This window comes from Leucoraja erinacea, chromosome 10 (genome assembly GCF_028641065.1).
Source record: "Leucoraja erinacea ecotype New England chromosome 10, Leri_hhj_1, whole genome shotgun sequence".
Taxonomy (NCBI): Eukaryota; Metazoa; Chordata; class Chondrichthyes; order Rajiformes; family Rajidae; genus Leucoraja; species Leucoraja erinaceus.
In genome coordinates this window covers 5,305,787-5,594,144 of record NC_073386.1, presented here as the reverse complement: position 1 = coordinate 5,594,144, position 288,358 = coordinate 5,305,787, and the positions used below count along the sequence as shown (strand labels likewise).

Here is a 288,358-nt window from a genome sequence, read left to right as displayed (position 1 = left end):
CGGAGTAGACTCGATGGGCCGAATGGCCTATTTCTGCTCCTATGAGCTTATGAACTTTGATGAAACCAAGGTTTAGGAAACACAAGGTTTTTGAAACATGGGCTTTAAGAGAGCAATTTTTCAAGTCAGAGTAGGGACAAATCCTCAGCATTTTTTACTCCAGAATTCCGTGGAATGTCACTGGTTATTTTCACCTGAAACAGGGATGGATAGATTTCTGGACGTTGCGGACATCGACGGTTTTGCAAAAAAGTGCTTGAAAGTGACACTGATAGACAATAGACAATAGGTACAGGAGTAGGCCATTCGGCCCTTCGAGCCAGCAACGCCATTCAATGTGATCTTGGCTGATCATCCACAATCAGTACCCCATTCCTGCCTTCTTCCCCATAATCCCTTGACTCCACTATCTTTAAGAGTTCTGTCTGACTCTCTCTTGAAAGTATCCAGAGAACCGGCCTCCACCCTCTAAGGCAGAGAATTCCACAGACTCACAACTCTCTGTGAGAAAATGTTTCCTTATCTCCGTTCTAAATGGTTTACCCCTTATTCTTAAACTGTGGCCCCTGGTTCTGGACTCCCCCAACATCGGGAACATGTTTCCTGCCTCTAGCGTGTCCAAACCCTTTATAATCTTATATGTTTCAATAAGATATCCTCTCATCCTTCTAAACACCAGAGTATACAAGCCCAGCCGCTCCATTCTATCAACATTAAGGGGTTGGACAGGCTAGATGCAGGAAGATTGTTTCCGATGTTGGGGAAGTCCAGGACAAGGGGTCACAGCTTAAGGATAAGGGGGAAATCCTTTAAAACCGAGATGAGGAGAACTTTTTTCACACAGAGAGTGGTGAATCTCTGGAACTCTCTGCCACAGAGGGTAGTTGAGGCCAGTTCATTGGCTATATTTAAGAGGGAGTTAGATGTGGCCCTTGTGGCCAAGGGGATCAGAGGGTATGGAGAAAAGGCAGGTACGGGATACTGAGTTGGATGATCAGCCATGATCATATTAAATGGCGGTGTAGGCTCGAAGGGCCGAATGGCCTACTCCTGCACCTAATTTCTATGTTTCTATGTTTCTATGTAACATACGACAGTCCCCGCATACCGGGAATTAACCTGGTGAACCTACGCTGCACTCCCTCAATAGCAAGAATGTCCTTTCTCAAATTGGGAGACCAAAACTGCACACAACACTCCAGGTGTGGCTTCACTGGGGCCCTGTAAAACTGATGTGGGTCAGCCCTGCAGGACCAAACTCGAAGGGCTGAATGGTCAAGATCCCTGCACTTACAACAATGGGGTCTTGAAAATGGTGCCAAACTGGCGACTCTGTATACTGTCTCAGTGCACTACCGCGATACATTTGTACTGCATCTGAGATGCTAATCTAACATGTATCTACATGCTTATGTATGGTGATACCAGTACTGAACTGTATACAAAAATGAATTGAATTACACTGTACACATGACAAACAGTGTTGTACCATAAAGCACCATATCTATTCTGATTTCTTACATTTGCAGTTCTTGGCTCCGGCTCAGACCACTAACAAAAACCTCGGTTTAAACAACGATCAAATCACTGCAAGTCATTTTTTATTTACTACCTGTTTTAAATCCATACCACAGGACTCAGGACAATGGGAACCACAAGTATCTTAGACCTTAAGATGAAAATAAATCATTCAAAACTCCATTTACTGGATATTGTGCTGTGTACATCTGTACCTAAACTGTGTGACCACAACCACACAGAAGATGAATTTATATGGCACCTTTAATACAGAAGATGGCAATTGATAGGTGTATCATCAATAAAATATACACGCCAACGGTGGCGCAGGAGTAGAATTGCTGTCTTGCCGCGCTTGCAGCGCCAATGAACCGGGTTCGATCCTGACTACGGGCGGGAGTCTGTACCTTCACCCCGTGACCTGCGTGGGTTTTCTCCGAGAACTCCGGTTTCCTCCCACACTCCAAAGACGTGCAGGTTTGTAGGTTAATTGGCTTGTTGTATGTGTTCATTGTTGCTTGTGTGTGTGTGTGTGTGTGTGGGGGGGGGGATAGTGTTAGTGTGTGGGGTGATCGCTGGTCGACGGGGACACGGTGGGCCGATGAACCCGTCTCCCCGCTGTATCTCTAAACTAAACTGAACTAAACTAAACCCCCGGGAGGTAGACGATGAAAGTTTGGCAAGGGGGAGATGTGTTCAGCAGGATTTAAATGGAGGAGAGGGTGAGAAATAAAGGGAGCTACCTTTTCTCATGTTATCAAGCTGCCATGATGAAATGGTAGAGGCAGGTATAACAACGACATTTCAACGGCACTTGGATAGGTACATGCACAATAGGCAATAGACAATAGGTGAAGCAGTAGGCCATTCGGCCCTTCAAACCAGCACAGCCATTCAATGTGATCTTCTTCTTCTTGCGTATGGCATGCACAGCCTAAAGTTGGAGGACAACTTGTTCTATTTGATCTTATTTGATTGTGCACGCCAGGTTGATTGCATTTGTCGAAACAGGGCGGACCACGTGAAGGTTGCAATCTTAAACCCCATTCAATGTAATCATGGTTGATCATCCACAATCGGTACTCCGTTCCTGCCTTCTCCGCATATCCCCTGGCATTAAGGGCTCTATCTAGCTCTATCCAGAGAATAGGAAAAACTTTGGATGGGTATGGGCCAGCAGGCAGGCATGTGGGACTGGAGTCATAGAGTGATGCAGTGTGGAAACAGGCCCTTCGGCCCAACTAGCCAACATGGGCCTAAATGTCCCATCTATACTAGTCGCACCTGCCCACGTTTGGCCCATATCTCTCCAAGCCTGTCCTATCCATGTACCTGTCTAACTGTTTCTTAAATGTCGGGATAGGCCCTGCCTCAACTACCTCCCTCTGGCAGCTCGTTCCATACACCCACAGGTAGGGCAACCTGGTCACCACACCTGTTTCCATGCTGTATAACTGCACCATGTTACATACACATCCAATATTATTTACTTACCTGCATCCTTTTTGTTTAGAGATACAGTGCGCAAACAGGCCCCTTCGGCTCACCGAGTCCGCACCGACCAGTGATCCGTGCACATTGCCTCAGAGGGCGGTGGAGGCCGGTTCTCTGGATACTTTCAAGAGAGAGCTAGATAGGCCTCTTAAAGATAGCAGAGTCAGGGGATATGGGGAGAAGGCAGGAACGAGGTACTGATTGTGGATGATCAGCCATGGTAATAATAATAATAATAATAATAATAATAATAATAATAATAATAATAATAATAATAATAATAATAATAATAATAATAATAATAATAATAATAATAATAATAATAATCTTATTTATATAGCACATTTTTAGTCAACTTGCATTGACCCCAAAGTGCTTCACATAATTACATTACATTTACACACAGGCAAAGGTGGGTGAAGTGTCTTGCCCCAAGGACACAACGATAGTATGCACTCCAAGCGGGATTCGAACCGGCTACCTTCCGGTCACCAGCCGAACACTTAGCCCATTGCGCCATCTGTCGTCCCAATGTCGATCCTGATCACATTGAAGGGCAGTGCTGGCTCGAAGGGCCGAATGGCCTACTCCTGCACCTATTGTCTATTGTCTATTAACACTATCCTACACACACTAGGGAGAATTTTACATTTATACCCAGCCAATTAACCTGCAAACCTGTACGTCTTTGGGGTGTGGGAGAAAACCGAAGGTCTAGGAGAAAACCCACGCAGGTCACGGGGAAAAGGTACAAACTCCGTACAGACAAGCGCCCGTGATCAGGATCAAACCCTGTAGGTGGATTGGAGAGGCTTAGAGTGTTACCAGCCAAGTGCCGGCAGGTGGGACAATTGTAGATGGGGCATAGTGGTCAATGTGGCCCAGATGGACCAAGGGGCCTGTTTCCACGCTGTGTGACATTATGACTATGACTCCAGGGCTAACCCTTTCGGGAATGAAACCCAAACCTGTTAACTCTGAATCATTGAAACGTAGAAAACATAGAAAATAGGAGCAGGAGTAGGCCATTCGGCCCTTCGAGCCTGCACCGCCATTCAATATGATCATGGCTGATCATCCAACTCAGTATCCTGTACCTGCCTTCTCTCCATACACCCTGATCCCTTTAGCCACAAGGGCCACATCTAACTCCCTCTTAAATATAGCCAATGAACTGGCCTCAACTACCTTCTGTGGCAGAGAGTTCCAAAGATTCACCACTCTCTGTGTGAAAAATGTTTTTCTCATCTCGGTCCTAAAAGACTTCTCCCTTATCCTTAAACTGTGACACCTCGCTCTGGACTTCCCCAACATCGGGAACAATCTTCCTTCCTGCAACTAGCCTGTCCAACCCCTTAAGAATTTTGTACGTTTTTATAAGAATCATCACATCACAGGCGCTGCCCAACCTGCCGCGCACGACCAACGCCTTTTGTCACTGTCTCAGATTTCCACTGTAAAGGCAACAACTTTATTGAAGTCATAGAGTGATGCAGTGTGGAAACAGGCCCTTTGGCCCAACTAGCCAACATGGGCCTAGATGTCCCATCTACACTAGTCGCACCTGCCCACGTTTGAAGTATGAAGTATGAAGAAAGACTGGATAGACTTGGCTTGTACTCGCTAGAATTTAGGAGATTGAGGGGGGGATCTTATAGAAACTTACAAAATTCTTAAGGGGTTGGACAGGCTAGATGCAGGAAGATTGTTCCCGATGTTGGGGAAGTCCAGGACAAGGGGTCACAGCTTAAGGATAAAGGGGGAATCCTTTAAAACCGAGATGAGAAGAACTTTTTTCACACAGAGAGTGGCGAATCTCTGGAACTCTCTGCCACAGAGGGTAGTTGAGGCCAGTTCATTGGCTATATTTAAGAGGGAGTTAGATGTGGCCCTTGTGGCTAAGGGGATCAGGGGGTATGGAGAGAAGGCAGGTACGAGATACTGAGTTGGATGATCAGCCATGATCATATTGAATGGCGGTGCAGGCTCGAAGGGCCGAATGGCCTACTCCTGCACCTAATTTCTATGTTTCTATGTTTCTATTGCCTAAGAGACGACACCATTTCCAAAGCCTCTGAGGTTGTCGAGAGAGAGCCAAGCTCAATTGTGAGCAGCGGTCAAGGCAATAAAGAGTGCCGGACAATTTATGTGCAATCAGTCCCCCCCCCCCCCCCCCCCCCCCCCCCCCCCCCCCCCTCCCCCCCTTGTTTCTCTCCCCACCTACACTTCAAACAGCAAAAATAAAAAGGCTGACAACGTGTGCCGGCGAGCGGGCCTCTGTTTTATTGCACATTGCACGCGCTTTTATCCCACGCACATGCCTTTGTGTTTGACCGTTTCCGAGCGCTCTCTGCCTTCAATGTAAGGCTAATCCAAGGAGATGCGATTTCTACACATGTGGTCCGAGTCCTGCCCAACTCTCATTAGAAACAGCTGCTGGAACTGGCTTCGGGGGGGGTGGGGGGGGGGGTTGGAAAGGGCAGCTCAGAGAAAAGTGGTTGTTCGCCTCTTTGTACAGAAGCTTGGTACGTGGTCTTGAGAGTGGAAAAAAAACCTTCCCTTAACCTCGAGATTGGAACACTAGCCCGGGAAGTGACAGACACAGGCCCTCGAAGACAGTGCCGTGACTCGATTCAAGAGTTCATTATGTCTTTAGCAGAGAGAGACACACAGAGAGAGACACAGAGAGAGAGAGACAGAGAGAAAATGGATTTGCAGCGGCTAATTATTGGTTACAGATGTTTCAATAATAAACCACTTGAAATACAACCTTGCTGAATTAATAAAATTTGTAGGGGTGCAAGACTTATGATCTCGGATAATTTCTATTTGCAGGTTGCTGCTTGGAGAGGATATTGCACACTGCATGGAACGACAGCTGAGGAATGTAAATCAAGCGGAGCCCTTGGTATATTAAAACTAAATTTAAAAAGCTGCCAGAGTCTGATTAGTCTTAATGTATAGACTGATCTCAGCAACAAATCATAATCCATTAGCAATATTATTTACGGGGAGATTTTTTTTTTTGCTTTACCGAGTTCCAAAGCATTAAATTGCCTCAATGCAGCCCTTCTTAAAAAAATATACATTTGGTGATTAATAAATCCCTGTCCTTGAAGAACAAATATCACTGTCAAAATATATAGTGATTCAAGACGTCAGTCGCTCTAATGCTTTGTAAATGAAATATCATTACACAAAGCCACGATTAATTTCCTTGATGTGACTTTACTTGGAGATGAACATTTCAGGGCTGCGTATCACATCGCAGAGAGAGAAATGTAATCAGTTTTCTTCATTAATTGCTCTTTGTCAGGTTAGGGCTTTATGTAGTATTAATAATTAAACGGATAGCATGCCTTAGAGGTGAGTAATATATTGGGGGATTAGCACAAGCGCTCTACAAGCAAGGCTAAGTTGCCTTCCTCACCGAAGATGTGGTTCCCAGAGTGTGGAAATCACCGCAGTCACTTGGCTTTGAAAACAAGTGCACTCTCTCATAATGGGTCAATGGTGCTTTTAGTTTTAGTTTCAGTTTAGATTTGTGATACAGCGCGGAAACAGGGCCCTTCGGCCCACCGATCCCTAATCTGAAGAAAGACATTCTTGCCATAGAGGGGATTACAGAGAAGGCTCACCAGACTGATTCCTGATATGTCAGGACTTTCATATGAAGAAAGACTGGATAGACTCGGCTTGTACTCGCTAGAATTTAGAAGATTGAGGGGGGATCTTATAGAAACTTACAAAATTCTTAAGGGGTTGGACAGGCTAGATGCAGGAAGATTGTTCCCGATGTTGGGGAAGTCCAGAGCAAGGTGTCACAGTTTAAGGATAAGGGGGAAATCTTTTAGCAGCCTCACAGCCTGTGGAATGGAGCATGTGAAGGAATTTCTGACCAATTACTTACAGTGCTGGCCTGTGTTCACCCTTTAAACTAAACATCCTAGACACACTAGGGACAATTTACAGTTTTACTGAACCCAATTGGCCAACAAACCTGCGCGTCTTTGGAGTGCGGGAGGAAACCGGAGCTCCCGGAGAAAACCCACGCAGGTCACGGAGAGAACGTGCTGACGCTCAGTACTGACAGCACCCGTGATCGGGGTCACCACCGACACCCTGGTCAGGCGGAATTGCTGCAGAATAGCTGGGGCGGCACGGTGGTGCAGCGGTAGAGTTGCTGCCTTTCAACGCTTGCAGCTCCAGAGACCCGGGTTCGATCCTGACCACGGGCGCTTGTCTGCACGGAGTTTGCAAGCTCTCCCCGTGACCGCGTGGGTTGTCTCCGAGATCTTCGGTTTCCTCCCACACTCCAAAGGCGTACAGGTTTGTAGGTTAATTGGCTTGGTATAAATGTAAATTGTCCCTAGTGTGTGTGTGTGTAGGATAGTGTTGGTGTGCGGGGATCACTGGTCGGCGCGGACTTGGTGGGCCGAAGGGCCTGTTTCCCCGCTGTATCTCTGAAACTAAACTAAACGACCTTTCATTTAAACTGCTGCACTGCCCGCTGGCCCTTAACCCGAATGCACAACCTCTGAACCAACTTCTTCCTGCACCACCTATGATTTACAGGCATGAACAGGCCTTCTTAGATCAAAGCTATGAAGGGGTAAAGGGGGGAGGGGGGGGGGGAAGGTGAAAATCATAAGGCTATTTTTTAATGTTATTTTCTTTGAAATGTGTTATTCATTAGTTTAGTTTAATTTAGTATTGTCACATGTGCCAAGATACAGTGAGCAGCCATTTTTGTTGCGTGCGGTCCCGTCAGCAACAAGGCCACTCATGATCACAATCAAGCTGCCCACAGCGTTACCAATGCAGGATAAAGGGAATAATGTTTAGTGCAAATTGATTAGGCTCGAGGGGCCAAATGGCCACCTCCTGCACCTATTTTCTATATTTTCTATAAAGTCCAGTAAAGTCTTATTAAAGATAGCCTGGAGGTCTCCAATAATACATTGGAGAAAACCTCTCTGTCCTGGGCCTCCTCCATGGCCAGGGTGAGCACCACCGGAAATTGGAGGAGCAACACCTCATATTCCACTTGGGCAGTCTGCACCCTAGTGGCATAAACATTGAATTCACTAATTTCTGGTAGCCTTTGCTGTCTCCTCCCCTTCTCAGCTCTCCCTCAGCCCTCGGGCGCCTCCTCTTCCTTCTTCCTTTCTTCTCCCCATCCACCCCCCCCCCCCCCCCCCCCCCCCCCCCCCCCCCCCCACACCTACATCAGTCTGAAGAAGGGTTTCGGCCCGAAACGTTGCCTATTTCCTTCGCTCCATAGATGCTGCTGCACCTGCTGAGTTTCCCCTGCACTTTTGTCTACCTTCGGTCTGCAATGATGTTAGGTCAGGACCGCTGGCTCGTTGTGGATAGGATGGTATAGTTGCCTGATGACTGCTGGGAAGGAACACTTAGAAGGATGAGAGGCAATCTCATTGAAACATACATGATTGTTAAGGGTTTTGGCACGCTGGAGGCAGGAAACATGTTCCCGATGTTGGGGGAGTCCAGAACCAGGGGCCACAGTTTAAGGATAAGGGGTAAGCCATTTAGAACGGAGACGAGGAAACACTTTATCACACAGAGAGTTGTGAGTCTGTGGAATTCTCTGCCTCTGAAGGCGGTGGAGGCCGGTTCTCTGGATGCTTTCAAGAGAGAGCTGGATAGGGCTCTAAAAGATAGCAGAGTCAGGGATATGGGGAGAAGGCAGGAACGGGGCACTGATTGGGGATGATCAGCCATGATCACATTTAAGGGCGGAAGCTGGCTAGAAGGGCCGAATGGCCTATTCCTGCACCTATTATGTATTGTCCCTGAATCTGGAGATGTGCGTTTTCACACTTCTCTACCTCCTGCCTGATGGGAGAGGTGAGAAGAGGGAGTGTTCGGGGTGCGACTCAGCCTTGATTATGTTGCTGGCCTTGCCGAGGCAGCGTGAGGTGTAGATTATGTCACAAAAATGAAGGAAAGGCTGTTTGACTGAGAGGGGCAGTTGAGAACAAGTCACGCAATCCACCAGCAGAAGAGGAGATGTGTGGAAAGGAACTGCAGAGGCTGGTTTACACACAAAGATAGACACAAAATGCTGGAGTAACTCAGCGGGTCAGGCAGCATCTCTGGAGAAAAGGTATAGGTGACATTTCAGGTGAAGACTGCGTGAAAAAGGGTCTGGACCTTAAACGTCACCTATTCCTTTTCTTCAGAGATACTGCCTGGCAAGTTGTGCTACTCCAGCATTTTCAATCCAGTTCAGTTTAGTTTATTGTCACGTGTGCCGAGGTACAGTGAAAAGCTTTTGTTGCGTTCTAACCAGTCTGTGGAAAGACAATACATGATTACAATCAAGCCATTTACATTGTACAGATACATGATAAGGGGATAATGTTTAGTGCAAGGTAAAGCCAATAAGGTTGGATCGAAGATAGTCCGAGGATCACCAATGAGGTGGATACTAGTTCAGAACTGCTCTCAGGTTGTGGTAAGATGTTTCAATTGCTTGATAACAGCTGGGAAGAAACTGTCTCTGCATCTGGAGGCGTGCGTTTTCATACTTCTGTACCTCTTGGCTGATGGGAGAGGGATGAGGGGAGAAGATAGTTGAGGCCACAGAAGGTAGGTGAGGCAGTTCATTGGCTATATTTAAGAGGGAGTTAGATGTGGCCCTTGTGGCTAAAGGGATCTGGAGAGAAGGCAGGTACAGGATACTGAGTTGGGTGATCAGCCATGATCATATTGAATGGCGGTGCAGGCTCGAAGGGCCGAATGGTCTACTCCTGCACCTAGGTTCAAGATTCAACATTCAAGATTCAAGATTCAATTTAATTGTCATTTGGACCCCTTGAGGTCCAAACGAAATGCCGTTTCTGCAGCCATACATTACAAACAAATAGACCCAAGACACAACATAATTTACATAAACATCCATCACATTGCTGTGATGGAAGGCCTTAAAAACTTATCTCTCCACTGCACTCTCCTCCCCCGATGTCCGAATCAAAGTCAAAGCCCCCGGCTGGCGATGGCAATTGTCCCGCGGCCATTAAAGCCACGCCGGGTGATGCAAGGTCGCACACCGGGTCTTGGTGTTAGAGCCCCCGGCGGGCGCTCGCAGAGTCCCGCGGCCATTCCAAGCCGCGCGGGGCGGTGATGTCAGGCCCCGCTCCAGGAGCTCTTCAACCCCGCAACTCGGGCGGGAGAAGTCGCCGTTGCGAGAGCCCTGAAAAGCGGTCTCCCTCCAGGGACCCGCGGGCTCCCGGTGCCGCCGTCCGCCAGACCCGCAGTTGCAGCCTCTGAATCTCCGGAGGTCGGGCCGCAGCAGCAGCAGCAGCGCTCCACCACCGCTCCACCCGCTCTGGACTCGGCCAGCTCCGCGACGGTGAGGTGAGTCGTCGGCACCAGAGTCCCCAGTCTTTCTACTTTCTATGTTTCTATGTTAAGATGGAGTGCCAGGTTGCGACTTGGTCCTTGATGCTGCTGCTGGCCTTGCCGAGGCAGCGTGAGGTGTAAATGGAGTCAATGGAAGGGAGGTTGGTTGGCGTGATGGCCTCATGTGATGGTTTTGAGCCCATCTTCAGCTGAAGAGGAAAGGGGACAACAGCAAGATGTCATCCGTGCTCTGCGAGGCTGACACCTGGACCACCCGCGGACCTCCGTCGAAGCTGGCCGAGATCCGGTGGGGACCGCGGTGGGTAGTGGACTATGCGGCCTTGTTTCCACACCGGAGAGAAGGGGGGGGGTGGGGGGGAGAGCTGTGAGAGAGCGGTGATCACGGGGCGATCCCTGCACCTGGTATGATGCGCCGTGCGAGAGGGGGGGACTCTGATATCAAACGGCCCGGCAGCACAAAATGCAACAGGGCTTGAAACAAAAGAACCATTCAATAAAGTTGGAGGTGGCTGCTTTGATGATCGAGTTCCTCTCCAGTGACTGCGATCCTGTAAAAGGAAACAGGTGCTCTTAATTACAACGTGCTGGAGCTGCTTTTTCTTTGCAAGGGAGAAATGCCTGAGTTGGGGGGGGGGGGGGGGGGGGGGGGTGGGGGAGGGACATGGTGGGCACATTTCACACAGCTCCGACACACAGGCCAGTTTGTCTTCACACCCAGACTCTGCAGGGAAGGGGCCGAGGCCCAATCTAACTACTCCATGGATCGTGTCTCGACCTGAAACGTCACCCATCCCTTCTCTCCAGAGATGCTGCCTGTCCCAAGTTAACTCCAGCGTTGTGTATCTATCTTCTGTCTACAACGCAAACCAGCCCTTTATAATATGTGTCACTTTGGAGGAAGAAAGTTCATGGCAGGTGCAAAGTGAGCCATCACAGATAGATCTCGGTAGACGCAAGTAACTGCAGATACTGGTTTACTAAAAAGGTCATTCATTTACAATAGTTCTACATGCTTTAATTGCCACAGACGGCTGTGGAGGCCAAGTCACGAATATTTTTAAGGCAGAGATAGATAGATTCTTGATTAGTACGGGTGTCATGGGGTTATGGAGAGAAGGCAGGGATTGGGGTTAAGAGGGAAAAATAGTTCAGCCATGATTGACTGGGGGAGTAGAGGTGATGGGCCGAATGGCCTAATTCTGCTCCTAGAACTTATGAACTTACAGTGTAATAAAAGTTGAACTGAAGATGCAGGTTTATACCAAAGATAGACACAAAATGCTGGAATAACTCAGTGGGTCAGGCAGCATAGAAACATGGAAAGATAGAAAATAGGTGCAGGAGGAGACCATTCGGCCCTTCGAGCCAGCACCGCCATTCATTGTGATCATGGCTGATCGTCCCCAATCAATAACCCTGCCTTCTCCCCTCTCTGGATGGGTGACATTTCAGGTCGGGAACGTTCTTCAGATAGATTGTGGATGGGGTGGGTGGGGGAATGGGGTGGGGGACTGGAAATAGGAAAAGACCAGCAACTGACACTTTAACAAATGTTACATTTAATTACTTTAAAAATAGTTGTAATTTTATAATGAATTAAGCATACCTCAAGTGCTTATAAATTTCTCTGAATTTCATAAATATTAAAGATCGGCAAAAGACACAGAGAAATAGAGTAACTCAGCTGGTCTTTACAATATAAATATACAGCATGGAAACAGGCCCTTTGGCTCACCGAGTCCATACCAACCAGTGATCACCCCATGCGCGAGTTTTGATCTCCAGATTTGTTCTCCTCTGTTTTGGTCTCCAGATTTGAGGAAGGGCATTCTTGCTATTGAGGGAGTGCAGCGTAGGTTCACAATGTTAATTTCCAGGATGGCGGGACTGTCATCTGCTGAAAGAATGGAGCGGCTGGGCTTGTATACTCTGGAATTTGGAAGGATTAGAGGGTATCTTATTGAAACATATAAGATTATTAAGGGTTTGGACATGCTAGAGGCAGGAAACACGTTCCCGATGTTGGGGGAGTCCAGAACCAGGGGCCACAGTTTAAGAGTAAGGGGTAAGCCATTTAGAATGGAGATGAGGGAAAACTCTTTCACACAGAGAGTTGTGTGTCTGTGGAATTCTCTGCCTCAGAAGACGGTGGAGGCCGGTTCTCTGGATGCTTTCAAGGGAGAGTTAGATAGAGCTCTTAATGATAGCGGAGTCAGGGGATATGGGGAGAAGGCAGGAACGGGGTACTGATAGTGGATGATCAGCCATGATCACATTGAATGGTGGTGATGGCTCGAAGGGCTGAATGGCCTACTCCTGCACCTACTGTCTATTGTCTATTGTCTATTGTCTATCCTACACAGTATGGACAATTTACAATTTTACCGAAGCCAATTAACCTACAAATTAACCTGTATGTCCTTGGAATGTGGGAGGAAACTGGAACACCAGGAGAAAACGCATGAGGTCACATGGAGAACGTACAAACTCCGCACCGACAGCACCCGTGGTCAGGTTCGAGCTTGGGTCTCTGGCGCTGTGAGTCATCTACTCTACCGCTGCGCCGCCGTGCCGCCCGGATCTGGCAGCGTCGCTGGAGAACACGGATAGGCGACGTTTCAAGACCGGACTCTTCTTCAGACTTAAGATGTATCAGTATTGGTTTATTCTTCTTGAGTGCACTGAGATGCGAAGAAAAACGTTATTTCCAGTCTCATCGTGCTATACACGAGTGCAATCGAGCCATACAAACGTGCGATGGGGTAGTGCATAGAGAAAATAAGACCAGGCTGCAGAAAATAGTGGAGACTTCAGGCCTGGTAAGATTGTTCCATATTCTGTTCCGTTTACTTGGAGAATGGTGGGCTTGTAGTGCACAGGCAGAAACCCGGCCCTTTACAACAGTGCAAAAGCCATAACTCATAAATACCTAGATGGACACAAAAAGCTGGAGTAACTCAGCGGGGGGACAGGCAGCATCTCTGGAGAGAAGGAATGAGTAACGTTTCGGGTCGAGGCCCTTCTTCAGACTCTTACCTGGGTCAGTAGCCAGCCAGTGTGTTGATTTCCTGAGCATCTATCACAGTCAGAGAATGATACAGCACGGAAACAGGCCCTTCGGCCCAACATGCCCATGCCGACCAATATGCCCCAATCCCCACACTAGCCCCACCTGCCTGCGTTAGGGCCATATATCCATCTAAACCTGTCCTATCCATATTTAAATGTTGTGTTAACGTTATTGAAACATTGTTATAGTACCTGCCTCCAACTACCTCCAGCAGCTCATTCCATATAGCTACAAACCTTTGTGTAAAGAGGTTATTAAATCTTTCTCCCCCTCACCTTAAACTTATGTCCTCAGGTACTTGATTCCCCAACTCTGAGTAAAATACTCTGAAGAAGGGTCTCGACCCGAAACGTCGCCTATTCACTTTGCTCCATAGATGCTGCATCACCCGCTGAGTTTCTCCAGCATTTTTGTCTACCTCCTGTTCATTCAACCCGGTCTATTCCCCTCGTGATCTTATACACTGAGGGGCTGAACAGTAGGCAAGCGATTTAAATTTGAATCATTAAATGTACCGCAAATAAAAATGACCAGTAATGACAGCATAAATCTCATGGATTATTGTGATTCTATCTGGTCTATATGTAACTCCATATGTACAGCAATCTAATTGTGTCTCTGAACTGACCTAACAAGCTGTTTGCTGCAGTAATTAGTGACGAGAAACAGATGCTGGCAGAGTTGATGACTCCTGTAAACAAATTAAGATAAAACTCCCTGGAATACAAACGCCAGGTCACCATGCTCACTTATTGTTGCATTATGAGTGCACCAGCTTTATTGAAACTGGCAATGAAGTCATTTTGAGGCCCTGTTCGACTTTCAACTTTAGACTTCAGAGACAGTGCGCGGAAACAGGCCCTTTGTCCCACCGAGTTGAACGATCGCCTCGTACACCAGCAGTACCCTGCACACAGGGGACAATTTACAATTATAGGAGCCAATTAACCTACAAACCCTGTACGTCTTTGGAGTGTGAGATAGTGCTGGTGTATGAGGTGATCGCTGGTTGTACAGAGCCCTGGTGAGACCACACCTGCAGCATTGTGTGCAGTTTTGGTCCCCTAATTTGAGGAAGGACATTCTTGGTATTGAGGGAGTGCAGCGTAGGTTTACAAGGTTAATTCCCGGGATGGCGGGACTGTTGTATGCTGAGAGAATGGAGCAGCTGGGCTTGTACACTCTGGAGTTTAGAAGGATGAGAGGGACTCTCATTGAAACATATAAGATTGTAAAGGGCTTAGGCAGGGAACATGTTCCCGATGTTGGGGGAGTCCAGAACCAGGGGCCACAGTTTAAGAATAAGGAGTAAGCCATTTAGAACGGAGACGAGGAAACACTTTTTCTCACAGAGAGTGGTGAGTCTGTGGAATTCTCTGCCTGTGGAGGGCGGTGGAGGCCGGTTCTCTGGATACTTTCAAGAGAGATCTAGATAGGGCTCTTAAACATAGCGGAGTCAGGGGATATGGGGAGACGGCAGGAACGGGGTACTGATTGGGGATGATCAACCATGATCACATTGAATGGCGGTGCTGACTCATAGGACCAAATGGCCTACTCCTGGACCTATTGTCTATTGTCTATTGTTGGCATGGACTCGGTGGGCTGAAGGACCTGTTTCCCCACTGTATCTCCAATGTCTAAAGATCCAATTCCCTGCTATTTCTATGTCTCTTTCCACAGATGCCTCCTGATTTGCTGAGTGTTTCCACTATTTTCTGCTTTTATCTTAGATTTCTGGCATCTGTAGATTAGTTCAGAGTTAGTTTCGAGATACAGCGTAGAAACAGGCCCTTCGGCCCATGCTGACTGGCCATCCCTGCACACTAAGACACAATCCTACACACATTAGTGACAATTTTTACCGTTTTTACCAAGGCAATTAATCTACAAACCCGCACGCCTTTGGAGTGTGGGAGGAAACCGGAGATCCCGGAAGAAACCCGGGCAGGTCACGGGGAGAAGGTACAAACTCCGTACAGACAGCACCCGTAGTCGGGATCGAACCCAGATCTGTAAGGCAGCAACTCTGTGCCGCCGGCAATTATTTTATTTTATTGACACCATGGCTTTCTGGATAGTTTCCGACCTCACCAAAATGATCACATTCAAAAGTACTCAATGGCTGCGAAATGCATCAAGATGACTTGAGGTCCTGGAAGGTTTGATAAAAATTCCAAATCTTTTGATTACTTTGGAGTCAGTTCAAGCATTTATATGACAGGTTTATAAGTGGCTGCCTTATTCTCATCATAAAATATGTGCACATAAACTCTGCACCGACAGAAATCTCCAAGAATTCTTTTTTAATCAGCTCAAACAGCAGGGAAAGTATAGCTACGCGGAATAATGGAAGCCATTCGGTCCTTTGTGTCTGTACTGGGTCTTCAAGTGCAGCAATCTAGCTTAGTTTAGTTTAGAGATACAGCGCCGAAACAGGCCTTCCGGCCCACCAAGTCCGCACCAACCAGCGATCCCCGCACATTAACGCTGTCCTACACACACTTGGGACAATTTACAATTATATCAAGCCAATGAACCTACAAACCTTTGGTTAGTCACAGTTTTCCACTGTCTCCCAGTCTCTGCAATGCTTTGCCCTTAAATTTTAACGGGTTCTTGTTCACCACCCTGTGATGCACGGTGAAACATGTGTTTTTCCCCACATCTCTTTATGTTCCTTTCGCAGACTGAAAAAAGGGTCACAGCCCGAAACGTCACCGACCCACCGATTCTGCAGAGATGCTGCCTGACCCGCTGAGTTACTCTGAGGCACTTTGTGCAGTCCTCTTGTGCATTTAAAATCTGCATCCTTTGCTTTACAACTATTTTGTGATGATTTGCAACACTTTCCCCCCAGAAATCCATTCCCAATGGTGGAGCTAACTGCATGGCACATTGTAAAATATTCAAAGAATACTCAAGCAGGGCGGCATGGTGGCGCAGCGGTAGAGTTGCTGCCTTACAGCGCCAGAGACCCGGGTTCAATCCTGACTATGGGTGCTTGTCTGTGCGGAGTTTGTACATTTTTCCTGTGACCTGCGTGGGTTTTCTCCGAGATCTTCAGTTTCCTCCCACACTCCAAAGACGTGCAGGTTTGTAGGTGAATTGGTTTGGTAAATGTAAAAAATGTCCCTAGTTGGGGTAGAATAGTGTTAATGTGTGGGGATCGCTGGCTGGTGCGGACTCGGTGGGCTGAAGGGCCTGTTTCCACACTATATACATGGGATCTAGCAGTACAGGTGCATGGTTCCTTGAAGGTCGAGTCGCAGGTAGATAAGGTGGTCAATAAGGCTTTTGGCATTTTTGGACTTCATCAGTCAGAGTATTGAGTATAGAAGTTAGGAGGTCATGTTGCAGTTGTATAAGATGTTGGTGAGACCACATTTAGAATATTGTGTTCAGTTCTGGGCACCACGTTATAGGAAATGTTGTCAAGCTTTAAAGGGTTCAGAAAAGGCTTACGAGGATGTTGCCAGGACTAGAGGGAGTGAGCTATAGGGAGTGGGTGAGTAGGCTGGATCTCTATTCCATGGAGTGCAGGAGGATGAGGGGGGAACTTATGGAGGTGTATAAAATCATGAGAGGAATAGATCAGGTAGTCTTTTGCCCAGAGTAGGGGAATCGAGGAGGACATAGGTTCAAGGTGAAGGGGAGAAGATTTAATAGGAATCTGAGGGGTATCTTTTTCACACAAAGGGTGGTGGGTGTATGGAACGAGCCGTCAGAGGAGGTAGTTGAGGCAGGGACTATCCCATCGTTTAAGAGACAGTTAGACAGGTACATGGATAGGACAGGTTTGAAGGATATGGGCCAAGCGCAGGCAAGTGGGACTTGTGTAACTGGGTCATTGTTGGCTGATGTGGACAAGTTGGGCCGAAGGGCCTGTTTCAACACTGTATCATTCTATGACACTATCGGAAAAAAAATGCTCAAAGCCACCAAATAAATGCAACGTCCCGGCTATCTACACAGATCCTCTGGCCCGTGACTATTCATACCGAAGAAGGAACATTCAGGGTGGTTTTTGTACATCACCTCTGCTCTGGGATTTCAGAAGCGGCCTTGTCATAGAGTCCTGGAGTTGGACGGCAGGGAAACCGGCCCTGAAGTCCAACATGCCCATGCCAACCAACATGCCTCATCTACACTAGTCCCACCTGTCCACATTAGGCCCATATCCCTCTAAACCTTTCTTATCTAAGTACCGGTCCAAATTTTTTTTTAATTCAATTTCAATTTTATTTTTAATATGTTTTATTATTTATTTATTATTTACTTTTTTTTTTTATGATTTTTTTTTTTTTTTTTTAATTTATTTTTATTTTTTTTATTTTTTATTTTTATGATACTGCCTGTAAGGGAAATTAATTTTGTTGTCTCAAATTGAGACAATGACAATACATTTGAATACAATACAATACAATACAAAATTCCCTTTTAAATGCTGTTATAGTCCCCGCCTCCTCTGGCAGCTCATTCCATACACCCACCTGTGTGGAAAACTATTTTCCTATTAAATGTTTTCCCTCTCAACTTAAACCTATGTTTCCTGGATCTTGATTCACTTACTCTGGGTAAAATATCCCGTGCATTTAACCTACCTATTCCCTGCATGACCTTTCACACCTCTATACGATCACCCCTCATCCTCCTGCGTTCCAAGGAATAAAGTCCTAGACTGCCCAACCTCTCCCTACAAAAAAAAAGATCACCCAGCCTGCGCTTGGTCTCGCCAATGTCCAGGAGCCCACACCGAGAACAGCGGATACAGTAGATGAGGTTGGAGGAGGTCCAAGTGAACCTCTGCCTCACCTGAAAGGACTGTCGGGGTCCCTGGACAGAGTCGAGGGATGGGGTATAGGGACTGGTGTTGTATCTCCTGCAGTTGCAGGGGAAAGTTCTCTGGGCCACTCCCTCTTGTCCCTTCTCACATCAGGAAAACGCTCACCTTCAGATTCAAGGCCAATTTCTTCCCAGCTGTTATCAGGCAACTGAATCATCCTAGCACAACCAGAGAGCAGTGCTGAACTACTATCCACAGCACCTGGCCCACTTTGCAATTTTTTTCGGCGACTGCCGGCATCAATGACTAACGTATCAGGGTCGCCGAAAGATTTTGAACATTTCAAAATCCAGCGGCGACAAACAAAATGTTGCGACACTTGAGGAGACACCGCGCGTCAATACGTCGTCACGTCGCATCACGCCGCATCTATCTCGGTGACCTGATACATCAGTCAATGTTGCCGGCAGTCGCCGAAAAAAATTCTCCGAGTGGGACAGGCCCTGGATGGTGAGTAAGTTAAGGGCCCATGAGCATGCGACCCCATGCGGCAAGCGCGACCTAACGTGGTCGCTTGAGCCGTACGGCCTCGCGGGGCCGGTCCCACTTCGATCGCCGGAGCAGCGTGGAGTTGTGCGGAGCTGGTCCCGACATCGCGCGGGGCTCCGAAAAACTGACCGTGTTCAGAAATTCCGCGCGGCAATGGCCTGCCTGCCCGCAGCGTCTCGACGCCGTACGTCACGCGCGAACTTCCCGCGGACTTCGCTCGAACTTCACGTCACTCACTAAACCTCCGCGCGGCCCCCGCTTCCGGTTTGGTCGCGCTCGCCGCATGCAGGTCGCATGCTCGTGGGACAGGCCCTTAAGTCCCCGCTAGAAGTACCGCTGACCGCGGCTTCAAGCCGTTGTAGGCCGCAGGCCGGCGTTCGGAGCTCTTCTCCTCCGGGGATCCCAAGGAAGGGCCAATAAACTAAACCTAAAACAATCGCCCCCTAGCATGAGTGCAACTGGACTGTACAGTCAATGAAGCATCGAGATGAGGTGCCATTGAAACACAACAGCAAAAATGCACTGTAATGAGAGATTGTGCGGAAAAGGTCAGGAGCTTTTTGGTGTCAATTAGTTGCCACCTGGAGATTATTTTCAACGTTTGCCTCAATGAGTTGCAAGTGCACAAAGGCACTCGATTTATAAATACAGGATCAAGTGGGAGATTACCGGATTTCCTCCGAAATATTAAATGTTCTGTAATTAAAACTGGAAATGAATTCACCCTGTGCGTTGCTGAGGACAGTCGGTTCCGAAAAAAACAACCTTCCCGTGACCCAGTTAGTCCGAAGCAAACCAAATTATTTTCAAGGCTTCCTCAGGTGGCTAAGAGTTGAGCCAAAAAAACAAAAATGGAAATTAAAAACTGGATGACTAATATTAAAAAAAGGTCATCGCTCAGACAGCCAGAGGTCACCAGGCTTTGTAAGGTGTTCACGGAAGATAGACACAAAATGCTGGAGTAACTCAGTGGGACAGGCAGCATCTCTGGATAGAAGTTGAGACCCTTCTTCAGACTGGTGAAGGGGAATTTATAAGGTGGTGTTGGTTGGGTATGAGACCGAATATCCATGCCTTCATGCTTTACTTTAAACTTTAGAGAAACAGCGTGAAAACCCACCCCTCAGCCCACGGAGATCGCGCCTACCAGCGATTACCTGGACGCAGGAGATGCAACATCTGAGGAAAGACATTCTTGCCATAGAGGGAGTACAGAGAAGGTTCACCAGACTGATTCCTGGGATTCAGGACTTTCATATGAAGAAAGACTGGATAGACTCGGCTTGTACTCGCTAGAATTTAGAAGATTGAGGGGGGATCTTATAGAAACGTACAAAATTCATAAGGGGTTGGGCAGGCTAGCTGCAGGAAGATTGTTCCCGATGTTGGGGAAGTCCAGGACAAGGGGTCACAGTTTAAGGATAAGAGGGAAATCATTTAGGACTGAGATGAGAAAAACATTTTTTCACACAGAGAGTGGCGAATCTGTGGAATTCTCTGCCACAGAAGGTAGTTGAGGCCAGTTCATTGGCTATATTTAAGAGGGAGTTAGATGTGGCCCTTGTGGCTAAAGGGATCAGGGGGTATGGAGAGAAGGCAGGTACGGGATACTGAGTTGGGTGATCAGCCATGATCATATTGAATGGCGGTGCAGGCTCGAAGGGCCGAATGGCCTCCTCCTGCACCTAATTTTCTATGATTCTATGTTTCTACCCTGTGCACTAGCACTATCTTACACACACGAGGGACAATTCACAATTTTTATCAAAGGCAATAAGCCGACAAACCTGTTCATCTTTGGAGTATGGGAGGAAACCGGAGCACCTGGAGAAAACCCATGTGGTCACAGGGAGAATGTTCAAACTCCGTACAGACAACTGCTACACACACGCCTCGTCTCTCCTTATCCTTATCTCCTCTTCATCTCTGGCCTTTAGTCAAAGGGTGGTGCATCTGTGGAATTCTTTGCCACGGAAGGCTGTAGATTTTTGTTTAGTACGGGTGTCAGAGGTTATGGGGAGAAGGCAGAAGAATGGGGTTAGGAGGGAGAGGATAGATTGAATGGCGGATCAGCCATGATTGAATGGCGGAGTAGACGTGATGGGCCGAATGGCCTAATTCTACTCCTATCACTGATGACCTTATGAACTTTGTCCACCCACCTGCCAGCAGTAAACCCTCACCTACACCTGCCGGGCTTTGTCCCACCACCACCTTTCTTCCCGCTTTCTCTCGCCCACGACAATCCGTCTGAAGAAGGGACCTGACCCATAACGTCGCTTGTCCACCTCCTCCACAGAAGCTCTAATGTACGATGAGCATTTGACGGCTCTGGGCCTGTACTCGCTGGAGTTTAGAAGGGCGAGGGGGCACCTCATTGAAACGTACCGAACAATCGCTGGAGTGGATTGGAGAGGATAGAAACATAGAAACAGGGGGAAATTCATTGAAACGTATTCGGCCCTTCGAGCCTGTAACCGCCATTCAATATGACATGGCTGATCATCCAACTCAGTATCCCGTACCTGCCTTCTCTCCATACCCCCTGATCCCCTTAGATGTGGAGAGGATGTTTCCACCAGTGGGAGAGTCTAGGACCAGAGGGCGCAGCCCCAGAATAAAAGGACACACCTTTAGAAAGGGAGATGAGGAGGAATTTCTTTGGCCGGTGGGTGGTGAATCCATAGATGGCTGCGGAGGCCATCATTTGGGTATTTCAAATGTGGAGATTGGCAAGTTCTTCATTAGTAATGGTGTCAAAGGTTATGGGGGGAAAAGGCAGGAGAATGGGGTTGAGGGGGATAGACAGATCATCCATGATTGAGTGGTGGAGTAGACGTGATGGGCCGAATGGCCTATGTAAAGAAGTTAAGTCTGACACACTTGTAACTTTACTTATTGTTTAATGATCACTCAGGTTAGACACATTCCAGCACTGACTACTAGCAGTCTATAACCGTGCTGGAACCAAGAGAGGGAGGGAGAGATAGAGAGAGTTATTATACTTGATAACTAAGGCATGGTTAGTGGTACTGAGGTAGCTATATTATTGGTTGCATGCATGGACCATCTACATCCTTCCCCTTAGAAATCAAAACAGAATTAGTGCCGTGGCAGTGTAACAGCACAGGGCGTGCGAGTTTAAACAAAGTCGCCGTAGCGAACAGGCGGCTTGACATTGCGACCCGAACGCGTGCGTACAACACCTCCCCATCGGAAAGAAGAGAAGGCGTAGCGGAGGCAGGTGAGAAAGTTAAAGCAGGATCAGGCGCAGTCGAAGCTGGAAAGGCAGGAGGGGGAGGTGAACTCAGAGGAGGTGAAGAAACCCGGCCAAAACCAGGCTTCGGCTCGTTCACGGCCAGTAGGTGTTGACGGCTCCGACGATAGACGGTCCCATCGTAGTCCACCAGGGGGAGTCAGCCATACCGACCACGGTCGCGAGGCGGGAGTAGCCGGTGGTCGTCTGCATCCGAACTACTTGGCCTGGCAGTAGAGGAGACAGGGGGCGGCAGGACCTATCATGCCACCGTCATTGACTTTCATGCTTCTGGTCAATCCGCTGTTGGACAGTGGCAGGCTCGAGCACTTTGGGTATCAGGGCCTGTTGGGCGATTGGCATGGGTGGTCTTGTCATCCTCGACATCAGACGCTGGGCAGGGGAACCCATGGCTGGGTCCCGGGAGATGTTTCGTAGGTTGAGCAAGCCCAGGTAGAAATCGCAGTTGGACAGGCGCGACTGCTCCAGCAGAGCCTTAGCACTCCGCACAGCCCGTTCGGCCAGGCCATTACTCTGTGGATACTCAGGGCTGCTGGTGGAGTGATGAAAGTTCCACCTGGCAGCGAAAGCCTTGAATTCGGCGCTAGTGAATTGCCGGCCGTTGTCGGTCTGCAAGCGTACAGGGGCACCGAAGGTGGCGAAGTGCCTGCGCAGTTTGCTGATGACCATCTCGGAGGTGATGGAGGGAAGTATGTCCACCTCGAACCAGTTGGAGTACGAGTCGACCAGGACGAGGAACTGCTTGCTCCGCCATTCGAATATGTCGGCAGCCAGCGATGTCCAGGGCATGGTAGGCGCCGGCTGCTGCAAAAGAGGCTGACGCTGCTGGTGTGGGGCGAGGTTGTTACAGGAGGGACAGGAGGACACTCTGTCCCTGATGTATTTGGCCATACCGGGCCAGTAAAATTGTCCTTGGGCATGAGAGATGGTAGCATCGACCCCGGGATGACCGCTGTGGGCAGCATTGAAGTATAGATCGTAGAGGGAGGCTGGGACCACGACCTTGTGGCCCTTGATGATGACACCGTCTTGGATCACCAGTTCATCACGGACGAGGAAGAAAGGCTGGGCACCCGGCGGCAGAGTGGTGCACCTGTCGGGCCACCTGCGGTTGATAACGGCTGCGAGCTGCTGCAACGCAGGGTCAGCGGCGATGTGCTCTATCAGGCACTGTAGCTGCTTGGTTGGGACAAAGTTGACGTTCAGTACCAGCAGGTCCTCCTGCTCGTAGGGGTGGCGGTCGCAGGAGGCTAGCGGGGCACGAGACAAGGCATCTGCCACATGCATCTCAGTGCCCTTCTTGTAAACGATGTTGAAATCAAAACGCTGGAGCTGCGGCATCATGTGCTGCAGCCTGGCGGGGGCAATATGTATCGGTTTGTTGAGGATAGTCACTAATGGCTGGTGGGCCGTTTCGACTGTGAATTTGCTGCCAAAGAGGAAGTCTTTGAACTTGGAGCAGGCGAACACCACCGCCAGGAGCTCCTTCTCGATCTGAGCATACCGTTGCTCCGTGTCGGTCATGGTCCGTGAAGCATACGAGATCGGTAACAGCGATCCGTTGTCATAGAGCTGCAGGCAGGCAGCACCTAGTCCAAAACGAGAGACATCACATATACAACAATGGGACGGCGCAGGTCGAAGATTTTTAGGGTCGGGGTACAGGTCAACTTAGACTTCAACCATTCGAAAGCCTGCTGGTGTTGTGGGAACCAGGACCAGGCACTGTCCTTTTTTGTTAGCTGTCTCAGGGACGAGCTCAGTTCACTGAGATTGGGGATGAACTTCCCCAGGTAGTTGACCATGCCCAGGAATCGCTGCAAACCGAGGACGTTGGTGGGGGCTGACATCTGGGAGATTGCATTTGTCTTTTGCGGGTCGGGCTTCAGTCCGTTAGAAGTGAAGATATGACCAACGTAAGGCACTTCGGATACGCAGAATCTGCATTTTTTGTCATTCAGTTTCAAATTGATCTGTCGGGCTCGGTCCAGGACCCGGCGGAGGTTCTTGTCATGTTCTGCGGCATTCTGCCCGTAGACTAGGATATCATCCACGATGATGGCACACGGCATGCCGGCGAACAGCTGTTCCATGGACCGCTGAAACACCTCGCTGGCAGAGCTAATACCAAATGGCATCCGTAAGAACTTGAATCTGCCATATGGAGTGGCAAACGTTGTCAGGCCGGAGGAACGTTTGTCGAGTGGTATTTGCCAGAAAGAGCTCTTGGCATCAAGGACAGAGAAGACCGTGGCCTGGCCGACTTGAGCTGCAACGTCTTCCACGGTTCTCAAGGGGTAGTGTGGTCGCCTGATCGCGAGGTTCAGGTCCTTCGGATTGATGCACACCCGTATCTCGTTCGTGTCCTTTGTCAGGGTGGCGACCATGGTGGAGACCCAGTCGGTGGGTTCGCTGACCACTTCCATCACTCCCATCGCGACCGTGCTTTTCAGCATAGACTCAACTTTATCCTTCATGGCGAGGGATACTCTGTGTGGTGCACGGACCACGGGCACCACTTTCAGGTCTGTGGCGATTTTGTAAACGAGTGGTAGCTTGCCCAGCTCATTGTCGAACAGGTCCGGGTACTCAGACATCGGATCCAGCAACACCTGCACTTCGTTGACGGTGCGGTCGAAGGACACCAGTCCTAGGTCCTGGCATGCCTGCTTGCCCAACAGAGTCACACAGTCATAGTCGAGAACATAGAACAGGAGAGGCCGCGATAACTTCTGCAGCACACAATTGAAAGTGGCCTTCCCCACAGGTTTCAGCACCTCGCCCCCATCAGCATGTAAAGTCGAACAGTCTGCAGTCAGCAGCTCATTAAGTCTAATCTTCTTGAACAGGCTTGTTGACATAACATTGACCTTTGCCCCAGTATCGAGCTTAGCCGAGAAAGAATGATTGTTGACAGTAACGAGGACCGATGGATCAGGGAGTAGAACAGGTGCGTGTAGGAGTGTGAATACACTGGCATCTCCTTGAGAACTAATTGGCTCAGAGTCGTGGGCAGTGTCGAGAGAGGACTGGGAACCAAACTCGTTATCGACTTGTACCAGGTTGTTTAATACTTGTCTAGAAGCTGGGGGAAGTTTTCCATGGGACCGGCAGGCAGCCGAGAAATGGTTAAATTTCTTGCAGAAATAGCAGGATTTTCCGTAAGCCGGGCACTGCGACTGCATCGAATGCACATAATTGCAATTGGGGCACTTATTAACAACGTGCTCGCCGGGGGGGTAGCTTGTCCGCGGCACAGGTCTATTGTAGTCTATTTTGGGACACGGTCTGTTGAGAACCGTTAGATTGATAGCTCGGCTATCGGACTCCCGCTGTCCGAACTGCGGGTCAACAACTTCGGCCAACCTGCATGCGTGCATGGCCTCGGTCAGAGTAAGATCTGGCTTTCTCAGTAGCTCCGATCGCAACTTCTGATCCAGCATACCCGTCACTAGAATGTCCCTAGTAAGCTGGTCAGTCATATTTTCAAATCGGCACCTCTGGGCGAGATAGCGCAGATCAGCAATAAAGCACTCAACTGGCTCATCAGGCTGTTGTTTCCGCGTAAAGAACTTAGCTCGCTCTAAAATGCGGTTAGAAGGCAAGTCACAAATTTCAGCAAACTTCCGTAGCAAACATACCGGATCATTGGCAGACTCCGCAGGTACTAAGACCAGATCGTTTTCATCCTGGACCGCGGGATTGTAGGCAAAAGCAAGTGCTCTCCTCATGGCATCAGGACCGGCAAGGTTCAGCAGGAGAGATGCTTTGACGGCGTTGGGATCGTTACAGTGACCGATATTCATGTCGTGTGTGAAATCCAACTCAAATGTCGCCCAGCGCTCCGCTATGTCGGCATCAAAGACCAGGGGCGAGGGCTTGCGGCACGAGAAGGCCATAGTGGTAGAGGGGTGCAAAAAAACTCCGATAAAGCAACACTTATAAAGAAATAAAACCCGATGAACAGGAGGCGCGCGTTTTAACCATCTGACACCATGTAAAGAAGTTAAGTCTGACACACTTATAACTTTACTTATTGTTTAATGATCACTCAGGTTAGACACATTCCATCACTGACTACTGGCAGTCTATAACCGTGCTGGAACCAAGAGAGGGAGGGAGAGATAGAGAGAGTTATTATACTTGATAACTAAGGCGTGGTTAGTGGTACTGAGGTAGCTATATTATTGGTTGCATGCATGGACCATCTACAGCCTATTTCTGCTGCTGTGACTTAATGAGTTACTCCAGCCCTTTATGTTTTTTTTTAACTTAGAGTGGGCGGCACGGGTTCACAGCGGTAGAGCTGCTGCCTCACAGCGCCAGAGTCCCAGGTTGGATCCTGACCACGGGTGCTGTCTGTACGGAGTTTGTACGTTTTCCACGTGACCTGCGTGGGTTTTCTCCGAGATTTTTGGCTTCCTCCCACACTCCAAAGACGTACAGGTTTGCAGCTTAATTGGCTTGGTATACATGTAAATTGACCCTAGTGTGTGTAGGATAGTATTAATGTGTGGGGCTCGCTGGTAGGTGCACAAAGGGTGGGCCGAAGGGCCTGTTTTTATGCTGTATCTCTAAACTAAAACTAAAAATACAATGAAGTCAGCTGTGTCTTGCCGAAAGGTCTGAAACCTCAGTGAGCCAGTACGTTTTTGTGTCTATCTTCACCTGACTAGGTAGGCTAAGAATATTGATTTCTATAACTTCAAGTAACCCTTGCTCTCCCTCCCTTCCCCACCCTAGTCCCCAGTTCTCCAACCAGTTTCATTGTCCTCATTAATTTTACTGTCTGTGTGCCTCGTTGTCACCTTCCCCTCAGCCAAGCACCATTCTATATCCCGTTCAACGTGGTCTGCTGTGATCTGTGCAGGAAGGAACTGTAGATGCTGGTTTAAACATGAAAGACTTGAAAAGCTGAAGTAACTCAGAGGGTGAGCCAGCATCTCCGGAGAAAAGGAATAGGCCGAGACCCTTCTCCAGAAGAGACCTGAAGGGTCTCGACGCGAAACGTCACCTATTCCTTTTATCTAGAGATACTGTCTGACCCGCTGAGTTACTCCACCTTTTAGAGTCTAACTTCTACTTTGATCTGTCGTTTTCACAACCTACTCTTCCATACCTCAGGTAGAAGAAAATGCTGGAGAAACTAAGCGGGTGAGGCAGCATCTGTGGAGCGAAGGAATAGGCGACGTTTCGGGTCGAGACCCTTCTTCAGACTGATGTGGTGTGGGGGGGGGGGGGAGGAAGAAAGGAAGAGGCGGAGACAGTGGGCTGTGGGAGAGCTGGGAAGGGAAAGAGAGAGAAAGCAAGGACTACCTGAAATTGGAGAAGTCACTGTTCACACCACTGGGGTGTAAACTACCCAAGCGAAATATGAGGTGCCAATTTGCGGTGGGACTCACTGACCATGGAGGAGGCCCAGGACAGAAAGGTCAGATTCAGAATGGGAGGGGGAGTTGAAGTGCTGAGCCACCGGGAGATCAGGTTGGTTATTGCAAACCAAGTGGAAGTGTTGGGCGAAGCGAATGCCAAACCTACGCTTGGTCTCACCGATGTAGATCAGCTGATACCTTAGAGCAGGGGATGCAATAGATGAGGTTGGAGGAGGTGCAGGTGAACCTCTGTCACACCTGGAAAGACCTTTCAGGTCCTTGGATGGAATCAAGGGAGGAGGTAAAGAGACAAGTGATTCCCCCTTCCATAGCTCAAGTCTCCCTCAATCCTGACTCTCATGGCCCTTGAATTCATTCAAGTGCTCTCCCGAGTTAAAAAAAAATCAAACTCGTGGTAAGCATGGCGAATGAACGTAGCGGGTACATCGGAGATTGGGGACGTCTCTTAGCGGCTCGTAACGCTAATGGCAGGTACTCGGGAAACACGGTAATTTTTCAACGTGTTGAGAAATGTCCACAAGACCCCCGAGTACCGATGAGCGGCCATTACCGTAAATCTCTGAGTTCGAATCAGGGCAAACACGGGAGAACTCTTTGAATGAACTCGTACAGTGGGACAGGGCTTTTAGTCTGAAGAAGGGTTTCAACACGAAACGTCACCCAGTCCTTCTCTCCAGAGATGCTGCCTGTCCCGCTGAGTTACTCCAGCATTTTGTGTCTATATACACTTTTCTGACTATTCTGGTTAAGATTAGTTAATCCAAACCTGGGATTTCGTGGACAACCTGACACAAGTCAGTCGCACAATGCCGTTACCAGATTGTCCAGAATCACGGCTTCCCATCTATAACACGATGCAAAATTCATCAACACACACAGTCAACTTTTTTAACTGAAGCATTTTTTTAAAAATAATCAGATGCATTAAGGTTAGGCAAACAACAAATTTATCGGATAGGATTTTATCCTTTTAATTAACAGGTGAATGTAAATCTTTTAATTATAATGCTACAGAGGCTTTTAAGATCGATTCTTATCTGGCAACGGAGCGAAACAATTTTATCTTGAGTAGATTGTTATCTTAGTTAGTGCAGGGCAGAGGACATTTTTCACCGTTGTATTTCTGACAGGGTTCATCTCCTGGACCACAAACAGGTCACAGACCCACACGTGGCAGGTGAAAGAGAACACAACCAGCCCCACCCCGATATAATTCCACTGCGATTCTGTACACGCAGCTCAATCCAGTGGTTCAAAGGTATTTTGTTTAAGGCGGCACGGTGGCGCAGCGGTAGAGTTGCTGCCTTACAGCGCCAGGGACCCAGGTTCGATCCTGACCACGGGTGCTGTTCTGTACGTCAACCGGCGACAGTTACCGGTGACATTGAGTTGTCTTCAGTTGTCGCCGACAAGGTCGTTGCTTGTCGCGGGTAGACGTAGGTTGACGTAGGTTGTCGCCTATGTGGTCGTAAGTTGTAGTAGGTGTAGTCATAGGTGGACGTCCTAATGGGTCGCTGGTTGTCGGTAGCTTGCCGTAGCTTGACATCGACTACGTGGTAGGTTGTCATAGACATTGTCATAAGGTAGGGTCCAGTCGCCGCTTATTCTAGGATCTGCTACGACTGTGACAGTCGGGGGCGGTCGCTGAAAAAAATCGCCTTAGTGGGACAGGCCCTTCAGCCTTCTGAAATTGTTCCCTTTGTCATGTATGTGTACACTGTAAATGGTTCGATTGTAATCATGTATTGTCTTTCCGCCGACTGGTTAGCATGCTATAAAAGCTTTTCACTGTACCTCGGTACACGTGACAATAAACTAAACTAAACTCTACAGTTTGTGACTGCTGACATACTGATTTATGCAAAAAAAATACATTTCTTGGCGTAAACAACAACCGTTCAAAAAGTGAGGGTTAAATACTCTGTGTACGAATTCAACTTGCAACTCAATTTTCGGCAACCTATGACGGGTGCCGGCAGTCGCCAAAAAGGTTGCGTAAGTGGGACAGGCCCTTAAACATTTCTTAAGTGCTTTTATTCACATAAAACCTGCTTCACAGGTGCCTCCAATGTCAAACATGCCGCAGTTTATTTGAAAACTAATCACGCTCAAAAATTAATCATCAGCCACAAAAAATTACAATGGGATCACAGTAAATAAAGGATAGACTGTGACTATTATTATTCAAATGAAAACAAGTTCATTGTTGGACTGTTTTTTTTTTATTTAGCAGATCGTGGAATAAAAAGACGTTAGATTGCCTATAGATTTGAACTGCGCAATGCAAGTTGGCAAGTTGATCCCATTTCTTCATGAAAACAAAAGACAAACTAAAGTCGTTAATGCAGTGGCTTCTACCTCAACGCTGACTTGTGACTTCCTTAAAAAAGTCCAATTATAAAACCCTCTGGGGCAGCACGGTGGCGCAGCGGTAGAGCTACTGCCTCACAGCGCCAGAGACGCGGGTTTGATCCTGAGCGCGGGCGCTGTCTGTACGGAGTTTGTACGTTCTCCCCGTGACCTGCGTGGGTTTTCTCCGAAATCTTCGGTTTCCTCCCGCACTCCAAAGGCGTACAGGTTTGTCGGTTAATTGGCTCGGTTATGTAAGCAGTGTTGTCCCTAGTGCATGCAGGGGTGGTGTTAGTGAGCTGGTATCGCTGGTCGGTGCGGGCTCGGAGGGCCGAAGGGCCGGATTCCGCGCTGTATCTCTAATCTAAACGAAAGGAAGAAGGACAGAAATTTCCAGCTGATATTATTCAAACCTCATGATAGGGACAAGAAACTGCAGATGCTGGTTTTTCACTTGCAGGATCTCCCACCCAAAGTTCCATCACGGGTACTCACCTCCCCCACCTTCCAAGGGGTCTATAGGGGGCCCTACCTCCAAAAGGCAGTCAGTATCAATCAAAGACCCACGCACCATTCTGGACATGTTCCCACTTCACTCCAGTTATCAGGAAGAAGGTACAGGAGCCTGAAAACTGTGACCACCAGGTTCATGACTAACTTCTTCACAACAAGCAACCATGCCCTTGAACACTGCACAAGACTAACCTCAAATATCAACCATGGGCTGTCTTTGGTTGCACAAAGGTCGTTGGTGTTTCTCTGTTCACAGTAGAGTCAGAGAGTCACGCAGCGTGGAAACAGGCCCTTCGGCCCAACTTGCCCACGCCGACCAACATGTCCCACCTGCCTGCATTTGGCCTATATTCCTCTAAACCTGTCCTGTCTAAAGGGCCTGTCCCACTTACGTAACCTTTTTGGCGACTGCCGACACCTGTCATAGATCGGCAAAAATTTTCAGCGGCAACCAGACAACTCAGCGGCGACCAGAAAGATGCTACGACTCTTTGGAGACCCCTCACAACCATAGGAGACCTCTCACAACCATACAGCCTGTATGTTCATGAGAGGTCTCCTATGGTCGTGACAGGTCTCCAAAGAGTCGCAGCGTCTTTCTGGTCGCCGCTGAATTTTCAACTTGTTGAAAATTTTCGGCAACCTATGACGGGTGCCGGCAGTGGCCGAAAAGGTTGCGTAAGTGGGACAGGCCCTTAAACATTTCTTCAACGTTGCAATAGTACCTGCCTCGACCAACTAGCATTGGTGCTATTCATTTAACCTTTACTTTAGACTTTAGAGATGCAGCGCGGAAACAGGCTCTTCGACCCACCGGGTCCGCGCCGACCAGCGATCCCCGCACACTCGCACTATCCTCCACACTAGCGGCAATTTACAATTATATCCAAGCCAATCAACGTACAAGCATGAATGTCTTTGGATTATGGGAAGAAACCGGACAACCCGGGGACAACCCAGAGAGTTGTGAGTTTGTGGAATTCTCTGCCACAGAAGGCAGTAGAGGCCAATTCACTAGATGAATGTAAAAGAGAATTAGATAGAGCTCTAGGGGCTAGTGGAATAAAGGGACATGGGGAGAAGGCAGGCACGGGTTACTGATTGTGGATGACCAGCCATGATCACAATGAATGGCTGTGCAAGCTCGAAGGGCCAAATGGCCTCCTCCTGCACCTATTTTCTATATTTCTATGTTTCTATAACCCACGTGGTCACAGGGAGTACTGCCAACTCCGTAGAGATGGCACCTGTAATTTCGTTCAGACCGAAAGGGCTGAATGACAATAAAGGATCTATCTATCTATCTATCTGTAGCGAGGATCGACATGGGTCTCTGGCGCGGTAAGGCAGCACCTCTATCGCTGCGCCATCATACCGACCATGAAATTTATTTATATATATTTTAAAATTATATATTATCTCCATGTATTTTGTTCTCAGGTCTGTTAAGCCACACTATGCGAGTAACTCGTTGTTCCGTTTTGTCGGTACCTGCGACCATTAAACGTTGTTGACAATCTTGACTCTCAAAATGTGTTTTCAGTCCATAGATCACCATCGCTTTCCCAATATACCTCCACTAGAAAATTGCTTCAGGGATATATTAAATTTTATTTTTAATATTACAGTGTTCTATTGTTACGAAAGAAACATATTCTCTTCCATTTCCTGTCTCTCCCGTTGGATTCGGTGGAAAGCAGTCCTCCCCACCCCATTCGTCCCATTCCTTCAAGAACAAGTTACCACGAGCAAGTCGGCAGTTTGAAAGTTAATTAGCCTCCACTTAAAAGAAAAGTCAGATAAAGGGGCCTGGCTAATGCAGTCCTGACCCCTGGGTTTTATGTAGTTATGCGATAGAGCTACACATTGTGAGAAAGGTTTTGCCAAGGGAGAGATTTGGGGCTCTACGGAATGAGGTAATGGTGGTGATATAAAATTACTTCATTTTGAACAGGAAATTATAATACAACATATGTAGAAGATAACAAAAAGGCAGCTCAATCTTCTCGGGAATGATTTCACCCAACCCCCATTCTTGGACAATGGGCGTAGAGCTGGAATTTCTGGGGGGGGGGGGGCATGGCACAAACATGACGCAGATGGGAATGGCCAAGGTTAAGGTGCGGAATATCATTTTTGCACACATAGTGTGACGTTTACCAACTACTGATCATTAACTCGCCCGACTCAATCCTCCTGGACAGACACAAAAATGCTGGAGTAACTCAGCGGGACAGGCACCCATCTCTGAGAGTCAGGGGGGAGAGGGAGACATAGAGATGGGGAAGGGTTGAAGGCAAAACCTGGCATTCAGTAAATAGGAATCTCCCTCGTTTGACAAATGACCACCTAAAGCTCAATCTAACACCCAATCATTTGCTTCAGACAGATAAACATCTTGGGTGTAAAATAAATTGTGTACAAAGCTAACAATGATCTATTCTGATTTTTCTTTGAACATCATCCCCTTTGTCTCATTTTCACACCTTACACTTCCTTATCTCTGTATCTCCCTCTCCCCTGAATCAGTCTGAAGAAGGGTCTCGACCGGAAACGTCACCCGTTCCTTCTCCTCAGAGATGCTGCCTGTCCCGCTGAGTTACTTCAGCATTTTGAGTTACTTCAGCATGTCTACCTTCAACACAATCAGACTTGTCCCACCCCGGTCATCCCTTCTCCTCCCTGCCACCATCCGACAAAAGGTACAGCAGTTTGAATGTGCACATCGCCATTCAGCTTCTTCCCCTCTGTTCTCAAGCTTCTCTACAGCCTTTTCATAAGCTAGGATGTTATCTGATTCACCTCTACGCATTGAGGACATTGGACTTTGTCTAAGGACTGATGCACGACTATGCTGGGAACTGTGTTCTGCTTTATGTATCTTCCACTTTGCTCTCTCTATTGGACTTAAGTTTGAAATGATTGTATTTCATAGAGACATACAACATGGAAACAGCTTGGCCTTGCTCAACAAGGTGTCTCTCCCGTACTAGTCCCACTTGGCCACATTTGGCCCATATCCCTCTAAACTATTCCTATCCAAAGGTACCTAGCCGAATGTCACTTAAACTGCTTCAACTACCTCTTCTGGCAAAGATAGACACAAAGTGCTGGAGTAACTCTGCGGGTCAGGCAGCATCGCTGGAGAAAATGGATAGATGACATTTCAGGTCGGGACCCTTTTTCTGCCTGTGTGTGGTCAGGGAATCATGGTATGCACGGATATTGTGGGCCGAAGGGCCTGCTCCTGTGGTGCACCTTCAGTTTAGTTTAGTTGGGAGATACAGCGATCCCCGTATACTAGCACTCTCCAACTCGCTAGGGGCAATTTAGAATTTTTACCACTGCCAATTAATCTACAAACCTGATGTCTTTGGAGTGCGGGAGAAACCGGAATACCCGGAGAAAACCCACGCAGTCAAGGGGACAACGTACAAACTCCGTACAGACAGCACCCGTAGACAGGATCAAACCTGGGTCTCTGGCGCTGTAAGGCAGCAACTCTACCGCTGCGCCACCGTGCCGCCCTGGTCTATGATCATGCTGTTCACAGACTCTGTGTGAAATACTTCGCTCCAATCATTTGCGATAATTATTTGATCAACTTGCACAATGAAATGTTTTAAAATATGCCTTTGTTATACACCTAAATACGCCAAGGCCTTTTCCATGAAAATGAATTTCTTCTGTGCTTTATCCGACGTTTTACTTTTTAAATGCCTATTCAGTTAAAATGGATGTAAAGACATCAGCCGAGGCACTAAAGAGATTCACCAGGATGATACAAGAGGCTCTCACCCGCTGTATAAACAGATCAGTCTGGTGCTTTTTTCCCTGGCAAGAACAAGGGTTATACCACACAGGTCTTTATCATAATAAAAAGCGTTTGATAAAAGCATTTGATAATAGTCGACTTGTGGGGAGAGCCCACAATAAAGCTGTATTACATTTCAGAGAGTCTAATAGCAATTTACGATAAGGTTTCCTTCTTTTACTCCGAGCGCTGAGAATCGCCAACACAGGGAGATTTTCTGGTGGCTGCATCTAAAAGGGGCTGGTTGGACACATCAGTGTGGAAGAATGACATGGTGTTGCTGGTAGAATTGAAGCAATGGGTTGGACTGATTGGGGAAATAAGAACAGTGGAGGCACGGGGGCACAGCTGGAGCGCTATCGTGGAGCGGAGCGGGCGATGCCTTGCCTGGGTCGCCGCGCTGGATCGACGCGCTGGAGCTCCGGTGAGCTGTGACCGCCGAGATCAACACCTCCGGGCTGCGGGTCTGCGGAGCGGAGCGGGTGGCGCCGACTTTAACATCGGGAGCCTGGGAGCTCCAAACCGGCGCGGCCTTGTCGGCTTCGGAAGCCGCGGTCTCCGGCTAGGAAGCGGCCGTTCCAGGTGGCCCAGCCACTGAGAGGACTCTCCCGACGCCGGGGCAACAGCACCCGGCCAGAACGGCCAGGAACATCGGGCCTCCGTAGAGGCAATAGCGGAGGCCTCAATAGGCCTGACTTTGGGAGAACTGGGGATGGGGACTGGACATTGTACCTTCCCCCACAGTGGTAACCACTGTGGGGGGATGATTTTTGTGTGTAATGTGAAAATGTTAGTTTGTGTCCAAGATGGCTGTCGGAAGGGAGAGTGGACGCTGGCGCGGTTTAGCTGCCGCTGCTCTCTATTCACATTGTGTTTTTGATTTTTTGTCTTTGGAGCGAATTCTGTCTTTAATTTGTGTATTGGTGATGTCCTTATTATTTATTTTACTCCGACTATATGTTTTTTCTCTCTTGTTAATTTCTGTAAGGTGTCCTTGAGACTTTGAAAGGCGCCCGCAAATAAAATTTATTATTATTATTATTACTACATTCTTTGGATTATGCACAAGATACTGGAGTAACTCAGCGGGACAGGCAGCGTCTCTGGAGAGAAGGAATGGGTGATGTTTCGGGTCGAGACCTTTCTTTAGACTGATCCGTAACTGACTCGCATCTCTTCCAATTTGAACAATGGACGTTCTGAAGCCCTCTCTGTAAACTTTCCCCTCTCTCTCTCTTTCTCCATTGACTTTATCCCTTTCCTGGTTGCACCATCAGTTGACGTTTTGGGTCGGGAGGTCTGAAGAAGGGCCCAGACCCCCAAAACGTCACCAATCCATGTTCTCCGAAGTTGCTGCCCGACCCGTTGAGTTACTCCAGCACATTGTGTCATTTTATTTTCTCCTTAACCAAGTATTTAGTCAGCTGGATATGATGTCGTTATGTGGCTTGGTGTCAAATTATGCTTCATAACAATTTGTACTTTTACAAAAGATCATTTAATACATAAAATGTCCCAAGTGGCTTCACCGGAGTGCACTCAGACTAATGTTAATGCCAAGTTAAATAAGAAGATACTTGAGGATATTACCAATAGCTCAATCAAAGGCTTAGGTCTGAAATAAGGAAATAAAATAAAATTAGAGGCAAAGATTTAGATCTTGGGATGAAATTCTAGATCTTGGTGTCTTGGCAGTGAAAGGCACATTTTCATCATCGTTGAAAACATCAACGGGCTAAATGCCTTACGATGCTATCGCGACAGTGATCGCAACTTCTACTGAAGTGTGGATGGCCGTTGGCTCGCTAGGAGCTCATCCGCCCTTTGACAGGTCTTGTTTTTGGTCCTGCTGGGGGTCCACAGCCCCCCTCCTCACCACGTGGGGGAGACGGTTTAGTCACTGACTATCTGACCATGGAGCGGGTAGCACGGGATTACATGGTACCCGTGGCAGGGGGAGCTCTTTTGTAATTTTGCAATGATATTGGTATTGGTTTATTATTGTCATGTGTACCAAAATAATAGTTAAAAACTTTGTTTTACCTGCCATCCAAGTAAATCAAACCATATATATCATAACAGGCAAACTAGACACGAGATAAACACGAAGTGCTGGAGTAACTCAGCAGAGGAGGCAACATCCCTGGAGAAAAGGACTTTGATGCTGCCTGACCCGCTGAGTTACTCCAGCATTTTACGTCTATCTTTGGTGTAAGCCGGCATCTGCAGTTCCTTCCTGCACAAACTATACACGAGTATTGATTTTAAAAAGGACAAGGGGCTGCAATGAGGTATATTAGGAGATCGGGAATAGATCCTTAGCATATGAATGAATGATTGAATAAGTTTATTGGCCACGTTTGTACACATACAAGGAATTTGCCTTGGTGCTCCGCTCGCAAGTAACAACACGACATACAGTAGACAATTAAGAATGAAACATAAAACATTAATAATAAAACATTAGAGTTTAAACGTGTGAATGAAATAAAATACCAGAGCAAAAGGAGGCTACAGACTTTTGGTTATTGAGTAGAGCTACTGCTCGTGGGGAAAAAAGCTGTTTTTATGTCTGGCTGCAGCGGCTTTGACAGTCCGGAGTCGCCTTCCAGAGGGAAGTGATTCAAAGACAGTGGGGAAGATGCTGTTTTTAAAACTGGTGGTATTGTGCTTTCAAGCTTTAGTGCGAGTTGTACTTGATAACGTTGGCTGCTTTCTAAACGCAAGCTGTAAGTGAATTTGATGAGGGGTTGGTGGGGGGGTTGGCAAGGCCAGTTTGCGTGACTGGCTGCAAATTATTGCAGTCATGCTGAGTAGTCGCTAAACCAGGCTACGATGAACCCGGGTTCGATCCCGACTACTGGTGCTGTTAGTGTACGGAGTTAGTATGTTCTCCCCGTGACCTGCATGGGTTTTCTCCAGGAGTTCCGGTTTCCTCCCACACTACAATGACGTACAGGTTTGTAGGCTAATTGGCTTGGCAAAATTGTAAATTGTCCCTAGCTAGTCTCGAAGATAGACACAAAATGCTGGAATACGTCAGCAGAACTGGAGAGAAGGAATGGGTGACATTTTGGGTCAAGTCCCTTCTTCAGTCCGAGCATCAGGGGAGAGGGAGTTAGAGATATGGAAGTGTAAAGAGATCAAAAGAGATGAGGATGAAGGAACATGTGGAATAGACCACAGTTAGCCAGGAGAAGGTGATGACAAAGCATACAGCGATAACAATGTATTCAGCGAACAGTCAGACTGCTCGGAGAACTGGGAAGGGCAGGTATGGAGAGAGAGGGAAAGCAAGGGTTACTGGAAGTTAGAGAAGTCAATATTCACGCCGCTGGGGTGTGAGCAGCCCAAGCGAAATATGAGATGCTGTTCCTCCTATTAGCACTGGGCCTCATTCTGACAGTGGAGGAGGCTCAGGACAGAAAGGTCAGTGTGGGAATGGGAGGGAGGGAGGGAGTTAAAGTGTCTGGCAACCTGGAGATCAGGTTGGTTCTGCGGTAGGTCAGGTACAGGGTGATCGCCGGTCGGCAAAGACTCGGTGGGCCGAAGGGCCTGTTTCCGAGCTGTAATCTCTCAACCAAACGGAGCTAAAGTAAACTAAAAGACTCCAGCAAAAGTGAAATGAGACAGGGTGACCATGGTGGAGGGTTAACATGCCCTGGGATGTGTTTGATCGTGTTAGAGATAATATAACATGATCGGCTATAGGTGAAGGTTAAGCTGAGATTTTACAGTGCCAGCCTTCGACTTCAAAGTTGGCGGACCATTGATAATGACACGCGTCCGAGTGGAATAATTGGAACGGCCACCTCAGAGAAAGGTTCCGTGACATCTGAAAAGCTTCAGCACGTGCAGGACTCCTCAAAGGAATTGCCAGCTGTTGCTATTGTATGCAAAATACAATCCTTTCATAGAAATAAAGGCCCTCTTCCCTCTTAGAACATGCATTAGCATGACATTTGCACGCCTCCACATCATGCCAAAGGGCTTTGCAGCCAATATTAATCATTGTCCTTATGTGCCAATTCATGGCCATGCAATCAGACTAATGACCAGATAGTTTTTTGTTAAATTATGCCTACTGTTGGCAGAGGGACAAGTCCCTTGCCAAGATACCGAGAGAGTTCCCCATCTCTTCCTTAAATATTTTCTTTCACTAAAATACTTCACCTGGAAGGTGTACACGTATATAAAACCAAGAGGGGAAGAGACACGGTGAATGCACACTGTTTAAGAAAGAACTGCAGATGCTGGAAAAATCGAAGGTCGACAAAAATGGTGGAGAAACTCAGCAGGTGAGGCAGCGTCTATGGAGCAAAGGAATAGGTGACTTTTCGGGTCGAGACCCTTCTTCAGAATGCACACAGTCATTTACCCAGAAGAGGGGAATCAAGAACCAAGCTGACACAGGTTTAAGATGAGAGAGGAAGGATTTAACGGTCCCGAGAAGGGTCTCGATCCGAAACGTCACCTATTCCTTCTCTCCAGAGAAGCTGCCTATCCCGCTGAGTTACTCCAGTTTTTTGTGTCTATCTTCGGTTTAAATCAGCATCTGCAGTCCCTTCTTGCACCAAGTTAAATAGGAACTTGAAGGATCCACACAGAGGGAAGTGGATATATGGAATGATCTGTCAGAGAAGGTGGACGAGGCGGGTACTATAATGACATTTAACAAGCACCTGCAGTTCCTTCCTACACTTTAACAGAACATTTGGCAAAGACTGGAGAGGTTTAGAAGGAAACTAGACCAAGTGGGACTCGTTGGGTCCCATTCCCCCAACGCAATATTCCACCACTCACCCATTCCCCCAACATAACCAGTTTGCCCAACGCAATATTCCACCCCTCACCCGTTCCCCCCACATAACCCGTTTGCCCAACGCAATATTCCACCACTCGCCCATAGCCCTCAACTGCGCAAGCAAGTAGGATTAGCATAGATGGGGCATCTTGGTCGGCATGGGCAAGAAGGACCGAAGGACTTGTTTCTGTGCTGTGTGACTCTGTGACGCTAGGATAGCATCTCCGACTATCCATTATTCCCTCTTAGAGTGTCAGATCAGTATCCGGAGTTAGTTATGAGCCTCAGCCTCGGATACAGGAGTGAGTACAGTATCATCACCTGTAGCCAACTCTGAAACGGTGAGGCAATCAGCCTCAGCTGGGGGTGAATCTTTTATTTGCGAACATTGGCTTTGTGATGAGAAAGGAGAAAGATTAGGACGGCACAGTGGTGCAGCGGTAGAGTTGCTGCCTGACAGCGCCAGAGACCCGGGTTCGATCCTGACTACGGGTACCGTCTGTGCGGAGTTTGTACGTTCTCCCCGTGACCGCGCGGGTTTCCCCCGGGTGCTCCGGTTTCCTCCCACACTCCAAAGACGTGCAGGTTTGTAGGTCGAATAGATTCTGTAAATTTCTGTAAATCATTGGTCAGCATATACTCGGTGGGCCGAAGGGCCTGTGTCCACACACTGTATCACCAAACTCAACCTCTCTCTGCAATTCCTCGCTTGATAACGATGACATTAGAACTTCTAGTTGTTGATCTGTGGAACATAACCCAGAATTAAATGAAAACCTAGCAATCAAACTAATGAGCAGAGCTAGATTGCTTTCACATAACAGCTGATGTGAGGTCAAACACTACTTTAAGATCTGGGCATCATTACTATTCCTATGATGCCATCTAGTGATCAGTTCAAAATAAAGCTAGTCATATTTTCACTGCTGTTTGCATCAAACATATTGAACCGTGATTACTCTGTACCATTGAGTTTATTTAATCTGAACACTCGAGCATTTGCACAAAGACCAAGTGTTTAAAATGAAAATAATCTCCTATGCTCCTTTGTTCAGCCATCCATCACGTTCCAGTTATATCATTGTGCCATAAAATTATTTTAAGGGACAAGCGGCCATGTTATCTGTTTTTATTTATCGTACCACAAATTGCTCTCTGTAACAGTTTCCCATCCCCTTGCCCAGCTCTTCATGTTCATAAGGAATAGGAGCAGAATTAGGCCATTCACCCCTTCAAGTCTACTCCTCCATTCAATCATGGCTGATCTATCTCCCCCTCCTAACCCCATTCTCCTGCCTTCCCCCCATAATCCCTGACACCTGTACTAATCAAGAATCTATCTATCTCTGCCTTAAAAATATCCATTGACCTGGCCTCCACAGCCTTCTGTGGCAGATTCACCACCCTCTGACTAAAGAAATTCCTCCGCATCTCTTTCCTAAAGGAACGTCCTTTAATTCTGAGGCTGAGGCCTCGTATCCTAGACTCTCCTACTAGTGGAAACATCCTCTCCACATATGTTCACATTCATAGGTTCTAGGAGCAGAATTAGGATCTATCTTTCCCTCCTAACCCCATGTTCCTGCCTTCTCCCCATAGCTCCTGCCACCCGAAATAATCAAGAATCTATCAATCTCTGCCTTAAAAATATCATAGAAACATAGAAAATAGGCGCAGGAGCAGGCCATTCGACCCTTCGTGCCAATACTGCAATTCAATGTGATTATGGCCGATCATCCACAATCAGTTCCTCTATATCCATTGCCCTAGGAGCTCTATGTAACTCTCCTTTGAATGCATCCATTGACTTGTCCTCCACTTCCTTCTGTGGTAATGAATTCCACAGTTTCACCATCCTCTGATGAAATGAATTCCTCCTTATCTCCTTTCTAAATGTAGGTCCTTTTATTCCGAGGTTATGACCTCTGGTCCTAGACTCTCCCACTAGTGGAAGCATCTTCTCCACATCCACTCTATCCAGGCTTTTCACTATTCGATACGTTTCAATGAGGTCCCCAGCTTTGAAATCCTTCCAAAGTCCATCAAGTACAGGCCCAGTGCTGTCAAACGCTCTTAAGCTGTTGGCAAATGGCATCAAGATTCTCAAACTGATTTGTTCCACCCAGCCAACACTGATTATAAATCTCTTGAGGAAGCACAAGACTAGTTCACACAAATTAATCGAAAGCATGATTGAATTACAGAAGTCCACTGCACAAAGAGAGGCCATTTCATCCATCAGTCCCTGCATGCCAAAAATGAACAATGCTAACCTCGTTTCCCTGTTCTTGCTCCATTGTCTTCAAGTTTATGACCCTATTCCCTTACGATGTTGGCCATTCGACCCAAGTGCTTCTGACCTAGTCCCCTTACTCTTCTCTTTCACATATCCACTCTTCTCTTTCACATATCCATCTCCTCCTCCCGATTTTCCTGTCACATATCAACACCCAGCAATCTACAGTGGCCAATGAATCTAAACAACAAAGGTCGATGTTCATTAATGATTCAACGATACTTTGTTCTCCCCTCTACCTAGGTACAGTGAGGTTCTTCGGTTTTGCGTACCACACACAAAGTACACAAAGAGGTCCCACGTTTCTGGCGCCGTCAAATTTACACACGTGTTGGACGCAAAATGTTGGAGTAACTCAACAGGACCGGCGGCATCACTGGATAGAAGGAATGGGCGACGTTTTGGGGCGAGACCTTTCGTCAGACTGAATCCCTCCGAGTCACCATCCCGCTGAGCTACTCCAGCATTTTGTGTCTATCTTCGGTGTAATCCGTCGTCTGAAGGTCCTTCCTACACAAATAGACAATTGACAATAGTTGCAGGAGTAGGCCACACGGCCCTTTGTGCCAGCACCGCCATTCAATGTGATCATGGCTGATCATCCCCAATCAGTACCCCGTTCCTGCCTTCTCCCCATATCCCCTGGCTCCGCTATCTTTAAGAGCCCTATCCAGCTCTCTCTTGAAAGTATCCAGAGAACTGGCCTCCACCGGCCCTCTGAGGCAGAGAATTCCACAGACTCACAACTCTCTGTGTGAAAGTTATAAGAGGACTCATAAGAGTCATGTTGGCCCCTCTTTGGTCTCACCACGCCACTTTCCCGCCCAGCAACATAACTTCATCAGCTATAGACTGTACTTGAACACTGTTGCTTCACTTGCCCCATAAATTTATAGTCTGAGGTTACCTGGATAACAGATTACCAATTAAATTTTGAAATATCGCAACCGAGCTTCCCTTTGACTATATCTTTAAATACTTACCTCAACTGCCAGTTAGCCCGATTAATAATTTACATAAGATATTCATAATAGGTCCTGCATTATTTACAGAAACACTCTGTACTCTGCGCCATTGTTTCAACACAAAAGCTTATTGTGTTTATTCCTAAGTATATTTGTAATGCTGCTGGCAAAAGCTCAGCCCTCTTTGTTGAGTGCCCCATCAATGTTTACATTGGAAACGTGGCGCAGGTGGCAAGAACATGTGAAAGAACTATTGGAGTAACCAGTGGCGGACTGGGTCTGAAAATATTAGTTGCCAGGAGACAAAGGGGGCCCACTTCATCAGGGGCCCACTTGCCATCGGGCAAGCTGACACCCTGGCCACTCCGCCACTGGGAGTAACTCTGCAGGTCAGGCAGCATCTCTGGATAGGTGGTTTTTCAGGTCAGGACCCTTCTTCAGTCCAATTTAGCTTATTATTGCCACGTGCAAGAAACTTTTGTTTGCATGCTATAAAGTTTTAAAAAAAAACTATACATGAATACGGTATGAATATTGACTTCTCTAACCTTGCTTTTCCCTCCCCCATCCCTGTTCTCCGATCAGTCTGACTGTCCACTTGGTTAATTACTGATTGTATGCTTCCTGTTGCCACCTTCCCCTCAACTAACAGTGCACCATTCTAAACTTCCTCGATCATCGTCCCCTTTGACCTGTGTTTTCACACCTTACCCTCCCATGTCTCCCTCTCCCCCGACTCTCAGTCCGAAGAAGGGTCTCGATCCGAAACGTCACCCGTTCCTTCTCTCCAGAGATGCTGCCTGTCCCGTTGCGTTACTCCAGCATTTTGTGTCCATCATCAATACAATCAAGCCGTCCACAGCACAGAGGTAAAAGATAAAGGGTACAATATTTAGTACAAAGATAATACATGAAAGCCTGAAAAAGTCTGATTAACAATAGTTCAAAGGGTTCCAATAAGGTAGATGGATGTTCAGGCCCACACTCTATCCAGCTGGGAAGAAACGGTCCTTGAATCAGTCTCTTCAGCCCGATTGAGATTTAATATTACACAATAAAATATATTGGCTGATATAAATTGCGTGTGCGTGTGTGTGTGTGTGCGAGCGCGCATATAAATCAGTCATTGAACCTGGGAGGAGAATGTGTGGAGAATAAAAATAATGGATCGATATAAATGGGTAGTTGATGGCTGGTGCAGACTTGATGGGCCAAAGGGCCCGTTTCCATGCTCTTTCTCTTTATGACCTCTCTGCCTGTTTGGGGGATATGCAGAGAACCCGGCAGGAATAGGGAAATGTATAGAAGTTTATAAAATTATAGAAACATGGAAAATAGGTGCAGGAGGAGGCCATTCGGCCCTTCGAGCCAGCACCGCCATTCATTGTGATCAAGGCTGATCGTCCCCAATTAATAACCCGTGCCTGCCTTCTCCCCATATCCATTGACTCCACTAGCCCCTACAGCTCTATCTAACTCTCTCTTAAATCCATCCAGAGCTTTGGCCTCCACTGCCCTCTGCGGCAGGGAATTCCACAAATTCACAACTCTCTGGGTGAAAATGTTTTTTCTCACCTCAGTCTTAAATGGCCTCCCCTTTATTCTAAGACTGTGGCCCCTGGTTCTGGACTCGCCCAACATTGGGAAAATATTTCCTGCATCTAGCTTGTCCAGTCCTTTTATAATTTTATATAATATTATGAAAGGCTTAGATAGAGTAGATAGTCAGAACCTTTTCCCCAGGGTGGAAATGTCAATTGTCTCAACTACCTCTTCCAACAGCTTGTTCCATAAACCCATCACCCTTTGTGTAAAAGAGTTACCCCCCAGGTTCCTACTAAATCATTACTTTCTCAGCTTAAACCTTTGTCCTCTTGTTCTCGATCCCCCTTCACTGGGCATTTACCCAAGCAATTCCTCTCACGATCCTGTACACTTCTATAAGATCACCCTTCATGCTCGTGCACTCCAAGGAATAAAGTCCTGGTCTGCTCATCCTCTCCAGATAGACCAGGCCTTCGAGTCCTGGAGAAACACAATGGGTCAGGATAGCATCTCTGGAGAACATGGATATGTGACGTTTCGAAGTGTTCTTCAGACTGAAGGGATCCAACAAGAAAATTCACCTATTCATGTTCTCCAGCGATGCTCCCCGACCCGCTGAGATACTCCAGCCTTTAGTCTCTTTTTCAGCCACAGTGAGCTGGCCAAGATTTTTCCCAAACAATAGATCACATGGATTTAAATCAGAACCTACTCTGCACAAAGTTGGAACTTGATGTTCACAATTAGGTGTTCATTTTATTTCACCAGTAATTACAGAGATGTGCTTCATTGACCACAATGACTTTCAGGTTCAGGATGTCCTGTGATGAGCTGTTAAGTAGATAAATACAGGAGACATTCAGCACAGAACACAAAATAGCACGACAAATAAACAAACATTTGGAGTGCCAATTGATGGGAACGCAAGAACTGTGATGAGAGTTTCAGTTTAGTTTCATTGTCACGAGGTACAGCGAAAAGCTTTTGTTGTGTGCCTGCCTGCCAGCCAGCTTACAATCGAGCCGTCCACAGGGTTCAGATTTAATTTAGTTTAGTGTAGGGATACAGCACCGAAACAGGCACTTCAGCCCACCGTGTCCGCGCCGACCAGCGATCCCCGCACATTAACACTATCCTACACCCACTAGGGACAATTTTTACATTTACCAAGCCAATTAACCTCCATACCTGTACGTCTATGGAGTGTGGGAGGAAACCGAAGATCTCGGAGAAAACCCACGCGGGTCACGGGGCGAAGGTACAAACTCCGCACAGACAGCACCCGTAGTCGGGATCGAACCCGGGTCTCCACGGGCTGCATTCGCTGGAAGGCAGCAACTCTACCGCTGCGCCACCGAGAATAATGTTTAGCGCAAGATAAGAGAGATAAGGCAATAAGGAATATTTCAATTTAAATAGAGGATAGAAAATTAAGAGCTTAGTTTAGAGATACAGCGTGGAAACTGGCCCTTCGACCCACCGAGTCTGCGCCAACCACAAATGATCCAGCATACTAGTTCCATCCTACACTCAAGACATTTTATAGAAGCCAATTTATCTGCAAACTGCATGTCTTTGGAATGTGGGAGGAGATCGGAGCTCCCGGGGAAAACCCATGTCATCACAGGGAGAACGTACAAACTCTGCACAGACAGCACCGTACACACAGGGACAGTCTATCTTCGGCTTAAACCAGCATCTGCAGTTCCTTCCTGCGCATTTCTTCCCACGTGTTATCAGACAACTGAGCCATTCGACCAACAACGAGGGAGTAGGCCTGAGCTACTTTCCACCTCTGGAGACCCTCAGATTATCTTTGATCAGACTTGACTGGACTTTATCTTGCTCTGAACATTATTCATGTTATTCCCCTCATCGTGTATCTGTACACTGTGAATGGCTCGATTGCAATAATGTACTGTCTTTCTGCTGACTGGTTAGCACGCAACAACAGCTTTTCATTGTACTTCAGTAAACATGACGTTAACTAAACTGGTAGTCAGGATAGAAACTGGGCCTCTGGTGCTGTAAGGCAGCAACTCTACCGCTGTGCCATTGTGCTGCCCTCGAGCACACAATTAACGAGGCTTTGCCGCTGAGTGCCAATACAAGGCCAAAGGCACAGGTGTCTCGTAAAACAGATGAGTACAGGTAGCAGAATTCTAGATGCCTTCACAAAGCATTAAGGATAGAGAACTGGTTCAGTGGCCATTAAGGTGGTGGGGACTGGCCGTGCAGGTTTACATCAGATGAACTGAGGCAAGGATGGAAATAAATGATAACACAGAGCTGGTAGCAATTGGCCTGTATTAGGAGGGAGAGGAGTTTATTTTAGTTTAGATATACGGTGTGGAAACAGGCCCTTCAACCCACCGAGTCCACACCGACTTACGACCCCTGCGCATTAATACGATCCGTCTACACACACTACGGATGATTTACCCTTATACCAAGCCAATTAACCTACAAACCTGTAATTCTTTGGAGTGCGGGAGGAAACCGAAGATTTCAGAGAAAACCCATGTAGGTCACGGGGAGAACGTACAAACTCAGTGCAGACATGCACCCGTACTCAGGATCGAACCCGGGTCTCTGGTGCTGTCAGGCGGCAACTCTACCCCAGAGGAGGATAATGATGCGTCAGAATCACAACCCGAGATCATGCAGGCATTGAGCAAGCGATATTAGTCCAACATGGACGATTACCAAATCCGTATTGAGAGCCAAAGGCTATCAGTTCATGTCATAGAGTGGATCTATCAGAGTCGTTGCCTCTAAAAGGCAGCCAGCATCACCCAGAGACCCACACCACCCTGGCCACACACTCATCTAACTCCTGCCATCAGGAAGAAGGTGCAGGGGCTTGAAAACTGTAACGTCCCAGTTCAGGAACAGCTTCTTCCCTACAGCCATCAGGCTATCAAACACTACAACTTCAAATAAGCTCCGAACTGCAATAGACTATTATTATTATTATTATTATTGCACTATTGTTTGTTTAGTACAGAGAAGTACAGTACAGAGGGAGTCCAGAGAAGGTTCACCAGATTGATTCCTGGGATGTCAGGACTTTCATATGAAGAAAGGCTGGATAGACTCGGCTTGTACTGGCTAGAATTTAGAAGATTGAGGTCTTATAGAATCGTACAAGATTCTTAAGGGGTTGGACAGGCTAGATGCAGGAAGATTGTTTCCGATGTCGGGGAAGTCCAGAACAAGGGGTCACAGTTTAAGGATAAGGGGGAAATCCTTTAGGACCGAGATGAGAAAAACTTTTTTCACACAGAGAGTGGTGAATCTCTGGAACTCTCTGCCACAGAAGATAGTTGAGGCCAGTTCATTGGCTATATTTAAGAGGGAGTTAGGTGTGGCCCTTGTGGCTAAAGGGATCAGGGGGTATGGGGAGAAGGCAGGTACAGGATACTGAGTTGGATGATCAGCCATGATCATATTGAATGGCGGTGCAGGTTCGAAGGGCCGAATGGCCTACTCCTGCACCTATTTTCTATGTTTCTATGTTTACCCACCCCCCCACAAATGGAAATATTTCAACATTTATCCAGTCGTACGCCCTTGGCTTCCTAAGTGTTTCAATAAACGCATCCCTCACATTTCTAAACCCTGAAGAACGGAGATCCAACTGCTTTATCTGGTAGGGCAATTAGCTTTGTAAATGTCTTTTGGACTGTCTCCAAAGACAGCCACAAAGAACGGGAACAACATTGCACAATACTCCAAGTGTGGCCTCACTGCTACCTGTACAATTGGAAGAATACTTGTGTGGGAGGGAACTGTAGATGCTGGTTTAAACTTGCCTATTTCTAAACATTAACTCCCTTGCAATAAATGTCAATATGCCATTTACTTTCCCAGTCACTTACGGCAGCCGTTTGCCAACTTATAGTGATTCATGCAGAAAACACCCCACCTTGATCCCTCTCATTTTAAATCTCTATTCTAGACAAAACCTTTTGATTCCCCTGACGGAAGTGCATTAAACTCCATTGGCCAAGTTTTCACCCACTCACTCAACTTATCTATATGCTGCTGTACAGCCCAGATATCAACATAGCAAAGGTAGACACTAAGTGCAGGAGTAACTCAGCGGGTCAGGCAGCATCTCTGCGCGGGGGGGGGGGGGAAAGAATGGTTTCTTTTTGGGTCGGGACCCTTCTTCAGATTGAAAGTAGGGGGTGGGTGAAGAACTGGAGGCGAGAGAACCAAGTCTAACCAGAGCCGCAAACTTAAATAAAGGCGACACGGCTGCGGATAGGTAGAGTTGTTGCCTTTCACTGACGGAGATGCGACTTTTTCCCGAACTGGATCTCCATCAGCTCTGCGGCCTAACATCGCGGAGCTGGCAATCGATCCTTGGGATCGGGATCGACTTTGGGAGCTCCAATCACAGGAGCTTCGATCGCCCTGACAACAGATGGTGCGATTACCCCGACTGTGGGAGAAAAGGAGGGAAGAAGATAATACGTTATTGCCTTCCATCACAGTGCGCTGTGGTGGATGTTTATGTTAATTTTTATGTAGTTGTGTGTCTTGTTGCTTTTTTGGTATGACTGTTTAGCAAATCAAATTCTTTGTATGTTTTTACATACTTGGCTAATAAATTACAATGACAAAAATGACAATTACAGCGCCCGTGATTCGGGTTCGATCCCGACTACGGATGCTGTTTGTGTGCAGTTTGTATGTTCTCCCCGTGACCAGGTGGGATTTCCCCTGGAGCTCCGGTTTCCTCCCACACTCCAAAGACGTACAGGTTTGTAGGTCAATTGGCTTTGGTAAAATTGTAAATTGTCCCTAATGTGTGTGGGATAGTGCTAGTATGTGGGGAGATCGCTGGTGATCCCGAAGGGCCGGTTTCCACACTGTATCTCTAAACCATATAACAATTACAGCACGGAAACAGGCCATCTCGGCCCTACAAGTCCGTGCCGAACAACTTTATTTCCCTTAGTCCCACCTGCCTGCACTCATACCATAACCCTCCATTCCCTTCTCATCCATATGCCTATCCAATTTATTTTTAAATGATACCAACGAACCTGCCTCCACCACTTCCACTGGACAAAACTAAACAAAAACTAAACAAAACTAAACAAAATTATCTCAGGCAGGGCAGTGCCCTGGTGGGCCCCATCATAGAAATTAGAAACATAGAAATTAGGTGCAGGAGTAGGCCATTCGGCCCTTCGAGCCTGCACCGCCATTCAATATGATCATGGCCATTGTTTCCCTTGAGTTCACACTTTCCCTAGCCAACCATGTGGAGAACTGTGGACAGATAAAACAACCAGGGTGGAGGAAGGGGAGGAGAATGCCAGTAGAAGCAACTTAAAATCAGAGAATTCAATGTTCATACCGCTGGGTTGTAAGCTACCCAAACAAAATATGAGGTGCTCTTCTCCCAATTTGCATATAGCCTCACTCAGGCAGTGGAGGAAGCCAAGGACAGAAAGGTCAGTGTGGGAATGGGAAGGGGAGTTGAAATGGTTGGGAACAGGGAGATCCAATAGGCCTAGGCGGACCGAGTGCAAGTCTTCCCACCTACTTTCCCCATCAGTGCCAAACTGGGATACCTTGACCCCTGCCCTTCCTCAAGATCTTTAACAAATAGGAAGTTAAAGGCAAGGACTGATCATGGGGCACTTGACCAGTTAGTCTTCCAGCCTGAAAAAAACCTCAAACAATTTAAACCGTCGTAATTAGAAAGGCAGAGGCAGTGAATAAATTTGAAGCAAATGTTGCCAATTTATAGTTTGGGCTTTGAGGCACAGAGCCAGGTCTGGGAAATAAAATAGGAGTGATGCAGGACATTAAAAAAGACATTCAACCAAATCAGAAAAATAACTTGGGGAAAGTTGATATTTCCTTATATGTTAGAAGTATGCCAGGAAAACATATGGTCTACATTTAGATCATCTTTTTCCAAGATGTAATCCCCCCCCCCCCCCCGGCCGGTTAGAAGAGCAGGTACTTTTTGGAAGTATGTGTTACCAACACTCTTTGCAACAGCATAATTGGAAAGATTCAAACATGAAGCCCAAGGAGGAATCTGTATGGATTTGAGAGTTACAACATGCTTAAGGTGGCTTAGATCAGTCAGAAAAGATGAGAATTTATGATGAGAAATACAGCAGGATATAGACCAGTAGCAATAGACAATAGGTGCAGGAGTAGGCCAATCAGCCCTTCGAGCCAGCACCGACCACCATTCACTGTGATCATGGTTAATCATCCCCAATCTGTACCCCGTTCCTGCCCTCTCCCCATATCCCCTGACTCTGCTATCTTTAATAGCTCTATCTAACTCTCTCTTGAAAGCATCCAGAGAATTGGCCTCCACTGCCGTCTGAGGCAGAGAATTTCAGATTCACAACCCTCTGTGTGAAATAGCTTCTCCTCATCTCCGTTCTAAATGGCCTACCCCTTATTCTTAAACAGATATAAGCAGAGAAATGGCAGATGGAGTTTAATCTGTGCAAGTGTGTGGTTTTGCACTAGTTTAGTTTATTGTCCATTTCCCTCCATAGATTTTGCCTGACTAGATGAGTTCCTCAAATATTGTTTTTTTTGCTCAAGATTTCTGCATCTGCAGTACCTCGAGTCACCAGGATACTGTCTGGATTAGAGGGTACTAGCTAAAGACATTGTAGACAAAAATGCAACCCCCACCACTCCCCCACAAAAGTCATCTTAAAGGATTTTTAAGAATGACTCAAATTGCCAGAATGGGTGTTTAGTGAGGGTGTTAGGGGTTGTGGGGAGAAGGTAGGAAAATTTTGAGAGAGAAAGATTTGCATGTTCACATGCAATAATTCACATGTTTAATCAAAAAATGTTTAATGATTGATGTTTTATGTGTCATTCCTAACTGTCACTGTATGTCATGTTGTCACTTGCGGGTGGAGCAGCAAGGCAAATTCCTTGTATGTGAATACTTGGCCGATAAACTTATTCATTTCCTTCATTCAACTTATTCTTTCATTCATTCATTAGATCGGCCATGATTGAATGGTGAAGACGACTTGATGGGCCGAATGGCCTAATTCTGCTCCTAGAATTGATGAACATATGAATGGGTAGACAAGAGTCAAGTCAAGGATGAAGAGTGTTTAATTGTCTTATGAACAAACATAGGATAATTAAATTCTTAATTGGAATAGCATGACAGGCCTAGTTCGGAGATGGTATTTCTTCATTACTAAACTAAATTTAGATCCTGTGGTTGCAACCGTATATTTATCGAGTGCCAGCCACAAACAGCTTACAACCAAAGAACTATTTCTGAAACATATTCACTGTGATATGTAGAAATAAGCTGCGAACCGTTATCCTATTTCAAAGCCAGAGGGGAATGCACATTCAAGACGCTCGTGAAAGTCAAATAGTGTTGACGTTTGCCACACTGTCAAAGGCACCATAATTTGGGTAACAAAAGAAACACAAATCTTACAAGTTCTCTCAGATATGTGAAAGATCCCAAACTAAAAGTGCAAGCAAGATTCTGAGAGGCCAATAATTCATCACAGAATCTTTTTTAGCAAGTCGCTAGATCCTGGTTTACCCGATTGTAACCTCCCACTTATCCCTGGTAGGTTTACACCCTCTTGTACATTAAAAACATCTACTTGTCTCTACATTAAAAAATATTCAAATTTCTATTTCCACAACCCTTTGAGGAAAAGGATTTCCAACATAAATTATACTATATATTTAAACGGTAAATATACCCTTGACCGAATTCTACCACAAAGGGAAATATCCAGTCCACATTCACCCTATAATAATGGTCACTATTTAGTACTTTGGCACTTATAACCATATAACCATATAATAATGACAGCACGGAAACAGGCCATCTCGGCCCTACAAGTCCGTGCCGAACAAATTTTTTTTCCCCTTAGTCCCACCTGCCTGCACTCATACCATAACCCTCCATTCCCTTCTCATCCATATCCCTATCCAATTTATTTTAAAATGATACCAATGAACCTGCCTCCACCACTTCCACTGGAAGCTCATTCCACACTGCTACCACTCTCTGAGTAAAGAAGTTCCCCCTCATATTACCCCTAAACTTCTGTCCCTTAATTCTGAAGTCATGTCCTCTTGTTTGAAACTTCCCTATTCCCAAAGGGAAAAGCTTGTCCACGTCAACTCTGTCTATCCCTCTCATCATTTTAAAGACCTCTATCAAGTCCCCCCTTAACCTTCTGCGCTCCAGAGTTAAAGCACTTCAAAGTCACAATATCAATGCAAGTCACAGGAAAACGTAACTAGCCCCGACTCACCCCTCCTTTTCGCCTCTATAGTGGCTATGATCCTTCGACGATAGTGCAGCCTGCTTCTGGGCCATTTTTCATTGAGTTTAGTTGATGGGTGCAGCACGGAAACAGGCCCTTTGGCTCACACCGACTAGCGATCCACGAACACTAGCACTATCCTACACACCAGGGACGATTTATAAAAGCCAATTAATCTACAAACCTGTACATCTTTGAAGTGCGGGAGGAAAACGGAGCGCCCAGAAAAAACCCACATAGTCACAGGGAGAACGTACAAACTCCATACAGACAGCACCCGTAGTCAGGATCGAACCCGGGTCTCTGGCACTGAGGCAGCAACTCAACCGCTGCACCACCCCTTCATTGTAACACTTTAAATAAAAATCTGTAAATATTATCCAAAAACATACCGGAAAGCTCCACTGAAGATGTTTACTATGGTGTATATAAAATACAATGCAAATATTTCAAATAGGTTTATTTATTGGAGAGCATTGGCATCAGAAAAAATGAAAAGCTACAACCAAAAAAAAGCCTTACCATGGTGAAAACAGAACAATTTTCTGATTCTACACAAAATGTCAAGACATTGGTATTGTTCATGATGCGTAAATGAGCTTAAAATGTACACTTTTTACAACATGGATTGTGATGAGGAAGGCACTATTCTGCTGCTTGTGTTTTAAACAGTTATATAGAACACAATCCATATTTTCCCAGTATTTACATTCTGTACCTTATCTATTCATGCCTTCAGTTCCAACACTATGCACCTTGCGAGATGGGCACAATGCTGGGAATAACACCAATCATACAGTGGAACAAAAGTTTAATTTCACCTCTAAATATACAGCAAACATCTAAAAGCTTAAAATTCTATAACACCAAATATCGAGAACCCCCAACCAGATACGTATGAAATTTATGAAGCTTATTTAGTAGTGGTTAACGCTGAACGCCCCACTCTTCCATAGTTTGTTTTACGAGTGAAGGGATTACAGCTGCGTCAGTAGTTCCACAACAGGGGTAATACAACAAGGTTTTTGAAGTTCAACACGTGACCCTCAGCTGAATGCACAGGAGAATCTTCCCACCATTGAGAAACATTTCAAGTACAATCTTGGCAATACAGGGGAGACAATGTAGCCCCGTTCTAACTTTGAAAATACATTGAATGCTAGCCCATGATATTCCAATCATTAATTCCCTTAATTCACATCTATTTACTCTGATTTGGTCGGTACCTGAGAGACTCGCTCGACATTAAAGGACGGGATATTCTTGCAGCAGGAGAGCTGGTGCAGGTGTGGGTGGAAGCTGTCACTAAATCTGACACCCGAAATGCTGTAGTAATGGCATTTTTGTAACACCCTCAAATTGGGCCTCCGTTATGTGTAGGAAGGAACTGCAGATGCTGGTTTACTCCAAAGACACACAAAATACTGGAGTAACACAGCAGGTCAGGCAGCGTCTCTGGAGAAAAAAAAGTGACGTATCGGGTCGAGGCCCTTCTTCAGGCAGCTTGTGAAAATGGGTCTCAACCCAAAACACCATCTACTCCTTTTCTCTAGAGATACTGCCTGACCCGCTGAGTTTATACCCATACCCACGTATCAGTCTGAAGAAGGGTTTCGGCCCGAAACGTTGCCTATTTCCTTCGCTCCATAGATGCTGCTGAACCCTCTGAGTTTCTCCAGCTTTTTTGTGTACCTCCCATACCCACTATTGCCTGTTAGATGGCATGAAGTAAAGATAGGAAAATAAACCTAGTGTTGTGACTTTGTCCCGCTAACCTCTCGGGCACATGGATGACATGTCCTGAAGTTGCAGGAAGACCAAGATCACTGAAGGTCCTTTTTTTTGGATGGGAGGACAAAGTTGTTGCTGCTGTTAATTCTCTGCCCTCCAATTGTTGGCGCTTAAAGTGGGATCATTCATGACCATGTACTTCAATTTGTAAAAAGAAAAGGCAAAAAATGCTGGAGTAACTCCACGGGTCAGGCAGCATCTCTGGAGAACATGGATAGGTGACATAGGTGACAGGCGACCCGCTGCATTACTCCAGCACTGTCTTTTGTTGTGAACCAGCATCTGCAGTTCCTAGTTTCTACACTTCAATTTGTAAGATTTTATGATATCTCTGGAAGCTCTGGGCCATTGTTCATTGTTTAGTTTAGACAAACAGCATGGAAGCAAGCTCTTCTGCCCACCTGACCCATGCCGCCTGTCCATTGCCTGTTCACACTATATCCACGTTATCTCACTTTCTCATCCACTCTCTGCACCCTAGGATCCATATAGAGGCCAATTAACCTGCAAACCAACATGTCTTTGGGACGTGGAAGGGAAGTGGAGCTCCCAGAGGAAACTCACGCGGTCATTGGGAGAACGTGCAAACTCAGTGCACCCCAGATCACGACCGTACCCGGAACGCTGGCGCTGTGAGGTAACAGGTCTACCACCATTCTACCCAAAATCAGTATTCATTAGGCTTTAGGATTGCTAAACACATGGAAAATCAGGATCCCATAACAAAAAGCATGAACATTTCCTTTCACTGCATTTGTTGCCTGTTCTCCTCCAACACCCCTCCTAAAGCTACACTGAGTAGCCACTGCTGTAGGATTTTCTGGTTTATTAAGGTAAACTTCTGCCACATAGCAGCACCATCAGGAACCCACTCTGCAAATATAATCTACCTCAACCATGAAAAGCAACCTTGATCACAGCAGGACCCTCGAAACCACTGGTTGCTCAACCAACAGAAAATGAAGCCCAGAGCGCCCAATGAATAATTTCAGCTTTAACCGTTTAAATAAACAGATCTATTTATCTTGGAAACTGTAATGTTTTTCAATAGGAATGAGAGGCAAAGGAACTAGTGAAGATATCTGCAAAAACATTTTTTTTCATATCACAGATCCCACTGTGTACAGGGATTGGGGTGGACATACTCAAACGGCACCATGCAGTTAAGAGGCTAAATACAAGGAATCTCTCTTTTGTGAAATTCAGCAGCACAATGCCCCCCTCTGAAAACATAGCAAGCCTACAGGATAAATTATTTCATTTTCAGATTTTTTTTTTAAAAAGTGCAATTAAAATGTACTTAGAAATCCAATATAGGACTCTGCGTAACCTTTTAAATTGGGGTTGGAAACACCAATAAAAATCTACCAATACTGTCGAAACCAATTGGTGATCTCAGCACAACCAGATTCCTAAACCGTTTTAAATGATTCTCCACTGGGGAATCTCCTTGATTTTCTAACGTAAGGTATGGGCAACCAAGTGCTACGTGAGATAGACACAAAATGCAGGAGCAACGCAGCGGGACAGGTAGCAACTCTGGAGAGGCTGCCTGTCCCGCTGAGTTACTCCAGCATTTTGAGTCCATCTTCGGTTTAAACCAGCATCTGCAGCTCCTTCTGATACATCTGCAGTTTCTTCCCACACAAGTGCTACACGATGCACCTTCAAAGACTGCTGCCGGGTCATCGCCAAGTCTCTGCAGGGCACATTTGTTCTTGATCTCCTCAATATTACTTTGCATGATACAAATAAGTGAGGAGGATTTGAGTCTACAAATTGAAAAGTATCGAACAAAAGGATGCACAGCATGTTGGATGGGACGTTTTCAATAACACCACCTTTAACAAAACTGGCGCAAAATAAATACTTCAAACCTTTTGTAACCTTTTGGTCCAAACACTGAAAATGTGCAATATTTACAGCACTTTATCCTTTATCTTACTCCGAAATTACAATACTTTTGAAACACTTTATAAAGCATCCTAGTAAAAATAGTTCTACTGGTAAAAGTTTACAAGACACAGGAATCCCTAAAACATACCACAATTTGATCAGTAATCATGACAGAATGCCATCTACACATTTGGGATATTGTGTAAATGATTTTGCTTGCTCGTGTGTCCATTGATTCATTAAATCTTTGCAGATTTAAATGTCTCCCAGCAGATTTGATACAAACTGCAGAGTTTCCATTTCTGGACATGGGGGGGGGGTGGGTTGGGAGGAGAAAAAAAAATCATTGGGCGTGTTTTTTCCCCCCCAAGATTACAACCGATTCAGCAGAAAGACATTTCTTGATGCAGTTTCTCAGGTCATTCTAGTAAAAACTGTTCAATTTGCTTTCGGATAGATTTTTTCAAACAAGTAGTTCTGGGTAAGGAGGTAAAGTTCGCCGTCTTTTTCTCTCACTGCATGAGCTCTAACAAACTGAAATTGTTCCAGGGCAAACTCGTAGAACTCATTTTCCATTTTCCAGATCTCGGACAGCTGCAGTTTGGCTATGGTTTCTTTTGTAGGCATTTTCTTCTCTGCTGTTTTTCGAAGATGAGATTTCTTTCCTGATTGAAGAGGAAATCAAGAAAAAGGAAACAACATAAGAGCTCTTACTTATCAATATGCAGAACACTGACCAATTCCGAAGATTACATCTGTTCTAAATCATAAACACTTACTAAATACGTGGAAAGAAATGGTCTTTATCTGCAGTGTCAGTCTCTTTGAATAAAATAACTACAGCTGATGACTGCTTTTCCTTTAGTGCCTCTCCACTGCAGAACTCTGGTTAAGCACTCATTAGAACTAACTGTATTGCCAGAGACAGGCGCATCAAGTCGGTGAAACCGCCACTCAACAGCATGTTGGTATTTACAAACTTTGCCTAGTTACGATTAGTTGTAACTGCGCCTAATAGAAGATCCCAGTTCAATTCCATCAATAGAAACCTGCCCCAGGAATAAAATGGGGAATAGTGCAAATTATTAGCTCGAACATCCATTTCTTTTTAAAGATAAATGTATTCTTCATGTCAGGACTCAAAGGGGAAATTAAAAGAAAACACTGATTTTTGAAACCTAAAGCAAAAAAAAACAAACACTAAATGAAGGAAAAACTCAGGTCAGGCAGCGTCTATGAAGAGAAACAGTTAATGACCCTTTGTCAGAACTGGAAAAAGAAAGTTAATCGAGCCTTTTCAGCATTTTCTATTTTTGCATACGATTCAGGGAAACTGAATCCAACTCATGATCTCAACGACATCCAATGCAGAGTTCTAAAATTCTAGAATTAACAGATGAATATTTTGTATTAGCGAGGTATCCGCGTACATCCACGCAGGAAACATTTTCTGACTAACCTGTACGGTATAGTTCTGTAGCTCCTCTAAAGAAGCGTGGCAAGACTGCCTCCAGGAGCATTATGAAGTCTTCCAATTCCTCAGTTACTCCGACGAGGAGATACTCGTTAACAAGGTTGTATTTGGCTTGTTCCAAAGCCCATTTGCTTCCAACATTCCTGCAATGACAAAGAGTAATGATCGCTGGTAGGCTACAGACAGGAGAAGGATTTCCGCAGATCCTCACCCACTTTAATTGCATCTGGAATAGGACAGGTAATTAATCTCATGCTGTGCTGTCACTGCGTTACAATCTTATTAAAAACAGTGGTGTTTAGGAAATAGGTCACAGGTGCCACTCTTTTCACCAAGGCAAATAACGAGCTTTACTTGTAGCCTTGGACCTTGAAGTCACGTAGGTTTACTGACACACTACCAAATGCTGTTGATGATCACCAGGGAGTCTACTCTGTAGTGCTCTCAGTCAGATGGTTATTAGCAGGGTCAGTGAAAAGACATGGGTACCTTCTGCGGATTTACAATCAGTACATATCCCATGGAGAACTGCGATTCCTCAGTTTTGAAATAAAATGCACATTATATCCGAATGTACTTTGGAGTTGTACAATACCTAACCAAACTAAAAATATTGAAATTCATGGCTAGAAGCAAAATTATATCAAAAATAAAACTCTCTCAATGTAGACATCTCTGCAAAAATAGCCACTGGCACAAAGGCCCATTTGCTGCTACTGATGGTATGAACAGTCAGTGATATCCCATGAGTGACTACTGTCTAAACCTCTGGCTGTGCTCAAGATGTGAAATCACACTGTTGCAGCACATGTTTAAAAACACTTTAAAAAGACAATGACCAGTGAAGTTGAATTCCTTCTGGATATAACCAGTAAGTTTTGTTTTAAAGCTGATGCTTAATCATGGCCACAGGCAATTTACTGACATGCTAGAACTTTACTGGTATCAATTAATTTTTTTACACAGAAGAAGGGTTTCGGCCTGAAACTTTGCCTATTTCCTTCACTCCATAGATGCTGCTGCACCCGCTGAGTTTCTCCAGCATTTTTGTGTACCTGCTAGAAGTTTAGCTGGTCTAAAATTGTCCGCAGTTAAAAGCATAAACAACTTTTATAAAACTAAAGTTTTTATTAAAATGAACCATACATCTACAGTTACAAATACAAAAGTGATCAGACCAATGTGTAAATTAAGTCAGTTAAAAATTTATAGGTAATACCCATTTCCTTTAAGTAAAAAGAAAAAAAGGATTTGATACCAGTAAATTGTTACCCAAGCTCTACAAGTAAACAATGCAGCTTGTCAAAGGTGCAGCCACCACACCCTGTCACTTCAAAGACAAGATGTAGAAACAAAGAACTGCAAATGGTGGTTAAAGAGCCTGTCCCACCAGCATGATATAGCATGCATGTAGCCCAACCAAACGTGGTCGCTTGAGGCGTATGGCCTCGCGGGGCCGGCCCCACTTCGATCGGTGGAGGCGTATGGAGTTGTGCGGAGCTGGTCCCGACATCGCGCGGGGCTCCAAAAATCTAGCACTGTCCAAAAATCCCGTGCAACAACGGGCTGTCGGCCCGCAGCCGCATTGAGGCCGTACGCAGCGCCTCGATTGGCGTACGCAGCACCTTGACGGTGTACGCCTAGCACATGGCATTGCGCGATGATGTCACCGCCCTGCATGCCGTTGCGCGATGACGTCACCGCCCGACGCCGTGCGACGTCCAAATTCAGTCGGCCCGCCTCTTGCCCAACTGATGAGTGAGTATGATGCCGGGACCAGCCCCGCACAACTCCATACGCCTCTGCGGTTCGAATTGGGACCGGCCCCGCGAGGCCGTACACCTCAAGCGACCACGTTTGGTCGCGCTAGGCGCATGCAATCGCATGCTGGTGGGACAGGCCCTTTACACACAAAATGACACGGTGCTGGATTAACTCAGCAAGTCAGGATGCATCTCTGAAGAAAGTGGATAAGTGACTTTTCGGGTCGAGACTCGTTTAAAGATAATGTAGGAGATGAAGCCAAAAGTCGGCCAAAAATACACAGATCAACATATATTGTGCCAACGTATCACAGATCCAGATTCTTTTTCAGCAGGTGCTGCCTGACTACTGAGTTTTTCTTGCATTTTTCATTTAGTTTCATACATCCAATGTGGAAGCAGGCCCTTCGGCCCATCTTGCTCAGACCGACCAACCTGTCCCATCTACACTCATCCCATCTGCCTGTGTATGACCCATATCCCTCTAAACCTGTCTTATCCATGTACCTGTCCAAATGTTTCTTAAACATTGCAATAGTACCTGCCTCAACCACCTCTCCGACAGCTCATTCCATACACCCACCACCCTTTGTGTGAAAAAAAGTTATCTCTCAGGTTCCTATTAAATCTTCCCTCAAAGTGGTGATTTCTTGATAGTTTATTTACACCCTAACATTGTCAAAATTAAAACTGCTGCTGCATATATAGGATTTTAGGGCATTAAACATTAACCCAAAACATTACAACAGGCTTTATACTTGATTAGTACGGGTGTCAGGGGTTATGGGGAAAAGGCAGGAAAATGGGGTTAGGAGGGAGAGATAGATCAGCTATGATTGAATGGCCGAGTAGACTTGAAGGGCCGAATGGCCCAATTCTGCTCCTATCACTTATGACCTTAAACCTCGGGTATAAATTTACCTAAAGGGTAGTTCACCACAGTCTTCACAGGATTGAAATACCAATCTAGATTGCGTGCAGATCTAGGATTCTGGCCTCACCTACACATTCTTGCCTCAGAGGGTAGGGTACCAACTGACCTCAATGATCCCAAGCGATGCAAAGTAAAGCCTTGATGTATAAAAATTGCCAAAGGACAATCAGCAGCAAATGGAGGCGAGCATGACATTGTGAAATGGAATCTATCCCCTCTTCCAACATAATGCAGGGAATAGATGTGGCATTTATTTGTCCCCACAATAAACGCTGCTGCTGGTTTGAATTTACTCCACTATTTTGAAATGTTTCCGGGGAAAAAGGACAATGTCTGGCTTTTCACGAGCGACCACCGAAGCAGCAGAGTGGCAGATAATTGCTCTGTTAACAGCAGGCAAACAAGAGGCAAGAGACTAGCTAGAGACTGATCTTGAAGTCTTTTCAGCTACATGCCCTTTCTAACCAGCCCCTTTGTTATCCTTTAATAAGTCCCCATGACAAGTGTACAATCCATCCACAGCTGTTTTAACTCATCATTTTCAGACACTTCCAGCTGTGAAAGATTGGCAGGGATTTCTTCAACCACACTTGGACACTGGCTGTGAAACTGAAAAGAGAACAAGGTGACGCAGTGACGATTCACCAGACTGATTCCTGGGATGGCAAATCTGCCCTGTGAGGCAGGGATTGAGGAAGCTCGGCCTAAATGCTTTGGCGTTCAGAAGCTTGAGTTTAATTTATTGTCACGTGTACAGAGGTACTGTGAAAAGCTTTTGTTGCCTGCTAACCAGTCAGCATGAAGGCAATAGTTCAGGACTGTTGTTGGTAGGATGGTGCTTGTCCTGGGAGTCAGAGAATGGACAGATCTGAGAGAAGATTAAGAAGAGCAAAGTAAGAAAAGCTGCTGTTGGAGGAGAGATTTAAAAGAGTGGAGTAATATTAATGCGTGATTGCAGATCCACTTCTGTGACTGGGACAGTCGCCTGGCATGGGCGCCATCTTGCATCTAATGAAGTGAAGTGGCGGCGCTGTTGACAGCTGCGGCTCGCCTGTAGTCCGTCTGTTTTAACTTTTTTCTTTGGTTTTTTTTTTCTAGTTTTAGTTAAATTTTAGTTTATAAGGTTGTGTATATGTATGTGGGAGGGGGGGTGAAACATGTTTTTTAGTCTTCCTTCGGGGGAATGCAACTTTTTCTTGTCGTATCCCCCTTCTCTGCCTCGGTCTGTGCTGAGGCCTAATGGTGGAGCTGGCGGCCTCCAACTGCGACCGATCTCGAGGCTCCAGAGGCAGGGCCAGCCAGGACTTACGAACGCGAGGCTGGCCGAATTCAGAGCTGTGGCAGCGTTCCCCCATCTGGTGGCAATGGCCCGGCTTCGGGGCTGAGGCGGCGGCGACCTGAATTCGGGGCTCGGCCGCGGACCCAATGGACGACATCGTCGGGAGCTCGCAGGTCACAGGTTGGTGACCTGTTTTCTGGAGCTCCCGCAACAACAGCTGCATCCGCTGGACTGGAGGGCGGCACCTTCAGCAGCTTCTACCACCCCGGGCCACGGAGCTTGAACTGGCCCGTTCGCGGAGCTTGGTTGAGCCACGGGACTTACTCACCAACATCCGGCGGGGTCACAACATCGGAGGCCTGGATCGCCTCAACTCAGAGGGAGAACAAGGTGGGAAGAGACAGAGACTTTAAGACTTTTGCCTCCATCACAGTGAGGAGGTGCCTGGTGAACTCACTGTGGTGGATGTTAATTTGTGTTTATTGTATGTTTTGTTATTTATTATTATATGTATGACTGCAGGCAACGAAATTTCGTTCAGACCGAAAGGTCCGAATGGCTATAAAGGAATCCAATCCAAAACCAAACCAATAATTCAAGGTCACGTCATTGCATTATACACGGGCTCAACAGTGTAGGTTCGTGGAGGATTTCTCCTTTGTCTGGAAGTAAAGGTCACAGCTTTAAATACGTGGGCCGTTTGGCATTGATCAAGGAGAAACCTCTTTGCCCAGGTGGCAGCAAATCTTTGGCATTCCTTCTCCAGAAGAGCTGTGGAGCCTCAGTGAGAGATTGCATTTAAAACAATGATCAATCATTTTCTGTTTGTTCAATGAATCAAGGGATATATGAGGATTGGGCAGGAACAAGCAAAAGTCATACAGTGGAACACAAAAACTAACCCTGCTTTGTTTCCTGAGCCACATAGCCTCCTCTCATGTGGTAACATCAGATGCCACAACCCGACTCCAGAACCTGGACATCAGTAATACCAATAAATATCACCACTTACAATAAGATATCTCAACAATATGCTTCATGTCACACAAACCATGACTAAAGGGGCTTCCCCCCCCCCCCCACCTTCTTTACGCACTGTGATTTTTAGTTTAATACAATTGGTATCAAACCAGCTCTAAGGTACGGATGGGCATGTACTGAAAAAAAGACCTATTTTTTTTACAAGGCAGACCCAAAATTTTGCAGTAACTCAGCAGGATAGGCAGCATCTCTGGAGAGAAGGAATGGGTGACGTTTCGGGTCTCGACCCTTCTTCAGACTGGTCTCGACCCGAAGAGTCACCCATTCCTTCTCTCCAGAGATGCTGCCTGTCCCGCTGAGTTATTCCAGCACTTTCTATCTACCTTCGATTTAAACCAGCATCTGCAGTTCTTTCCTATTTTCTACATGCCATCGTAAAGGCTTGGGACTTGGGGAATTGTTTTCAACCTAAAGATTTGGCTGGATTTAATAGCTAGCTTCTAATTCACATAGTGGTATCTTGGACAGGGTAAAATCATTGTTCGATTTAAACTTGCCGTTACAGAAGAATCCATACTACAATTCTGGAAACATCCCAACAAGAATTTATACAAAGTAATAAAAGGGAACTGCAAATGCTGCTTTATGCCAAAGATAGTCACAAAGTGTTGAATTAACTCAACAGGTTAGGCAGCATCTCTGGAGAAAATGGATAAGTGACGTATTAGGTTGGGACCCTTTTTCAGCCCGAGGACAGGTAATTTCCAAATCCAAAACGTAATTTACCGATTTTCACCAGAGATGCTGCCTGACCCGCTGCACTACTCCAGTATAATCTATTTCCAGAATTTATACAATGCGATTTTAAAATCATTTGGATACGGACGGCATAGTGGCGCAGTGGTAGAGTTGCTGCCTTACAAGCCCCAGAGACCCGGGTTTTATCCTGACTACGGGTGCTGTCTGTACGGAGTTTGTATTTTCTCCCCATGGTCGTGTGGTTTTTCTCCGGGTGCTCCGGTTTCCTCCCACACTCTATAAAGAAGTACGTTAACTGGCTTTGGTAAAATTGTAAATTGTCCCTAGTGTGTAGGATAGTGCTAGTGTACGGGGATTGTTGTTCGACGTGGACTCGTTGGGCCGAAGGGCCTGTTTCCGCTCTGTATCTCCAAAATACACCGTGACATTGTTGCTAAAATTATTTCGCAATATTTTTCCTCGCATTTCTTTGTATTATTTCTACATTAAACTATGCCCTACAGTCCACAAATCTTGAACGTACCCGACGCAGAAAATCAGAACCCGACAACAGAATCTGACATCAAGCTTCTCTCTCATCCTCAGATGGTAGGCAATCCAGCCAAATTCGAGACATTGCATTGCAACCAATCTCTAGATATCTAATCATTCTGCAATGCAGAACAATGGGTACTCCAGATGCTTAATTAAAGCCAACAAAATAAAATCTTTAGATTTGGTATCGGTCCATTATTGTCACATGTAGAGAAAAGATAGTGAAAAGCTTCTGTCCGCAAAAGCATTGGCGAGTCATCAGTCTTAGTTTATATCGTCATGGGTACCAAATTGCAGTGAAATGCTTTTGTTTGCGTGCTATCCGATCAAGGCAGATAATATGTTAATAAAATATTAATATAACATTAATATAATCAGGCCAAATAAATACAGAAGTTGAGCGAAGTGAAAGATACCAGAGTGCAGAATATAGTGTCTCAGCATTGTGGTGTAAAAGATCTGGAGAAAAAGTCCAATGTCCGCAATAAGGTATGTTGAAGAATTGGGACTGCATCCGAGCTTCTGCAAGGGCCTTTCCAAAGCCTGTTAACACAGAGGAAGCAGCTGTTAGGCAGCATCTCTGGAAAAAAAAAGGATGTGTGACGTTTTGGGTCGGAACCCAACCTCAGACCGAAAGTAGAGGGGTGGGAACTAAAACATTTGCGGCCCTGATTAGTATTGGTTCTCGTGCCTCCAGCTCTTCACCCACCCCCTACTTTTACTCTGAAGAAGGGTTACGGCCTGAAACATCACCCATCCTTTTTCTCCAGAGATGCTGCCTGACCCGCTGCGTTACTCCAGTACTTCAGTATGTCTTCGGTACACAGCAGCATCTGCAGTTCATTTTTACACAGCAAATTACACACTTTCAAGCTTCTATATCTTCTGCCAGACAAGAGTGGGGAGAACAAATGACTGGGGTGAGGAAAGATCCTGGATTATGTTGGTTGCTTTCCTGAGGCAGCATGAAGTGTAGATAGGAAGTCTGATCTGTTGGATAGGGGTCTGAAGAAGGGTATCGGCCCGAAACGTTGCCCATTTCCTTCGCTCCATAGATGCTGCCGCACCCGCTGAGTTTCTCCAGCACTTTTGTCTACCTTCTGTTGGATAGACTGGTCTACATTCAGAACTCCCTCCTACCTTTATCCAACTATGGTAATATATCGAGCAAAACCCCCCAAAACCCCTTCTGGTGTATTACCAACACACATTAATATTGTAACCCACATTAACAATGCAAGATCCTCACCTGATCTGATAAAATCTGCATTTATCCACCACCACTAGTGTCCCAAATCTGTCGCTTCGCCCATAATTCCTCTCGTTATCTTGCTAGTTAAACCCACATCGATAGTTTTTTGTCCCAAGCCCAATCTTATAGAGACTTATGCTGTGGCATGCATACTGTTTATACAGCAGTGGCGCAGCAATAGAGTTGCTGCCTTACAGAGCCAGAGACCCGGGGTGGATCCTGACGTCGGGTGCTTGTCTGCGCTGAGTTTGTACGTTCTCCAAGTGACCGCGTGGGTTTTCGCCGGAAGCTCCGGTTTCCTCCTACACTACAAAGGCGTACAGGTTTGTAGGCTAATTGGCTCAGTATAAAATATAAATCATCCCCAGTGTGTGTAGCATGGTGTCAGTGTGTGGGGGGATCACAAGTTGGCACGGACTCAGTGGGCCCAAGGGCCTGTTGCTGTGCTGTAACTCTAAACTAATCAACAGTGGGCATCCCAACCTCCACAGTGAAAAGAAATTCTCAGCATCATCAGCCCAGGCTGCATTTTAAACTTCACTCTTCGTAAAATGAATTTATAACGCATGTTTTAAAAATATTTTCCATAAATTATTATGTCTATAATGATGTGGTACATGCTTTGCCAAATAAAACATAATAAATATCAAATGTGCATTTTATTTACATTAGGTTTACAAATTGCAATTTTTCCATTGTACCTACCAACATTCGGAGCTGTGGCCACAAAAGAAAGGAATCTGAAGCCAAAGTTTCTCTGGAGCACAGTCTGACCCAACAGCTGCAACACATTCATCAAACGTCTGGAGTGGGGGTTGGGGAAGGGGGAGAAAAAGAAAAGAAATTGCTGCAAGCCACCAGTAAATCAGAACAAGCAGAAATAAGTACTGGCAGTCAATTTAGGACAAGCAGAAATAAGTACTGCCAGTCAATACAAACTTTCAAACCAATGCTTCAGAAACCACACGATGTCAAAGTCAGTAGTGCAATCTGTAGAGATTCGAACACACAATCGTTAACACAATTAAATTTCAACATGCTACAAGTAACCACACATCGAGTAAATCACTGCAATAAATGATTATGGTGCAGGCACTCACAACACGATCCTAATTTTCCCCATGGAGCTTTTAAAAAAAAAAAAAATTCAAACTGCTGTTTGAAAATATTTCATTAACCTGCTACTCTTTCATACAACAGTATCAGTTTTGCTAAATAACTTTGTTAAATTCCCAGACAATTTCATTTGTGAAGCAGTGCATATTTATCAAACGATGAGTTTACTATCATTGTATCGGGGGACCTAGATCGTTAGACCACGAGACACAGGAGCAGAATGAGGCCATTCGGCCCATCGACTCTATTCCACCATTCAATCGTGGCCGAACTATTTTTCCCTCTCAATCCCACTCTCCTGCCCTCTTCCTTTAACCCTTGCAGCCCCGACTAATCACGAACCTATCAACCTCCACTTTAAAAATACTCAATGTCTTGGCCTTCATTGCCATCTGCAGCAATGAATTCCACAGATTCACCACCCTCTGACTAAAGAATTTCCTCCTCTTTGTCTTTGCCTTTGAATTACCTATGGGTCTTGTGAAAGTTCAATGATTCTAGAATGAAGACCATAATTGTTATTGGAAATTACTATCCTTGTTAAATCATTCCACCTCCATAAGAAACTGTACCGTAATACCTTGCCCGTTGCAATTTCCCCCAGCTCGAACATGATCCCACCATCTTCCCCTTTCTGCATTTTGCAGGGACCACTCCCTAGCCCACTCACCATGGCACTTTCCCATGGAACTAGCAGATAGGGTAGATATTCCTTTCATCATGGTCAGGGGTATCAACAATAAGAAGCCATGTGTTTAAGGTGCGAGGAAGGAGTCTAGTTTTAAAGGGTATTTGAAGGGAATCTTTTATTAATATAGTGGTAGACGTCTTCCACTTGCGCCATAGGAGATGGTGGTTAGATAAAAATTGCAAGAGACATTTAGATATGAAATAGGCAAAGAGGGATAGACCTAATACGGGAAAATGGGTTTAGTGCAGATGGACAAAAATATTGGCATGGACGTGATGGGCTGAAGGGCCTACTTCTGTACTCTATGACCTGTCCAGTCACCCCTTTCGTTCTCACCATTCAGGGGCCCAAATTGAAGATGAAGCAGCTATTTATTTCCATTCTTGTCTACTGCACTCGATGTTCAGAATATGGCCTCCTTTACATTAGAAAAACCAAGCACAGATTGGGCGTGAACTATCTGGATCACCTATGCACGGACTGCAGGGACGATGCTGAGCCTGCATGCATACCATTCTGATTCTCAACCCTACCACTGTTCTGATCTGCCTGGGAACTTTGCGACCTTCTAGGACCCTGAAGACTGCAATGTCCAGGTCCAGGATTAGCTCCTTCCCCACAGTCATCGGGCTATTAAACTCAACTCAAAACTCTGAACATTAATAGCCCATTATGTGTTTATTTGCACTTTATCTGTTTATTTATTCATGTGTGTATATATTTATATAATGGTATATGGACACACTAATCTGTTCTGTATTCATGCCTACTATGTTCTGTTGTGCTGAAGCAAAGCAAGAATTTCATTGTCCTATCTGGGGCACATGACAATAAACTCTCTTGAATGAACAATACATTTTCCATCTGCAGATAAACAGCTCTGGCTTTAATGAACCTTGTCCAGCTATTTGAACAAATTCATAAAATGCTGGCAAAACTCTGAGCAGGCAGCTTTTGTGGAGAGAGAAACAGTTAACATTTCGTGTCTGCAGTGGTTAAGAACCAAGTCGCAGACTGTTTCTCTTACCTCTGATGCTGCCTGACCTGAGAGGTTTTCTACTATATTCTATAGTTTCAGATTATCAGCATCTTCAAAAAAAAATCACTTTCCAGCTATTTACAATATTGATAAGGAGACCGATTAATTTCAAGGCACAAAATCCAAATTTTAACTTTGATTTTGGAAAATTTTGTCCCCAATTCATGTGTCAAGCATAGAACTGGAAATTGAGGTCCAACAAGAATAGTACAAATGAACTGAAACAAAGGTTTTAGGTGTAATTTTGCTCAGTCTTCTCCCCTTTCATCATCTCCTGGTGATTATGGACTCTAACCCGCTCAGAAGCAGTAAATATAATGGTTGGGGAGGGGGGAGGGGAAATATACTGGTGCATGTTGTACTATGAGAGTGCCACACTGTTGGGTTTGCCATCATTTTGATTAGATGTTAAACCAAAATCATGTTAGTAACCATTACATGATTTGAAGTCTTCCTGGATAAAAAAATAGGCAAGGTTTCATTACAATCCTAGACAACATTTGTTCAGCCATGACCTAAAACAGATTAATCAGTAGCGCAGTAGCAGGGTTGCTGCCTTATAGCGCCAGAGAATCAGATTTGACCCCGACTGTGTGCGTTGTCGGCACGGAGTTTGTATGTTGTCCCTGTGACTGCGTGGGTTTTCTCCAGGTACTTTGGTTTCCCCCCCACACTCAAAAGCTGTGCAGGCTTGAAGGTCAATTGGCTTATGTGTATTGTCCCCAGGGTGTTGTGTAGGATAGAACTAGCGTATGAGTGATCGCTGGTTGGCCTGGGCTCGGTGGGCCTGTTTGCACGCTGTATCTCTAAACTAAACTAACCCAAGCCAAGTTATATCAATACTGTGTATTATATCCAACAACATACAAAACGGGTTCCATATTATTATTGCACCTACTCTTAAAATATTTTGTATTAGTCAAGTGCTGTGCCACTTTCCTGTGTAATGAAAGGTACTTCTGTTGTTTCTTTCCCATTTAGTTTCTCGGCAACTGAGCCCACAGGCTCTCTCAGGCACCAATAATCACCTGGAACGACTAGCTTAGACTGACTGTTTGACTTTGGTGGGGATCATAGCTGAAACCAATCTTGTCATCAGGCGACTTTCATCCAGACTCTCTGGAGGGGTGGATTACCCATTTTCCAGACTCTAACTGGGCGACTCAAGGCAAAGAGCAGTATTTCCACTCTAACCTGACAGAAATGAGTTAACTTCAAGTGCGCAGAGATTAAATTTGGAGCTTTCTGACCTAGACGACTCAGCTGTTGAAATGCAAAAGTCACAATGCTTTCAAGCAAATCCTAATTTAATTTCCTAAATTTGCAGTAATGCCCAATGGACCCATAAAATGGTCATGTATTGCAGTAGAAATTAAAGAAAAACATGTAAGAGTATCAGATTAAGCAAAAGGTAAATATAAATATCTGCACCGTGAATGGATTTCCTCACTTCACATTCCCCCACTATGAAAACAGTGCAGTAGAGCAAGCTGTGGTAGTTGTTGAGACAGATGATGGGGGGGGGGGGGGGGGGGGGGGGGGGGGGGGGGGGGGGGGGAAATCACTCTAGAATCATCTTAACTAGTAATATGATCAATGCCATCTGTTAACGCCCTGAAATTATTTCCCTCCTCTGCAGCTCGCTTATTGCAGAAGCACTTTCCAGGATTAATACTTATCAGTAGGCATTTTCATTTTCCCACTTCACACCCCGCCAACCATCCCCAAAATCCACAGGTTAAAGACAAAGACGTCTCATCCACAGGACTAGAATGTGTAAAATATTCATTTTCAACCAAATAACTAAGTTATAAAGTTATTTAATTTCTGGAATCAAACTTGAAAAAGTTCGATGTTGCAGCATTCTGTCGTTGTCCATTACATTTTGCTTTTTAAACATCTCTACCTTGCTCGGTACTGTCAGGATTATATTCACAGATTCATCGAAACAAAGAAATATAGGTGCAGGAGTAGGCCATTCGGCCCTTCAAGCCAGCACCGCCATTCAATAGGATCATGTCTGATCTAAAACCAGTTTCTGCTTTTCCCCTCATATCCCTCGATTCCTTTGGCCCCAAGAGCTAAATCTAATTCTCTCTCGAAACAATTTTACCTTTTTATCTCCTTGCTTTCTTCTCTTTAGTCCTGGCCTGTAGTCATCACCAAAGCGTAGAAAATAGTAGTAGGACACCAGTCTTTCAATAGGATCTCGGATTACATTGACGTATATGGGTTTCTTTTTCACACCATACCTGCAGTAATAGGCAGAAGACATATTACAAGGTTATTTCAATTTTCAATGTGGAGTAAACCTTATCTTCAATGCTGATATATTCAATGTTTCAATAGTTCAATGCTTTCAATATTGAAGCATTCAATATTTCTGGCAAGAACATTATATATTTTCTAAATGTATTCCATTGTGTTACACCACTACACGACTGCGATAAATCCCCTCGATGGAAGGAAGGTCAGAGCCGATGATGGACTGGGCAGTGTTTACAAATAGTCGTTAAAACAGAAAAAAAAAAGCACCATTTAACACAATATTGCTTTGGGTTTACAACTGCTGCTGACTACAATCACAACAAAACTGATAAAATTTACATATGCACTAAAACAACCTACTATATCTACATTTTAGATTAAGAATTTGGAAAAGAGGGCAGTGGTATTAATTTTTACAGAAATATCTATTTACGAGTATTGTGCATTGTTCTAATAACAATGACTGATGACAACATTAATAATGTGCATTGCAAATATGTTACCTAAACCAAATTTGCTCTATAAAACTACAGAACCAGGCCTATCTGCTTTTATATAAACCAAGAGAATTTCAGTTAAAAATCTTTATGCCTCACGAAATCACTAAAGGAAATGGTTTCAACTGGAAACAATGCAAATCTTTATTAATGAAAATGAAAATAATTCATTCCATCGACATCAATGAAAGGAAACCCGCCAAGCACATCTGTTCTGCTCCTGTCTCTTTGGTCCGTTTCCAGCAGACAAGAAACCACCTTGTCTTTATTACCAGTTCTTTCCAAGTTACAGCAAAACCATCCTAATAGGGGAAACCGTGCAGTCATAACGATTCTTATGCCTCAATAATTTAGTGCAACACGCAGCTACATCACATGATCTCAAAATGCCACAGGTACAAGCTCCATTTGCTGTCAAATTATCTGATAAGTTCTGCAGAACACTGCAGCACTAATAATATCCACCTCATCCTAAGTGATCATAGTCCAGGGTCGGATGTCCACAAGCATGGGATTAGCTTTAACCATGATACATCCACTATCACAAAACAACAGCACTCGAATATCACAAATGAACAATGATCACTTAGTCAAAGTAGAAGCAGCACCAAAACTACACAGTTAGAAACAAGGAACTGCTGATGCTGGTTTACACAAAAGGACACAAAGTGTTGGAGCAACTCAGCAGGTCAGTCAGCATTTCTGGAGAACATGGACGTGATGCGTCTCGACACTAAACGTCACTTATCCACATCCTCCAGGGATGCTGACTGACTAGCCGAGTTATGCCAGCACTGTCTTTTTTTAATCAAATGTATATACTTTTGCTAGAATTTTGCACCTACAGGAAAAAAACTATTGATAGAAATAGAATTAAAAGGCATTTATTCACACATCAGGCAGAATATTCTGCACTCACTTGCAAAATAACGCATGATAAAGCGAGGTTATTGAAGGCAACTTCCTGAATGGCTTTAATTTTATGATGCATATCCAAGATTTGTTCCAAAGTATTCCAAATTCAGCGCTGCTTGCTTTATTACACTGTATACCAGTGACTGCATTTCACCGCTGTGCTAGAACTTCTAATTGAAAATAAATAAACGTACAATTCACTTCAAAGCTTAAGGAGAGATCATTTGTAATAGTGTAGGAAGGAACTGCAGTTGCTGGTTTACACCGAAGATAGACACAAAATGCTGGGGTAACTCAGCAGGAGACGCAGCATCTCCCGAGAGAACGAATGGGTGATGTTTTGGGCCGAAACCCTTCTTCAGTCTGAAGAAGGATCTCGACCCAAAACGTCACCCATAATTTGACACCGGCATTTTGTGTTTGTCTTCATTTGTAATAGGTAGGGCAATAGTTTCAACAACTGTGGTGTCAGATTATTCCACTATATTAATGTGTCACTAAACTGGTGTCACCAAAATGTCAACTGTGATGTAATATGTTTAACAACCAGGAAACTTTCTAAAAATAGATAGGGTGGTAAAGAAAGCTTTTGGTATGCTAGCCTTTATAAATCAGAGCATTGAGTATAGAAGCTGGGATGTAATGTTAAAATTGTACAAGGCATTGGTGAGACCAAATCTGGAGTATGGTGTACAATTTTGGTCGCCAAATTATAGGAAGGATGTCAACAAAATAGAGAGAGTACAGAGGAGATTTACTAGAATGTTGCCTGGGTTTCAACAACTAAGTTACAGAGATAGGTGAATAAGTTAGGTCTTTATTCTCTGGAGCGCAGAAGGTTAAGGGGGGACCTGATGGAGGTCTTTAAAATGATGAGAGGGATATACAGAGTTGATGTGGACAAGCTTTTCCCTTTGAGAATAGGGAAGATTCAAACAAGAGGACATGACTTCAGAATTAAGGGACAGAAGTTTAGGGGTAATATGAGGGGGAACTTCTTTACGCAGAGAGTGGTGGCGGTGTGGAATGAGCTCCCAGTTGAAGTGGTGGAGGCAGGTTCATTGGTATCATTTAAAAATAAATTGGATAGGCATATGGATGAGAAGGGAATGGAGGGTTATGGTACGAGTGCAGGCAGGTGGGACTAAGGGGAAAAAAAAATTTGTTCGGCATGGACTTGTAGGGCCGAGATGGCCTGTTTCCGTGCTGTAATTGTTATATGGTTATATGGTTATATGGTTAAAAATCTAAGAGAATGCCATTGTTCATCAGCAATGATAAGATCAGATTTGCGGAATCACCTAGACTGCTGAAGCATTCTTTTATTTCCATGTGGTATCAACTTAAAGATACAAGCCTCAAGAAGTGAGGCAGATTCACCAACCAAAGTGTGGTTTCCTCGAATCGTGCAGTATAATTGCACTCTGAGGTCTTCTGGGCGATTTAAAAGCCAATTACCCGAGGGGAAATCCCTGTTAGAGTGTCAAAATAGTTTTACCAAAGGGAGAATGTAGAAACAAAGAATTGCAGATGCTGGTTAATACACAAAAGGACATTAAGTGCCGGAGTAAATCAGCAGGTCGGTCAACATCTCTGGAGAACATGGATAGGTGACGTCTCGGGTCAGGACCTTTCTACAGAAACATCACTTATCCATGTTCTCCAGAGATGCTGCCTGACCTGCTGAGCTGCTCCAGCACCTTGTGTGCCTTCTCACTGATTGGAGATTATCTAACAAACATACACATTTCAAAGAGACACTGTCATTTAAATTTGAAACCTATTTTGTATTTTGAGAAACTGGTCATACTCATTATCAGAAGATAAATAGCAGCCTACGGATCCCCAAATAACTTTTGCATTCACAGTGAAGGCAGCCACCATGTTAACAAGATGTAGTTCGTCTCAATAGCAGATTTATAGCCATACAGGGAGCGTATTGATCAGCATCCACTTGGATTGCTTGAGAACTACTCAATCTGGAACTGAGCCAGACAATTACAAGCAAACTGGATGTCAACTGTTGCCGACCCAGAATGTATTAGTAGCCAGTTGGATCGCAAAACAATTTATATTGACTTAAAAATTATTCTTATATTGTTTTAAATGGGTAAATAACATCACAAAGAATCACCAGCAAGACCCTGACATTTATGCCCCATCACTTGTGAGTCAAGAAGGTGATCTGGTTCAACACCATCAGGGGTGTCAGGGGTTATGCGGAGAAGGCAGGAGAATGAGAGATAGATCAGCCATGATTGAATGGCGCAATAGACTTGATGGGCCGAATGGCCTAATTCTGCTCCCGTCACTTATGACCTATGACAATTAACCACCTGCTGAGTGTCAAACACATGGTGAGAGTTCAAAATCATGCACTGGAATTAGATTAAAATATTTGCGTTCTTAAAGACCCAGTGACCCAGAAAAACGGCAAACAATCGGAAAATCCAACGTGCACTTTGGGCATTTCTGCACTCTGTATGTTCCCTTTTGCTCCATCTTGAGCTTGACGATTATATTTATGCATATACATTTATCTGATAGGATGCAAAACAATGCATTCACTGAACCACAGTACGTGTGACAATTATAAAACTGAACCTTAATTATAAAGTCCAGAACTCCTAAGGGGTCTGTCCCACTTAGGCAATTTTTTGGGCGACTACAGACGACTGCCACAACATTCTCAACATGCTGAAAATCTTTCGGCGACAGTGGCGACAATTTTTGTTATCGTAGGGCTGTCGCCAGATGTCATAGGTGAATTCCATTAAAACTAGTCCCTGGCAGTCGCCTAAAGCAGGGGTCTGCAACCTACGGGCCCAAAATCATCCTGCCCGTAGGCGTATTTTTTCCCCCCGTTCATCCGGCCCGCAGACTTCCATCATCTCTGGTACCTTCTGGGCCTGAGGCCGTGGCGAAAGGAGGCCTGCACTGGCGGCCTAATGGCCGAGCCACCGAGCAGCAGCAAGCACCGCCGAACAGCATCGAACTTCAAGCACGGCCGAGCTCCTCTGTGTCTGGGCTTGACTGCCGGGATTGGGGTTGTCAATAGGCCGAGGATGAGTGAGTAACTAGGGGGCCAGAGCTCTGGGTGGGGTCCTCGAAGGGGCGGGATCTATGTAAATATGTGATTTGATGCCTGCCTTCCAGGACCGGGATGGGGGTAGGATCCATGATACACATGATAGATGTGGCCCGCCATCCACTCACAGACATGCGTCCCGGCCCCTGTGCAGGACAAGGCTGCCGACCCCTGGCCTAAAGAGTCGCCAAAGTGGGACATGCCCATTATGCTTTTATCACCACCTTCTCAATCTGTACCAGTGCTTTTAATCAACCATGTGCATGTCCCTCCAGATCTTTGTTACAGGACCCCATTCAGAAGGTAAATAAAGTTTTCATTGTACCTGTACCTCTCCACAGTTGTGGATATGACAATAAACTTAAGATAGACACAAAAAGTTGGAGTAACTTAGCGGGACAGGCAGCATCTCTGGAGAGCAGGAATGGGTGATGTTTCAGACTGGTGAGGGATAAGGGAAACAAGAGATATAAACAGCGATGTGGAGAGATAAAGAATAATGAAAGGTATGGAAAAAGGTAACAATTATAAAGGAAACAAGAGAGAGAGCGAGAGAGCGCGAGAGAGAGAGCGCACGCGCGAGAGAGAGAGAGAGAGAGCGTGTGCGCGAGAGAGAGAGAGCGCACGAGAGAGAGCGAGAGAAGGAATGCCAGAGCTACCTGAAGTGAGAGAAATCAATACTCATACCACTGGGCTGTAAGCTGCCCAAGCGAAATATGAGATGCTGTTCCTCCAATTTGTGTTCAACCTCACTCAGACAATGGAGGAGACAAGGAAAGGGGGGGGGGTCAAGGAAAGAGCGTTCACATCGCGGCCCTGTTTTCACCAATCTTTCCACCACCACGCACAAGACAGATATCATTGTATGCAGATGCCGAGATGCGTGTTCAGCTCTGGCTGAACAACTTCTAATCTTGTGTGTGGACTCGATAAGAAGTAGTAAAAATCAAAGATCTTAGAGCAGAGCAAGATGGGTTACTCTCACGCAAACGTGTAGTACGCTCATGGGCAGATTCATGGGTGATTATAGGACCCATTTTAGCAACCAGCCCCCGCCATCTTGTTCCGCCATCTTGTTGCTTCCGGCCAAAGATCGGATCTTTGTTTCCGCAGCGGGGAGAGGGAGTGTGTGGGCCCCGGGGCAGCTGGGGAGGGAGGGAGTGTGGGACCGGGGGGAGAGGGGGGGGTGCGCGGATCGGGGGGCGCGGATCGGGGCAGCGGGGAGGGGGGGGGGGGGGGGGGGGGGGGGAGACATTGGGGTGGGGGTGGGGGGGGGGGGGGGGGGGGGGAGGCGAGGGAGTGTCGGGGGGGAGAGTTGAGGGGTGGGATAAGCCCTAATGTGTGTGTGACGTTGCGGGGAGGTTTACAATGTTTCTTATTTAATGTCCCTTGTCTAGTCTGAAATAAAGTTCATCATTGGATCAGAAGAAATATAATTGTGTGTGTTATATGATTATATACATTTATATCACATTCATGTATGTGTGTTTATAAATATTTTATTCTTTAACAAGAATTAACAAAATTATGAACTAACAGAATTATGAATCTAACCCTATATCAGACACAAAAACTTCCCCCGCAATGTCAATTACCCTGCGAGTCGGGTCGGTTCCGGTTACTACAAAATCAACTCAAACACTGCTTGAGAGCCATTTAAAAAAAAATGATTTAAAAAACATTAAAAAAGACAATTACCAGAGTCAAATTTTATTCTTGACAAGAAGTATGAACTGACAGAATTATGAATCTAACCCTATATCACACACACAAACTGTTGCCCCGCAACATTGATTACACTGCGAGTCGGGTAGGCTCCGGTTACCAAAATGGGCGGGGAAAAATGCCCAGGATCCCCTCCGTAGCGTACTACACGTCAGCTCATTGTATTTCGCAGGAGTGGCCCATCTTGCTCTGCTCTTTGGTAAAAATGGGCTGAGCACCAGCCAAAACAAACCCAATCCTGTAAAATGAGAGGAGATGCCTTTTGGGAGGACTAATTGTGTTCGAAAGACTCACCAGTCAAGAGAGAAAAAAAAACTTTATCTTATAAAGGTGAGGATCTTTTTTAAAAAAAAAAAACAACAAACCCTTAGTTTTAGGTTCTCCAATCAGAGCAAACATCTCATTATATTCACCCAAGGTCCCACAGAAGATTTCAATTCAGAAACTTCTCACTCTTCTAAACTCTAACGAATACTAGCCTTGCCTGGTCAACCCTTTGTCACAAGCCAACCTGCCCATTCGAGATATTAGCCGTTATATTTCTCTGAACAGTTTCAAATGCATTTACATTCTTCTTTGAATAAGGAGTACAATACAACACAGTACTTCAGATATGATCTCATTAAGGTTCGATGTAATTCAATAATAACCTACTTGCTTTTCATTCCATTCTCCTAGCAGCAAACAATAACATTGTTGTTTCCCGAACTACTTGTGCATTTGTATATTAGCTTCTTGTCAATTGTGCATCTGAACACCCATATCCATCTCAGAACTCCAATAGATTTTATCATTTGGATAATTCATCTATTTTCTCCCGTAGAATATACAATTACACCTTGTCTACTCTATTAACCCAACCATGTTCCATTGCAGCCGTCTATTGTCCTCTTCACAATCTATTTTCCTATCTTAGCACAATGAACAAATTTAGCAGACTTACCTTTGGCACTATCCTCGAAATAATCTAGACAAACAAAAAAGTTACGGCATTGATCGCTGGGGCACATAACTTATTACACCGGGCAAACCAGTAAGAGACCCACTTGTGCCACTCTCACATTCCTGCTTGCATATCAATCATCTATCTACCCCAGTGTTTTCTCCACTGCCATGATTTGTTATTGTTTGTAGTACCAATAAAGCTAGATGCAGCACTTTAATAAATTCCTTCTGGAAATTGTTCCAGACAATTGTTCCAGAAAAATGTTGTCAAGCCAGAAAGATGGTGTCAAGCTGGAGCGGGTACAGAGAAGATTTACGAGGATGTTGTCAGGGCTAGAGGGTCTGAGCTATAGGGAGAGGTTGAGTTGGCTGGGACTCTATCCCTTGGAGCGCAGGAGGAAGAGGGCGATCTTATTGAGGTGTATAAAATCATGAGGAATAGATCGGGTAGATGCACAGAGTCTCTTGCCCAGAGTAGGTGAATCGAGGATCTGAGGACATATAAGGTGAAGGGGAAATGATTTAATAGGAATCTGAGGGGTAACCTTTTACACGCAAAAGATTGCGGGTGCATGGAACAAGCTGCCAGGAGGTGGCAGTCGAGGCAGGGACTATCGCAACATTTAAGAAAAGTTAGACAGGTACATGGATAGGACCGAATGGAGGGATATGGACCGAATGCGGGCAGGTGGGACTAGTGTAGCTGGGACATGATGGCCAACATGTCCCAGCTACACTAGTTTCCCCATTTCCTATTTCCCCACGGTATTACTCTGTGTCTCCATGAAATTCAAGTCGAGGCACACCACCGATTTTCCAGCAACTGATGGTCTGGCACCTCCTTTAATCTGGACAAAATCACGAGGGCATTGCGTGTGGCGCCACTCTTTTGGGACATGTGCCTCTGTCCTGAAAGACTTAATAATTGTTTACTTCTTTGTTCATTCTTCCAGTTTCTTGCTGTCCACGGTGCTTTAGAGACACGAGATGGTCTCATTATTGGGTCAGAGGTGTAATGTTGAATTATTATTACATGACCCCTGTCCGTCCGGCAAATTGGATAATCCGGCACGGCACTGGAGCCAAGGGTGCCTGAAAATCGGTGATGTATGTGTATACTCACTGGCTCCTGTTTAGCCCTGCCACATGGAACTTCTTCAAAGAATTCCGAGCCAGGCAAGATTTCTCTTAGAAAAATTCAGAGCAAAACGATTGTGTGGATACTCTTCCATAATGTCTAACAATAGGTCTAACAGTCCCCCCCCCCCAACCCGTTCCAATCTCAGAAGCTCAAAGTCTTTAAGTATAGATCACTTTCAAGAGTGAGGGAAAAGCATTTGCTTTGAAACAGTAACATCCTTGATAAGCACAGGGTCTCACCTTGCAAATAAAATACCTATGAAAATTTAACATCAGCACATTTCAGGAAATAGGAGTACAAAGGGTTTGCTCCAGGCCCCTGTCAAACTTCATTCCTTCATGAATGTTGATAATAATGACCCGCCTCCCCAAACACTTAAGCATCTGCTCATAGAACATCTGATACTGAAAATTACTTTCAGATTTCTGTGATTAATACCTGTGGCAATAAAGTACACATGAAGGATATTCTACTTGGAACATAGTTTTAAAAGTCTTGAAGGAATGAATGCCTAAGGACTATTTCTCTTGAATATTTCAGCACCCTGCAGTCTGCAGCATACAGGTGTACCAGAATATAGCAGTAAAAGAAATGCTATACTTTAAGTAAAGATATATTAATTTTCCTAATGAAACCTCTAATTACCAAATCATTGTACATGGGATTGGCTGCAGTTAGAACAGGTTCTTTCTCAAACTCATGTCATGATATATTACCATAAAACCCAGAACAGTACAGCACAGGAACAGGCCCTTCTGCCCACACCATCTGTGCTGAACATGATGACAAGACCAATTCTTATCTACCTGCACATAATCCATATCCCTCCATTCCCTGCCTAACTGTGTGCCTATCCAAATACCTTCAGTGCCACTATCATTTCTGCCTCCACCATCATCCCCAGCAGTTCAACATCAATTTCGACAACCACCACCAAACTGGACTTTACTTTAGACTTTAAGTAGCAATATCTTACAAGCCAGGGACAATTTACAATTCACAGAAGCCAATTAACCTACAGAACTGTACGCCTTTGGAGTGTGGGAGGAAACCGGAGCACGCGGAGGAAACTAACGCGGTCGCAGGGAGAACGTACAAACTCCACACAGTCAGCACCCGGAGTAAAGATCAAACCAGGGCTCTGGCGGAACATCAGCAACTTTACCACATTGTCTCAACCCCGATCAATTAGCAATATCACAGCAGCCATATTTCTTTTTCACCATCAGCCCCAAAATCTATGATTGTCACCACATTGAATAAGAACAGTGGGATTACATACAGAAAACCACAAACTATACTGATATAGTCAAATGTTGCCATTCTGGCATGGTCAAAATTCCACCACGCTAAATGGTATTGTTATGGACCACAAATTACAGAGCCCCCATTCTCAGTGATTGTGAAACTGAATGGATCTAATGCCAATGCAATAATCAATAGACAACCATACCCCAAAGGGATAGATCAGTGACACCATTAAAGATTGCTGGGCTTAACCAATTCCTCCATCAAAGTACTTTTTTTTTTAAAGATTTCTGGCTTCCAGTTTCTTATAGGCCTGATTCTTTCCAACTTCAGTTCAAGGGGAGTCAAAGTACATTCGGCCTTCTCAGGGGAAGTCAATCTTACTTCACCTCTTTCTGTCACAGAGGTTTGTATTCAGCAATTTCAATAAACTATATTCTGTGGAGACAAGGAATTGCAGGTGCTGATTTACAAAAAAGACAATGCAGAGTAATTCAGCGGGTCAGGCAGAATCCCTGGAGAAAAGGGCAGCATGGTGGCGCAGCAGTAGAGTTTCTGCCTTGCAGCGCCAGAGACACGGGTTTGATTCTGACTACGGGTGCTGCCTGTACGGAGTTTGTAAGTTCTCCACGTGACCACATGGGTTTTCTCCGAGATCTTCAGCTTCCCCCCCCACACTCCAAATAGGTTTGGGTTTGTAGGTTAATTGGCTTGGGTTTGCATAGTTGGCATAAATGTAAATTGTCCCTAGTGCAGGGGTTCCCAACCTTTTTTGTCCCGTTTATCTCTGGCAACGTTAATAGCACATGACAATGTTATTTCACTTATCTATGAACAGCTAATGATGAACAGATACCAGTATACCAGAACCAAACAGCCAGACAATGAGAAAAAATATGTACAAATCCAGAATCAACAAATCTATCCCAGGGGTAATTTACACTTATATTACACTCGTTATTACCCCCCTGAGAGTAAATTTACCCCAAGTTGGGAATCCTTGGCCTAGTGTGTGTAGGCTTGTGTTAAATGTGCGGGATCACTGATCGGTGTAGACTCGGTAGGCCTAAGGGCCTGTTTCTGCGCTGTATCTCTAAACGAAACTAGGATAGGTGCCATTTCGTGTTGGGATCCATCTGCACTCTGTTTATTTTCTCTTTTGTACTACCCAACATACACGGGTATGATTTGTTTGCCTGGACAGCACACAAAACAATATCTTTATCATTGTATCTCGATACATAATAACAAACCAATGCCAGTCAATGCTGAAGGCTGTTGAAAACCTCATCGGCCTAGTCAACACAGTGATGGAAAATTAGATCACTGCATATGACTCGTATGTTGTAAATCATACTTGGCTAATAAAGGATGACTATGATTATTATGATGATGATTCGGAGGGAATGCCGTGAGTGCAGTGGTCCCGGTGTTTGCAGGGACATGGCGCCATGAGGGCATCCCGGAGTCTAGTGCGAGTGTGGACGGCTTTCTGACTGTTCGGGCGGACAGGGACTGCAGAGAGAGTGACAGCGGTCGGTACAACTCTGGTCACATCACGGTGAAGGAGCGTGCGTGTGTGGGGCCCGGACATTGAACTGATGTCTGCGGGTCTCTGCTTATGCTGTGTGCCCTAGGGATTCTCACATGCCACTGTGGTGGCTGTTTAAGTCAATGGTTAATTTTTATGTGATTATGTTGCTTTTTTGTATGACTGTTGGCAAACCATATTCCTTATAGGTTTACATACTTGGCTAATAAATTAATTACAATTACAATGCTGGTAAATTGACACGGGCAGTACCATCATGGGATGGCTCGTGTATGAGACTGCAGTGATGACTGAAGGGCAGAAAAGATAGCAAAAAAAAAGTATAATTCACAAGACCATTTGGAGCATCAGATGAGAAATAATAAAAATAGATTAATGCTGCAGATGTCAGTACATTATCTACATACTGTGGGAGGCAGTTTAACACATTATTCAGATAGGATCAATAGAGCCTGCAGCTCAAAGCCGAGCAAACAGGATGTATTTCCAGCTTAAAGGAAATTAAGCACCACCAAAAACTCTGGTTGAAGTAAAATTGATAATTTGCAAACATGTATCAGACCTGGGTTATTCTGGAAAGTACAACATGTTTACAGCTGTGCAAAATTACGTCACTGATCATGTTACCTTATTGAGATACAAGGAACTGCAGATGCTGGTTTATACAAAAAAGACAGTAGGGGCTGGAGCAGAAATAGGAACTGCAGACGCCGGTTTACCAAGGAAGGACAACGTGTTGGGAGTAACTCAGGGGGTCAGGCAGCATCCCTGGAGAACATGGAAAGGTGATGTTTCATGTCATAAAGAATAGGAGTAGAATTAGGCCATTTGGCCCATCAAGTCTGCTCCGCCATTCAATCGTGGCTGATCTATCTCTCCCCCCTAATCCAATTCTCCTGGCTTCTCCCCATAACCTCGGACACCTGTACTAATCAAAGAAGTTTTGGGTTGGGACTCTTCTTCAGACATTTCGGGCCAGCTCATCACCTATTCTTGTTCTCCAAAGATGCTACCTGACACGCTGAGTTATTCCAGCACTTTGTATGTTTTTGCCTTCCAGATTTTGCCTTCCACCACAGTGAGGAAGTGTTTGGTGAACTCACTGTGGTGGATGTTAAATTTGTGTTGATTGTGTGTTTTGTCATTTTTTAAATTATATGTATGACTGCAGGGAAACAAAATTTCGTTCAGACCGAAAGGTTTGAATGACAATAAACAAATCTAATCTAATCTAATGTTATTGAGCTGTTATTTTTGCATTCAATGTATAGTCACCCACGTGGACCAACACTGCCATCTCCTGGTGCAGTAGCATATGACACAAACAGGTCACAGTGACACTCCTCCTTTTTCCTTCCTTCTCCCCGCCACCCCCTATCAGTCTGAAGAAGGGTTTCAGCCCGAAACGTCACCCATCTCCTTCGCTCCATAGATGCTGCTGCACCCGCTGAGTTTCTCCAGCATTTGTGTACCTTACACAGTGGCAGAATAGGTTATTATTGAGCAAAACACAAATGCTGGAGGAACTTAGCAGTAGTTTTCAGCAGGAACTTTATGGTGGTTTTGTGCATTTCCTGACAATTAGACACCGATTTCAATGGTTCTTTAATATTTCAGGTTGAATTTATTTGGATTGGTAAGCAGCGCAGACTCGCCTTTAGGGTACACTATTTCTGAATTTATAAATCCATGGACAACTTCCAGCTTCTGACAATAACATAACACAGGGCCACAAAAAAAAAGTGATCCACCTAATGCTCCAAGCCTGTTGCACCATGGCTGACCTTTCTCAACTCCTCTTCTGCCCCAGTTTTGTATAACCCCAAATTCTACAATCTTCTAAAAAAAAAAATCCTCCACTTTAAAAACCCTCCAAAAATCCAGTCTCTACAATGCTCCAGGGTGTAGAATGCCAGAGACTCGTCACCCTCTGAAATAATTTTTGCACACCTCAGTTTCAAATGACCACCTCAATTTTATAATTACGTCCCCTCCCTCAAGGTGCTGCCATTAGTGAAAACTTCTCAATAATTACCGTGTCCTGTGAAGGATCTTATGCTTCAATATGATCAAACTCATCTTTTTAAACTCCAAAGAATATAGATGTAACCAGTCACATGCGTCAAAACTTCCAGTGAATCGTTTAAACGGACTCCAAAGCTACTCAATCCTTTCTGAGGGGGACAAAATCTTTGTACTCCAGGTGCAGCCTTCCAAACGTTGCTTCCTAATTCGAAACTCCAATGCTTCTTGCAATACAGGCTGATATGCCATTTGCCTTCCTAATTACATGCTGCACTTGCCAACTGTGATTCATACACAAGAACACTTAGCGTTCTCTATACTTTACTCATTTGCAATTAATATTAGATAAGATGACAGATTTCTCTGTAGCACCTGCACTTAAATAACAATGATCGACCCAATTAATTTTAAAAAAACACTATGCGGCTCCTTTGTATGTGGAGTCTATCCATTATCCAACTTTCATTCGTAACCACATTTGACAGGGCACAGATCTTGATTGTGGAATAGGTTTCGTCACTGTTCACCGTGCAATCTTAGAAACATAGGAAATAGGTGCAGGAGGAAGCCATTTGGCCCTTCATTGCGATCATGGCTGATCGTCCCCAATCAAAAACCCGTGCCTGCCTTCTCCCCAAGCTTCATCTTTATATTCATCAAGTTCTTCTTTATATTTTCAATCCAGTCATCCTGGTACTACTCTTGCATGGTTTGCTACGTTCAAATTGGCCACCTGCCTTGATGAAAAAATGGCATACTACAAGATTGCCGATTGTGGCGAAACAATGCTGAATGCGCTCAGAACCACAGCGTCCTGAAGGTGTCCAGTTCTAAGCTTCTGCATTGGTGGTAGTGCCAAAGGATGTAATCAGAGTTACCAGAGTGATAATGGGACATGAAAAGTATAGAGCTCGCCCATAGCCGTTTCCTCGGGGTGCTCTGGTTTCCATCCATATTTCAAAGACTTATGGGTTTGTAGGTTAATTGGCTTCTGGAAAAATTGCCTCTAGTGTATAGGGAGTGGATAAGAAAGTGGGAATTCACGAGTGTGAACTGGGGATTGATGGTTGGCATTGACTTGGCATGCCAAAGTGCCCGCTTCCACGCTGTATTTCTAAACTAAATAAACAAAAAAACAAAAAGCAATGCTGGTGGAACTCAGCACGTCAGACAGCATCTTGGGAGGTAAAGGACAGGTGACGGATTGGGTCGGGACAGTTCTGCAGACTGAAGAGTCCCGGCCTGACAATTTGTTTAGTTAAACTTAACCTGTTCAGTTTGCCGAGACTATCCATAATATTGTTCAAGGCCTTGAGCGAAGGCAACAGACTGGTTCCTGGAATTGTGGAGAGTATGGGAGAATTGAAGGATCTCTGTGGAAAAAAATAAGCCTCATTCTTCTAGCGTCAGACAGGCTGATGCAGAGATGATATTTCACTTTGTTAGGGTATCTTGTACCAGAGGACAGTTTCGACACAAGACGCTTGCTATTCAGGGCTCGGACAAGAGATTATTTCCCCCGAAACAGCAGTGAAACTTCAGAGCTCTCCATCCAGGAGTGCATTTCATACGAGACAGATCAATATCTTTTTGGATATTAAAGGAATCAAAGATTCCTTTGATGGGATTAGCACAGGAAAGTAGTGTTGAGATGAAAGATCTGCTATGATTTGATTAAATAAGCAGGTGCGAGTGGTCCGATTGCCTATCCCTGCATTTACCTTGCAAAACTGTATAGCGTGCACAACAATACATAACATTTAGCAGGAAGCAACGAAAAAAAAAAAAACTATTGAAGATACTTTAAGAGAAAGATAATCAGAAAACATACATCAAGCTCAGAGACCGTAAAAGTGGTCGTTTTTAAGGAAATCTGAAGCTGTTGAATTAAATAAATTTTATTAGCCAAGTATGTATACATACAAGGAATTTGCCTTGGTGCTTTGCTCGTAAGTAACACGATATACAGTAGACAATTAAAAATAAAACATTATAATCATGCACGATAAAACATTATAACCATACACCATACTCACACATTATACTGTTGCAACACCATCTGAAGAATGTACGCTCTCACTAACATACATTCTTCAGATGGTGTTTCAACAGTATAATGTGTGAATAAAGAGAGTATTGTGCATAATTTCACACAGCCAGAATCATACAGTACAGGAACAGGCTCTTCAGCCCAACATGTCCACGCCAACCAAGTTGCTTAACTGCGCTAATGTTACTTTCCTGCGCCTAGGCACCTCCCTCCAAACCTTTCCACGTACCCGCCCGTGTGTCTTTTAAATGTTCCGATTGTACCCGTCTCCACCACTTCCTCTGGCGGATCATTCCATGTTCGCACCATCATCTGAAAAAGTTGCCCCTCAAGACCCTTTTAAATCTTTCCTCTCTCACCTTAAATCTACGCCCTCTAGTTTTAGATTCCCCTACCTTGGGGAGAGGACAGTGGCTAATTTTCTTATCTGTGCCCCTCGTGACATTATGAGCCTCCATACAGTCAGCCTCAGCCTCCAATACTTTGGGGCACGCCCCATCCTATACAGCCTCTCCTTATAATTCAAACCCTCCAGGCAAGTAACATCCCAAAGTCTTTATTTGCTCCCTTTTCAGTTTAATGGCATCCTTCCTATATGACATTCCAATATAGGGCAGGAAGATTAATGATTGCTGGAGAATCGCTGGCAGAATTAGAATCGAAAGTAATTTTGTTGACCCGGGCCTGTGACCTGCAGAAGAGATACTGAGCAAAAGCTGATTCAACTAACAGCGGGGTTTGGTTATAAAACTAAGTTTTGACCCTGCTCACAAGAGTACTAAAAAGTCTCGTAAAAAGTAGGAAAATAGAAAATGCTGGTAATACGCGGTGACAGAAATAAGCTGTACGCTTTAGGACGCTGATGTATACAAAATTCCTGGGATGTCAGGACTTTCATATGAAGAAAGACTGGATAGACTCGGCTTGTACTCGCTAGAATTTAGGAGATTGAGGGGGGATCTTATAGAAACTTACAAAATTGTTAAGGGGTTGGACAGGCTCGATGCAGGAAAATTGTTCCCGATGTTGGGGAAGTCTAGGACAAGGGGTCACAATTTAAGGATAAAGGGGAAATCCTTTGGGACCGAGATGAGAAAGCATTTTGAGAAAATCTCTGGAACTCTCTGCCACAGAAGGTAGTTGAGGCCAGTTAATTGGCTATATTTAAGAGGGAGTTAGATGCGGCCCTTGTGGCTAAAGGGATCAGGGGGTATGGAGAGAAGGCAGGTACAGGATACTGAGTTGTATGATCAGCCATGATCATATTGAATGGCGGTGCAGGCACGAAGGGCCGAATGGCCTACTCCTGCACCTACTTTTCTATGTTTCTATGAAATTAAAATTTTCAAAGAGATGAAAGTATCATTAAAACCATCTAACATGAATATTATAAACAGGAACATTATTCAAAATACTTTATTACACACATGTAAACAAAATGAAATTGCAATGTTTGTCCTATTTTTAAGACTATTGATCAATATATAACTTAGAAGTGTTTTGAATATATTTCATTAAGCTAAAATATTGGTAGAATATAATATTAGTAAATAAGCACTAAATCACCTATATCTAAACTTCTGAAATACAGAAGAGGGAGTGGGGGGCTGCTGAGAACAGAGAGACCCAGGGTGGGGGAGGCTACCATGAACAAAGAGGGGCCCGGGATGGGGGCCGCCGAGAACGAAGAGGTACCCAGCGTGTAGGAAACCCACTGTGTAGGAATGAACTGCTGATGCTGGTTTAAATCGAAGGTAGACACAAAATGCTGGAGTAACTCAGCGGGGGACAGGCAGCATATCTGGAGAGAAGGAATGGGTGACGTTTCAGGTCGAGACCCTTCTTCAGACCCACGGAGTCCATATCTACCAATGATCACCCATTCACACTTGTTATATTTTTACCCACTTTCTCATCCACTCCCGACACACTTGGGGCAATATGCAGAGACCAATTAATCTACAAATCCACACGTCTTTGGGGATGTGGGTAGAAACCGGGGCACTCAGAGGAAACCTATGTGGTCACAGGGAGAGCATACATACTCCACACAGACAGTGCCCGAAGTCCTGATTGAACCCGGGTCTCTGGTGCTTTAAGATAGCGGCTCTATGAGCTGCGCTACTTCTTCTTAGGCCCCCTTCGGTTATGGTTGACCATGGGTGTCTCCAGGGTGCTATTCCCTATATGGAGGACTCCTGTGCGTGACTTTGTTTAACGTGGGGAGACTGGTGCACAGACAGCCACCCCACGGTCCTTGACAGATCTCGGTCAGGATCCAGTGGCATGGAGTCCAAGACGACCGGAGACCCTTTTCTGCTGCAGCCGTCATCCACCCGCCTTCCCAGCCGTTGTGACGCTCCACTAAGGTCAGCCATCGTCCTCCGCCTGTTCCACCGTTGAGGTCTTCGTTGGATTGCTCTTTGTCAGAGACCTCCCCCTCGACCTTACCGCCATGTGTGGCCCTACCAGGAGCAGAGCTCCTGACGGCATCGCTCTCAGGACCTCAGGTCCACACAAGCTTCTCCACCACAACAAGGTGATGACCCATGGAGAAGCTGCGCCACTGAGCCATCACAGTTTCTGCTGTGTGGTGCGGCAAAAACACAACCATATTCCAACTATTAATTTGCTGCATATTTTGTATTGCAATTGTTTAGGCAAAGGATGACAAAACTAAGGTGCCTACAGATAATGAATAGCTCTGGCAATAGAAAGAGGCTTGTGAATTGACCCACTCACTTTGTAAAGTCCAGAAACGCCACGTGTCCATGATAAAATCCTGGCTTCATTTCTTTCCATGTTGTAACATTTTTAACAAATCTTGCCTGGAAAAAGAAATAACACTCATCAATTAAGTTATTCATAAAGTATTTTTGCAACGAGTGATTTTCCAAACAGCCAATTTTTTTTCCTATGGATTGATGAAGACACTCATGAATAAAAATCATCACGGACATATTGAAATAAAAACATGTGATAATTTAAAATCCCATCTGTTCAGCTCAATCTTAGTTCAGAATGTGAACCAAGAGTAAGATATACTTGGCTGCATCAATTTACTGCTGGTCTCTTTTTTTGACAGTGATAAGTACATATCTTTAAAGTCTAGATGAGTTGCTTTCATTCATTACATTATTTAGCCTAAATAATAGTCAAGTACAACAGAGACAAGCATCAACACTGATAAATGGAAACACAAATGCAAGTAACAATGTCCAGGCTCAATTTTTAAATAACTAAAAGTAAACATTGAATTAAATGTTGAGTTTTGTATCGACTGATCTTCAATTCCACATAATCTGTGGAACTGTGATATAGTACACTTCATGTGCACTTCACAATGTAAGATAAGATAAGATAAGATATAATTTATTGCCACACAACCAGGGTCGGTGGAAATTTGGGTTGTCAGCAGCAGTACAATAATAAAGAACACACAACCACAATAAAACTGTAACACAAACATTCACCACAGCATTCATCACTGTGGTGGAAGGCACAAAATTTGGCCAGTCCTCCTCCATTTCCCCCCCGTGGACAGAACCAGAGTCCAGTCAGTCCAGGATCAGCTCTTCCTCACCGGAGACCGCGGCTTTAAGATGATGTAGGCCGATCGGTCATGATTTAAAGACTCCGCCGCAGCCAGAAGCACCGTGGACTGCAGGGCCGGCGGTCGAAGCTCCCCTCCAGGGGTGATGGTGAGTCCATGCCGGACCCGCGGTAGAAGTTGGCCGCGGGCCGGCAGCGATAGCTTCTTCTTCCCCCGGGTCCCCCACGAGGGATCCCGGGCTGTAGACGCCGCGCCAGCTGGAATTCTGCAGACCGCGGCTTCAGGCTGCCGGCAGCCCCGGGCCAGCGAAACGGAGCGCTCCCCTCCAGCGAGGGCTCACCCGCTCCACAACGAGAGTCCACGCTGCGCCCACCGCTGAAGCCCTGGGCGTGTCTCCGGGAAAGGCCGCACCGATCCTTGATGTTAGGCCACGGGGGAGGCGACCTGAAAAAACTCGCCTCTCCATGGAGGAGGCGACTGAAGCGGTTTCCCCCTTACCCCCCCCCCCCCACACAAAACACACGAAGGAACATTAAATACATACTTTAAAACATACTAAAAAATAAAAAAAGGTTGAAAGAAACAGACGCGCTGCTGACATGGCTGCTGCCAGAGCAGCGCCCCCTACCATTTCCCAGATGGTAAACAATTGAGAGATTCTGTTTATAATTGGTCATTAGAGATCATTAAAGACTATAATTGGTCATACAAGATCATTAAAGACTATTTTAGGAAAGATTGGAATATTTACTCTAAAGTGCTTCATGTTTGGGATGCTTGTTCGCAGGTTTTACTCCACACATTCTATACAAAAACTAATAAGCTAAGGCTGTAATGCAATGCACACCTGCAAGGAAAATGAGTGACTCACTTGATCTTGTAAAGACATCACAGGATTATTTTTGGTGGTGTTGATATGCAGGACGTGGTACTTGTTTATTGCACACAGGTCATATGCAATGTTTGTGAAGGAGGTGCTGGCGGTTTTAGGTACACGATTGTAAAGGATGATGATGTCGTCCATCTCATCTCCTCCTTGGTCGTGCTTCGGATTATCCATGGTGTGGCGCTGTTCAATCTCTCTGACTTCATGCCTTGCAATTGCCCTCTCTGTAAAAGAAAATACAAGCTTTGAAGGCTGACTCGCAACACATCGAAAGAGCTTGGTACAAAAATACACAACAGTAAGAGTGGAAAAACATTTTCAATTATTAGTTTCATGTTGATTTCTATAGTGTACTGTTCTGTGTCTTTTTTCTTTTTTCTCTTTTTTGTTTTGTATGGATTTATTGACATTTGATCTGTTCAATTAATTTAATCAATCTCTGTAAAGCACTTTGGTTCAAATACTGGTTTTGTTGAAAAGTGCTATATAAATAAAGATTATTATTATTATTATTATTACTTTAGAAGCAACGGATTGATTTTTAATCCCTTAATGGATTGTGAATTTCTCCATTGCAATCCACACTCAACTTATGTTTATTCAAGGTAGGCATTTTGCCCGGTGGTTTCGGCCCGAAACGTTGCCTATTTCCTTCGCCCCATAGATGCTGCTGCACCCGCTGAGTTTCTCCAGCTTTTTTGTGTACCTTATGTTTATTCAAAATGGTTTTATCTTAAGATATTGTCAGCAGTTGTTCCGATTTGGTATTTTTAAATATGTGATTACAATGTTCAAATTGTAACCTCATTGTGCAGAGATTTAGAGAGATACAGCAGGAAAACAGGCCCTTCAGTCCACATCGACCATCAATCACCCGTTCATGTCAGTTCTACTTTATCCCACTTTCTCATCCACTTGCTACACTCTAGGCGCAATTTACCGAAGACGATTAAACAAAAAAAAAACACGTCTTTCGGATGTGGGAGGAAACCAGAGCACCCAGAAGAAACCCACACAGGAGATCGTGCAAACTCCACACAGACAGCACTCGAGGTCAGGATCAAACCCAGATCTCTGGCACTATGAGCCATCAGCTGTGCTACCTGCACTGTATAATTGAGACCAATTTCAGGTGTTGAAAACCTGAAGTGCTGGAAATACTCAGCACCTATGACAGCCTCTCGGTGAAAAATAATTAACAAGTTACATTGATGAACTTTCGTTAAAACGCGAAAAAAAGACAGTAAACTTGCTCTAAGATGCATCCGGTAGGCGGCGCGACTGGTCAGCAGCGGCCTCTGCAGCCTGTCCGCGTTTTAATTATTTTTTGTCTATGTTTATATGTAGTTTTTGTTATTTTATGTTGGGTGTGTGTGTGTGGGGGGGTGGGGGTGGGTTGGGAGGGAGGGGGGAACTTTTTTAAATCTCTCCCTGCACTGGAGACCCGACCTTTTCTCGTCGGGTCTCAGTTGTCGTTGGGGCTGCAACGAGGAGCGGCCTCCAACAGAAGAAGCCGGGGACTCTGGTGCCGACTCACCTCACCGTCGCGGAGCTGGCCGAGACCGGAGCGGGTGGAGCGGTGGAGGAGCGCTGCCGTTGCTGCCGCTGCCGCCGCTGCCGCCGCGGAGGCTGCTACTGCGGGTCTGCGGACGGCGGCAACCGGGAAACCCGCGGCTCCCTGGAGGGAGACAGCTTTTCAGGGCACCTGCAACGGCGACTTCTCCCGCCCGAGTTGCGGGGTCGAAGAGCTCCTGGAGCGGGGCCTACATCACTGCCCCGCGCGGCTTGGAATGGCCGCGGGACTCTGCGAGCGCACGCCGGGGTCTCTAACACCAAGACCCGGTGTGCGACCTGCACCACCCGGCGTGGCTTTAATGGCCGCGGGACAATCGCCATCGCCAGCCGGGGGCTTTGACTTTGACTCTGACATCGGGGGGGGGGGGGGGGGGGGGGGGGGGGGTTCAGGCCTTCCATCACAGCTATGTGTCAATAGTCAATAGTCAATTACATGTAAAATGTAAATTATGTTGTGTCTGGGGTCTATTTGTGTGTAATGTATGGCTGCAGAAACGGCATTTCATTTGGACCTCCAGGGGTCCAAATGACAATTAAATAGACTATTGACTATTGAGGAGTAGTTTAGATACAGCATGGAAATAGGCCCCTCAGCCCAAGGAGTTTGTGCGCACCTACAATCGCCCGTATACTAATTCTATCCTCCACACTAGGGACAATTTACAGAGGCCAATTAACCTATAAACCTGCACGTCTTTGGAATGTGGGAAGAAACCCGAGCACCCAGAGTAAGCCCACATGGTCACAGGGAGACAGCACCCATAATCAGGATCGAACCCGGGTCTCTGGCACTGTGAGGCAGCAACTCTACCGCTGCGCCACTGTGCTGCCCTTGAAAGGGGTCTAGCTCTGAGCTAGAGGGTGTATGCCAGGAATGAGAGGAACATCACATCGTTGAGTAAAGACAGATCTTGGGAAGTGGAGAACCGCAACGATAATTGAGGCTTTAAGCAGCAATGCTGTGCGAGTGAAGGGCCAAGACAAAGTAGGATGACAGAGTAGGGATGAAAAGAACAAAGGAAATGTCTAAGTGAGGTTGAAGATTGAGGGACTGAAGGTCACAAAATGGTGGTGGATGCAGGATTGTGAAGGGTGATGAACTGTGCAATTAACAACCCTTCACAGTCCTTCCTCGACTGAGACCATCATACATTGGTTTCCTCTCAGCGGATTAAAACTTGAGAAATTTGGAGAAAAGTCTATCCAAGTATATGAGAAATGAATTGGAAAATACATCGATGAAACGAGAAAAGAGACTGGAAACAGTGCAAACGTAGCACAAAACATCCAACAAAGATCAAATGGTTGAACGATTGTGTGGTTGTTAAAAATTTGAAATTTATACCAATAAGGACTGAATACCATGTAGACTGGGTAATACACGGTTCAGAAATCTCTACAGAAAAATTGAAATTCTGGTTTGACTGTACAAATGTCTGCAAAATATTAAGGATAAAATTTCAATCAAACTGCCCAGCTTGGTTCTCGGCCGACTGTGAAATCAAACATAGCAGACACTACTACCTGGTGTCCCAGTCTGGTTACACATGCAATTGGAATATATTTTAATAATTTGTATTTAACATAAGGGTTCCAACTCAAAACACCTATCCATATTCCCCAGAGATGCTTCCTGATCCATTGAGTTACTCCAGCACATTGTGCCTTTTATAAAAAATAAACCAGTGGCAGCACGGTGGCGCAGAGGTAGAGTTGCTGCTTTACAGCGCTTGCAGCTCCAGAGACCCGGGTTCGATCCCGACTATGGGAGCTGCCCGTACGGCGTTTGTACGTTCTCCTCGTGACCGTGTGGGGTTTCTCAGAGATCTTTGGTTTCCTCCCACACTCCAATGATGTACGGGTTTGTAGGTTAATTGGCTTGGTAGAAGTGTTGAACTTCTATCTACCTCTTAGATGTCCCTCGGACTATCCTTGACCCAACTTTGCTGGTTTTACCTTGCACTAAACGTTATTCCCTTATCATGTACCTATGATTGTAATCATGTATTGTTTTTCTGCTGACTGATTAGCATGCAACAAAAAGCTTTTCACTGTATTTTCAACGTCAAGTTACATTTATTGTCACATGCTCCAATTGATACAGTGAGATTTGAGTTACCATACAGCCATAGGACTAAAAAGAACACGATAGAATTTAACATCGACATCCCCACACAGCGGAATCAAGGTTTCCCACTGTGAGGGAAGGCAATAAAGTTCAGTCATCTTCCTCATTGTTCACCTGTGGTCGGGGCCTTTGAGCCCTCCGCAGTCGCCGCTACGGCGGCCTGATGTTCAGGCCCTCTCGCCGGGATGATTGGAGCTCCGGCATCGGAACAAAGAACACATTCAGTGGCTTGGAGTTTGAATCGGCCGCTTCTTACCAGAGACCGCGGCTCCCACAGTCCACAGGCCGAGCTGGGCGGAGCTCCAACATTGGCATCCCTCAGCAGAGGAATCCAGGACTCCGCGATGTTAAAGTCAGCGATGGTAAAGTCTAGAAGCTCCGCGGACCACAGCTCCAAGGTGTTAAACAGCAGGCCCAACACTCCTGAGCTTCAACACGGCAATCCCTGGAAAGGCATCGCCCGCTCCGCGATGGTAATTCAGTGCTGCGCCGCTGCTGAAGCTCTGGTCAGTCCCCGGCAGGAAAGGCCACGCCAATCCAGATGGTAGGCCGCGAGGGGGGAGCGAAGAAGCGACTCGAAGAATAGACGCATCCTCGACCAGGAAGTGACTGAGAAACAGCTCCCCCCATTTCCCCCCCCCCCCCCACCACAGATAAAAAGACTAAGAAACTTCCAAAAACACTTTTAAACTGACTAAAAATAACAAAAAGGGTGAAATGACAAGCAGACTGGCGCTTGACACACGTGACAATAAACTAAACTAGTGTGTGTAGGGTAGTGTCAATGTGCAGGGATCGCTGATCGGTGTGGACTCGGTGGGCCGAAGTGCCTGTTTCTGCGTTCTATCTCTAAACTACACTGCAACTGCGGTTCTTCCACAGATACTATTGCCTGGTTCTCCTTACTTGAGCTCATCAAACCAATTTGCTATAGCACCCTTCATTTGCCTGAATGCTGATATCCATAAACTTGGAGAAGCTTTTAAGCGGTCTCTATTTTTAAAAAGCATTTGGCCTTTAATTGTTTTTTTTTTGATGTAGGCACTTAAGAGTCATTGTTGTCACTTATGAAGTTTAATTAGTCAAATAATGTGTTTTTGTTTGAATCACAAATTCCAATAAAGCTCTGAGCAATATTTGTGCTGAATTAAATTGTCAGGCCCCAAGAGGGTTCTCCGCAGAAATTCATAACTTGCCACATTTGAAAATTCACACACTCCCGATTGCAACAGCCACAACCTGTTTAGCAAGCAACTAGTTGATAAGTGGCACGATTTTGCACCTTTGCATGGATTTTCAGAGGGTTTGTAATAGCACCGCCTGTGGAGCTGCAGGTTCTCTCAACCCCTGCTTCACATGTACTGTTGATAATAAATATCCAATCATCTCTAGTTTTTGAAGTAATGACACAATCAGAGTGGGTTCCAAAATTGTCAAATTCCGTGAATTAAGCTGATTATTTCCTTGAGCTTAATATGACCTACTGTTGAGTAGAAAGCATTTTGACTTTTTTTTCCTTCGCTCCATAGATACTGCTGCACCCGCTGAGTTTCTCCAGCACTTTAGTCTACCAAGCATTTTGACTGGTTGCATCGCAGCCTGGTTCGGCAACGCAAACGCCCAGGAATAAAGAAGATTACAAAAAGTGGTGGGCACTGCCAGGCACTGACCTTCCTGGCACCGAAGCGCTCTATAGGAGACGCTGCCATAAAATGGCAGCCAGCATCATCAAGGGCCATCATCACTCTGGCCACCCTCTCATTTCATTCCTGGCATCAGGAAAGTGGTACAGAAGTCTGAAAATCGTGGACTACAGGAACAGCAACAATTTCTTCCCAACATTCATCACGATATTGAACACTACAAACACCAACTAAACTTCGCAATACAAACGGTCATGGTTGCACTAGGGACTTCAGGCTTTTGTTTAGTTTTGCACTAATACTGTTTTTTAATTTATTGAACTCTTTTAGTTTATTATGTTATCAATTAAGTACTGCGTTTACAGACCTGTATTGCTGCTGCAATAAATAATTTCACTTTTCTGTTTTGGTGCATAACACAATTAAACACTCTTGAAATAACTATAAATTAAACAAAAGCTGGAAATTATTTTAACAATTTGCATTTAAATCATGCCTGTACAGGCACAAAATGCTGGAGTAACTCAGTGGGACTGGCAGCAGATCAGGATAGAAGTAATGGGTGATGTGTTGAGACACATCTTCAGACATCAGCCTGAAAAACAAAAAGTCAACCAGTCCTTCTATTCAGAGATATCGCCTATCCCGCAGTTACTCCGGCATTTTGTGCCCGTTTGGAGTCACAGTGATACAGTGTGGAAACAGGCCCTTCGGCCCAACTTGCCCACACCAGCCAACAAAGTCCAGAGAACGGAGACGAGGAAACACTTTTTCTCACAGAGAGTGGTGAGTGTGTGGAATTCTCAGCCTCAGAGGGCAGTGGAGGCAGGTTCTCTGGATGCTTTCAAGGGAGAGCTAGATAGGGCTCTTAAAAATAGCGGCGTCAGGGGATAAGGGGAGAAGGCAGGAACGGGGTACTGATTGGGGATGATCTATTGTCTATTGTCCCAGCTTCACTAGTCCCACTTGCCTGCGCTTGGTCCATATCCCTCCAAACCTGTCCTATCCACGCATCTGTCTAACTGTCTCTTAAACAACGGGATAGTCCCAGCCTCAGCTACCTCCTCTGGCAGCTTGTTCCATACAGCCTTTGTGTGAAACGTTACCCCTAGGATTCCTATTAAATCTTTTCCCCTTCAGCTTGAACCCATGTCCTCTGGTCCTCAATACCCCTACTCTGGGCAAGAGACTCTGTGCATCTACCCGATCTATTCCTCTCATGATTCTCTATAAGTTCCCTCCTCATCCTCCTGCGCTCCGTGGAATAGAGACCCAGCCTACTCAACCTCTCCCTATAGCTCACACACTCTAGTCCTGGCAATATCCTCGTAAATCTTTTCTGAACACTTTCATGCTTGACAATATCTTTCCTATAACATGGTGCCCAGAACTGAGCACCATATTCTAAATACGGCCGCACCAACGTCTTATACAACTGCAACATGACCTCCCAACTTCTATACTCAATACACTGACTGATGAAGGCCAAAAATGCCAAAAGGCCTTATCTACCTGCGACTCGACCTTCAAGGAACCATGCACCTGTACTCCTAGTATAGGCATGATTTAAACCAACATCTGCAGTTCCTTCCGACACATGCCTATACAGGCTATACCAGCATTACGGAGGGATTGCATTGCTAGCAAATCAGCCACACCATGATTTTTCTGTAACGTAAACCTTCTTTTCCCGTCGAATAACCATATTATAAGTGGAGATGTATTTCTGCGGGACATTTTTCTTTCATATTTGGCCAATTTAATTGCCAATGATGAAGTGACTCTCCACCGTTATTTAACAGTGGGTGCCAACCTCAGTCAAAGGGAGACGGACACTGTTCATGGATTGGGAAAGGGTCCAGGAAGTAGACCCATCAGGGAAAGGGATGAGGCTCAGGAATCAAGGCAGATGGGAGAAAGGCGGTTCGGAAGGAGTGCAAGGGGTATTGAGTTAAGGAGTGGTGACTCAGAAGTGGAGTAAAAGTTGAGGGATTACTTTAAAGAACTGGCCATGACAACTATGGCTCCTCACAATACAAGGTGTCAGAGAAAATTCTGGCCGATCATGAGTATGTTAATGCTATACTCAGAGATCTGCTCCTGGCCTCAGGCTGGAGAGGATGGAGAAATGCAAGGGCTTGGCTGTGACTGCAAACCCAATCAAAACAGTGAAGCTATAGCCCAATCATACTGCTCCTACAATATAACTAAAAACAAACAATTTGCTGTTTCTTTCATATTTTCATATTTATTTCCCATGTGAATCCCATTATAGCAAATTTTATTCTGTATCTTATTTTTTTGTATAGTGATTTGTGAATTTAATTAGAGTAATTTTCCATTAACCAAATAGCTGCAATAAAGGGATTGTGTTGTAATATTGCATGCACCTCATAGCATTTCATAAAAGGTCTCAAGCAAGAAATGAAGAGGTTTAGAAACATAGAAAATCGGTGCAAGAGTAGGCCATTTGACCCATCGAGCCAGCACCACCATTCAATATGATCATGGCTGATCATCCATAATCAGTACCCTATTCCCCCTTATCCCTTGATTCCATTAGCCCTGAGAACTATATGGCTCTCTTGAACTCAACCAGTGAATTGGCCTCCACTGCCTTCTGTGGCAGAGAGTTTAACAAGAGTTAGAATCTTGGCAATTGACCACAAATGGGTGGATGATAACATTGAAGGATAAAAAGAATTGTAAAACATTTATGACACCCGACCTTGCTCGTTCTAGCTTGCCTGAACCAGTCATTCGAGAGTTATTCAACCCACGCACACCTTTCATTCCTTGGGTTTAAGGCTGCATGTTACAGTTCAAGAACACATTCAAGCATTTTTTTAGAAAATAGATGAGGATCTAAGTCTCCACTCCCTTTTCCCGCAATGTTCAAGACACTTACTCCCTGCAGATTTCTCCACCCCGCATCTTCTTCCATCTCCTTTCTCATTCTTACACCAGTGACTTAACACCATGCAATCTGGTATTTGACTCTTCTGCTGAGAATTATGTGCTCTGAGTCACTTTCATGCAAGGGGTGGTGAAGGAGTAGCACAGCCACTGTTTGATGTCCCGTCTGCCATAGAAGTGATTAAGCTCCTCAAATGACCAAAATTAGGGTCTTTTCGGCTACTGCCAGATCAGGCAAGTAAGAAAGATCCTGGCTTGTGCTTCGATTTTTATCTGTAGTATAGCATCTGGAAATCCCGTGCTTTCCAGTAGCCTGACCTTGTCATCCATGGTGAGGGATATGGTATGAGGGAGGTCAAGTGGAGTTATAAAGTCATGTGTTGGATATCCCAATGCTTGTAATTGATATGATCAAGCTTTCATTTGATTTTCTATACCACTTCTAAATCATTTGCAATATTAAAATAAAAACTGGTATTCTGGAACTAATTAGCTTATTAGTCAACACCTTTGAAGAGAGAAAGAAAAGTAATTTTTTTAGAATTATGACTTTTTCTCATTAGTATGGAAGTTTAGAGATGGCAAAGATTTAAAATGCAACAGGCTCTAGAGGAAGTAATGTCAGTTGACAGTTGGGGTGAAGGCTTCTGAATGGAAACTAATCTAATCTGTCAGGAGGAAGAGGTAAAGAGTTTCAGCAGAGAATGGGGGGGGGAGAGGAGACAGAACTGCAGCTGTGAAGGAGGATCCAGCAGATGCTAGAAAGAAGGAGAATGTAGGACAATCAGAATATCGCACGCCACTTGTGCAGACATTACAGGTCATTCACCTTGCATTAGAACTGTCATTGCATGGAGAGGTAGGTTGAAATTTGCCAACAGAGGGATGCTGACTTTGTGTCAGTGTGGAATTTGCCTGACCTGCTAGGTATTTTCAGCATTCATTTTTAAATTCAAATGTTCTTTTTTGTTAATGCAAAATAACCTTAAACTAGGAAATAACTAAGTAAGAGTAGTCATATAGTCATAAAGCATGGAAACAGGCCCTTCGGGCCAAATTGCCCATGCTGACCAACATGCCCCATCTATACGAGTCTCACCTGCCTGTGTTTGGCCCATTCATCCCTCTAAATTGATCCTATCCATGTACTTGTCTAAATGTTTCTTAAAACGTTGTCGTAGCACCTGCCTCAAGTACCTCCCCCGATAGCTTGTTCCACACACCCATCACACTTTGTACAAAACAAGTTACCTCTTAGATTCCCATTAAATCTTTGGCTCTTCACCTTAAACATGTCCTCTGGGATAACATATATCGATAACCGTGTAAAATTCTGAACCAGAAGTTCCTAGTCCTGGATTTTTTTCTTAAGGTGCGCTCTACTTTAAATAAGATGGCATATTTACACTTGATTCGTAAATCTATTTAAAATTTATACTGTATTTCGGCCAGCAAGTAAATCCACATTTTTAATTAATTCACACACATGATTAATATCATGCGATGCACCATTTTAAATTGCAAAGTCTGCTATTTTACAGAATAAAGATGATGCCTAGGGATTTGAGTAATTAGTTACAATTAGAGTTTCAGAGCCTTGGCATAAAAGTACTTCAAATGAGTATCCACAAAAACTAATTTTTAACTAAAACTAAAGATCAACATAATTACTAACCCAGCTTACACTTCATATTGCTATTTGTGATATGTGGATTATTAACTGTGCAATGCAAGACAACGGATCATTCTAATTTGGAATGCTGGTGAGGTTAAGCAAAGGGAATATGATGCTTCTCTAAACTGAGCTTTCAAGACAGCAACGAGAATTTTTATTTACCGTATTTCTCTGCAATAATGATGCAACTGCGTCGAAGATGCACCCCCATTTTGAGTTGCTAAAATTTGAAAAAAAGGCTGGCAGGACAGGATGAAAGGTTTGGTTGATGAGGTGGCGGCCAGTCTGGTCCAGGCGGCAGCTCGCAGCCACCCAGGTCGGCTACGTGCCCCGCGAATGGCTGCAGTTCCCAGGTCGGCTTGCTTGCCCCAGGACTGGCTGTCACACCCAGGTCAGCTCACTTGCCCCAGGTCTGGCTGTTGCGCCCAGGTCACCTCGCTTGCCCCAGGTTTGGCTGCAGTTTCCAAGTCGCCTGTGCCCCGGGCTGGCTGCAGTATGCCCCGGGACTGGCTGCAGTTCCCAGGTCGCAATAACTAATTGGAAAAAAAAAATACGACTGCGGGCCGGATGAGTTCAGGTTACGAGCCGGATCCGGTCCATAGGTTGTCAACCCCTGTGTTAGACCTCATTGTGTGTGTGTGTGCGTGTGCGTGTGTGTGTGTGTGTCCCATGTTTTAAAAGTGATTTGGCCCAAGTCTATCTTTCTTGGCTAACAAGCTAACCTTCGACCTCCAAGGCGCAGGTAAATTTTCAGGCCTCATTTTAGGGTTTAAAAAAATAGCGTCTTCATTGCCGGGAAATACGGTAGTTCCAATTACTTATGTTCTAAATCCCAAATAGCTGACACCATGAATTTGAATCCTGTCAATGCAAATATAGCAGGCTTAAAATTAGAAACATTTCTCAGACCAGAAAAAAATGCAATTCACAGTCATGTAGATCTCCAAATGTTGTGAACTGGATAATTCACTGGAATTTCGAAGGATGAGGTGATCTTATAGAAACATAAAATTCTTAAAGGGCAGGCTAGATGCAGGAAAAAATGTTCCCGATGTTGGGGGAGTCCAGAACCAGGGGTCACGGAAATGAGGGAAAAAAAGTTCACCCAGAGAGTTGTGAACCTGTGGAATTCTCTGCCACAGAAGACAGTGGAGGCCAATTCACTGGATGTGTTCCAAGAGTTAGATTTAGCTCATAGGGTTAACGGAATCAAGGGATATGGGGAAAAAGCAGGAACGGGGTACTGATTTTAGATAATCAGCCATCATCATATTGAATGGCAGTGCTGGTTCGAAGGGCAGAATGGCCTACACCTGCACCTATTTTCCTATGTTTCTACTCCCCAAGTATACCAGCCTTTAGAACTTTGGTGGGGATCATTTCATAGATTCACCACACTGAGTGAAGAGGTTATGGTGCACCTCTTTTAAATGATCGCCGCTAATCTTTTATCTGTATCCAATTGTTTGAGGTTAACCCCAATGGAAATATTTCAACATTTATCCAGTCGTACGTCCTTGGCTTCTTAAGTGTTTCAATAAACGCATCCCTCACATTTCTAAACTAAAGAATACAGATCCAACTGCTTTATCCGGTAGGGCAATTAGCTTTGGAAATGTCTTTTGGACTGTCTCCAAAGACAGCCACAAAGAAGGTGAACAACATTGCACAACACTCCAGTGTGGCCTCACTGGTACCTGTACAATTGTAAGAATACTTGTGTAGGAGGAAACTGTAGATGCTGGTTTAAACTTGCCCATTTCTAAACATTAACTCCCTTGCAATAAATGTGCCATTTACTTTCCCAGTCACTTACAGCAGCCGTTTGCCAACTTTGTGACTCATGCAGAAAACACCTAGATTCCTCTGTACTAGTCTCATATTAAATCTCTATTTTACACAAAACCCTGATGGACTAAACTCCATTGGCCAAGTTTTCACCCACTCACTCAACTTATCTATATGCTGCTGTACAGTCCAGATATCAACGTAGCAAAGATAGACACTAAGTGCAGGAGTAACTCAGCAGGTCATATTGAATGGCTGTGCTGGCTCGAAGGGCCAAATGGCCTACCCCTGCACCAATCTTTCTATAATATTAATCAAAATAGTCACTTTTATTCATTCAAGAGATATGGGCTTCGCTGGCTGGGTTCAGCCTGGTATAAACCAGTATCCATCATTGGTATAGACCAGTATCTGCGGCATTTAATTGCCCATTGTAATGACAAGAACTACAGATGCTGGTTTATACCAAAGATCGACACAAAATGCTGGAGCAACTCAGCAGCATTTCTGGAGAAAATGGATAGGTGATGTTTTGGATCTGGACCCTTCTTCGGGTCCAAAGGATCATAATCAAAACTTAATCTATGCATTTTCTCCAGAGATGCTGCCTGACCCACTGAGTTACTCCAATATTATCGTGTCTATGCTTAATTGCCCATTGCTGGTTGCCCTTAAGCAGGTGGTAGTGAGCTACCTTCTAGAGCCACTGCAATCCTCAAGGTGTGGGCATATCCACAATGCTGTTCATGAGTAAGGATTTTGATCCAGTGATGCTCAAGGAATAGCCGTACACGTCCAAGCCAAAATGAAGTATTGCTTAGAGAGCAACTTGGCAGTTGCTGTATAACTGCTACCCACAAAGTTAGTGTTACTTTAACCAGGTTGGTGTAACACCAAACCTTCACTTTGTTAGTCTCAGATCTTTCAGTTGAGAGGTGGTGATAGTATTAAAGATGCTGTCAAACGGGAGAGAAAGTACAGCTCAATTGTAAAACACCTTTCATTGAAACATAGAAAATAGGTGCAGGAGTAGGCCATTTGGCCCTTCTAGGCCTGCACTGCCATTCGATATGATCATGGCTGATCATCCAACTCGGTATCCCATCCCTGCCTTCTCTGCCACAAGGGCCACATCTAACTCCCTCTTAAATATAGCCAATGAACTGGCCTCAACTACCTTCTGTGGCAGAGAATTCCACAGATTCACCACTCTCTGTGTAAAAAATGATTTTCTCATCTCGGTCCTAAAAGACTTCCCTCTTATCCTTAAACTGTGACTTCTAGTTCTGGACTTCCCCAACATTGGGAATAATCTTCCTGCATCTAGCCTGTCCAAGTTGTGAATGTCAATAACATGTTAATAACATTCACAACTAACAAATGGTTTTAATTTTGAGCAAGTTCAAAGTAATTTTTTTTTTAGCAGTTAACCAAAAGCTTAATATAGGAATCTCCATCCAGTGTCGAACAAATCGCAAATCTAGGATATGTCGAGTTAACTGAAGAATCTATGTGGCCAATATTTATAATTGGCCAATTTACTGCATGCAGCCATATTCCTCCCCAACACAGACACAGTATTAACTAAAGTCCAGAAAGGTTAGGGATTGGTAAGTACGAATAGAAATATAATTTAAGATAAATAAACCAAGTGGGTCTCCTCCTAGTCTTTGCTCAATTAAGATATTCTAATTGTTATTGGATCAGTTTACTGGATTACAGCCAAGAGTGGTGGAAATGCCTTTCGATTTTAGTGACCTGAAATAATCAGTGCCTTCATTTGGTGATATGACAGTGTGATCTAAATGATCATGCAAGTATTATTATGCAGTAAATTTCACAATTGTTAAAATAATAAGTTAAACCGCTCCAATGTGCAATATCTGTAAGCTGTGGATGCTTATGTATTGTACATCTGACAAAATGTGGCCGATTTTTTCATCAGATATTGCTTCCTTAAGCTAATTTATAAACAAGGAGAAATTATCAAGTACAAATTTTTACACAACCCGGGTGGATTTTCATATTAGCTTTCATGTGTTACGTTTCATTCCAAATTTAGATTTTATAAAAGGAAAGCTCAGGCATTCTCTTCTGTCAAATTCATATTGTTATGATAACAAATCAAACCTAGTTTCAGAAACACAGCATCCCATCATTTTTAAATAATTTGTTGGAAGTTTGTTCAGGGTGCATATTTCTGCATGATAGCAAGAAAATATACATTAAAGTATAATCTGTAGTTTGATGAAGCTTGCATAACACAGCCAACAACGTATTGTTTCCATGATCATAGTTACTTTTTTGCATATCTTTCATTCATTTTTTCCAGATCACTGTATAATCACCATCTATATCTCTCGTTTTCCTTTCAAATGATTCACGGTGTGAAGGGTCTTGACCCAAAACGTCACCTATTCCTTTTCTCCAGAGATGCTCCTACTCCATTGAGTTACTCCAGCTTTTTGTGTATATGTTTGATTTAAACCAGCATCTGTAGTTCCCTCCTATACATGTTGCATGAAGTTGCTTGGCACAACCTTATGGGAGAAGCGCATTCCCAGATTTCCCCATCTTGTGTAACGGAGCGGAAAAGTCAGTGCTGGATGGTTGGCCTTTTCTCAAAGAATAAGCAGCTTTGGAATATGTTGCGAGGTCGTGCTGACACGGCATGACCTAAAAACAAATGTATTTTTACATTTTGTTAATCTGGCCATGGAATTATTTTGACAGGTAGGGATTGCCTGAGCTTTGCTTATTTAATAAAATCTAAATGAAATATTATTGACCTGTTAAAATTCAAATTTAATAAAGAAAATCTAAATATACAGAAGCCAACCATTTTTGGAAGTATACTTAAAAATCTAAATTACATAAATATCAATAATTATTTGGAATACGTTATTGTTATGGAATGAACTAGGAATCTGGCAATGAATTATGAAATACATTAATACCTTGAGAAAAACACGTATGTATGTATGAGTATAAGGAATTTTAAAAAGTATTATTAGCAAATATAATTTTCAGAATTTCCAACAAATAATCTGACTATATCATTAGCTGGCATTTCTTATGAACAGATAAACAGGATATTACAAACAAAAAAACATGTCAATAAGTATAGAGTGTATAAATGGAAATGCAGTGTGTGATTAATGATTTGGCAGCTCTCTACAATTGTGCGGTAACCACACAGATTTCTATGGCTCTAGATTAGACCTTCATTTACCTCACTTTCTGGTATCACCAAGTCATTCCACTAATACTCCACCCTCCACCACCCGTTAGCTGACAATTTACCCCATCTCACCTGTTTCGGCCTCTTGCTTAGCTCTGATCCCACACAGGTGTCAGGGGTTATGGGGAGAAGGCAGGAGAATGCAGTTAGGAGGGAAAGGTAGATCAGCCATGATTGAATGGCGTAGTAGACTTGATGGGCCGAATGGCCAAATTCTTCTCCTATCACATGACTTTCCTCCACTTCCCCAACTCTTTGTATTTGCTCCTTCCTCTCTTTCAGTCTATATGGTCTCAACCCAAAATGTTAATTGTCAATTTTCTTCCACAGATGCTGCCTGACCTAGAGTTCCTCCAGCCACTCTCCCGTTTCCGCTACAGGTTCCAGCATCTGCATTCTTTGTCACAAATAAGATTTTTTTTTTTTTTTTTTTAAAAAAGCTGTATAACTTTAGGTCAAAGTGAATGTTAAACTTTACATCAATTAAAAACAAATGAAGAATACAAAAGTGCTTGATATCCACAAAGACACAACAAGCCAAAAAGCCAAAGCTGCAGTTGCTGGCAATCTGAAATAAAAACACGTGGTTAGCAGTGTTATGGACAAAGAAACAGTTAATGATTCATTTCAAAATTTAGTTTAAATATACAGCGATAAAACAGACCCTTCGACCCACCGTGTTCACACCGACCAGCGATCCCCGCACGCCAAACTATCCAACACAAACACACGAGGGAAAAATTACATATATACCAAGCCAATCAGCCTTCAAACCTGTACGTCTTTGGAGTGTGGAAGAAACTGAAGCTTTCCAGAGAAAACTCATGCAGGTCAGGGAGACCTCTTACAAACTCTGTACCGATAGCACCCGTAGTCAGGATTGAACCCAGGGCTCTGGCGCTGTAAGGCAGCGACTATATTGCTGCGCCACTGTGCTGCCCCGTGATGATCTGATTGGTGATCTTTTATTAGAACTAGGAATATTTTGAAACCAAGCAAGCTTTATCTTTCAGAAAAGTGGGATGGTCAAAACAAGGAAAATCTGTGATATGATAGGGTCCAGGAAAGACTGAATGACCCCACCATGTTAAATGCAGACAATCTGTCTTGAGGACAGGTAAATAGAAAAGATGAATGATGAGATAAAGAGGCAGGCTACTAGAAATGTACTACAAACCTCTTCTGTTGTCAAAATATGAACTAAAAATGAATGTTGTCAACATTCAAGTCAGGCAGCACCAGTTGATAGGGGAGAAAAAAATTACTATTTAAGGTTGATGAAGTTAACAAAAATGGCAGTTTTCATGCAGACTGGAAAAGTGGATAATTTAAAAGGCAACTATTTGTCTCATGAAATATGTGTCAATGTTTTTTCTTATAAAATCATCTTGTCATTTTAAAGCTCGACTGTTTTTCATGATTTGGGCATCACTAACATTATAGTTATTCATTGCTTGTGAGAACAAGTCGAATTTGGAAGTTACATCAATAATTCTTTTGGGCAGTAAATTACAACTTACAGAACCAGTGATAATGAAGGAGTAGTACTGTACTTCGGCAGAATAGTGTAGGACTAGGAAGAGAACCGACAGGTGTTCCTGCTGCCCCTTACTTTCCTCCTTCCCCCCCCCCCCCAGTCTTAAGGGTCTCGACCCGAAACATCATCTATTCCTTTTCTTCAGAGATGCTGCCTGACCCAGAGTTACTACATTTTTTGTGTGTCTGCCCTTACTCTTTAGTGGTCATAGATTTGGGATAAGGCACGGCACAACTGGTGCTGCATTTTGTTGATGGTGCACATTGCAGTGGTTGGGGAGAAATGGCGATGGACTGCCAATTAAGCAGTCTGTTTTTCCTCAAAGGTACAGAGTTAAATTTGTTTTTGGAGCTGCAATAATTCAGGCCAATAATATCACATCATAATTCTTCTGGTTCAGTTAAAGGATCCTGACACTAAACGTCAGCTGTCCATTTTGCTCCACAGATGCTGCCTGACCAGTCAAGTTCCTCCAGCACGGTGTGTTTTGCTCAAGGCACCAGCGTCTGCAGTCTCTTGACTGCGCCTTACATCACACATCTGACTTGAACCGTATGGTGGTAGAGATTTGGTGCATGAGACGCGTCAGACCGACCAGTGGTAAAACAGTTTTTACCAATGCTGGTGAAGGGGGTGGAGGTGAGCAGGAGGAAAAGTGTCATCCACCAAGGTGCAGGTTACAGATAATTAAGCGACCAATGAGATAATGCAAAACAAGAAGAGGGTGACAAGGACGAGGGAAGATACAAACATGGAAAGCATTGTTATCGTAACAGAGTATGAGAGCAACGAGGGTTTGCTTGGAATACAATAGCAGGAAAGTCTTGACATAGCTTGATAAAAGATTGATAAAAGGGTGCAAGTTGGCACAGCGGTAGAGTTGCTGCTTTACAGTGCTTACAACGCCATAGACCCAGGTTTGATCCTGACCACGGATGCTGTCTGTACGGAGTTTGCACATTCTCCCCGTGGGGTTTCTCAGAGACCTTTGGATTCTTCCCACACTCCAAAGACGTACAGGTTTGCATGTTATTGGCTTGGTATAAATGCAAATTGTCCCTAGTGCGTGTAGGATGTGCGGGGATCGCTGGTTGGTGCGGACTCAGTGGGTTGAAGCACCTGTTTCCATGTGGTGCAGGCTCAAAGGGCCAAATAGCCTCCTCCTGCACCTATTTTCTATTTATCTCTAAACTAATCTGGTTATGCCACTTTTGGAGCAGTACATACATTTCTAGATTCCACGTTGTAGGAAAGACATAATTACGTTGGAGAAGACGCAGAGGTGATTCAACAAGATGTTGCCTGGGAAGTTTTCAGTTAAAAAGAAACATTTGATCGGCTACGGTTGATTTTTTTTTGGAGAGTATGGGACTAAAGGGAGACCAGCTGGAGGCGTACAAATCTTATCCTGCATTGCATAAGTGTTATTTTCAAGGAAGGTATTTTATGAAAATTAAAGTGCAATTTAGATGTTGCAATGAAACACGGTTTTTAAAATTGAAGCAAGTGTTGTGAATATGGCAACGTTCCGAGAAGCCACAGATAGAGGTATTTAACAATCATTAATTTGACTAAAAAATGTTGACTCAGAATATCATTTAAAAATATTTATTTGATGCATCTCCTAAGTGTCACAGCATCTTAAAACGTAAATATCTTTGTTTACATCGAGATTATGCAGTATTTTAAAAACAAAAGGTATAATGGGCAATTATGGACAAAATTCAGCAATCCTGTAAAAGTATTTCATCACTAACAAATCTCAACTTAATTCAGGCAATTTGCGTAAGGCTCCAGCCTACATTTTGCAGTCAACAGTGAAGAAAATGCTCTTCCTGCTGCCTGCAGATATTTGTATTGGGTAACTCGACCAAGTGGGACCCGATGAACCAAAGTACGGTGTGGAGGGGAAAAATGTGAGTTAGAGTATGTAAAAATTTAAGCGCTAGCGCGTAGCGTTTTGAGGAAGATACAAAAACATACATGCACACACACGCCGATAAGTTGGGACTTTTAGTATATAGACTAGACCGAGTGGGACCCGTTGGATCCCTGTCACACGGGAGGCCTGGTCCCCCAATGCAACCCATTTCTACAACGCTATGTTGCACCACTCACCCGTAGCCCCCATGGGAGGCGTGGTACCCCAACTCAACGGTTGCCGAACACAAGATTCCAACCCTGCCTCCCTCAGCAGTTCAGAGTGTTCCTATCTTGCAACTTTGTATCGAAGTGTATTGGAAGCTGGCAGGAAGTATTTTAACAGTAAAAATCATGCTAAATTTGGCTTTTTTAAAGCTTTAATCATCATAATGTGAAATATCGTGTGAAATCTGAAGGGAACCCGATTACGGCGTGGAGGGGAAAAATGTGAGTTTGAATATAAAAATTTCAGTGCTAGTGCATAGCATTTTGAAGATACATACATACACACACACACGATGAGACTTTTAATATTTTTTTGGAGCGCATGGGACTAAAGGGAGACCAGCTGGAGGGGTACAAAACATATCCCGCTTTGCAAAAGTGTTATTTCCAAGGAAGGTATTTTATGAAAATTTAAGTGAAATTTAGATTTTGCACCGAATCACTTTTTTTTAAATTCGATGCAAATATTGTGGATATGGCAGCGTTCCGAGAAGCCACAGATAGAGCCGGTATTAACAACCATTAATTTGACTAAAAAAAATGTTGATTCAGAATACCATTTTAAAATGTTTCTTTGATGCTAATCTTAAAACGTAAACATCTTTGTTTTCATCGAGATTGTGCTGTATTTTAGAAACAAAAGCTATTATGGACAATTATGGACAAAATTCAACAATTCTGTAAAAGTATATCATCACTAACAAATCTCAACTTAATTCAGGCATTTTGCTTAAGGCTCCAGGCAACAGCCTGCATTTTGCAGTGAGCAGTGAGGAAAATGCCAGCTGCCAGCAGATATTTTTATTGGTTAATAATGTAATTATTCAGCATCCAAGCGGAATTCCAACACCTCCCAATGGAATCCATGGCATCCACGTGCAGGAAAAGCAACCAGTTGCCTCTATGTAAGATAGAGCGATTCTCAGACACCAAAGATAAATAAGCATTGTTAATGGCTTTAATCACAAAAATAAAGTGAGGAGAAAAGAGATGGAATCGGGAGGGAATAAAATTTAGCTCTACACTTTTTCTTCAAAATCTTTCTTGCCAAATTCAGTTCCTAAAAACTGAATTTTGCAATTGTAAACTCTCAATCCCTGAAATAAATCAAGGGTTATTGCACTCTATTGATGCATTTCATTGTATTTGCATTCAATGATGACCATGTTTTGCCTCAAATGGTCTACATAGTTAAGGCTCAAGTTTTATTTTATCTTGCACCAGGTTTCCAGGAAACTATAGTATGAGGGATTAGCAACTGCAAATTGCTTATGCTATTTTAATGATTAAACAACTGGAATAGCACCCAGAGATGTTACCACTGATCCTGATAGAGAAGCACTCTTAAGGACATGTCCCACGAGCATGCGACTCCATGCGGCAAGCGCGACCTAACGCGGTCGCTTGAGCCGTACGGCCACGCGGGGCCGATCCCACTTCGATCGCCGGAGCCGTATGGAGTTATGCGGAGCTAGCCCCGACATTGCGCGGGGCTCCGAAAAACTGACCCTGTTCAAAAATTCCAGTTTGGTCGCGCTTGCCGCATGCAGGTCGCTTGCTCGCGGAACAGGCCCTTTAAGTACACCCAGTTCAAAGCAAAGAGCAGAAGACAACAAAAAAACTATGACAGCAACATGCAACTCCAATGAACTGGGAAGATCCACCCAAACATAATTAGAGGGGAACGAGGGGTGGAGAAAGATGGACATATTTCTTATGATTATAAAGCACCACAAACTACTTAATAGAAAAACAGAAACTCAGAGGTATTCAATCAGACAAAAGTTCAGAAATTTCTGGACTACCTACATTAGACGCCTCAAGGCTTTGGAACCAAGGTATATTGTGAAGATATCAAAGCTGACTTTGTAAAATATATCCTAAAGGATAATATGCACAAGATGTCTTCTCCCAGGCCAAAGCTCAATTTTGAAGCCCAGTTACACTCAGTCAAACATGCCAGGCAGATCACAATGTTGACATACCTCACTCCAGACTCCTGAAACAACCATCTTTCTGAAATCTACCATGGGAACAGATTAACAGGATGTCATAGAAAAAGATTGAAGAATATGTTCAAAGTCTTGTTGAATAAATGCAACATCCCCACCAACTCCTGCGGTTTGCACATTGGCCTCATTAGCCATCTAAGAACCATCTGAAATCAGAGTGGAAGTTATCCTCAATCCCAAATGACATCCTTTGAGGATTTTTAGTACTAACCTCTGCGATTTCATCCCCTAAATTTAGAGGGCATGGAGACACAAAAACACAACTTGCAGGTCAAATTCAGAAGCAATTCTGTGGCAAATGCTTATGTTGATGTGATATGGTCTTACAGCAAGGCCCATTGTACAATTTCCAGTTTCTTCACAAATACCACAAAATCAATGGAATAGTGAAAACTAATACCATGAATACATTGTTTAAGCTGTGAATACGTTTGTCACTCGTGTTAACTTCAACAAGCAATTTCTCACCCGAGCAGGCTGACTCTTGCAATGCTCATGACACGAACACTGGATCAATATTGTACATATTAAGTGTCATTTTAAAAGGTTTGCGATTGTGACAGTTTGGCACCTGCAATCTGGCAGGAGACGGTCGACTATTTTCTTCCACATGCAGTCCCAGAACCATGGCAGGTATTTGAAAACTATAACATAGTAAAAAGTTATTTTACCAAAAAAAATTAAATTTGTAGAATTTAAATACGCTGGTCTAACCGCCAAGAATTTTGTGTTACAAAAACCCAGCAAAGTGCTTGGAAACTGAACCATGCATGGGATTAGATAACAGTTTCACCTTGGATCCGGTCAAATCCATACTAGGCAGACAGGATGAAATTCTCCTCTATCTGCATTGTACAAATTGGAGACAGGCGCCACAGGATAGCTGGTGGAAAGGGAATGAATGTCACACACAGTGGAGATTTTATGAGCTTGAGCCAGCGGTACACTGCAGGAGAGAGGAGATAATTTCTCTGCAGCTGGCCACGTTATTGATAATTCATCAAATTCATCAAAGGACCCGCGCAATGATGAACACAATTTCTATCCCTGACATATTAGTTAAACATTAAGAGAATGTATTTCTTAAACCAAATCACCCAGCTTCTATTTTGCCAAGGCTGGGTCACCTGATTACTCACATAAAGTATCATCTTAGCACATACCATTAGATAATGATGGCTGCAGAACACAAAGTATTTCTGGTTCTCAGTTCTCTCCACCACAGCATACTATGCTGCCTTGGGCCACTTCCGATACAAAACATTTGCAGAAGTAAACATCTCAAATCTGAGACACTTCTATCACTTCGGCCTGCCCCCACCTCTCTTCCAAGTTTCTACCCCCACTGCCACACCTCAGTGTGAAGGATCCAGACTCAAAACAAAACTTATTCATGTTCTCCAGAAATGCTCTGGGGAGTTAGATGGCAACTCACTTACCACATCACTGACCAGTCTCTGACCTGCTTTTGAAACTGCAATATTCATGGAGCTGGTCAAATTCACATTCAATTCGCATTGCTAATATTGTGGAATGTCAAGGGTGAGTGGTGAGACTGTTTTACGCTTAAATAGGGACATTTGTTTAATTTTGTTTTGTGCAGTTGGATCCACAAAGCCAGTTGATCATCCACTCCATTTACACTTCAGGGCTCAAAACAAATTCTACATTGATATCAAATTTAAATTGAGAGTTATGTCATATTTGATTAAAAAACACCCAAAGCAAGACAGTTGGTCCACAAAAAGGAGACATTGTTCACCATGCTGAACCAAAATTATGCACTTTCTACACATGAACGCAAGTTCAGAGATCAAATAGTCTCCGATTCAATAGGGAACCGCATAAATCATTTTGCTGTCTTTAGCTCACATCTGGATTAATTTACATTTGTCTTTTTGCTGCCAAAAAATTAGATCAGTGAGTTTTTCCAGAAAAATTACAAAAAGAACCCACTACTTTGAATGAAGCAGCAGTCTGATGTAGAATTCCAAGACATTAAGTACCTGAAATAAATGGTGCAAAAATGCAACTGGAATGAACATAATGCAAATTGGCATTAGTGTTGCGTCATTACCTGTTGTGTTGGAATATGCTGCAGCCTTTAATTGCATTCCTGACACAAGTCGCACACGACTCCAACTTGGAAACAAATTCCCAGTCCTTCATTATTACTTGGTCTAAATACCAGAAAGTCCTACCCCACAGCATTTGGGGAGTGTATGAATGAGTGGAACTGCAATGATTCAAAATGGTGACCCTTCTGTCCTGAACCTCCTCCATTACCAGAGCAAGGAAACACACAAACTGGAGGAACAGAACCTCATGGGTAGCTCACAATCCAATGGTATGAACCATTAATTCTCCAATCCTGGGTAACTAACCTATTAGCACCTACTCCACCCCATTTGTTTTCCCCTCTGCCATGTGCCACACCTAGATGCACACCCAGTTCTCCCTTTCCCATTCCGCTCACCGCATCTATCCTTATCTCACTTTTTGCCTTTTCACCTGGTCTTTGTCCAGCCATCTCCCATTCTCCCTACTCCCCCTCGCCGCCATCTGAATCCACCTAATCACTGGTCAGGGTTTGCCCCCCCCCCACCACCACCACCCACTACAATGAGACTGAACAAGGGTCCAGACCTGAAACGTCACCTATTTATGTTCTCCAGAGATGCTATTTAGCCTGAGCTATTCCAGCATTTTGTCTCTTTTCCTGCGCATCCAACCATTATTCATTTGTGCCTAATATTATGTTCTGTTGAGAATCTAAAGTGTTTGCTTAGGACCACGACAAAACACTGGTCAAGACAACGGGTCAAACAACTCCGCAAACCTAGTCTCACATTTAATCAGATCACGACTTATCTGCAATGAGCCCACTTTCTTACCCTCGCACCAAACTTCAAGATTCCTGTTATAACAAAAGTAAAATGTCACTCAACAATACAATGTCTGAGCATCTATAGCCTCCAGAAAGTTAGAGAATTACAATGATGCAGTAATCTAAAACTGAAGACAATTCTCATCTGCTGTTAGTGGTTATCTCAAGTCAATGCCACAAGGCACTTCCGAATGACCATTAAAGACTATCAGGACAAGGATACTTTTGGGTACCTACCTTGAAAATCAACTGACCACCTAGAATAAACAAGAATGACCCCTGCCAGATTTCCAAGCATTAGCCCTGATCAGATGTGAGTATTTTAACATACAGGTTACTAGTAGCGTTGGGGGGGCAAGGTCACTCTCCAATAAGGGAGTCAAAGTCACATTCACGTTGAAAAATGGAGAGAGCAAGAACTGAACAATGAGATGACGACTTTTCCCCTCACACTTTGCCAGCAACATTCATGCTTAAAGTGCATCATATGTACAGAGTTCCTTGTTACAACTTTAAGCATGCCATCCATGCAGAATATCCAGTCACATCGGGCAATTCGTTTTTTTGATTAAACCAAACTGCATGTACAAATACAGTGAGCTGCATGATATCAGTTCGAGGCTATATTGTTAGACCAGAAACGATCACAGCTGATACAGCACACCACCAAAACATTCCAACTGTGCACGCTGTAGCAGATGGACATGCACTACTTTGTTTGACCTCAGCCAATCAACAATGTTGGGTTGCTGAAGTCATTCACAGCATCCTTTCACATACCAGTCGATTTGCCTTTCCATTAATTTCAATGGGTGCAAAACATATCTGGCCTTCCGTTGCCCATTTTCCATCTAATAAATATTGTTAAAAAGGAACAAGTGCTTTGGAATTGCATCTTTCATTTTCAGCAAATTTATACATGTGGAAAATCAGCATAATTTTTCAAAATTACCAGCAGCTATTTGAGTTAACTGCTATTTCTTTTACATGGGACTTTTCTACTGTATGGGAGTTTGCTTTCATTTCACAGGGAGAAAAAAAAAAATCAGCATCCTTTAAGATTATAGTATTTCATTTTCCCCTTGTACGCAGATTTGCTCAAATTGAATAAATCGATTTCTATATTAATTATTCAATATGAGGATTTAAATCAAAATCATTAAATGTGTCCAAAATCTTCGTGATGAGAATTAAAGCAATCTTTATGTTCTACTATTGAAAGTGTTAGCCTCCTTAGATTAGAGCAATCAATTTGTAACTGTCAGAGTTAGTTCACTGGCTCACACTTGCAGGATAAATCTTACATTCACATGCTAAATTAGATTATTATTGAATTCACCATGCCTAGAAACCTATTAAATTAAACTTGCAACGACACTTCCATTCAGTGGTGAGCAGAAAGCTTTGTTAATTTCTTAACAAAGACATCCAATTTAATTTTCATTTTAAGCATGGATTGAAGTGCTGCTTTTACAGCTAATCCCATCTTGAGTATTTTAACATACAGGTTACTAAAATGTTGCCAAAGGAGTTTGCCTTCATCTTGAATTCATGCAATTTCAAATCACCTATTCCTATACAGTAAATCCTTGTCATAACAGACTATAGGGGTGGGGTGGGAGGGGAGGTGTCTGTTATTACCAGTGTTCCACTATAACCGAGTAAGGTATTATCACTGTATGTTGTTGAAATGTAGAACTGCAGATGATGATTAATATACAAAAGGACGCAAAGTGCTGGAGTTACTCCAACACACGAGCCGATTGACGTGGGCAAGTTGGCACGACCTGTCGGTGACCTAAAGGAAGCGCTGCCCCATGGGCTACATCGAGAGCCACAACAACAGCCACGTCAACCGGACTGTGTGGTGGGTGAAGGAGGTGCAGTTTATAATTGTTTGCCATCAGCTACCAGAAAACTATAGTTCCTTGTTACAATCTCAAAGAAAATTGGTAGGTAGTCTGGCTCTGTTTTTGCACAATGATTCCAGGGCTAGGAGTAATCAGCTTTTCAAATTTCCAAATCAAAATGTTTTATAATATTCTAGAAGACTGAACAATGAGATTGAAAAATGCACACAGCTGAGAAATAGTGCAAACTGAATTGCATTTGGTTGAATCCGAGTACTTGTATATGGAGCTGCAGCTTGGCTCGTAGTGATAAACTGTGTATTAAAAGTCAACAGTTAAGATAGTTTTCATAGGCAGGCATGAGACAGGAAAAAAATGAAAAAAGAGGAAGAGAGATGGGGGTCCAGTGGGCATTGCCCCCTGGTAGGATTCCAAGGGGCAATGCCCCTGGCAAGAGTAAAAGGGGGCAACGCCCCTTTATGCAATTTGTTTGGATAATTGTAGCTTCAAATGACAGTTTTCTTGCCCACTCACACTCACAGGGATCCCCTCATTGCTCACACTCACAGGGAACCCCTCACTTGCTGTTAGTTTAGTTAGAGTTACCATTTGGCCTTCCAAGTCTATACCGACCAACAATCACTAGTACACTAGGAACAATTTCCAGAGGCCAATTAACCAACAAACCTGCAAGTCTTTAGAATGTGGGAGGAAACCAGAGCACCCGGAAAAAAATGCACGCAGTCACAGGGACAACGTACAGACCACCTATAATCAGGAATAAAACCCAAGTCTCTGGCGCTGCAAGTCAGCAACTTTACTGTTGTGCCACTGTGCCGTCCACTGTAACTACAAGCAATGGAATAAATGAATGAGGACATAGTTGTGTTCATCCTTCTAGAAGCCTACTGAGTGCAGAAATTGTGGTTTTGAGGAGTTAACGCTTAACATATATGTATGCCATTCTCTTAATAGTCTGACAGAATCATTGTGCTTGCTAATATTACCAATTGTAATTTCCAGGCTCAAGTACTGTAGCACCATAACAATGAAAACCTGAAATAATTATGCTCATTTCCCAAATTACTGCAATATATAATATCAATCTCATCCTCTGACCACTTCAATGGAATATGCATTCAACATAGTATTGAACAATTACACTGTGTCAATGACACTCTTCGTGCAACCCAGTGTAGATTTAATGGGCTAAATCGGCACCTTATATATTCAACTGCTCTCTGATTCAACAATAAAGCAAGTGCTTAAAATATTTTCGATTAGTGTTCCCAGACTCTGCTCTCTTACGCACTATCTGCTGATCTACCAACGCGTACATTAAAAAAAATTCTCACTCTGGACTTCAAATCCTCCCATCTTTTATTTCCTACTATTTCCCCCACCAACACTGCATTCTTGATTTCATCAACCTATAGGCTTCAAGCTCTAAGATTGTCTACCCAAGTCTTGACCTTCCTGCTGTAAACTGTCCCTTTCGATCAAGCTTGATCCCTAAATGCTGTGGCTGGACATCAGATTTTGTGGGACAACTCCTGAAAAGTACAGATACTAAAAGCCCTAACAATTGCAAGATGCATTGAGACCAACACCCACGAAGAACCAAGTCAAACTATGCAGGTTCTTACTTATCTTCAATAGTCACAGTTCTGTGCATCAAAGTTATAAAAATATGTACCGTAACTTATGAGTGGGAGAAGGCTATTAGATTCTGCAGCCAGCTTTACCATTCAATAACATCATGGCTCAAATTTGCTTTGCCATCCAACCATGATATACTTTATACTGGAATCGCAGGGTTTAAAGGACACGGAGCCAGGCCTAACATCACCCGGCGTGGCTTAAACGGCCACAGGACTTACCATCGCCCGCTGGTGGCTTTAACATTGTGAGCCTCTATTCGCCTCGATGCTGCAGTTGGGCTGCTGGACCGCGGGAGAGGAACAAAGGGAAGATAAGACTTTGCCTTCCATCACAGTGAAGAGGCGTTGGAGATCCACTATGATGGATGTTTATGTAAACTGTGTTAAGTGTGGGCCTTGGGTTTCTTTGTAATGTAAGACTGTAGAAAATGCAATTTCGGTCAAACCAAGCTGTTTGAATGACAATAAAAGGTATTCTATTCTAATATATTCCATCAGTCTGAAGAAGGGTTTCGGCCCGAAACGTCACCCATTTCCTTCGCTCCATAGATGCTGCTGCACCCGCTGAGTTTCTCCAGCAATTATGTGTACCTTCGATTTTCCAGCATCTGCAGTTCCTTCTTGAACAACATTCTATTCTAATTCTTGCCTTATCAAGAACCATTTAACTCTGCCTTTAAAATATTCAACATTTGTTTCCACTGGCCTGGGAAGAAGTATCCCAAAGAGACATAATCCAGATAAAAACCTTTGGTTGGTCTGCATCTTTTTGGTGATCCCGAGACAAAAGATCATAGACAAAGGAATCTTGTATGTTTCACTTGATGAGAATCCTGAAAATGTATGTACTGTCTTCAATTAAGATCCAGTTGTTAAATAAATATTGCATATGCTTGCATTAATGCTTTCCTAAATCTTTAGGTGCTTTTGACACAATTCTAGATCCCTGGAATTCAAAGGGCTTGTGCATTGAAAATAAATGGGAAACACCTTTAATTTATTATTCAGTCTGAAGATGGGTTTCGGCCCGAAACGTCACCTATTTTCTTCGCTCCATAGATGCTGCTGCACCCGCTGAGCTTCTCCAGCAATTTTGTGTACCTTTAATTTATTAAATTTCATTTAACACAATATCACTCCAAAACATAACCACCTTGCAAATCCTAGATGACCTTCAGATTTAATTGTGTGGCCATCAACAAAAAGTTAAACATTGTGGAAGATAAGTTTAAAAAGTGCAGAAAACTTGCATCAAATCAGGCAAAATCCACAGAGGGAGAATGTTGACATTTTAAATTAATGATTTTGTTCATTTTGTTTTTCTTCGTCAAACTCTTTTAACATAGATGATAACTTAGTCCCACTAGAGTTCTGTTGGATGCAATACAATTGATGGAGCCAATATGGAACCACAGACTATCACAGATGGGCAAGGAGATGCCTGCTGCAGCAAACAGGTTTGTTTTGACCAGAGTCTATTGATTAAGTGAAATTAAGTGAAGAACAACTTAATTAAATCTGTTAGCTTAATTAAATCAACTTCTCCAGCAGAGGACATTTGATGGATAATATTTTAGTCATACAAATGCAACTACCTCACCATAATCTTGAGTCAACCGCCAACTGGTAGATGTTTTGCTTCATACTCCAGATACACATCATGAAATCAATCCTAAATTTCTCCAAACACTCCTGACTCCGTAATTGCACAAAATACATAAACTATCCCAGGAGTGGAACCAGAGGCCTAAAGTGCTGCCAGCACTGTGCTGGTTAAAACAGGATGTAGAGATCAAACAAGTGATTAAAGACCAGTTATTACAACTTTGATGATGAGAATCTTTTTTTCTTTTTCATTTTACATAAAATGCTCGTTAGGCCACAGCTTGATTACTACATATTTACTATTACTACTACTACTAATACAGATGTTGTACTACAAATGGCAATAAAATGCATTCATTTAGAAAGAACTGAAGTGCATCAATGGTATACTATCACATACCCAAAATCCAGAAACCCAGATACACAATGAAGAAAGCAACTGATTTTCAGCTGCGAGTTCAAAAGAACCATAAAACTATAATGGCAAATCCACCACCATGTCATCACATCATGCCTTTAACGCAGAAAATCCAAAGCATATCACACGAACACAAGCCAAGCCTTTCTTACAATGTATAACGATATTCAGTCAAATGGGTCTTTCATAGGTGAAAAGGGAAGGCATTTCGAAGTTCTATCACTACGATGCAAGGATGTACAAGGTATATATAAAATCGCTGATGTGGGAAATCTGGAAACAAAATCAACATTTAACAGGCAAATCTGCATTAATTGAAGCATTAAAAATCCACACCTTAAGAGCAAATAGAAAAAAGAATTGTGGCAGTCAAATTGCATACAGCAAGTTATTGCAAACAAACAGACGTTAAAGGGCCTGTCCCACTTGAGCCGTCACTTACGCGACAGGCCGGTAGTGACGGTGCCGCGAGAGTCACGTGCGTCATCATGCTCCCGCACAGCCATCTGGAGCGCCTGACGTCATTTGAAGATGGACACAAAATGCAGGAGTAACTCAGCGGGACAAGCAGCATCTCTGGAGCGAAGGAATGGATGATATTTCGGTCGAGACTCTTTTTCAGTCTGAAGAATGGTCTTGACCCGAAATGTCACCCATTGCTTCTCTCTAGACTTGCTTCCGGTCCTGCTGAGTTACTCCAGCATTTTGTGTCTATCTTCAATCTTCTTGGCCCCACTCTGGGAGTAGGAGTGGGGGCGGATCCGGATCCACAATGGCCGTGAGCCCCAGGCCGAGTTCGACGATCGTTTGCCTGCTTCTGCTGCTGTTGGAGGTGAGACGTTGCGTCGTGTCAGGGTCTTGGGCCTGTCCCACTTTGGCCGTCAGTTACGCGACAGGCCGGTGGCGCGCAAAGATTTTGTGCAGGACGAAGTCCACGCTCCTCCACGTCACTCCACACCACTCCATGCGCCCGTCCCCGCGCTACTCACACACTAGCAGGTCGTGTAAATGGGGCGCGAAAGACAGCCAAGTGGGGCAGGCCTTAAGCGAACTATCACACCCCTTGAACCACCAGGCCGACATCTCCAGTGTTAAGACACAGTCAGTTATATTGGGCAGACCATATTGGTGACGTGCGTGCCCATTATTAGACAAAAATACATTATATTCCATGCTCCATCACAGGAGGAGACCAAGAGGCAGACATAGTGCAGGCATGAAAAACCAAGCAAAAGTGAAGGCATTTTGTTTCTCAAAATCAATTTCTTGGTTGATAAAATTTATCCTCCCAGCAACTTGCAAAGACTGATATTTGATGAATATGATTAAAAAAAAATGCTTACACACAAATCTCAACAGATTTTTGCACTTCTGAGCCAGCAACTCAAGTTCAACTAGGCAATCATCATACACAAAAAAAATTGAAGTATCAGAGTACCATCTGAGTAGCCGAACTGATTAAAAAATTATAATATAGAACAAAAACAATTTAACCATTTGCACATCTGCCAGCTCGTTTTACCCATAATGTATTTATCCAATTCCCTTTAAGAGTCACCATTAAGGTGGTAGAAGCAGATTCAGTTTTAAAACATGACATTTCATAATTTTTGTGAATTCCCTTCTTTTGGCAGAAGGCTTAAATCCATCTCTTTTTACCAATCTTTTTGTTATTAGTAGCATCTCTTTTTTTAGTTTAAGGCCATGGAATAAAGGTCACAGAGAGGCAGTAGTAATATCCATCCTAAAATGCCCCAACACAGTGGCTTGCTTGGACATTTGAGACAACAGCTGGACGTTCACTGTATTTTTGATCCTTGCATTCATGTAAAACAAACCAATCATTCTCTGATGGATCTTGGTGAACTACTGCTGCAAATTTTTCTACATTGATTTTTTACACTATTATAATAATTGGATTCCACTACAATCAATATTCTCCTGGCCCAACATGTCACCCAGTCAATAAGCCAAATAACCTTATCACAGCGTAGCTAAATTTGTCGGGAACAGTATCAGAATCAGAATCAATTTATTTGTCATTTGGACCCCTGGAGGTCCAAACGAAATGCCGTTTCTGCAGCCATACATAACAAACAAATAGACCCCAGACACAACATAATTACATTTAACATAAACATCCATCACATAACTGTGATGGAGGCCAAATAAACTTCTCTCTCCACTGCACTCTCTCCCCCCCCCATGTCAGAGTCAAAGTCATAGCCCCCGGCTGGCGATGGCGATTGTCCCGCGGCCATTAAAGCCACGCCGGGTGGTGCGAGGTCGCACACCGGGTCTTGGTGTTGGTGCCCCCGGTGTGCACTCGCAGAGTCCGCGGCCATTCCAGCCGCGCGGGGCAGCGGTGTCAGGCCCCGCTCCAGGAGCTCTTCAACCCCGCAACTCGGGCAGGAGAAGTCGCCGCCGCAGAAGCCCCGAAAAGCGGTCTCCCCCCCAGGGAGCCGTGGGCTCGGCGCCGTCGTCCACAGAGTGTAGAGAGCCCTCCGACTCTCCGTCAGCAGCAGCAGCAGCAGCAGCAGCAGCAGCAACAGCATCGCTCCTCCACCGCTCCAGACCCGGCCAGCTCCGCTTGGTGATTTGAGTCAACACCCGAGTCCTCGGTCACTTCCTGTTGGAGGCCGCTCCTCGTTCATGCCTCAACGACGACTTAGGCCCGACGAGAAAAGTTCGGGTCCCAGTGCAGGAAGAGATTAAAAAAGTTTCCCCCCCCTCCCCCCCACACACACACACACCCCCCCCAACATAAAATAACAAAAACTACACAGAAACACAGACAAAAATAATAAAAACGCGGACAGGCTGCAGAGGCCGCTGCTGGCCAGAGCCGCGCCGCCTACCGGTGTGCGAGGCGTACTCAGAAACAGAGCAGTTGTCTGATTAACCTACAGGATCCCAACAAACAGAACCCAAATACTGCAGAGAAAGCCAATATTTCCCAAAAGAAATTCAGTAAACCAAACTTCCAAATTCGTGCCACATCCAATTGAGAATTGCAGTGGAAAATAAACAACTATCAAGAGGGAGGCAGCTCCACGATGATACACTTACTAGCACATGGTATCAAGCAGTTAGAGATTCTAGTTTAGTTTATTCTCACGTGTACCACGGTACAATGAAAAACTTTTTGTTGCATGCTATCGAGTCAACGGAAAGACAATACATGATTACAGTCAAGCCATCCACAGTGTACAGATAGATACAGGATAAAGGAAATAATGTTTATAGGTTGTGGGCCATGTATCGAAAATATGTCTAGAATTTAACTTTCATGACCCATGTCTAGATACGACATAAAATTTAGGTAGCAAACGTTATCAATGCTGGAAGGGAGATCTTTCCTGTGAACATGGTGACAAATGACCAAGTGTGGCATCAAGAAACTCTGATAAACTCTTCTAATAGAAATAAAGGGAACTCACCACAGGGTAGGGTCATGTTTTTACAACAAAGATTGTCTTGGTTGTTGGGAGACCAATAACCTTAGCTTCATTAGTATTTTAAGCCTAATTATCCATCAATAATCTTTTGCTCTAGTATTAGGTTAAGAGTGGACATACTCACTGATGGTTGCAAATTAATTCAATTCGCGAGTCAACAGATAATGACATGGCACATATTATTAAGCAGCACAAGGAGAACAAGTCTTGAGCTGGTACATGACAAGTAACATTCACAATATCCAGAATTTGGATACTGGCCATCTTTAACAAAGTAAACAATTGAACCCGTCTGTCTTCTAATCAAAGGTACACAAAATTGCTGGAGAAACTCAGCGGGTGCAGCAGCATCTAGGGAGCGAAGGAAATAGGCGACGTTTCGGGCCGAAACCCTTCTTCAGACTGATGGGGATGGGGGGGGAGAAGGAAGGAAAAAGGGAGGAGGAGGAGCCCGAGGGCGGGGGGGATGGGAGGAGACAGCTCGAGGGTTAAGGAAGGGGAGGAGACAGCAAGGGCTAGCAAAAGTGGGAGAATTCAACGTTAATGCCATCAGGATGCAAACTGCCCAGGCGGAATATGAGGTGCTGTTCCTCCAATTTCCGGTGTTGCTCACTCTGGCAATGGAGGAGACCCAGGACAGAGAGGTCGGATTGGGAATGGGAGGGGGAGTTGAAGTGCTGAGCCACCAGGAGTTCAGGTTGGTTATTGCGGACTGAGCGGAGGTGTTCTGCGAAACGGTCGCCCAACCTACGCTTAGTCTCCCCGATGTAAATCAGCTGACATCTAGAGCAGCGGATGCAGTAGATGAGGTTGGAGGAGATACAGGTGAACCTTGTGTCAGGCACACCCTATGTCTTCTAATCAACTTCCTCAGAACCTTTCCATGTTTGTAAAAGGCCAAAGCCAACAGCACTCAAAAGCTCGACAATTTCCAAATTCAACAGCTGTTTCAGCAGCACAACTATCCCCAAACATTCTCTGCATCACCAGCGTAACCTGCTGCACAACGTAGCATCCACAAGCTGCACTGCAGCAGCCCACCAGTGCTTCAGCGAGGCATTTTAAAGCCGCAACTTCTACTATCTAGTAGGTCAGGGGCAGCAGGTAGGATATATCTCACTGCTCTCTTCTAAGCAAGAAGACAATCATAATTCCGCAACTGGGTCAAAATCCCGAAGCTACCTTACAGCTGTTTGGGAGTACCTTGATCACAAGGATTGTAGTTCTTCAAGGTTAGGGGTCACCATAATTTAAATCAGAAATAGATAATAAATGCAGAGACAGTTACTTACGCCCACATACCTTTAATGAAGGGAACCATTAAGCATCTGTAAAACTACTGAACTAATTATCTTTCAATTTAGTCTTTCAGTTTTAACATTTGTATTATTAAACGTCATTGTTAAGAATACAAATTACCAATTGTCCACCTGAGCAGGTCCAGACTGTGTTCAGCATATTTCAGCTAATGTATTTTTCTTTAAAAAACATAATCAGGATATTGAAAGTAAAAATGTTCCCACTCATTTTTTTTTCAACAATATGTAAAAGTCTCCATTAATGTTATTATTCTGCTGATACTCTTCCAGAAAATATGACTGTTTTCACTCCTTATAAATACATATAAAGTGAAATTTGGTAACAAATGTTAAAACATGCCAATGTAATGCAGATACCTACTCTAATCTAATGAAAACCCAATTTCATTAGAGAATTGTGTCAATCATTTTCTACATCTGCACCGGTTTTCACAACAGGGAATGCAGAAAAAAAAGATCAGATTTAGAGGTTTTGTAAAATAAAATTGCAGAATGTTTCTCCAGGCTGACAAAACTGAACTAGATACGACAGAGTACACATAATAGCCTATATTGAAATCGTAGCACAATACCCTGGGGTATCAAACTCAGCATGGGAGAGCTGAAAAGAAAACGTGGTCAAGAGGTCTGCACATTCCTAAAAAGAACATACTGAAAGGATGTTAGAGTCATAGGGTGATACAGCATGAAAACAGGCCCTTCGACCCAACTTGCCCACACCAGCCAACATATCCCAGGTAAACCAGACCCACCTGTCCGCAGTTAGACCATAATCCTCCAAACCTGTCCTATCCATGTACCTGTCTACCTGTTTCTTAAATTTTGGGATAGTCCCTGCCTCAACTCCCTCCTCTGACAGCTTGTTCCATATACCCACCACCCTTTCAGGGCTCTCGCTTAACTTTTTTTTCCCTGTTGCCAGCCAGGCAACCTTGACAGCTTTTTAGGTTGCCAAATGACATTTTAGGTGGTCATTTAAGATGGCTTGCATGACGCGTGCTCGGACGAAGTGCGTAGTTACCAGTCGGAATTATGCTCAATGAAGCACTCGCATATTATTTCTGCTTCAAATAAAGTCACAAACTAACATATTCACCAATCTAGACATGATATATACCACAATGACATGCATTAAAATTATAATACGGTATCTCAACTCTTTTTACACATTGCAATGAATGCAATTTTTATTATTTCTTTCCACTTCCAAACAAAAATGTGGTTGGATTATTCAGCGTATGATCAACCTGTGTCAATAAATCCTGGACCTTGATAACATATATGCTTAACCATGCACACTACAGATTGATGCAAGCATGTTTCCTGTGAAGGAACGAAAATTATCATGACATAGCCATAGCATGGGTCGTTATTGCTATGTGTACAGAAACACTCTCGCTTCCCACATAATTTATCCACAACAAAATATACAGGTTGCAAGAAATTTTCTAAAGGCATTTTATAATAATAGCTGTTAAAAACTGACTATACCCATCTGACAGGTTAAACATTACACTAACTAACAAGAGATGACCAAAGAACATAAATGCAGCAAATGTTCGTTAATATATATAAAGGTGTCAAGTCGCCACATTACCGGACATTCAGATTAGATGTACAGTGGCTTGCAAAAGTTTTCATACCCCCTTGAACTTTTCCACATTTTGTCACGTTACAACCACAAACGTAAATGTATTTTATTGGGATTTTATGTGATAGACCAACACAAAGTGGTGCATAATTATGAAGTGGAAGGAAAATGATACATGGTTTTATAAATTTTTTTACAAATAAAAAACTGAAAAGTGTGGCGTGCAAAAGTATTCAGCCCCCCTGAGTCAATACTTTGTAGAACCACCTTTCGCTGCAATTACAGCTGCAAGTCTTTTGGGGTGTGTCTCTACCAGCTTTGCACATCTAGAGACTGACATTTTTGCCCATTCTTCTTTGCAAAATAGCTCAAGCTCAGTCAGATTGGATGGAGAGCGTCTGTGAACAGCAATTTTCAAGTCTTGCCAGAGATTCTCAATTTTTGGATTTAGATCTGGACTTTGACTGGGCCATTCTAACACATGAATATGCTTTGATCTAAACCATTCCATTGTAGCTCTGGCTGTACGTTTAGGGTCGTTGTCCTGCTGGAAGGTGAACCTCCGCCCCAGTCTCAAGTCTTTTGCAGACTCTAACAGGTTTTCTTCCAAGATTGCCCTGTATTTGGCTCCATCCATCTTCCCATCAACTCTGACCAGCTTCCCTGTCCCTGCTGAAGAAAAGCATCCCCACAGCATGATGCTGCCACCACCATGTTTCACAGTGGGGATGGTGTGTTCAGGGTGATGTGCAGTGTTAGTTTTCCACCACACATAGCGTTTTGCATTTAGGCCAAAAACTTCAATTTTGGTCTCATCTGACCAGAGCACCTTCCTCCACATATTTGCTGTGTCCCCCACATAGCTTGTGGTAAACTGCAAACGGGACTTCTTATGGCTTTTTTTCAACAATGGCTTTCTTCTTGCCACTCTTCCATAAAGGCCCGATTTGTGGAGTGCACGACAATAGTTGTCCTGTGGACAGATTCTCCCACCTGAGCTGTGGACCTCTGCAGCTCCTCCAGAGTTACCATGGGCCTCTTGGCTGCTTCTCTGATCAATGCTCTCCTTGCCCGGCCTGTCAGTTTAGGTGGACGGCCATGTCTTGGTAGATTTGCAGTTGTGCCATACTCTTTCCATTTTCAGATGATGGATTGAACAGTGCTCCGTGAGATGTTCAAAGCTTGGGATATTTTTTTATAACCTAACCTTGCCTTAAACTTCTCCACAACTTTATCCTTGACCTGTCTGGTGTGTTCCTTGGGCTTCATGATGCTGTTTGTTCACTAATGTTCTCTAACAAACCTCTGAGGCAGGATGGATGGATGATGGGGGGGGGGGGGCTTGAGAAGGCAATCTGTGCGGATTGGATGGATTGAGGCAGGGGAATTAGTGCATGTTGGTTGGAGTAGGTAAAATTGTGAGGGGAGAGGCCGGGGGATGACAGTGGGGTTGAATGAGGGTGGGGGGGAGGAAATCTGTGCAGGATGGATTCCCAAGCTTTCTGCTAGTAGTTTACATAACAGAAGCTTAGAATTGTTCTAACACATAACCAGTAAAATAATCCCCAAAGATGAATATTTCGTGAAATAAATGACTTCATACAGCTAAAAAATTCTTTGCTTAAAACACAGCAGAAGGGGGCGCTGCACTGCTAACATCCCCTGCCTGCAGTCTGTCTGTTTTTTTATCTTTTTTTAATTTTAATTTGTCTAAATAGTTTGTTTGGGAGATTTCTTTAGATTTTCTATGTTGGGGAGGGGGTAGGGTAAGGGGGAACCGCTTCCCAGTCACTTCCTGGCGAGGATGCGACTATTTCTCAGTCGCGTCCTCGCCCCGCTCCTCGCGGCCTATCACTGGATCGGAGCGGCCTTTCCTACCCGAGACCGGACCAGAGCTTCGGCAGCAGCGGCGCGGCGCTGGATTCACTGTGGATTGGGCGATATCTGCCTGGATCGCCGTTTGAAGCTCCGGAGCGTTGGGCCTGCAGCATCGACATCACGGAGCTGTGGTTCGCGGAGCTCCCAGCGCGGACGGCGCTGACCGACATCGCGGAGTCCCTGGGGCCCTTTGCCAAGGGCCGCCAGCGTGAATCTCCGCCCGGCGCGGCCTGGGGACGTCAGGAGCCGCGGACTCCTGTGGGAAGCGGCCGATTCGGAGGTCCAAGCCGCTGAGATAGGCATCCTGTTCCGACGCCGGAGTTCCATCATCCCGGTGAGCGGGCCGGAGCAGCGACAGCGGAGGGCTCCGGAGGCCCCGTCCACGGGTGAACATCAGTGGAAGAGGACTGATTTTGGTGCCTTCCCTCACAGTGGGAAGCATTTTGATTCTGCTGTGTGGGGATGTTTTATGTCGGACTCTATTGTGTGTTGTGTTCTTTATGTTATTGTATGGCTGTATGCAAAAACAAATTTCAGACCTCAGTCTGACAATAAAGTGTCATCGTATCGTATCATATTACCTGAAATGTCTCTTTGCCTAGCACCGTGTACAAACAGCACAGAAACAGTGATTTTGGCTGCAGCCATCTTTTGCTTCAGTAAGGGAAGCTGGATGGTGATTGGCCACAACGCCCCTCGAAGTCTGGGTCTGATTGGCCGCCGAGTGATCGGTGCATTATATGATTGGACGCAACCCCTTAGAGACAGCGATTGATTGGCCGCCAAATAATCGGGCACAAAAAAATTGACAAATAGGAAAACAAAACAAAAAATCGGAATTCCGATTTAAATCAGAAGGATATCATGCCTGTATAACATGGTGCCCAGAACTGAACACAATACTCTAAATGCAGCCTAAGCAACGTCTTATACAACTGCAATATGACCTTCCAACTTCTACACTCAAAATTTTGACTGAAGGGCAATGTGCCAAAATACTTATCTACCTGCCACTCCACCTTCAAGGAATCAAGCACCTACACTCCGAGATCCATCTGCTCTTCAACACTCCCCAGAGCCCGAGCATTCACTGTGTAGGTCATGCCCAAGTTAGACTTGTCAAAATGCATTTATGTGTATTAAATTCCATCAACTATTCCTCAGCCCACCTGACCAATCAATCACGATCCTGCTGCGATTTTTCTCAACCATCTTCACTATCTGCAAACCCACCCACTTTTGTATCATCAGCAAACTTGCTAATTTTGTCATGTAGGTTATAATCCAAATCATTGATGTAGATAACAACCAGCATCGAATCTGCGGCACACCACTAGTCACAGGGCTTCAGTCAGAGAAGCAACCTTCCACCATCACCCTTGGCTTCCTTCCATGAAGCCAATTTTCTATCCATTCAACTATCTCTCTTCGGATCCCATGTGTTCCATTAAAACTAGTGAATAATTTAATGTGAAATAAGAAGATAATTTGATAGCAAATAAAAATAACAGCAGTAAAAAAAAAAAAAAAAAAATCACCATCCTATCTTCAAATAATGAAATGAATCATTTTCCACAGAAGGGTGTTTTTGGTAATCATATCCTGAATTATTAGGCTGCCTGAAGAGAAACTCAAAATTTGAGTTCACCAACATTCCTTTATGAGACTTTGGCAAATGATTCAACAGCAAAATGCCAGAAGAGGCCAAAAGCCACGGAAAACTATAAAGGGCAATTGCCTTATCATAGGTGATAAGAGGTGAATGTAGTACATTAACAGAGCACGACTGAGAAACATGGCAGAGTCTGAAGGAGGGTCTCGATCCGAAACGTCACCCATTCCTTCTCTCCAGAGATGCTGCCTGCCCCGCTGAGTTACTCCAGCTTTGTGTCTTTCTGCTATCATGACACTCATAAATCCCTCAAGATCTGCGCAGTAACTCCCAATACAAGGGATGAAACACAATTCAAGATCCGCAACTTAATTCAACAAAAATTTACCAGAATTTATCAGCACTAACCCAAAGCATATTAAGTACAGATCTCAAGATTGACCACCAAGAGAGATTTATAATGATAAAACATTAGAATCAAATGGGATTAACAGTAGGAGTTAAAACAGCCCAGCAGACCCATACCAGTTTTAAAATTAAGATATACATAATCCGTTCCAGCTTTTCCCTGTAACAATATTTGTCGTGAACTGGTGTGATTTTACTCAATTAGAAGCATGCAGGTTCACATGGTTGAAATTAAAGATTTCCAACAAAAAATGTCCTGCTCATTAACAGAAGTTGTGTGCTGCAGGTGCTGGCTCCACTGTTGTTCATTGCCTGCAATAATGATCTGGATGAAAATATAGATGGTATGGTTGGTAAATATGCTGTTGACACCAAAATTGGCAATACGGTGACTGACTCGTGGAACTGGGACATGTTGGCCGGTTTAGGCAAGTTGGGACGAAAGGCCTGTTTCCACACTGTTTTCACAGAGTATGTGGAACAAGCTTCCAGAGCAAGTGGTGAGGGCAGGTACAATTACTATGTTTAAATGTCATTTAGAAGGGTATATGCACAGAAAGGGTTATGAGGGATATGGGCCCAATGTATACCAGCTCGTCAGCATGAACAAGTTGGGCCAAAAGGCACGTTTCCTATGATAAATTGAATTAACCTATTCTGAAGGAGGCAATTTTGTTTGAAAGTTGTATACTTCCATAAATAATCAGTAGCCACCCAAAGAGCTTTCTTACTCTGGATAGGATCTATAAGCAATAAATTAGATACTCTTAAAGATAGCAGAGTCAGGGGATATAGTGAGAAGGCGGGAACGGGGTACAGATTGTGGACGATCAGCCATGATCACAGTGAATGGCAGTGCTGGCTCGAAGGGACGAATGGCCTACTCCTGAATGTATTATCTATTGTTACTTAGCATTAATACTACCGAGATGGGCAGTGGAAAGTAGGAAACAAAAAATAAATGCAGCCAACAGCAAATGTACAAGAGAGCAAAGAACTGCTATTTACCAACCTTGCAAGATTCCCCACACATAATGATCCCACAGATTACTAATCCTTCAGACCTCGTTAAATTTTACTTCAATGCCCACTCTTCACCCCAGGCTTCAAGACATCATCATCCCTTTTATTTACCCCAACATTAGTATTTATTACTGTTTCAAAGAAAAAAGACTGCAGCGTATTGCCTTTTTTCACACAGAGAGTGGTGAATCTCTGGAACTATCTTTCCACAGCACAGCACCCTGATACCCAGTACATTGGCTATAAAAAAAATTAAAACTTAGTTACGTTTACCTTGTGGCTAACAAAGGGGATTCTACAAGGGTCATGGAAGAACCTCTTTGCTGCAAACTGATTGGATGATCAGCCATGACAATAGGCGTAGGAGTAGGCGGTGCAGCCCCTCGAGCCAGCACCGCCATTCACTGTGATCATGGATGATCATCCACATTCAGTACCTGGTTCCTGCCTTTTCACCATATCTCACTATCTGTAAGAGCTCTATCTAACTCTCTCTTGAAAGCATATACAAGAAGAGATGCATCAACAGAGCCATCTCCATCATCAAAGACCCTTACCACCCATCGCATGACTTTTTCACCATCCTCCCATCTGGGAAAACTTTGTGCAAAACCAGCAGGATGCTATATTTTACTCCCACAAAATGATAAGACTAAGAGTGTAAATGAAAGAACCCCTTGCAAGTATCGCGCACAAACCCCCCACAAGTCAGCATAGCCACAATAGGCCTAGGCCGGTAGGCTGTTGAATGTTATTGAATGCCCCTAGAGAGTTAAATTGATCATCCATGATTTTAATTGTGATCATGGATGATCAACGAAAACTGATCACTGGTTGACCTAGTTCCTTTTTTTTCCTCATATCTCACTACTCTGAAATGACAATAAAGATCTACAATTACTCTTACAAGCAATCCAGAGAATTGGCCTCCACTGCCTTCTGAGGCAGAGAATTCCACAGATTCATAACTCTCGGGGTGAAAACGTTTTTCCTGATCTCAGTTCTAAATGGCCTACCCCTTATTCTTAAACTGAGGCCCCTGGTTGTGGACCACCCCAACATCGGGAACATGTTTCCTGCCTCTAACGTGTCCAATCCCTTAATAATCTTATATGCTTCAATGATTCCCTCTCATCCTTCTAAATTCCAGAGTATACTATTCAAGAACAACATTGTGATTCACATATCTTCAAACAATATTTAGTTTTTTTATAGCTGCACGAACCAAGATTCTCAGCCTTAGGAAGCAAGGCTATTAATGAATTTGTAAAATCTGCAAGTTAGTCAATACAGGAAATGCAATTACTGCTCTTGGAAAACATGCACTTTCATTCGCATGGGAATCTTGGCAAGGTTCCTCTGGTCTTAGCATACTGTCATTAACATGCTTAACATGTTATTCAAATAGATTTTTTCAATTCAGACAGGTGTAATAACATTTCCCCAAGATTACCATGGACTGCTAGCAATCAATATGCATTACATTTCTGAAATGTTCCTTGAAACCTCGCCAATCGAAGTGAAATACCATATGCTTATGGGCAATATTTTCAGCACAACTTAAATTTATAGTTATGAACAGCACGAAAAAACGCCAAACATCAGTATCCTCACTTTTGTTTATTAAAAACTTAATGTAAATACAAACGTGAATGGATATTGCAGAATTCATCCAATCAGCTGTCGTTCAGGGTCCCTAGCACAATTATTTTGAAACAAATTAAATATGATTGGAAAGCCAAGCAAAATGGAGTGGCACTGGGACTCATTGCTTTAAAATCATTCAATGTTAGGATTATTTCTAAAGGCCAAATAATTTGCCTTTTAGAACGGTTGCTTGTAATATTTGAAAGATCTATTAATACATGAAAAAGGCCAATTTCCCTGCTCCACCCCCACCCCCCCTCCACCCCCACCTCCTAAGTCCACGTAAACTACAGACCACTGCTTCCACCAAGCAGCAATGAGTTGAATAAGACTAGCCAACAATGATTTTTGTACTGTGCTTTCACTAGAAGCCCAATTCTTGTAATAATCCTCAGACTTGCTCTTCTCCTTCAACTGCCAACTGAAGTATTTTATCCAATGCTGTAAAGACTGTTGCCGTCATCCCCAGATTCAATGAACATTTGGAATTGGATATTCAAGAGTGTGTTACATAGCTGTAATTCAATCAGATTGCTCCGATGAGGTCAAACTCAAAGTGCAGAACAATCCAAGAATGTGAGGAGAATGGAGATTGGATTTCAGGTTTGTAACTCAGCATAGCAGCTTTTACATAAAAGCAACCCTATAGCTTTGAACTGCAAGAATTTAAAATATGATGCATTACAAAAGGTAGTCAACACAGGCTTTTAAGAGGGTTTGTTAATAATTAAAAAAAACATATGGTTTAACTTCCAAGATGCAATCATGTATTATTTGCATTAAGCTACATGATGGCTCGTACTTTATAAAAGGCATTCTGAACTCATTTTAATCAAAATACTTTAATGTGAGAAAGCTACAATGCAAATTAACTGCTCTACTATATTGTAATTACATTTTCCAATAATACATTTCAAGGTCTCTAATCCTGCACATTTACTACTTGTCATGTGTGTAATTGTTTCATTTGTTTTGGTTCAAGGACAGATATCCCAAAGATCAAAACAGAACTCGGAGAATGTATACAACAAGAACAGTACAGCACAGGAACATGCCCTTCGGCCCACAAAGTCAGCAAACATGATGCCAAGATAAACTAATCTCATTTACTGCACATGAACCATGCACTGAATATTCAGGTACCTATTTAAAAGCCTCTTAAACGCCACCACTGTGTCCACCTCCACCATAACCCCTGGCACCACGTTCCAGGTACTCACCATCCTTTGTAAAATAAGAAATTGCCCACCAATTTCTTTTAAACTTTGCCACTCACATTCAATCAATGTCCCCAATCCTGATATTTCCATCCTGGGAAAAGGTTCTGACTGTCTACCCTATCCATGCCTCTCATATTACACACTTCTATCAGGTTTTCCCTTAAACTCTAGCATTCCAGAACAGACAATCCAGATCAGTCCTTCGTTATAGTTAAAACCTACTAATTCAGGCATCATCCCGATACATTTCTGCACGCCCTCCAAAGCCTCTGCAAACTTTCTGTAATGGGGTGCACACAATATTCCAAATGCAGCCTAACCAAAGTCCTATAAAGCATCATCAAGACTTCCTGCCCTGAAAAATGGCCATTTGCCTTTTTTACCATTCTCTCCAATTGTGTTGTCACTTTGAGGGAGTTATGGATTTGGATCCCAAGTTCCCTCTGTATAGTTATGAAACTCATAAGCCCTATAACAAACAACACTAAATTTAATTAAAATTAAAATGAATATCAGAGCAAGGTAGCAACCTTACGGTCTAGCAAAGCCGCTTTCTTGATTACGGTCGAATATCAGCAAAAAAACGTATACATAAATTTTGGAAAAAGACAACAGTTTCCTCAGTGAAGATGTGGATTACAGAAATGACAGATAAACCTAATTCTTTCTGGATGTGGTGTACCTTGATTGACAAACCAGAACAATTTTTTAAAATATGGTCTAATTTTATTGAATTTCTTGAGCAATGCAATGTTTGAACACAAACTCAAAACTGACTCTAGGGCTGGGTGAGCGGGCACATGGACCATGTTGGAGGACATATCGCCACCTCTTTCTCCATTTCTTTCTTCTCTTTCTTCTTGGGTGATCACAGAGGAAGAGGACTGAACTTTCTAGTGCCTTTCCTCACAGTGGAAAATGTTAATTCTGCTGTGGGGGGGGGACGTTCATGTTAAATTCTATAATGTGTTGTGTCATTTTTCTTTAAAAAATTTTTTTTTAATTTTTCTATGGATGTACGGAAACCTAATTATTTCTTCTATGTAAAGCACTTTGGTTTCAACGCGAATTGATTTAAACGTGCTATATAAATAAAATTCACTTATTTACTACTTATTTCTCTTTTCAATTTAATATTCTGTTGGTAAAATGTTAAAATTGAAGCTGTGCTAGAGTTGTAGAATTGGCAGGTTACTTTTTCTTTGTTCAACTACTTCCAATAAAAAATATTTAAAAATATATAAAAAAATAAAATTAAAATAAAAAAGAATTATTGAAATTATTTTTTTATTAATATTCCAAACTCGTCCAAGCAAAACTATGAATGTGCAACTCCACAATTCTATATCTTAATAACTCCACTAAATTTCTTACCTGGGGTCCTGTAGAGCATTCAACTTGATACTTTTTTTCTTAAAGCTACAATTCAGCTTGTCAATAATAGATCATTTAAACTAAGCATGCAAGTGCATATCATTTTCCCAGAATGTAACGTGCAACACATGTTAGGATAATATCTGGATGAAAAATTTGTTTTGTTTGAAATCAAAGTAAAAGCCCTGTCCCAGAGTACGAGTTAATTCCAAGAGCTCTCCCGAGTTAAAAAAAAAAAAATCAAACTCGTGGTAAGCACGGAGAATGAATGTAGTGGGTGCGTCGGAGCTCGGGGACGTCTCTTAGCGCTAACGGCAGGTACTCGGAAAGACTCGCTAACAGCAGGTAAGCACAGGAAGACTAGTGAAGATTTTTTAACATGATGAAAAATGTCCACAAGATACCAGAGTACCGATGAGTGCCATTACCGTAAATCTCCGAGTTCAAATCAGGGCAAACTCGGGATAACTCTTGGAATGGATATTGCTGGGCATGACCTCTGAGGGTGGCAACAGCAGCAGCCAGGTGCCCAAGGCTCAGATGGAAATGGTGGACTCAAGAGTAACAGCAATAGGAAACTCAATAGTTGACAGATAGACAGGAGGTTATGTTGGCCACCGCCTGTTACGAAGGGGAAGGGACACGGGGAAACCCTGCACTTTTGTCTACTTCCTTTATCTTTCCTGGTCCTCATCCAACTACATGCAGCCTGCACCCAATGTGTGACTACCTCATCAAAGCTCATATGAAGCCTTCAGCATCCCAGGTGTTTGAGTGCAGCCTACTCTAGCACTTTGACTCAGTCAGGAAATGCCGCTGGGCACTCATCCCACAGGCGAAGAACAAATGACAAACTTCATGTGTCAATGAAAAAGCCAGTATAGGTTAAACTCAATTGAATTATTGAAAATTGAAATGGCATGCCTAGGTGTAATTAAAGAAATCTAAATAGATAGTGCTCACAACCATGACGATTCTTGAGAATGAATAAGAAAGCATCTGATGGAAAACACTGGGGATAGACTACAGAAGTCACTCATGAAGAAATAATCAGGAGGGCAGTTATGAACTAAACTGCAACCTTTTTTATTAAAGCCACATATATGATAAGATACATTTTGGGCACGGAACTGGGAAGGATTTTACAAATGGTGGGGAGGTGTACAGTCAAACTGAGTGGTGCGAAGGTTTGAATTGAGTTGCATTAAATATCACATCCTAGTTTAAAACAAATCACTGCACCAAGATTTATTCCTTGATTCCCTGTTTTATGCTCGAGTAGCCTGCAGACTGAGTGAATTTAATTGTTTAAGCAGGCCAAGTTGGATTTGATTTTAAGGCCACAGAACAGCCGGTAGCATTACTACGTTAGCATAATTTACACATGTGCAGTTACAAGCAATCCCAGCATCACTAGTGGGGGAGGGGATTTGCATTCCGAAAAAACAGTTCTGGATTGCAATTTTCTGAATGCAAAGTCACACCTGTGCATGTACTAAGAAATGCAAGCTGAAAATGAAATAAAAAGTTGACACTAATTCCCAGAGTGAATTTTATTCCGTATTTCAAAATTTTAGGTGGTGAACTACAAAGGGGCAAATTTTCTTTATCTAAATGGTGTGTGTGCGCGTCAGTTAATTGCTTGTACAATTGAGCGATCAAACTTACTGATCTCATATGAATCTATTCATTAAAACACATTAGAAAAACATGCTCACATGCACAGCACCACACTTTGTATCTGATTTTTTTGTATCTTTAAATCCGATTGTAATTTGTGATTTTATATTAAAGTTTAACCGCACAGCATACAATCAATCCATTAAAAACAGAGCATTTCTCTTACATTTCCAAAATTGAGCTGTCCACATTGATCCATGTTCACAAAAGCAACTATGTTTTATTATGAACAATTCTACATTTGTGAAGTGTTAGAAAAAAAATTGCATTCAATTCAAAGCATCTGACAAAAAAAATACAATCACCATTGCAGTGTTGTGAAAGCAACTGCCAATGCACAAACATGCTCAAGTCAAGAGAGTTTATTGTCAAGTGTCCCAGATAGGACAATGAAATTCTTGCTTGCTACAGCACAACAGAGTATGGTAAGCATAAATACAGAATAGTTCAGTGTGTCTATATAGCATAGACCATATATACACACATAAATAATCAGATCAAGTGCAATAGGCAAAATGTAATAACCACATAGATTTTTGCAATGCCCATTGAGGCAAAAATATTGGTCAGAGTATGGCAAACAATTCCCCTGTTCCTACTATAAAGACAAAGGTGTAAAACACCAACATATCTTAAAACACAACCTCACTCTTAATTGTTCAGGTTTAAGTGATACTAAAATAATTACTTCACTATTCCGCATGTTCCTGGAAACATGCCATTAAAAGCTCTGCACTGAATTGGGGATAGAGCCATGCCTCTTCCCCGTTCCAGAGCTATTGGTGTTGGAAGTGGTTTATTATTGTAACGTGTAATGAGATAAAGTGAAAAGCTTTGTTTATCCTATTCAGTCAATCACACTATACAACAACGTACAATCAAGGCATGTACAAGTGCCAAACAAAACATGCAAAGCGAAAAACACTAGAGTGCAGAATATATTGATTGATCGTTATCTACAGAGAAAGCAGATTTAAAAAAATGCCTGGTCCACAATAAGGCAAGTTGAGAGCTCAGGACCACACCAAGGTTTACGATAGTACCATTCATTAGTTTAATAAGAGTAGGGATGATACTCCCGAATCTGGTGGTACATGCTTTCATGCTTTTTTATCTTCTGATCATCAGGAGGGGGGAAAATAGGAAGTTACCAAGGTGAAAAAAGATCCGCGACAATGCTGGATGCTTTCCTGCTGCAGCATTAAGTCAATGGTGGGGAGCCTGGTCCGTGCTATGGATTAGGCTGCATCCACAACCCTCTGGCGGTCTTGGGCAGAGTTATTGCCAAACCAAGCTACTCTGCATCTATAGTAGATGGTAATAGTCGTTGGAGACATTCACGAATATCCTTAGTGTTTCGAGGTCTGCTTTCATGGCAAAAGCATCAATGAGGTTGGTCCAGGATAAATTGCTTGTGAAATTTAAATTGAAAAAAACACCCTTCACCTTCTCTCACTCCCTTGTTACGCTCTCTATCGTCTTCCTGTACTTTGCTTCACAGTTTGAGATCCAGGCCGCCCGCTGCAAACTTAAGTAGATTTGAACAGAATTTGGCTGCACAGTCATGAGTGTATAGGGAATAGAGTAAGGAACTGACCAAGTATCCTTGTGAGATTTCAGTGTTGAGAATTATAGTACCTTACATAGTGGCATCATGGAACCCTTACAGCAGAATCATTCAACCTTGAGTGAGGTATGATGAAAAGAGGAAGCAACTTTTTTTTTTAAATCCAGATTTGGTCTTTCTTTTTTGGTAATTTGGTAATTTTTGATAATTGATATTTTGGTAAATTTACAAATCATTATTCAGCAAACTACAAATGTCCAAGTTTACTTAATATCACAAGATAACTCATCACTCCAAATATTATTTCAGACAATTATTCATGCTTAAATAAAAACAAAGTGCTGAAAACATCAGCAGGCCAAGAGTATTTCCAGCATTTGTTTTAAATTTCAGATTTCCAGCAGCTGGAGTTCCTTGGTTTTTAATTATCCTGGCATTATTAGCAGTGCAGAGTAACTGCATGGCATTCGATAATGTTGGATGTGCAAAGGCATGCATCAGAAAAATGCAAACAAGCAACATTTGATCGGACAGAGTAGAAATTTCATTAGCTTCAGGGTATCGTGCTTCAAGTAATTCTCAGGAGAAGCAGTGTCACTGCTTGTAGTGCAAGAACACGAAGGCAACCAAAATGGCATGCCGGGGGCCTCTCTGCTCTATTTAAACCTTAGCAGCACTACTGGACTGCTAAGAATTGAGCACACTTCCAGTTGATTTGGCTTTCCAAATAAGCATGAATGAATGATGTAGACTTGTCGTTTTTACATCAATTGAAATATATTGGAAGCAACACTTTGATAATTATAGCTTCTGTCACCCGCTGGTTGGGTCAAAATCACCAACAGTTTTTCAGGCAAACCTTTCAAATTACATTTAAGTCCCAGGGAAACAACCACACTCGAAAAGCCATTACAAGACGCTCACGTGACAACAGTTGGAAAGCATAAAATGCGTGTACATTATCTGACCTTATCAAGGAAACCATCCAATAATCTTTGAGACAGGCATAATTGTTTGCTTACAGCCTCAATTGAAATCCTATTATAATCAAGTCACAAGCAAGACAAATTTTACTCTCGCAAATCATACCCCATTCATATTAGATTTGAAAAAGAATCCAAAGGGCATTTTTTCAAAAATCTCGTACCCAGGAACTTATGTACTCCAAGTGCTTCATTAACTTAATTTAAGGGAAACTGGATCTAGTTTCAATTTGATAATTTTCTAAATGTTCCAGTCAACTATACTAGTTGAGAGAAAAAAGTTCAGGAGAATATAGGATTTATAGTTAAGGGAGTACAGATGTTTCTGTCATCATGAGCACGAGTCCAAGGCAGTACGTTTGGGTCAAGGGTACCTCTGAGCAAGTGCAGTGTACATTGAAGGGAAAGGTCCAGGCCTATTTCCACATCAGTGACACATCTGTAAGCAGATTTTAAGAAGTTAGGAATAGACAAAGATACAGGAGCTCAAAAATGTGGGTTCATATTTTCTCCCAATGCAAATCACTCTATGCAGAAGCATTATCATCGTTGAAAACATCAGCGGTCACGGCACCTTACAATGCTATGTATGACAGTGATCGCAACTTATACTGAAGTATGGATGGCCGTTGGCTGGCTGGGAGCTCATCCGCCCTTTGACAGGCCCTGCTGAGAGTCCACAGCCACCTCCTCACCTGCGAAACCAGGTGGGGAAGACGGTTTAGTCGCCGACCATCTGACCATGGAGCAGGTAGCACGGGATTACATGGTACCCGTGGTGGAGGGGAACTCCCCCCGACCTGATCTATGATTTGCTTAATTCAGAAGCAGAATAGTGCATATGAATGCGTAGCTGGAAACAGAGCTTTCAAACCAATTGTAAGTAAGGTGGGATTTGCACAGCTTGAACAATTGTTTGATAGCATTGCTGGAAAAAGATTTGAACTACTTTAACAGGAGAAAATAAATTTTGGCAAGGAGCAAGAGCTGAACTGGAAGATGGAAAACAGAAAATGTATGCGTTTCAAAAGCAAATGGAAAAAAAAGGTTAAGGAATAGGAAAGGAAAAGGTTACAGTTAAGGTTTCGACCCGAAACGCTGCCTATTTCCTTCGCTTCATAGATGCTGCCTCACCCGCTGTGTTTCTCCAGCATTTTCGTCTACCTGAGGAATAGACTTGGTGTGTTTAAAATGTTGGAAGGAACTGCAAATGCTAGTTTTCACCGACGATAGACAAAATGTTGGAACAACTCAATGGGACAGGCAGCATTTTGGGATAGAAGGAATGGGTGATTTTTTTTTGGAAGAATGGTCTCGACCCGAAGCATCACCCATTCCTTCCATCCAGAGATGCTGCCTGTCTCGCTGTGTTACTCCAGCATTGTGGCGATCTTCTGCTATGTTTAAAAGTTTATACCTAATTAACTATATCATGCATCTTTCAGTGCCCTCTATGAATCTGCCTTACATTGAATAAAGGCGTGGACAGGTACATGGAAAATTTAATAGATATTATGGCAACATGGGTTAAGGAGGACCCCATATCCTTGATTGCTGGTAGTTACAAGTAAAAAGAGACAAAGTGCTGGAGTAACTGTCACTCATTTTCCAAACAAACTAGACAAACTCGAGTACCATGAGAAACAAGGAATTACAGATGCTGGTTTACAAAAAAAAAGAAAAAGTACTGCAGTAACTCAAAGGCTCATGCAGCTTCACTTGGAGAATGTGGATCGATGATGTTTTTAGGTCAGCCTTCTTCAGACTGGATCAAAAGAGACTCCTGACAATATTGGTTAAATAAATAATCACAGCCATGAGAAGGGATAACCAAATTTACAAACAATTTCTTAACACTCAGAGTTCTGAAATAATTCAATTATCCTAACATCAAATGAGATACCATCAGTGTACAAATGTATACGTGACAAGCTAATAAAATTTGCTTGTTGATTAGAATATCAACGGGGAGAGGGTGGGGTGGTTATTAGTGAACATAACCAAAGTTATGGGAAAGGACAACGATAACATGGGAGCAAAAGTTCTAAATTTGGGCAAAGTGACACGGAGGTTCAGCTGAAGAGTTGCTGCCTTACATCACCTGAGACACCTGTTCGATCCTGACTAAAGGGGCCATCTATACAGAGTTTGTACATTCTCCTCGTGACCTGCGTAGGTTTTCTCCGGGTGCTCCATTTTCCCCCCACACTCCAAAGACACACAGGTTCGTAGGTTAATTGGCTTGGTAAAATTGTAAATTGTCCCCAGTCTGTCATTTGTTATGTTAGTTATGTTTGTGTGTAAGGATCACGAGTCAGCTTGGACTCTGTGAGCTGAAGGGCCTATTTCCGAGCTGCATCTCTGATCAAAACTAAAGGACTATTTGACTGAACAGAAGCGAATTAGCCAAGAATGAACTGGAAATAGCTACTTTAAATCAAATCAAACTCAGAGCAATGAATGAGTTCAAGGTAAAATGCACTCCTGCAAAGAAAATGAGTTGCACTTCCGAATGCAGAGCTCTTAGAAGACAAACTTAATCGGAGGCACAAGGAACTGCAGATGCTGGTTTACCAATAAAAGGCGCAACTTGCTGTAGTAGCTCAGCAGTTTTAGGCAGCGTCTCACTGAGTTGCTCCAGCATTTTGTGTCTTTTTTCTAACCTAAATGGAGGATCAGTTAAGGCAAATAAAAGAGCAGTGTTCAAAGACTAAGTGGCTATCATACCACAGGGACTCTGGAACAACAGAAAGTATAGAAATCAAATGCAAAAAATAAATAAAGCAAAGTCAAGAAAATATTGAGCATTAAAAAAGAAAATCTCAAATTGTTTTACAAGAACATAATAAAAAGAGACTACAGGAAGAGTAGGGCCAATTACAGACTAATAAAAATAAGTGCCAAGAGACAGAGTGTGGGCAAGATTCTAAATGAAAATTTTGCAACGGATTGCAACGGGCGCGTGTTGCCAATGTTTAGTTAATGAGAACAAGTGTGAAATAATGGATTGCAAAATATAGCGGAGGAGGAATATTAACAGGTTTATCATTATGGCCATAATAAATTGGCAGGCCTAGACAAAACAAAACCCAAGCTGTTAAAAGGAGCCACTTGCAGAGGCTCTAACTAATCAATCCACTGGCTTTTTGAATGGTTTCAGATTGTAGGACTACTAACATTGGCCAATGTTAAAAAAATAAATTTAAAAAAAAGAGCTTGGGATAAATCAAGCAATTACAGGTCAGTTTGTTTAACGTGGGCTGTAGGAAACTGGTGATATGTACTGCAAAGGACAACATTTCATTAAAAATAGACCCAAATTAAATCAAGAAAAGTTGACATTAATTTGCCCAGAAAAAAAATACAGATTTTTAAAAAAAAATTTAAACTGAAGTGGTAAATAAATTAGAGGAAAGTATATCTTTTGTTTCATAGAAGTAAATCTACAAGATCCAAGGAGAAGGTTAAATTGGCTCCAAAATTGACTCCATGATGAGAAGCAAAGCCTAATGGTTAATAGCCAGGCTTCCACAGGATTCAGTAGGCACCAGTTTTGTTTTTTTTTGCAATGATCGTTTACATCTGAATGTAAGGGACATGATAGTTTGGAGGAAAGGCAAAAAAAATCATTGTGAGGTTGACAGTGAGAGGAAAAGCTTTAGATCACAAAACAAAAAAATGGTTTGGTCACTCAGGCAGCAAACTGACAAATGGAATTTAATACCGAATGAATAAAGTAAGGCATTTGTGGAGGTGCGAAAGGAAATATACAATGAGAGGATATTGAGCGATGTGGACATCTGTTACCTCTGGTGTGTGTGTGGAACCTTAAAAGTGAGAGAATAAGTCAAGGTGGTTGAAACACAGGATGCTACTGATCATGAGCAGAGGCACCGAGTACAACTTGGGAATTGCTTACTGTCCTAGTCACCATATTACATGAACGATGTGCTTGCATGGGGAAAAATCCATTTGAGAGTTACAAAAATCTTAATTGGACTGGAATGCTATCGCTTTGAAAAAAAACCAACACTGGATAAATTGACTACCTTGCTACCTCAACGAGCCTGCAAGAATCAAAATACAGCCCATTTAATCTTGCATTGACCCTTTCTTCCCCTATCATAAAGGACTAGATATTATTCTGTCAACAAGCACAATTGTAAATACTATTTTTAATTATTATGGATTTTCATATTTACACCGCCTGAGGGGGACTGGAATGTGGGAGTTTTGTCTAACCCATACCAAGCGGTGGGCGGCTAACGTAGCAGACCTCTGCAATCAATATCCACGTGGGTAGTTTACACCCCAGCGGTATGAACCTTGACTTCTCCAATTTCAGGTATTCCGTGCTTTCTCCCTCCTTCCCCACACCTTCCCAGCTCTCACAGCCTACTGTCTCCACCTCTTCCTTTCTGCCCCACCCCCCCCCCCCCCAACATCAGTCTGAAGAAGGATCTCGACCCGAAACGTCGCCTATTCCTTCGCTCCATAGATGCTGCCTCACCCGCTGAGTTTCTCCAGCTTTTTTGTCTACCTTCCATTTATATTAACTTCGGCGTCCTACCACTCCTCACTGTCTCAAGATTCCTCAACAGGTACAGGTCCTCAGATTATGAACACCCTACTAAAGGATAATCAGTACATATGAACGAGCATTTAGGAGACCAGCAGTAGAGATTTGCTAGCTAATGTGGGGGTTGCAGTCATCTTTTGTCAGGTGGGAAAAGGAGCATTTCCACATGACTTCTCTTCCCACACGCAAATTCAAGCCTAAACAATCGTGGAGAGGGGTGGGGTTGAGCCAAGCAGAGCTGGGAATGCAGCGCAGACTCATTCACTGAGTCAGTGAGGTTGACAGGCATCCGCTCTTCCGGCACCTGTTCATTCTCCCGTTACAGCTGTTCTTGTTTATTTTCAGTTTACGAACAGTTCTGAGGAATGGAAGCCTCTCATAACCCGGGCACTTCCTGTAATATGAATTTGTGCATTTTTAAGTACAAGTCTATTTTGCATTGAATCTACCCAGCCAATTTTAGGAATGGGAATGCCACTGCTAAATCAGGCAGATTTAACTTGATCCTCAATTATAGCTGAAGAAGGGTCTCGACCCGAAACACCAGCAATTCCTTCTCTCCAGAGATGCTGCCTGACCCACTGAGTTACTCCATCATTTTGTGTATATCCTCTAGCCACTTCCCAACCTGTAGAGGATAAAGAACTACATAGCTATGAAAAGGAAAGATAGCTGACAAAAAAATGTTTCTGTCAATGGATAAGTGCAGTGCTTAACAAATTCATTAAGCTATGAATAAGGAATACTTCAGTTACAAGGTAATTTATTGATAGAAATCATGCAGAGATTTAAAAAAAGACACTTGGAGGTGGATTCTAAAGAAACAGCCAAAACAGCCTAAATGAGAGCTTGCATTTTTTAAATATTCATATTGAGAGCTTGCACATTTCATTCATATCCATTCACATTGTTATATGACTTATTTCCAATTAAGTTTGGCTCTTCTATAAATTGAAAGGACTTTGCAAATTTTTAAATACTTGACCATAATGTATAGCAGGAGGTAAAACTATTTTTTCAGTAGGCCAAGTATCTCAACTTTAAGTATTTTCCTACCTATCTGAAAAATTATAAATTTGTATCTGAAATAATATGCTACATTTCTTCCCGCATCCAGACGATTACATTTTCACCATCAGCAAGTTTTCTCATATATTATCTGAGTAATGGAAAGGCAAGGGAGAGGGGGGATGGTGGTGAGGAAGACAATAATTTAGCGATTAATGACTCAATTGGCCCAAATTCACTATTAGCTCAGTTTCTATTCAAACACTTCATTGTTTGAAAGTAAAATTAACGTATCTTTTTGATCTTCTGAACCCTCAAGAAACAAGCAGGCACATGGCATGATGGAATATCATGCTTCTTTCATAACTGGAATACAGGCTGAATTAACAATTAAATGTCTGTTTTCATGACGCAAGATTCCTAATTTAAAAAAAAAAAAATCTAATTGAAAAAGTTGATGAACTTTGCTGGAATTTAGAATGGGTCAGAGAAGTGGTGATTTAATTAATTCTAATTCTCGTTGGATTTTCAGTGGCTTACTTTAGAATTGTCTTCAGTGGTCCACCACACAAAAAAACAACCATCTCCTCAAAGTTTCATTCAAAAAAGTAATTTCTGTTGCCTTCCAACAGAGTTTACAAAAATGCTCGGGTTGGTTAAAAAGCTGACATTGCCCACACCCGTTACTTAAACTCCTTTCGTTCATCTAAATGGACATTTATATTCACCAAACCAGTGTAAAGAGCCTTTTTGATGGCAAGTACAGACTGGTACTTGACGACTGGCATGAACAAGATGGGTCGAAGGGATTATTTCCATGCTATATGATTCTTAAATGCACCCCTGCCTCAGTAGGTCACAGCAAACTCCACATTCTAACCAGTCAAGGCAGTTAGAGGGTTTCAGAAGGAACTGCAGATGCTGGAAAATCGAAGGTAGACAAAGGTGCTAGAGAAACTCAGCGGATGTGGCAGCATCTATGGAGCGAAGGAAATGGGCAACGTTTCGGGCTGAAACCCTCAGCGGATGCGGCGGCATCTATGGAGCGAAGGAAATAGGCAACGTTTTGGGCCAATACCCTTCATCAGAGAAAAGGTAGAGTGAGAATAAAGACCAAGGAGCACAAGGCAAGGTTGATTCACATCTTTTCAAGATCCTTTGTCACCATTTAAGCTTTTGTTTACCTGCTCTCTCCCCCTCCCTTTCCACTCCCCCCTCCACTGCCAAATTAGCCCTTACCTGATGATCTCCACATCTTTTCCTTGTGGCAACCCTGGCTGGTGTAGCTCTTAGATATTTTCCTTTGTCCCATCCATCCATCTCCCATAAGATTAAAACTAACCCGTCTTCTCTCTTTTCCAGCCCCGACTCAAAGTGCAAACTGTTTCTCTCGCCACAGAGTAATTTGCCCAGTGTTTCCAGCATCTTCTGTCATATGGGGTTCCACAGGGTTCGATTCTGGGGCCCCTGCTTTTCTCGCTGTACATACTTCCTCTGGGTTCCATCCTTAGAAAGCATGGCATCTCTTTCCACTGTTATGCAGATGATACCCAGCTTTATTTGCCGCTGAGGGGGAAGACGCCTTTTCTGTAAAATCGCTTCTGACTTGTCTTGATGACATTAAGTCCTGGTTGGCCCTAAACTTTCTTGGATTTAATGAAAAGAAGACAGAGGTGATTTTATTTTATCCCAATGGCTGCCGTGAACCTCCATTTGTTGATTTAGGTCCATTGTCAAGGTACGTGAAGCCAACAGTTGTGAACCTGGGTTTTAGGATGGACAGTGACTTTAAATTAGATCGCCAAATATGTGCGGTGGTTAAGTCCAGCTTCTTTCACCTAAGGAAGCTGGCAAAGGTGAAGCCCATTCTCGAGCGGCAGCATTTTGAGACAGTAATCCATGCCTTTATTACATCTAGGCTGGATTACTGTAACGCGCTCTATTTTGGTGTTGCTCGTTCTTCACTGGCTCGTCTCCAGTTGGTTCAAAATGCTGCTGCTCGCCTTTTAACAGGGACTCGAAAGAGGGAGCACATATCGCCAATTCTGGCCTCCCTACACTGACTCCCGGTGCACTTTCGAGTTCATTATAAGATACTGTTATTTGTTTTTAAATCTCTGAATGGGCTCGCCCCGCCTTACCTCTCTGAGCTGCTCCACCCATACGCTCCTGCCCGGTCCCTCAGGTCAGCTGCTCCTGGAGGTACCGAGGTCTAGTCGGAGGCTCAGAGGGGATAGAGCCTTCTCTGTTGCTGCTCCGGCACTCTGGAACACCCTGCCGTTGCACATCAGACAGGCCCCCTCACTGTCCATCTTCAAATCCAGTGTTAAAACCCTGGCTTTTGGCCATGCCTGAGGCTTTGCTTCTGTTTGTGGTGTTTTTGATGTTTCTTTATTTTACATGTCTTTTCCTACTATTTCTTTTGATTGTTATTTTTGGTGTGTATTAACTTTTTTGTCAATGATTAGTGATGTACAGCACTTTGTTGCAGCTATGTTTGTTTTTAAAGTGCTCTATAAATAATATTATTATTATTACTATTATTACCACAATGGCACTTCTTAGTCAGAGTTAAACAGTACAGAAAGAGGCCCTTCAGCCCAACTCATCCATGCTGACCATGATGCCCCATTTAAGCTAGTCCCATCTGCCCACACTTGGCCCATATCTCTCTCAACCTTTCCTATCTATGTTCCTGACCAAGTGTCTTTGAAATGCTGTTTCAGTATCTGCCTCAACTACCTCTTCCGGCAGATCTTTCCACCTGAAGAGTGAGAAGATTTACCCTCAGGTTCCTATTAAATCTTTCTATTTTCTGATGAATAAAATAAACATTTGTCCAGGTACCAATCCTTATGGAACTCCATTTTGTATCTTTCGTTCATCTGAGTGACTACTCTAAACTCGTATGTCACCTTCAACATGGCACTTGTAGCTGTTTAAAGGAAGGTGATATTACTGCATTAGTGATGAGTATTTCATCATATTCCTGAGCCTCATAAATTATAAAGCTTTGAATAGTTAGATGGCTAAAAAAACTCAGCTTTGCCTTGATCCAGTAACCACAAGGTTGATTTGGCTAGTTACTATAATGTTTTGAAAAGCAAAACATGTGAAAAGCAGAAAGAATGCCATCCATTAAAACATTCCCCAAGCTCATTATCCATTTATCAAAATATATACATTACCAATATGTTTTCAACTCAACGCAGAGACACAAAGCAAGCAATGATAACTTCTTCCACGCTCAGGCTATGAATTGGATGCAAAATAATTTTGCCTTTTTTTCCCCATCCAAGGCAACAGAAAGAGAGACAACTTTATTTTATCATTCGGGCTTGTATATCATGATTAATAATAAAGGATAATGAAATGATATAACAATCAATAGTAAGCTTTTTCAGTTGTGTGTTTAATTAAAGAGGAAATTAATCCTATTAATTGCCTGCAATTTGAGAAAGAATTGATTTAATACTGGGGCAATATATTTGCCAATGATAGAAGATCCAATGCATTTATCAAGGATAGAAGGTCTTTGCGTATCTATCAGTGGATAACCAATGCTACACAAATTTGCGCATATTGGCAATGCAAACGCTTAACAGCTTAATACAGATTTTAAGTATTGCAGAAGGTTGGTGAAAAATTAATTAGTCATTAAAAGAGCCCAAGTAATTTGAATCATAAAAAATTAACTATGACGTTAACACACCAACGTAATTAGTTAATAAAGTTATCAAACTATACAAGACTTTCAAAATAGTTTCTGCACATCTCCAAATATACCACATACCCAGCAACACCAACATGGAAATTTTAGATAAAAATTAGTAAATACGTTGTTGACTTTTCCAAAAGAATAAATTAAGGATTATGTAAATACCACCACGTCTATTGAACGTGTGCTGAAAGATAGCAACCACAAATTGACACTAAATTAAAAAAAAACATCAGCTCCTTAGACAACTTTTAAGATATCCGAATACAAAGAACGACAATTGTAATCTGGAATCATTTTGGTGAGGGCAATGACATCTCCTCACCAATACCTTCACTGCTTTCCTAAAAAATGTTGTTGTACTGTGTAAATCTCTAAACTACTTCCATGTTGCTCAAATTTAGCTCTTTCTCTCTGCTCGCATCCAAACTCTTCCTTTTAGCATTCCTGCACTTGCAATATTCTCTACCCCACTCTTCCCTTATACACTTTCTCCAGACATTCCCTTTGAGTTTCCTTGTGCACAATGCCCACACACTCATTTCTCGTTTCTTTTCAATTTCATCTCTTCACTCTCCAGATCAGGCTTGCTGCATTTGTCCACCATGTCACACACTGTACCTCTACTTCCCCAGAAGCAATGTTACAAAATTTTGAGATTTAAAAAATGAGTCTTACCAATTTATCCCATCAGAAAAGCATAGAAGGCAGTTTAATTTGACACCAAATTCACTTTCATATCTCAAGTATTAAAAAAGTTATGACCATTTTCATACTCGGAAATTAGCATCTTGTTCCCTATTGATTTTCAATGGACATTACAAAAAAGCTGTGATCTTGGATAATCAAACACCCCATTTCTTAAGGAAAGATTAACATTTTTAAATAGCCTAAGTGTCCAAAGATTATTCACAAAAATTCACAATGCTAACATGATTTTTATATCGGAATTTACGGATTAATTTATAGGCCGCAATGGAACAAATTTAGTGTTCAATTGCTGTAAATAAATGCCATTTAAATCGGCTTTCTAGTTTTGCACTTGTGGATGTCCTCGCCGGTTTAGAACACCTGGATTGACATAGCGCTGGATTAGTGCCCTCAAATGCCGAGACTAAAAATACTGCGGGATATAAAAAGCCCAAAATGAGCTATTCGTTATAGATAATTTGATATATAGGGTTATATATATCCCCATTTAATGTAAAAATAAGGTACATACCTTTCACTGTTTGCTTTATAAAACCCTGGGGCTGCGAGAGGTTGCGGAATCAGACAGTAATTTTAAAACTATTAGAACTATATTATCGAGGCCTATAAAACTAATAATACCTTTTGCGACCGGGTCTTGCAGCGATTTTTCGTTAATGATTTACTAGGCTGAATATGTGCGATTAGTACAGCCTAGTAAAAATCGCGTTTTAAACCCGCCCCCTCCAAACAGCGCCAAAATCGCGGGCCTGGCTGAGGGCAGATTCCTAATGACGATTCAGGTAGGTTTTGTAACATACCTACTACTTCCCCAGAAGGCAGATGCAAATCCAACATGTCTCCAATGACTCTTACCAATTTTTACAGAAGCACCGTAGAAGGCAGTCTACTTTGGATGCATCTCAGCTTGGCATGGCAGCTCCATCCAAGACTGCAAGAAATTACAGAGTTGTAGCCCAGACCATCATGCAAACCAACCTCTTCCATTGACTCTACAACGCACGCTGCCAACGTTATTCTCCCTTCACCCCTCCCCATTGGGCAGAAGCTTGAAAGCATGCACCACCAGATTAAAAAACTGCTTCATGTGTGCTGTATATCGGATTGTTGAACGGATGCCAAGGATAGGACACGCAATCTCACAATCTGCTACCCTTGCACTTTTTGCATTTTCTGCTATCTGCACTGATTATTCTCTTTTGCACTTCCTGATGTCCTCATGCATGATCATGATTTACCTGGATAACGCATAAAACAAACGTTTTTTTAGTATACACACAAAATTGTGTTCCCCAGACTACAAAGAGCAAATCCACTTGCAATGCACTTCATAGATGTGAGTCATTTTGCGCAATTCTGAATAGGTGCAATACAAATTCAAGTGATTTCCTTTAACAAGGACAGGGAATTTGGAAGTCACAGATACGCTATTCCATTTTATTATTGCATTTCAAATGCTTTAGAATTACAATTACAATGTAGCGGGCAATATTGCATTCAATGCACAGCTATGCTAAAATCATACGTCACAATTTGGAATCGAAGTTTGATTTCAGTGGAAGAATAATCACGTTCAAAATAATTTGCTTCAAAATAAATATTGGCTGCATTCAACACACATTAAATATTGAGTTTAAGATGGCCTAAACAGATTTATAGCAATTTTCCCATCTGACAGGACCATTTGGGGATGTGCTTTTTGCCTTGCCTTCACCTTCCCAAAAGGACAGTTCATAGCTCAGAATTTACAATAATTATGGTTAAGAAACCACCAGTATAATTGTCAAAATTAACAACAACTTCTGGCAATTTTACATGCATAATTAAACATGAAAATCCAGGCAGCTGCTATTGGTGATATTCTGCTGTTCTGCAGGCTTCACAGATACAATGAACAAAGAATCATGGAGAACTAAATACGTTTTATAAAGGAAGCATATTTATTTTACTGTCAAAATATTAAGAATGCAAATGACACACCCAGGAGGGGAAAACGTAAATTACAAGGATGCTGCAAAGATCAGGATAATTTAGACAGGTTGAGTGAATGGGCAAATGCCCGACAGATATGATTTAAAATGGATAAGTGTGGAAGATGCATGATTTGGATATCCTTATATATCCATAGCACAAAGAAGGCATTCTGGTGCAGACAGCAGTTAGTGAAGCAACAGGTATATTGGCCTTCATAGCAAGATAATCTAGAAGCAAGAAAGTCTTATTGCAGCTGCACAGGGCTTTGCTAAGATTGCATCTGGAGTTCGTGTTCAGGAAGAAGCTGCTTGCCATGGAAGTGCAATGAAGATTTACTAGACAGATTCCCATAATGGCAGTGCTGACGCACAAGCAGAGACCAGGTTGGTTAGGCGCATGTTCTCTAGAGTTTAGAAGAACAAAGACATTACAGAAGTTATACAATTCTAACAGAAGCAGGCACAAAGGTACCCTGCATAGCCGAACAATCCAGAACCAAGGATAGAACCTCAGTATTACAAGGTTGACCATGCAGCACCAAAATAAAATTAGGAATTTCTTCACCCATAGCTTGGTGAATCTGTGGCAAACTACCACAAATCATCAAGAATATGTTGGGCGAGTCCAGAACTAGGGGCCACAGTCTTAGAATAAAGGGGAGGCCATTTAAGACTGAGGTGAGAAAAAACGTTTTCACCCAGTTGTGAACTTGTAGAATTCCCTGCCACAGAGGGCAGTGGAGGCCAAATCACTGGATGGATTTAAGAGAGTTAGATAGAGCTCTAGGGGCTAGTGGAATCATGGGATATGGGGAGAAGGGAGGCACGGGTTATTGATTGGGGACGATCAGCCATGATCACAATGAATGTCGGTGCTGACTCGAAGGGCCAAATGGCCTCCTCCTGCACCTATTTTCTATGTAGAACAAGGTACATAAAGGGTCTCAACCCAAAACTTGACTGTTCATTTCCTTTTTCAGATGCTGCCAGATCCACGAGTTCCGCCAGCAGCACATTTTTGCTTCAGATTCCAGCACCTGGACTCCTTTGCCCTTGATGCTGGAGATCAAGGGATATGGGGAAAAGATTGGAACAGGATAATGATATGGATAATCAGCTATAACTGCAATTAATCTTAGAGCAGGCCTTAAGGACCCATCCTTGTTCACCAAAAACTGTAAACAAGTTTACTTCAGCTATGTGTGTTGGGAATCTAGAGCAAAAGCAGTGAAAACACTAAGCAAGTTATTTCCAGCATCTTTAAAAAAAAAGAACAAGAATTAACGATTCAAGTTAGGAGGCTCTGCATCAGGGCAGCCATAGGGTTTGATAGTCAATAAATTACTTATGAACTGCAAGCACTGTTATGCTGTAGAAAACAGCCATCTTGTTCGTAGTAAACTCTCAAACACTAAACAAATTGGGCAATATTGGTCACGATATGGGTAATAACAATACTGTACACCTAAAATGCTTAGTGCTGTTTTGCATGTCCATCTGAGAATACAGATTACCTTGTTTGACATCATTTCCAAAAGATGGCAGCTCCAACTGTATAACACTTTCACTACTGCACAGATATTGCATTCTATATTTGTGAACTAAGCCAAAAGATTTATAGAGTCACAGAGTTCATACAGCATGGAACAGGCCCTTCGGCCCATTCCAACCAAGTTACCCCATAAGATAAAATGTTTAAGAAGGAACTGCAGATGCTGGAAAATCGAAGGTAGACAAAAATGCTGGAGAAACTCAGTGGGTGAGGCAGCATCTATAGAGCGAAGGAAATAGGCAATGTTTCGTGCCGAAACGATGCCGATTTCCTTTGCTCCATAGATGCTGCCTCCCCCGCTGAGTCTCTCCAGCATTTTTGTCTACCCCATAAGATATTCCTACTTGCCCGCATTTGACCCATATCTCTTTAGACCTTTATCATGTACTTGTCCAAGACAATTTCAAATTTAGATATGAAAAATGAACTAGATGTCATTACTTCAATATTTAAAAGTTCTTTAGTATCAAAAATATGCAATAATAATAACAACTATAATATTTCAACTTCCATCTTCAAGCATTTGCCAAGTATCTAAATTTTTAAAAATTGAAAGGATGATAAAATGGAGGGTTTTGAAACATTTCTTAGTTTGCTGGCTGAAAATATAGTTTATCTGATTGGCTATGCTGTCAGATTGATGAAATTGTTATTTCACACCAGAGATGCACTACAGATGGTGCCAGACTGCCGATCACGTTGGGAAAGGTCTACAGGAGAGTTAATGGGATAAATCTTCTGCCAGGATCGGCAACAGATCTTCCACAAAATATACCCGTAACTAAGCAATTCCGAAACCGAGACGGCACTGCTGCTTTCTGCTCTGAGAATTAGCCAGGCGACTTCTGCACTGCCCTGTTGGACTCCTCCAAGGCCAAAGGGGCAGCATGAATATTTTTTCACATATCCAAATCTTAGGCCATCAGATTCAACATTATGTGCACTGCATGCTAATCAGCAGCCAGCCCAGTAGACCCATTCAAATCAAAGAGAGAAATCAAATGCCAGTAGGTCTTATAATTGGATTTATGTTAATTTACATGTTTTAATTGTTTTAAGTTTGTATTTTTAAATTGCTATAACATTGAAATATAATAATAGTTTTAATATTAACATGACACTGGAAGACTGGGAGAATATTGAATGTTGAGAAAATATATTCACAGGTGGAGATGGCATGTGACTCTAATGATCCCCTGCACACGCCGACTGAAAAATTCCCGGCTTTATAATCTCCTTAATCCAGCTTCCAGTGGCTACAAGGTCATGTGATAGGAGCAGAATTAGACAATTCGGCCCATCGCCTACTCCGCCATTCAATAATGGCTGATCTATTTCTCTCTCCTAATGCTATTCTCGTGCCTCCCCCCCCCATAACCCTTGACACGTGTACTAATCAAGAATATATCTATCTCTGCTTTAAAAATATCCATTGACCTGGCCTCCATAGCCTTCTGTGGCCAATAATTCAACAGATTCACCACCCTCTAACTAAAGAAATTCCTCATCTCCTTCCTAAAGGAACATCCTTTAATTCTGAGGCTATGACCTCTGGTCCTGGATTCGCCCACAAGTGGAAACATCCTCTCCAGATCCACTCTATCGAAGTCTTTCACTATTCGGTAAATTTCAATGAGGTCTCCCCCTAATCTTTCTAAACTCCAGCGAGTACAGGCCCAGTGCGGTCAAACCCTCATTATGTTAACCCACTCATTCCTGGGATAATTCTTGTAAACCTCCTCTGGACCCTCTCCAGAGTCAGTACATCCTTCCTCAGATATGGTGCACAAAATTGCTCACAATACTCCAAATGCAGTCTGACCAGCGCCTTATAGAGCCTCAGCATAACATCCCTGTTTTTGTATTCTAGCCCCCTTGAAATAAATGCTAGCAATGCGTTTGCCTTCCAAACTCCCGATTCGACTTGCAAATTAATTTTTTTGGAATCCTGCACCAGCACTCCCTTTGCACCTCAGATTGCTGGATTATCTCACCAGTTAGAAAATAATCTAAGTCTTAATTCCTACTACCAAAATACATGGCTTCACACTTTGCTAAGGACCCACACCATCCTGGCCACACACTCATCTCCCCGCTACCTTCAGGTAGAACGTACAGGAGCCTGAAGACTGCAGGTTCAGGAATAGATTCTTCCCCACAGCCAGCAGGCTATTAAACTCGGCTCGGACAAAACTCTGAACATTAATAGCCCATTATCTATTTATTTGCACTTTATCAATTTATTCATGTGCATATATATTTATATAATGGTATATGGACACACTGATCTGTTCTGTAGTCATGTCTACCATGTTCTGTTGTGCTGAAGCAAAGCAAGAATATCATTGTCCTATCAAGGACACATGACAATAAACCATCTTGAATCTTGAATATTCCAACTGCAACTTATCTGACCACTCTCCCAACCTGTCCAAGTCCTTCTGCAGAGTCCCTGCTCCTCCACCTATTTTCGAATCATCCGCTAACTTGGCCACAAAGCCTTCAATCCCTTCACCCAGGTCATTAATTTACAACATGAAAAGTAGCGGCCCCAGCACCAAACTCTGCAGAACTCCGCTAATCACTGCCAGGCTAGTGTAGATGGAAATCTTGGCTGGCAAGAGCAAGTTGAGCCAAAGGGCCTGCTTCAATGCTGAATTACTCTATATAAATTAAAGATAGTTCTTAAAATATTTCCACTCTTTCAAAAAGGGAAGACACATTAGCTTCAAATCTGGATGTAATACACTAGATAGAGCATCACTCAGCAGCAGAACAATCTATTTTCAACAGATGCAATTCAACTTCTTGCAACATTGTTACTATGTTCACAATGAAAGAAAACAGTCAGTGTGTAGGCGTTGAGAATTGCTTGGTTTTCAATAAACATTCCAGATCTCTGCATTCTTCCAATGTCGGTTTGTTGCATACTGCCAATTCCGTATTATATCAGTGGGCTCGGCCACAAAATTCCCATTCTTAAACTTCTCCACTTTAAAAAAAACTACTGTTCCATTACATCTTTGATTATGTTAGTTAGTACAGACCATTGCAAAGCTATTACATGGGAGAAACTATTTTGTGGCTCGAAAGATTGGTCTTCCATTTGGAATTAAAACCGAACTTGCCTGCAGCCTTCTTCATTGCCTCAATATAATTTATATCCCTCCCCTCCACTTTGCACAATAAAAATGCATATGATCAAGGGCCAAAAAGATGAAATTACAGAATTAATGGACAAAGGTATCTGGATGAGCTCATTTATAAAAGGAGCGGATGGAACCCTGCCCAGGCCATAAAAGCATTTGAATCAAAAGTTAACAAAGGTTATAATGAAGACCAAGTAGAAGATCAGAGACCATGGCAGAAACTGCAGATGTTATAGAAACATAGAAAACAGGTGCAGGAGTAGGCCATTCTGCCCTTCGAGCCAGCACCAACATTAAATATGATCATGGTTGATCATCCAAAATCAGTACCCCAATCCTTCTTTTTCCCCCATATCCCTCGATTCCTTTAGCCCGAAGACTTAAATCTAACTCTCGCTTGCAGAAGAATGGAGCCTATATGGTTATTAGAAATCTGAAAACCAAACTAAATGTTGAAAGACAATGAAAAAATACCGGAGATACTCCCGAATCATAGTTTTTTTGCAAATACATATTTTTAAGTTTATCATCTTTGCACCTAACATATGTTAACATTATTAAGAAACACTAGGTTCTGCCTCCCCAGCAGACAACTACTAGAGAAATAGCATTTCATTGTCCATGATGCAGATGATCACTGCTTTCATATAATGACTAAAAATTCATTACAAGCAAACCAATACGAATTAATCTTGACTGCACAGTTTAAGAATAAGGGCTAGACCATTGAGGACTGGTATGAGGAAACACTTTTTCATCCAGAGTTGGGAATCTGTGGAATTCTCTGCAACAGAAGGCAATGGAGGCCAATTCACTGGATGTTTTCAAGAGAGTTGGATTTAGCTCTTAGGACTAAAGGAATTAAGGGATATGGAGAAAAAGCAGGAACGGGGTACTGATTTTGGATGATTAGCCATGATAATATTGAAGGGCGGTGTTGGCTCGAAGGGCCGAATGGCCTATTCCTGCACCTATTTCACATCCCTTTCACAATGCCCCAATTGCGTTACAGGTAATTAAGTATTTTTAAATGCATGATCAGCATTATAGGAAACCAGCATCCAACTAACAGTCAGCTCCCATATACACCTGTTTTTTTTTAATGTTTCTATGCTTCACCCTCAAAACACAGCATAAACAGCAAGAAATTTCTTCAAAACCTTTGCAACAATTCTCCAGAAATAAAACGTAGACACAAAATGCCGGAGTAACTAAGCGAGACAGGCAGCATCTCTGGAGATAAAAGAACATCTCCAAAAATAAAATTATATTTATAAGCAGAGTGAAGTTGATGTAGTCTGAATGGACTTCAGTTAGCTCTCCCACAGGGGAGGCTATAGAACAGTACAACACAGAAACAGATCTTTCAGCCAACAGATCAAACATGATGCCAAGACCAATTCTTATCTGCCTGCACACAATCCATATCCCCCCTCCCTCCCCTCCCTACTCTTTGCATAGAATCCTTGCAATCTGCAAAGGATTGGACCAAAGATCAGAGAAAATCCAGAATATGTCAAACTGGATCCAAGTTTGTTTGGTAACAGAAGGGAAAGGTGTGTTATGTATGTGATTGGAAGATTTGATCAGTGGTGTTTCATAGGCATCAGTCCTAGGACCCGTTCTGTTTGCCATATACATAAATAATCTGTTATGAGTTTAGGGGGTACAATTAGCAAGTTTGAGATGACATGAAAAAGGAGATGCTTTTCAGAGTGAAGAAAAAAAAGTCACTGTTTAGAGGATGATGGAAATCAGTTGGCAAAATGGCAAAAACAATGGCAGACAGAATTTAACTTGTATATGAACCAAACGGATGTTAGGGAAGAGATTGGGAAAATGGGGAGATTAAATTAATTACACTAATAGAACAGAGATGTCTTACTGAATTTGTTATGCCTTAAACAAGCATTATTAAAACATTAGCTAGCATTGTATAAAGACACTAAAGATATACTAATTATTCACATCCCTTTCACAATGCCTCAATTGCGTTACAGGCAATTGAGTATTTTTAAATGTATGATCAGCATTGTAGGAAACCAGCATCCAACAAACACAGTCAGCTCCCATATACATCAAAATGACAAGAAATGTTTTGTTGAGAAACACATACCGACTAAAATACTGGGACAATTCCCTTATTCGTCAGGGTATCTTTTTACATCCACCCGAGAGAGCAAATGCAGTGTGTTATACTCCATCCAAGACTGCACTTCTAACCGTGCAACACCACCCCAGATTAGCTGCACAGTCTGAAGAATTGTTGAAAAAGTCTCTTAAATGGAAAACAATGCCACTTCCAACCATTAACTCAATTGCAACTTTCCCACTGTTTGTAAAAGAACACCATTATAATATCACATTTACATCAAGTTTCCTAGGTTTAAACCGACTCAGTTACATAGCAATTGTAACAAGCCCTGCATGCGCTCGTGCTTTTCCATTCAAACTACACCAACCCTAAAGCACACGCATACAATAAAACACCCTTGCAAATGCTGGGATTTCTTGCAATTAGTCAAGTACAGGCCCAACTCCTGTTTTTCGAATAATGGGTGCTGAGGGGGAAGGGAAAGCACAAACGCGAATAGGAATTGTTAACAGCTGCTACTTTTAGGAGCACCAATAGGATTGACTTAGAAATACAATGGTCTTTTTTTCCCCATACAGATGCAATTGTATGTGTAAGTCACAAAGATGCAATTTTTTAAATGCAATGACCACATTGCAGGCTGTATTTTGAAATATAATGACCAGTTTGCAGGCGAAAATGTAAAATTCAATGGCCAGATTCGAGGCTGTATTTTGAAATGTAATAGCCAGATTGCAGGCTATATTTTGACATACAATGAGCTGATTCCAGGCTATATTTTGAAATGCAAGAGTCAGGTTGCAGGCTACACTAACACAAATGTTGGGGGGGGGGAGAAAGATGTGGATGCTTTTGATGCCCACCCTGTGCAGACTTACCCAGCTTTCCCCGAGACTCCTCCAGCTTCTGGATCTGCTTCTCCAGGAACAAAACCGTAACGACGAACGCCACAACCACGAGCAGCTGCAATTTAGGCGGCATGATAATTCTTAGAAGCCCCATGAAATTATCAAGACATAACGGGGGGGGGGGGGGGGGGGGGGGGGGAGTGGGGGAGGGTGTGAGAAGAAGAAAAAAAAAAATAACCCGCAAAAATATATGTATGTGAAGACAAATAAAATCACAAAAGATGGGAGAGGTGGCGAGGAGGAGTGAGGCGGCACGGTGTGGAACTGAGGGGAAATCCCGGGCGCCGAGAAAACATGGAGTATCTCGCCCCGGGGGGGGTTTAAACAGACTGAGGGGGAAAGGGTGGGTTTGGTTGTTTTCCCTTCCCTCAGAAAAGACACCGATTGTCTTTCTCAGCGTGTCTAGGCTGGAGCCAGCGTCCGTCTCTCTCTATGCTTTCCTCTCCTCTCGACGCCTTACCCCAGCGGCCCTCCCACTTCGACCGAGGGGGGGGAGGAGACTCACTCCGCCCGCCGTGCTGCGTCATGGGCGTCTACCTCCGCCCGCCGTGCTGCGTCATGGGCGTCTACCTCCACCCGCCGTGCTGCGTCATGGGCGTCTACCTCCACCCGCCGTGCTGCGTCATGGGCGTCTACCTCCACCCGCCGTGCTGCGTCACTCCCTCCGCCCACCTTCCCACAGGCTGGGCGCCTGCACAACAGATCCCGCCCCCTTCCTCTCTTCCCATTCGCCCCTCACCCGTCTGATTGACCTTACGCAGACCAATCGTACCGATCTCACTCTTGATTGACCGCTGTCTCCGCCAATCATTTCTGAGACAGCACCAGCCCCGCAACGGCCCCTTTCCTCGAAGACCTCTCCCTCACTCTCTCGGGGGTTGTCTACTCTCTCCGCCTGTAAAATCAAAATAAAAAAACGATGATAATACAGCAAAAAAGGACTAATTTAACAATTGTATTAAATATATATAATAATAACACATATGACACTTAAATGTAATGCTGTGCGACAGTTTATCTCCCGGCGGTAAGGTGCCCTGTGAAGGGGCTTTAGTTCAAGATGGTGGTGGACGCGTACCTGTTGTGGTTCTTCTCCCTCTTAAACGCGGTAATTGTTGGAATACTTTGATATAATCGTCGGAATACGCTGATATTCGTATTCAGCTTATGATTTTCTCCGTGATATATGTCGCAGGGGCGGATTGGGTTGTTCTTTGGTGGGGATTTCTCCGGCTCTGTGTTGGCGCGGGCCTCGCTGGAGGAAGCGCCGCTCCACCAGGATATGGTTTTGGTGACGTGGTGGTCACTGGCCGTCGTGAACTCACTGAGTAAAGAATTGTGTGCGGGAAGGAACGGCAGATGCCGGTTTACACCGAAGACAGGACACACAGAATGCTGGAGCAACTCAGCAGGACAGGACAGCATCCCTGGAGAAAGGGAATGGGTCGAGACCCTTCTTCAGACTGAGAGTCAGGGAAGAGGAAGAGACACAGATATGGAAGGGAAACGACAGACCAAAGGGGGGACGATGATAAGGAAAAGTAGAATGGCTCAGTGATAGCTGAGGGGAAGGTGACAAGGAGGCATATAATCAGTTAAATTAATCAGAAGGATAGTGAAACTAGTCGGAACAGTGGAATTAGTCCATTATGTTGTTGTGGGATTTACTTTTAATTCAGCTACTGGTGTTGGTTTGTTTGATCTATGCAGTAGTTCATGTGATAGGAGCAGAATTAGGTCATCCGACCCATCAAGTCTCTTTAATGACCTGCTTTCCGAGCCCCCACTCCCTCATCTTTACTATGGACGTTCAGTCACCCTGCACCATTCCCCACCAGGAAGGCCTCAAAGTCCTCAGTTTCTTCCTCAACTGCAGAACTATCCATTCCCTTCTACTAGCACTACTCTGCAGAGTGGAGCTGGTCCTTGCCCCCAACAAATTCTGCTTTGACTCCTCCCACTTCCTCCAAGTCCAAGGCGAGGTTATGGCCACCTGCATGGGCCCCAGCTATGCCTGCCTCTTTGTCGGTTGAACAATCCATGTTCCAGGTGTAAACTGGCGCTTTCCCTGAACTCTATCTCTGTTACATTGATGACTGCATCGGTTCTACCTCCTGCACCCATGCAGAACTCATGGACTTCATCAACTTCACCACCACTTTTCATCCTGTGCTCAAATTTACTTGGACCATCTCTGACACCTCCCTCCCCTTTCTTGATCTCACAGTCTCTATCACAAGAAATAGACTATTGACTGAATTCTATTACAAACCCACTGACTCCCACAACTATCTCACTAGACTTCTTCCCACCCTGCTTCCTGCAAAGACTCTGTTCCCTATTCCTAAGTTGTCCGTCTATGCTGCATCGGTGCCCAAGATGAGGTGTTCCATAATAGAACATCTGAGCTATCCTAATTCTTAAGGGAATGGGGCTCCCATCTCCCATCATAAATGAGGCCCTCACTCATGTCTCCTCGATACCCCACAGCTCTGCCCTTGTTCCCCCTCTCCTAGTCATACAGAGACAGAGTCCCCCCCCCAGTCCTTGCCTTCCATCCTATCAGCCATCGCATACAACACACAAACCTCTGAAATTTCCACCACCTCCAACAGGATCCCACCACCAGCCATTTTTTTCCCATCTCCACCCCTTTCCGCCTTCCTCAGAGACCGCTCCCTCTGCAACACCCTGGTTGACTCATCCCTTCCCACCCAAATCACCCCCTTCCCTAGGTACATTGCCCTGCAACTGCAGAAGATGTGACACCTGTCGCTATACCTCCTCCCTCGACTATCCAGGCACCATTTCAAGTTAGGCAGATAGATCGACACCTTTTACAACCTAATCTACTGTATCTGTTGTTCAAGATGTGGACTGTTATATATCGGCGAGAACAAACGCAGACTGGGCAATTGTTTGGTGGAACACCTTCGCTCAGCCCGCGTGAACTAACCTGATCTCCCAGTTGCTGGACATTTTAATTCTCCTTCCCATTCCTGCACAGACCTTTCTGTCCTCAGTCTCCTCCATTGTCAGAGTGAGGCTAAATACAAATTAGAGGAACAACATCTCATATTTCGCTTGGGCAGTTTACAGCCCAGTGGTATGAATATTGATTTCTCTCACATCAGGTAACCATGTCATTCCCTCTCTCCCTATATCCCTCCCCCACCCAAGTCACACAAACTTCTCATTTTCACCCTACAAACAGCTGACAATGGCCTGTCTCCTTTATCATCGTTACTTTTTTACATAACTACAATTGAGAAAATAAACACAAAAGTGCTGGAGGAACTGAGTTGAAGGAGCTCAGTGTATCAGACAGCATTTGTAATGGTAGAAGATCGACACAAAATGTTGGAGTAACTCTCCGGATAGAAGGAATGGGTGATATTTTGGGTCGAGACTCTTCACCAGACTAAGAGTCAGGGAGTCAGCCAGAGAGCCTAATGACAGATGTTGCCTGACTTTCTGAGTTACTCCAGCACTGCGTTTTGCTCAAGATTCTGGTAACTGCAGTCTCTTGTATCTATACTCCCATAGTTCCCACTTCATCCCATTGGTAGAGTATCTGGACTCTATCACTGGGTCAGACAGCAAGTTTGGAGGCAAATAAACAACCAAAGTTTTGGGATGTTCCATCATCTGTCCACTTCCCTTCCACATGTGCTGTCTGACCCACTGAGATCCCCAGCACTTTGATTTTTGGTATTGCATTTGCTGGGTTGACGAAAGGAAAGGATAAAATATAACATACAAAGTGTATGGAAAGTAACATTAGTGGAACAATGTGCAAACAAGTAACTGCGGATGCTGGTTTACACTAACGGGCTCGAGGTGCTGCAGTAACTCAATGGATCAGGCAGCATCTCTAGAGAACATGAATAAGTGATATTTCAGGTCGGCACCCGAAACGTCACCTATCCATGTTCTCCAAAGATGCTGCCTGACTTGTTGAGTTGCTCCAGTACATCATGTCCATTCGTGCAACAACGTGAGCTCCTGAAGTCACATGGTGTAGATGAAAATTGGTGTTGGGTGAACATGAAAGCAAATGTTAGATATGGAGACAAATAACTTAATTTAACCTGATGAGAATGTAATGAATATGAAATATTCTGCATTATAGAATGCTTTTTTTAATGTAATAATTTGTGCCTCTGTTAGAATTTTTTTTCTCTCCCTGAGTCAGAGGATTGGACATTGAAGTTAACGCTGAAGCTGGAGTGCATAACCAAATGAGTGTTCCACATTAGGATATGTTTCGCTTCAGAATGAAAATGAAGATATTTGGCCCATCAAGTCCATACCAGCAGTGGGAACAATCTAGTCTCTCCAGTCACCCTCTAGCCCTTCAAATTCTGTCACTCCTCTATTTTCAGTACAATTGTTGAATCAACCTCCACTACTATATTCAAGAGAGAGAATGTGTGTAGGGGTGGAGCTGGGTGAACTCGGTTGAGTAGGATTGTGAGGAAGGGAAGCCTGCATCAATTTTGCCTTCATTCTATTTGCCCTATTTCTTGATCATTCTGCAATGGGAACAGTTTCTCTCTCTGTACAAGCTTCCTCTGTACAAGCTTCCCATTGTTCTACAGATTCGGCCACAATATTTGACTCCAATATGCTGATGCCAGATCTTTCCTGACCTCATCAAAGCCAGGCCTTCTCCAGTTCACATTTTTCCTTGAAGTGATCCATACCCTTAACCATGGCCATTCTAAATGTTGCAATATTGTGATCACAGTTTTATAATTGTTGCTCTGCTAATACTTGTTTCTCTTGGTTCTCTTCCCAGAACTGGGACTAGCAATGCTATCTTCTTTGATAGCACAGAAACATTTCACAAATTCCTCCTATTCTTTGTTCCCTTTTTTGGGCAATCCTAGTCCATACTTGGAATATTGAAACCCCATTATCACTACACTATGGCTTTTCCTTTTTACTGTACCTCGGTACATGTGACCATAAATGAAACTGAAAACTGCATACTTCTGCAAGTAACATATTTGCTCCTCAGCATCCTTTCTGCCTCTTCAGCAGCCTATAGAATAGTCCCAGTGGTGTAATCAGAGCTTTGCAACACCTGTCCCTATACCTCCTCCCTCGACTCCGTCCAACAACACCGACATTCCTTTCAGGTAAAGGCAGAGGTTCACTTGCACTATTCCAACCTCATCTACTGTATCCGTTGTTCAAGATGTGGACTCTTATACACCGGCGAGACCAAATACTGAAAACCTTTGCTCAGTCTGCCTGAACCTACCTAATCTCCCAGTTGCTAAACACTTTAATTCTCCTTCCCATTCCCACACAGACCTTTCTGTTCTAGGTCTCCTCAATTGTCAGAGTGAGGCTAAATGCAAATTGGAGGAACGGCATCTCATATTTTGCTTGGGCAGCTTACAGTCCAGTGGATAGACACAAAAAGCTGGAGTAATTTAGAGGGATAGGCAGCACCTCTGGAGAGAAGGAATGTCATCCATCCTTCGCTCCAGAGATGCTGCCTGTCCCGCTGTGTTACTCCAGCTTTTTGTGCCTATCTTTGGTTTAAACTGCCTTCTGCAGTTCCTTCTTACACATTACAGCCCAGTGGTATGACTATTGATTTCTCTAACTTTAGGTAGCCTCGGCATTTCCCCTCGCTCTATCCCTCCCCCACCCAAGTCGCATTTGCTTGTCGTTTTCACCCAACAAACAGCTAAGAATGGCCTGTTTCCTTTATCATTGTTACTTTTTTGCATATCTTTCATTCATTGTTCTTCATCTCTCTACATCATCAACTATATCTCAAGTCGAGGATCCTCGGAGACACTCTGAATTTCCTCAATTGCCTGAGGTGGTAAAGGCAAGGCGCGCTGCCTTGCCTTACTCACGAGTGCTGAGGTGTGTGATGCTCATGTTATATCCTCGGAGATGTGGACTCCCAGATATTTAAAACAGTTCACCCTATCCACAGGATCCCCATTTATCCTCAATGGAGTGTACGTCCTCGGATGATGCGCCCTCCTAAAGTCCATGATCAGCTCCTTCGTTCGAGAAAATATTCTCTCGTTTCCCTTATCCCTAACCAGTCTGAAGAAGGGTCTCGACCCAAAACATCACCTATTCCTTCTCTCCAGGGATGCAGCCTGTCCCGCTGAGTTACTGCACCTTTTTGTGTCTATCTTTTGTTGTTTCTTAATTCTATACAGTCCGTGATTGTTCCATGATTTCCCCTATCCACTAATTCTCAGTCTACTAAGTCTACTCTGCCATTTCACTTGCCTATCTTACTTGAAAACCTTGTATCCAACAAGTATTGATCAGGTCTCTGTTGTTGTTGCAACCTTGTTATCTCATATGGTTATTTGTACCTGTTGCTCACCAAACATATTCAATACCCCTTGTGAATTTCGATCATGCATTTGATCCTATCTTAACCCTTGTACTCTCCACCTGTTTCAATCTCAAAGCTTTCCAATTCTTCTTCAGATGATGTTTAAGAGGGAACTGCAGATGCTGGAGAATCGAAGGTTACACAAAAAAGCTGGAGAAACTCAGCGGGTGCAGCAGCATCTATGGAGCGAGGGAAATAGGCAACGTTTCGGGCCGAAACCCTTCTTCAGACTGATCGGGGGTGGGGGTGGGTCGGGACAAGAAAGGGAAAAGGAGGAGTAGCCAGAAGGCTGGAGGGTGGGAGGAGACAGCAGGGGAGCTGAGGAAGGGGAGGAGACAGCAAGGACTAACAGAATTGGGAGAATTCGATGTTCATGCCCCGGGGGTGTAGACTCCCCAAACGGAATATGAGGTGCTGTTCCTCCAATTTCCGGTGCTGCTCGCTGTGGCCATGGAGGAGACCCAGGACAGAGAGGTCGGAGGCGGAGTGGGAGGGGGAGTTGAAGTGCTGAGCCACCGGGAGGTCAGCTTGGTTATTGCGGACCGAGCGGAGGTGTTCGGCGAAACGATCGCCCAACCTCCGCTTGGTCTCACCGATATAGATCTGCTGGCATCTAGAGCAGCCCCGCACTCGCAACAAGGGCCGAGTCCCCCTAGTCCTCACCTTTCACCCCACCAGCCGTCACATACAAAAAATAATCCTCCGTCAGTTTCGCCACCTCCAACGTGACCCCACTACTCGCCACATCTTCCCATCTCCCCCCATATCTGCCTTCCGCAAAGACCGCTCCCTCCATAACTCCCTTGTCAATTCTTCCCTTCCCTCTCGGTCCACCCCCTCCCCGGGCACTTTCCCTTGCGGCCGCAGGAGATGCAACACTTGTCCCTTTGCCTCCTCCCTCGACTCCGTTCAAGGACCCAAGCAGTCGTTCCAGGTGCGACAGAGGTTTACCTGCATCTCTTCCAACCTCATCTATTGCGTCCGCTGCTCTAGATGCCAGCAGATCTATATCGGTGAGACCAAGCGGAGGTTGGGCGATCGTTTCGCCGAACACCTCCGCTCGGTCCGCAATAACCAAGCTGACCTCCCGGTGGCTCAGCACTTCAACTCCCCCTCCCACTCCGCCTCCGACCTCTCTGTCCTGGGTCTCCTCCATGGCCACAGCGAGCAGCACCGGAAATTGGAGGAACAGCACCTCATATTCCGTTTGGGGAGTCTACACCCCCGGGGCATGAACATCGAATTCTCCCAATTCTGTTAGTCCTTGCTGTCTCCTCCCCTTCCTCAGCTCCCCTACTATCTCCTCCCACCCTCCAGCCTTCTGGCTACTCCTCCTTTTCCCTTTCTTGTCCCGACCCACCCCCACCCCCGATCAGTCTGAAGAAGGGTTTCGGCCCGAAACGTTGCCTATTTCCTTCGCTCCATAGATGCTGCTGCACCCGCTGAGTTTCTCCAGCTTTTCTGTGTAACCTTCTTCAGATGATGTTCTTCTCTCCCTGTCCTTATCACACTTTTCTGCTTTTTATTCCTCCATGTTCTCAATACCCCAGCCAAATTAGTTTAAAACAGCCACATTACCCTATACTTGCCTATTGTTGTTTGTAGAAACTTTCTGTTGACGATTGCAAGTTGACTGATGTTTTTCCTGCTTTGCACGTTCTTTATAGAAATGTCATGTCATAAGGAATAGTAGGATTAGGACATTCGGCCCATCAAGTCTACTTTACCATCCAATCATGACTGATCTATCTCTCCTGCCTTCTCCCCATAACCTCTCAAACCTGCACTAATCAAGAATCTATCTGTCTCTGCCTTAAAAAAATATCCGCTATATGTGTTTTGAGGAATCCTGAAATACTATATAATTGCTAATCATTTTTTGGCAACTGCCATTACAAAACTTCAGAACACTTAACATGTATTTGAACTAAATGTTGAAAATGGAAATTAAAAATAAAATACTGTAAAGATTCAGCAGGTTTGACTGTTCTGTGAAGTATTTATTACTACCTATGCACAAGTAGTCAGAATAAAATGTATCAGCTTATACTGAAAGAATGTGAGGACTGCAGTTTGAGAGTTAATAGGGTCCTAACTGTATGAATAACTTTGTTCTTTGTTTCATAGTTCACAGGTTCTAGGAGCATAATTCAGCCATTCGGTCCATCGAGTCTACTCTGCCATTCAATCATGACTAATCTATCTTTCCCTCTCAAACCCATTCTCATGCCTTCGCTCCTTAACCCCTGATACCCTTACTGATTCACTTGTTGATTCACTTATCAATTGTTGATTACACATGTTGATTACACTCACTGATTCACTTGTTACCTGGGTATAGCCAATCATTGTTCTTAGGCTAGACATAAAATGCTGGAGTAACTCAGGCGGCATCTCTGGATAGAAGGAATGGGTGACTTTTCAGGTCGAGACCCATCTTCAGACATTGTTCATACTGCTTTGTGCAGTCCCAAGATACATTAAAAGTGAAAAATGTAATTCAGCACTCCCGAGTGATCACCCTAAAACAATCCGGGAGAATGTTTATGATGTGTATTTTTTTTTAGTCAACTTGATGTGGTCATTAGTCATTACTTTCTGTTTACAGATAGCTACATGTGGTGCGGATTTCTCATCCGAAGCCTGCCGGAAGCTTGGCTTCTCCAGTAACTTGCTCTGCAGTTCTTGTGACCTTCTGGGTCAGTTTGGGCTCAACCAACTAAATGTAGACTGCAGACAATGCTGTCAAGAGGAGGCCCAGCTAGAACAGAAAAAGGTACTTGTTTTCTTCCTTCAAGATTAAATGGATTAGAATCCAGCAATTGTGTCAAACATTACTTTTTTTCCACTTTCAAAGTCACTGGTGGCAAGTTTTTGTTTGAAGTGATCAGTGAAATATTTTGCTGAACGTTTACGGTGAACATGCCCTGATCACAAAAGTACTCTTTGTGGAGTTAAATTTGTGAAAGATTCACACGGTCTTTGCATAGTTATATTTACGCTGTGCCATTGGTTATAATGGATACTTCAGTGGGATATCCAGTGGGATTGGTGTAAAATTTGGTACGTAGTTAAAAGCTCCTGCTCATTAATAAGGGCTGCACCAATCAGGTTGTTTACAATAAGATAACATTCTCTGAAAATAATGCCAGATCGTAGAGTTGATGAAGATGAAATGTGCGTGGGAATTAATGTGAACAATTAACATGAGACCTTTGCATTCTGGGGTTCCCGCACTGGTTTGTTGTTGGGTGAAATTGAAAACCAAGCCATGATTGAGGACTGTTTATGTCCAATTTACAGGAGGTGCCACTGTATTCTTGATAGCTCTCCTGTTTTTGGCTCTCATCCGTGTGGGCCATCGATGGTCTTAACAGCACTGAAGAATCTCTGTACGTCATGGTTACCAGCAAGTTTGGGGGCCTCCTGCACTTTCCCTATCCGCATTTGTTCCTTAAATCACAGCCTTTTTGTTGAACCTTGGCCTTCAGGTTCTTGCAGAGATCTTTGCTCTTGAGACATGGTAAAATTCCCAATCCAGAATTTGTGCACTTGTGGTTAATTACTTCCTGAATATCCTTGAATGTCTCATCAAATCAATCCTGGTAATTTTAATAGTGAAGCCAAGGGATCTCAACTCTATCAATGGTATCCTGTGCTTCTGATTCCATCCCTCATATTGTCAACTCTTTGAGGAGGAATTGGAATGCTCACAGCCACCATCACATAGTTGACCCCTAGTCTGAACACATCTCTTTTCTATCATAAAGACTGCCTCTTTGCTGCTCTATGTTAGCCATCTCCACCTCTACGATGATGATGACAAACAATTGTTGATGCAATTCTTACCTCCAGCTTGACCAATTTAATATGGACTCAAAGCCCTGTCCCACGGTACGAGTTCAGTCCAAGAGTTCTCCCGTTTTTGCCCTGATTCGAGCTCAGAGATTTACGGTAATGGCCACTCATCATGTTGAAAAATCTTCACGAGTCTTCCCGTGCTTACCTACCGTTAGCGAGTCTTCCCAAGTACCTGCCGTTAGTGCCAAGAGATGTCCCCGAGTTCTGATGTACCCGCTACGTTCATTGATTTTGGCTGATCGTCCACAATCAATAACCCGTGCCTGCCTTCTCCCCACATCTCTTGATTCCACTAGCCCCTAGATCCGATGTTTGATCCGAAACATCACATATTCATTTTCTCCAGAGATGTTGCCTGACCCTCTGATTTGCTTCAGCTGTGTTTGTCAATCATCGACCGATTTAAATGTTCTCCTGGCCGTTTTCCCCATCACTGATCTTCTAAACATACAAACTAGGAGCAGGATTAGGCCACTCATTCCCTCAACTTTTCTGTGTCATTGAATAATATCATAGCTGATTCATCCAGTCAGTCAGAAAAGTGAGGCAGGATAGAAAGATGAGTCATTAGTGGCCTTAAATCTTGTGCTGGCAGAGGAACAGCAGTGTGCTAAGAGCCAAGAAAACTTGGGTGCTTTCCAAAATCTGGTCTTTTGCCTAATAGCTTTCAGCTTCAGCTTCAGCAGCATGAGTGCCTTCCTAAGGGGCGCAGAAAGAGATATGGTGGGCTGATTTTAAAAAAATCTGCAATATTCTACTCCACAATCTTTGCCGCATATTCCTCACGAATGGATTGCTGTTATCCTTATTTTTCTCTAATTGCAGATACTTGTAATCTTGCAAATAATGATATGAATACATGTAGAAATATGGAGAAACGAGGAACTACAGATGCTGATTTACAAAAAAAGACACAAATTGCTGGGGCAACTCAGCGGGACAGGCAGCACCTGCCTGAACTAATATCTTGCCTCTGATGCTCCAGAGAAAAACTATCCCAGTTTGTCCAATTTACCCTTATACTCTCTAATCCAGGCAGCATTGTGATGAATCCTTTCTGCACCCTCTCCTGTGGCTTAAACAACAATTTATAAAGCTGCAGCATGACTTCCTGAATCTTACACTCAATACCTCGACAGGTGAAAGCAGGCATACCGTTCAGCTTCTTTACCACAGATATGCCGGGTTCGATTCAAACTGCGGGTGCTTGTTTGTATGGAATTTGTACGTTCTCCCTAGACCGTGTGGGTTTTCTCCGAGATCTTCGGTTTCCTCCCATGCTCCAAAGACGTGCAAGTTTGTAGGTAAATCAGTTTGGTATTCATGTAAAATATGTCCCTAGTGTGTGTGGGATAGTGTTATTATGAGGGATCACTGGTCGCTGCGAATTCAGTGGGCCAAAGAGCCTGTTGCCACGCTGTATCTCCAAACTCAATTATTTCAAAGAAAACGCTTTTTGTAATGTGTATCTCAATATCTTGCAAATTAACACCTTGATTCAAATAGTATTAAATTCACACTTTGTAGTGTTAAATATAATTCAAATTATTGGATAATATAAATGCTTTATTGCACCAAAATTAAACATCTGGGAATTGACCATGAGATTAATTACATGCATTTCAAAAGAGGTGGAAGAATTGGAAAAATGAATGGTGTGATAAGCTTGTATAGGAAAGAACTGCAGATGCTGGTTTAAACTGAAGATAAACACAAAAAACTGAAGTAACTCAGCAGAACAGGCAGCATCTCTGGAGAGAAGGAATGGGATCCCTAACTTCCCTAACCAGTCTGAAGAAGGGTCTTGACCCAAAACGTCACCAATTTCTTCTCTCCAAAGATGCTGCCTGTCCCGCTGATTTGCTCCAACTTTTTATGTCCATCACCAATTAACTAATATGCTACTGTCAAAGTTTGTTTCTTAAAAAGCAGATATCAACAAAATCGTTAAAGGTAAACCGTGGCAATCTTTAATTGATTCGTCAGACGGGAGTGGAGAGATCGACAATGAGCACAATGAGCTCAGTGCTTCTCAGGCTCCACTCCAGAACAAAGGAAAATTAGCACAATTATACATTTTTCTTATCAGTAAATCACTTCTACCAAGTCTGAATATGGCATGACTGAAAGATTCTGCAGCCTTTCAGAATATAGGAAACCTGGGTCAAAATCAAGCTCATCCAATAACAAATTATTCACATTTCTCTGGAGCGTTGGCTATTTTTTTCAATCTTTGCATCTTTATGCCTTGAAAAGAAGCACATGTTATTACGCAGGCTGCCATCTTAATGTCTTTATTGAAAAGACAACCTGTCCTCCATATTGTGTTCCATATAATTTACAAAGTCATTCAGATTTGGCATGAGCCATTGTTTTGTGCTACTAGTCCATGTTTTTGTAGAAGAACGACTCAATTTTAGATTTGACTATTAGCCCTTTCATTCCTTCCTTTTTATCAAACATGATAACATTCACAGTCGTCGGTAGGTACACATAATGGTCGCAAGTATTAGAGCAATGATTAGCAGAATGATAGAGCCATAATGTATCACAGTACCCCAAAGTCCACCAAACCCAAGGTATGGCTACCAGTTCAATAGTACCCCAAAGTCCATCAAACCAATGGTATGACAACCAGTTCTCACTCTCTTCATTGACACCATCCTGATGAAGCTTATTTAGGGTGGATGGATTAGGTGCCACCTGTAGGCGGTGTAATCCTTTCAGCCGATATTGGGGTTATGCCATAAAGTTCGCACCTGTCCGAGGGTGTTGCCAGTCTCTTTGTAGATCGTTGCACAGGTGCTCCCCCCTCTCGGCCCGTGGTGGGGTTTACCACCTTGATTTAGACGTTAGCGTATTCGTGGGTTAGGACAGCTTCTCCTCCCAGTAGGTTTGGGTGGCCTGCTTTCACATCATCACATAGAAGCGGCTGCTGGACTGGAAACCACAGACAATGCCACCGTAGATTGCAGACGTAGAAGATGCCACTGAAGTTGATGGCGTTGAACTCCTCAAATCCGACAGCAAGGTCAGGGTCAGAGTTGACGGTCTGCAGTAACTCCCTGCCCTTGTCGCGCAATACCCAGTTAGGAACGATCTGCATCGTCCCCTTTGGAATTTCCTCAGGTCAGTCTCACTGATGGCGCTGTTCTCGGGGCACATGTCATAGACATCTGGGATGTTGTTGTCAAAGTCGTCCTTGCAGGTGTCTCCTCTGCTGTCACCATCGGCATTGATCTGGTCAGGGTTGGGAACAAAACGGCAATTGTCCTTCTCATCAGAAACGCCATCTTTGTCATCCTCATCAATGTCCTGATTGTCATCACACTGATTACCCACCAGGTCTGAGTCATTGTCTTCCTGGATAGGGTTATGCATAATCTCTTTCAAGAGGTCCATCTGTTTCAAAATGTTCAGCTTCCCTCTAGACCCTGGGTCATACGATAGAGCTCAAAATGGTTCAAGATTGTTGATCAAATGTGGTTTGTCTTTCCAAAGTGTGAGCAAAGGCCCTGCACTTCCTCCTGATCTGTAAAGATGTTCTTTCTTCTGTATGGATCAGCTTTACATCGTGCTGCTGGTAGCGATCAATTCGAAACACCTTGTTACATCCTGGGTGGGGGCAAGGTTTTTCACGCACCCCTTCATGCTGCTCTTTTATGTGTCTCTTAATTCCGTCAACTCCTCTAAACAGCGCAGCAACTCTTATACTGGCATCGATACATGGTGGGGAAATCTTTCCTTTCCAAGTTTGACTGGTTTCTGGCCACGTTTTTGTCTAGATTGTTGCTTCACATCCTTAATATTGCACTTCATAACTGGTAACTTACTCTTCTTCTTCCTGAAGAGCCATTCTTAACTTTTATTTCTCTGTCATCTTCACTTGATGAATACCTTTCAGAAAGATCACTGGACTCCAATCCATCCACACCATCATTTCTTATAGAACAAGATGCTTCATTGCAGTTAACTTTTTTTCACACTTAATGGCAGCGTTGCATCTGGTACCTCAATTTTTTCCCAAGAACACTCGGTATATTCAGGATCTGAGCGCAAGAACATGTCCTTCTTCAATGGGGATTCCGAGTTGTCCACATTCACTGACCGAGAAGTGGCTCCACTGTCTGTTAGCACTGGGACAGGTTGATGCTTCGCAACATTATCACCCTCACCATTTTCAGTCACTGTTTCATTCCGAGGTGATAGGGTTATTGAACCATCCAGAACTTCCTCCATTAAGTCCTTATTTCTACTGGATGGGCACTGTCCCTCATTCAAAATGACTTGAATGCATGTCCAGGATGTAACTGTGGCCCTCTGTTATCAGAGTTCTGAACAGTCCTTCCAATTGCTAGGATTCTGCCTGATTCACCTCTATCCCATTGCAGACATAGGACTTTGGCTCTGGAACTAGTGTGCTATAATGCTCAGAACTATATTCTCCACACTAACATTTTCTTTGCTCTACCTATTTTAGGTGAGCCTGGCTTGATTGCATTTATTTATGTTAATCCTTTGTGTCTTGCTGACACTGAAAACGGGTGCAAGATTCTTTAGCCTCACCATTTAGCTGTTGAATAACTATTAACTGGGTTCCTGCTTAATTAATGTTTCTCTACTTAGCTGACGATTCAATTTCAATAGGTATGTTTTTATCTGTATTCTGGGTCAAGGGATGAAATTGTGAGCATTCTTGGATCGCTTCTCACATTGGTCACCAGCAATTTCAAGTTCAGCTTCTGCCTTGTGCTTGGTCATATGGTATTTCAAGGATGTTCTTTGCCTGCACTGGAATCCACAAACTTCACACTGCAAAGGTTTAGCTCCAGTATGGTGCATTTGGTGAACCTACAGGTGTTTCAGCTTTTTGAAAGTCTGTCCACATTCATCACAATGTAGTTTCTTTTCACAAATCGAGTCATTCTTTCTCCCAAATTGTCCATCAGCGTGTGAAACCACCATTCTTCTTCCTTCTCCATCAATGCCAACTGGTTGTCTGATTCATCTCAACTTAGCTCCTCACTTTGATCCCTGGCTGGGATTTACCTCAATCCAGTTCTGTAACTGAGTTGCACTCTAAAATCAAGGCTTTTCAACTCCACAACCTGATTGCTCTCCTTCAGCTGGTGTGTGATGGAAGCGAGATGGTTATTTTCAGACTTGGCATTGGTGAGCACATTTCTCATCTGTTTCAGCTCTATTTGAACTCTATTCAAAAGGTAACAAATATGAAGAAAATAAACTTAATGTTAAGAGAAAACAAAGAATAAATAATTAATTTTCATAGATTGCAAGCTCTTTCAATGACATCCTATTTCATCTGACATGGACCATTTCATCAAAAGAAGCATATATATGAACATATGTAGCCTGAGATAGGATGTCAAGTATCCCGATAGGCTTTTGGAGAAATGAAACAGATAGAGCGAAATCCTGAACACAGTAGAATATAGCTGCCAGTTTCTTGGCAGCATAGCATTGAAAAGAACACTGAGCTCTCTAGTCAGAAAAGGAACAGAACTTGGATGAGTGACAACTCAAAAGAAAATGAAGATCTGTCTAATCTGATAAGGGCCAGAACTTGGATGAGTGATAACTTGAAAGAACATCCTAGAATATTTTGAGAGAGCTCTGGGTTTAGAACAAATACTTCCCTTCGAACATTAAAAGAAAACTAGTACAAAAAACAGGCCGAATATACATCGGGTACACAAATTTATCTGAGAGGAGTGGGCCAGAGTGGTGTAGACCCTTTGTTTCCAAAAAAAAAATGCGTGGCACATTAGATATGTCTCTTTGTATTAACTTTACATTCCCCTCCCTTGTCTGACAAAAGCCGTTCTGTTTAAAATAATCTTTGTTTCTGTGGGGACCAATTTGCAGAATTAGCAAGCTAGAAAATTCCCCTGGAAGACTTTGTGAACTGGGACTCGGAGGGCTTGCAAAAGTCGTCTTCTTGTGGAATGAGAATTTAAAATAAACAAAGTTTAGTGCAATGGTGGGCGGGCTAATGTTCAAAATGGGAGTGGTCCGAGCCGTGATTGGACAGTGATCCAGATTGTGATTGGCCACCTCACCCTTCTTCTATAGATAAGAAAGGGGTGGGGAACCTTTTCATGTTGGAATGCCACTTTAAGTTAGCTGTAATCTAATAAGGCCGCATCCAAGAAACTTCAATTAGGTATACTTCAAAATGTGCATTAGTTTGTAAAAATCTTACTATGTACTAACTTCAAGAAAATGAAAAAAAATTGTTAATTCTAAAGATAATTAACCTTTTAATGACTTTGATGTGACTGCTTCTTGTGGGAAAGCAATTGAGTATTTGGTTACAACATGGAGGTACGCAGTTTCCGCTGATCTTCTAGATGGGTATCCGTCATTTGTGACCTCAAGGGCATCTTGATTTGGGTTAGGTACAGCTGCCGCTGCCGCTGCTGCTGCTGCTGCTGCCGCTGCTGCTGCTGATGCGGAGGCTGCTACTGCGGGTCTGCGGACGGCGGCACCGGGAGCCCGCGGATCCCTGGAGGGAGACCGCTTTTCAGGGCTCCTGCAACGGCGACTTCTCCCGCCCGAGTTGTGGGGTCGAAGAGCTCCTGGAGCGGGGCCTACATCACTGGCCCGCGCGGCTTGGAATGGCCGCGGGACTCTGCGAGCGCACGCCGGGGTCTCTAACACCAAGACCCGGTGTGCGACCTCGCACCACCCGGCGTGGCTTTAATGGCCGCGGGACAATCGCCATCGCCAGCCGGGGGTTTGACTTTGACTCTGACATCGGGAGGGGGAGGGGGGAGTGCAGTGGAGAGATAAGTTTTTTTGGCCTTCCATCACAGCTATGTGATGGATGTTTATGTAAAATGTAAATTATGTTGTGTCTGGGGTCTATTTGTGTGTAATGTATGGCTGCAGAAACGGCATTTCATTTGGACCTCCAGGGGTCCAAATGACAATTAAATAGACTATTGACTATTGATTGAGCTAGGAGAATGTAGATTCGCAGCATTATGTGGTTGAAAAGCAAGAAAGCATTTTTTGTGCATGTCAAAGTTAATGTACATTCTAGAGTCGCATTTAAACTAAATCATGAGCATAACAGGTGTTAAAATAGCCCTCACGATTTACTAATGTTTTAATTGTGGCCGTCAGTCGGGGAGAATTATTTCGTTAAATCTTCTTTTACTCTTTGGTATTAAATACGTTCATTTTAAGATTAAAATTTAAATAATAAAAGACGAAACATTAATAAAAATAAAAGGATTTGTTCTACAAAATTTGGATTAATTCAAAAGGCCGCACTTAATGGGCTGGAAGGGCGCATGCGGCCTTAAGGTCGCAGGTTCCCCACCCCTGTGCTAGACATAGGGTCTCGAGAGGACTTACCAGTACCGAGTTTGTTCTTAACTACTACTTGCTGTAAACTCTTATCAACGCTTTATTTCTCAGCCTTAGCCCTTACCTTTTATTGCTCTGCCCACTGGCATTTCATCTGAAGTACTTTCCATTCTTTTAATAGTACTGTCTTTATTCCACAATTCAGTCCCTCTTTCACAAGCGTAATCCATCCAACTACTATCGCGTCTCCACCCACTTCTTTTCTGCCTCACTCTCTCTATCTCTCTCTTCCTTCAATAGTCTCCACATTCCATATGCCTCCTACTGGCCAAGACACATTACTCAATTTATAATTCAATATTCTATAATCCTTGTTGTTCTTATGAAACAAATAACACATGTGTTGTACAGCCATCTTTCCGTCACTCTTATCCAAATTATTTCCATGTCTATCCAATCTCCAAATCACTATTTAGTACACAAATTGTAACAAACTTTTTCAGCCTGTTAAGCCCAATCCTTTATTAGTAACAAACCTTTGCAGTCTGTTATGTGCAATCCTGGCTATTCTCTCTGGTAGCAAATTCACAAGTCCTTACAAAACACTTTCTCTTCAAGACAACATTGTCAATACACTTTTCAATACACTTCTTTTCAAGACACCTTGTCTTTCCAATACACATTAGTGTCAAAAACTTTGTAGTCTGCCATGTTCAATCCTTTGTGACAAAATCTCTTTAATCTGCCATGGCCAATCCTTCACTTTACCCAATGCACAAGCCAATCCTTTACACAAGTGGTCTTACCTTCGCTGTCTGCTCTAGATCTGCTTCTGGTACAAGATCAACCTCAGTCTGAGGGACCTTAGTTTTTTACCGGGAGCTTCTTCGGGAGGTTGGACTCAAAGGGTCCGACTAGAGCTCAGTTTTCTCCCCTTCAGATCCCGGTCAACTGCACCCTCTTACTCAGTCATCTGTTGCTGGTCCCAGTGAGATCCTGCCGACTGCACCAAATGTCAAAGTTTGTTTCTTAAAAAGCAGATAGCAATAAAATCGTTAATGGTAAACCATGGCAATCTTTAATTGATTTGTCAGACGGGAGTGGCAAGATCTACAATGAGCACAAACGTTGCTCAATTCTTCTCGGGCTCCACTTACAGAACAAAGGAATGTTAGCAAAATTATACATTTTTCTTATCAGTTACACTCCTACCAAGTCTGAATATGGCATGACTGAAAGATTCTGCAGCCTTTCAGAATATAGGAAACCTGGGTCAAAATCAAGCTCATCCAATAACAAGTTATTACTTATCTCTGGAGCGTGAGCTATTTTTTTTTTTCAATCTTGTCTCCTTTGTGGCCTTGAAAAGAAGCACATGTTATTACGCAGGCTGCCATCTTAATGTCTTTATTGAAAAGATATCCTGTCCTCCATATTGTGTTCCATATAATTTACAAAATCATTTGGCACCGAACCATTCTTTTGTTCTACTAGTCAATGCTTTTGTAGAAGAACTACTCCATTTTAGATTTGACTATTAGCTCTTTCACTACCTTTCAATTTCCCCCTCCAAAATGGATGACTTAATTTATCCATGTTGCATTGCATCTGTCATTTATTTGCCTGTTCAATATGCTTGTCCATATTGCCTCTAGCTTTTCGGCTGTTATCCAAATCTCATTGTACATTTTGCAGATCAAATTGTATTTCAAAACTTGGATCTTCATGGGCTAAATTTAATTCCCTGTTCTTTTGTTTTTTTCCCGTCCTCAGTAATAGCCCTGTTCCCTTTTAGTGTGTTTTTTTTCCTGCGAAACAAAAAAAAAACAGTCTAACTGTGAAGCTGCATATGGATGTCAGCAGGCTACTATATTCATTTTATTAATGTGCAGTCAAGTAAATTTTCTGGCACAGCATTGAGAAGTTTCAGACTCATGACTAAAACTGGATTTAATACAAAAGTATAATGACTATAGTTACATTGCCAAAATCTTAGTACTTATTGTGATGGTGAAACAGCTAATTAATTAAGGAAACTTGACTGCATTCAACCCTAATTGCAAATGGACTAACTTTAGGAAATCCCTACAGTCATCGGGCTATTAAACACTACAACCTCTAGTGCAGGAGTAGGCCATTTAGCTATTTGACCCAGCACCGCCATTTAATGTGATCATGGCTGATCATCCTCAATCAGTACCCCATTCCTGCCTTCTCCCCATATCTCCTGACTCCACTATCTTTAAGAGCTCTGTCTTGAAATTATCAAGAGAACTGGTCTCCACCCCCCTCTGAAGCAGATAATTGCACAGACTCACAACTCTCTGTGTGAAAAAGTGTTTCCTGCCCTCCGTTGTAAATGGCTTGCCCTTATTCTTAATCTGTGGCCTCTGGTTTTGGACTTCCCCAACATCGGGAACATGTTTCCTACCTCTAGCGTGTCCAAACCCTTAATAATCTTATATGTTTCAATAAGACCCCCTCTCGTCCTTCCAAATTCCAGGGTATGCAAGCCCAGCCGCTCCATTCTCTTAGCATCAGACAGTCCCGCCATCCCGGGAATTAACCTTGTGAACCTACGCTGCACTCCCTCAAAAGCAAGAATGTCCTTCCTCAAATTTGGAGACCAAAACTGCACGCAATACTCCAGATGAGGTCTCACTATGGCCCTGTACAACTGTAGAAGGACCTCTTTGCTCTTATACTCAACTCATCTTGTTATGAAGGCCAACATGCCATTCGCTTTCTTCACTGCCGGCTGTACCTGTATGCTTACTTTAATTGACTGATGAACAAGGACCCCCCAGATCCCATTGTACTTCACCTTTTCCCAATTTGACACCATTTAGATAATAATCTGCCTTCCTGTTTTTGCTCCCAAAGTGGATAACCTCACATTTATCCACATATCGTTAGGGGGCGCCATCCTGTGTGGTATGGCTGCCCAGCCTGCAGCTGTTCGTCTTTCATTCTTTTTTTAATTTTTAGTGAGTTTTAGTGTTTTGTTTTTGGAGCTCTAGTCTTTTTTATGTGGGGGGGGGAGGAAGGGGGAAACTACTTTTCAGGGTCCCTACCTGGTCAGAGAGGCAGCATTTCTCTGGGCTGCACTTTCGACCCGTCCTCGCGGCCTACCAGTGGGCCTGGAGCGGCGTTTCCTGAGGAGACCGCCCAGTACCTTGGCTTCGGCGGCGGCACAGCGCTGGAGCGCTATTGCGGAGCAGGAGATGCCTTGCCTGGATCGCCGGGCTAGAGCTCCGATGAGCTGAAGACCGCCGATGAAACATCGCAGAGCTGTGGGTCTGTGGAGCGGGCGGCGGCGCTGAACTTTTCATCGGGAGCCTGGGATCTCTCGCCGAGATCGCCAGTGGTGGAGCTCCATCCGGCGCGGCCTTGTTGGCTTTGGAAGCCGCGGTCTCCGGTAAGGGAAGCGGCCGTTCCAGGGTTCCCATGCCGCTGAGAGGATTCTCCCGACGCCAGACCACCATCACTTAGCGAGAACGGCCTGGAACATCGGGCCTCTGTAAAGGCAACTGTGGAGGCCTCAATAGGCCCGACTATGGGTGAACATGGGATGGGGACTGGACATTGTGCCTTCCCTCATAATGGGAACCATTGTGGGGGGATGTTTTTATGTTTAAATTTCTTTATTACTGTTATGTCTGTATTCTCCCTTTATGTGCTGAATTGGCAAGAAGCATTTCACTACACCTAGGTGTATGTGACCAATAAAACAACCTTGAACCTTGAACTGCATCTGTCCACTCACCCAACCTGTCCAAGTCACCCTGCATTCTCCTAGCATCCTCCTCACAAGTCACACTGCCACCCGTGGCGGCACCCGGTGGTTAGAATAGAAAATAATGCAATTTATTGTCATTCAAACCTAGGTTTGAACAAAATATAATTTCTACAGTTTTTTACATTACAAAACAATCCAAGACCCACACTTAACACAGTTTACATAAACATCCATCACAGTGAGTCTCCAACATCTCCTCACTGTGATGGAAGGCAAAGTCTTTATCTCTACCCTTGTTCCTTCTCCCGTGGTCCAGCAGTCCAACTGCAGTGTCGAGGCGAACTGGGGCTCCGATGTTAAAGCCCCCGGCGGGCGATGGTAAGTCCTGAGGCCGTTTAAGCCACGCCGGGCGATGTTAGGCCCCAGCTCCATGTCTTTAAACCCGCGATTCCAGCGGGAGAAGTCGCGGTTGCGGAGCTCGGAAAAGCGGTCTCCCACCAGGGACCTGTGAGCTCCCGATGTTCCCGTCCACCGGGTCTGCGGCCGGTGCCTCCGAACTCCAAAAGTCGGGTCGCAGCCGCGCGCCACCACAGCTCTTCCCGCTCCGAAGTTGGCCAGCTCCGCGATGTCAGTTCCGCAGGCTCTGCAACTGGAGCCCTCGGGTTAGACCCAGCCGGAGGTCGCCGCCGGCTCCACGATGTTAGGCCCAACGACATCCGAGACCCGACAGGGAATAGTCGGGTCCCCGCACAGGGAAGATATTTAAAACTACACGAACCTTCAGCAGTCGGTCACGCGACTGGGCAATGGCAGGGAGGAGTTGTCACAGGGCACTCTAACCCCAATACCATGTGCCCTAATTTTGCCCACTAATCTCTTATGTGGAGCCTTATCAAATGCTTTCTGAAAGTCCAGGTACACTGGCTCCCCCTTGTCCATTTTCCAAGTTACATCCTCAAAAAATTCCAGAAGATTAGTCAAGCATGATTTCCCCTTCGTAAATCCATGCTGACTCAGACCGATCCTGCTACTGCTATCCAAATGTGCCACAATTTCATCTTTTATGATTGACTCCAGCATCTTCCCCACCACCGATGTCAGGCTAACTGGTCTGTTTTCTCTCTCTCCCGCCTTTCTTAAAAAGTGGGATATCATTGGCTACCCTCCAATCCACAGTAACTGATCCTGAATCTATAGAACATTGGAAAATTATCACCAATATGTCCACAATTTCTAGAGCCACTTCCTTAAGTACCCTGGGATGCAGACCATCAGACCCTGGGGATTTATCAGCATTCAGTCCCACCAGTCTACCCAACACCATTTCCTGCCTAATGTGGATTTCCTTGAGTTCCTCCGTCACCCCATAACCTCTGGCCACTAGTACTTCAGGAAGAAAACCTCAGAACTAAGATTTGAGGGCGATGGTTTTGTCTTTTTGCACAATTATTGTTTGTTTGTTTTATATATCAAGTCACATTTATTTATATAGCACATTTAAAAAACAACTCTTGTTGGCCAAAGTGTTTTACATTTGGCGTGTGCGTGTGCGTGCGCGTGCGTGTGCGTGTGTGTGTGTGTGAGCACGCACAACTTTTCTCCGGTTATGTTGTGCTGCTGTAAGTGACAGTTTCATTGTTCTGTTTGGGACAAATGACAACAAAACACTCTTGACTTGAAATCATAAAACATCTCCTGTGGGGCAGCTATCCTGAGGAGCTGCTTGCCAGGAGTACTTGAATTTGTGCTCCATTTTACCACTTATATCATCTTTCCTCTCCATCTGCTTCCAAGAAGAAATAGTGAAGATTCAGCATTGGGCTATTTTCCAATTCAGTAGTCACTAGGAGTAAATATAACATTCTTGTTTCTTTGCTGCATAGAATTTCTTCAATAAATCATGTAAGAAATATGCAGCAACCACTCTTCTTTGAGATATGTTGTTTCACCGCACTACTGGTGAGCAAAACACCACAGGACAATATTTAATTCCTCGCCAATCCATCTTCATGTGACATAGCAACCCGTGAAACCTGGATGCACAGTATATGCTGAAACAATTTATTTTCAAGCCAGATGTACACTTTTTCCAATCAGAAAAACAAGGATGAGCTGGGAACGAGATTAACTATGCATGAAATTGCCCAAAAGAATTTGCAGTTGCTGAAAGTATAGACAGCAATTTGCTTCTCAACATAATTGCATGTTTTGGATCAATTAGACAATAAGTGCATAGACAGTAGACAATAGGCCATTCGGCCCTTCGAGCCAGCACCACCATTCAATGTGATCATGGCTGATCATCCACAATCAGTATCCCATTCCTGCCTTCTCCTCGTATCACCTGACTCCGCTATCTTTAAGAGCCCTATCTTGCTCTCTCTTGAAAGTATCCAGAAAACCGGCCTCTGAGGCAGAGAATTCCACAGACTCACAACTCTTTGTATTTCCTCATCTCCGTTCTAAATGGTTTACCCTATTGGTACATAGGGACTTGCTAAGTGAGGTACTTTTGGTGCTTGGCTATAATGGTGCCGTTGAACATTTCTATTGAATTCAACCTCCCAGTCCAAAAATAGACGTAATTATGACGTGGCTGTACCTATAAACTGACTAATGTCAATGCTGAATGAAAATTGGGCTGCCTAATCACTGGATTGATGTGTTCGGTGAACTGATATTTGTACAGTGGTAGCTAAAATAGTCTTGATGACAGTATCACTTAATGGTGAGGGGCTGCAATACACCGCAAGGGCCAGTTGTAGCATTGAAAAGAGAGCTGGATTGGTATCTGAAATAATTTGAATTTGATTCAATGATACTTTATTGCTGCATGTACTAGGGTACAGTGAAATTCCTTGCTTATGCATACAATGCACTGAGTCTCCACGTACCTGGCGCTGACAAAATAACAAAGTACTGAGAGTCCTGATGGTCCCTCTTTGATCTGAGCGCCTCCTCTCCTGCAGGATCAGTCTTTCTTCTCGGCGGCCCAACCGTCTTGCCCGCGCGAGGCCTGTTCTCGGCCCGTTGCCTCGTTATGGCGAATTCGGATGTGGCTCCTGTCAACGTCAGTTGCTCGAGGTCGAGTTCGGAGGCGATTCTCCTCGACAGGCTGTGGCCCAATGGTTCTTTGTCGTCCAGCCTCTCGGCCCAATGGTCCTTTGTCCGAGTGCTATAAAGAGAGTGTGAGAGAATGGGAATGTTGCGCTTGCTTAGAGCCTGCACAGACAGGGCATCCCGAAGGGCTCCTTCCATGTTGTTGCATGTTTACACCGAGGCAGCATCTCCAGAGAAGATCGATGGGTAATGTTTCCCATCAGATATGCTCTTCGGAAACGACTGGCTGAGTTACTCCAGCACCTTGTGTCTTTTGTAAACCATCTGTAGTTCCTTGTTTGTACATCTCTATGTTGCATGTTTAGCTGTGTGTAAACATGCTTCATTGGAATGAGAATTTGGAAGTGCCCAAAATTTGTTGTAAAGTAATATTTGGGTAAGGGACCTTTACTGGTTAAAATTGAGCATCTGACAGCTTCATACTGCCATTGTTTCTTGTGAGTATTGCCCAGGGAATATTTTTAAGACATTATTTTGCAACTGCTGCATTATTTTGGAATACACTCACCACCATTTGTCCCTTTCACATAATATGCAATACTATGTATAAATTAGTAATTTGTATTTTAAATATAAGAAATATATAGAAGAACTGTGTATCAACACGGGGTGAAGTGAAAACTTTCTGCTATATCACAGTTCAATTAGAATAGGAGGCCTGCGGCCTACACCAACCTAAAGTCGCGGTCTCCGGTGGGGAAGAGCCGACTCTGGACTTACCTGGACTTTTACCTGTCTGCACATCTGGACGCCCGCAGCGACGGCTGCGGAGGGTTCAGGTCCCGACCACGGGGGAAAATTGAGGAGGACTGGCTAAATTTTGTGCCTTCCACCACAGTGATGAATGCTGTGGTGGATGTTTGTGTTAAATTTTTAGTGTGTATTGTGTGTTCTTTATCATTGTACTGCTGCTGGCAAATTCATTTCACTTGCACTTTATGTGCCATGTGATGAATAAAACCGTATTGTATTGTATTGTAAAAGTGATAATTTTTTTCTCGAGATTTGGAAAGGCATATGGCATTTGATTGTGGCTGATTGGTAACAATGCTAAATTTGAATTTTTCAAATGATACATTTCTCAGTATTTCTTTATCTAAATGTTATCCTTCGGATAGTAAATGGTTGGACATTAATTTGTGGCTGTATATATATATATATCTACATATACAGTTGCATTGAGCAAATCTGTTATATCCTTTACTAATTTCAAATTGCTATACCGGTATGCCCAACACCCCAATTTAGCTTTCATTTTTTTCTGATATTTGAGGCCAAATAGCATTTAAGCAGCACATTCCTGCTTACTGGGGGTCGTTTCTTTTATTTCCCCTGCTAAATTACTATTTTTACTGAATTTGGATTTAATGAATAGCACACTTTTGATTTGTTGATAGCTGCAGAGTGTTGGATGGAAAGACCGTCAATAAAATGTGAACAGTATCTTCGTGTTTAGTAGCTGACCCATGGGCAATCACAAAATGGTTGAGAATAGGACTTTTATTGTTCAACTGAATTGTCTGTAATTATACTATTCTGTGTTATGTGTTCTGTTCCATGGTTTTTTTTTCTTCACTGTTTGTTTCTGCATTAAATCTGATGGAGAACTCTATAAAGATAAATCCTTTTCTTTGTCCCAGGGTCCCACATTCCTTGGGTGAAATTTGATATATAGTTCTTTTGGCTTTTGTATTCGTATTGTTTAACCACATCTGACTTTCGTGCGGCTTAGCGATTACTAGGTGTTTAAGAGGGAACTGATGTGGTTACACAAAAAAGCTGGAGAAACTCAGCGGGTGCAGCAGCATCTATGGAGCGAAGGTAGGCAACGTTTCGGGCCAACCCATCTTAATCGGGGGCGGGGGTGGGTGGGGACAAAAAAAATGAGTATGAAATGCATGCAGTAGCATAGTACCTGCAACCTCTAATTACTCCCAGCTGCGGCTTGATATTACTGTCCAGTGGCCATTGATAGTGGAGTACAGAGAAAATATGTGCAGTGTAATTGGAAGTTAGACAGTAAATCCTTTATCGTTTGTCCCAGGGTCCCACATTCCTTGGGTGAAATTTGTCAATATAATAGTTCTTTTCAAGAACAAGGACTTTTGTATTCGTATTTCCTTCATAGAGAAAACATGGCACATTCATCTGTACTTTCGAAACTGCGGCTTAGAAAACACACAGATCGATGGAAGAGACCCTGGTGCAGCCTATTTACTAATCCATTTGTGAGGACATTTTGTCCTATGGAAATGCGGCGTAGATGGAGGAATTGGGCAGGGGAGTAGAAGATGGAGTAGCCCTTACAGGAAGCAGGGTCACCTGAAAATTAAAAGAATAAACAATTGGGTTAGATAGTTGAAATAAAATAGTGTGGTCAAGGAAAAATGCTAGAAAAGTTCAGCATGTCAGCTAGGATCTGTAAAATGTTTGTATTTCAGGTCATACACCCTTCGTCAGAAATTAGAATTGGGTTACCAAAATGGAGTTTAGTTTAGCTTAGAGATACAGCACGGAAACTGGCCTTTTGTCCCACCAAGTCCAAACCGACAATCGATCACCCGTTCACTTTAGTTCTATCTCGCCCCACTTTCACATCCACTCCCTCCACAAAGGGTAATTTACAGAGGGCCAATTAACCTACAAACCCGCATGTGGTTTGGATGAAGTGAACAGGAGCACCTGGAAGAAACCCGCATGGTCACAGGGAGAACGTGCAAACCACATGCACACACGCACACACACACACAGGTCATGATGGAACTTGTGTCTCAGATGCTGTGAACCAGCTACACTACTGTGCAGCCCCTGTTTCACTCTTGTTGGCCATTCAAATCTAGAAGCATTAAATTTAATGGTATGTTTAATCTTGTTTAAGGCAGCAGCTATTGGCAGGATTTTCCTAACCTAAAGTGTGATAAACTAAATAAGAAAACAAATTTAAATGATCTTTGCCTGTGACCCATTGGCTGCTAATTCTAAAAATCTAAGTAATCTGCAGAAAATATATTTTAAATTAAAATTACCCTTCCTAGCTCTACCATCATAAATTGCAAAGCTGTGTTTTACCTATCTGTGCCTAAACCAATGGCACATACCTAACCTTCTTGCACATGAAACATAAACCAAAGGAATACTTGGATCTCAAGTCAAGTGATGAGCAGCCAGGTTGTTGTCTCTGCGTCAATGTCTGCCAGGCCCTGAGCTCCATTTGGTGGGTGGTAGTGTGGGCACCCAGAGACGACATGGTTGGCTGTCTGTTGTTCTGCTCCACATTCACAGGCTGGGCTCTGGCGGAGGGAGCCCCCATCTCCACATTCTGGCCTTGAAACGCCCAACTCCGTACCAAGTCTGTTGAGCTTCACCCATGCTCCTCTAGGGAGGTCAGACCCTGGACAGCTTTTATCTACCTAACCGTGAACCGAATAAGAAGGGTTTAGTGGAGCATTTGTTTTTTAGAATTCAAATCGTGCCTTTGGATCAGTTGTTGAAGTTTCTCTCCTTGAATCAAAATCTCTATTTTTTTGATGCTGCATCCAAAAAATTTTCATGTGCAGTTTTAGAAATTCTTTGTCCACTTATTAAACTCCCGTTTATTGTTCTAGACTGATTAGTTGGTCATTGTGGACATAATCAGTTAGCATTCCAGACCGACTCAGAGAAAAGGTAATGGAACAGGCCTTTGAAATGTCATTAATAAAACATATCACCGTTAGAATGAAATACTGGTCTTATTGGTGAACCATTGAGGTATTCTGAAAAGATTCATTAATCATGAACTCATTCATATTGCGTTAATTAAAGTAGTTGAGCAATCTTATGTTAACCATGCTGATTAACAGAGTTTTGGGGCTTCAGCATAATAAATCTGCATTTTGCTAACTGTTACCTTTTTGTTTTTTACCCATCAGTTGTATGCTGGAGCTGTCCTTGAAGTATGTGGATGAAAATTGGGAAGGTTCCCCCAAGTCCAGGGTAAATATATATAAAACTATTCTTGAATAATAGCTAACTTAGTTATAGTACTAATTAATCTTAATAATTGAATATCAAAGTATGTATAACTTCCAATGTTGCTCCTCAGAACTCCACTTTTGGTCTGGTAGGTTACAATTTAAATAGGAATTTTGAAACTAGAATGTCTTCTTAACTTGCAAGACATGTGGTGGCACAGCGGTAGAGTTGCTGCCTTACAGTGCTTGCAGCGCCAGAGACCCGGGTTCGATCCCGACTACAGGTGCTTGTCTGTACGGAGTTTGGACGTTCTCCCCATGACAACGTGATCTTCGGTTTCCTCCCACACTCCAAAGACGTACAGGTTTGTTAGTTAATTGACTTGGTATAATTGTAAATTGTCCCTAATGTGTGTAGGATAGTGTTAATGTGTGGGGATTGCTGGTCGGCATGGGCCGAACGGCCTGATTCTACACTGTATCTTTAAACTAAACTAAACTAGTGGTACCAGTTTTGCCTGTGATTCAAATGGTTGTTGATTGTAATTCCATTCCAGGGTCTGAGCAGAGAAAGCCAATTGCCAGTATCCTAGACAACGTTGACCCCGCCACCAATGAAAGCAAAATTGGTTCTTATCCCGACAATGATTTTAACATAGACACAAAAAGTTGGAGTAATTCAGCGGGACAGGCAGCATCCCTGGAGTGAAGGAATGGGTGACGTTTCGGGTGGAGACCCTTCTTCGGACTAGAGATAGAGGAAAAGGGAACGAGAGATAAAGGATGATCCTTTATCATCGTTAGTTTTTTGTATATCTTTCATTCATTTGTTTTATTTCTATCTACTTCATCCGTCTATATCTCTTGTTTTCCTTTGCCTGCGACCAAAACGTCACCCATTCCTTCTCCCCAGAGATGGTCCAGCATTTTGTGTCTTTCTTCGGTTTAAACCAGACTATGCAGTTCCTTCGTAATGATTTTGGTATATATTGGCCACCCTAGTCGTACAAAACCACCCGTGATTGGAGAACACATAGGATTTTGTGTGCAAAGTCAGATATTTTCCTTTCTTTCTAATGGCCTGTATATGGGGAATAATATGAATGAGAATTAAATATGCAAGTAGCTAGTTTATCTTCAGAAGTCTGATCTTCCTGCCCTACATTCATCGCTGGTAGGTCTGGATAACAAGGATGCCTATGTCAAACTTATTTATTGATTATGTCTTATTTAATAAATCAGCTCCATATTTATGTAATTACTTGTACTTAAAATCCCCATTTGCCACAGAAGAATTTATGAATATGTATTTCTGGTTCAGTGATATAGACGTCCAGCTGCTAACCCAGTAGTAGAATTTCTAAAGTAAAATAAAAAATATAAAATGTCAGAAATACTCAGCATCTGCGAGAGGATAAACAGTCAACTGAAAAGGCCAGCTATCTGAAATTGCTGAATTCATCATTGACTCTCAAGGGTGTAAAATCCCTTGAAAGAAGATGAGATGCTGGTTATTTTGAGCTTACATTGGGCTTCATTGGAAGGCAGCAACGGTATAGTTTGTGCATTCTCCTTTTGACCGCATGGGATTTCTGCGGAAGCACTGCTTTCCTCCCACACTGCAAAGAGGTACAGGTTTGTAGGTTAATTGGCTTCTGTAAATTGTCCCTTATGTGTAGGATAGTTCTAGTGTACGGGGTGATCACTGGTCGGCACTGACACGGTGGGCCGAGGGGCCTGTTTCCATGCTGTATCTCTAAAACCGAAAGTATAAGAGGCCAAACAAAAAGAAGTCAGAGTGAAAATGGAATGAAGAATTAAAGTGAGAAGCAACTGGAAGCTAAGAGCCAATCTTGTGGATTGACTGGAGGTATTGCGCAAAACAGTCGCCCAGTTTGTGCAATGTTTCTTCAATGTGGAGAACATTGCATTGTGGAAACCAAGTTCAATACCGTAAATGGGAAATGGTGCGTATGAATCACTAATACCTCTGAAAAATGTTTAGCTCTCTAAATAATGAGAGCTAGCTAAAAGGGAAACTATAGTTGCATGTACTTCTATGCTCCTTAAATAACAGGCTGTTTTTTGAGTAAATGTTTGTATATTAGAACTGGGTGCAACATCTGAACATAATTAAAACGAAATTAAGGAAAAATGGAGGAGATGTGGGATTTAACGTTATTCAATAATCTTTTATATATTATGGGTAGGTGCCATGTAGACATTCCTGGGCCAAACTTATTTAATCTTATTTAGGAAAAATAGTCAATGTTCTATTCTGCTTGAAATGATTATCTGAAGGTCAAACAAATAAAACATACTGCTTCTGAAGTGGAATTTATAAGTGGTATTGAACTGTACAAGTCTGTCATTAGTGATTCTTTCAATACACATCTTAATTCTGATTTGATTTTGGTATCTAATGACTCCCACTAGGTTATTTGTTTTCTTCAGCACATACACAGAATCAGCATATTAGTGTGCCACTGGTATGAAGACAATAGAACAAAGATTACATTAAAGGCTTTTGTATTTAACCTTGAAGCCTTTGTTTTTCAGCTGCATCCTATTGATTTCTTTCTTTTTGCTTCAAACAACTTTGCAGAGTTTAAGCTATAAGGATTAGCTAGATAGGCTAGGTCTTTTTCCCTGGTGTGTAGGAGGCTCGGAGGTGACCTTTATAGAGGAATGTAAAATCATGAGGGGCGTGGAAAAGGTGATATACGTTCTTCATAAAAAAAAAGCAGGGCAAATCCAGCATGCTTGATTTCTCTCCAAACAAATCAGCCAATTATCATCAACATGATAGAACCTGTGTAGGAAGGAACTGCAGATGCTGGTTTACACGGAAGATAGACACCAAATGCTGGGGTAACTCAGTGGTACAGGCAGTATCTGTGGAGAGAAGAAATGGGTGACTTTTCGGGTCGAGACCCTTCTTCGGTCTCAACCTGTCCTCAGCAGTGTTAGCTAGTGCCACTTACAAATAAATAACCTATGCACCATTATCCATTTATGGTTTGCCAGCACCCGTCGACTTCAGACCTCATTAGGGCCTTAGTTTGAAGATGAGCTAAAGAACAGCATTCCAGAGGTGAGATGAGTATTGCTTGTTGTATCAAAGCAGCTTTATTGTAAGTGTAGCTTCAAGGGTCTGAGGTAAAACTGGTCAACGGGTATCAGTGGAGCCTTACATCACAAATAGTTGTGGCCTTACCTCACAAACTAATGTGGTTGTACTTTGTCAGTCAACCCATCCCCAGGGCATCACAGCAGGAGTTCCTCAGGAAAGTGTCCTAGGCTCAAGTATCTTTAGCTTCCGTCTGTCACAAACCTCTACCATAAAGTCGTAAGTGGGGATGTTTGATGATAATTGCACAATGTTCAATCCATTCCCAGCAACCGTCAGAAACTGCGCAACATCCTCTTCCAATGCTCTGGAACATTTTGTTTAATGTCCGTGTTGATAGAAATAGAGCAGAGCGGAAAAAATGACTGGAACGATAATCTTTAAAGATTTAGGATTGTTTATGGAATTGTGAAAGAATACATATGTTGCTCTTTGTAATCTGGCAGAATGGGAATATTTCTCCTAGAACCCAAAGGTTGTTAAACCATATTGAAACATGGTTTTAGGTCATTTATATCAAGAATCTGGGCACCATTGTCAAGGTCAGTATTTACTCCCTTCTTAATTGCCTTCTGTGAATATGGTGGCCCACAAATGCTGCAGTCCTGAAGGTGGTTCTCACACACACAGGGTGCTGTAGGATGTAGAGGCAGCCATGATGAGGAACAGTGATGCCATTCCAAATTAGGATGCGTGACTTGGAGAGAAACATGCAGGTTGTGGTGATTGACGACCGTGAGGCCATTGAACGTCAATGGTTTTGGTTTGTCTCTCTCTTGGAGACTGCCATTGCATGCATTCTTTTCTGCTATTTATCAACCCATGCTTGGAAAGACTTGCTGTAAACCTCCACTACCAGCCATGCATCTGCCATAGTTTTATCTAAATGTTAATGCAACAGTTTATTTAAACCTTCCTGATTATAAAACCAAAGGTAGTAAATAGGTTTGTAATAGCCTGGCCTCCCACTATCAAGAACGAAGATTCACCAACAAAAACATTCTGGTTTCGATGTTGTTAGATCCTAGAAACATAGAAAAATAGGTGCAGGAGTAGGCCATTCGGCCCTTCGAGCCAGCACTGCCATTCAATATGATCATGGCTGATAATCCAAAATCAGTACTCCGTTCCTGCTTTTCCCCCATATCCCTTGATTCCTTTAGCCCTATGAGCTAAATCTAACTCTTGACTTACAATGGGAGGATTTGTATGGACATAATGGTTCCTTTCTTTCCACTTTAGACTTCTGATATGTCTTTCTTTTGAGAATTGTGTTTTTAATTTGACTTTGATCATTGCTAAATCTATTCTGTGTAGTAGAAGCTGTGACACATTCATTGTATGTATAATCTCCACATGCTTTTATTTGTCCTTTTCCCAATTTAAACATAAAGGCACAATGAAAACAAGTCAATGCATTGTGAAGAAAGTCCCCTCCTCAAAGCACTGATTGTTTTGTTTTTAGCCTTTTTATTTTTTTGTTTGTCTTCAGGCTGTTGCTGCAGATAAAATGTACATCAAAGTATTGAAGCAGAAATGTTATCTTTTTGCCGTTTCCTGTTATTGTACATGTGTGTCGAGCGGAAACAGTTGGCATGGGATGAACCAGCATGAAGGAATGGGGTGAAACTCAATTGCGGGAGAAACTCATTTTTGATTAAAATGTTGACTTAGGAATGGAAGTATTATTCAGTCTGAAGAAGGGTCTCGACCCGAAACGCCTCCCATTCCGTCTCTCCAGAGATGCTGCCTGTCCCGCTGCGTTACTCCAGCATTTTGTGTCAATCCTTGAATTATTCTTTTAGTAAAAAAAAAATAGTGACTTCCTTTTGAGTATAAGAATACAACATTGTGATTTTAGTCTAGTTATATGTACCAAGAAAGTTCACCAGGAATCGGGGAAATGTAGCAAACTCTGTAACATAAGCAGTTTGTGTAAGAAGGAACTGCAGATGCTGGGTTACACCAACGATGGACACAAAAAGCTTGAGTAACGTAGCAGGTCAGGCAGCATTTCTAGAGAAAAGGAATGGGTGAGGTTTTGGGTTGAGATCCTTCTTTAAAGGTTTCAAAGTTTTTAATGTCACATGTACCAATTAAGGTACAGTGATATGCGAATTACCATACCGCCATACGGGGAAAAAAGCAACAAGAAGCACAAATACATAAAAATTAACATTAACATTCAGCACAGCGAATTCCCCACATTCCTCACTGTGATGGAAGGTAAAAAAGTCCAAACTTCTTCCCCTTTATATCTCCCGCAGTCAGGGCAGTCGAACCATCTGTCGGGGCGATCAAAGCTCCCGCAGCCGGCGGTTGAAGCTCCCGCGTCGGGGCGGTCGAAACTCCCGTGGTTTGGAGTTCCTGAGGTCAGTCTCTGGCCAGAGATAGCGGGGTCCGTGATGTTAGGTCCGTAAGCATCCACGGTTGGAGATCCGAGGTCGACCCCTGGCAAAGGGATCGCGGGCTCCGTGATGTTAAAGTCCCGTAGGCACCCGCGGTAAAGCTCTCAAAAGTCGGTTTCCAATAAAGACCGCCAACTCCTTGATGTTAGGCCACAGTGCAGATGGTGATACGTTACGGAAGAAAAAAAACACATCGCCGTCGTGTTCAGAGATTAGAAAAAGTTTCCCGCAACCCCCCACATCAAACAAGCTAAAGGACGCTAAAAACACACATTTACCACATACTATTTACACACAAAGAAGGAAAGGACAGACAGACTGTTGGCGAGGCAGCCATTGCTTGCGCCACCCGATGGTCTTCAGACCCCAGAAAGCAGTTGGTGATGCCTTAATTACGCACTTTGTATCAATCTGATAGATTTATTAAGTAACGCTATGGAGAAATTAAAGTTAGACGTGTTTGCCATTTATACCGGATATGAAGCAGTACAATAAAACCCTTAATTGCTGCAGCTTTACAGGCACATGAAATGCAACAGCAACAATGAGTCAGGTTTGCATAGAATAACTGATACAATAAAGTATCAGTTATTCTATGCAAACCAGACCATGAGGTGCAAAAACCAAAATACATAGAGCAAGCATAATAATCTAAAGTTGTCCTGCGCTACTTTAGGGCTCATGTTTGGTCATTTTCCAAAACTTTGTTGTGAACATTCTGTTTCAACATTTGAGTTATTCTGGATAAATACGACATCATTTTTCCGTCTGGTGTTAATTTTAATACAATACATTGGTACACAAGTTTGTAAATGCACATTTTATTTATTCTCCCATGTCATGCCTGCTCTACCACACTCCCTCTGTGTTGTCCACATGACCACAGCGTTATACATGGGGAAGTAGGAGAACCATACACACTACAGAAAGATTAACGTACAAACTGACTCCTGGAACCATGACCGTAGTATGAAATAAATGAGAGTAAAGGATAGATAATACAGGATCTGCCAGTTACCCATTCCTGAAATCTGATCATTAGGCTCCAAAGGCAACACTGCAGGACAATTCAGAAAAAAATCATAAAAGTCAAATGTTCGCCCTTTATTCTCCAGGTGGCAATTTTTTTCAGTCTCCTCACTCACAAAATTTGGCCCACTTTCTCCTTGTTCACCTGCAAAAACCACCATCAGCTTTATCTGGGAAGTTTTTGAAATAATTCCTTGTCTCTTAACCCAAAGAATATCTGAGCGGGACCCAGGCGAGAGATGGTAATACAAAGAATCCTACAACCCATTATTTCTGCAACAAGCTGTTTTCTTAAAAAGAAAACAAGCTGGTTTCTATTAACCACCGTCTCTATCCGTAATTAAATGTTGTTCCTTCCAGTCGCCATGTGGTGCAGTGTTTCCAGTTAATTTGGGTGCTAATGCCATGCCCCACTCCTTTTAAAGAGTTGTCCTGGCTATTCTTGGACCTACACAATAGACTTTTGTATTTTGGGGGGCAATTACCATCCTGTATCAAGAACAGACAACTTTCCACTTGTTTACAGGAAGTCATGTGCTGAATGATATCATTAGATTCCCTAGCCCAGACACCCAACCTCAATTTGTATTGCAGCAGCAGATGCTTTCTTCAATGTCACACAGAAACCTTCTGATTTTTACCGACTAAAGCAATTTTTAGTGCCATACTGCTGGTGTTTTGTCCCATTGATTAGAAACCCAGTTGTTTGAAGCATTTCATGGATCTGTACAGAGCCCCGGAATGCTTGAACGATTACTACTCAAAGGTAACATACATTTTACAATACGAATGTCAGCAATGTTGAGTTGTGTTTGTTACATACTCAGAAAATCACAGGAGCTTAATTAAATGAGCTGGCTTTTAAAAAAAAAACTTGCCCAGAATTGAAGCAGTTTTATTGTAAAACTTAAAGTGCTGGTGGAACTCAGCGGGTCAGACAGCATCTGTGGAGGGAATGGACAGGTGACATTTCAGGATTGGTACCCTTCTTCAGACTGCTCAAGATTCCAGCTTTTGCAGTTCCTTGTGTCTCTGACGTTCCTTTAGGAAGGAGATGAGGAGAAATTTCTTTAGTCAGAGGGTGGTGAATCTGTGGAATTCTTTGCCACTGAGAACTGTGGGGGCCAAGTCAATGGCAACTCTATTTTTAAGGCTGAGATAGATTAATTCTTGATGAGTAAAGGTGTCAGGGGTTAAGGGGAGAAGGCAGATGAATAGGGTTAGGAAGTAGAGACAGATCAGCCACGATTGAATGGCGGAGCGTTCTTGATTGGTCGATTGGCCTCATTCTGCTCCTAACACGTATGACCTTATGACTCAAAATGGAACAACAAAATTCTTATGCAGCAGCACAACAGATATGTAAACATAGTACTCTGTCAAACCTATGATAAACACCAATACAAACTTCAGTATATCTTTAAAAAACAGGCAAATAAACAGACAATAGTAGTGCAACGTCAAAAACAATGCACCCAAGTTTATATAGTTCAGAGCAGCGTTTCTCAACCGGGGTTCCCCGGAACGCTTGGGTTCCGTGAGAGGCCGCTAGGGGTTACGAGAGAAATAGTGATAAATAGGCTAATTATATGCTAGTCATTTTTGTGTTTAATTTCATATTCGTAATTTTATTCACGTACAGCACATTCTTGGAAAATTCTTGGGTATTATAATAAAGTCTTCAACTTGTTATCATACAACTCAGATTTTGTTTATATATGTGTGTGTGTACATGTGGTTGTCTTTACATCTTCGCAAAAACACTATGCGGTAACGTTTACATTTTTACATATTCTGATTTACATTTTTCCCCTCTAGGCAGAGAGCACCTTCACTGAACATTTTCTGCTTTATTTCTCGACTTATTACTGATGTTTTAAAAAAATCAAAAGACTTTTAATTTAAAAAGACTAGCTTCAACTAATGACGTCACAATGGCTTGGCTAGCAGTGATCAGCTTCACTGAAGATTTCACCCTATATTTCACGTTATTCGTGATTAAAGCTTTAAAAATGCCAACTTTCACAAGACTTTTACTGTTAAAATCAATCCTGCCAGCTTCCAACACACTTCGATACAATGTTGCGACAGGAACACTCTGAACTTTTCACCTCACAGGAGGGGGAGGGCGAATTGCTATTGCAACTCGCAGGGCAAGTGTAATTGGAATTTATTTTAAAGCCCACTGCTGAGGGAGGCAGGGGAGTGCTGGAATCTTACGTTCGGGAACGGGTTCCTGAGTTGGAGGACCACGTCTCCCATGGCGGCTACGGGTAGGGAACAGGTGCGTGGGGGAGCAGATCTGCACTTGGTCTAGTATCATTTAAAAGCATAATAATCATGGGGAATATATTTAGTGATGTCTATAAGGGTTCCCTGAGATGAAAATTATTGCAAGGGTAAAAAGGTTGAGAAACACTGGTTCAGAATATACTTGGAGATTAAAGTGTTTAATAGCCAGGTGGTTGAAGGGAAGAAGCTGCTTCAGAGCCTGGACGTTACAGTTTTCAGGTTCCTATGCCTTATTTCCGATGGCAGCAGTAAAATGAGAGCGTGACACGAGTGTCTGTCTAGAGATTAGCAAGACTATCCATGTGGAAAGATTACAACTTAATTCATTGTAACAGGCCTCATTACCCTGCACCTGATGCAAGAATGTCATCCAAAAGATGCTGCCTGATTTATTCATGCCTCCTATTATTCAGGAATAAACATTTTGACTTAGTTTTGTTTAGAGATACAGCGTGGAAACATGCCCTTCAGCCCACCAAGTCCGCGCTGACCAGTGATCACCCTGTAGACTTGCACTATCCTGCACACACTGGGGACAATTTCCAATTATACCAAGCCAATTAACCTACAAACCTGTACGCCTTTGGTGTTTGGGAGATCCTGGAGAAAATCCACGCAGGTCACGGGTAGAACGTACAAACTCAGTACAGACAGCACCCTTGGTCAGGATCAAACCCGGGTCTCTGGCGCTGTGAGGCAGCAACTCTACCGCTGTGCCACCACGCCGCCCAAATATCTGACGCCTTCCATCAACCAAAAATTTGAATTTTAATTCTCTAAATATTTCTGCTGGACCAGTAGGCCCTGTTACATTTTGAAGCAAATAATGTAACCCTCACTGCACTCGAAGCACTGTTTGCTCATTGCTCATCATTGAATGCCCTGACTTAATACTACTTACTACCCATAGCAACACAGCAGGAATATTGTATCTTTGAAAATGATCCCCAGGTAAAATCATGCATATTTCTAAATCACAGTATAGGTCCCCTCCTCACCCAGCACCATTGTACACTGAAAGGCTGGAATGAGTACAAACCTCATGGTCCTGAAAATGTGGTTCCATGGTGTAATGGCTAGCACTCTGGACTCTGAATCCAGCGATCCGAGTTCAAATCTCGGTGGAACCTGTTCCGCAACGGTAGAGTTGCTGCCTCACAGCGCTTGCAGCGCCGGAGACTCGGGTTCGTTCCCGACTGCAGGAGCTGCCTGTGCGGAGTTTGTACATTCTCCTTGTGACAGCGTGGGGTTTCTCAGTTTCTTCAGAGATCTTCAGTTTCCTCCCACACTCCAAAGACGTACAGGTTTGTATACTTGGTATAAGTGCAAATTGTCCCGAGCATGTATAGGCTTGTGTTAATGTGCGGACTCGGTGGGGCGAAGGACCTGTTTCCGCGTTATATCTCTGAACTAAGCTGTATCTCTAAACTGAACTGTAACGTCCAGTTTCAAGAGCAGCTTCTTCCCAACAACCATCAGGCTATTAAACACTACAACCTCCAACTACGCTCTGAACTACATAGACTTGGGGACATTCTTTTTGTCTTTACACTGTTTACACACTGAACGTTTTTTCCTTGTTTATTATGACGGTGATTACATTATTATTACAGTGTTTACATATCAGTTGTGCTGCTGCAAGGAAGAATCTCATTGTTCGGTTTTCAGGACAAATGGCAATAAAACTCTCTTGACTCAAGGAATGCATGCAAAGGAAAACATTTAGATTATGTTAGCATTGGCATGGTATGTACTAAAGATGATCATTTGCATGTTCTGCATTATTTACAATTTTTGTGAATAAAATATCTTCTTGAAATGAAAACATGATTTCAAATCGGCAACATATCCACATGAAGCCATTGCAGAACAGGACTATTGAGGCACATGCCTGGTCTGTTAGACATCTGTGCTTATTTATTTTATTTATCTATTGTACAAGAAATGTGAGTACCCATGTAGAATTGAGCTTATGTATTTTGAACAAAGAACTGCAGCAGCCTTAACTTTTATTGCCTGTTTTTACTGCAGAGTTAGTAGGGGAAGTACTGTGTTCAAAGCCACGTTTGATTAAACCTTACCCAGCCTTTCTGTGCCGTTGGGAAAGAAACTAGCTCAACAACTTTGATAAAGGATGCATTTTATGTTCAGCCGCTATATGCTTTGGGGATGCAACAATATTGAATTACAATAATTTAGTTAAGTATTGATTTACAGTAAACTGATCTGGGTGTAAAAAAAAAAAATTTCATTTACTTATTTGAAAAATCTTTTCCAGCTTTTGTCAGAAGTGATAAGCCCAAGATGTTCAAGGGACTACAGATCAAGGTAACTTCAAAACATTCTTTAAGATACTCATGGTTTTAGATTTTGTTCTTGTCAGGGAAAAATTTGTGCAATTTCGCGCATATAATGTTGACCAAAGACTTTTTGCAAGCTTGCCAGCAGACATTTCACCTAATCCTGCAGATGTATCAGTTCAGCATCCTTTATTGAGTATCTGCATTCCCAAGGCATGCAACAGCAAACAAATTTGGTTATAAGAAACCCCAGGAATTTGCAGTTAGTCTGCAAAATTTATATCTGCTCTCCGTTTATTTTCTCTTTTGCCATACATGATGTAGTTTAAATTAGAGATACAGCCCCGAAACAGGCCCTTCGGCCCACCGAGTCCGCACTGACCAGCGATCCCCACACATTAACACCATCCTTCACACACTAAACACTTGGGACATTTACATTTATGACCAAGCCAATTAACCAACAAACTGTACGTCTTTGGAGTGTTGGAGGAAACAAAAGATCGCGGAGTAAACCCACGGGGAGAACATAGTCGGGATCGAACCCGAGTCTCTGGCGCTGTAAAGCAGCAACTCTACCGCTGCGTCACCGTGCCGACCCACAGTATGGTATGATTTGCCCGGATACCATGCAAAACAATTTTTTTCACTGCTCCTCGATGCATGTGACAATAATAAACAAATACCTATACCAAAGTAGGATGTCCGAATCAAATTACTATTGAAACACAAAGTACTTGTGCTATAACACCAGGATAAGTGCTCAACCAAGAAAACCATGCTCAATGCCAAAGTACTATCTAAATTACCTGAAGAAGGGTCTCGACCCGAAACGTTGCCTATTTCCTTCGCTCCATAGATGCTGCCTCACCCACTGAGTTTCTCCAGCATTTTTGTCTACCTTCAATTTTCCAGCATCTGCAGTTCCTTCTTAAACATCTAAATTACCCATACCCTTTATGCTATAGGACAATAACTAACTTCATGTTCACATTCCAAAGCAGAAATTATTAGGTTAAAATTATGCCCAGAAACCAAAATAAAGTTTGGAAAATGGAATGAAAGGAACAGCTTAAATACGTAAAATATCTAAACTGTTTAAATATTTAATTTTCCTGTGATTAAAATTCCATACATAAAATTACAGGACCAACAACGTGTGGAAATAGTTACACGCACCTTTTTTAAATTATATAATTGAACAAAGAATTGCCAAAACCCAAACTTTTACTGCCTATTTTTACTGCTGAGTTAGTCGACAAGTGGTACATTCAAAGCCCTGGGTTTGGCTCACCCCATGCAGAATCTCTGAAGGCAACTTCTGACTTCAACATTTTCCAATTCCACAAGTCAGCTGGCCAGAAATCGGTGTCACATTTACCTTATAAATGCATAGATACTGATAGAGACTTGGTGTCATCAAAAGAATCAGAGATATAAATTGTTTGACACTAATTCAGCAGAATTTTCCTTCTTTTAACATTTACCAGCCAAGAAGTCTATTTCTTACATCCTGTGCTTAATCCAAATTAGGCGAATACTAGAAATGAAGAACTGCAGATGCTGGTTTATACCAAAGATAGACACAAAAGTGCTGGAGTAAATCAGCGGGTCAGACAGCATCCCTTGAAAATAAGGATGGGTAACATTTTGGGTCACCCATATCCCATCCTTTTTCTCCAGAGATGCTACCTGACCCGCTGAGTTACTCCAGTACCTTGTGCCTATCTAAGGCGAATGCTATCTACTTTCCTTAATCTCAGAGCAAAGGTTTGGGTTACATTGGACACAACTCATTAAATTGCAGAGGACTTCAGTTAAATCTTCAGTTGGGAGCTAATTAACGAATTGAGTGAGAAGTTAGTATCTTCTCAAGAACATTAAAAAAATGGGATCAGGTTGAGCGATGCTGGGCTTCAGCTCTTCATCTGTTCCAGTTCCCCAGAACTTTTATTGCTCAATTTTTTCAAAGATTTAAATTTCTCCACCGTATAATATATCTAAACTCTGGCCCCCTCTACCTTCAGAAATTCACTTGCCTCTGAGAGAAGAAATTTTAATGCACCTACATTTTAAATGTACTTTTAGTCCCTCGTTCATGACTCCCACAAATGCAAACATTTCAACCTCTCTTGGAGTCTATGGGTTATTTTTTTCTTATAAACTCCAAGCAATACAAACCTAAACTATCCAGCTCCTTCTGATAGGACAACCCTCTCATCCAAGGGATTAGCCTGGTGAATCTCCTTTAGGTTGCCTCTAAAGTTATATCATTTATTTTAGGTAATAGGACTAAAACTGCACAGGTTTCAAAGTGTGGCCTCACTGAAACCCTGCACAACTGTAACAAAACCTCTCTGTTCATAAACTCCCGCTCCTTTGCAATAAAGGAATCATGCCCGTTACCTTCTTAAATGTAGAAACAAGGAACTGCAGATGCTGGTTTACCAAGGAAAAAACACAAAGTGCTGGAGTAACTCAGCCGGTCAGGCAGCATCCCTGGAGAACGTGGATAGGTGACGTTTTGGGTCGAGACCCTTCTTCAGACTGATGGCCTGAAGGTCTTCAGAACTTCTTAACTGCTTGTTTGACCTACCTGCTGACATTTTGTAATTTATGCACCAGAACACTTAGATCCGTCCCAATACTGATTGCAGTTTTTCTCCATTTACATCAGGGGTTCCCAACCTTTTTCATCCCGTTTATCCGTGGCAACTTTAATAGCACATAACAATGTTATTTAACTTATTTATGAACAACTGATGATGAACAGATACCAGTTTATACCAGAACCAAACACAGTCAGTCGATGAGAAAATATATGTACAAATCCAGAATCAACAAATTTACCCCCTGGGTAAATTTACTCCCAGGTTCGGAACCCTTGATTTAGATCATAATCCATCAAAGTGCCTGACTCACACTTTCTAAAGTTAAACTCCATTTCATAAGATCATGAGACATAGGAGCAGTCAGGCCATTCAGCCCATTGAGTCTGCTTCTCCATTCAATAATGGATTATCTATTTTTCCCACTCAAACCCATTCTCCTGCTCTCATCCTGTATCATTACTAATCAAGAATCTCTCAATTTCTGCCTTAAAAATGACTTGGCCTCCACTGCCATCTGTGGCCATGAATTCCACAGATTCACCACCCTCTGGCTAAAGACATTCTTCCTCATCTCCATTCTGAAAGGTACATCCTTTTCTTCTGATGCTGCGCTCACTGGACCTGTACTCTCCCACTACTGGAAACATCCTCTCCACATCCACTCTGCTTAGAACTCTCTACCGAGAAAATATTTGATCACATTCAAAGCAGCTCAAACAAAATTGATAATGAGTAGAAAGCAAAGAATATTGACAAGTTGGTCCACATGAGACAGAATATAACAGAATATAGCGTCCCTTGTATGTCTGGAGTATTGCGTTCAGTTTTGGTCTCCTAATCTGAGGAAAGACATTCTTGCCATAGAGGGAGTACACAGAAGGTTCACCAGACTGATTCCTGGGATGTCAGGACTTTCATATGAAGAAAGACTGGATAGACTCGGCTTGTACTCGCTAGAATTTAGAAGATTGAGGGGGGATCTTATAGAAACTTACAAAATTCTTAAGGGGTTGGACAGGCTAGATGCAGGATGATTGTTCCCAATGTTGGGGAAGTCCAGAACAAGGGGTCACAGTTTAAGGATAAGGGGGAAATCTTTTAGGACTGAGATGAGAAAAACATTTTTCACACAGAGAATGGTGAATCTCTGGAATTCTCTGCCACAGAAGGTAGTTGAGGCCAGTTCATTGGCTATATTTAAGAGGGAATTAGATGTGGCCCTTGTGGCTAAAGGGATCGGAGGGTATGGAGAGAAGGCAGGTACAGGATACTGAGTTGGACGATCAGCCATGATCGTATTGAATGGTGGTGCAGGCTCGAAGGGCCGAATGGCCTACTCCTGCACCTATTTTCTATGTTCCTATGTTTCTATGTTTTAGTGCAGTATGAATGTTTAGTTTAGAGATCCAGCTCGGAAACAGGCCCTTCGGCCCACCGAGCCGTGATCCACGCACATTAACACACTAGTTGACCATTTATTACATTTACACCAAGCTAATTACCTCCAAACCTATATGTCTTTGGCGTGTGGGAGGAAACCGAAGAAAACTCGGAGAAAACCCACGCAAGTCACAGGGAGAATGTACAAACTCCGTACAGGCAAGCACCCGTAGTCAGGATCGAACCCGGGTCTCTGGAGCTGTAAGGCAGTAGCTCTACCGCTACGCCACCGTACAGTGTGAATGTTATGTGATATATTTATATATATATATATATATACAGCATTATATGATGTTGCAGCAGTCCAATAATATACATGTTTAATATTAGACTTTCTCAAATGTAACAAGCATGTCCCCAAATGCCTTGTGCTTATTAAGATAAAATGGACTCGGGAGTATTGCAGTACACGGAACAAACCTATTACTAATTAACGATAAATAGTGTGCAATATATTCGTAAACCACAATTTACAATTCTAGGGTTTCCCTCTGTTATGAGAAAATGCTGTAGGAATTATACATTTAACAGTAAAAACGTCTGCTAGTTTAGCATGGAGGTGGGTGGGGGAGGAACAGACATAAATTACTTTAGTGGTGAATTGCAGGAGCTGGCACAGCGAGATAACATTAATTGTTGCAGTAAAAAGTACTGGGCCAGAGCTGTCATGGGAAATTGATGCTGAATAGCAGCGTAAATGTAAAATCACTTCATTACAATGTTGGCTGTAAGTAAATTAATAAGCCAATATCATTTTTATGCAAAAATATTAACTTTTCAGATTAGCTTGTGCAAAAACTATGATAAAACAGTTGACTGCTTCCTCCCTTGTCGAAGCAGAAAAAGTGGGAGATTCATGGACTAGAGGGCACAGCCTCAGAATAAAAGGACCTACTTTCAGAAAGGAGATGAGGAGGAATTTCTCTAGCCAGAGGGTGGTGAATCTGTTGAATTCATTGTTGCAGACGACTGTGGTAACCTAGTCATTAGGTATTTCAACAGCAGAGATTGGCGGGTTCTTGATTAGTAACGGTGTCAAAGGTTACGGGGAGAAGGTAGGAGATGGAGTTGAGAGGGAAAGATAGATCTGCCATGATTGCATGGTGGCTGAGAAAGCCTCATTCTACTGCTATGACACATGAACATATGGTTGTACAGGATTGCGAAGGGATCTCTTATCCAAGTCAATGTATTTTGAATAATATGATTAACTGTTTGGCTCAGTTTATACGCTGAGTCTCAGTCTGAAGAAGGGTCTCGACCCGAAACGTCACCCATTCCTTCTCTCCAGAGATGCTGCCTGTCCCACTGAATTACTCCAGCATTTTGTGTCTACCTTTTATATAATACTAGACCAAGTGCAACACACACACACACACACCACACACACACACATAAACCAAACAAACAATAATAGTGCAATAATAACCATAATCTTCAGTTTATAAGCAGTTGCTTGCAATGAATGAGTTTGACACACCGTATGTTCTCTTGTTTTCCAGTATGTCCGTGGCTCTGACCCTGTGCTGAAGCTGCTGGATGACAAGGGGGACATTGAAGAAGAGTTGAGCATTCTCAAATGGAACACCGATAGTGTGGAAGAATTCCTGAGTGAAAAGTTAGAACGTATATAAATTGCCGCCTGTTGCAGGTCTGGTTTCCATTTTGTATATCAATTTGTACCCATTAATGCCCCTGTCCCACTTTGGAAACCTGAACGGAAACCTCTGGAGACTTTGCGCCCCACCCAAGGTTTCCATGCGGTTCCTGGAGGTTGCAGGTGGTTGCCGGAGGTTGCAGGTAGTGGAAGCAGGGAGGGAGACTGACAAAAACCTCCGGGAACCCCACGGAAACCTTGGGTGGGGCGCAGAGTCTCCAGAGGTTTCCGTTCAGGTTTCCCAAGTGGGACAGGGGAAGGAACTCCCACGACATACTGGTTAGAGTGATTACTCAAAATGATCATATTCAATTTTACAATGCTAAAATTAGGTTTATTACCGTGATTCTCAATGGCATTTTACGAAGGATATTTAGTTTCGCCCCAGCACATGACCAGTTAATAAATGAGTATGGCTTCTTTTGAAATTTGAAATGCACTGTATAATATTGTTTATTTGGGTCCATTACAACATTCCGTTGGCTTGAAGTGGCTTTTATTAGTTGTACGGTTTCCTACTGTTTACTGCAGTGAACAAGATTCATTAAGTAGTTGCACTTTTGTGAAGGCCGCACATGAAACCATTTTGAGGATATGTGCAGCTCGATGTTTTGTGCACTGACTGGTGTTTCTGCTCTGCTGAAGTAGAAGTAGCCCAGAGAGTTGGTATTGTTTGAATTTAGAATGTTGGAATAATAAAAGTTATTATTAACATAAAGCACCGTGTTTGGAATTTTGTTTGTTATTGGTTGTCGCCTCTCATTGTTGTACTTGTGAAGACAACTTACTTATCTCAAAGGTTCTACAGGGTCGGTGGCGCAGCGGTAGAGTTGCTGACTTATGCCCCTGTCCCACTTAGGAAACCTGAACGGAAACCTCTGGAGACTTTGCGCCCCACCCAAGGTTTCCGTGCGGTTCCCGGAGGCTTTTGTCAGTCTCCCTACCCGCTTCCATTAACTGCAACCTCCGGGAACTGCATGGAAACCTTGGCGAGGGCGCGAAGTCCCCAGAGGTTTCCGTTCAGGTTCCCTAAGTGGGACAGGGGCATTACAGCGCCAGAGACCCAGGTTTGATCCTGACCACGGGTAGTGTCTGTACAGAGTTTGTACATTCTCCCCATGACGGCGTGGGTTTTCACCGTGTGCTCTATTGCGGGACGTTTACAGATAGACCAGTTGTGAAGGGATGGGAATGACTGATTCTGGGCCACATTTTTATTTTCTGCTTGTAATTCTGCAGATGCGTCATGCCTAACAATGCATGCTTCCACAGGTTCTGCCAAAATGAACATTCTCTGTGCAAGTTGAGGCAAGGACCGACTGCTGGTTCATTTGTCTGATAGAGTACACAAGCTGGGCTTGTACACTGTGGAATTTAGAAGGATGAGAGGGGATCGTATTGAAACATGTAAGATCATTAAGGGTTTGGACATGCTAGAGGCAGGAAACATGTTCCCGATGTTGGGGGAGTCCAGAACCAGGGACCACAGTTTAAGAATAAGGGGTAAGCCATTTAGAATGGAGATGAGGAAATACTTTTTCACACAGAGAGTTGTGAAGTGTGGAATTCTCTGCCTCAGAGGGCGGTGGAAACCGGTTCTGTGGATATTTTCAAGAGAGAGCTAGGAAGGGCTCTTAAAGATAGCGGAGTCGGGATATGGCAGTGGATGATCAGACATGATCACATTGAATGGCGGTGCAGGCTTGAAGGGCCGAGTGACCTACTCCTGCACCTATTGCCTATTGTATCTAACAAGGCTACACATTAAGGCAATCAAGTTATGTTCCTTGTCCTTCCCCTGATGAGGAACCTGATTAGAGAAGAAATTCCTATGGGATATGCGTCTTCAGCTACAGGTTAGGCTGTGATCCTGAGCTTTCGGGAAACAAAGGGCAGGAGTTTTTAATTTTCTACTCAAATTTTCGTTCACTCGATCTTAAATCTTGTCAGTGGTTCAGCAAAACCATGAGGCATGCTGGATCATTTAATAGTTGACAACAATGACTCAATGATAGTTTAATGTCACAAACTCGGTACAGTGAGCTTCGTTATTTTTGTAGACGGTGCGCAAAGTTCACAAAAGAGTTGCCACGGCTCTGGCGCTGACAAAGTTGCAAAAGTACTCATTAGAGTCATGTTGGTCTCTCTTCGTTCTGTGCATCCACCCCCGCCCTACTCTCCCACTAGTGAAAACATCCCCTCCACTTTTACTCTACCCAGGCCTTTTACTATTCGGTAAGTTTCAATGAGGTGCCCCCTCATCCTTCTCAACTCCAGCAAGTGCAGGGCCCAGTGCTGTCAAACGCTCACCATATGTTAACCCTGGGATCATTCTCGTAAACCTCTGGACACTCTCCAACGCCAGCACATCATTCCTCAGAAATCAATCAATCAATCAGTTTTAATCAGTGAAATGAATTTGCCAGCAGCGGTACAATGAAAAAAGAACACACAAAAACACAATAAAAATTGAACACAAACATCCACCACAGCATTCATCACTGTGGTGGAAGGCACAAAATTTGGCCAGTCCTCCTCCATTTTCCCCCGTGGTCGGGACCTCAACCCTCCGCAGCCGCCATTGCGGGCGCCTAGATGTGTAGATAAGGTAAAGTCCAGGTAAGTCCTGAATCGGTGCCTCCCCACCGGAGACCGTGGCTTCAGGTTGGTGTAGGCCGCAGTCACGCGGTCGAAGATCTAAAGACCCCGCCGCTGCTGCAACCGGAGGCACTGCAGACCGCTGGCCCGGCAGTCGGAGCTCCTCTCCAGGGGTCCCCGGTGAGATAGATAGTAGTCAGGATCGAACACAGGTCTCACATTAACTCTGTCTCTGTCTCCACTAATGTTGCCTGAGCTCCTTTAAGTATTTCCAGCATTTTCAGTTTTATCGCCAGATTTCCAACGTTTGCAGCTCATCTGTACATACACTGTTATCTTTGATTTGGAGGCGTAAAACAGGAGTTAAAATTAGCAGTGTGATGCTTTTGAATTCTGCAGCCGGCTTCCAGCTTTGTCGTTTACCGCAGAGTAGAGTGGGAATTGGAGCGAACCAAGAGAATTCTGTTCAGAGCCTGTAAAATGAAGGCACTAGAGAATGCAGACGCTGGAATCTTGAGCGAAACACAAAGTGCTGGAGGAACTCGGAGTCAGGCGAAGAATGAAGGGGGGAACCCAGCTGGGGAGGGGGTGCCGAGATAAAAGGGGGGACCCGACGAGGGGGTGCCTGCCGCCTCATGCAGTGGCAGGCCTGGTTCACCACTGCGAGCAAAACTGTTCGATGAGCTTCATGTAACTTTGCACCAGAGAAGTGGCGACTCTTGTGTACTGCCTTGGTGAGGTTTAGTTTAGTTTAGAGATACAGTGCGGAAACAGGCCCTTCGGCCCACCGAGTCCGCTCTGACCAGCGATCCCCACACACATTAACACTATCCTACGTCCACTAGGGATAAGTTATACATTACTTACTTACTTACTGCCTATTATGCCCCCTGGCATGTAGGGCAGGAAGGAAGGCCCTCCACTCCCGTCTGTTGCTAGCTTCTGGACACTACCCCAGGTCAGGCCCATTGTTGTCATTTCCTCCTCTACAGTTTGACGCCAGGTGGTTTTGGGTCTCCCTCTTTTCCAGCAGGCAGTGAAGAAAGCGAATGGTATGTTGGCCTTTATAACAAGAGGAATCGAATATAGGAGCAAAGAGGTCCTTCTGCAGTTGTACAGAGCCCTAGTGAGACCACACCTGGAGTATTGTGTGCAGTTTCGTCCCCTAATTTGAGGAAAGACATTCTTGCTGGGAGTGCAGCGTAGGTTTACAAGGTTAGTTCCCGGGATGGCGGGACTGTCATATGCTGAGAGAATGGAGCAGCTGGGCTTGTACACTCTGGAGTTTAGAAGGATGAGGAGTAGGCCATTCGGCCCTTCGAGCCAGCACCGCCATTCAATGTGATCCTGGCTGATCATCCATAATCAGTACCCCGTTCCTGCCTTCTCTACATATCCCCTGACTCTGCTGTCTTTAAGAGCTCTATCTAACTCTCTCTTGAAATAATCCAGAGAATTGGCCTCCACTGCCTGAGGCAGAGAATTCCATAGATTCACAACTCTCTGGGTGAAAAAGTTTTTCCTCATCTCCGTTCTAAATGACCAACCCCTTATTCGTAAACTGTGGCCCCCTGGTTCTGTACTCCCCCAAGTGTTCCTCCCACACCCCAAAGCCGTGCAGGTTTGTAAGTTAATTTGGCTTCAGTGAAAACTGTAAATTGTGTAGGATAGTGTTAGTGTGCGGGGGTGATCGCTGGTCCGCGTGGACTCGGTGGTCCGAAGGGTCTATTTCCGCGCCGTATCTCTAAACTAACAAAACGAAAAAAGGTTTAAAGTCAAAGCAGGAGCAAGAAATCTCAATGACGCAGCTCCCCATCCAAAGCCTTATTAAGATTATTTGTGGAACAAACGCTACAGGAGACCCTTTCTCCCTGTGGCTACCAAGCTGTACAAATCCTCCCACTTCTGTCTGACCCACCCCAACTCCCCCGACTCCCCGCACCACATCTTTGCACATCCCTCATCCTGGACGTTTCCACTCAATAATTTAATTTTATGTTTGCAAAATATTACATTAGTGATGTGCAATAACTGGTCACTTAAGTTTCATTTGTAGCGGCGCCTGCTAGCGCACACAGATATCGTACCCGGCGTGCGCAAGCCGCGGTCACGTGACTCGGGAGGGGCTGGTGTTTTTGCGCGGTTTTTCCCTTGCGCGCTTTAGTTCAGCGCTGACCACTGTTAACTTGTGGGCAGACGTGTCTGATAAGCCTGTAATCCGCAACTTGAACTTTCGAACAAAGATCTGTTGAAAACTCCAGTAGTCGTTTCTCATACCGCTAAACATTATTATTATTTATAATGCACGCGATGACACTTTCAACGCCCTGTAACTGTATCTGGTGACTGGTGGTGGGCTGGGATAAACAAAGTCGCATCGTATCGTAAGTGGTCGGCTTTTCGTTTGGTGACATGATGCCTGCGGAGATGGTCTTTAACATTCTAACCTTGACTGCTTCACAGGAACAGCTGAACTGGGTGTCGGCTGCCTAATATAACCCTAACCACGAAGTCTGAGGCATCAAATAAATAGATTACAAGAACTATGAGCAGTCCCATCTCCAAGCTGACTCAAGACTTCAATTTAGATGCAGCTGTTGATCAAACCTTGAATAAGGGCCCCGAGAGGTTGATCATGTTTAATGTTTGTTCCAGTCATAATGAACAAAACTCTGATTGTTGGTAATTAACATTTTTGACGAGCCAGCTTTTGGGAACACTACCTGGCCAATTGACCTAAACCAAAACTTAGCGGGCCACATCTTATTAAATTCCCGTCTTGTTCATACAGGAACAAACTACAGATGCATATTCATAAATACCAGGTTGCATAATGTGTATCTGCTTTCATTGTTGGAACACTTCCTCATCGTGGTTTTTATGTATTTAAACGGTGCTTCTGAAAGTAAGCAAACAGCAACATTTACCCAGTTATTCAAGAAACCCAGACAAGGCTCAATACTAAATCCAATCAACATCTAGCAAAGTAAAGCTTTGCAACATTATATACAATGTGTATGTCTGGTTTGCATTCATCCAATCCATTCCATGCAATTTGCACCTAATTGTCAGGAGCTGCAGATGTTTCATTCTGTTCCTGCAACTCTTATCTAGGCTCGAGAGAGAAACTGGCACCATTCTTTAGCGTCCTATTTCTGCAGAAGGCACATTTAAATTGACCAAATGGCCTAGCAGCCCAGAAGCCTTTACTCATTTTTAGTGTCCTGGCCTCTCCAATTTGGCCAGAAATATCAATTTCAATCAATAGACACTAGGTGCAGGAGTAGGCTATTCGGCCCCTCGAGCCAGCACGGCCATTCGTTGTGATCATGGCTGATCATCCATAATTAGTACCCCGTTCCTGCCTTCTGACTCCACTATCTTTAAGAGCTCTAACTCTCTCTTGAAAGCATCCAGATAATTGGCCTCCACTGCCTTCTGAGGCAGAGAATTCCGCAGATTCACAACTGTCTGGGTGAAAAAGTTTTTCCTCATCTCCATTCTAAATGGCCTATCCCTTATTCTTAAACTGTGGCCACTGGTTCTGGACTCCCTCAACATCGGAAACATGTTTCCTGCCTCTAGCGTGTCCAATCCCTTAATAATCTTATATGTTTCAATAAGACATCCTCTCATCCTTCTAAATTCCAGTATATACAAGCCCAGCCGCTCCATTCTTTCAACATATGACAGTCCCGCCATCCTGGGAATTAATCGAGCCATCCACTGTGTACAAATATATGATAAAGGGAACAGCATGAATAACATTTAGTACAAGATAAAGTCCAGGAAAATCCGATCAAGGATGGTCTCCAGTGAGTTAAGGGCCTGTCCCACCAGCATGCGACTGCATGCGGCAAGCGCGACCTAACGTGGTCGCTTGAGCCATACGGCCTCGCGGGGCCGGTCCCACTTCGATCGCCGGAGCCGTATGGAGTTGTCCCGACATCGCGCGGGGCTCCGAAAAACTGACAGTTCAAAAATTCCGTGCGGCAACGGCCTGCCGGCCCGCAGCTTCCTCAACGTCATACACAACGCCTCGACGGGCGTACGCAGCGTCTTGATGCAGTACGTCACGCGTGAACTTCCCGTGGACTTCGCTCGAACTTCACGTCACTCACTCGACCTCCGCGCGGCCCCTGCTTCTGGTTTGGTCACGCTCTCGCCACATGCAGTCGCATGTTGGTGGGACCGGCCCTGTACGGGGATCACTTGACCTCCGCGCGGCCCCCACTTCCGGTTTGGACGTGCTTGCTGCATGCAGTCGCATGCTCGTGGGACAGGCCCTGTAGATAGTAGTTCAGGACCGCTCTCTAGTGGTTGGTAGGGTGGTTCAGTTGCCTGATAACCGCTGGGAAGAAACTGTCCCTGAATCTGGAGATGTGCATTACCTAATCCCTGCTGGGCAAAATTGCAATACTTTGTTCGTTTTGCAAAAATGACCTTTGTCAGATTTCTGCCATTGTCTTGAAGGCACAGATTGAGTTTTTGCCTCGAGTTCCAAGGGTAGATGTTACCCTTTTCTTAACAATAATGAAGAAACATGTATTTACATAATAACTTTCCTGAGATCAGTATGTCCCCAAGTGATTCACAGTTAATAATGTAACTGAGGAAGGATGTGCTGGCCCTGGAGAGGGTCCAGAGGAGGTTTACGAGAATAATCCCGGGGAGCATTACCACAGATGGCGGTGGAGGCCAAGTCATCGGGTATTTTTAAAACAGAGGTTGCTAGGTTCGTGATTTGTAAGGACGTCAAAGGTTACGGGGGCAGCAGGCAGGACAGAGTGTTCGACGACACTGGGACTGTACTCGCTGGAGGTTAGAAGGATGAGGAAGGGACCTCATTGAAAGTTTCCGAACAGTGAAAGGCCTGGATAGTGTAGATGTGGAAAGGATGTTTCCACTAGTGGGAGAGTCTAGGATCAGAGGCCTTGGCCTCAGAATAAACGGACGTACCTTTATGAAGGAGATGAGGAGGAATTTCTTTAGTCAGAGTTTAGTGAATCTGTGGAATTCATTGCCACAGACGCCTGTGGATGCCATCAATGGATATTTTTAACGCAAAGATTGATAGATTCTTGATTAGTGCGGGTGTCAGGGGTTATGGGGTGAAGGCAGGAGAAGAGGGGTTAAGAGGGAGAGATAGATCAGCTATGATTGAATGGCGGAGTAGACTTGATGGGCCGAATGGCCAAATTCTGTTACTATCACTTATAAATTTATGAATTTACAGTATGAACAATGACATTGAGAGGGAAAATAGATCAACCATGATTGAATTGCAGAACAAACTTGATGGGCGGAATGGCCTAATTCTGCTCCTATGTCTTGTGGCCTAAAGACTATTAATATGCTCCCATTATCTCTTCCAGTAACCAGAATATAAAGCATTGTCTTGTTCAAACTGTAACAGCTGTATTTGTACATGTAAATACTCAACTGTGATTAACATTTTCTAGACTCTAGAGATACAAGGTGAAAGCTGGCCCTTCGGCCCACTGACTTTTGCGCCGGCCAGTGATCTAACTGTACACTAGTTCCTACACACTAGGGAACAATTTTACAATTTACAGAAGCCAATTAACCTACAAACCTGTATGTCTTTCGAATGTGGGAGGAAACTGGAGCACCTGGAGAAAACCCACGTGGTCACAGGGAGAACGTGCAAGCTCCGTACAGACAGCACCCGTAGTCAGGGTCAAACCCAGGTCTCTGGCGCTGTAAGGCAGCAACCCTACCACTGCGCCACCGTGCCACACAGTAAACCCATTCAACATGAATAAATTCTTGCAATTCTACCAGTGAAACATTTAACAGGGCTGCACGGTGTTGCAGCAGTAGAGCTACTGCCTTACAGCTCCAGAGGCCCAGGTTCAATCCTGACTACCGGTGCCGTCTGTATGGCAATTTGTACATTCTCCCTGTGACCTGGTGGGTTTTCTCCGGGTGCCCCAGTTTCCTCCCCCACTCCTAGGACTTACGGGTTTGATTGGCTTGACGTAAATGTAAAATTGTCCCTAGTGTGTGTAGGCTAGTGTTAATGTGCGGGGATCACTGGTCGGTGCGAACTCGGTGAGCCGAAGGGCCTGTTTCAGCCCTGTATCTCTAAACTAAACTAAACTATAGTACGCATCCTGCTTTGAAATTATTTGGACCAGCACATTGAATGGCAAAAAAACAGGAAAGCAGCCTATTATTGTAGTGGTGGCCGATTGGGAAAGGGGGGAGATGCAGCGAGACCTGGGTGTCATGGTACACCAGTCATTGAAGGTAGGCATGCAGGTGCAGCAGGCAGTAAAGAAAGCGAATGGTATGTTAGCTTTCATTGCAAAAGGATTTGAGTATAGGAGCAGAGAGGTTCTACTGCAGTTGTACAGGGTCTTGGTGAGACCACACCTGGAGTATTGCGTACAATTTTGGTCTCCAAATCTGAGGAAGGACATTATTGCCATAGAGGGAGTGCAGAGACGGTTCACCAGACTGATTCCTGGGATGTCAGGACTGTCTTATGAAGAAAGACTGGATAGACTTGGTTTATACTCTCTAGAATTTAGAAGATTGAGAGGGGATCTTATAGAAACTTACAAAATTCATAAGGGGTTGGACAGGCTAGATGCAGGAAGATTGTTCCCGATGTTGGGGAAGTCCAGGACCAGGGGTCACAGCTTAAGGATAAAGGGGAAATCCTTTAAAACCGAGATGAGAAGAACTTTTTTCACACAGAGAGTGGTGAATCTCTGGAACTCTCTGCCACAGAGGGTAGTTGAGGCCAGTTCATTGGCTATATTTAAGAGGGAGTTAGATGTGGTCCTTGTGGCTAAGGGGATCAGGGGGTATGGAGAGAAGGCAGGTACGGGATACTGAGTTGGATGATCAGCCATGATCATATTGAATGGCGGTGCAGGCTCGAAGGGCCGAATGGCCTACTCCTGCACCTAATTTCTATGTTTCTATGTTTCTATGAATTGCATTAATACATTTTTCCCTCAGATTTTAGTATTCGATTCATTTCTAGAGATACAGCTCGGAAACAGGCCCTTCAGCCCACCGAGATATGCTTGAGGCTTTCTTTAGACTAATTCGCCCGGTTCACTCCCCTGATCCTTTAGGTGTTGAGGCAACAATTGCAGGTTGGCCCGCTCGGATGGAAGGATCAAAGATTAGGCTCCCAGCCAGTGCTGAGTCAGCTATCGAGAGGGATCAGCGGAGGAACAAGGTCTGACAGTGCCCTGCAGGCTTGGTAGGTTGTTGCTCTTGATCTTGAAGCACTGACATTCGATGCAAAAAGCACATGGAGCTGTGTTGTACCTTACACTATGTGTGGAATCCTCAACTACGCTGCATCGGATAGCACTTCACAGGACAGATATCCCGGGATGGATAACGTGCACCTCTGACATCACAGCAGAGGCTTGGATAGAATGGATGTGGAGAGGATGTTCCCACTAGTGAGAGAGTCTAGGACCAGAGGTCTCAGCTTCAGAATTAGAGGACGTTCTTTTAGGAAGGAGGTGAGGAGAAATTTATTTCATCAGAGGGTGGTGAATCAGTGGAATTCTTTGCCACAGAAGGCTGTGGAGGTCAATGGATATTTTTAAGGCAGAGATGGATAGATTTGTGATTAGTACAGGTGTCAGGGGTTATGGGGAGAGGGCAGGAGAATGGGGTTAAGGGGGAGAGATAGATCAGCCATGATTGAATGGCGGAGTAGACTTGATGGGCCGAATGGCCTAACTCTACTCGTTTCACTTCTGACCTTATGTGAAAGAAGATGAAAGCTCCCGTGGTAACTGTGGAAACATTAGCATTTGTTATTTTTGCAAATCGTAGATTAATCATCCTAATTATATTTAATTGAATTTCTTTATTTGTCATTCAAACACAAGTTTGGACGAATTTCGTTGCCATGCGATCATAACAGGAAGAAAGCAACAAAACAGTCAATTAAACACAATTTAACACAAACATCCATCACAGTGACTCCTACAGGCACCTCCTCACTGTGATGGAAGGTAAAAAAAGTCTTATCTCTTTGTTGCTTCTTCTCAAACTGCTGCATCGGGGCGATCGAGGCTCTCGATGTTGAAGCCCCCGCGGGGCGATGGTAGATCCTGCGGACGGTTTTAAGCCGCACCGAGAGATGTAAGGTCCTGCGAACGGGCCGATCCAAGCCTTACGATTCGGGGTGGACGAAGCTGCTGTTGCTGGAGCTCCCGAAAATCGGTCGCTAACCATGGGCCTGCGAGCTCCCGGTGTCACAGTCCGCAGGGCCCGTGGTCGAAGCCTCCGAAGTCGGGTCGCAGCCACAGCGCCACCACAGCCTCCGAAGTCAGCCAGCTTCGCAATGGTCAGTCCCCAGACTCTGCAACCGGAGCCCTCAAGGTCGATTCCAGTTGGAGGCCGCCAGCTCCTCGATTAGGCCGCAGCGCGAACGGAGATACGACACGAAAAAAGGTCGCATCTCCGTTGAAGAAAGAGACTAAAAACAGTTTCCCCCACCCCCCACCCACCCCACACATAATACACAACTATAAATAGACTATAACATACATCTACCATTAACAATAAGACAAAGGAAAAAAAGACAGATGCACTGCAGGCAAACCGCAGCTGTAATCATTCAACTAGAAAATTATCACAGCAAACTTAATCACAACACAACTTTAATGTGCAAAGACCATGCACCTCTATTCACTGTGAAAATAATTATTACCTGAAACTCACAAACAAGGGCGGCACGGTGGTGCAGCAGGTGGACCTGCTGCCTCACAATGCCAGAGACCCAAGTTTGATCCTGATTTCATGTGTGGAGTTTGCACGTTTTCCCGGTGACGGTGTGGGTTTCCTCCGGGTGTTCCGGGTTCCTCCCACATCCTAAAGATGGCCGGGTTTGTAGGTTATTTGGCCTCTGTAAATTGTAGTGTAGTGTAGGGAGTGGATGGGAAATTAGGATAGAATAGAACTAGAGTGAATGGATGATCGATGGTGAGTGGGGACTAGGTGAGCCAAAGGGCCCGTTTCCACCATGTATTTCTGAACTTAACTTCAGTCGTTAGTTTAGTCAGGATCGAACCTGTGTCTCTGGCGCTGTGAGGCAGCAACTCATTGTGCCATCATGCACAAGCTCTAAATAATTTTACAAATTACCTTTCTATTTGTCTGACAATGCTTAGGTTCTTATTATTTAGTGGGTCAGGCAGCAACTGTGGAAGGAATGGACTACGGACATTTTGGGACTGGACCATTCTTCCCACTTGCTACTTGTCCTTCACAGTCCATTTAGGAATCTTTGTTGACGGTTAGTGTTCTAGTTTGCCTTTTTTTAAACAGTAATGTAAACGGAGAATGATGTGCAGTGGTTTGGTAAAATCAGCTCGGCAAGTCTCAAACACTGAGAGGCTGCGAGCTGAATGCTTTTAGCTGCTTCCTTGGCATCTCATTTGCCATTCGGCTACTTGAGTTTACTGAATGAAAGAAGCAATAAAATTCTATACCTGAAAAGACTGAATATTTTGCTTCACGGCATAAAGGCCAATCTGGAAGAACTTCCTGCTCTTTGCTGCATGCATTTAACAAAAGGTGACCATACTGAAGCTATCATATGGATTATTGCCACCATAGGAGCAATCTAATGAGTATTTATATGCATTTATTTAGATGCTATTTGCAGTTATAAGAACTGTCTCCACTAGTTTGATTGCAACGTACATTGGGTTTAAAGTAGCTCAGAGCAATTGCAATATGGGATACATTGGGTGAGACATTGTCGCATGAAAGGCAATGAACAGCTTCTTTACAGGTAGAATAAAATTCATGTTGTATAATTTAGTGTGTGTGTTTCTGTGTCTGTCAAATGGTGTCAAGCTAATAATGGGGAAAAAAGCTTATACTTAAATTTTGGAAAAATGCTCCAATACCAACAACAAAAATGTGGATTTCAAACATGTTCGAAACACTACACTTGGAAGAGATGAGACTCCTCCTAGCAGGCAAAGCAGATCACTTCCAAAAGACGTGGTCTGCATTTATGGAACTATTACAAGCATAAGGTGCAATAATAAGTTAAAACATAAAGGCTACCAGGACCTGGTAATGGGGGGTATAAAATAAATTTTTAATAAAAACACGGTTGGTATATCCTTTTTTGCGGAGTTTTGTGTTACAATAGAGCGATTGATTTTCCTTTCTTCTTTTTTTTCTTTTCTTTCTAGGGTCTTATTTCTTTTCTTTACTTCCTTCTCTAATTCCTTCCCTAAGGGGTTCTCTTCTCCCAACACTTTCCTGCACCTTCACGATTCTTGCTTACTTTCCTTACTTCTTTTATTTCTATCTTTTTTAAAGCTCAAAAAATGAAGTGGTACAACATAATGTAATAAGATATATGCGATGTATTAATGTGATTTACTGTACTGCTAATAAAAATAAAATTAAAAAAAAAAAAAAAAATTGTGTCAAGTTCGGAAAAGGGGAGACCTGGTTGTCCTTGTACATCAGTTACTGAAAGTAAGCATGCAGGTACAGCAGCAGTGAAGAAAGCCAATGGCAAATTGGACTTCATAACAAGAGGAGTTGAGTATAGGATCAAAGAGGTCCTTCTGCAGTTGTACGGGGCCCTGGTGAGACCACATCTGGAGTATTATGTGCTGTTTTGGTCTCCTAATTTGAGGAAGGACATTCTTGTTATTGAGGGAGTGCAGCGTAGGTTCACGATGTTAATTCTTGGGATGGCAAGACTGTCATATGTTGATAGAATGGAGCGACTGGGCTTGTATACATTGGAATTTAGAAGGATGAGAGGAGATCTTATTGAAACATATAAGATTATTAAGGGATTGGACACGCTAGAGGAAGGAAACATGTTCCCGATGTTGGGGGAGTCCAGAACCAGGGGCCACAGTTTAAGAATAAGAGGTAAACCATTTAGAACCGGGATGAGGAAAACCTTTTCCACCCAGAGAGATGTGAATCTGTGGAAATCTCTGCCTCAGAAGGCAGTGGAAGCCGATTCACTGGATGTTTTCAAGAGAGAGTTAGATAAAGGAAAAGATAATGTAGTCAAGGCATATGGGGAGAAGGCTTGAACGGCGTACTGATTGTGGATGATCGTGGATAGTGTTAGTGTACGGGGATCGTGGTCGGCACAGACTCTATGGGCCGAAGGGTCTGATTCAGTGCTGTATCTCTAAACTAAATTCTAAACGAGGGATAGACACAAACAGCTGGAATAACTCAGCGGGTCAGGCAGCATCTCTGGAGAAAAGGAATCGGTTGAAGTTTCGGGTCGAGACCCTTCTTCAGACTGGGGATGTGGGGTCCTATAACATGGATGGGCATCTTAGTCCGTCTGGGCATAGGTGGGCCGAAGGGGTCTGTTTCCGTGTTGTATAACCATGACATCCATCCAGCATTCCCACTCCGCTGTGAAGGATGAGTTTGTCATTTTGGATTCTCTATAATTACAGTACAATAGACAATAGGTGCAGTGTAGGCCATTCGGCCTTTCAAGCCAGCACCGCCATTCACTGTGATCATGGCTGATCGCCCACAATCAGTACCCCGTTCCTGCCTTCTCCCCATATCCCCTGACTCCGCTATCTTTAAGAGCTCTATCTAACTCTCTCTTGAAAGCATCCAGAGAATTGGCTTCCACTGCCCTCTGAGGCAGAGAATTCCACAGATTCACAACCCTGTGTGTGAAAAAGCTTTTCTTCATCTCTGTTCTAAATGGCTTACCCCTTATTCTTAAAATGTGGCCCCAGGTTCTGGACTCCCCCAACATCGGCAGCATGTTTCCTGCCTCTAGCGTGTCCAAAACCTTAAAAATCTTATATGTTTCAATGAGATATCCCCCTCATCCTTCTAAATTCCAGAGTATACAAGTCCAGCTGCTGCATTCTCTCAGCATATGACAGTCCCGCCATCCCGAGAATTATCCTTGTGAACCTATGCTGCACTCCCTCAATAGCAAGAATGTCTTTACTTAAATTTGGAGACCAAAACTGAACCCAATACTCCAGGTGTGGTCTCACTAGGGCCCTGTACAACTGCTGAAAGACCTCTTTGCTCCTATACTGAAATCCTCTTGTTATGAAGGCCAACATGTCATTCGCTTTCTTCACTGCCTGCTGTACCTGCATGCTTACTTTCAGTAATTGGCCTTTAATGGGTTAAAATCCCGTGAGACTCAAACTCAGAAAGAGAGGCGTGGAGAGATGCAGCTTCAAGCAGATGAGTCTACACTAGTCCTACATTAATCCCACATTCCATCCATGCACTGCCCCCGCTGCTATTACACACATATGTACCTGCGGCAATTCACAAAGGCCAATTAATCTCCCAACTCATGAGGCTTTGGGACGCAGCAGGAAAATGGAGCACCCTGATTAAACCTGCACTGTAACAGGGAGGTAGACACAAAAAGCTGGAGTAACTCAGCGGGGACAGGCAGCACCTCTGGAGAGAGGGAATGGACGACGTTTCAGGTCGAGACCTTTCTTCAGAAAACATCACCCGTTCCTTCTCTCCAGAGATGCTGCCTTCACCGCTGAGCTAATCCAGTTATTTTGTGCCCATCTTCGGTCTGCAGATCAAATCCCACACATTTCGCCTGTAACAGGGAGATTGTGCAAACTCCACACAGACAGCACCTGAGATCAGGACCGAACTCCATTGCCCGTAAGGCAGTGGCTTTACTATAGCTGCACAGGCTGTGCCTTCCTGCAAGCAGCGATTGTAACCTACGAGGGGGAGGGAAAAAATATCATAATAGGAGGCCCGGACATCAATTATTTAATTGACTAGGCCCATCATAATCAATCGCAATTATCTCTGTCATTGTCAAAGGTTGGGAATTCATTTAATATTGATGAGGAGTGCAGCTCTCTGTGAATGCAGTTACCCTGAAGTATTCATGCACACACTTGGCTCGTGCCTTTTGATTCAGTGTAACTTTAAAATAATGTATGGAGCCTGAAACTGTCAGCCTTTTAAACACCGTCAGCAAGAGAGATGTGGTGGCTCTGGGGCTGGGGGGGGGGGGGGGGGGGGGGGGGGGGGGGGGGGGGGGGGGGGGGGTAAATGCTGCATCATTCCACCTAAACATAGACCTGGAGAACGTCACGCCTCCTCGGGCTTGTATTCGCTGGAATTTAGAAGGATGAAAGGGAATCTTATAGAAACATATCAAATCCTTAAGGGATCGGACAGACTAGATGCAGGAAAAAAATGTTCCCCGATGTTGGGGGAGTCCAGAACCAGGGGTCACGGTTTAAGAATAAAGGGTAGGCCATTTAGGACTGAGATGAGGAAAAACCTTTTCACCCAGAGAGTTGTGAATCTGTGGAAGGCAGTGGAGGCCAATTCTCTTTCAAGAGAGAGTTGGATATAGCTCTGAGGGCTATCGGAATCAAGGGATATGGGGGAAAAAGCAGGAACAGGGTACTGATTCTGGATGATCAGCCATGATCATATTGAATGGTGGTGATGGCTCGAAGGGCCGCATGGCCTACTCCTGCACCTATTTTCTATGTTTCCGTGTTTGTCCCATGTAACCAGGAATAGCAGAGGAACTTTATTTTCAATTTGTATAGGAAGGAACTGCAAATGCTGGTTTAAACTGAAGATACTGGAACAGCATCCCTCTTCAAGACTTAAAACTCATCTTTACTCTCAAGCCTTTCTTGACGTCCTCTGAGGGAGGGCTATATGTATATATTTATGTATGTACTTAATCTATGAACCACCGTTGTATAATGTTAGTACCTCCACCAATGTAAAGCACTTTGGTCAACGAGAGTTGTGTTTTAAATGTGCTATAGAAATAAAAGTGACTTGACCTGACCTGACTTGATAGACACAAAATCTCAGCGGGACAGGCAGCATCTCTGGATTTTCTATAAGTTGCTGTTCATGTTTAATGTCTGAGTTTAGGCTTATTTCAACTGTATGTGACAATTAATGTGAAACCTTCCATGACCCACTGCGCAGCATGTGGGGGTGATGTTACAATGACTAAATCTAGCTTTCTTTTATGTAATTTAGTTGGGGTTTTTTTAGTTTTAGAGATACAGCATGGAAACAGGCCCATCAGCCATTCTCCTGCCTTCTCCCCATAACCCCAGACACCCGTACTCATCAAGAATCTGCCCATCTCCACCTTAAAAAAGATCCACTGACTTGGCCTCCACAGCTTTCTGTGGCAAAGAATTCACAGATTCACCACCCTCTGACTAAACAAATTCCTCCTCATCTCCTTTCTGAAGGTACGTCCTCTAATTCTGAGGCCGTGGCCTCTGGTCCTAGACTATCCCACAAGTGGAAACATCCTCTCCACATTCATAAGGTCATGAGGTCATTAGGAATAGGAGTAGAATTAGGCCCTTCGGCCCATCAAGTCTACTCCACCATTCAATCATGGCCGATCTATCTCTCCCTCCTAACCTCATTCTCCTGACTTCTCCCCATAACCTCTGACACCCGCACTAATCAAGAATTGGGGTCAAGGAAAAATGTGTTCACGTCACGGCCCTGCTTCCACCACCACGCACAAGCAGCACAAGAAACGCAAGACAGACACCATTGTATGCAGATGCCGAGAAGTGTGTTCAGCTCTGGGTGAACAACTTCTAATCTTGTGTGTGGACTCGATAAGAAGAAGGTTAAGAATGTACTCTATCCAGGCCTTTCACTATTCGCTCGGTTGCATTGAGGTCCCCCCTCAGCCTTCTGAGTACAGGCCCAGTGCCGTCCAACTGGTCATCATATGTCAACCCACACATTCCTGGGACCATTCTCATTAACCTCCTCTGGACCCTCTCCAGGTCCAGCACATCTTTCCTCAGATATGGGGCCCAAAGTTGCTCACATTACTCCAAATGCAGACCTCATCTTCTTCTTCTTGTGTACAACATGCACAGCCTAAAGTTGGAGGACAACTTGTTCTAATTGATCTTACTTGATTGTGCACGCCAGGTTGATTGCATTCGTCGAAACAGGGCGGACCCACGTGAAGGTGGCAATCTCCCACCCCAGTCCTCCTCTTAAAGGGGCTGTAGTGGTGCATTGCACAGATGGTAGGTAGCCTTCAAGTGTGAAACAGCAATTGGTCCCTATTGTCAGCAAGTGAAAGATAGTGAGCAATGGGTGTTTCACGCTTGGCGGCTGAGGTTTCAGTGCTGAGGAAAGGTGCAGGAAGGAACTGCAGAGGCTGGTTTAAACCGAAGATAGACACAAAATGCTGGAGTAACTCGATGGGACAGGCAGCATCTCTGCAGAGAAGGAATGGGTGATGTTTCCGGTCGGGTCTGTAGAAGGGTCTGATGCTGCCTGTCCTGCTGGGTTATAGCCCTGTCCCACGGTACGTGTTCATTCCAAGAGCTCTCCCGAGTTTAAAAAAAATCAAAGTCGTAAGTGCGGAGAATTAACATAGCGGGTACGTCGGAGCTCAGGGACGTCTCTTAGCGGCTCGTAACGCTAACGGCAGGTACTCGGGAAGACTCGCTAACGGCAAGTAAGCACGGGAAGAGTCATGAAGATTTTGAAAAATGTCCACGAGAGCCCCGAGTACCGATGAGTGGCCATTACCGTAAATCTCTGAGTTTGAATCAGGGCAAACTCGGGACAGCTCTTGGAATTAACTCGTACCGTGTGACAGGGCTTTAACTCCAGCATTTTGTGTCTATCTTCAGCGTTGGGAAAGGTCAGTGTTGTCAGACGTGCTATTAGAGGCGAGAAGCCAACCTTCAGTGATGACGTGGAACCAGGTGGGAGAGCGAGCGAGGGGGAGGGAGGGAGAAAGGTGTGGGCAAAGGGACAAAGGAGAGTTAAACCCAGCACCATCTCCTGACATCTGAGGTAAAACTGTATCAGTGTAGTGACAGAGGTGCTAACTCAGACAGCTGGGTGGATTGGATTAAAATTACCTCATTATCCTAATTGTAGAATCCAACGTCGCACATATGGTTTAATTTATAAGGCACTGCAGTAAAATCCCCCACACCTGATGCCTTGCCTCGTTGCTTTAGCTTCCCCTAGACTTGCCAACGATCGGTTACTGTGGAAATGATGACGATGCAAAGAATCTCTTGCTGCCTGTGTGATACAGCGTTGGTCAATCAACGATCGTCCTGTTATTAAGAATTAACACCAGGCCTTTATTAGCGGTTGCTGCATGGTTATATTTCACTACCAGTTACCTCCAGACATGTTACGCTGGGTAAATGTGACAAAACAACTCAGAAAATGAAACATTTTTTTATGATGTATGGTGCATCTATTTCCAATGCAGTGCTGTTTCAGTGTGACATTCACTTTGTTCAATGTTGGCCAAGAATATTCAGCCTGAAAGCAAGTTCTCACTCCGCAAGTTACACGGCATGGTTTGTTTTCACCAGTTTGCCTCTGGGAATGAAGGTGCCAGCATGAAAAGTGAATGTTTGATCACGTGTCTTGCATGCGATGAGGCGACCAGAACTGGGCGCAAGGTGGCGCAGAGGTAGAATTGCAGCACCAATCCTGACTACGGGCACTGTCTGTACGTTCTCCCCGTGACCTGCGTGGGTTTTCTTCAGGTGCTCCGGTTTCCTCCCACACTCCAAAGACGTGCAGGCTTGTAGGTTAATTGGCTTGGTATCATTGTAAATTGTTCCTCGTGTGTGTGTGGGATAGTGTTAGTGTGCGGGGATCGCTGGTCTGTGCGGGGATCGCTGGTCGGCGCGGGCTCGGTGGGCCGAAGGGCCTGGTTCCGTGCTGCATCTCTAAACTAAACTAAACTAACCTCCAATGTGACCTAACCAGGGCTTTATAATGGTAGACACAAAATGCTGGAGTAATTCAGCGGGTCAGGCAGCATCTCTGGAGAGACGGAATGGGTGACGTTTCGGGTTTTACACAGCTGACTCTTATACTCAGTGCACCACCAAGGTCATAGCGTGATACAGCGTGGAAACAGGCCGTTCTGCCCAACTTGCCCACACCGGCCAACATGTCGCAGCTGCCTGTGCCCGGTCCATATCCCACCAAACCCGCCCTATCTATGTACCTGTCCAACTGTGTCGTAAACATTGGGATAGTCCCTGCCTCAACTACCTCCTCTGGCAGCTCGTTCCATTCACCAACCACCCTTTGTGTGAAAAAGTTGCCCCTCAGATTCCTATTAAATCTTTTCCCCTTCAATTTCTGTTGGTTCTTTTGTGCTCTAGACTCTTGGACACAGTCTCTGGAGAAAAGGAATAGGTGACGATTCGGGTTGGAACCGTTCATCAGGACCATCTAGACTTGACTCTGTATTTAATTCCCTTACAGTGAGCGATAACATTCAGTTAGATTTCCTAATGACTTGCAGTGTGTGCACTCTTGCCTTCTGTGGATCACGCACACAAGTCCCACTGAACCTCAGAGCTGTTTAGATGATGCACTGCGCTGAACAGTGATCCCCACACACTAACACTATCCAACGCATACTGGGGACAATTTACAATTATACCAAGCCAATTAACCTACAAACCTGTACGTCTTTGGAGTGCGAGAGGAAACCAGAGCACCCGGAGAGAACCCACACAGGTCACAGGGAGAACGTACAACTTCAGTACAGACAGCGCCCGTAGTCTGGATCAAACCCGGGTCCCTGGTGCTGTAAGGCAGCAACTCTACTGATGCATCACCGTGCTGCCGTGTAAATGGTGGAATATCCTACATTCCAGTGTGTGTATAAACCTGGGAGTGATAAGTTGTTGGCTTCGAGAGATAGGTAGCGATCGAGATCGATAAAATCAAACGTTAAATGGATCACGTGCAGGAGGGAACTGCAGATGCTGGTTTAAACCGAAGGTAGACACAAAAAGCTGGAGTAACTCAGCAGTTCAGGCAGCATCTCTGGAGAAAAGGAATAGGTGGCGTTTTGGGTCGAGACCCTTCTTCAGACTCAGAACGGTCTCGACCCGAAACGTCACCTGTTATATGGGTCACACCACTGAGTTACATCTTTATTCAGAAGCTCAATGGAAGCTGGTTACATTTTCTTATGACACCAGATTCAACGAGACATTGGAAATGGCTGGTGGATTACAAATTAGGTTCGGCAAAATGTAGAAGTGGGTAGATCAGTGTCAAATTAAATATAGCTGGGAAAATTAATTACTCTACTTATGAAGAAAGGAAATTGGCAGCACTCCCTCGGAATGGTGTTGAATTATCAAAGGACGAGGCTAAAAGCGTCCCAGAGGCTTGAGAAGATTCAATTTTTAAACATATCCAGTCACAGGAGTAAAAATCAAATCAACAAAGAACAAAGTTCTGGTCTCTGCGGAGTGAGCTTCGTGCAGGAGATGTATTTATGCTGCTGTGCATGAGTGTGGTGTGCACGCACATGCATGCATGCATGCCTCTGTGCATATGTGTGCGTGTATATGCTCATGTGCGCACGTGTGCGTGTGTGTGTGTATCTGTGTAGGAATGAGCTGCAGATGCTGTTTATACACAGAAAGACAAAATGCTGGAGTAATTCAGCGGGACAGGCAGCATCTCTGGAGAGAAGGAATGGGTGACGTTTCGGGTCGAGGCCCTTCTTCAGACTGAGAGTCAGGGAAGAGGGAGATATGGAAGGGTAAGGTGTAAAAACGACAGATCAAAGCAGACAATGCTAAGGAAATGTAGAATGATTCATTGTTAGCTATGGGGAAGGTGACAAGGAGGTGTACAGTCGGTAAAATTAAAGAGAAGGACTAGTTCTCCAACAAGTTTCACTGTCCTTCCATATCTCTATGTCTCCCTCTCCCCTGACTCTCGGTCTGAAGAAGGGTCTCGACCCGAAACGTCACCCATTCCTTTTCTCTTAGAGATGCTGCCTATCCTACTTCAATTTTTTTGTGTCTATCTTGTGTATCTGTGCCTGGTATGGTATGTGTCTACAGGGTATGTGTGCACATGCCTGTGCGGTGTGTGTGTGTGCGCATGTGTGCGGTGTGCACCCACACACATGCGTGTGTATCTGTGTACTCCATGTGCGCATATATTTATGTGCATGTCTACATGTGTGCTTGTATGTTTTGTAAGTGCATTTTTGCACGCACATGCTTGTGTCTGGTATGGTATGTATCTACATAGTACGTGTGTGCTGCCTGTGTGTGTGTGTGTGCTGTGTGTGTGTGTGTGTGTGTGTGTTACACTGCATGGTTCTGTGTTATGTGTGTGTGTTCACATCCACTCCCTGTGTGTGTGTATTTAGGGCAATGTTTGTGCCTGCCGAATAACTGTGTGTGTGTGTGTACAAGCCCGTGTGTGTGAGTGAAACCTGTGTGTGTGTGTGTGTGTGTGTGTGTGTGTGTGTGTGTGTGTGTGTGTGTGTGTGTGTGTGTGTGTGTGCCTGCCTGTGTGTGTGTGTGTGTGTGCGTGTGTGTGTGCCTGTGAAGTGTGTGTGTGTGTGTGTGTGTGTGTGTGTGTGTGTGTGTGTGTGTGCCGTGTGTGTGTGTGGTCACAGTGTGAGTGTGTGTGTGTGCATACTCCGCAAAGACAGTGCCCGTATCCTATACAAGGAAGCTATTTCTGTGTTATGAAAACATTTACAATTTTCCGAATTTCAACTGTGCGAGGATGCGGTCACAGGGAGGACGGTTTACACCCGCATCCTATACAAGGATAGAAAACTTACAATTTTCCATTTCAACTGCAGATGCTGGTTTACACCAAGGATAGACACAAAATACTGTAGTAACTCAGCGGAACAAGCAGCATTTCTGGAGTTAGGGAATGATTGTCGATTCGGGTCGAGACCCTTCTTCAGACATGTAGTCTGCTTTGTAATGTTAACAGGGAGATAAATATCAGCCAGGCTCAAAGCCTTCAGTCTAAGGAAGGATCCCAACCCAAAATGTTCGTCGTCCATTCAATCCACAGATGTTGCCTGACCCGCTGAGTCCCTCATGCATTATGCATCCAGCATCTGCAGTTTAAAAAATTAATTATTCCACCACATGGTAAATTGCCTTTCCCCATGGTAGACGTGGGTATTTTTGCAATCTAGCTAGAATCAGTTTCCATTAATTATGTCCGAAGTTTGAGCAATCCAGCGTTATTTTAGTGCTACATCTATCAGGTCTCATTCACTCCCAAGGGAAATGCAGCAGGCATGTGGCAAGTTTACATGTTTGTCTCCATCCTCTGGTCATAATGAGAAGTGCACCCTCATATTTCGCTTGGGCAGCTTACAAACCAGCAGTATGAACATTGACTTCTCTAACTTCAAGTAACCCTTGCTTTCCCTCTCTCTCCATCCCCCTCCCCTTTTCTAATTCACTGACCAGTCTGACTGGCCTCCTGATTAAAATGTATCTCTGTATGCTTCGTTGTCACCTTCTCCTCACTAACAACGATCTATTCTACATTTCCTCGATTTTTTCATCCCCTTTGATCACTCAGTTTCACATCTTACCCTTCCAGATCTCTGTCTCCGTCTCCCCTGACTCAGTCAGAAGGGTCTCGACCCAAAACATCACCCATTCCTTCTATCCAGAGATGCTGCCTGGCCCGCTGAGTTACCCCAGCATTTTGTGTCTATCTTCAGTGTAAACGAGCATCTGTAGTTCCTTCCAACAAATTGGCTTCTGTAAATTGCTCCCAGTGTGTAGGACGATCTTTGGTTCGTGCGGAATCGATGGGCCGAAGGGCCTGTTTCCATGCTGTCTCTCTAAAATTAACTAAACAAAGCTGCAGAGTCAGGTCCAATGGCAATCTTTAGATGACGTTTCGGCAGCGAGATGGATAGGAAAGGTTTAGAGGAGAATATGGGCCAAACATTGGCAAAATGCAACTAGCTCAGCCATTAAACCTGGTCAGTGTGGATGGGTTGGGCTAAAGTGCCTATTTCCATGCTGAATGACTCTTATGATTCCTGACCCTGTGACATTTTGAGTGGTGGGCTCGGGAGAGGTTTTGTGGGTTGGGAAAGCAGTTATAAAGCAGTTCCTGATGCACTGCTGAAAAGGCCAATGTGACTATTAAAACCTGGGCTCATTCTAAATCCAGACCAGTTTATTCAGGGACTGGCAGAGGGACAGGGAAACATTAAAAAAAAAACACCATCATTTCACAGACGGCTGAGGAGGCCAAATCATTTGGTATTTTTAAGGCACAGACTGACAGATTCTTGATTGGTATGGGTGTCAGGGGTTATGGGGAGAAGGCAGGAGAATGGGGTTGAGAGGGAATGATAGATCAGCCATGATTGAATTTTGTTTAGTTAAGTTTAGAGATACAGCGTGGAAACAGGCCCTTCAGCCCACACTGATCATTAACACTATCCCACAAACACTGGGAACAATTTACAATTTTTACCAAAGCCAATTATCCTACAAACCTGTGCGCCTTCGGAGTATGGGAGGAAACCAGAGGTCCTGGAGAAAACCCACGCAGGTCACGGGGAGAACATGCAAACTCCGTACGGACAGCACCCGTGGTCAGGATTGAACCCGGGTCTCTGACGCTGTCAGGGAGCTACTTTGCCACTGCAATAGCATGGCCTAATTCTGAGCCTAGAACTTATGAATTTATAATTTCTGACTGCAGAGTTTCCACTGCAAAGCAACATTTTTCGTCTGCGAACAGAGATCTCAGGAGGAATTAGTGCCTCGGGTGTGAAAACACATCCCTGGTGCGTGAGTCTTCTGCCAAGTCCCACTTGTAAGGTGTTGCTCTCAATAGGAGAAGGAAAGTGCAATTGGTTCTGGTAATTTAAACATTTAGCATTGCAAATTGTGATCTGTGCTATTTTCAGATCAGCATTAGTACAGTTTAATACACACAGGATGCATCAATTACAATTCACACTCCAGTGAAGTATAAGAATGATAATTAATTTACAGAGACCTTTGTCCAAATATCGTCAAAATGTCCTGGAAATTTTGGATCTTTTCTGTAAATATATTTTTTCAGTAATTTCAGGATTCCAGGTTAATCCGAAATTCTCCAGGGTGCGCAAAAATGTATCCTTGGAAACTACTGTACACATATAGTAAACCTTTGCGATAGCAGCCACAGTGGGGATAGTGGTGTCTGTTATTGCTGATTGTCCGCTATAACAGAATAAGGGGGTAAAGTTTAAGGGGGGGGGGGAATTAAACAACAAAGGTGCAATGTGACTTGGGAGTGCTAGTGCAGGTCTCCCAAAAAGATTATTTGCAAGTCGAATCGGTAACAAAGAAGGCAAATTCAATGCTAGCATTTATATCAAGAGGAATGGAACACACAAACAGAGATGGAATGCTGAGGCTCTACAAGGTGCTGGTCAGGCCGCATTTGGAGTACGGTGAGCAAATCTGGGCCCCCATGTCTGAGGAAGTACGTGCTGGCTCCGGTGAGGGTCTAGAGGAGAATTACACTAATGATCCCAGGAATGAGTAGGTTAGCATATGATGAGTGTTCGACAACATTGGGCCTGTATTCACTGGAGTTTAGACGGTTGAGGGGGGACATTAAAACTTGCAGAATAATGAAAGGCTTAGTTAAGAGTGGGTGTGGAAAGCATGTTTCCACTGGTGGGAGAGTCCAGGACCAGAGATCATTGAATTAAAGGGCGCTCTTTTAGAAAACATGTGAGGAACTTCTTTAGTCAGAGGGTAGTTAATCTGTGGAATTCATTGCCACAGAGGGCAGTGAAGGCCAAGTCAGTGGGTATTTTTAAGGCAGAGCTAGACAAAGTCTTGATTGGAACGGGTGTCAAGGGTTATGGGGTGAAGGCAGGAAAATGGCCGAGTGGACTCAAGGGGCTGAATGACCTAATTCTACTCCTATAACTTGTGAACTTGTGGGAATTCCCAGGTCAGGGAGCCACAGGGTCCCCGGCCCCACACATGTGCAGCAGGCACAGACCCGGTACACAAGCCATCTTCATGCTGCTCGCTCTCCCCGCTCCCACGACTGCAAGATCCCGCCACATGGGGCCGGCTCATTGTGTAACCAGACTAGTGGGGGGAGGGGGGGGGGGGTATGTAGCGCCAGATTTTTATATCGTTCAAGAGATTACTCCCTCTAGCTACTAAGTGGATTATACGATTAAGGAGACTATTGTTATACGCATGTGAGCTTTCCGTCAGAGGCCTTCAGAGCTTTTTCAGATCTTAAGTCTTTTGATTAATAGATTATTTATTGCTGATGAAAAACAATAAGGTATACATCCAACCTTCTCCCGACTCGTACACTACAACCTTCATCGAACTCGAGCATATTGCTTTAAAGGTTAGAAAACCCCTCGTGTCTCCGTTACACTTCGCATTGTCAAAGGGTATGCCTTCCTCATGCTGGTCCAAAACTAAAAACTAAGCTTCTGCGCAAGAAACCTCGCTCCAAACGACATAAACCCCACCCACATAATAACGGGCAGTCTAAAATTTATAGACACATGCCATGATTAATGACACACAGAACCAGTGAAATGGCCACTACAACGGTATGGTGCAACGGCAATCTTGATTCGCTAGAACCCACATCTGCTCTAGAGGTGTTATTATGAAGACATATGTATTTAACAATAAGACTTCCACCCATGCCTTGTGTAGGCGAATATTTACTGCTCGAAGTTATTCACGTCAACCCCTTATGTATCTATACTCCGTAAATGGCTCGATCATGTATTGTCTTTCCACTGACTGGCTAGCGTGCGACAAAAGCTTCTCACTGTACCTCGGTACACGTGACAATAAACTAAACTGAAAGGTAAAGTAGTGAAATGTCTGGTCAATTTTAGCCAAAGGAGAGCAGGAGATGGAGCAGGGACAGGAAATTAACAGCCGACAGGTCCCACCTCAGGACTAACAAGAACAAACGTTTCATTAAATGCTTGAGTGCCTATGTTCGCAATGGATCCAAGGTCCAAGTACACAAATACATACAGGAAAGAGATCTTTTGACACTTTGTTTTATTTCGGCGATGCTGTACATCACTTTTAACATTTAGTCAAGCACATGTAATTTTTTTTTAAAGCTAAATTCCATGTTTCTGGTAATAAGTTTTAGAAATACAGAGATGTTGTATTCAAGTTGGTTTAATAAAGAAATGCTTTTCCAATCACTAATATATGCAAGAATGAAATATTAAATAGAAAATGAAGCAGATATTTCTTAGCAAATAACATTCATGGCACAAAAATATTAAAAGTTTTCAAAAGCAAGGGAGTTATACATTGGCTTGGATGAGTGCAGTAACGGACACACATGTTTAGTCATACATGTAACTCATATGGTCCCAAACATTTCAGGGACAACATGTGTGGAAGACATTTCATGAATTGCTTTATACAAAGTTGGCTGCAATTAAATATTGCGATTACAACCAATATTTTCAGATCAATATGTTCAGTTTAGCAGCTCCAAGTATGTAATGGGCACTTTTCCTTTCTGATTCCCCCTTTCACTCATCAACCAGTCAGAATCCATACCGGGCAGGCTGTATACGGTTATCACCTGAAAAATAAAGCAGGTCTGTTATTCCACAGGGGACAGAGCTGATGGGACAGTCATGGCCTTGCCGAGGAGCCCACCAGAAAGGCTCGTTGTTCGGTAACCGGGAAACGCCGGAAGCGAGGAGTGGACGGGTGGGAAGGAGAACCAGGGAAATGCCTCCAGCGTTTTCAGGGTCGGTTGCAGGAGGCGCCCCCGGGACACAAAGATGGCCGGGCGAGGAGAGGAGAGGAGAGGAGGAGAGGAGAGGAGAGGAGAGGAGAGAGAGAGGAGAGGAGAGGAGAGGAGAGGAGAGGAGAGGAGAGAGAGGAGAGGAGAGGAGAGGAGAGGGACGACAGTTCGCAGCAACTGCTTCAGCATATCAAGTGCATGGGACTTTGACGGGTCTGGACTATGAATACTGTCGCCACCTGCATGTGTAATATATGCAAAAAGAATTTCACTGTGCAGTTATACATGTGACAAATAAGGCTCCATTAAACCATTGGATAAACACACATAACTTAGACTTAGACTTAGATCCTTTATTTGTCATTCAGACCTTTCGGTCTGAACGAAATGTCGTTGCCTGCAGCCATACATGTAATAATAAACAACAAAACACACAATAAACACAAATTAACATCCACCACAGTGAGTTCACCAGGCACCTCCTCACTGCGATGGAGGCAAAAATCTTAGGGCTACAAGTCTCTTCCCTCCTCTTCTCCCTCTGCGCTGAGGCGATACCCCCCGGGCAATGGTAATCAGTCCCGCGGCTCACCGAGCTCCACGAACGGGCCGGTTCTCCAGTCCAGCGGACGCAGCTGTTGCCGCGGGAGCTCAGAAAAACAGGCACCAGCCTGTGACCCGCGAGCTCCACTGGCCCGCGGCCGAGCCCCGGATTCAGGTCGCCACCGCCAGAACACCGCCTCAGCCACCGGAGCACCGTCTCGGCCCCCAAGCCGGGCCGCCACAGCCACCGGAGCACTGTCTCAGCCCCGCACCGGGCCGCCCTCACGGGAGCGCCATGGCGTGCCGCTTCCACTGGAGCATCTCAGCCAGCACCGTCCCAGCCCCGCGCCGCCCTCACGGGAGCGCCGTCCCAGCCCAGAGTCGTGCGGCTGCCACTGGAGCGTCTCAGCCAGCACCGTCCCAGCCCCGCGCCGCCGTCACCAGAGCGTCGAGTCGTGCTGTTGCCACTTGAGCGTCCGAACGCCGCCACAGCTCGAAGACGGCCAGCTTGGTGAGTCCTGGCTGTCTCTACCTCCGGAGCCTCGAGGTCAGTCGCAGGTTGGAGGCCGCCAGCTCCGCCATTAGGCCTCAGCGCAGATGGAGGCAGAGAAGGGGGATACGACAAGAAAAAGTTGCATTCCCCCAAAGGGAGAGACAGAAAGCCCCGTTTCAGCCCCCCCCCCACCACATAACACAACCTAATAACCAAAAATTTAACTAAACAAGACAAAAAAAACAACAAAAAAAAGTAAAAACAGACAGACTGCAGGCGAGCCGCAGCTGTTCAACAGCGCCGCCACTTCCGAACATAAGTGTCAAGAGTTGTTTTTATTGTCATATCTACCGAAATGGAACAATGAAATTCTTAGCTGCAGCAGCAAAACAGAATTGTAAACACAGTAGGCAATAGATTATATAATAAACAAATAAAAAAAGTTCAATAAATGACAAACTCAATATAGAGCTATAAACAAAGCCCAAAGTCCCTAGGCAATTGGTAGTTCAGAGTTTAGTTGGAGTTTGGAGTGTTCAATGGCCTTCATGGTTGTTGGGAAGAAGCTGTTACTCAACCTGGACATTACACAGAGACACAGTGCAGAAACAGGCCCTTCAGCCAGTCATGCCCTGTACACTAGCATCATATTATACATTAGGGACAATTTACAATTTTTACTGAAGCCAATTAACTTACAAACCTGTACATCTTTGGAGTGTGACAATAGACAATAGGTGCAGGAGTAGGCCATTCGGCCCTTCGAGCCAGCACCACCATTCAATGTGGTCATGGCTGATCATCCCCAATCAGTACCCAGTTCCTGCCTTCTCCCCATATCCCCTGACTCCGCTATCTTTAAGAGCCCTATCTAGCTCTCCCTTGAAAGCACCCAGAGAACCGCCCTCTGAGGCAGAGAATTCCACAGACTCACAACTCTCTGTGTAAGGAAACTGGAGAACCTGGAGAAAACCCAGGCGGTCACTGGGAGATCGTGCAAACTCCGCACAGGCAGCACCTGTAGTCAGGGTCAAACCTTGGTCCCTGGGGCTGCAATGCAGCAGCTCTACCACTATACCACCCCAAACGTTACAGTTTTCAGACTCCTATACCTTCTTCCCGATGGCGAGAGTGAAATGAGAGGCTGGCCACGATGGTGTGGCTCTTTGATGATGCTGGCTGCCTTTTTTGAGATTCCTTCGACGGTGGGCAGGTCAGTAACTGTGGTGGACTGGGCAAGGGAGAGGAAGAGCCTTATCAGGCGGCCAGGATTGGAGGGAAGGGTCACAAGCTTCCACCAAGTAAACAATCGAAAGTCAAAGAAACCTTATTAAAGTTACACCCTGACATCTGTCTTTTGATAACTTCTAGGCCTATGGAGTGAATTTCAATGATAAAATGGTTCTCATAAGGTCATAAGTTATAGGAATAGAAAATTAGGCTATTCGCACCGTCAAGTGCTCCGTCATTCAATCATGGCTGATCTATCTCTCCCTCCTAAATCCATTCTCCCGCCTTCTCCCCATAACCTCTGACACCCATATTAATCAAGAATCTGTCTATCTCTGCCTTGAATATATCCACTGACGGCCTCTACAGCCTTCCGTGGCAAAGAATTCCACAGATTCACCTAAAGAAATTTCTCCTCAGCTCCTTCCTAAAAGAACATCCTTTAATACTGAAATTCTGACAATAATGTTCCTTATTAAAATGTCCTGATGGATTGGCCAACTAAAGCAAGCAGCAGCTGAGCAGCAGAGACCAGGATAGCCTAGGAAGTGTAGGAATGGTCAAATCAGCTTCTCTGGAGTTAAAAACAATAGGAGCAGAAAATCAGTAAAGTGGTACATCAGGCACATGGTATATTTGGTTAAATATTTGGTATATATCAAAGCATTGAGTATAGGAGTCAGTGAGCTTTAGCGGACTTTGGCTAGGCCACATTTTTGGAGTATTGTGTGCAGTTCCAATCAGGCCATTGCAGGAAGGATGTGGAGGCTTTGGAAAGGGTGCAGAGGAAATTTAGCAGAATGATGCCTTGATTAGGGGGAAATGAGCAGCAAGGAGAGGGCGGACAAACTTATAACCACATAACAATTACAGCACGGAAACAGGCCATCTCGGCCCTTCTTGTCCGTGCCGAACACTTATTCTCCCCTAGTCCCATCTACCTGCACTCAGACCATAACCCTCCATTCCTTTCCCGTCCATATACCTATCCAATTTATTTTTAAATGATAAAATCGAACCTGCCTCCACAACTTCCACTGGAAGCTCATTCCACACCGCTACCACTCTCTGAGTAAAGAAGTTCCCCCTCATGTTACCCCTAAACTTTTGTCCCTTCATTCTCAAATCATGTCCTCTTGTTTGAATCTTCCCTACTCTCAAAGGAAAAAGCTTATCCACGTCAACTCTGTCTATCCCTCTCATCATTTTAGACTTGGATTATTTTCTCTGGAACGCTGGTTGTTGAAGGGAGACCCAATAGAAGTACATAAAATGATGAGAGGCATTGATAAGATAGACAGAATCCTTTTCCCAAGATGGAAATATACTAAGGAGAGAGCATGGCCTTAATGTGACATGAGCAAAGTTTAAAGGAGGTATGCGGGACCATTCTGTGGTGTGTGTTTGGAATGCGCTGCCGGGGATGGTGGTGGGGACAAATATCATTTAGACAGGCACATGACTGCTGGGAATGGAGGGATATGGATTATGTACAGGTAGATAAGAGTTAGTACTGGCATCGTGTTCAGCACAGACATTGTGGGCCCAAGGGTCAGTTCATGCGCTCTACTGTTCTATAAGATAAGCTGCATCCAATAAATAATGGACATTTGGCCACATCTCCAATGCCCCACTACTCCAAAAGGAGTTTTATCGATTATGATTATGAGTATAGAAGCTGGGATGTAATGTTAAAATTGTACAAGGCATTGGTGAGACCAAATCTGGAGTATGGTGTACAATTTTGGTCGCCCAATTATAGGAAGGATGTCAACAAAATAGAGAGAGTACAGAGGAGATTTACAAGAATGTTGCCTGGGTTTCAACAACTAAGTTACAGAGATAGGTTGAATAAGTTAGGTCTTTATTCTCTGGAGCGCAGAAGGTTAAGGGGGGACTTGATAGAGGTCTTTAAAATGATGAGAGGAATAGACAGAGTTGATGTGGACAAGCTTTTCCCTTTGAGAATAGGGAAGATTCAAAAAAGAGGACATGACTTCAGAATTAAGAGACAGAAGTTTAGGGGTAATATGTGGGGGAACTTCTTTACGCAGAGAGTGGTGGCGGTGTGGAATGAGCTCCCAGTGGAAGTGGTGGAGGCAGGTTCATTGGTATCATTTAAAAATAAATTGGATAGGCATATGGATGAGAAGGGAATGGAGGGTTATGGTATGAGTGCAGGCAGGTGGGACTAAGGGGGAAAAAAAAATTTGTTCGGCATGGACTTGTAGGGCCGAGATGGCCTGTTTCCGTGCTGTAATTGTTATATGGTTATTATTAGGAGAGAGGGCGGCCTGCTGGCGCAGTGGTAGAGTTGCTGCCTTAGCACGCCAGAGACTCGGATTTAATCCTGATTACGGTTATAGTCTGTACGGAGTTTGAGAGAGAGAGAGGGGCTAGTGGAATCAAGGGATATGGGGAGGCACGGGTTATTGATTGGGAACGATCAGCCATGATCGCAATGAATGGCGGTGCAGGCTCGAAGGGCCGAACGGCCTCCTCCTGCACCTATTTTTCAATGTTTCTATGTATATTCTCCCCCCTGACCTACGTGAGTTTTCTCCCACACTCGAAAGGCGTACAGGATTGTAGGCTAATTGGCTTGGTAAAATTGTAAACTGTCCCTGGTGTGTGTAGGATGGTGTTTGTGTGCCAGGGTTGCTGGTCGGCACGGGCTCGGTTTGCCAAAAGGCTAGTTTCCGCACTACGTCTTTGAACTAAACTAAACAAAGAAAGTATTTTATCAGTCTGAAGAAGGGTCTCGACATGAAACGTCACCCATTCCTTCTCTCCAGAGGTGCTGACTCGCCTGCTGAGTTACTCCAGCATTTTTTGTCTACCAAGTATTTTATTCAATGGCATAAGAATAACACTCAAATGTTGACCCATTTTTGCTCACCTCATCAGCTAAAAGCGACAACTCACTGCTGTCTGCAGCATCATAATCGTAGAGAACACGAGCTTTTCTTGTGCCACTAGACGACATCTTATAGTCTGTGGTACCAGTGGCAGCGATTGGATTGTTTAACGTGGATAGTGGGACTGAAGATGCAGAAAATGGTGGCACGGTGTTGGATGAAACTGGCGCTGAGGCAATCTGATTGTTGTTGGAAGTGAACGAGGTCGGAAAACTAGAAAATAAAACGGTAAACATGAACGTGGATAAACTGACAAAAATTAAGACATTCTCACTAAATTTATCTTAACATCTGCAAACTGTTACTACATCAACACCAAACTTCACAAAAAAACAAACAAAGAAAGACACAAAGTGCTGGAGTAACCCAACAGGTCCAAGGAGCACCTATGGAGAAATTGGCTAAGTGACGTTTCAGGTCGGGACCCTTCTTTAGACCCATCTAGTTTCATAAGTTCACAAGTTATATGAACAGAATTAGGCCATTCGGCTCATCAAGTCTACTCCACCATTCAATCATGGCTGATCTATCTTTCCCTCTCAACCCCATTCTCCTGCCTTCTCCCTGTAACCGACACCCGTATTAATCAGGAATTTATCAATCTCCGCCTTAACAATAATCCATCGATGGCTTCCACTGCCTTCTGTGGCAAAGAATTCCACAGATTCACCACCCTCTGACCCATATTCTCCAGATATGCTGCCTGACCCACCGAGTTCACACAGCACTATGTGTCTATCTTTGGTATAAACCAGCATCTGCTGTTCATTTTTATATTAAAAATCTGTAGCGTCATAAAATATTGATGCATATCCCATGGTTATGTTAATAAATGTTGAATAAAGCAAAATGTGATATGGAACAGTAAGCAAGGCTTAGTTCATTCATGCCCCATTCATAATCCAAAGATGTCTGACCCAAGACATGTTCGAGGCAATTATTTTTCACAAGACAGAAAATTAGTGGATGTATAGCTATACACAAAAAATTACAAAGTGAATGCAAACATTTTTTTAATTGCTTTACTCCCCTGTGACACCATAGAATGGAGAGACAAAAAAAAATTCTTATTCCAAATCCAAATTACCTTCCAAGCTGCTTTTGCAAATCAACCATATACTGATAGCATTGTGCATAGTAGGTCACTTGGGCATCGACATACTCGTGCAAGCAGCGAAGGTGGTGTGCCTGGAGGGGAATGGGGACAAAGAGAAAACAACAATGGAGATAATTTGGCAATCAACCACAATACAAGGACTGAGAGAGTGTTTTACGGCCCGTGAATGCAAAATAGTAAGAGATGGAATATCACTGGGGCTTGTTAACAGAACAAGCGGAGTGAGGTCAAAGCACAATAGATCTAGTGCAGTGACAAACGAAAAAGACAACTTAAAGGGCCTGTCCCACCCCATTAGCGCAACCAAACGTGGTGGCTTGAGGAGTACGGCCTCGCGGGGCCGGTCCCACTTCCAACCGCAGAGGCGTATGGAGTTGTGCGGGGCTGGTCCCGACATCATACTCACCAATCAGCTGGGCAGCAGGTGGGCCGACTGAATTTGGACGTCGCATGGCGTCGGGCGGTGACGTCATCGCGCTATGGCACGCCGGGCGGTGACGTCATCGCGCAACGCCACGCGCTAGGTGTACGGCGTCAAGACGCTGCGTACGACGGTGAGACGTTGCGTACGCCCGTCGAGGCGCTGCGTACGCCCTCAATGCGGCTGCGGGCCGACAGGCCGTTGTACCAGGGCCATCGCAGTTTCCTCTCTAGTTTCCCCGCAATATTCTCGGCTATATTCTCCGGAGATGATGTCTGACCCGCTGTGTTACTCCAGTATTTTGTGTGTCTATCTTCCTACACAGAAGGACAACTTACATGTGTACTGCTGATCCCCTCAAGCAAAAGTCTTGTGATCTCAGCCTGGCGGTCAAAGTCGCTCTGTGTGATTCGCACTTCCTGCTCAGCCTGTGCAGAAAGACAGTTCTTTAAAAAAAATAATCTGGCTAGAGCCAAAATATTTCTGTATGCCACTAAACATTTGAATCATAATGCAGTGCAAATCTAATCACAGCTTCTTGCATATAAATACAAAATTTACTACTAAAACAAAATACACGCTACAATGCCAGGATAAGTGCTCAATCAAGAAAACCAAGCCTAGTGCCTGCCTAACACATTTTGTGCGTTCAAAATGTTCTTGCTACTATCTTTATATGCCATTTATGTTAATCATGCAATTCCTTAAATGGCAAAGTTTCACACTGGGTTCCCATGTGTCATTCCGTTTCCCAAACTTCCATGGAACAGTCTGCATTTGTTTTGGTATTTCAATATCTTTAATGCTGATGCTGGATATTTGTTTAAAGGAAACAGCATAATTTCCTTTAGAAAACTTTCGTAGAGTCGTTGAGTTGTGCAGCATGGAAACAGGCCCTTCGGCCCAACTTGCCCATGCCGACCAACATGCCCCATCAACACTAGTCCCACTTGCCCACATCTGCCCCATGTCCCTCCAAACCTATCCTATCCATGTACCTGCCCAAATAACTTTTAAATGTTATAGTACCTGCCTCAACTACTTCTCCTGACAGCTTGTTCCATATACCCACCACCCTCTCCGTGACAAAGTTACCCTTCAGGGTTCCTATTAAATCTTTCCCCTCAATCCAATGCCTCCTGGTTCTTGATTCCCCTACTCTGGGTGAAAGACTCTGCATTCACCCTTTCCATTCCCCTCATGATTTTATACACCTCTACAAGATCACCCCTCATCCTCCTGTGGTCCAAGGAATTGTCTTAACATACCCAACCTCTCCCTATAGCTCAGGTCCTCCCCTCTTACGTCAATTCTGCATTTTCTTTTAAAGTTAGGAGCATGATGAACTGGTTTGAGGATTTCCAGAATACAAACATTAGAAAGCTATTGGTTTAAAATGTGTTTTTTTGCAGTTTTTGTAAAATCTTAGCTGTTGCGTTCAGAAAACCATTGATTTGCCCAAAGGAAATTAACAAAATGTACAAAACAAATTAGTTTTAGTTGAGTTCAGTTTAGCGATAAGGCGCCGAAACAGGCCCTTCAGCCCACCGAGTCCGTGCCGACCAGCGATCCCCACACACTACACTATCCTACGCACACTAGGGACAATTTTGCATCGATACCAAGCCAATTAATCTACAAACCTTTGGAGTGTGGGAGGAAACCGGAGATCCTGGAGAAAACTCACGCAGGTCTCGGGGAGAACGCACGGACTAAAAAAAGTCAAGCATCCATAGTCAGGATCGAACCTGGGTCTCTGGCACATTTAGGCAGTAACTCTACCGCTGCGCCAACGTGCAGACAAATTGATTTGTCAATTCCAGGTGCCCTCTTGCTTTTCCTTAGCTAATTACCAAACATCAAAGTCTCTAACTGATCTCTTACTGAATCCAAGCAGTGCCACTTTCATCTGAGTTTTGAGCCTGAACAAGGGCCTCGACCCCAAACATCACCTGTCCCTTTTCTCCGGAGATGCTGCCTGACCCGCTGAGTTACTCCATAAGCTGTGTGTATTTCCATGATGATGTAAATCAGCATCTGCAGTTCCTCCTTAACCATGCTGCCTTCTAATGCTTCAACGCTACAGGAAATTTGGCAATTGTGTCAGTGTAGTTCAGCCACATCAGAGGAGATACAGAACTTTGATGTGACACAAACACGTCCGCATTGCACAATGCCATCCGTCTCTGCGAGAACAACACTGCGCTGGGAAGCGGAAGCCATTTTGCAATAACACAACTTCCTTCTTTAAAAGCTCATTTTAATATTGAAATTGTTATATACTTTTAATTTAGTTTCGAGATACAATGCAGAAACAGGCCCTTTGGCCCAGCCAAGTACGCACCGACCAGCGATCCCTGCACTCTAACACTATCCTACACACACTAGGGAAATTTACATTTATACCAAGCCTATCAACCTGTACGTCTACGGGTGCTGTCTGTGCGGAGTTTTTACGTCCTCCCCCCCACGACTGCATAGGTTTTCTCCGAGATCTTCGGTTTCCTTCCAGGGAGGGAGGAAACAGAAGATCTCAGAGAAAACCTATGCGGTCATGGGGGGGAATGTACAAACTCCGTACAGACAGCACCCGTGGTCGGGATCGAACCTGGGTCTCTGGCGCTGCGAGCGCGTAAAGGCAGCAACTCTACCATTAGGATAATGTCGCACTCTTGATTTTGGTTCAGAAGTTGCTACTTTTCCCTTTAATTAATCAATTCAAATATCACCCCAAGTTTCTGCGCCAATGGGCAATAGAAGACCTGGTGTGGGGGGGGGGACCATCAAGGTATACCCATAAGATAGACACTAAAAGCTGGAGTAACTCAGCGGGACAGGCAGCGTCTCTGGAGAGAAGGAACAGGTGAAGTTTCGGCTCGAGACCCTTCTCCAGACTGGGTATACCTTGGGTACGCAAGCAAATAATTTCACTGTGACTTCTCACATGTGACAATAAAGTATTCACTCAATATAACACTTTTCAACTTTATAATGGCAAGAAAACATTTTTACGTTTTTTTTACTTACATTTGTCACCTCCTCTGCCCAAAGCTGTCAAGCATTTAAACAAACAACAAAATCACTGATTTACATTATATTTGTGGAAATGCAGATTTGATATAAAACAGCTGACAAACCAGCCTATTTTAATTACTGCTTAATAAGAAAATTAATGACTGAAAAAAAATACATGCAAGATGACAAAAATAAACTGAAATCAAACACAAATGCTGCATGCTCTTTAGCTGAAGATTAATTTTGAACTGCTGATTACACCTATGAGTTTCTCTCAGCTCTGATATTTGTACCTCTGTTTGATTCATATGCCCACTTTATGATAACGATGCCAATTGTGAATACTTTAATATTGGCTTTAAGGAGTTTCAAAATTAACAAACACCACAGTACTAAAAAAAATTCTACAGCACTTACTAACATTTATCACATACACAATGTCCATTAGAAATTGTGCACATTATAATGGCAGCTAAGATTCATCTTAGTATCAAATCCAGGATCCACAGACGTGGGATCATCAACATTGCAAACAGAATATTAAAAGAAACTCGAGGGTTTAAGCAGCATTTGTGGAGCAAAAGGTACAAGTCGATATTTTGGTTCAAGACCCTGCATTAGGGATCAGGAAGGATGAGTACGTACCACTAGCTCGGAGGGTTGGGGTGGGATAGAGGCTGGAGAGTGATAGGCAGAATGAGAGATGGGGAGAGGATACTGAACGGATGGAACTAGATGGGGGGGGAATGTGAAGAATGAACAAAGGGAAGAGACACAAAATGTTGGAATAACTCAGCGGGCCTGGCCGTGTCTCTGGAGAGAAGGAATGGGTGACGTTTCGGGCCGAGACCCTTCGTCAGATGGAGTCTGATGAAGGGTCTTGACTCAAAACATCATCCATTCCTTCTTTCCAGAGATGCTGCCTGTCCCGCAGAGTTACTCTAGCATTTCCTGTCTCTCCTCGGTGTAAAACAGCATCTGTAGTTCCTTCCGACACAACGGGAAAAGAAAACTAGATGGACAGATGAGTCTGGGTGGGGTAGGTGGGGCGAATATGGGCACACGAGGCAATTTTGTCCGGATTAAAGGAGGGGACCGAACCACCAGTTGCCAGAACATAGATGGTGGGCGTGTACTGCTAAACACAGACAATCTTCCCGTTTCACAGTCCCTGGGCAGGATCTTGGTGCAAAATACCGACTTACAACTTTTGCCTTCACTGGTGCTGCTTAACCTGCTCAGTTTTTCCAGTGTTCTGGATTTCAGTAACTGCCAACTCTTATCTTCTGATTTAAAGAAGCTTATTTTAATTCCTGGCATTCACTGCATTACCTACAAGAGGTGGGGGGGGGGAAGGGGGGCGATGGGGCTAAAAAATAAAAACGTTTATTTCACATACTCGATCGTGAAAAAAATTGGGAATCAAGTGAATTTAGCTGTGGCAGCAAATTTAAGGGCAATGCAGAATAACACAGCTCTTCAAAGGGTATTGAATTTAGCTAGCCATCCCTGGATGTTGACAAAATGGCCACTGGTTTACAAGCAGGCTGTCACCCATAGTAAAATGACTCCATGCCCTAAATTGGGCACAATGGCAAGCTTTAAGAGCAACAATGTTACAAGGTCTGAAATACCAATGCCTCGTAACATTTATCTTGCAAGATTATTTAGTTTAGTTAAGAGATACAGCATGGAAACTGACCCATCGGCCCACCAAGTCCATGCTGACCATCGATCACCTGTTCACACAAGATCTACGTTATCCCACTTTTGCATCCACTCCTTGCACATTAAGGGCAATTTGTAGAGGCCAAATAACCTACAAACCCACACATCTTTGGGAAGCGGTAGGAAATTGGAGCATCTTGCTGAAACCCACGCGGTCACAGGAAGAATGTGCAAACTCCACACAGGCAGCACCCCATGTTGGACCAAACCACGGTTTCTTGCACTGCGAGGCAGAGTCTCGACCAGCTACACCATCATACCTCACTGCAGCAGGTCTTGAAGTAGAGATGATTTAAAAATAGTTTGCCTTCTAACCCGATTGAAAACACCAAAGTGGTAATCATAAGATCATAAGAGATAGGAGCATAATTAGGCCATTCGGCCCATCAAGTCAACTCCACCATTCAATCATGGCTGATCTATCTCTCCCTTCATTGATAATGCAAAAAAAGTAAATTACAAATTAAATACTGGTAGAAATTGTTTAATAAAGTGGATCTGGATTAATGCTATTGGTTTAGTTTGCTTAAAGAGTTTTATTCTTGAGGGATGCGAAGGTGGAATCTGCTACCGAGTGAAGTAGTTGAAGGACACTATTGTTGCAATAAAAGGAAAGCAAGCAGATTGTAGGCCAGGTTTGGAAGAAGCAATTACTGAGGAGCAGAGTGGACTGCTGAAGCAAATTTCTGTCCTAGGCCTCCTCCACTGTCAGAGTGAGGCTAATCGTAAATTGGAGGAACCAGCATCTCATATTTTGTGCGGGCTGCTTAAAACCCAGTGATATGATATGGATTTCTCCAACTTCAAGTAACCCATGCACTCCCTCTCTCTCTCCATCTCTCCCCCACCCAGGTTGTACCAGGTTCCTGTTCTAACTTAGTAAACAGCTAACAATAGCTTGTTTCCTTTATCATAATTACTTTTTTTGCATATCTTTCATCCATTTGCTCTATTTCTCTAAATCACTGGTCAATAGCTCGTTTCCCTTTCCCTTGACTAATCTGAAGAAGGGTCTTGACCCGAAACATCATCCATTCCTTCTTTCCACAGGTGCTATCTGTCCTGCTGAGTTATTCCAGTATTTTGTATCTATCGCCTGTTAGCTACAGTAGTATAGCACAGAAACGGGCCATTTGTTCACGGCAACCAAGATGCCCATAGACACAGAACAGTACAGCACAGGAACAGGCTCTTTGGCCCACAGTGTCTATGCAGGACTGTGCCAGTGATAGCTGCACAGTCTGTAAAACATTTCCAGTGGTTTTACAGACACTGCACTGAGGTTCTGCACTCCTAAGTATGACTGCCAGAAACATTGCACCACAGCTAGGCACAAAGTGCTGGAGTAATGCAATGGTTCAGGCTGCATCTCAGGAGAAATTGGATGTGTGACGTTTCGGGTCAGGACCCTTCTTCTGACTTCAATAATTTACTCATCGTTTTTCTCCAGAGGAGCTGCCTGACCCGCTGTGTTACAATAGTGAATTTACAGGAAGTACACGGCAGATCTGCATACATCTGCATGGAAAGCAGAGTTAATGTTTCAGGTGAATGACTTTTCATTGAAGTGGGAGTGGAACTTTCGACAGGAAGGGCAGGTTGACTTGTAAGGCACACACATACCTCCCACCATACACTTGTGTCTCAGTCTGAGGAAATAAAACACGAAAGACAAAAAGTAACTTTGAGAAGTGCACAGGGTCTGCACCAGAGGGTAACTATTACTTTGGATATACAGAGCAAATTAAACATGAATGAGGCTACCGTGAAGGAGGCCAGGGCGAGTGGTAGTTGGATCTGAGGTAGTCCACGATCCAGAGCAGCTTTGCCATAACCGCAAGGAAGGGATACAGCCAGACAATTCTGAAGAGGAGCCAGAATAAAACAGCTTTGAATTCACCAGTGGATAACTTCCCAAGAAGGTGCCACTATTGTATAAGGCAGTAGAGGGACAATGTTGAACAATGTTGCATTGAGATACCCAAATGACCACCAAGAACCATGGCTGATTTTAAACACCCAGGATTTTAAAATTTATGTATAAAAATACCCCATTGCAAAAGGTTTTGCTTTGAACTGCAGCATTTAGGTGTAACTTGATTCACACTTTCACCAATTCATACTATTAAGAGCAACATTTCTCTCATTGAGCTAAAAACTCTTTCAGTGCAGTTCAGCCAGACCAAAGATAACAGGTTATCCAAAAGACACCGATTAGATGCTTTAAATATATTTGATGAGCAAAATAGTGAAAAAAATGTTGATTTTTTTTTAAGTGATTTAAAATGAAACATGATGGCCTTAAGCACTGAAAGGGCTTGTAACAAAATCGTACAATTTTAGAAGATGTGAAGAAACAGAAACAGCAATGGAATAAAAACACCACAATACCTCCTCTTGCCATCAAAATACTATTGCTCAATGAAACCCAGTAAAACCTGAATGAATAACTTAAATTGAAATTCACTAAATCTCTGACAGGACTCAGGACTTGCGTAGTGCTGGTCAGGCAGAATTTCGGTGCTGTCGGATATTATTCCAATTACCCTTAAACATCTTAAATTCAGTTCCTTTTCCAGACACAAAGTAATGATAACTTTTCCTGTGATCCCAGCAATGTTTGAAGGATCTGTGGGAGATCGGACCTGGGCGAGGTACAGGTTTGTAGGTCAATTGCCTTTGGTAAAAATTGTAAATTGTCCCGATGGTGTAGGATAGTGCTAAATGGGGGTTCGATGGTCGGGCATGGACTGGGTGGGCCGAGGGCATGGGGAAAAAATAAAATTAAAATAAATGGGGGCTCAGAGAGTTTACCTCAGAGAAACCAGGTTCTGGCAAAACATTGGGATTTCTTAGTAATTGAATAGGAGATCACTTCAGTTTTATCAAGGCTGCGCGCATCAGTTTGAAAATAAGCAGTCTCTTGCTCTCTTCCCAAAACATTTGATAATTGTGGCATCAGCACACTATTTAGACAGCATTCCCAAAACCAGAGAATTGGAGAACTGAAAATTCAGTTTGATCTCATTGCAACTTTTTAAATAGCAAAAATGCGTAATCCCATCTGTGGAAATATTGGTGGATTATATGGAGACACGTGAGGCTACAGATGCTGGAATCTGGAGCAATACCAATCTTTTGGAGGAGAAAAGGACACAAGGTACTTACTCCAGCATTGTGTTGAATTTTTGTAAACCAGCATCTGCAGTTCCTTGCTTCCGCAATCTTCTGGGTGTACTCAGTGGATCCAGCAGCAACTCTAGTTTACTTTAACATAAGCAATACCTTTCTCGCCACAGATGCTGCACGATCTGCTGAGTTCAGAAATTCAGTGTGGAAACAGCCCTTTCAGCCCACCGGGTCCATGCCAACTATCGATCATCCATACACTAGTTCTATGTTATCGCACTTTTGCATCCTACACACTAGAGGCATTTTACAGAAGCCAATTAACTCACAAACCTGCGTGTCTTTTGAACGTGGGAGGAAAACTGAGCACCTGGCGAAAACCCAACATAGTCACAGGGAGAACATGCAAACTCTGCACAGACAGCACACCAAGGTCAGGATCAGATCTGGGTCTCTGGCGCCATGAGGCAGCAGCTCTAATGCTGCAACACTGTGCCGCCCGAGGTCCTCCATCATTGTTTGTTGCTCTAGATTCCAGCATCTACAGTCTCAAGAGTCTCATCGAGAAAATTTAAAACACTGAACCCGAGGAGAAAAATGGAATCCGTGTAAACTGGAGCGAAATAGGTAAAAAAAGTTTCAAAATAACAGTGAATTTGCCCATTGAAATTCAGTTTAACCCGAGGTAACAAGAAACATCTTGTCAACTCGGGCACACCTGGATGAGATAGCAAGAGTAGGCATTCAAGTTTAAAGTCAAGACACACAAGGCTAACAAACCTTCAGCCATTTTACATGCAGCAAGTTGAGCATGTAAGATAAATTTACCATAAGGTTGTCTCCTTCAGCCTGAGTAGCGTTTAGTTGCTAGAACATTCAGGTAAAGTAGAGAAGGACAAGAAACACATGTTAGATAGATTACGTTAGGTTATGTGAAAAAAGCCAAAGAGCCATGCACTGTACAAGTTACAACAAACTTTAATTAGCAATTAAAAGCAAATGTTATAATTGACCGGCATAATCACATGCTGTTCTAATTACCAATTAACTTCTTTATTCCCTAACTTCTAACTTCTCTACTCCCCATCTAAAATATAGATTTTTGTTTGGGGCATGATGCCAAAAATACCTGTAATTTGCCTCACTGAAGACAAACAGTGAACACTGATCACATATCTTACTGTAGGGTGGTCATGTCCATCATTTTTCATTAAATGCTTGTTAAATACCCACAGAGGATGCTAATAATGACGTGGCAACCAGTCAATATACTTCTCTGCTTAAGCCCAGAACCAACACAGAATTCGCAATCATGTGATCAGCATATTTGGGTACATGGCTGTTTACTTGGTAAATATGTATCTAGGTTTAAACAAGTCTGGATCCAAACCTGTTTTCTGTACAGCTAAAATGTAAGACAATTGTAATGGAATTAAGCAATATAACAATTGCAATGGAATTGGATAAGACATAACTCTGATTTTTGTTGTGTCAAAACTTCACCAAAAAGTCGAATTATCTTTCGACGAATCTTGAAATAACAGCGAGATGTATTTGTCGGGAAGTTATTTTGGACCCGTTAACCAAATCTGGTCTTTTTCAGATAGTCAAACCATGATATAAATTGTATTATTTTCGTTTTGCTATTTTACGGAAAAAAAGTTGCCCTTTGACCATTTTCAAACTTGATCTGCCGATGCTCAAGTTTGATCAAGTGCAACAAACACATTGTGATGACCATCTAACATGAGCCTTTCTTGGATAGCTCCAGGCGGTTGGAAGGGAGTAAATGTAACCATGCAGCTTATGTAGCAGGTGAACAAATAAAGGAGAACTGTAGTTCCAAAATAGACACAAAAAGCTGGAGAAACTCAGTGGGACAGGCAGCAGCTTTGACTAGTCTGAAGAAGGGTCTTAACCAAAAACACCACCCATGCCTTCTCTCCAGAGATGCTGCATGTCCCACTGAGTTACTGCAGCTTTTTGCGTCTATCTTCGGTTTAAACCAGCATCTGCAGTTCAATCCTACGTATATTGTTCCAAAATTCTCGTTAGAAAATCAGAATGAGTTGGCATGCTCAACGATACTTTACAAAAGAAAAAATATTTTGACAAATGTCTGAGCAAATTGTTAGGGTTAGAAAGAATATTTATTTGGAAAAACATGATGAGGAACTAGTAAGCGTTGGTAGATAAAGATCTTGGCATTTTCATTTATGAAATGCAGAAAGTAAACACATACAGGTTTTAGGATTGATTAAATGATTGACAGATACAACATGGAAACCATCCCTTTAACCATGCTGTCCATCGATCGCCCATTCACACTCATTCTATGTTATTCCACTTTCGCATCCATTCCCTACACATTGGGGGCAATTAATTTACAGACGCCAAATAACCCACAAACCCACACGTCTTTGGGATGCGGGAGGAAACCGGAAGTAACCAATGCAGTCACGGAGAATGTGCAAACTCCACACAAACAACACCCGAGGTCAGGATCGATCTCAGACCTCTGGAGCCGTAAAATTACAGTTTCGATCAGCTATGCCCCAAGCAATTCAGAAGGTAATTGCTACATTAGTCTTTATTGCATGGGGGCATTAAAATAAATATAACGATAGTACACGGCTTTGACAAGACCAGATGCAGCATGATCCTTTGTATCCAAAGGAGGATGTATGCGCTTTGGAGTCATTGCAACATGGATGAATGACTCCAAGGCGCATACATCTTCCTTTGGCAGATGCATTTCCTATAGGAAAGAACTGCAGATGCTGCTTTAAATCAAAGGTAGGCACAAATGCTGGTTTAAACCGAAGCCTTCTGTCTGAAGAAAGGTCTCGACCCGAAACATCACCCATTCCTTCTCTCCATAGATGCTGCCTGGCCCGCTGAGTTACTCCAGCATTTTGTATCTACCTTGGTCAATACTAAGTGGTATTTAGAAAAAAAAGTGTTTTCATGAAGTCAAGCATTAATGACAGGGTAGATGTTGAGACAGTATCCCTCTGGACGAAAAGATTAGAGCTAGGGGATACTCAAGAGTCAAGCATTTAGAACGGAGGCAAGACTAAGAAAGTTCCTTTTATGAAAGTCATTGAGTGCATTCAAGACAGAGCAACAGATCTTCAAATAAGGAAATCTGCAAATATAATAGTGCTGGAATAACTCAGCATAACTGATGATCAGGATGGAAAGTGGATCCGAGTCAAGAGGATCAGCCATGACCCTAGTGAATGGTCAACTGGGCAAGTGGGTTCTCAACTACTACTTAGGTTCTTAAAGCACCAACTACCAACACAACGGTTTACTATTTCACGTGTCAAGAGTCATACATCGTGGAAACAGGCCCTTCAGCCCAACTTGCCCACACCGACCCACATATCCCATCTACACCAGTCCCACCTGTATGCGTTTGGCCCATATCCCTCTAAACCTGTCCTATCCATGTACCTGTCCAATTGTTTCTTTGATGTTGCATTAGTCTCTACCTCAACACCCTCCTCTGACAGCTCATTCCATACACCCACCACCCTTTGTGTGAAAAAGTCACGGTACATGTCATTACTAAGATCCAAGAGAACACAAGTTAATGGATGAGCAAAAGCCACATGGGCCTCAAAAATGTTCATCCCTCCAACATGTTAACTGTAACTCTGTACTTTAATTATACATTAAATAATCCCACGAGTTTACTTTCATTATATAGTTATGTAGCTTATACAAAACGTGCCTCCACTCAAAAGTGACTTCCCCTATTCCTGTTCATTTATTTTAATTTCACTTACGTCTTTCATACATTTGTTGAGGTAAAAATCTGCATTTACCTCATCAATTTATATTGTTGATTTTATAATTCAATATAGTCGTCATTCAAATGTAATCTATTCTGACTGCAGAAACAAATCTCTGCGAGGAATTGTTAGTGCTACTGGGACCAAAGCAAGCACTTGGTAATAGCTCAATCAAGGTACCAAAACAGACACAAATATAAAAGGGCAATGTGCCTATTCAATGCAGCACCATTCCAAAGGTCTTGCTAGTCAAGAACATATTTGTTGGTCAACTGTTGGACTTGAATAGTTCCTGCTGTTACAAATGCAGTCATTCGATGTACAGCCGTGGGAGTAAGTTCTTTTTATTTCCACACACAATGTAGGGCCCCAATCCATTAGAATATCAAGAGTATCTTCGTAACTTGGGAAAGATTCAAAGTTCCTCCAAGTTAAATCATATTAAGGTTAGCAAGAGTTAGCGCATGACCATACCTGTATAAATTAATCACCCCTTCGCTTCAATCACTGCCATCTCATAACTCTCCATACAGTTTTTTACAGCCCCATCGGTCAATTATATCGCTAATTCTCACTGTTTTAATGCACAATATTTTCGCTTTACCTTCTTCAGTGGTCTTTAGACACAATATTCCTGCACTTTGGGGCTTTATCCCAATCCTTTATTCCTCAGTAGAGTTGGAGTCCATAAACAAGCCCTTCGGCCCACAACCATAACATTCTCATACCTGTCCAAGGCTTTCTAATACCTTGGCAATTCAAATGTGACATTACGTGCCTCCATTAGCCACTCAGTCCACGCGTTCTAGGAACCAACCACTCCCTGGGTAAGAAGTCTCTCTCCCCCACTCCCTCTCACCCCTTACCCTAATCTTATGCCCTCCATGTTTAGACTGTTTAGTTTAGAGATGTAGTGCGATAACAGGGCCTTCAGCCCACCAAGTCCATGTCGACCAGCGATCCCTGCACACCAACACTATCCTGCACACACTGGGGACAATTTACAATTTTACCGTAGCCAATTAACCTACATATCTTTGGAGTGTGGGGGGAAACCGAAGCACCTTGAGAAAACCCACCCAGGTCATGGGGAGAACATACAGACTCTGTACATACAGCACCCGCAGCCAGGATCGAACCGGGTCTTTGGTGCAGCAAGTCAGCAATGTTGCTGCTGCGCCGCCCTACTAGTCACAGGTTTCCAATCAGTGAATATACATTGACCATTCTTCTTAAGAACAGGCTCAGGTACCAACGTTTTCATTTAGTACTAATGATATGCTTTAAATGGAAAACCATTTATTGGGTAGAAAAATAATTAAGGTCTACACGTGGTAATTGTTCCTTTAAAAATTCTTAATGAAGATCACTGCTTTTGTAAAAAAAGTGTTCCTCCCATTCCTAGCACGCACCTTTACCAGGAACACAATAAATTCCCAAACCTCCCAAATTCCCAAACAGCTCAATATACGTAGACACAAAACTTCCTCCTTTCTTCCTTCCCGTTTCTAACCCAACACCATGTAAAGAGTTACATACACTTTCAGTTGAACAGAGCTCCTGACAGAAATTGGGAATACTGTGTTTAGTTTGGGGGATTGGGCCAAGATCCTGATTAGGTTAGAACATTGATTCATCATGAAAGCAAATCGTAAATCTAAATAATACCCAACCCATTGTTTGGATCATGACAGTTCATAAAGCAAGCAAGGACATGTTGTATTGTGATACAGACACTGCCACCCAAGGTCACATTTAATTTTAGTCTCTGTAATTTATCTTTATTGGACCTCAGTGAATTTAGAGGAAAAGCTATGGGTTTGTAGATATGTTCACGACTCTCCTCAGATTTTGCCATTTCCTTCAGCTTTTGAACTACAAAACACTGATTAGGAACTAGGAGACGACAAACAGTTTCTGTCAGCACTGTTGTATCCATAGAGTGGGAGAGTCGAGGACTAGACGTCATAGCCTCAGAATGACAGGACGTTCCTTTAGGAAGGTGAGGAGGAATTTATTTATTCAGAGGGTGGTGAATCTGTGGAATTCTTTGCCACAGAAGGCTGTAGAGACCAATGGATATTTAAGGCAGAGATAGATAGATTATTGATTAGTACGGGTGTCAGGGTTATGGGGAGAAGGCAGGATAATTGGGTTAGGAGGAGGAGATAGATCAGCCATGATTGAATGATAGAGTAGACTTGATGAGTCAAATGGACTAATTCAGCTCCTATCACATGACCTTATGACCATTATTACGCAATTTGGATTGCGCTGTCATTTGTACATCTGGGCACGCCAAAGTACATTACCAGAATTGAAATATGTTTCCAGTCTAATCACTGTTGAAATGCAGGAAGTGTGTCAGCTGACTTCTGAGGTCCCAGACAGTAACATGATATTAACCAGCTGATTTGTAGAAGTGATTTATCCTGCGGTACAAATACTGGCAAGGCACAGAGTGGAAGTTTAGTTTAGTTTAGAAATACGGTGCGGCAAAAAACCCTTCAGCCAACCAAGTCCGCGCCGATTATCGATCCCTGTACATTAGCACTATCCTACACACGAAGGACAATTTACAATTCTTGCCTATGCCAATGAACCTGCAAACTTGTATGTCTTTTGGAATGTGGGAGAAAGCCAAACCCCACGCAGTCACGGGGAGAACGTACAAACTCTGTGTAGATGGCACCCGTGGTCAGATTCAAACGCAGATCTCTGGCACTGCAAGGCAGCAATTCAACCGTTGCACCACCGTGCCATCCCCATTCTTTTATATATTTTTTTAAACAGTTCAAGGGATTTTCTTTTAATGTACATCCAAAAGGCTGCAAGAAACTTGGTTTAAAATCTCATCAGAAACATGCACTCAATTAGATATTAGTGCTCAAGTGTCTGGAATGGGACTTGAATTTATAATCTCTGACTTGAGGTGAGAATGCTATCAGAGACATGGTCTATTAAACTATTCACAATACATTACACATCTACAATTGTAAGTACTAAATTTATACTTCATAGTCATATTCACACTGTCCTTAACATAAATCTATTAGGGCATTTTGTACCAGCTACTCATGCAGTGGAAAACTACATTAACTCAAAATGTGGCATAGTTAGAAGAAATCACACTTCAGTTTCTCTGCAATTTTGCACACACATTTCCAAACCAAATTACTGTCATACAATGATTGTGCTTAAAACTATTCGAGAATTAATATAATCTAATAGAAATCACTTTCAAATTTCATGAGCATGGAAACTCTCTGCACTAGGCTCCCCTCACGGGCAAGAGCAAGATCATCTCTGACCCCTCTCACCCTGGTCACAAACTCTTTGAATCACTTCCCTCTGGAAGGCGACTCCAGTCTGTCAAAGCTGCCACAGCCAGGCATAAAAACATTTTTTATCCACGAGTAGTTGCCACAGCCAAAAATCTGTAGCCTCCCTTTGATCTGGTATTTTGTTGATTCACATGCTTGATCAATGGTGTTTTATCATTAGTGTTTTATTATTATTATTAATGTTTAGTGTTTTCTGAGTCATTCGTAACTGTCACTGTATGTCACGTTGTTACTTGTGGGCGGAGCACGAAGGCAAATTCCTTGTACAGGTGCACAACCTTTTATCCGAAAGCCTTGGGACCAGACACTTTTCGTAATTCAGAATTTTTCGGATTTCGGAATAGAAGATTTTTAGCGTAGATTTTAACGGCTGGCTCAGTGGTAGAGTGCTTGGCTCATATCCGCAAGGTCGCGAGTTTGCGCCTCGATCCCGGCAGTTACTCGATCGCGAGTTTGAGTCTTCAATGTAGTTTTTTCTTGCAGAATAGGAGAGAATAGGGAGGGTTAGGCTGGGATCATTCTCTGCGAGATAATCTTAGTGCGGGAGACAAGTGTAGGAGAGGTGTACTGACTGTGTAGGCAGAACTTTGGAAGTGATTGCCCACCATTCTTAAAAGCCGCTGTGTCTCCCTGTCCCTCCAACTCCAGAGGAATCCGCTGCCCGATGGGCCGCTACGGCGACAAGTGGCAGTTCGCCCACAGCCCGAGCTGCGCCCCCTCATCCGCAACCCGGGTTCCTCTGGAGTTGGAGCGGGGCTGGGCTAGAGTTGTTGCTGGCTGTGAGTCTCTGGGATCTCCGTGCTTGCAATGGGCCTGTGGGTCCGTGTCCCGATGAGGGGGCGCAGCTCGGGCTGTGGGCGAACTGCCACTTGTCGCTGTAGCGGCGCATCGGGGAGCGGCTTCTGGTGGTCCTGACGTCTCTCAGCTCCTGTCCAGGGGGATGGCCGGAGACGTCAGGACCAACAAGAACCCGCTCCCCGATGCGCCGCTACGGCGACAAGTCGCAGTTCGCCCACAGCCCGAGCTGCGCCCCCTCATCCGCAACCCGGGTTCCTCTGGAGTTGGAGCGGGGCTGGGCTAGAGTTGCTGCTGGCTGTGAGTCTCTGGGATCTCCGTGCTTGCAGTCGGTGTCCCGTTGGTCCTGACGTCTCCGGTCACCCCTCTGGACTGGAGCTGAGACTGGGAACTGTACCGCCCTTGCCCCCTCCCTCTGCAACTGCAAACAACTCCACAGTTCCCAGTCTCAGCTCCTGTACAGGGGGGTGGCCGGAGACGTCACAGCCCGAGCTGCGCCCCCTCATCCGCAACCTCAAGACCAAGACGCACCTTGCACACCATCAGCTTCGGTCCCTATGGGGAGCGTGTTCCTCTGGAATTGGAACGGGGCTGGGCTGCTGCTGGCTGTGGGTCTCTGGGATCTCCGTGCTTGCAGTGGCCCTGGGGGTCGGTGTCCCGTTGGTCCTGACGTCTCCGGTGACTGGCACTAGCTCCGACGTGAAGACAGTGCAAAACCCCCGCGCCGGAGCAATGGGCGGGGAGCTGGAGAGGGGAGGGAAGGGGTCACACACATGGCCGGGAAGCAGAGGGGTGTAGGTGGGGTGAAACTTAAGGGAGCGACAATTTGCTGCTGCCTGCCCGCTGAGTTAAAAAGTTCTCATGCAAGACTCACGATACACTGTGTATCGTGAGTCTACCGTGGGAACCTTTTAACTCAGCGGGCAGGCAGCAGCAGCAGATTGTCAATTATTAACCCTCCCGCGCAATATACCCTCACCTTCTCTTTTATGAATGGGGATTTAGTTCCCCTTTCTTCGAGGACCGACCGGAGGTTCCGCTGTCACCTCTGCGGGCCGCCCTCGGTGAACGTTTTCAAGGACCTTTCTTCAAGGACTGAAAAAATGTCGCTATTTGGAGGTTTTCGTTATTTGGAACTTCGGATAAAAGGTTGTGCACCTGTATGTGAATACTTGGCCAATAAACTTACTTACTTACTAGGCTCCCCTCACTAATCTTCATTTGGAATATCCAATGTATTAGGGACTGAATGTTTCGTTTTAGTTTAGTTTAGAGAAACAGCGTGGAAACAGGCCCTTCGGTCCACTGAGTCTGCACTGACCAGCGATCCCCGCACATTAACACTATCCCTCACACACTAGGGGCAATTTTACATTTATACCGAGCCAATTAACCTGCAAATGTACGTCTTTGGAGTTTGTGAGGAAACTGAAGATTTCGGAGAAAACCCGCACGGTCACGGGGAGAATGTACAAACTCTACCGCTGCGCCAATGCGTCGCCCTTAAATGATACCACTTTTATGTGCTTTACTTACAGCCGAACGGGACTCTGAGACTTTTGCCTTCCTCAGTCTTGCTTTCGCCGCATCTAAATCCAGTCTTTTATTCTGCAAGAGCTTGCGTTCTTTCTGAAATGATTGTCATGAAGGAACGATCATTCTCAATGAAGTTAATTGTCCAGTAAACAAAAAATGACTTGCTACTGCTTTAAAACGTTGCTTTGCCATTTTATAGCTGTCAGAGTAATGCCGCACAATTTTGCAAGTATTCTTTACTTTTAAACGCATGTGTTATGGATGGCGCTAAACAAGTCAGATGCTTAACAATATTTAACTGAACAGTGTGTGCATCATCATTTGTGTGTGGAAAAACCTTCCCCTCAAATCTCCTTTAAATTCGTGCCTATCATCTTAAATCTATGCTCTCTAGCTTTAGACTCCCCCACCTTAAAAGCCCATCTAACCTTTAACCCCTCGATTTTATATACTCCTTTAACCACCACTCAACTTCCAGCAAGACCCCTTTCTATCAAATTTCTGCTTATAAGGAAAATCCTCCTTTCTAGTAAATATCCTGGTCAATCCCTTTTGTGTTCTCTCTAACGCCACATCTTGTAGTGTGGTGACCCTGTGCGTGTGATGTGACCAACATTTATACAGCTGCAATATGGCATCCTAACTAATTTGCAATGCCTTGGCCTGTAGGGCCAAGTGTACCAAATACTCCCTTCACTAACCTATCCTTCATTGACGGAGCATCTTTTTAAACACTTGAATTGTCTAGACATAGAAGGCGATGGACCAAATTGTGGGATGGGGATGTGTAAATGGAACTAGTAAAGGCAAATACATAGTGTGCCGTTGTCTGACTAGGAATAGATCAAGACATCTATCAAGATTATGGTTATTCTTAATGGAGCCAGCAATGCCGTGCAATAGCAGAAGACAGTATTTTCCACCATGTTAATGGAAAGTATAAAAACTAAGTACAGAGAGCTGAGTTACCATCAGTTCACTCTTTGAGCATCGAAAATGTAACTTAATTGAAATACAGCGTGGATTCGACCCACTGAGTCCGCACCGACCAGCAATCACCCATACACTAGTTCTAGTCTACATACTAGGGACAATTTTACAGAAGATGATTAATAAACAAATCTACACGTCTTTGGAATGTGGGAGGAAACTGGAGCACCTGGAGAAATCCCACGGGGAGGCAGGGCGAACATACAAACTCCATACAGACAGCACCTGTAGTCAGGATTGAACTCTGGCCTTTGGCACTGTAAAGCAGCAACTCTACAGCTGCACCACTTTGCCACCTTTGAAAGTGGTCTAGCTTTGAGCTATGGGGTGTATGTCAGGAATGAGGGGAAATTCAAATCCTTGAGTAAAGACAGATCAGGGGAAGTGGAGAACAGCAACAATCATCGAGGCTTTATGCAGCAATGCTATGCGAGTGAAGATCCAAGACAAAGTAACTCAAACTTACTGATATTGTTTTGTAGTCTCCTTCCAGGAAGTTCCTAAGGGGTGACAAAAAATTAACCGCTGCTGTGTGTATTAGTTCCCTCTCTGCAGCACCAATTCGGTTTTCATTTTCTCCACATTTAATGAGAGCACTGCCTGTTGGGGAGAAACACTTTGGAATGACTGCCCATTTATAAAAATGATTTGTATTTACATAATCTTTCTGCTATGCCAAAGACATCAAGCATGACTGGAGAAATAATCCTTGACTTGAAATGTTACTCTGCCAACCCAGTCGCCTCACAAAAATGTGTTCTGTTGTAATCTTCAAAATGATAAATCCTGAAATTCATTTTCCAACTGACTTTATTGCCTGGTAAACTATGATTTCACTATGAGTAAAAATTAAGCTTCAAACAAGTAGTAATCCGAGATCAATATCATTTGCACTCGAAAGCTATTCCTAATTGATAGTAACAATTTGATTTTAAAGAGGAGAGCTCTGTGCCAGCCACCTTAAAGCAATGATTACCAAAACTAATACATTTTTCTGATTCTGATCACAAGATGGAATCAGGTGATGCAACTCGAACAAGAGGACGAAAGAGGAAATTCATCAAGATAAAGTCTACTGGTGGAAACTGCAGAACTCTTTCATGGAATTATAACACAGAAGGCCACTTCCATCTATCATGCCTTTGGGCACATTGTGAAATTATGACCTTCATGTGTTTAGAACTCAAAATAAATATTATATAGCTATACTCAGCAGCAGAAATGGAAGATTATTTTTTTTGTAAATGACTTTATCCTCTTACCATATGCAGTTCCAGGGCCAAATTCATTTCCAGCATCAAGCATATACTGGCCTAACTGTTCACTATTATTTATTCGAGAAGGCACTTTCCGATCCAGTTTTTCATATACAAATTCTTCTATTCTGGTATCTAGGGATGAAAAGAGCGAACCAAATAAAATCCAATTTAGAGATCATAAGACGGTAAATGAGGTAGATTTTTCCCACATTGTAAAGTACCACCGAATCCCGACAGGGTTAATTATGGTGATTAAACAGCACGAATGCTTCATGTAGGATTAAGCCCTTGACTATTTTGGATATTAATTAGGAACAATTCCAACATTTAACTAGAACATTGTCAATCGGGGCTTAGAGTGAGAGATTCAGAGAGTCAGAGCATAGAAACAGGCCTGTCGGTGCAACTTACCCACGCCGACCAAGATGCCTCTTCTATGCTTGGCCTACCTGCCTACATTGGGCCCATGTCCCTCTAAACCTTTCTTATGCTTCAGCTTCACTTAATCACTTATCCCCATCCTCACGCCAAAAACTAGAGGTGGTGAGGGTGGCCAGGTGTTATTCTGACTGGAGGTCAGTGATCAGTGGTGTGCAAGAATGATCGGTGATGGAACCTGTTGTTCGTGATGTGCATAAATGACTTGAACGAAAATCTAGATGGGTTGGTTAGTAAGTTTGCAGATGACACAGAAATTGGTAGCGTTTCAGAAGTTGAAGGCGGCTGTCAAAAAATGCAGCAGGATATAGGTCAAGTTACAAACGTTCATTTTATTTTATGTGTAAAATGTTACATGTACCGGTAAAAATCTTTCCCCGTCCAAATGTGGGTGGGAAAATGGCTGATGACATTTAGCCCAGACAAGGGTGATGATGTTCCACTTTGGAAAGCAAAAGTTAAGGGGGAACTGTACAGTTAATGACAGGACCATTAACAGCAATGATGTAAAGGGGATCTTGGGGAACAAGTCAATAGCTCCCCAAGTAGATAGAGTGGGGTCAGAGTAAATGGGTAAAATGGTCAGCATGAACATGACGGCTGATGTTCCCATTTTGATGCGGCAGGACTCTATGTAACTAATACTTTAGCTCTATATCAGATATTAAAAATGGTTAACAACGTTTACCCTCCACAATTGACAATGTTAAATATGAAAAATTCATCAATCAACATATTGAAAACCCATGAAGCACTGTGCATTTATTTCAATTACAACATCCAATTTAGATTGGTTGCGATGAATGATCTGTTTCTGTGTTGCAATGAAGGACCACATAAACAAACTTGACTTTATTTACATTTATTACCACAAAATGGCTGGTACTTTGTCCCTTTTAATTCCTTACTTGGGTTTGGCTGCAGCAACACTTCGGTCTGCTTCATTATTTTTTCAGTCCATAATTTGGTACTTTCTGCTTTGCTCAGCAGATTCTCCAGATGGGCATCCAACTCTGTCTTCTCAGCTTGACCAAACTTCTCCTCTGTAAACTGAAGCAAAATGAGGAGATGGAAATTAAAATGTGCAAACTTACATTTTCAAAACAGTTTCCATTTTAACATTATGATCCCAGATACGAAGCTTGCAAATAACAATTGACATAGAACAGTACAGTGCAGGAACAGGCACTTTAGCCTATAACGCCTTTGGCGAACATGTCACGATAAACTAATCTCACCTGCCTGCCTGCACATGATCTATATCCTTCCTCTCCCTGCAAATCCTAATTTAAAAGCCTCAAATGCCATGATCAAATCTGCCGCTACCACCATCCCAAATCGTATCTAACCTCCATCCACATTCCAGGCACACACTACCCCTGACAACACATTCCAGACACCCACCACCCATCCAGCAATGTGATGCAAGTGAGCTGGCAAAGCACTACTTCCATCCAGTTACCCAAGTAAGGACCATCTAAGTCAATGCACCAAAACACCAACAATCTGGAAGTCGACACAAGGATTTGCATCAGAAAGATCAGATGTGACCAATGTGGCTTTCACTACTGAAATACACCCAACTTCACACTCGCGTTAGATCAAAAGGCCACTGTTGTGTTTCTCATAAACCCATTCACGGTGCTCAGTGAATGTTCATTGTGCTAATTGATGAACCTTTGGCTTAGCTAAAATTGTAAATTGCCCCTAGTGTAGAACAGTGTTAATGTACGGGTGATTGCTGGTCGGCGTGGACCCAATGAGCCGAAGGGCCTGCTTCCGCGCTGTATCTCTAAACTTAACTCAACAGCACACACACACACACACACACACACACACACAGAGAAAATTCCAGGATACTATTATGTTTCCCCACAGTTCAGATAAAGTGCCAATATAGTTCACCAAAATTCTTCTTGAAATATGGCACCAAATTACTTTCTTACATTGTTATTAAAGTTAATGTTATTAAAGTTAAAACCCAGCTATGCTTCTTCCATATGGATGCAAACTCTGTAGAATTGTCAACACCTTTCCAAGAATCTTGTATTAAAAGCAGCTGTTAGAATTTGCAGAATTCAACTGCATTACAAACCGCTGTTGTATGAACTCTTATGCTACTTCCTGTTGCATCAACAGCAGATTTGATTTGCTTAGTATTCAGTGGTAATTATCCTACACAAGGTTACAAAATTCCATGTCCCATGAATACTCAATGCAGTCATCAGTATTATCTGCACAACCCACATACAATTTTCTTGGAAAAGTTCTTGGAATTGTCCATGAACAGTTAAATTCACTGCTGGTGAACTGTGCAAACAGAAACTTCCTCTGAGTTGCAAAAATCTACACAACAGGAAAGTATTCAAAGCACTTTCAGAAGGTTGAAGAGCACCATCATTAGATTCATAAATAACTCACTTCCTTTCCCATCCATTGCTACCATTAAAATAAGAATGGTCATAAAATTCTTCAAAGATAAAATTAGCAACACTTAAGAGCTGGCCTTTTCCTTCCCCCTCCTCAACCATAAATACTAAGTTGGTAATAATATACATACTTCTTTTTAATAGAAGATTGCTAAAGCAAATTATTTGCTGTACAAATTCTTACTGTACACTGTTTTTGGCTTACAGACACCATGAAGAGTTTAGTTTAGTTTTAGAGATACAGTGTGGAAACAGGCCCTTCGGCCCACCGAGTCCACGTCGACCAACGATCACCCCGTATGTCCCGACATAGTTATGTCGTACACACGAGAGACAATTTACAGAAGCCAATTAACCTACGAGAGGAAAATGAAGTGCTCACATTTTTGAAGAGAATATAAAAACTCAAATGTTTTTTTCAAATGGAAATAATATCAGATTATTTTTATCTTTTAATCTTTATGCACTTCCTCTGTAGCACACCAGGACAATTAATAAATCTGTTCTAATTCAATTGTGCGGACCGGATTGGTTGCCATAGGAAACCAAAGAGAATCACTATTGACAACACAGAGATACAGTTTCTGAGATGCTTGAAGCTTCCTGCGCATAGTTATTGGAAGAGAAAATGCTTCGGATGGCTCAGAACTATTAACCCACTATTCCTGATCTAATCAAAATTCTATTGCAATGGACTCAAATAAATAAACTGAGTTCTAAAGTAGTAAAACAAATGAAATCTCTACTACAGGTACTATCGCAACGTTTAAGAAACATTTAGAAAGTACGTGGATAGAACAGGTTTAGAGGGACATGGGCCAAATGCAGGCCGGTGGGACTAGTGAAGATGGGAGATGTTGGTCGGTGTGGGCAAGTTGGGCTGAAGGGCCCGTTTCCACACTGTCTAACTCTGCATTTGGTTAAATAGTATTAACACAAAGTTACTCAGAACAGAAACACTGGCTAAAACAGGTAATGGCTGAGCAAAATGAAAGGCAAGAAAAATTAAAATGTTCCAAATGTAAAAGGAAGAAAAACTTTAGAATTAAAAACAAAAATTGTACAACAACTCGTGTGTTCTGTTTCTAGTGATTTATTGTCAAAGAAGTCTCTGAGGAGGGTAGTGAGGGGAGCAGAGAGGATCATTGGCGTCTCGCTACCCTCGGCACAAGAACCGTTCCAGAGCCGCTGCCTGAAAAAAGCACTGAGCATAGCAAAGGACAGACTGCACCCACTCCACACACATCTAGATCTCCTAGAGACACCGCAGCATCAAAGCCCGAACAACCAGATTGGTAAACAGCTTCCTTCCACAGACTGTGAGGCTGCTAAACAGCCACTCCACCCGATTCTGCAGCTTTTACACTGACAATTTAATAACTGGAACTGAGTAATAACTCTGGCACTGGCCGAGGCCACTTACATCAGCTGCCCTGGACATTTTATGACTATTTTTTTTAACTTGTATTTTAATGTTGCTTTTTTTAATCTGCACTTTTTTAAACTATTCGTACTGTTTTTATTAGGAACTGGATTGTTTTTGTTTATGCGTGAAATGTTTAAGTTTTTATGTGTGATGCTCTGGTATTCCCTGGGAAACGTCTTCTCATTTTGCATTGTACAATTGTTGCTTTGCATGATGACAATAAAAGGATGATAATGATAATTTTACATATAGTTTTTTTTTTTAAAGGGCTTATTTGCTATTAGAGCAGAGATACGCCAGACTGATTCCTGGAATGACAGGACTCTTATATGAGAAGAAATCAGGCAGGTTAGGCTTCTATTTATTAAGAGGTTAGAAGTGTTGTTCTCATTGTTACATCCTCTAAGACTTTTGTGTTTTAGAGAAGATATGAGGATTGAGTTTCCCCAACTGTGGAGTCTGGAATTAACGCCATTCTCTCAAAATCAAAGGCAGGCAGCTTAGCACTGAAAAGAGGAAAGATTTCTTCAGGCAAATCTTTGGAATTCTCCAAGGCTATGGAGATTGATAAACATTTGCATTAAAGGAAACTGAGTTAGGGGAAGAAAAATGATATCCAGGGACGTCAACCATGGTCCTTGTTAATAGACACAAAATGCTGGAGTAACTCAGTGGGACAGGCAGCATCTCTGGAGAAAATAAATGGGTGACGTTTTGGGTTGAGACCCTTCTTCAGGCTCTGCTAATAGTGGAACCAGCGTTGTAGGCCAAATGGTCGCCTTCTCCTATGTTATTACAAATTTTTTTTTTAAATATGGGGATTAACGTAAATGTGTACATGACAGTTTACATGGACAAAGTGGGCTGAAGGACAAATATCTGTGCTGCATGGCTATGAATGAATTGCTGTGCCAACAATTTAATCGTTTTCCCAAAAAGGATTTCTTGTTCGCTACCTAGTTATGCTTCTAATAACCCTATCATACTAATGCACAATGAATGAATTTAATTTAGAGCATTTGGATATAATTACCCCTTTGGGCAGAAGAAGAGTTAACAGCGGCATTTTCTCATATATCTTGTGATTGAGCAACTGGCAAAATTACGAGACAGCTGCTGCAAAAATGAATGGCGCTATTGTTCAAAATGTGTCTGTGATCTAAAGATTTTTTGTGCTGAAAAGACATCTGGGTCAAATAGCTATTTAAGTATAAACTGTATAGGGTAGTAGTGTATCCTCAATTACAATGACAGCTCTCTGTCTGCAAATGATTTTGAAAGAGCAGTAATATGCAATACCATCACACAAAATTCATGTTAAAATATTGCACTATGTCATCTATGCTGCCCACATCATAAAACAATTGTTACTCACCAACAATCTAGTTCAAAATATAAATCCATTAATTTCATCCCCTTCCACCCCTGCAAAAGTCTAATTATAAAACCCACTCCCTTGTCTTGTGACCCCCCAATGAGCCAAGCACAATATTGTACATTTATGCTTCAGATCAGTAGCTGTTTATAAGAACTAGAAAAGGTTATAAAGCAAACTAAGCAACATGCTGAGAGGGGAAAGGGTGGAAATAATAAAATATGTGAACACTGCCCAGTGTTCACATATTGGGTCCAGGTCCAGCTTCTTCCCTACAGCCATCAGCCTATTAAACAATGCAACACTACATCGAGGAATAGTACAGTAAGCCTAGGGACCCAAGAAAAAATTGGACAGGGCAAGCTACATAAGTGGAGATCCTCTAGGGTGAAACTTTTCCAGTATCAAATGCATCAACTAAACTTCTGAACGGCCCTTCCATAAGCTCGGCTGCAGTCCCAATTTTCCAAACCACCTCACTGCAGACATTAGACTTTGTTTTCTGGAACATTTATGCTACAATGCTAAGAACTATATTCTGCACTGTAACTTCCCCTTTGCTTTATCGTTTGTACTTGTATTTGGTTTGATTGGATTCTTGTATTATCTGATTTGGTTGGATAACACACAAAGGTCTTTCACTGTAACTCGGTACATGTGATAATAACAAACCTACACCTTAATAGTTCAAAGGAATCTGAGCACAAGAGTACATGGGCAATTAAATATTATCTGGATTCATTTTTGGATTCAATCCGTACATGAAAACAACTGGGACACAAAGTGCTGGAGTAACTCAGCAGGTTGGGCAGCATCTCTGGACAACATGAATAGGTGACTTTTCGGGTCGGGACCCTTCTTCAGACATCATTCTGAAACGTCATCTCCCCATGTTCTCCAGAGATGCTATCTGACCCCCTGAGTTACTCCAACACTTTGTGTCCTTTTGTGTAGACGAGCACCTATGGTTCCTTGTTCCTACATGAAAAAAACTAATAAGTTCAGATTATTATAAACTAGAAGGATTGTACAAGTACGGTCTGTCAAGGTGGAGGGCCAAAGGTGGTTACAAGCCCTTTGATTCCTCAAAGATGAGGAAGTTAAATATTACTATACTAATCTTAGCGTGGATTATAAACAAGCAGGATTTGTGTGAGGATGAGACATGGGGGCGGGAGGGGGCCGCGTTTGATGATGGTTTATAAAGGTTATGATTAGGTCATTCTAGAGGGTTCAAAAAAATGTGTTTCAGCAATAACAATCTAAGACGGGAAGAGATGGGCAATCTTTCTGATGGTTAAAACATGTGCTCAGAAACTCAGCTCATAAAAAAGCAGGATGCTTATAGGCCATTCTCACGGGGCGACTTGACGCAAGAGTTAACCAGAGTTGAACATCGTGGGAACCTCGTGCGATAACCGTATGGCATTCGTGGACCACCGTGGCGCTAACGGCAGGTACTCGTGTAACTTGGTGACTCGGGAGAAAATTCAAGCAAGCTTGAATTTCTCCAAGAGTGACTTGTACACTTGTGGTTGAACATTGCAACATTATATGGACGTAGTGGCCAGTGCGATATCCGTAATAACTCTTGCGTTTCAGCAGTTGGCAGGGAAGAAAATGAAACTGATAACAAAGGTACAGAGAGATGCAACAGACGTGGATCGGACAAAATGCACTTGCCAGTATTTAGCCGAAGGAAAATATGGTTCATCCAAGACAGATGGACTAGCAGCCTAACAACAAAGGCAGTGGAGCAATCAAAACATATGGTGATGACGCAAAACTACACCTAACCTGTGCTGCAGAAGATAACATTATTTCCCCTGCCAACAGATAGATAAGAAAGTAATAACGGTAGCTAAGGACTGTTCAACTTCAAACGTTACTGTGGTGGGCGTTTCAGGATACTATTGATACAGATATACTGCCCCAAAACTGGATACTTCAGATGGACCTAAATTATAGGGTTTCACATCACACACGAGACATGTCGAAGGACGTTGTTGAATGTAGTGATCAAGAGAGCTAAGATGGAATCACACAGCCATAACTACTAGGAGTCTAATTTATGATGTGTGTTTGGACTTCTGATGTGCTTGAACAGGCAGAAACTTAAACGGAGAAAGCAAAAAAAAAAAGGGTAAGCGTCGATACAGTTGAGGGTTGAGGGGTAGAAAGGGGGCCACGAAGATTTTAGATTAATGGTGATAGACAGTGCTTTCCAACATCAGCAGAGTTACTGAGTTTTGGAATAAATCAATTTAATGAATCAATGAACAATGAACGCATATTTAAAATAAACCAAAGCAAGGTTGAATGGGAACCAGGTGCAAACTGGGCAGTGGTCATTTTAGTTGAAAGGGAGTTAAGCAAGACTGGTCTCATGAACAAGACCCAGAGGATAAATGAGAGGGAGATGCTGTTTCATGGCCTCTGCAGGGGAAGCTAAACATCGCCAAGCAAAGTTGATCTGGATTCAGGAACATAAGGCAATTTCTCTAATAAGTTTATTTCTCTACCCAAGGTGATTTTGGCACTTTAGGTGATGTCTAAGGACATTTCAACTGCTGGTGAAAGTTTTGTATCACTCACTTTCATTCTTACAAGGTGTAACTTTCTGCAAAGAACATAGAACAGTACAGCACAGAAACAAACCCTCCAGCCCACAGTCTGTGGCAAACATGATAACAAGATAAACTAATCGTATCTGCTGGCGAAAATATTTTGTTAGCAGATATGTGCACAGATCCACCCGTCCTTGGCAAAATGTTAATTTAAGAAAATAACATATTTCTTCACTTGATTTGTCCATATCCTGCAAAGAAGTGACATGCGATCACGAGACGATGCAACTGAAAGTCTCTCTTTGGTGGTGGTGGGGGTGAGGTTTACGTTTTGATTTCCACTGACTAATGCCAAGGAAAATACCTTTTAACAGGGTATCTATAATCAGCTCACGTATATTTGCATAACAGAGGTCCTATGACCGATCACTGCAGAACACCATTGGTCACAGACCTCCAGTCAGAACTACACTCCTCCACCACCATCTCAAGTTCTATGGCCAAGCTAATGTTGGACCCAATCTACTTATGCGCCTTAATCATCTGGATCAGTTTGCAATCAAACAATTGCATTTTTGATATTGTTTCATTGACAAAAACAATCAAGAGCTGAAGGTGTTCAGGGTGGGTGGAGCGTTGCTTAGCTTGACTAGTGAGTAGATAAACTAGGCTGAGTCATCACTGTAAACAAAACAGTGAAGCTAACAATAAGTTTAATGCACCAGAGACCCAGGTTCAATCCTGATCTCCTTGCAAATTCTCCATGACCACGTGGGATTCCACTGGATGTGCCACTTTCCTCCCACGTCCCAAAGACATGTGGATTTCTAGGTTAATTGGCCTCTGAAATTTGTCCCTCGTGTGTAGGGAGTGGATGAGAAAGTGGGACAACATGGAACTAATGTGAAAGGGTGATAGATGGTCAGTGTGGGCATGATGGGCCGAAGGGCCTGTTTTCATGCTGTATTTCTGAACTAAAACCACCAAAACTCATTGCTGAACTGTCCAGCTATTCAAACATTGTCTAGGTTTTATTAAACTAAATATCAAATGGAATGTTATCAGAAATGTCTGCTCATTTTGTTAATTCAATCTCTATTGTAACTTAAACTCTAGGGGTGGTAAAAACACATGTTTTACCAGTCCTTTTTGTAAGGGAATATTAAATGCTTTGTGAATGTACTTAATAACCCCATAATAAAACAATTCAGCGGATATAACACCAAACTGTTACAATAACAATTTCCTTTCACACAGCAAGAAGAAAATTTGCTAAGAGTTTTTTTATTTGTGAAATCCAGCAGCCAACTGCTGTTCACAACAGACCACCAAGACCCTACACCTAAACCTAACGTAGGAATTCTAGCAAAGCCAAAAGGAGATCTAACGTATTATGGAATTCTAGCTTTAAAGCCTACTAAAGGAGATAACTTTTTTGTCAATGCTGTATTAGCACTTTGTTGCAGCTATGTTTGTTTTTAAAGTGCTCTATAAATAAAATTATTATTATTATATTATTTTTGTTGGGTTCTCATTCTCAGTGTCAGGATGGTTGCTTTGCTAACCTTGATGTTGTTATATCTTCTATCTATATATATATATATATATATATATTACTAAAAGTCTGATCTTGACCGCTTTTGGCCAACTGTACTGCGATTTCCGAGAGAACTCCGCCACCTACGGCCGTCATTTTTGGCCACCTCGCTCAGAGCCCTCCTCCGCGACCGGAGGATTTTTCCCATCGATGAAAAATCGGAGAGATATTAATGTTTTTTTTTAAATCGCCATTCTCTCTGCTGCCCCCGCTGGCGGCAGGGGGGAGGGACTATAAAACCCGAAAGTGTAGTCCCTCACTCAGTCTCTGCCAGACCCAGGAAGCGAGAGGGTCACGGCTCTCTGAGCTGCGAATAACACTGAACCTTGGTTATCGGGTGGCTGCAGCCCAATTGTTTGCCTCGCCTTTTTTTAAAGTTTGTGTTCACAAAATGAATTTTGGCTGTCGGGTGGCTGCAGCCAAATTGTTTGCCTCGCCTTTTAAAAAGTTTGTGTTCACAAAATGAATTTTGGTTGTCGGGTGGCTGCAGCCAAATTGTTTGCCTTGGCTCGGCTTTTAAAATCGTTGCAACAGTTGGCTGCCAGCCCAAGAATCCATTCGGCCCACAATGTCTATACTAGCCCTTTTTAAACGAGTACATTCAGCCCGCAACACCCATGGTAGCGCAACAGAAAGCCCCCCCCCAGCACTGGCGAGCAATATTGGAATTGGTGGAGAGGTGGAATATTGCGTTGGTGACCAGCCCTCCCGTGTGATGCGCACACACACACACACACACACACACAACTCAAAAAAAAAAACTATAGCAGTGCAATAATAATAATAATGATAATAATGTATATTGTAGTTCAGAGCTTATTTGAAGTTGTAGTGTTTAATAACATGATGGCTGTAGGGAAGAAGCTGTTCCTGAAATTGGACGTTACAGTTTTCAGGCTCCTGTAACTTATTCCTGATGGCAGTGGTGAAATGGGTGTGTGGCCAGGATCATGTGGGTCTCTGATGATGCTGGCTGCCTTTTTGAGGCAGTGTCTCCAATAAATCCCTTTGAAAGTGGGGAGGTCAGAGCCAGTAATGGACTGGGCAGTGTTCACAACCTTTTGCAGTCTTTTCTGCTCCTGGACATTCAAGTTGCCGAACCAGGACACGATGCAACCAGTCAATATGGTTTCTACTGTACACCTGTAGAAGTTCAAGAGAATCCTCTCTGACATACCGAATCTCCGTAATCTTCTCAGGAAGTAGAGGCGTTGATGTGCTTTATTTATAATTGCATCAGTGTGCTGGGTCCAGGAAAAGATCTTCGGAAATATGCACGCCCAGGAATTTGAAGTTTTAACTCTCTCCACCATCGACCCGTCGGTGTAAACTGGATTGTGCGTCCACATCCTTCCGCTTCCAAAGTCCACAATCAGTTCCTTGGTGTTACTGATGTTGAGAGCCAAGTTGTTGTGCTGGCACCATTTGGTCAAACGGTTGATCTCACTTCTATACTCTGACTCATCGCCATCTGTAATTCGTCCAACAACAGTGGCGTCATCGGCGAACTTGAAGATGGAGTTTGCACTATGTCCGGCTACACAGTCATGAGTATAGAGTGAGTAGAGCAGGGGGCTGAGCAAGCAGCCTTGAGGTGCTTCCGTACTGATTGTTAATGAGGAAGAAGATTTTCTGCCAATTCGAACAGACTGTGGATGAGGAAGTCGAGGATCCAATTGCAGAGGGATGCGCAGAGACCCAGTTCCGTGAGCTTTGTAACCAGCTTGGAGGGGATGATGGTATTGAACGGCGAGCTGTAGTCTATAAACAATAGCCTGACACAAATGTTTTTATTGTCCAAGTGGGCAATGCGTGGTGGAAAGCCAGTGAGATCGCATCCTCCGTTGACCTGTTGTGACGGTAGGCAAACTATAGTGGGTCGAAGTTCTTGTTGAGGTATCAATGTGGAGGGGAGAGCCAGTGAGATCGCATCCTCTGTTGACCTGTTGTGACAGTAGGCAAACTGTGGTGGGTTGAGGTTCCTGTTGAGGTAGGAGTTGATATCCACCATAACCAACCTCTCCAAGCACTTCATCACCACAGACGTTAGTGCCACTGGTCGATAGTTGTTGAGGCACGTTACCTTAAACTTCTTGGGCACCGGTATTATTGATGCCCTCTTAAAGCAGGTGGGAACCCCAGACCTCAGTAGTGAGAGGTTGACAACGTCTGCCAAAACCCCAGCCAGTTGGTCAGCAAAGGTTTTGAGAACGCGACCGGTTATAGGGAGGTTTCACGGCAGTCGGGTCACGACCCATGATGACTGTTGCTAGGCTACTCCAAATGGATTACACGCGATGAACTGCAGGTAGGCACTTACCATTGTTTCCAGCGTAGCGGGCCCGTTAAAACCCACTGAAATTGTCAATTTTTGCGCTGTAAATAATTATTGAAATCGGGATAAGCGTGTGAAACATTTAGCCTACTTCAGAATTCCAAAAGTGAGGAGAAATGACGGTAGATAGAAACGAGAGCTGAAGGGACAACAACAGCCAGAGTGCTTGGCGAACATTGGCCGTTTGCTCACTGCATTTCATCAACAGTAAGGCATTATTTGTGTTTTTTCTTGATTCCTTTGGCATCTAAAAAGTTTCAGAAGTGATAAATCTGGCTGTAATTTTTTTTAATCGCCCATGGTTCTCGTGGGTTTTTACATACAAAATGAAAACGCATCTGAAGAAAAATTTACAGCCAGATTTATCACTTCTGAGAATTTTTAGATACCAAAGGAATCAAGAAAAAACACAAATAATGCCTTACTTGATGAAATGCAGTGAGCAAACGCGATAATTCCCAATATTTTCAATGTTTACCAAGCACTTTAGCTGCTATAGTCCCTTCAGTTCTCGCTTCTCTATACCTGCATTTCGCTTCACGTTTAGAATTCCAAAGTTGGGTACATGTCTCTCACACTTACCCCGAATCCCACAATTTTTTTCAGCGCAAATATTCAACATTTTGGCGGTTTTTAACAGGTAGGAAAGTATGAGTTTCTAGCATTAATAACATATACCGGAAGTGACGGATGTCTTCCAGTTAGATTTAGCGGCTCCGTGCGTCGAGCCCTATGACCCAGTGACCTTTCGTGCAACCCCCCTATACCATCAGGTCCTCTCATTCATGGGATCATTCACCTCCTCTGGACCCTCTCCAGAGCCAGTACATCGTTCCTCAGATATGATGCCCAAAATTGTACACAATACCCCAAATGCGGCCTGACCAGCACCTTATAGAGCCTCAGCATTGCATCCCTGCTTTTGTATTCTAGCCCTCTTTATATAAATGCAAGCATTACGTTTGCTTTCCTTACTACCGATTCGACTTGCAAATTAACTTTTTGGGAATCCTGCACCAGCACTCCCAAGTCCCTTTACCTCCAATTTCTGGATTTTCTCCCCATTTAGAAAATACTCTACGCCTTTATTCCTACTACCAAAATGCATGACTCCACACTTTGCTATATTCCATCCGCCACTTCTCTGCCCACTCTCCCAACCTGTCCAAATCCTTCTGCAAAGTCCCGGCTTTCTCTACAGTACCCGCTCCTCCACGTTTTCTTTGAGTAAATAGCTCAAAATTAAATTCTTCTAGTAAATGAGATGCCTGTGGAGGTGTAACAAGCAGCAGCTTGCCTTCACCAATCAGATGAGCCTTATTCAGAGCATCAGTACTGAACACAAGCCTCAAAGTTAGTTATCTTCTACTGCTCAGGGATCTTTCCTACTGCTGGCTGCAATTGATACAAATTAAAATATTGCAGCTAAAAAGTACATGGAATTAGAAAAAGTCTACGTCTTTTTCTTTTAAGGTGTAAATCACATACAAAGAAATTACCCATGGTTTAACATTACACTGCCTATTTCCGCTCATCAGTAAATTGGAGTAGTCATTCCAATGTGCCATTAACCTTGGTGCATCTGACTTTCTCCAGTGTTATTCACCCATGTAATGGCAGCATTTAACATGCACAATGCTCATTTTTCACCCATCACCCACCATCGCCAAGATAATCACACTGTGCAACGGGAAATTGCAAATTGGACAGGATACACACTCAAGGGTCCTGATTGGCTGTAAAGTGCTGCTGGGCACATTTGCAATATCATTCTCCTCACGTTCAATGTTGCTGGGCACATTTGCAATATCATTGCTAATGTCTCACAGTGCAAATGCCAAATGCAGACTCTCTAAATCATGTGTCACACATAAGGTTATGAGGGTGCAGAAGAGGTTCACCAGGATGCTGCCTGGATTACAGGGTATTAACTGTGAAGAGAGGTTGAACAAAGTTGAGAGACACAAAGTGCTAGAGTAACTCATCAAAGTGCTGGAGTAACTCAGCAGATCAGACTGGATCTCTGGAGAAAAAGGATGGGTAACTTTTGGGTCGGAACCCTTCTTCAGACAGAAAGTAGCGGTGGGGGGGGGGGGGTGGAATTGTTTTCTCTGGAGCGTCTGAAGCTGCAGGGAGATCCAATCGAAATTTGTAACATTGTGAGGTGCATAGACAGGGTAGAGAATCAGAATATTATACTCAGGGTGGAAATGTCAAAGACTCGAGGGCATAGCTTTAAGGTGAGAGAGGCAAGGCAAGATTTTGGTTATGTGCAACACCTTCCAGGAACCGATCAATTTCCGTTTTAAATGTCCCTAAGGTCTTGGCCTCCGCAAGAGCCGTTGGGAATGAGTTCGACAGATGCACCATCCACTGGCTAAAGAAATTCCTCCTCTTTGCCATTCTGATGGTACATTCTTTTATTGAGGCAATGTCCTCAGACTTTCCCACTACTGGAAACATCCTTCCCATTCCACTCTATCTAGGCCTTTCATATACCTTGTGGTATATTCAACGTGGCTGCTGTGATAAAAATAAATTTGACAATCACGCAGTAATGTAGCAATCAGAATGAAACCCGACATTAATTCTTTTTTTTAAACGGCAAACTTCCCAATTTTGTGATTTTATTTCGTGTTCAGGGATCCCAATTTGGTCATAGGCATTAAACACCCACCGATTTACTCCAGCACTTTGTGTCTAAATAGAGCATCTATTTAGCTCCCAAAATTATGGTTGAAATCATGATGCATAATCCTCAAAATTGAATAGAGAATCAGGGAAGTATTCCTTGTAATTAAAATGAATGAAATATCGTTTTTCTCCCTCTTTTGCAGGGAGAGAGGTCTGTGTAGTCCTCCCTGTGACCGCGTGGGTTTCATACGGGTGCTCCAGTTTCCTCCCACATCCCAACGAGGTGCAGGTTTGTAGGTTAATTGGTCTCTGTAAATTGCCCCCATTGCATAGGGAGTGGAAGCAGAAGTGCAATAGCATAGAACTAGTTTGAACTGGTGATCAACAGATTCAGTGCAAAGGACGCGTTTCCTCCTGTTTGGAGACCGTTTACTGAGCTAGCTAATTGCCAGGAATCTCTTCAAAACCGTATGGTGCCAGTACAGTGGATTAGAGTTTTATACCCCCAGTAAAAAGGAAGAGAGGAAATCCCTGGGCTAAGTAGTGTTAAAGCATTTGACAAAACTCCCCAAGCTAGTGTTAAACCATTTGACAAACCTCCCCAGTCTCCATGCGTTGGAACTGGGCAGGGTTCAACTTTATTACACCACAAGAAAATCTTTCACGCCCTATTCAGGATATCCACGAGCAGAACATATGATGTATAGTCATCGTTGTAAATCAATAATGGACTATGGGAGAGGGGAAACGACTCAATGCCCGATGCAATAACAATTCAAGTGGTTTCTGCAGTAGAGTTTGGGTCAACGTTACAGTTAAAGGTTAAATGAACATTATAAAATGAAACAGTTGGTAAGGAGGAAGCCAAGTTGTGTACTGTGTTGAAGATGGGGAGGGTGACAGATAACACTGTGTAAGCAGAGGGACGATTGGGGCTTTCTGCTCTTGGTTACCAACTTGGTTACAAGATCGCCCCAGAAAGGAGCGTTTGATGGCCGCCTCTACTGCTGGAGTTTAGAGGGATGGGGGGGATGACACCTCATCTAAACTTGAACCGAATAGTGAAAGGCCTGGATAAAGTGAATGTGGAGCGGATGTTTCCACTAGTGGGAGAGTCTAACTAGAGGAGCACAGCCTAAGAATTAAGGACGTTCCTTTAGGAAGGAGATGAGGAGGAATTTCTTTAGTCAGTGGGTGGTGAATCTGTGGAATTCATTGCCACAGAAGGCTGTGGAGGCCAAGTCAATGGATATTTTTTAAGGCAGAGATAGATAGATAGATTCTTGATTAGTGCGGGTGCCAGGGGTTATGGGGAGAAGGCAGGAGAATGAATGGGGTGAGGAGGGAGAGATAGATCAGCCATGAAGGAGACGATGGGCCGAATTCTGCTCCTATCACCTGTGAACTTTGTGCCCCCCGGGCCCGGGCCTCCTCCCTGCCCGCGGGCCGCTCACTGACAGCTCGCAGGCGGCCTCGGGCCTCGCCCTGCCCCCGACAACCCCAGCGACGGCCTCTCCACCCCGGCCAGGCCAGGCCCGGCCCGGCACTCCCTTCCTCCCACGGCCCGCTGCTACCTGAACGGCGCGGCTGAGGAAAGTGCCCGCGTCCGCCGCCAACTTCTTCACGTTGAAGTCCATGGCGACCCGAACGTCGTCGCCGCCGCCGGGAAGATCTAGGAGCGGGGAACTGCCGCCGCCGCCGCTGCTGCCAAGAGGTGGGAGGGACTGACGGCTGGGAGGAGCAGAGGGCCAGGGACCGTCACCAACGTCGACGCCGCCGGGAGGAGCAGAGCGACCGGTCGCTGCAGCCGCAACCGCCCCGCCCCCTCTGAAGGAACAGCCAATCAGCGGTCCCGCCCTGGTGTGTACCCACTCCATCCACCAATCGGCGTGCAGTCTCCCAGCTTCAACCAATCGGCGTGCAGGTCCGGACGCCAGCTCCACCAATCAAAATTGCGGGTCCCCTCCCTCAACCAATCAGCGAACAGGGTCTCATTCCATCAATCAATCAACTCTCAGGGCTGGAGCCATCTCAACCAACCAGCATGCAGTTCCTGACGGTCTGTTCCACCAATCATCGTGTAGAGATGGCCACCCTCTGAACCAATCATCGTGCAGGCCTGGACGCATTCTTCACCTATTCGTGTGCAGTCTCACAGCTTCAACCAATCAATGCTCAGAACCGTATGCCTTCTCAACCAATCAAAGAGCAATCCAGCTCCCTCAACCAATCAATGCTCAGAACTGGACGCCTCGCCCACCAATCGACGTGCGGTCTCATAGCTTAACCCAATCAACGTGCAGATCTGGATGCCTTCTCAGCCAATCAAGAGTGCGGTCTGGATCCCTCAGCCAATCGACGAGCAGGTCTGGGTGCCTTCTCAATCAATCAACGTTCCCAAAATTGCTCACAATACTCCAAATGTGGCCTGACCTGCACCTTAGAGCATCAGCATTATATCCTTGTTTTTGTATTCTTGCCCTCAAAATAAATGCTAGCATTGCGTTTGCCTTCTTTATTACCGATTTGACTTGCAGATTTACTTGAAAATAGACACAAAAAGCTGGAGTAACTCTGTGGGACAGGCAGCATGTCTGGAGAGAAGGAATGGGTGACATTTTGGGTCGTGACCCTTCTTCCATATGTTAGGGTTGCTGCAGAGTGAGTGGAGGGCTGTACGTTCAGAGGGTGTGAGGTTGGATGAAGTAAGGGGAGTGGAAAAGTTGAGACTGTTGATGTCACGTCGGCAGTCTTCTTCTTTCGTGTGGCATGCACAACCTAAAGTTATTGGACAACTTGTTCTATTTGATCTTCTGTTTGTGCACGTCGAATTCATTGCATTAGTCGAAACAGAGCGGACCACGTGAAGGTTGCAATCTTACACCCCACGTCGGCAGTTAGAAATGCAGAGGTCTTGAGAGGGTAGAAGGCCGTACTGGGGAGTCCAAGAGGAGGGGGACTGGTGGAGACGGGAGAAGGGGTCATCACTGGGTGGTGAGGACTTCTTCCCATAGAAAAAGATGACGGAAGAAAAGCTCTACGTCGTGGCGGACCCGGAACTCACTCATTGAGAAAGGGGGGGCGGAGGGTGAAGGTCAGAAGGGGGGGAGGTCAGGGGGGGTTGGTGAAGATATGACAAGGGTAGGGGTTGGGGTCAGAGGATGGCCGGGGAGTGGTCAAAGGCCGAGACGAGATCTGGTGGGGGGGTGGTGGGTGTTCAGAGAGGGGGAGGGGGGCGTGAGGACTGTTGTATGGGTGGGGAATGTCGGGGTAACTTGGTTAAAAGAGGAGGAGATTTCGCAGTGGAGCAGCCAAAAAGTGTAAGAAGGAACTGCAGATGCTGGTTTAAACCGAAGATAGACACAAAAAACTGGACAATCTCAGCTGGAGAGAAGGAATGGGTGACGTTTCGGGTCAAGACCTTTTTGGGAATCCTGCACCAGCACTCCTAAGTCTCTTTGCACCTCCGATTTATGGATTCTCACCCCATTTAGAAAATAGTCTACATCTTTATTCCTACTACTAAAATGCATGACTCCACACTTTACTACACTATATTCCGTCTGTCACTCCTCTGCCCACTCCCAACCTGTTCAAGTCCTTCTGCAGAGTCACTACTTTCTCTTCACTACCTGCCCCTCCCATCCATTATCGTATCATCTGCAAACTTGGCCACAATCCCCTCATCCAAATCATTAATGTACAACATGACGAGTAGCGGCCCCAGCACCGATCCCTGTGCAGCTAGTCACTGGCAGCCAACCAGAAAAAGCCCTCTTTATTGCCACTCTGCCTTCTGCAATCCATCCAACCTGTTATCCAGTCACTGAAGTTAGTCTAACCGGCCTATAGTTCCCACTATTCTGCTTTGCTCCGTCTCTTTCCGATGAATGGTTATCTCGCAACAAAAGCTTTTCACTGTACCTCGGTACACGTGACAATAAACTAAACCAAAGTCCTTCTGCAGTTGTACAGGGCCCTGGTGAGACCACATCTGGAGTACTTGTGTGCATTTTTTGTCTCCTAATTTGAGGAAGGACATCCTTGCTATTGAGGCAATGCAGCGCAAGTTCATGAGGTTAATCCCCTGGATGGCGGGACTGTCATATGAGGAAAGATTGGAAAGACTGGGCATGTATTCACTGGAATTTAGAAGGATGAGAAGGGATCTTATAGAAACGTATAAAATTATACAAGGACTGGACAAGCAGGAAAAATGTTCCCAATGATGGGGGAGTCCAGAACCAGGGGTCACAGTCTAATAATAAAGGGAGGAAAAAAATGTTTTCACCCAGAGAGTTGTGAATTTGTGGAATTCTCTGCCACAGAAGGCAGTAGAGGCCTATTCACTGGATGAATGTAAATGAGAGTTAGATAGAGCTCCAGGGGCTAGCGGAATCAAGGGATATCAAGGGATCAAGGGCAAAATTAGAGCACATAGTATTGGGGGTAGAGTGCTGACATGGATAGAAAATTGGTTGGCAGACAGGAAACAAAGGGTAGGAATTAACGTGTCCTTTTCAGAATGGCAGTCAGTGACTAGTGGGGTACCGCAAGGCTCGGTGCTGGGACCGCAGCTATTTACAATATACATTAATGATTTGGATGAAGGGATTAAAAGTAACATTAGCAAATTTGCAAATGATACAAAGTTGGGTAGCAGTGAGAACTGTGAGGAGGATGCTATGAGGATGCAGGGTGGCTTGGACAAGTTGGGTGAGTGGGCAGATGTATGGCAGATGCAGTTTAATGTGGATAAATGATGGCAACAAAAAGGAAGGAAGATTATCACCTAAATAGTGTCAAGTTGGGAAAAGGGGAAGGGTGAGACCACAACTGAAGTATTGTGTACAGTTTTGGTCTCCAAACTTGAGGAAGGACATTCTTGCTGTTGAGGGAGTGCAGCGCAGGATCACGAGGTTAATTCCCGGGATGACGGGACTGTCATATGTTGTTAGATTGGAGCGGCTGGGCTTGTATACTCTGGAATTTAGAAGGATGAGAGGGGATCTTATTGAAACATATATGATTATTAAGGGGTTGGACACGCTAGAGGCAGGAAACATGCTCCCAATGTTGGGGGAGTCCAGAACCAGGGGCCATAGTTTAAGAATAAGTGGTAAGCCATTTAGAACGGAGATGAGGAAGAACTTTTTCACACGGAGAGTTGTGAGTCTGTGGAATTCTCTGCCTCAGAGGGCCGTGCAGGCTGGTTCTCTGGTTTTCAAGAGAGATTTAGAGAGATTTAGGGATAACGGAGTTAATGGATATGGGGAGAAGGCAGGAACGGTGTACTAATTGTGGATGATCAGCCATGATCACATTGAAATGTGGTGCTGGCTCGAAGGGCCGAATGGCCTACTCGTGCATCTATTGTCTATTGATATGGGGAGAAGACAGGCACGGGTTACTGATTGTGGATGATCAGCCATGATCACAATGAGTGGCGGTGCTGGCTCGAAGGGCCAAATGGCCTCCTCCTGCATCTATTTTCTATGTTTCTATGAAACTGAACTGAACTGAATATTTACAGGAGCATCAGAGAATTGTTTCAGGCTTTGCCCATGAATTGAATGGTTTGTGGGATTTGGCTTTCCATCTGTCGACTTGAACGTTTTAAGTGAGAAACAGGATGTTCACTAAAGCTTTCCAACCATTTCCTGTGGCAGAGGCTGAGGGAGGGAGCTGGAGCCTTGGGCTCACTTTAGTTCCTGTCACCCTTAAGGTTATTTTCCGGCCCTTTGTTTTCTCCTTGGAGGCAGGAACGGCAATTATTGCGACGAGGCTCTGAAATCAATCTTCCCTTTGTTTGGGTAGAGGAACTCCTTATGGTGAATTGACTACACATGGGTTTGTAGATATGAGCGGTGGCATCTGCCAACAGTTAATATAATGCCCCTTTCACTCGGTTAGAAAGGAAATAGTCTCACCGAACCCAGCCGTTTGCTAAAATCAATGTAGAGAAGAGGAAACGACTTCTTGCAGCTCACACCTCTGGTCAGCCATAGTCGTGAGAGTGATGATGTACGCAAATAGCTGACTTAGTAACTTCATGGAAATGTCTGCTAACACGGCAAAGATAGAACATGTGATTTCTGTTGTTGCAAATCTACAGAATGTTGAACCAGTTGGTTAATGGGGAAAAAAGGGGTATTGATGCTTCTTCTTGCGTATGGCATGCACAGCCTAAAGTTGGGGGTCAACTTGCTGTATTTGATCTTGTTTGTGCACTTCGGGTTGATTGCATTAGTCGAAGCGGGGTGGACCACGTGAAGGTTGTAATCTCCCACCCCGGTATGAATGCTAAGATCCATAGAAACAACCAAAGAGTTAGGCTGTAATTTAGTTTAGTTTATTTTAGTTTAGTTAGTTAAGTTTAGCGATACAACGTGGAAACAGGCCCCTCGTCCCACTGAGTCCGCACAGCCCAGCGATCCCCGCACATAAACACTATCCTACACGAGGGACCATTTCTATTTACATTTATACCAAGCCAATTAACCTACAAACCTGTACGTTTCTGGAGTGTGGGAGGAAACCAAAGTTCGTGGAGAAAAAGCACGCAGGTCACAGCGAGAACGAGCAAACTCCTTACAGACAGCACCCGTAGCCAGATTGAAACCGGGTCTCTGCCGTTGTAAGTGCTATAAGGCAGCGACTCTACTGCTGCGTTACTTTGCAGCCCTGTTTAGTTTAGTTTAGTTTGGTTATGGTAGCAATGTTACAACATTTTGAGATTTAAAAAATCAAGTCTGCAATTTATCTCATCAGATAAAGCATAAAAAGAAGTTTAATTTGACAACTAATTCACTTTCATATCTTCAGAATTAAAATAGTTATGGCCATTTTCATACTCGGAAATTAGCATCTTGTTCCCTATTGCTTTTCCATTGATAACACAAAAGCTGTGATCAAGGACAGTCAAATGCCAATAACTTTGTTAAAAATTAAGAGAACTGAAAGAAATTTTCAGTTATTATAGATTGAAGCATTCTGAAACAAATATTAAACAATCTTACTTGGATGACCTGAAATTAAAGCATATAATTAGTTAGTTACCCAATTGTAGCTAATAACAAAATTCAATTACTAGATCTAAACCTCTATCCATTTCTTAAGAAAAGATTTACATTTTTTAATAGCCTGTGTCTAAAGAACATTCACACAAGAATTCACAATATAACATGATTTTTAAATCTCATTGTCATGAATTTATAGGTCAAATGGAAGGAATTTAGTGTTTAATTGCTGTAAATTAATGGGCATTTAAATCATCTTGCGAGTGGGTTTTTCTGGAATGCGATCATTTGGAACGTTGCAGTTGCAGTGAATTTGAACCCCATGTCGGCAGGAAAAATACTGCCGGTTTGGATGGGCTCCAAGTCACCTTCTGGCAAGTTAAAATTTTGATTAAAGGCATCTTAAGAAGTACTTTTTAATGTAAAAATAAACAGCCTACCTTGCCTTGTCCCCCACGCAAGATCCGTCCCGTTGTCGGCGTCCACGGCTTTAGAAGATAATTTAAATTATCCAACTTAGTTTAAAAATAAGTGCAGAGAACGGCAGTCGGAGCGATTTTTCTTGAGCAACTAAACAGGCTGACCAACATCGATTTAAACAGCCTGGAGAATACGGCATTTTAAACCCGCCCCCTCTCAAAGGCGCCAAAGTCGCGCACACGGGCAGTGACAGAACTGCAGCGCCGCTGAAGGTAAGTTTTGCAACATACCTAGTTATGGTAGGATGGTTCAGTTGCCCGATAACAGCTGGGAAGAAACTGTTCCTGAATCTGGTGGTGTGCGTTTTCACACTTCTATACCTCTTGCCTGCGAGGAGAGGAGAGAAGAGGGAGTGACCGGGGTTGAGACTCATCCCTGATGGAGAAGGGGACACAACTCTTAGAAAGAGCTTGAAAGAAATAGTGAGAGATGGCGGACACAAAATGCTGGAGGAACTCAACGGGTCAGGCATCATCTCTGGAGAAAAGAAATGAGAGATGGCATTGGTGAAGATAGAATTGTTATATATAATACTCACTGAGATTTTACAACAAAGTCTATTTGGCAATATGGTTCAGCAATTTGCTTTAAATCGTATACATGAAAGCTCGGATAATCTCTACGGTTTGTTGTCTGGCTCGTCTGATGCTGATTCCTTCATTCTCTTCCACAAACTGGGGCCACATTTCACACACTCAGTCTCGGGTTACCATGCTCCACTTTGTTTTGCGTTGGAAGAACTGCAGACGCTGGTTTACATGGAAGATAGACACAAAATGCTGGAGTAACTCAGCAGGACGGGCAGCATCCCTGGATAGAAGGAATGGGTGACGCTTAAGGGTCGAGACCCTTCTTCAGGCTGAACATTAGGGGAGAGGGAGAGTGTCTCCGAGGATCCTCCAGTGCTTCTACGCAGCGGCGGTGGAAAGCATCTTGTCCGGGAACATTACCATCTGGTTCGGGAATTGCTCTGCCAAGGACAAGAAGGCTCTGCAGAGAGTAGTGCGTTCGGCCGAACGCACTATGGGAACTTCACTCACCCCCCTGCAGGAACTATACAACAGGAGGTGCAACTCCAGAGCAAACAAAATCCTGAGAGACCTCTTCCACCCCTGCAACGGACTGTTCCTGCCGCTACGGTCAGGCAAAGGCCTCCGTTGCCATGCAGTGAGAACGGAGAGGTTGAGAAGGAGTTTCTTCCCAGAGGCAATTCGGACTGTAAACGCCTTTCTCACCAGGGACTAACTGTACAGAACGTTTTTCCTTCTATTATTTATTATGTAAAATAATATGTGGGTTATGATTGTGTTTATAATTTGTTTGGTTGTTTTGTTGTTCCGCGAGCATTGCCACTTTCATTTCACTGCACATCTCGTATGTGTATGTGACAAATAAACTTGACTTGACTTGACTTTGACTTGACAGAGACAGGGATGGGTAAGGTTCGACAACGAGACATCAAAGGGGCACAAAGAACAAGAACAATGTAGAATAGATCATTGTAACCACCTTCTCAATGTAATAAAATGGAGCAGAGGTAGAGCAGCTACTTCACAGCGCCAGAGACTGGTTTTGGTCCTGACTAGGGGTGCTGTCCGTACAGAGTTTGTACATTCTCCCTGTGAGTATATGGGTTTTCTTCAGGTGCTCCGGTTTCCTCCCACACTCCAAAGACATGCAGGTTTGTAGGTCAATTGGATTCTGCCAATTGTTCTGAGTCTGTAGGATGCAAAAGTGGGATAAAACTAATGTATGGATGATCCATAGTCAGCGTGGCCTCGGTGGACTGAAGAGCCTGTTTCCACGCTGTATCTCGAAACTAAACGTAACTGGGTTTGTTTGAAAAGGCGGCGGTAGAAAGTCTTGTTTTAACACGGTATTTGTGGGCGGCACAGTGGCGCAGCGGTAGAATTGCTGCCTTACAGCGTCAGAGACCCGGGTTCGATCCTGACTATGGGTGTGTCTGTACGAAGTTTGGACATTCTCCCCGTGACCTGCGTGGGTTTTCTCCGAGATCTTCGGTTTCCTCCCACACTCCAAAGACGTACAGATTTGTAGGTTAATTGGCTTTGGTAAAATTGTAAATTGGCCTTAGTGCATGTAGGATAGTGTTAATGTGTAGGGATCGCTGGTCGGCACGGACTCGGTGGCTCGAGGGGCTTGTTTCCGCGCCGTATCTCTATCTAAACTAAACTAAAAATGAAACTTTACATTGAAGGGTAAGAATGTATGGCACTGTGCTTTGAGAACTTAAAAGGAAAGAGAGATAAAGGTTCAGTGGAATGTTGACGATAGTTTTGTGCTGGTCAGTCAAAAGAACTCCAAGGACATTCTGAAAAAGGCATTAGCACTTGCGTGCTGCAAAACTGAAACCTATGCAATAGATCTATGTCCTGATGTCAACAGAAGATCAATTGGGATGTTTGCTGCTCCACGGGGTCATGGACGGATAATTGAGTAATGTGCAAAGTGTTGTGCAAAAGAAAGATGAATGAGGAAATTAGAACCTTTGAACACTGGGGCCTCTTCAGATCAATGTGCCTGCATTGTCTGGAAATTCGAGTCATGGAATCATAGAGCACAGAAGCAGGGCCATTCGGCCCAACTCGTCCATGCCGATCAAGATGTCCCAACTAAGCTAGTCCCATTTGCCTCTAAACCTTTCCTATCCATGAACCTGTCCAGATGCCTTTTTAAATGTTGTTATTGTACCTACACCAGCCACTTCTTCTGGCAAAGATAGACACAAAGTATTGGAATAACTCAACAGGTTACCTTGTGTCTATTTTTGGTATAAACCCAGGATCTGCAGTGATTTGTTTCTACTGCTTCTAGTAGCTCATTCCAAAGGATTGCCCCTCAGGTTCCAAGTAAATCTTTCTCATCTCACCTTAAACTTATGCCCCCTCGTTCTCGATTCCCTTATCCCAGGGAAACAGACTCTGTGTGTTCACCCTATCTATCCCCCTCGTGATGCATCTCTTAAAGATCATTCCTCAGCCTCCGCACACCTTGCATTAAAGTCCTAACCTGCCAATCTTACAACTCAGGCCCTCGAGGCGTGGCAGCATCCTTGTAAATCTTCTCCGCACACTTTCCAGCTTTTCCAATCCGACCTTTCCTCTGGCAGGATGACCAAAGGTGAACGCAATACTCCAACCTCACCAACGTCCCGTATAACCGTAACATAACATCCCAAATTCTATACTCAGTTCCCTGACTGATGAAGGCCAGCACAACAAAAGCATCCTTCACTGCTCTATCTACCTGTGAAGCCACTTTCAGGGATTTATGTACTTTTACTCCTAGATCCATCTGCTCTGCAACACTCTCCAGGGCCCGGCTGCTCACTGTGAAGGCCCTGCCCTGGTTTGACTACTCAAAATGCAATGCCACACACATATCCGAATTAAACTGCATCAGCCATTCCTCAGCCCACTTGCCCAGCTGATCAAGATCCTACTGTAATTCTTCATAACCTTCTTCATTGTCTACAATACCATCTATTAGATTTTTCAGTTTTAGTTTTAGAGATACAGCGTGGAAACAGGCCTTTCAGCCCACCGGGTCTGCGATCCCTGCACATTAACACTATCCTACACCAACTAGGGACAATTTTTTTTTACATTTACCAAGCCAATTAACCTACAAACCTGTACATCTTTGGAATGTGGGAGGAAATCGAAGATCTTGGAGAAAACCCACGCGGGTCACGGGGAGAACGTACAAACTCCGTACAGACAGTGTAGTCGGGATCATACCTGGGTCTCCGGCGCTGCATTCGCTGTAAGGCAACAACTCTACCGCTGTGCCACCGTGACCAAACGTAGTGTCATCTCCAAACTTGAAAATCATGCCTTGTAGATTCTCATCCAAATGGTGGTTATATAGATGACAAACGGAAATGAGCCCAGCACTGTCCCCTGAGGCACAACACTAGTTACTGACCTCCCATCCGAAGAACAACCATTCTCTGCTTCCCACCATGTAACCAGTTCCATTTCTAGTTGGACACAAAATGCTGGAGTAACTCAGCGGGACAGGCAGCATCTCCGGAGAGAAGGGATGGGTGACGTTTCGGGTCGAGACCCTTCTTCAGACCATTTCTTGTTAGTTAGCTCTCCTGAATCCAATTTGATTTAACCTTTAACCATTTGATTTAAGATCAGCCGACCATGCAAACCCTATCAAAGGCCTTGATGAAGTCCGTATACACTTCTACAACCCTGCCCTTGTCAACCTTCTTGGTTACTTCTTCAGAAAGCTCAATCAAAATTTGTCAGACCTGATCTCCCAGGTACAAAAATGTGCTGACTATCACGGAGCAGAATCCTAACGGATAAGATCCTCAGAGAAATTAGATCCACTAAAAACTTAATATTAATAAATAGATTGGGCATAAGAAGCCTTTTTATGGTGCAGTTTCGAGGAGTTCATGCCAATTTCATGTTGACGTTCTAGCCAAAACCCTTTGCAACATTTGGTTCTGTTCATTTGGACAATAGACAATAGGCGCAGGAGTAGGCCATTCGGCCCTTCGAGCCAGCACCGCCATTCAAAGTGATCATGGCTGATCATCCCCAATCAATACCCCGTTCCTGCCTTCTCCCCATATCCCCTGACTCCACTATCTTTAAGAGCACTATCTAGCTCTCTCTTGAAAGTATCCAGCAAACCAGCCTCCACCGTCCTCACAGGCAGAGAATTCCACAGACTCACAACTCTCAATTTTCCAGCTTTCAGTTTTATCAATCTTTCTGCTATTTTCAGTGCTTTTTTCAAATGCATTTTGGTCTTGTAAGCCTTTTGAAGTTTAATGCTTTATGATCAGCTATGATCACATTAATAATAATAATAATACATTTTATTTATGGGCGCCTTTCAAGAGTCTCAAGGACACCTTACAAAAATTTAGCAGGTAGAGAAAAACATGTAAGGAGAATGAAATAAATAGTAGAGACATGACTAGTACACAAAGTAAATACAGAATTCAATACAAAACACAGTATGAGGCAATTAATGCACAGATGAAAAGGGACGGCACGTGGGGCTAAGGATAGGCAGAGGTGAAGAGATGGGTCTTGAGGCGGGACTGGAAGATGGTGAGGGACACGGAATTGCGGATCAGTTGGGGGAGGGAGTTCCAGAGCCTGGGAGCTGCCCTGGAGAAGGCTCTGTGCTCAAAACTGCGGAGGGTGGACTTGTGGATGGAGAGGAGACCGGCTGATGTGGATCTGAGGGACCGTGAGGGTTGGTAGGGGGAGAGGAGGTCAGTGAGATATGGGGGGGCCAGATGGTGGAGGGCTTTGTAGGTGAGGACCAGGATTTTGTAGTTGATCCGGTGGGAGATGGGAAGCCAGTGAAGTTGTTTGAGGACTGGAGTGATTGGATGCCAGGATTTGGTGTGGGTGATGAGTTGGGCGGCTGCGTTCTGGACCAGTTGGAGTCGGTTGATGTAGGTGGAGCTGATGCCAAGGAGAAGTGAGTTGCAGTAGTCCAGTCGGGAGGAGATGAAGGCATGGATGAGTCTTTCAGCAGCGGGAGGTGTGAGAGAGGGCCTGAGTTTGGCGATGTTGCGGAGATGAAAGAAGGAGGTTTTAATGATATGGCGGATGTGAGGCTCAAGGGAGAGGGTGGAATCAAAGATCACGCCAAGGTTGCGGGCCTGGGGAGATGGGGAGACAGTGGTGCCGTCGATGGTGAGAGTGGGGTTATTGATTTTGCTGAGTGTGGCTTTGGAGCCTATGAGGAGGAATTCTGTCTTATCGCTGTTGAGTTTGAGGAAATTATGTTGCATCCAGGTTTTTTATAGCTGACAAACAGGAGTTGATATGGGCGAGGGGGGGGGGGTGTGGGGGGGATTTGGTGCCAAGGTAGATCTGGGTGTCATCAGCGTAACAGTGGAAGTCCAGATTGAAGTGGCGGAGTATCTGACCAAGGGGGAGGATGTAGATGATGAAGAGGAGGGGGCCGAGTACGGAGCCTTGGGGAACGGCTTGAGTGACTGTGGCTGTAGCAGAGGTGTGGTTGTGGAGAGAGATGAAGTGGGATCTGTTGGAAAGGTAGGAACGGAGCCAGCTGAGTGCAGAGCCTTCAATGCCGAGGACTTTGAGTCTGGTGAGCAGGATGTTATGGTTCACTGTATCGAAGGCTGCGCTCAGGTCGAGAAGGATGAGGATGTTGAGGGAACCAGTGTCAGCAGAGGTGAGGAGGTCGTTGAGGACTTTGAGGAGAGCAGTTTCTGTGCTATGGAGGGGGCGAAAGCCAGAGTGGAGGGGTTCAAGTAGGTTATACGCAAGGAGGTGGGAATGAAGTTGCGACGCAACGATACGCTCCAGGGTTTTGGAAAGAAAGGGGAGGTTTGAGATTGGGCGGTAGTTATTGAGAGAGGAGGGCTCAAGACCAGGTTTCTTTAAGATTGTTGTAACAGCAGCAGTTTTGAAAGGGGACAATTCCTTGGGACAATGAGGAGTTGAAGAGATTAGTGAGGTAGGGGCAGAGAACGGGGAGGCAGGACTTCAACAGGGGAGTGGGGAGAGGGTCGAGGGAGCAGGTAGTGGGTTTGGAAGAGCTGATGAGTTTGGAGATTTCAATAGGGGTGACCAGGTCAAACTGGGAGAGGAAGCAGTGTGGAGGAGGGGTAAGGAGGTCAGTGGAGATGTTGAAAGGAGGGGCTGTGGTAGGTGGTGGAGTAGATGCTGGGGAGTCGGGTACAGGGGATAAAGATTGATAGATGGTGCTGATTTTATCAGCGAAAAAGTGAAGGAATGAGTTGCAGAGATCCGGAGTAGAGGTAGGGAGAGTGTTGGCTCGAGGCTTGAGGAGGTTGCTCACTGTGAAGAGGGTTCTGTGGTTTAGGCAGGGATCGGTGAATATGGAGGAGAGGTAGGCAGATTTTGCAGCAATGAGAGCATCTTTGTAGTCAGTGAGGTGGAGTTTGTAAGCGTCATGGTGGACTGTGAGAGATGATTTCTTTGTAAGTCGTTCAAGTCAGCGACCAGTCTGTTACAGTTTACCAAGTGCAGGTGTGTACCAGGGTGAAGATGTGTTGAAAGTTACGGTTCTTGTTTTGAGGGGGGCCAGAGTGTTGAGGGAGGTAGACAAGGTGGAGTTGAGATGGTTTGTGAGATCATCAGGTGAGATGGGGGTTGAGTCCAGGGGGAGAGTGGTGGAGAGCAGGTCAGAGAGATGGTGGGGATCAATGGATTTTAGATTACGGAAGGTGATTTCTCGGAGGAAGCGGGGGCGAGGTGTCGGAGAAGGGATGGTGAACCGTATAAGCTTATGATCAGAGAGCGGGAAGAGGCAAGGATGGAGGTCAAGTACTGGTTGATTTGTGGAGCAGACCAGGTCAAGGATGTGACCTTTGTCATTGGTGGGAAAGGTGACGTGCTGAGTGAGAGAAAAGTTGTCCAGTAAAAAGGCGAATTCAGATGCGAGCTTGCAGGTGGGGGAGTCCATGTGAATATTTAAGTCACCAAGTAGCAGCAGACGTGGGGAGGGGGATGAGGCAAGTGTGAGGAGTTCAGTGAAGTCAGATAGGAAGGAGGGGTTTGGTTTAGGTGGCCGGTAAATGAGGATGACTGTCATGGAGGAAAGGGCTTTGAAGGCGAGGAATTCAAATGATGCTACTGGGGGGAAGGTGAGTTCAGTGATACGAAAATTCTGGTTGAAAATAACAGCGAGGCCACCTCCATGGCGGGGCTTGGAAATGTAATTAAATCCAGGTGGGGATGTTTGATTGAGGGAGAACAAGACATTGGGTTGGTGCCAGGTCTCAGTGAGCAGAAGGAAGTCAAGTCAAGTCAAGTCAAGTTTATTTGTCACATACACATACAAGATGTGCAGTGAAATGAAAGTGGCAATGCTCGCGGACTTTTGTGCAAAAGACAAACAACAAAACAACCAAACAAATTATAAACACAGTCATAACACACATATTCTTCTGTAGAGTTAGTCCCTGGTGAGATAGGCGTTTACAGTCCGAATTGCCTCTGGGAAGAAACTCCTTCTCAACCTCTCCGTTCTCACCGCATGGCAACGGAGGCGTTTGCCTGACCGTAGCAGCTGGAACAGTCCGTTGCAGGGGTGGAAGGGGTCTCCCATGATTTTATTTGCTCTGGAGTTGCACCTCCTGTTGTATAGTTCCTGCAGGGGGGTGAGTGAAGTTCCCATAGTGCTTTCGGCCGAACGCACTACTCTCTGCAGAGCCTTCTTGTCCTTGGCAGAGCAATTCCCAAACCAGATGGTAATGTTCCTGGACAAGATGCTTTCCACCGCCGCTGCGTAGAAGCACTGGAGGATCCTCGGAGACACTCTGAATGTCCTCAATTGCCTGAGGTGGTAAAGGCGCTGCCTTGCCTTACTCACGAGTGCTGAGGCGTGTGATGCCCATGTCATATCCTCAGAGATGTGGACTCCCAGATATTTAAAACAGTTCACCGTATCCACAGGATCCCCATTTATCCTCAATGGAGTGTACGTCCTCGGATGATGTGTCCAGAGTGTTCTCCAGATTGTTGTCAAATGGCGATTGAATGGTGATGCTGGCTCGAAGGGCCGAATGGCCTACTCCTGCACCTATTGTCTATTGTCTATTGTTAAAAAAGCTGCAAATTTCTAGCCCTGTTTCTGAACTCTAGTCCCAAGTTAGGTTCGGGGAGAAATATGCGTTTACATTTTATCTCATCTAGATTCATACCTCAGAAAGCCAGATGATTTGTGAAAATCGAACACATTGGACTGGGTATGCCTTAACATGCGCTTCATTTTCCTGCTGAGTCTTGTGCACATATTAATGTTCTTATTGTGCGTAGCTTGTATAAATTAAATGGCAGAAATTGAGTTAAAATTCACCACCTACGACTTTTATAATTAACTCACAATCTAAGGACGACATTGGGCTGTAAACTGTGAAGCATTCATGAAATAAAGTGGACTTAAGTAGAACATGGAAAGAAAAACCCCCCTTTAGAAATTACTTTTTAAGCAAAAAATTGTACTGGCAGCTATTTATAAAGATTGAGGTATTTTGCTGGCTGCTAACTGTGGTTAACAGTTACTCCAGTACTTTGTGTTTTGCTCAAGATTCCAGCATCTGCAGTTTCTTCTGTTTCCTGATTAAAGGAAAAGTGCGTGGCCAGTCTTTTACATCGGTGTTTGCAATATGGTGCCAGAGTTAGTTGTCGAGGCAGACACAATAGTGGGCAATTAACCTACAAACCCGCGCATCTTTGGGATGTGG

General features: G+C 43.8%; 3 protein-coding genes and 1 non-coding gene across 18 annotated transcripts; 2 read left to right on the top strand and 2 right to left on the bottom strand.

Moving 5' to 3' along the window:
* Nucleotides 1-52,527: 52,527 nt before the first annotated feature.
* On the bottom strand, nt 52,528-158,172 carry hs2st1a (heparan sulfate 2-O-sulfotransferase 1a). Its single transcript, XM_055641345.1, has 7 exons — nt 157,990-158,172; nt 89,468-89,706; nt 87,786-87,871; nt 69,703-69,841; nt 65,449-65,546; nt 57,227-57,384; nt 52,528-56,432 (listed from the first exon to the last, which is right to left on the bottom strand). Exons 1-7 carry the CDS (start codon nt 158,111-158,113, stop codon nt 56,206-56,208), a joined length of 1,071 nt encoding a protein of 356 aa, XP_055497320.1. The 5' UTR covers nt 158,114-158,172; the 3' UTR covers nt 52,528-56,205.
* An 817-nt stretch (nt 158,173-158,989) lies between these two features.
* On the top strand, nt 158,990-203,995 carry selenof (selenoprotein F). Of its 6 annotated transcripts, none has more exons than XR_008724090.1 (6): nt 158,990-159,127; nt 167,010-167,177; nt 186,368-186,431; nt 197,547-197,596; nt 203,123-203,317; nt 203,502-203,995. XR_008724090.1 is itself a non-coding variant. In XM_055641339.1 (6 exons), the coding sequence occupies exons 1-6, from the start codon at nt 159,080-159,082 to the stop codon at nt 203,564-203,566; spliced, it is 483 nt and encodes a 160-aa protein (XP_055497314.1). In that variant the 5' UTR covers nt 158,990-159,079; the 3' UTR covers nt 203,567-203,995. The 6 variants fall into 6 exon arrangements, 5 of the variants coding, with proteins under 5 accessions (XP_055497314.1, XP_055497318.1, XP_055497317.1 ...); XM_055641339.1 differs by having other exon boundaries at nt 203,123-203,229; nt 203,521-203,995; XM_055641343.1 differs by having other exon boundaries at nt 203,123-203,271; nt 203,500-203,995.
* Nucleotides 196,327-196,398, top strand: trnaq-cug (transfer RNA glutamine (anticodon CUG)). Its single transcript has one exon. It is a non-coding gene; the product is annotated as a tRNA-Gln (tRNA).
* A 25,774-nt stretch (nt 203,996-229,769) lies between the features above and the next one.
* Nucleotides 229,770-273,507, bottom strand: LOC129700721 (endophilin-B1-like). Of its 10 annotated transcripts, none has more exons than XM_055641328.1 (12): nt 273,190-273,357; nt 258,161-258,302; nt 256,818-256,946; nt 256,022-256,155; nt 254,566-254,658; nt 245,871-245,957; nt 243,726-243,824; nt 240,246-240,269; nt 237,557-237,646; nt 236,768-236,868; nt 235,662-235,893; nt 229,770-230,328 (listed from the first exon to the last, which is right to left on the bottom strand). In XM_055641328.1, the coding sequence occupies exons 1-12, from the start codon at nt 273,250-273,252 to the stop codon at nt 230,221-230,223; spliced, it is 1,302 nt and encodes a 433-aa protein (XP_055497303.1). In that variant the 5' UTR covers nt 273,253-273,357; the 3' UTR covers nt 229,770-230,220. The 10 variants fall into 10 exon arrangements, with proteins under 10 accessions (XP_055497303.1, XP_055497305.1, XP_055497311.1 ...); XM_055641330.1 differs by having other exon boundaries at nt 245,919-245,957; nt 273,190-273,356; XM_055641336.1 differs by lacking the exon at nt 243,726-243,824 and having other exon boundaries at nt 245,919-245,957; nt 273,190-273,507.
* Nucleotides 273,508-288,358: the final 14,851 nt, after the last annotated feature.

Excerpts from the sequence above, each read along its gene's own strand:
- hs2st1a (XM_055641345.1), bottom strand. The coding sequence starts at position 158,113 with ATGGGGCTTCTAAGAATTATCATGCCGCCTAAATTGCAGCTGCTCGTG. Across the intron at positions 87,872-89,467 it reads TGATGTCTTTACAAGATCAA|GCAAGATTTGTTAAAAATGT; the intron begins GTGAGTCACTCA and ends TTCTTTTTCCAG. Across the intron at positions 56,433-57,226 it reads TACAGAACTATACCGTACAG|GAAAGAAATCTCATCTTCGA; the intron begins GTTAGTCAGAAA and ends CTCTTCAATCAG.
- LOC129700721 (XM_055641336.1), bottom strand. The coding sequence starts at position 273,492 with ATGGAGTGGGTACACACCAGGGCGGGACCGCTGATTGGCTGTTCCTTC. Across the intron at positions 256,156-256,817 it reads TGGCCCTGGAACTGCATATG|GCAGTGCTCTCATTAAATGT; the intron begins GTAAGAGGATAA and ends TCTCCCCAACAG. Across the intron at positions 230,329-235,661 it reads TGTCGCTTTTAGCTGATGAG|GTGATAACCGTATACAGCCT; the intron begins GTGAGCAAAAAT and ends TTTATTTTTCAG.